At 48.3% G+C, this 286,565-nt stretch overlaps 5 protein-coding genes across 10 annotated transcripts; 3 read left to right on the plus strand and 2 right to left on the minus strand.

Annotated features, from left to right (window-relative positions):
* Positions 1-70,800: 70,800 nt before the first annotated feature.
* TPRA1 (transmembrane protein adipocyte associated 1) lies at positions 70,801-80,552 on the minus strand. Of its 2 annotated transcripts, XM_080913870.1 has the most exons (12): positions 80,405-80,552; positions 76,865-76,981; positions 75,031-75,162; positions 74,785-74,917; positions 73,600-73,686; positions 73,405-73,477; positions 73,225-73,304; positions 72,704-72,814; positions 72,564-72,624; positions 72,333-72,435; positions 72,104-72,184; positions 70,801-71,335 (listed from the first exon to the last, which is right to left on the minus strand). In XM_080913870.1, the coding sequence occupies exons 3-12, from the start codon at positions 75,144-75,146 to the stop codon at positions 71,074-71,076; spliced, it is 1,107 nt and encodes a 368-aa protein (XP_080769996.1). In that variant the 5' UTR covers positions 75,147-75,162; positions 76,865-76,981; positions 80,405-80,552; the 3' UTR covers positions 70,801-71,073. The 2 variants fall into 2 exon arrangements, with proteins under 2 accessions (XP_080769996.1, XP_080769997.1); XM_080913871.1 differs by lacking the exons at positions 74,785-74,917; positions 76,865-76,981; positions 80,405-80,552 and having other exon boundaries at positions 75,031-75,138.
* Positions 80,553-83,699: 3,147 nt separating this feature from the next.
* On the plus strand, positions 83,700-95,696 carry MCM2 (minichromosome maintenance complex component 2). Its single transcript, XM_080913938.1, has 16 exons — positions 83,700-83,740; positions 84,578-84,810; positions 86,429-86,604; positions 86,737-86,997; positions 87,701-87,920; positions 88,011-88,218; positions 89,976-90,110; positions 90,667-90,858; positions 91,314-91,407; positions 91,755-92,005; positions 92,105-92,231; positions 92,619-92,731; positions 93,546-93,797; positions 94,391-94,573; positions 94,744-94,899; positions 95,143-95,696. Exons 1-16 carry the CDS (start codon positions 83,735-83,737, stop codon positions 95,251-95,253), a joined length of 2,718 nt encoding a protein of 905 aa, XP_080770064.1. The 5' UTR covers positions 83,700-83,734; the 3' UTR covers positions 95,254-95,696.
* Positions 95,697-102,879: 7,183 nt separating this feature from the next.
* On the plus strand, positions 102,880-131,131 carry PODXL2 (podocalyxin like 2; the record flags this gene model as incomplete). Of its 2 annotated transcripts, none has more annotated exons than XM_080914877.1 (8): positions 102,880-102,969; positions 111,936-112,208; positions 125,585-126,396; positions 126,784-126,858; positions 127,965-128,121; positions 128,478-128,539; positions 130,217-130,396; positions 130,901-131,131. In XM_080914877.1, exons 1-8 carry the CDS (start codon positions 102,909-102,911, stop codon positions 131,129-131,131), a joined length of 1,851 nt encoding a protein of 616 aa, XP_080771003.1. In that variant the 5' UTR covers positions 102,880-102,908. The 2 variants fall into 2 exon arrangements, with proteins under 2 accessions (XP_080771003.1, XP_080771004.1); XM_080914878.1 differs by having other exon boundaries at positions 130,922-131,131.
* Positions 131,132-132,003: 872 nt separating this feature from the next.
* ABTB1 (ankyrin repeat and BTB domain containing 1) lies at positions 132,004-137,995 on the plus strand. 2 transcript variants are annotated; one of them, XM_080914079.1, is made up of 12 exons: positions 132,004-132,141; positions 132,949-133,011; positions 133,084-133,139; positions 134,140-134,284; positions 134,420-134,579; positions 134,680-134,725; positions 134,969-135,085; positions 135,171-135,289; positions 135,448-135,546; positions 135,643-135,810; positions 137,156-137,356; positions 137,430-137,995. In XM_080914079.1, the coding sequence occupies exons 1-12, from the start codon at positions 132,086-132,088 to the stop codon at positions 137,634-137,636; spliced, it is 1,437 nt and encodes a 478-aa protein (XP_080770205.1). In that variant the 5' UTR covers positions 132,004-132,085; the 3' UTR covers positions 137,637-137,995. The 2 variants fall into 2 exon arrangements, with proteins under 2 accessions (XP_080770205.1, XP_080770206.1); XM_080914080.1 differs by having other exon boundaries at positions 132,038-132,141; positions 132,949-132,976.
* Positions 137,996-144,637: 6,642 nt separating this feature from the next.
* On the minus strand, positions 144,638-240,815 carry MGLL (monoglyceride lipase). 3 transcript variants are annotated; one of them, XM_080914230.1, is made up of 9 exons: positions 240,075-240,642; positions 239,459-239,603; positions 204,847-204,953; positions 165,131-165,267; positions 164,327-164,437; positions 159,366-159,449; positions 154,701-154,790; positions 149,464-149,679; positions 144,638-147,333 (listed from the first exon to the last, which is right to left on the minus strand). In XM_080914230.1, the coding sequence occupies exons 1-9, from the start codon at positions 240,100-240,102 to the stop codon at positions 147,208-147,210; spliced, it is 1,044 nt and encodes a 347-aa protein (XP_080770356.1). In that variant the 5' UTR covers positions 240,103-240,642; the 3' UTR covers positions 144,638-147,207. The 3 variants fall into 3 exon arrangements, with proteins under 3 accessions (XP_080770356.1, XP_080770355.1, XP_080770354.1); XM_080914229.1 differs by lacking the exons at positions 159,366-159,449; positions 240,075-240,642 and adding an exon at positions 240,682-240,815; XM_080914228.1 differs by lacking the exon at positions 159,366-159,449 and having other exon boundaries at positions 240,075-240,632.
* Positions 240,816-286,565: the final 45,750 nt, after the last annotated feature.

Consider the following 286,565-nt stretch of genomic DNA (forward strand, 5'->3'; position numbering starts at 1 on the left):
TTCCAATGTCCACAGCAAGACACACCCTCCCCCACTTCCACATCCACCCCCAACCACCTCCCATCCCCCATTCCTCTATGCCCATCCCCCACCCTACCTCCCACCCCCACCGCTGTATACTCTCCCCCACAGAGCACAGAATTGGCCCTAGGGCAAACCGGAAACCATTGCTGTGGCTGATGCCTTTGTTTCTCCCTAGCTGCTTCCAGAAGGACCCAGCTGTGGAGCCTTCAGACTCCAGAGGCTTGGAGAGTGGGAGAAAAGGATGGGCCAGCAATATGGGCGGGGCAACACTGACCCTAGTGGCTCTGTAGTGGAAAAAGAAATGCCCTAGGGTGGGACCTGGGACCAAGAGGGATGAGGCAGGGCTAAGCAAAGAACTTGCTCTGTGAGTATGAAGACCTGAGGTATCCAAGTGCCCTGAAACATCCAGAACTCACAAGAAAAATAAAAGTAAAATGCCTGGTTTAGCCATGGGCCTATAACCTCAGAACAGGAGAAGCCCAGACAAGGGGATTCCTGAAGGTCACTGACAATAGACTAGTGCCTGGCCAATGAGAAATCCTGTTGGGGAGTGGGCTGAAAAGGTTAACAGACCCTAAGAAACTACACCAGGGATTGTTCTCTGACTTCCACAAGCATACGCACACATTCACGTATATGAATCCACCACACAAAAGACAGGGAAAGGCTCTGGGGACAGGGTCTCTCTCTACTTCATATGCTCATCTACACAGAGCTCGGGTCCCTAGCCAGCTCGAGGTGCCTAACACAGGGCACTGCTACAAGCCTTCTTATACCCCTTACTATAAGGCCAGACTCTGCACCATGACTCAGCCCAGGTCCCTGAAGTCCCACAGACCTGTGAATAGTCAAGGAGTCAAGCTGATGAAGAGACTGAATTTCCAGAGGTATGAGACAAGTTGTAAGAGGGCTGAGGCGACATTGGAAGGGGACTGATGGGCAAGACGGGGACAGACCTGTGAATAGTCTGGGAGTCAAGCTGATGAAGAGACTGAATTTCCAGAGGTATGAGACAAGTTGTAAGAGGGCTGAGGCGACATTGGAAGGGGACTGATGGGCAAGACGGGGAAGGCAGGTGATGTCACAGCCAGGAGTGGAATATCTGCAGCCTGCAGAGTTTAATTAACCCTCTTCCCGTAGCTTCAGGAGATTTCCACAAGGTATTGTGGAATGTGAAAAGCAATTTGGAGATAAGTGTGCAATGTTCACTCAATCCCATCTTTATAAAACAAATACTCTGTGTATCTATGTATGCCTGCACACTTCAAGGGGAAGACAGAAGGATGCGTGCTGGGTTCACAAAGGTTTTTTTCTTGGGAGTATATGGGGAACCCAGCTCAAACCCAGCTATGGTGGGCATTCCCTTAGCCATAGTACCACCCAAGCTGTGTGGGAGGAGCCAGTATCTGCTCCTGCCTGAGCTCTCTCTCTCTCTCTCTCTCTCTCTCTCTCTCTCTCTCTCTCTCTCTCTCACTCTCTGTCTCTCTCTCTTTCCTCTGTCTGTCTCTCTCTCTGTCTCTCTCTCTCCTCTCTCTGTCTCTCTCTCTCTGTCTCTCTCTCTCTCTTCTCTCTCTCTGTCTCTCTCTCTGTCTCTCTCTCTGTGTGTCTCTCTCTGTCTCTCTCTCTTTCCTCTCTCTGTCTCTCTCTCCTCCCTCCCTCTCTCCCTCCCTCCCCCCCCCCTCTCTCTCTTTCTGCATAGCCACCCTCAGAGGACTAAATCACATCAAGCAAGTCATCTCCAAGGTCCATCTCCTCAGAGGCTTCTCCCTGGAGACTCTGCTCCAACCATCTCCCGTCCCCCTAGCCCTGTCAGAAAGCCCTGTGGTGGTGACATTTGCTGCATTCCAACCTCTATTCTGTGCACTAAACCTTTATTGAAAGCATTTGCTCTACAGCACAGTCCTCTGAGAGAGCCTGATATTCTTAGCTACAGAATATTTTGTAAATGGAATCACAGAGAGGGGGTCATTTACGGAGGATCACACCGTCAGTGAGGATACAAATGATCCCAGGGCCTGTGTGTTTGACTGCGGAGCACAACCCTCACTTGTTTTTGCCTTTGGGCGTAGGGTCCCTCTTTCTGAAACTCTATATTTTCTCTTCATACATGCCCAAGTCTTCACACTGCTAGCTGTCACTCGGGACACCCCTTCTCTCTGAAGGTATTTTATGAGCTAGCCTACTTCCCTGTGCTCTCTCCAGTAGCCTAGTTGGTCCCCGGCAGGACTCTTCTTGTGCCATGCCCTGGTAGGGGGGTGAGCTGAACATCTAAGATGCCTCTGTTTGCAAGATGTGTCCCTAATACCAAACTCAGATAAGGTCTGTATTAATAGCCCCTGGCCTCTTGCTGAGCACAAAGGGGTGAAAGTTGGGGGGGGGGGGGCGTCATTGAGCTCGTTCAGGACCATGGAGAGCAACCCAGTGGCTTGGGCGGGATCTCTGGGTTTGCTTCTTTTCTTTGTTCCCGGGCCTGGGTAAGACACCAGGATGTTAGCTCCCTAGAATGCAAAATTCAGGTCAGAGCGGGAGGGGTCGCAGAGCACCCAGGCAAAGCTGCAGTCCCCCACGCCAAGCTCTCGCTGTAGATCGATTCCCTTTTCCTATATACTTTTTAACCAACACAAAGTTTTTAAAGTAGTTAGAGAGCCTTGTTGGAACCAGCACCGAATCCATGTGTTTTCTCGAATTATTGAACTAGAAAGAAATGAAAACATCAAAATACTCCCTTTGTAGCAGGCTCGAATTGAGCGGCTGCTTCATTCAGTCCGTGTCTCAGCCAGACTACAATGCTGCAGCTACGGAGCAGAGAGTGGATTGAAAGGGAGCTTGGCTCAGCGGGGTTCTTCAGATTGCCATTCGCAGACCACAGGCAGCTCGGAACGTCCCTGCTCTGGAGGAGAGCGGAGGCCCAAGATTGACAGGTGCGGGTGGGGGAGGGGAGAGAGGCCCGGGAAGGAGGAGGCTGAAACAAAGCCACGCATGCAGGACAACTGGGCAGCAAGATAACACAGTACGGTGCCATATTGTCTTTTGTATTCTTGGGAGTAGGGACCTATGGCTTGAGGTAAAGAACCACAAGCCAGAAGTCCACTCCCAGCAAGCTCTGGGGTAGCCCCTCCTCCCTGGCCAGACTCATTGGGAACCTGTATAACAGGGGGTTTTGAGAGGTCAATGCATCAGATCCAGACTGGGAAGGACAAAGAGACTCCTGGATTTGTCTGCGTAAACCCTGGTCTGAGGTTTGTTTGTTTGGTTGGTTGGTTTTGGTTTTTTTTCTGCATGCATGCTGGATTCTCTCAACTGCCTCCAGAGGTACACACAGGTCTCTCTACTCAAGGATTCAAACAGCCAAAGCCACCCTCCCAGTGTCAAGCTACAGAGTCAAGGCTTGACCTAGGAACTAGATTTCATGACTCTCCTACGTTCTGAGTCCTCTCCACTGCTCCTGTCTCTGGTTCATGATTTTCAACCTTTACTAGTTTCTCTGGCCTGGGGCTTGCTTCAGAACTGTCTCCACAGGGGATCTAGCTAATCCTGTGTTCTCTGGAGACTGGAGCCCCATACCTGGGGTCTCAGTCACAGCTTCGTGGGGAATTAAGCAGAGAGACTTTGTCCCATTCAGTTCTTCTGAAGGTGGCAGGTGAGGACCAGGCAATACCCATCAGAGTCCTCTTTCTTCATATCACCTCCTTCTGGGTAACTGTGGCCACTCCTCCCAGACCCGGCAGATGACCCAGTGGGGACCATTCTCACCCTGAGTTGCACCTGTCAGACCCCAGCTGCTGCACAGCACCCTCTCCAGACTCTGCACCTGATTCTTCCACAGAACCCTGATGTCTGATAGCTGGTTTAATCCTGACACCCTCGATGGTGCAGTTTGGGACACTGAGGCAGGAAGCAAACAGAGCTTGAGAGCGGTGTGACCTAGAACCCTTATTCTTCGGACCTTTCTATATACTGATAGTATGTCATTCTGAGCATGCTCAGAATAAATGACTGTTAACATAAGTCATATGTGCTTAACATGAGTGTGTGATGAGTATGTGTGAGTGTGTGTGGGAGTGTGTGCATGTGTGTGAGTGTATGAGTGTGTGAGAGTGTGTGAGAGTGTGTGAGTGTATGTGTGTAAAAGTGTGGCATGAGTGTGTGTGTGTGTGTGAGTGTGTGTGTATGTGTATAATATGTATAATGTATACATGACTGTGGATGCCAGAGGTCAACCTGGGACATTTTTACTCAGGAGCCATCCACTCTGTTTTGAGACCCACTGATTAGGCTGAACTGGATGACTAGAGAGTTCCCAGGATTCCCCTGTTTCCTCCTACCCGGATCTGGGACTAGAAGACTATACCACCACTCTTGGTTTGTTTGGTTATTTTTTTTTTTTAACGTTGGTTTCCAGAACTCAGCTCAGGTCCTCACACTTGTACAATAAGCACTTTACCAACTATGCTGGTTAAACGTTTTTGTTAACTGACACGAGCTAGCTAGAGTCATCTGAAAAGAGGGAATCTCAATGAGAAAATGCTTCCTACACACTGGCCTATGAGTACATCTGCAGAAAATTCCCTTGATTGATGTGGGAGCTCCAGCCCTCTGTGGACAATGCCACCCCTGGACAGATGACCCTGGGTGCTATAAGAAAGCAATCTGAGCAAGCAAGCCATGGAGAGGAAGCTGGTTAGCAATGTTCCTCCATAGCTTCTGCTTAAGTTCCTGCCTTAAGTGTCTGCCTTGAGTTGCTGCCCTGGCTTCCCTCCGCAATGGGCTGTGACCTGGAAGTCAAACAAACCCTGTCCTCCTTAAGTTGCTTCTGCTTGTGCTGTTATATCGACACAGCAGAAACCTAAGTCAAACACCAACTGAGTCATCTCCCAGGCTGCCCACCAGTGCTTCCTAAACATATGCTAACCCTTTGCAGTGTCATTCCCTCATGCTAGTGCTGAGTGGGGGACAGCGGAAGATCAATTACGACAGTGACCCTCAAATCCTCAATGGCAATGGCACCAAATGAGGCAGAAAATCCCTGGGACCCTTATTCTAAGTAGCACGTGCCATGGGGACAGATATCCCTCATGGGGAACAGAGGGATGGTGGGTAGGGGTTGTCTACCGCTGTCTAGCACTGAGCCTGCACTGAAGTATGGTCCTGCACTGAGGCTGTGGCTTCTGGTGCCAGCTGTGGCACTGCAGGCTCACACAATGAAAGCTAATTCCTCGTTGTAATGATTGGAACAATTGCTGGCTTTTGACTCTTGGCATAATTACCGTGAGACCTCCGTAGAGTAATTCACCAGATAATTACATGGTAGCAGGTGGGGGGTGGGAGTCTTCTCTGGAAGGTAAGAGGTAGCATTTAATTTCGAGGGGGCTGTCTAATCCTATAATTACTCAGTAAAGTCCTGATTCTCGCCAACCTGATTCCATAGAATCGGCTAACCTGCAGAAGTAAGGCAAGCAAAGTGGAAATTCGGGGTGGAGATACCATGGGGCTCCGCAGAGCATCTTCACAGGCGAGTCTTCCCCTGAACCCAGGGATGCAGGTGGAGACAATGGCCAGGCAGGGTGTGGACCCTCAAACCCTGTGCCAGAGGTCTAACTGATAGAAAGGAGAAACCAACCATAGCACGGTGGTGCACATAGCCAGTGCACAGCTGTGTGGCTCTGGCTTCTGCAGTCAGCTGCTTCTTCAACTGACTGTTGGTGGCTTGACCAGTATCTCTTCCACTCCTGTAAACCAGTTTTGCTGTTCTCATAAGAGTTTAGCAGACCCATGAGGCAATGGGAACACACTGAGCCTCCGCAGATCAAGGCTAGTCCCCAAGTGTCACTTGGTCACATTCTGCTGGCCAAAGCAGGTGACAGGCCAGGCCTGAGCCAGGGAGAGGACCGGTGGAGCCGCCCCTTCACAGAAGGCCGCGCATCGAATGACGAGGAGGCGAGGGCGTCCAGGGGAATGAGGCATTGATTGGATCTATTTCTGCAATCAATCTAGCGTGACCTGGCTCATGGGGTTATTGCAAGATTAATGAGATGCGGCTGGTAAGTGTTGGGTAAAGCTCGGCTCTGCTTGTTATCGAGAATAAAAATGATCAAAGGACGTCAGTGGCAGAGACAGACATGGATTCTGCTGCCCGGCATCCAGACCACTAACGCTGCCCTCCGTCCACTGGGGTGTGCAGGAGATGGGGCACAGCCTGGGGTTCAGCATGTGCTGTCCAAAGCCCTGCAGCTGAGCAGCACCCCTCCCCTCCTCCAGCCTCCATGAGCTCATGAGAAAAGCAGGAACCTTACCCCAAAGCCGGACAGCATTGGCGTGACCGTGCTGTGTCCAGAGGATCTTTAGTTCTGCCCCCTTTGGTCTCTGTTATAAGAAAAACAGCACTTTTTTTTTTTTCAATTTCCCAAACTGAAGAATTTCCTAGTTTCTAATAATTCTTTCTTACTGAGATGCTTTTACAAACTAGTGAATTTTTTTCATTTTACATTTTCATCCGAATGTGGTATGCATGTTTGTATGTTTACATGTGGGTAGGACACACAACATGTTTGTATGTTTGCATGTATGGGTGCACGCATACCTATATGTGCATGCCTGTGTTTGGAGGCCTGAGGCTGATGTCAGGAGTCATTTTGATAACTCTTCCACCTTAATCATTGAGGCAGGAACTCTCAATCAAACTCAGAGCTCATAGATATAGCTAGTCTCTCAAGCCACCTTGCTCTGGATATTGATTACTGCCAACTTCCCAGACTGGAACTACAGAGCTGCCCTGTCTGCCTGGCATTTTCTTGGGTTCTAGGGATCCAAACTCTAGTTCTCATGCTTGAGAGGCAAGTGCTTAACCACTGAGCCATTCTCTCAGCTCCTCAAACTGGAAATTTCTTTATGGAGACTTTGTGTCCTCCCAGACCATCTACACAGGCAGGACCACACCCTGCTGCCCTGTGGATGTTATACTTAAAAGCTATGATTACACCCTCCCTTTCCATTAGAAAATACAGGTATGGTAAAGCCCCCTCGTTGACCAGCATCAAATCGTGGTCCTAGGCTCTGCCTCTCACTGATGTCATCTTCATCTCTCCAAACTGGCAAATATTAGCCCCAAAGCATAGGTGCCTCCCAACCCCATCCCTGTTAATTTACATGCACGTGCTGGAACGTGTCGTTGAAATATGTGGTCCCATCTGTGGTTCTTTGTGAATGGTACATCTGTATTTGCTGTTGTTTGATTGCTTTGTCCCTGAACCCTGGTGTAGTGACATTGGGAGGTGGAGAAACGGTAATGCTGGACATCGAACTAAGATCTCAGTGAGCCATGCGAGAGCCAGCTCTGCCAGGTCCTGTCCCCAGGCCAGGGGGTAAAACACAGAATGCAGATGAGGTCACGGAGCCGATGCTGCTACCCAGACATCGGTGGATTCTCTCAGGACCAGTGAGTCTGCCACAGAGTTCCTGTTCCCAGTGTTCCTTATAGCACAGAGGGCGGGCGGTTTCATTGACTGGTCTCTTGATCTCTCCTTTGTCTGTTTTCAAACTTGTGTCCACTTGCCAACAAAAGCCTCACGTCTTTAGATCACAGTAGTCTGTAAGCAGATAGAAGCCCTGACTCAGGCTCTGTCCCCTGCTCAGTCCAGGCTTAATACTGGAGAAAGGACTAGGCTTCTCTTTCCTCTAATCTCTTCGTGAGCCCACTGGGCCCAGGGACAGTCACAAGGAGGGTTAGCTCAGAGTAACTTATCTCTGCAGAGAATTGAGGGTGGTCAGCTGCTACAGTGCTAAACATGGAGTTGAGACCTTTTCTGATTCTGAGTAGGGTGCCTTGAGGCAGCAAGTCCAGCTCCCAAAGAGCCTAGAACTCTTTTGATGCAGAAGGCACAGAGGGAGGTGTTCTGAAAATCACAATGACTCAGTGTTTGGGAACCAGAGCAGGGAGCAGGCAGCATGTGATGGGCGGATGGTGCAGCCTGAGTCAGGAGGGCTGTGGGTGGCAGGCTGAGAGAAGGTCACGGATGAGGTCAGACGACAGTGGGAGTGTCAGGGGGAGCAGGAGGGCTGAGAGGGAGCAGCTTCTAGAGTATACTGCAGCATTCAGAGAGCCTGACTGGGGAGTATCTGAGTGGGGTTGGGGCCGGGGTGGAGGTGGGGCTGCACACACCAGTAAAGCAGGCTGAGGACCAAGCAAAGGATGGTTTTCCAGAGATGGACATTTCTGAGGGTTTTATTTCAACTCAGTGGGCCAAAACCTGTGCCAGGCGTGGCAAGAAAACAGCGACTGGCCAAGGCTATTGTGAAGGATGCCACCGAACAGAATGGGCATAATCATACCCTGATTCTTAAGCCCCTAACCCTTCTAGCTTGTTCTAGGGCCCAAGGACCAGTGGGTAAGAGTCTACCAGAGGCAAATGGGGTAAAGCAGGCTTTTTTAACATGGGGCCAGGGGATAGAACCAGCCATCAGTCAGGAGCTAGAGCCTGTTGCTGCTGCTTGTTACTCTGCTGATTTTCAATTATCAGAGAGAGAATATCCCCATCACTCCTGTCAATCAGCGCTGTCCCAGCACACAGAAGAGCTCAAACAAACAGGCTGCACATTGCAATCGACTCATCTTGTCCTGAGAGTTTGCTGAGCCTGAACAGACGCCAGGGACAGTGATCAAGGCCCAGCTTCCTGCACCAGCATTGACTCTTTGGGGCCATGTAAGCTGTCTCTGATTAACCCCCACCTCCAAAATGGAAACTTTTGAATGGGGATCTGGCCTAAATTATTTGCTTGGGGTGGGGACACCAATGCTGTGCAGCTCCAGCCTTGTTCCCAACCTCTCTGAGCTCAGTCTCTGACATGTGACAGAAATCTCCCTTTGAGAGGGTTTGTGAGACTGAAAGGAAGTGCTTGGGAAAAATAGCAGGTGGGCTGGATGTTTGGGGTACTGTGGGTTCCTGTGGGAGTTCAGGGATAACTGGAGCCCACAGAGAAAGGCCCCAAGCCTCTACTTCCAGGCCATCTCTAGTCCCAGGTCTCTAGCATCTTGCAGGAAGTCTGTCAGTTCCACCCAAAAGACTGTCTTCCATGACCTACTTGTCCCAAGCAGTAGCTGTCCTGGCCCCATGAGGCTAGTTGGGGGGATACTAGCCTTTTGTGTCTGTTGGCCTTTAAGGAGCCACTTGGTGTTGATTATTTCACCACAAAACAGAAGTGCCCGGCGGGCAGTGCTGACTGCCACACTGACAAACAGGAGACCACCGCTTACCGGAGACACAGCCTGGGGTGTCTTGGACTCTGGAGGCCAGCTGGGACATGAATCTGATGGTGAGTTCATCTCTGACAGGCTACCAATGGCTAAGGAAGCTCCTCCAGCCCTCTGGCCTCCATTCCAACTTCTGGATGTCAGATCTCTTGTCTACCTTTTGGGCGTCACCATGGCAACTGAGTTCCCCAAGAAAAGGGCCTGGCCTGACGGTTAGTACTCACTGAAGGTGGTGCTAAGCTGAAAGGATGGCAGGGTTGATGGCTCAAGGGAGGTAGAGGTGTTCAGAGACAGCAGGACCATCACTGAAACTGTCTTTTTCAAAGGCTCCATCTATCCCTCTTCAACAATACCCAGAAAAGTCATTGTAATGTGACAGCTGAACTGTCACAGCAAGCCAACAGTGTCAGGGAGAGGGTCAAGCCTTCTAGGACCCTAGTCAGGCCTGATGATGGTACATTCTTTTAACCTCCAACACTTAGGTTGACATGTGCCTGCCATATCGCACCAAACCAGCTCCATCTTTAAGATGAAGAAATGAAAGACGGGGAGGGGGGCGTCTTTGACCTTCACCAGGTGGCATGAATAGGGTACTCCTCAAGCTGGCCAGTGTGGTGTGTGACTGACCCTTGCAGTGCCTTGTCCTTGGACACTGACACAGACATAGGGTAGAGGGGACTTTGGCTGTATTAGGAACCCTGCTCACTCCTCAGAAGCTGCCCCCTCCCTCCATGCAGAGCCTCATCCATTGGCCCTTACTCAGGGCCCTTCTACCCCTTAGCCCTCCCCTGACCTGCAGCAACTCTTCCTCTGCCTCCTCGGTATCCCGGAACCTGGTCACTAATATGAGGTCTTGACCAGAGAGGGTGGAGCTGGCACAGGAGTACCACCCAGGCAGAGGGGAGTCTGGGGAGTGCTTCCTTCATCTCAATGCCTATCAAATCTCTGCTCATTAGGAAACACAACATGTATGTCAGGGTGACATCTTCATCTGTGTGCCCAGAGACTTCAAAGCCTGCAGGAGATCTCCTTGGTGGATTAGACATGAAAAATATGGGGATGAGATGGAGAGAAGAAACAGCTGGCTGTTCCAGGGGAATTAATTAAGCAGGGGCCAGGGACCAAGCAGGATGGGATAGGCACTCAGGAACAGGTAGGGGACTCCCAGGCAGCTTCCCAGCAGGCCAGTGGACTACTACCTTGGGTGGCTATAAGTTCTAGGTCATTTGGTGGCTAAAAACCTCCCACTCTGCTAGCCAGGGTCACAGGAGGGAGGCCTAGTTGAATAGGAGAGCTTGACCAGGTGAACCCTCAAGCGTGACAGGGACCTGACTGGAACTACACTGCAGCCCACAACACAGCCCAAGTGGCAATGTGCAGGGTGGAGAAGAGGACCAGACCAACCCCAGAGGTCCTGGTGTGCTTATCAGGTCAGAGACAGAATCAACCCCTGGGATGAACTCAGCAGGGGTAGGAGGCTGGGTGTACACTTTAGGCGGCCAAGGATACTGAGGGGCTGGGGAACAGGCAGAAAAGAAAGCAGCTTCCAGAACAGGAGAACTGGGGGTTAAGAAGCCTCTCCAGTCATAGGACCATGAACATAAATGTGGAGGAGAGGGGAGGCAGGGAGGCAGTTATGCCAGGGCTGGCCAGGGACACACACACACACACACACACACACACACACACACACACACAGTGTGAACCTGAGCAATGGAAGGTAGGAATGGTGGTTCTCATGCAGGTGTAAAGTGGAGACTAAACACATAGGGCAGCCATAAGGGACAGACGACAGAAAGAGCCAACCTGGGGAGGAGTTACTACACCCAGATTCCCAGCTCTGTAGCCTGATAAAATCTGGGGCTATTTTCAGTGTATGGGAGAGCAGAAAATGTGGGGAGGATACTGAGATGGACTCTGTTTTATTGGGATAGATGGCTACCAGGTGACCTGAGGAGACAGTCAGAGGTAGATATTCAGGGAGAGAAGGCAAGAGGAAGGAGTGGGTGAGGTGGCTCCTCATAGATACCCTGCCTCTGGGATAAAGAAGAGAGAGGTGGGCTAGACTGGCCATTCAGAAGCAAGAAGAGGCCCAGGGGAACCCTTGGCTCCAGGGGATATGGGGCCCTGTCCTTGCAACGTGGAACACCTTCCCCTTCAGAGGCAGAAGTAAACATGGGCCTCTGCTCTCTTTCAGGCTGGCCTTAATCTGTAGCTGAGGACGATCTTGAACTTCTGACCCTTCAACCTCCAACTTCTGGAATTAAAGGTGTGTGCCATGCCCAGTTTATGAGGTTCTAGGGATCAAACTCAAGGCTTTGTACATGGTGGGTGAGCACTGTACCAATGAGGAATCTTTACCTAATGCCCAGGCACCGGGGGCACTCAGACTGCCCCACAGGGGCTTTCTAAAACATCCCAAGGTAGAGCTGGGGAAAGAGAACCTGTCAGCACCAAGGACAACTGAGAAATTCTCTGGGATTTCTGAGAGAGAGAGAGAGAGAGAGAGAGAGAGAGAGAGAGAGAGAGAGGCTGACTTCATGAGTTAGCACTCTTTCCCCACCCAGGCAGCAAGGGAAAATGGAGCTATTGATTGGCTCATTTGGAGTGTCCACTTTGATTTGGAGTGTGTCACCCTGGTGACTAATTGGAAAAGCTGTGTCCACTGGCAGGTGGTACAGAATCTGCCTCCAGTGGGATGAGTGGCTGCGCTCCTGACTATTGGCCATGCTCACAACCTGTTAAAAAACACATAGTTCATGTACGCATGTACACGTATGCACACATGGGCGTACATACACACACACACATGCATTCGCACACACATACACACACTAACACACATACACACACTAACACACATACACACACTAACACACATACATACACACATACACTCACACACATACATACATACACTCACACACATACTCACATACATGTAAGCTGAGAGTTCCCTAACTCTGGCATGTCGAGCCCGGGAATCAGCCAATAAGATTCCTGACTCTTCGTCCCCTCAGTGATTGGTTTCGTGGAGTGGCTATCTAAGCCAAAGAGAGCTAGTCAGAAGTGAGGCTGATCACCTACCCCTGAGATCTGGGCACCTTTGAGACAGGCCTTTCTTTCCTTTGAGATCATTGAACAGTGAACACTGGCAAAAGCCCAGCAACATCCACAGCAGACCTTGTCCCCACAAGGACCTATGGTGAGGTGTGCATGAAAGGGGACCTTGAGTAACCCTGTGGGAGTCAGGAAGAACACATGGAAGGACAAAGAGAAGTGACAGCCTTGGCCATCAGAGTACTTTGTGGCTGATGTGCCCCAAAGCAGGCTGTGGTGACCAAGTCTCTGTCTCACAACCATTGTCATAGGTCTGGGCCACCAAGGGAAGGTTATGTCCTCAGCTAGGCAGTTTCCCCTGTTGTGGTGGTCCTGGAGAATTGAGAACTTTCTGTTCACACCCCTCCCTGTGAGGGACGCACACCCAGAATCTGTGTGTTGTATCCTGGGTCTGTCATCTGCATGACTCCTGTGGATTGATGGACGGACAGACGAATGGATGGATGGTGTAAGATACTGTTAAATTATTAGATGTTGTTTAAGCTCACCAAAAACTGTCTCTGGAAGCAGAGTTGGTCCTTTCCCACTTCAGGCCCAAAGATGTTTATGTCATATGTCTTAGTGCCTGTCAGCCTGGGTCCAGCTGGCTCTTATCTCAGTAGCAAGTAGAGAAGTTAGCAAGCAACTACAGGTAAAACACTAGGTAACCAGCTAGGTGATCAGCCGTTTCCATCCAAGGTGTTACTGGTATTGTTTATCCCACAGTATAAGGTATCTGTGGTGGAATGCAGAGGCTACAAGCTCAGCATGGAGAGGACCCTCCATCGAGACTCTCAGTCAGGAACTCCAGCTGACTGCTTCAAATTCCCAACCAGACTGTCTGAGCACCACATCCGATGCCATTTTGCTAATGATCCACCGTTCTGTGTTCTTTTACTTTTCTTTGTTGTACAATTGGACGAAAGCATCCCCACTATATATACCACAGCCACTGGGACTCACTCTCTACATGGTACAGAGCATGGATGGAAGACTGGATACCTGGACGGAGCCCAGGGTAGGCAGAGCCAGAAGAGCCAGGAGCCAGCAGCGCCTGTTCCCTTCCCCTAGGCGGCAGAGGGCACCTTCCCTTGGGAGTGTACAGTTGGGGAGAAAATAAAACAGGGGAGATCGAGAGAATTCCACAGGAAACAGGGTAGAGGCTGGAGAGATGGCCACATGGTCAAGAGCACTTAGTGCTCTTGCGGAAGACCCAGGTTCAGTTCACACACCTCTGTTACTTCAGTCCCAGGGAATCTGATGCCCTCTTCCAGACGCCATAATTATCAGGCACACATGTGATAAACAGACATACATGCAGGCAAAACACTCATAAAGTAAAACTAGATACAATCTAAATTAAGGAAGAAGAAATGAGGGGTTTCCCAACACCAGTGCCTGTGGTTACTGGAGCTGCAGCTGACAGTACCACAGACCTGGCCTGGCTCCCAGTGCAGACATTTCTGTGAAGCCTCAGTCACCAGTGAGAGGCAGGACTCAGACCTCATCTTCTATCTGCTAGCTGGAAGCTCCAAGAACCCTTAGCTTCCCTGCTTCTTACCCTTTGCCAGCTCCTGCTCAGCCCTGCTGACTGTGCTAGAGGTTGCCTTTCTTTTGTTAAGGCCCATCGTCTTTCGTAATTAGAAAATAAATTACTTTTTCTCAAAGAAGCAGCCCTAGCGCCAGCGACGTGGATAAGAGGGATAAGCAGTGGCAGGCGGCGGAGTCTGACAGGTACAGAACTGGGACCCTATCAGCCTGTCCAGGCGTCGGAGTCCCACAGACAAGAGAGAGGAGTGGAGGGGGGCTGGCAGTAGAGGGGGGCCAAAGCACAGGCACAGAGGCGTACCCTTTGTGTTAGCAGCACTATCCAGGGAAAGGAAAACAATCCACACATCTCTGAGCGATCTGCTCTGGGTTCCTGGGATAAAAGTTTAACCCCTCTCCGTCAACTCACACCCCTTGTATGCTCAGAACAGCCTCTGAGATCAAGGCTCTCACAGAGGCTGCGGCTCCCATTGTGTTCCCACACCTCGTTATTCAGGTTCAGTGACCCTGCACTGGCTTTACCAGGCCATCCCTACTTCCTGGAGGCACCCTCAGCATAACTCCACCCACCCAACCGTTTGTTAACCACCCCTCCCACTCCACTCTCTTACATACATCCCTCATCCAGTTTTTCTCTAGACCTTCCTTTGGGGAGCTCCTCGCCCTCCCCATCTCAGGGCTCAGCCCCTCTGTTCAGATGGATGAGGTTCTGGGGAGAGTCAGTGTGAAGGAGGAGCCTACAGGCTGCACACTAGCTCCCAGGAAAGAGAAACACCTCAGAGATGAGAAGACTCCTCAGAGCATTCACTGTGCAGCTCCCTGCTCCAAACCCAAGAGGTCGAGTAGCCTGTATCCAGGGGGCAGTGAGAAGGGGAAGGTAGGGAGAGTGCATGCTTGTCTAAGCAAGAAAAGGCAGGGGTTATGTCAGCATCAGGCACAGCCCACACATTAAGTGTGTGATGGTCTCCACAGATGATGCCAACACCCACGTCCACTTAGAGAGTGTGAGCTGCTTCCCCCACAAGTGTGTTTCTCTCCTAACAAGCCGGGACTCCCAACCCCACTGCGTAGATGACACGCCGACCGACAACGCCACCAATGACATGGGATGGAGCTGAGCTCTGAGCCCAAGCTGAGTCCTTAATTCCTCTCCAAAAGATCCCGTTACTGACCCAGGCAGTCCAGCCTGGGAGTCACTCTCCTGCAGCCCCAGTCCTCGGAGACCACAGAGATGTGTTGATCCCAGGGGATCCGGGCAAGCCTAGACAGCATACTAGGAACCCGTCTCAAGAAAACAAAATTCTCTAGCTTCAATACCCTAAATGACACAGTAACCAAATACATTCTTCAAATGTCAGAACTTTAAAAGATGGGAGATTTGTTTCGATCATGGTGAGTCATTTTAATTCTCTGATACTTATTTGTGAAATAGGAAACAAGCAAAAACCAGTGCTGAGTGAACAGATAGGACCACCGGGCAACAGCTGTCATTGTGCCCACCAGGCAAGAACGTGCCATTTGGACTAGGTCCACCAAGCATCTTTACCAGTCTCTTCTGCGGCCAGCTTTAGAGAAAATGTCAAAAGCAAATGGCTGGAATGGCTCTTTCATAGACCACAGTCTTAACCACAATATGATAAAGCTGAGTGAAACACTTTGTAGAAGCAGGAAGACTGGCTGGGGAGAGGGCTGAATGAGTAAAGAACCCAGCACCCACAGAAATGCTGAGTGGGTGTGGCCTGTACATTCAGGAGGAAGAGATAGAGATCCTCAAAGCAACCTGGGTAGCTACACTACCCACTCTGGGTTCAAGTGAGAGGCTGCTGTAAATATATAGAAATAACAGGCTGGAGGCTACAAGATGGCACAGCAGGTAAAGGTTCCTGCTGTCAAGGCTTGTGACCTGAGTTCAATCCCTGAGACCCACATTGTGAGAGGGGAGAACTGACTGCAGCAAGTCTTCTTCTGTCCTCCGTCCTCTACATATGTGCTTTGGCACACACGCTCACGTGTACACACACACACACACACACACACACACACACACACACAGTGAGAGAGACACAGACAGATTAAAAACAAAGAATAAGCTGAACAACAGTCAAGGAAGACACCGGACTTTTACCTCTGGCATGTGCACACATGTGTACCTACACACATATGCATACACACATGCACACACATGCCCCCACAAAAAAGCAACCCTTTTTTAAAATGACTCTTTCAGATAACACATAGGTCAAGGAGGACATAAAACAAAATCACAGAGCCCCCCCCACACACACACCAGCCTGTGTGGCCCCCGAGGGCCCTGTAACTCCAGGGTTTTCCTCTCTAGTTCTTTCACACTTGTATGAAAGGGACAGATGAAACTTCTAACTTCAGATCATCAAGAAAAGAACAAACCACAGAAAGTAGAAGAGAGGCAATCATGGAGATAAAAGCAAATAAATAAATTAAAGAACTTAAAAGCTGCAGAAATACTAAATAAATACCAGACCCGGCTCTTTGAAACTAATAAAACAGAAAAGGTTTTGCAAGGCTAATGAAGACACTGCGATTGTGGAGGTCATCCACTTCCTGTTCCACACTTTTCCAAGTAGACAGACAGTATCATAAGAAAGTCTCTCCCAAGGATGCAGGAGAAGCCACGTGCCACTTGCAGCTCATGTTCCTTTTTGTAGCTTCTGGGGGCAGGGGGTGTAAAGTTCTCTAAACCTGACTCAGGAGGTCAGAACTCTGACCCTCTGGGTACCCTTCTCCTAGAAGGTGGGGCCCACCCTCTGGAGCTCTGAGCTTGTGGAATGTGGAGCAGGGGTCCTGATAGCCTGCGGAGCCACCTCAGAGGTACAACTCCTGGGCTGAGCCTGAGGTCCTTAGCTGTCCTCTCCCCTAGACCATCCTCCTTGCCTCCCTCTCTTCTTTGTTCTGAACTTTCTTTCCTGATCAATCTTAGTTCTGTTCTAAAATATTTTACTAGCATATATTAATTCTGCAGAGCAATATATTTCATTTTAGACACAATCATACCTAATGTATTTCAAATGTATACACCCCCTCCCTATTATGATCTTGCTTCCCTCTTCCTTCTACTGATCCCATTCTTTCCAATGAGCCGTCCTCCTCCTCCTTCTCTCCCTCCCTCCCTCCTTCCTTCCCTCCTTCCTTCTCTCGCTCTCTATCTATCTATCTATCTATCTATCTATCTATCTATCTATCTTCCACACTACTTACAGTCTCCCAGGCTGTGGGCTTTTGACTTTACTTATAGTACAAGACTTGAATTCCATCCTGTGGAGCAGGCATTAATTCCAGTCAGAAAGAGACGATTGGCCTATTGCCTCCTGCTTGGCTGACTGGTCACTCCTATGGCATGCAGACTCTGAAGCCAATTGGTGATAATTCTCCCCCAACAGCCTGCATAGCACTTTTTAGCACTAGCCAGCAGAAAGGGAGCTTCCATCCCAATCCCAGCTTGATTTCTTTATTTCCTCAACCAAGATGTCCAGTCCTACAATGTCAGGTTTTTCCCCTGATGCTCAACCAACAAGCATGTGGCTTTTCATCCTGGTATCAGCCATTCTGCAGTCACTGTGACTTCAGGACATGTCCACAGCACCTGAAAGCAGGCTGGAATCCACTCAGATATGTTGCTTGTCCAGATCAATGTGCATAGGGACCTGGACTCCACCCTCTGGGAGGGGAAGAAGTAAAGGGAGGGACGGGGAAGGGAGAGAAAAACTTCTTATGAGACTGCATGACTTTATCCAGAAAGCCAGATTTCTGCTGCCCAAGGAAAGTTTACCTTTCCTTCCATTGGTCCAAAGCAGGTTAAGTGACCACTCAATGCCTGGCCACTGAAGCAGTTGGTGGAGGTGGAAAACAAGAGACAGATCTGGCACCAGATGTAGCCACAGATGGAAACTGTGGCCTCCTCAGTCAGGAAGGGCAGCAACCAGAGAGAGAAGAAGGAATTGAATCAGGGCCCAGAAGAGGAGACAGGGAGGAGGTAGGTCTGCAGGCATGACCATGTGACCAGCACACAGAGAGCATGACCCTGATCACATAGGCCCTGTCCCTTTCCCACCACAGGAGTGTGCAGGTCCATCTTTCTGTTATAAGCAGCAGACTCCCACTCAGACCCATCTGTAGCCTGCGGAGGGAAGCTCCACTCACATCAGGATGCAGGGTACCCCAGTGCCCAGTGTCTCCACAGGGCGGTTCTGTTTTCACCTTGGCGGCACCACTTCAGAACACCTTTCCTGGTGGAGTGGTGCCACCAGGGACCAGCAACTCCAATATTCCTCATTTTCTTAGCTTGACCGACAACCCCTCTCCCAACCACACTCTTGGAGACACTTCCAGGCCAGTCATGGAAAAAAAAAGAGAGAATGTTTGCAGTCTGTCATGAATGTAAGCAAATCTGTGGCCTGGCTTCAGTGGCTGCTCTCCCTAGCCACATTCCAGACATTCACAGGCAGAAATCTGGAGTCTAGAAATATGTGTAAGACTATCCCCAAGGAATGCAAGAAGCCAGGCTGAGCATGTGTGCCAACACAATGAGGTCAGGAGGCACGGGTGCATGGTCCCCCTGTACAATGAAGTGACACCACCTTGGTTGGGATAAATGTATCCATGCCTTTTGCTCCCAGCCTGGAGATGGAGAGCCTCACTGGGTTTCTTGTTCCTGGTACAAAGTGATCTGATCAGGGAACAGACAGGGCCCAGGATCAGATGACAAATGCCTATAGCAGAGTTCAGGAAAGGGGGCTGTCAGCCACTGAAGGAAGAAGGCACTATTCAGGAAGTCACCGGGCAGACCATGGCATGTTCAGGGTCAAGTGAGCCTCTGAGTGGAGCAAGAAGCAGGAGCTAAGGCAAGCAAAGCATGCTTCAGCGGAAGAAGCACTTGCAGCTCTGAGGCTGGCTTCTGAAACAGAGTGCTTCCTTAGCACCTGCAAAGCCAAGGATCTAAGCCCTTAGCACTCTTTAAACAGAGCGTGGTGCACACCTAGCACTCAGGAGGTGAGGGCAGGAGGATCAGAAGTTCCAGGTCATCCTCAGCTACACAGTGAATCTGAGGCATCCTGAGATACGTAAGACCCCATTTAGAAGATTAAAGTTAAAAATTAACAAAGCCCCAGTGACAGGAGATGAATGAGCAGAGAGAAGGCTGTGCATGGGTAGATGTCTGTGGCAAGGGCTACTGTTGTAGTCCCAGGTGAGAAATCGCCAGTGTGTGAGTTCCGCTGGACTGGGAGTAGCAGGTGACATGTAAGTGCCTGGATGGCCTAAAAGATTGTCCCAATGGTGTCAATAGGAGAAGGTATTCTTTCAAGGATGGTTAGAGAGGATGGAGGGTCCCTGTCAGTCTCTTGGGCCAAGCCTCTGTAACTATTCTGACCTATGCACCCCACCTCATGGTCCTGCCAAGATGTCTGCCACAGTACCGGTGAGCAATGAGGTGACAGGCTGAGGGGCTCTGACACCTTTGGCCCCTCTGGTTGCATCTCCAACCCACTTTGTCTCTTGAGAAACCTTGTCTCCCAGACAAGGAGTCCCCAGTGCCACTCTAGCCATCTGAGCACTGCTCCTGGTTCACCCTATAGCCTTTGGAGACAGCTGGGAAGATCTTCATGTCCCCTAAGCCTTGGCCACTTAAATGCTATGCTTGTCCCAAGCCCTTCTCCTAACTAAGCCCAGTGCTGCAGCTGGGAGAAAATGGGGCCCACTGTGTGGCCATGGTAGAGTCTGCCACCATCAAGGTAAGTGAGGGATGGTATGGGAGCTCTGATGGCTGGGACAGACCACAAGGAACCCAGGATCAAGCCCAAGTCTGGCAAGAGATACTAAAGGCAGAGAACATAGATTTAAATCCAACCTTACACTCAAGCTTATAGCCTTGGACAAGCAAGTGTCCCACCCCATGGTTTGTCTGCTCGATTGTTAGTTAGTTTGATTTTGAGACAAGGTCTTGCCTAGGTAACCCTGGTTGGCCTAGAGGTCCTTGAGGAGACCGTGCTAATCTGAAACTCAGATTTAGCGCCTCTCCTTCCCAAGTGCTGAGATTAAAGGAGTACACAGCCACCCCACTGCCACCCTGGTTTTAAGATAAGGAATTGCAGGTGTTTTGTCTCAACCATGCCCATGCTAAGCAAAGCTTGGAGCCAAAGTCCACCATAGCAGGAGGGAGCAGACGTCCAACGCCAACCTCCATCCTTCCTAGGCCAGCTTCTGCCTATGTTCTACCAAAGACTATGACCCCAGGGTGGCTAAGGTCACAAGCTCCTAGAAAGGCACACCATGGACCCAGGGATACAAATGCTGATTATCCTGCTCGGCTCATGTAGCCTGTCTACTATAGCTGTGTGAATTTATGCAAGATTCTTAACCTCTCTGTGCTTTGTTTTCTCACTTATAAAATAGGCATGGTGAAGCCCCCTGCCCCATCTCCAGCAGTTGTTTGGATTATAAATAAGCCAGTGTGTGTGGTGTGCTCTGGAAAGAACGAGCTGGTGGGTATTGCGGTGCCGTGATGAGAAGTATGACGAGAAGACTCTAAAAAGCCAGACTCCATAAGAGAGGCGTGACAGCCGCAGGCCTGACGGTCCACACCACTGTAGCCCCCTGCTGGCCCTTCAGCAAGCGCGGCTGGATCCACGCCCACTGAGAGCATAGAAGACAGAAGACAACTCCAGTTCTCCTTAACAGCTAGAAGAGCCTGCCCTGGCCCAGAGCCAGACAGGACTACTGTCAGCCTTGGTCTTCCTGCAGTGCCGTAGAGAGCAAGAACTGGCATGTGGTACAGGCTGTGGGCTGCTCCAAGATGTCAGTCTGTCCTCCCAGCACCCCAGAACTGTCTCCTCTGTCCTCAACACCAGGAAGCCTGTGAGTGGTCTCCAAGGCAACAGGGCATCAGAACAGCAGAGAATATGTTAAGGATGCTCAAGAGTAGTTGGGGGTGGAGGAAGCCCACAGATTGATACCTACCCCATAAGGCAAGCAACAATCTGTCTGTATCCACTGCCCCCACAGTCACCAGGCACCCACACCGAGAGATTCTATCTTCTGGGAGCTACAGACCCTCAAATCAGGTTGCTGATGGCTAAACTGAGGCACAGAGCAAAGTAGCTCCAACCAAGATTGTTCAGCTGTTCCTCTTGGTCCTTGTCCTTCATTAGGTGCTAGCCAGGACAGCCAATGGGAAGGCAGCAGAAGACTGGGTTCAGAGGGTTTTCAGACCTGCAGCTTCTGAGATAAAAAGCTAACCACAGGCAAATGGAAACCCTGGCATACATGTCCTAGTTCCCCTCCCAAGACACAGCAGATATTGCTAATAAGCAGCAGTGTCTCAGGCCGTATGATAATAGTGCACAGGAGAAAGGGCAGGAGCCTGAAGGTAGTGACTGTAATAGCGTGGATCTCAGCCTCTTGCATACCACAGGGGCTAGCCCTTTAGCCCTCCACCCTCCACTAATTGTGTCCCCTTCAAATTTCCCATTGACACCATATCCTCACCCCATACTATATTTGGAGATAGAGCCTATCAGGAATAAATTTCAGTTAAATAAGGCCATGAACTTGAGTGGGACTCTGATCCAACAGAATTGGTGTCTTCATAAGGAGCACACACACCCCCTCTTTAAGTATTCCTAAAGAAGAGATCACACAACACACAGCAAGAAGTTAGAAGCCCTGATTGTGCTGTCCTGACCTCAAATGCATGGCCTACAGAACAGAGAAGGAATCCATGTAAGGTGTTAATTTGTAGCAGTTGGTGCCAGCTATGACACACACACACAACACTCACACACTACACACTCACACACACACAAGCACACACACTATACCACACCACACACACAAACACACACAGACACATACAAACACGCCACACACACACAGACACACACCACATACCCACACAAATACACACGGACACTCACAAACACATACCACACACACACGCTACACACACTACACCATACACCACATATACACAAATACACACAGACACACATACAACACACACTAAACCATACACCACACATTCACAAATACACACAGACACACATACAACACACACTACACCATACACCCCACACACACAAATACACACAGACACACATACAACACATACTACACCATACACCACACACACACAAATAAACACAGACACACATACAACACACACAGACACACAGACACATACACAACACACATACACACACACACCTCTGCTTGAATTTTCTGTTTACACAAGAGGACTTAGGCCCAGGCTTCTGAGTACAGCTGTAAGGGCAGAGTGAGGACAGCCAGGTCAGCTCTCCACCTCCCACACTGCACACTGCCCAGCTGTGCTACCTGCACGGCCTAGTAGGCATGGCTGCTCACACCAGGCATGTCTTTTGCAGAGTCTAACAGCAATGTCCACTGTGCTTCAGATACTGCTGCTCCTTAACACATTACACTAAAACTGTACTGGACGGCTCCCGTTAGCTTTGCACATGGATTCCATGCTGACCCTTCCCACTGGCTCAGTCCCACTTGGAGCCTCCTGCACAGCTGCAGGTGGTCACTGGGTGAGACCACAGTCTGCTGAGGCCGGTCCAGGGCTGGACATGACACATCAAGTGCTATTGTCCACAGCCCAGCTGTACTCCTCTTGTGGCTCTGAGACTCCAGTAGGAGTGTCCCCACAGAAAGGCAGCAGCCACCTGGCTACATGTCACAGCACATCAGTTGCCAAAGCCTATGTTGAGGAAGACCCATGTGCACCCAGATCCAAGGGAGGAGGGGGCATTGGTCAGTTTTGCTGACATAAGCAACTTAGGGAGGAAGGTTTCTGCTGGCTCACGGGCTGAGATGGTACAGTTCTTCCTGGCAGGGAAGGCTTGTCAAAGTTCACAGTGGCCAGAGCATGTCACAGATCACGTCACAGCAGGAAGTGGGAAGCAGAGAGTGCTGACTTAAGAACTGGAGCCAGGTCTCAAGGCTCATCCTCTCCCAACAACCCACTTTGCCAGCCAAGCCTCGCCTTCCAAAGGTTTTACAACCTGCAGAAGGAGGGCCACTCGATGGAGATGTCCAAACACATGCCTGAAGGGCATCCCTGACTCAAACAGTATCAGGAAGTTGAATCCTACCTCTGTGAGGCAAGAGTGTTGTGGTCATGCCCCAGAGGGCCCCAGAGGAAAAGGGTATGATTAAGGCCATTTTAGGAAAGTACAGGCCACACACAGTGTTAAAACTAGATCTGACCTGCTAACAGAAATGACAAAGAAATTTCACTGTGACTTGTTTCTCTGCTTGTATCCCCATTAATCACCTGTCTGTTGTCATTAAGATGCTTGCATTGCTGGCAATGAAGACCTGGAATTTGATGGCATCTTACAATGTGGTTTTCGTGGGGCTCAGCTCTTCACAGGGATGGGTGAGGGGAAGGCTGGCACCGCTGGTAGAATGGGCAGAACTAAGACTTCTCAACCAGCTGCCAGGGAGACCCCAGGGAGTTTCTCGAAGACCCAGGACCAGTGTCTGCCAGAGCGGCTAAAGCAGAAGGTTCAAGCATTAAAATGTATATGACTGCAAACCTCTGTAGATGTCTCCAAGTCCCCAGAGACCTCCAGGGCTAGAGCTGGCATTCTCTCCTGGAGACATTCACACACTGTCTCTACCTCAGGCCATGTGGCTGCTTAGCTGCACCTTCCTCATCTGAGGGAGTAACCCACTGCATTCCCCCAAAGAGTCTCAGCCACTGAGACAAGGTGCTGTAATTTGATTCATGAGTGCCCCCTCCCTGGCCCACATGTTGAAGTCTTCAGCTTCTATAGGGAGTTAGTGGAACCTCCAGGAGGTCATTGGAAGTGTGTCCTTGAAGGCCATACTGGATGCCCTGTGTCTCTTAGCTTCTTGTCTACCATGAGATGACCAGCTCTGCTCCGTCACATGCTCCCACCATGATGTCAGGACCTCAGAAACCTCTGAAAGCATGAACCGAATGAGCTGTTCCTCCTGTTCAATTAACTTTCTCAGGTATTCTTTTCATAGCAGTAGAGAGCTAACTAACGCACCGGGTTACAGTGTTACAAGGTGAAACAAAGTTCATTAAAAGTTTGGACAGGTAACAAAGGTCATTATATCGCCTCCAACTGTGTATGACACGGGAGCCTAAGCCACTCCCAGCACAAGGCATCACATGCCCTGTGCTGTTCTTTTCCTCTGGAAGTGACACCAAGGGCCATGTTCTTCCACATCCTTCTCTGCAGGTTCTCACACTGCTGAGGCTAAACAACTACAAAGTTCCCCTAACTACAGTCAAAGGGTCGTGCTGTCACCTCAATGTTTTATGTCAAGATTATCCCACTTAGAAATACCCAAAAGTGTCTCTTTCCAGACAAAAGAACCATTGGTTCTCACAGGAAGGTGTGCCCCATGGACAGAAAGGCTGTTCCACTTACCTCACTGCCCCCTATAGAAGGCATGCATTTCTACAAGTTGAAAAGATATCTCTTACACTTGGTGCTAGACAGGATCAAACCAGCTCTTTTGCTGAGCTCAAACAGAAAAGCTTAAGAATGAGGTTTAAATATTCCACTAGAGAGTGGACGCTCTCCTAGGTATGGTTCCCAGGGCGCTGGGAATAATGAAACAGTAAGACACTGGTGTGGGTTGCTTCTCTCTGGTGATGTTTGCAATCCCATTGGAAATGGCTGAATGGGCCAGACTAACTGATATATACCCATAATTCCAGCACTCAGAAGCTGAGACAGGAGGATTGCCATGAGTTCTAGGCCAGTCTGAGCTAAATAATGAGTTCCAGGCTAGCTTGAGCTACAGAGTTAGACCCTGTCTTAAAAACAAAATCTAACAACAAAATGCACATATGTGCCTAGAAAAGAGCCAGCCCATAGTTCTCAGCTCATGAGAGCAAGTATTTAGTGTGGGGAAGGACCGGTATTTTATACTTTGAAAGGAAATAACACAATTAGCTCAAAGGAGTTTATACTTCAGCTTTAAATGGCAATGTTCATTTGGACGGCATGGGATCCTTGCAAAGCTGGGGTGTTGGAGATTGCTGTGATTATTCTGTGAAAATCAATACAAATAAGAAAGGAAAGCAACCATGTCCAGCCTTATCCCAAGGCTTGACAGGCTGTGTGGTGTCTGAGGCGATTAAGTTGTTATGACATAAACACTTATTTTAAAAATAATAAAGCCACTGGAAATGATCCTAAGAGAAAACATCAAACAAAGCAGCATCTGTTCATGAAAACTTAGAGGATGTGTAGAAGTGTAGTCCACAGTGGCTCCCTTCTACCTCTGTCCCAGCCATTGATGCAGACTGGCCCAGATGGCTGCATCCCCGGGCACAGGGCCCCCTGCCAGCCCAGCTCATGGGGCAAACATTTCTTCCCAGGAGAGCAGGCCTTCAGAAATGTCCATCCTGCCCCCCTGTTGCTAAGGCCCAGTTCCAAATGAGGGCAGCTAAGAAGTAGAAGTTAAACTCTTTCAGCAGTCACAAAAGCTAAAACAAGAATAAAATTGCAGCAACAAGTCCCTTGACCAAAGCCCAGAGTTTCCACAGTATAGTATCCAAAATTTGAATTTTCCAGTTAAAAAATTGTAAGATTTGTAAAGAAGCATAGTGCACGGGGCTTTTAAAATCAAATAATACAAACTGTGAGAGCCAGAAAAAGCTGGAATTAACAGAAAAAAATACATTAAAGTAATTCTTTCTATGCTCACAAAACTGAGGGAATGCGTACCTAAGGAAGTACAGAAAGGTGGGATGAGAACAGTGTATCAGACAGAGAATATCAATAAGGAAATATAAGAAAATGTTTGGACTGGGTCTCATAATATAGTCCAGCCTACTCTCAAACTTGTGGTCCTCCTTTTGCAGAGAACTGACTTTACAGATGTGTATCATGCCCACTGAGTACTAGTTTCTTCCACATCAAGCATATTTTCCCGGAGAAGGGAAGGAGACTCATAAAACAAGAAACTTGTAAGGCTCAAGAAGCTCCTGAAACTTATAGGATCAACAGGACTGACTGAGTTTAATTCCCATATAATGGGATGAGGAAACTGACTTCTGCTAGTTGTCTTCTGATCTCCAAATGTGTTATGTTATGTACATATATATGCAATAAATAAATATAAAATTTGAAAAGAAATGCAATCTATGAAATATATCTGTTGAGATAAAAAGTATGAACAGGCACTGAGCTGCATGGTCAATGGTGACATTATAGTAATAATTACAACTTTTTCTGGCTTTGTCACATTAATACATGTAATATGAAAAATAAAGTATTTTAAGAAAAATGGAAGCAGAGAGGGAGCCATATGGGAACAATATCTCCTATGACACTATAGTTAAACTACTCCAACTCTGAAGTTGATCAGATGAGTAAGATGTGTATGGTAAGCTGGACCTCCTGGTACAAGCCTTGAAACTTAGCTGTGGAGAAAGCTGAGGCAGGAGGATCACAAGTTCAAGGCTACCTGGCTTCAAAGTGAGTTCAAGGACAGCCTGGAAAAGTTAATAAGACTCTGTCTCAAAGTAAAATGCAAAATCAGGCCTAGAGATGTAGCTTGGTGGTGGAACACTTGTTTGGCATTTTCTGGGTCTTTGATTCAATCCCTAGAAATGCATTTATATGGTAAAAGCAAACAGTAACTACAAAAAAAAAACTTTCATATGACTAAAAATGAACACATAGACCAAGACAGGCAGGATGCAGCCAGAACAATAGTGCAAAAGAGTTCAGTGTCTGCCATGCCTGTGTGAAAAAGGAGATATCACACATATAATGTTTTTGTTTGTTTTTGAGACAAAGTCTCACAATCCAACCCGGGTTGACCTGGTACTTAAAGAGATGCTCCTGCCCACAATTGCTAGGATTACAAGGATGAGCATATCCAGCTCTCAAAGTAATCTAACTTTCCTCCTGTGATACTGGAAAGAGAAAAGCAAACTAAACCTGAAGCCCTCAGAAGGAAGAGAACAGTATCGACTACAGTAGAAATTAATGAAGCAAAGGATGCAAAACCCACAGAGAAAAATAAATTAATGAAGCCCGAAACTAGTTCTTAGACAATAGCAACAATATTAACAAAATTTTACCTAAATTGTTGAAAACAAAAGAAAGAGCTCAAACTACTGAAATTAGAAATAAAAGTGACATCACTAATACCCTGAGAAAATTAAATATGCCATTACAATTGTACAGAAAAACACAAATAATCTATAAATAAACAAACATGCTGAACAGGCTAATCAATTGTCAAAACAACCTACAAGGCAAATGCGAGGCCCAAAAAGCTTCACCACTGCTAATAGTTAAAAAGGAAAAGCCTTCAAGAGGTCAGAAAGGAAGGGGCAACTGTCACTCGGTTTATGAGCAGCATTTTCTATGTGAGCTGCAGATGGCCCAGGAAAGAGGTACACACTTGCACCCCAGAACTTAAGAAGCAGGAAATTTAAGAGCTCATGCAGTTTTAGCTACATGAGACTCTGTCTCAATCAAAATTTAATCAGTAACAGACTTACTTGTATCTTTAATGACTGAGGATTCAGAAATGCTCAAGAAAATACTAGTGAACCAGTTCCAACCATGTAGAAAATAAATTATATACTATGTCAAAGGTAGATTTGTTCCAAGAATGCAAGGTTGGCTCAATATCCAAAAATCAGTTAAATTAACATGTCTAAAAATCACAAATAACTGAGCTAACACTACACCCATTGGTGAAAAGCTTATGGTTCCTCCTGTGAGACTCCAGAGACAAGGATGTCCCTTCTCGTACCTGGTGCTTGCACAATGTGACACAAAGCAGGAAAAGAGATATTTAGATTGGAAAGGAATAGGCGAAATTGATTGCTACTGCAGAGAGCATGGTCTTACCCTAGAAAATCTTGGGGATTCCAATACGTATTAAAACACACACACACACACATGCAAATATGATAACCAGCATATGAGCTAAACTTGTTGCAGGACACAAGATCAATATACAAAGATCAATTGTGTCATTATACATTTCCAGTGAACAATTCAAAAATTGAATTAAGAAAACAGTTCTGAAAGCCAGGCATGGTGACTGGGCCTATTATCCCAGGATTCAAGAGGCTAAGGTGGTAGAATTGTTACAAGTTTGAGGCCAATCTGGGCTGCAAAGCAAGTTCCTATCTCAAAAAGAAAAAGAAAACAAAGAAGATAATTATGCTCATAACAGAATCAAAAGGAATACATTTTTAAGAAATAAATTTAGCAGGAGACTTTAAAAATCTTGAAATGACAAAATAATATTTAAAGAAAATACAAAAGACCTAAGTAAGGGAGAGGTCATCTCCTCTCCCGGGGATTGAAGCACACTGCTGTTAAGATATGAACTCCCTCCAAGGGACCCACACATTCACACACTCTCCAACAGAGTCCCAGCCAGCTTTCTTGGAGGACTGAGCTGATGCCGGCACTCACATGAGATCACAAGTCTTGGCACAACCAAACAGCACAAAAGGAAAGAAAATGGAAAGTTTCAAACCCAGAAGGGTGTGTGGTCTTTGAAAAGTTTGAGAAAATAAACAGACGCCGAGAAGGGCACAGACTGATGAGATACAATAGTCAAGGCTGCTCTTTCGAGGACCTGAGTTTGGGTCTCAGCTCCCATGTATGATGACTCATAGCATCTGTAACTACAATTACAGAATCCAATGCCCTCTTCTGTTCTCCAGGTCACCATCTCTCTCTCACACACACACACATACACACGCATGCACACAACACAGTCAAATAGAAAAGTAAATCTGTCTTAAAGAGAGAGAGAAAGCAAGTGTCCTGGAACACGTCTTCCACCTAGCACTTGGGAGGTGGAGTCAGGAAGATCAAGAGATCAAAGCCAGTTTGAGCTACTCATGCCTTTGTCTCAGAACACCAAAGAGAACACTGTTACAGACTCTCACTACAGTAAAAACTTGGAACACTCTGAAGAAATTTGTATGCCTACATATCTGAAAAATTTCTATGAAAGGAAAGGACAACTTACCATATCTGGCACAAGAAGAAATATAGACTATTAAAGGTTTCATAACTTTCAAAGAAACTATTACAGAAACTTAAATCATAATTTAACATCTCTTCACAAAGGAAGCTCAAGATTCGGATGGCTTCACCAGCAAATTAGAAATTTGACTTAGAGACCAGAAAGAGAGGGGATGCTTCACAAATTGCTTTATGAGGCCAGACTATCCATGATACCAAAACCCAATAAAGATGTTAAGAGAAAGGAAATATCAGTTGAAAAAAAAAAATAAATGGAAAAATTCAGAATTAAATATTACCCAATTGAATCCAATAAACCAGAAATGATCTAATCATGCTGATTCAGACTTATTTCAAAAGAATAAAGTTGACTCCACGAGGGGAGATCATTACATCAACAGAATAAGATAGAAAGCATTGTCCCTCCCCTGCTGCAAAGTGACCAGTTTAATACACCTTTAGGGTGTACTTTTGGTGTGTGTAGGGGAGGATATGTGTGTACATATTCATAGAGGGAAGATGTAGGTGACCATGTGTGTGGAGGCCAGAGGTGAACCTGAGGTGCCTTTCACAGTCACTTTCTACCATTCCTTTTAGGCAGGGGCTCTCCACATATTGCCAGCTTGTTGATCCATGTATACTGGCTGGTTTGCAATCCCATGGATTGCCCTGTCTGACCACTTCCTCAGCACTGGGACCATAGGTGTGTCCCACCTCTCTTGGCTTTTTCAAGGATGCTGGGGGTCTGAACTTCAACCCTAGTGTATACAGTGTACAACTGTGAAACATCCCCAGACCTTCTTATACATACTTTGCAAACTTTTAGTGTTTTTCTGGAGCATTGGTCTCATCCCTCAACTCCCAGACAGGATCTTACGTATTCCAGGCTGACCGCAATTTGTTATATAGCTAAAGATGAGCTTGAACCTTCAGTGTGCCTGCCTCTACATCCCTAGTGCTAAGATTACAGCCTAAACCCAGGGTTTCATCGTGCTGAACAGGTACTCAGCAAATGCACTATAGCCCCAGACCCATTACGTTTTTCTATGTTGTACTCCCCTCAGCCTTGAGATTGCATATTCCTTCACATGAGGATGTATTGTTTTTTCTTTCACAGTTAGAGCTTTATGCCACTTGGGATTGATTATTTTTATGTGTGGAATAATATTAGATTGTTTGGGGTTTGTTTGTTTACATTTTTGAGATGCCCTTTGACCTGGTCCAGAAGGTGGTTTTTCAATGACAGCGTGCTAAAGGTGAAGAACAAGGGTGAGGAAATAGATGGGAAAGTTGGGACCAGGACAAGTTGACGGCTTGTGCCAGGCAAGTTTATTAAGAAATACAGCATCTTTATAAACAGTTGTTAAGGGAGAGATAGGAAAAAGTCACCAGGAAACGATACAATGGGATGAGGTCAGCAGAAAACTAATCAAGCAGTGTTGCACAAGGGGAGCACAGGATAGTCAAGTGTGTCAGAGGGCCAGCACACAGTGGCCTTGGGACTGACAATTCTAGTCTCTAGTGGGGAAAGCCAAGTTCCTGGAACCAAAACTCCTTCTAGGCTCTGGCCCCGGTCCCAGACCCGACCTTACCAAGTCTGCCCTGGAGTAAGGACACAGAATTGGGTCCCTTTTGTACTTTCACCAGGGCCTCTGACAAGGCCTTGGATCAGCCTGGTCCTGGACTCAGTGGAACTCTGGCCGTCCGGGAACTCGCTATGCAGTCCATGAAGCTCGGAGTGATCCACTTGCCTCAGCCTCTCAGGTGCTGCCACACCCAGATCTGTTTTGAATTTTGTTTTTATTTGTAAATCTCTAGCATTTATTTAAGCCAGTGAAAATACTCTCTCAGCATGTCCGCCTTGTATTTGTCTTACTGTTCACAGTCAAGGGCATTCTGTCTGTTGGCCCGGGATTCATCTGAATCATCTCTTTCACAGTTCCTCTGACTTGATCAACCACTATAATGCAGTCCACAGATAATCCCAGTTTTAGTGGTTTTTCCATTCTTTACATCTTTTATTTCTTTTTCTTGCCACAATATGTAGGCCCGAACCTCTCATTATGGGCCAAGTAGAGGTGGCAACCATGAAGAAGCCTGAGGTCAGTGAGCAGGCTCACTAGACAGCCAGACCAGCCAAATTAGTATTATCAATACCAGTGTACCACACAGAAAGACAAATGAAAATAAGGAATCATTAAAATATATATTAAGCTCACACCTCCTGTAGACAATCCATTATGTGGAATACATATTAAAATTTTAAAATAAAATTTAAATTTTTCCCTTTTAGGAAAGCTAAACTAAATTGAAAATGTGAGAGTCTATATATCAAAAGGCAACAGTAGTCAGAGCACAGCACAGGAAAAAGGTAGCAGGAGCATGTGTGACAGATGCTGTTGTTAACAGCATAGGATTGTATATAACAGATGCCGACATTAATAATTATTCAGTAATGTACACAGCAGATCAAAGGCTTCGGTTAGAGAATACACAGAACTCCACTAGAAAAAAAGTCAGAAATAGCAAGACTTGAGCAGGAACTTCACAGATATCACTCAAATGGCTAACAAGTGCAGAGGAGGCTTTGCGGACCCTTCAGTAACCATGGGCATTCAAGGACAAGCCACAATGACGTATCTTTACACACCCATGAGATGGGGCTGAAAATCAAACTGTGGGATAATAGTGTCAGCAACAACATGGAGGAACTGGAATGGTTGCTTAGGGGATCTGTGGCTCATCGTTGAGGAAAGTTGAGTCGTACATTGACAATTCTACTTGGGTTCCTCATATGCACAAGAGCGCAGAGCCTCATGGGCCCTGCCTCCAGGACAGGAATGAGAACAGCCACGAGAACCCTGAGGTCAACGCAAATTGTGGGCCCACTAATAGGAAAACAGAAACACAATATTTATTTGAGTAGATCCTGCAGCAAAGAACCCAAGCAAAACTGCAGTCACACACAGATATGGTCGGTCTCGCTAACACAGAATGACGCAAAAGGGAGACGAACTGAATGGAATGCCTGTTTAGTTTTTTTTTTTTTTCCTTGTTTGTTTTTGAGATCGGGTTTTATGTTGCCCAGGCGAGCCTTAAATTTGCTACATAGCCGAGGATGACCTTGAGCTCTTAATCCCTCCAGCCTCTACCTTCCTAAGTGCTAGGTTACAGATAGGCAGCACAAGGCCAATCTATGTATATTTTAAGGCAAAATTAGACATTGGTGTTTATAACTTATCACAGTGATAAAACGGGAAGGGTCTGACCTCCAGAATTTCCAGGACGTGAGAGTTAGAACTCAAAGGGATATGCAGGGTTCTGTCAGGGCTCAGGGTCATGACCTAGTTTGTAGCCCCAGGATGCATGCCTTAGAAGTGGTTGCTTCAGTGTGTGTGTGTGTGTGTGTGTGTGTGTGTGTGTGTGTGTGTGTGTGTGTGTTTGCAGTTACCCTGGAGACATACCACTTGTTTCTTTAGATTCCGTTCTTGTTTGAGAAACTGTCTGCTGAAGGCCCTGTGCCAAGAGGTTGGTCATTAGACTGTGACACTATTAAGAAGATGTGAGTGTGTGTTTGAAGGGGATGGTGGGACCCTGGTTCTTCATCTTTCTCTCTCTTTTCTTAATGTGTAGCAGTGTCTTGCTACCTGTGTCCCTGCCCTACATGCAAGCCTAGTAGTGCCTGAGGAGTTGGGAAGACGTCATCAGATGCCTGGAACTAAATGGTTACTGATAGTTGTGAGGCACCCTGTAGGTGCTGGGCACTGAATCCAGGTCCCCTGCAAGAGCAACAAGTGCCCTTTTCCTATGAGCCACCTCTCCAGCCCCCTTATCTTTCTCTTTGCTTCCCAGAAAGGACAACGTAAGCAGCCCCCACCACCACACGATCCCATATTCTTCCCCAGCAGATCCAAAAGCAACAAGGGCAACCAGCTGAGTACTGGGGTCCCCAAAACTGTGAGCCAGAAGAAGCCTTTCTCCTTTTGAATTATTTTTACTTTTTCTGTTATATGTGTGAGGGGAGTGCTAAAGTACATGTGTGGAAATGCATGGAAAGCAGAGAACAACTACATTCTTTCCTCCCATCAAAGAGGTTCCAGGAGTCAAATTCAGGCACCAGGCTTGGCAGTGGGTGAAGCGTCTTTCCCCACTAAGCCTCTTACCAGCCCCGCCTTTCCGGTTTTAACAGCTGACTCTCTCAGGGCATTTTCTCACATCATGCAAAGCTATATATATACAGCCTCAACATTGTCATAGTCATCTGTGGCCCAGCCTGGCCTCACTGTGCAGCTGGAGATGACCTGGAGCTCCTGATTTTTCTCAATTCCCACCTCCAGAGTCCTAGAATGGCAAATGTGTGCCACCACGCCTGGCCATGTCCACTGATCATAAACCAGGTTGTTACTCCTGGCAGCAGCGCTACTTTCTAAATGTGCAGTGTGAACTCGAAAGTGCTGGACCAGCAGGCAAATTGTCCTCTTTCAGTGAAACAGACCTAAGTTTGAGCACAAGACAAAGGGCAAAGGGCCAGGCTGGTGCAGCAAGAGAGCAGGTCCTGAGCCTATCTCTGCCTGTCTGGCCTCTGCTTCACACAGTGGATCAGCACCGGGTGCAAATTGCAGTTTTGTAAATTGATTTCATTCCCAATGCACCAGGGAGCCTGTCACACAAAGAAACCCCAGAGCAAATTCATTTATTAATTGATTCAGCAAATATTTATCGAGTGCTTGTTTTATTCACAGAGCTGTGAACCCCTTTGGAACCTAAGAATTTATGTCACAGAGTGAGTGAATTCCCTCTCATTGGCCATGTAGGCCTCAGCTTCCAGATACTGCCACTTTTTAAACGGCATTTGTTAGTTCTTTTTCTTCCTATTTCAGTGGTGGCACATGTTCACTGTAGAGTCTTTTTAAAGCAGGAAAAAATAAAGTGTAGAAAATAAAACTAATGACTGTATCAATCACATCTTTTACAACTGTTTATTCGTGAGTCTGCATATGCACATGGTCATGCGTGCTCATACATATATGGAGTCCAAGAGGCTAATGCCCACTATCTTCCTCAATTGCTTTCCATTGTATTTTTTGAGTCTTAGTGAAGTATTTGCTGCCATGGTGTATTTCAGTACAAGTGGAGTGAATTCAATCCCTAGCACCTGCATTAAATGTGTGTGTGTGTGTGTGTGTGTGTGTGTGTGTGTGTGTGTGTGTAAACCTGGGCACAGTGCTGAATGCCTAGAATCAGAGCACTGGGGATGCAGACACAGGACCCCAGGAGCTGGCTAACCAGCTAGTCTAGATGCATTGGTAGGCTCTAGGTTCAACAGGAGGCCTTGTCTCAAAAATAAGGTGAAAGGGTGCTGGAGAGATGGCTCAGTGGTTAAGAGCACTGACTACTCTTCCAGAGTTCCTGAGTTCAAATCCTGGCAACCACATGGTGGCTCACAACCATATGTAATGAGATCTGATGCCCTCTGCTGGTGTCTGTGGACAGCTACAGTGTACTTATATATAGTAAATAAATAAATCTTTTTAAAAAATAAATAAGGTGGAAGGTGAGGGAAGAAGACATCTGATAGCAACCTCTGGCCTACACACACACACACACACACTCATACATATACATACACATTTGCATACACACACATACACACAAATACACACTGTGACAGTTTGTATATGCTCAGTCTAGAGTGTGGCACTGTTAGAAGATGTGGCCTTGTTGGAGGTGTGTTACTGTGGGTGTAGGCTTTAAGACCCTACTCCTAGCTGCCTGGAAACGAGTCTCCTTATAGTAGCCTTTAGATAAGATGTAGAACTCTCAGCTCTGCCTGCACTGGGACTGCCTGGACCCTGTCATGCTCCCACCTTGATAATAATGGACTGAACCTCTAAACCTGTAAGCCAGCCCCAATTAAATGTTGTACTAATAAGGGTTACCTTGGTCATGGTGTCTGTTCACAGAACTGAAACCCTAAGACACATACATACATAGTCACACATACATACACACACACACACACACACACACACACACACACACACACCAAATAAATAATTTTAAAACCAGTCATGAGAGATCAAGACCTTATGTGATGAGTATATGCTCCCTAGAGCCTCTGGTTCATAAGAAGTAGCATGGTGGGTTCCAGGGCATGAAGACAATGGAGAACTATTGCTCTAATTGGAGGATGGGTAGATACAGGGCTCTTTGTGCTTCACACTGGTGAACCATGCAGTTCAAAAGGTGAAAAAGAATTTTATAGGATCTCATTTCAGTTAAAACTATTTATTTACTTATGTATTTATTTGTTTATTTATTTCTTTATTTCACCAACACCTCATGTTGAAATCAATTTATTTCTTGCTAATAGTGTTCCCAGATTGGGACTTGGTATAGCCTTGAAAATGATTTCAATTCTTAACAGCCTGTTCACATCTGGATCACTGCACCCTGCACCCTAGACAGCTGATTCTCCAGTGAGATTCTTGCCTTGCCCCTCCCCAACACAGGAAGTAGGCAGACAAGAAGGCAACGGTTGAACAGGAGGACTGTTAATGGCCACAAGGAGGTGAAGATACCAACAGAGAAACGGGCCTTCAGTGGGATGCTTAACGAGAGAAACAACTGGGTCACAGGTATGCGTTCAGAAGAAGCCTGAGGCCAACAAGAATAGAAGCAGAAGCAGCCAGCCTCAGAAGCTGGCCCACTGGAGGCAGGAGACACCTCTTGGGAAGTAGGTAATCCAGAAAGTCTGACAACAACGATGCTGTGCACAGCGTTTATACAGACCCAAGGCTGAGCCCTGATGGGCTGGGTACACACAAATGAGGGAAAATTAAGGACTAACCAGTGGAGAGTTTGCCAAAACTGAGGCACATTCTCAATCGCCTTTTCTCCTCCCATCTGTTTGCAGCAGAAGAGAGAAAGGCTGAGGGGTGGTGTGGGATTGGACCTGAAGGTTTTGCTGGTCCGGATGCTGCTCTGGTCACTGCTGTGGTTGTTGGGAGTCTGTAAATCCCACCCCCACAGTTACCTGGCACTATAAAAAGGGCTGCTTGCCCTGCCCCCACCCCCGACCCCCCTCCTTGCTCCTCTCTTGCCCCTTTGTCCCTCCTCTCCTCATTTCCAACCTCCCTCTGTCTCCATGTGTTCATGACCTCTACTTCTCTACTCCTCCTCTTCTTTCTTTCTCTGTCCCTACCACCCTCTTAACTCCCCTCCCCATACCCTGAATAAACTCTATTCTGTACTATACCATCATGTGGCTGGTCCCTCAGGGGGAAGGGATTCCCAACATGGGCCCCCCAGAGGCATCCCTCTTGCCGCCAGGCCTCGCCGCACCTCCATAGACCATAGCCCCCCCCACTCTATCTTTTTCCTAACAGTGGTCCTTCGTACTGTAAGGCTGGAACCCCTGCTCTCCTCTGCACAAGCTGTGAAACCCTGCCTGTCCTCCTTCCATCAACCCTGCCTGCTCAGAGAACATTCCCCAGTGTGCTTGGAGAAAACTCAGGGCTAACATGTCACCACTCCTGGTCTCCTTATCAATGGCAACTCACCCAGGGGCTTACTTTTTGACCATATATGGGCAGAATTCCAGCTCCTAGCTGACATGTCATCATTCCTCACCTAAACTCTATAAAAACCCCTAGCTTTAACCTGAACCTGTGACTTCACCTGTGAGATTGGTGATTCCACCCAAGAGCTGCCTCCTAATAAACCCGCCTTTATCTACTTTTAATCTAACCTGGCCTTTATCTGTGTCACCGAGAGAGAGAAAATGCCTGTCATGTTCCACCATCGCATACCACAATGCCAGTCTGAGGACAGCGGCCTAGGGTGTGCTGACTACTGTAGCAGTGACTCAAGCAAGCCACAAGCTCTCTGGAAAAGGTTGTCCCCAACTCACGGGATTCTCACACAGTTGATGGCATTCAGAACCAGCCTGGGTGCCAGCACCCTGTGTAGCTTGTACTGCCCCCATAGAAATTTCAGGTTCCCTCTGGGAATAATGGGTGGTATTCTGAGCCTTTTTATACCTTTGGGTGCAGAGAATGTCAAAGTCTGAAAGTGTAGGGAGGGTCCCCTCTGAACTGTTGTACCCTAACCATCTGTCAGAACCTGTTGCTCCTACAGTGTTGAAAATACCACTCAAGGGTCTTCTACGGCATTCTAATACTACATCGCCTTTCATTGTATGAACACAAAGAAAGATGATTTAAGCCCCCCACCTTGTGGTTGTTTTAAACTTTTGCTATTATAATTGTCCCTACAGGGAACACACGCATAGCTAAATCTTTACTTGCTTAATTACTACCTTGGAATAAATTACTAGGTCTGAAATTGTTGGTTCAAAAGACACGGGCATGTAAAGGCTTTTTGATAGATATTGTCAAATTGACCTAACAAAAATGTACTAAAACCTGCCCTCAGACCTGAAGCAAGAGCCACACCCCCTTCCCTGCACACGGCCCAGCACACCTCCCAATCCCTCACATCCCCAACACCCCATCACACCACACCCCCTGCCTGCAGCTTAGCTTGTGCTTTTTCCTCTCCTGCGGATCACACAGTTGTTTTTAAGCACCTCATGGTTGTGCTAGGAATGTTCTGGGTTTATTAGCCACTCGTGGCTTTAAGTCTTTTGTCAGAGTTCTTTGTCCATCTCCCTGTGGAGGGGGGCCTCCTCTCTTCTCCATAATGGCCTACAGAGCACTGAGAAGTACCTGCCTTCCTGAAGTGGTGGGGGGACAGCTGCAATCCGTACCCTCTCTGGTTGCTATGCAGATGTGCCAGTGGAGGGGACCAGTCTCCATGGCCACAGATGCCCGGGTCTCCACGAGGAGCTAGCAGGGAGAGGTTGCCATGGTGATGCTACCCAAGCAGGGCCTGGCTCCCCGCCCACCATGCAAGGCTTTGAGGGCTGTGGAGAGGAAACAAGGGGTTCGGCAGCACAGCCGGGTGCCTGCAGCGCCCAGCCTGAGGAACCAGCGGCTTAGATGATTCCATCCTGAACATGGAGATGTACGATAAGATGAAGCTACTCATCCCAAAACTTAAAAGTCATGTCCCTCGGCCAGATCTGAGAGTCCTCAAGGCACTAAATGAACACTTTGTGAGTAAAATCAGGATTAGCTTGTGATTGGCAGTCACAGTGCGTTGTTTGTGTGAAGTGTGTTTAAAGAACCGGCTTGTTAGAGTAACATTCAAAACACACACCAGTTCTTTAAAAGCGTGCCTTTGAGTTGTAATTGCCAGGATTCTCAGAAACAATGAGCGGGAAGTGTCAGTTCTTTTGGAGACAACCTGGCCTTCAGTTGCACCCCAAAATTCACATGATGAATTATGTGCACACACAGACACACAGTCCTCACTTAAAGATAGCCTTTAAGGAGAACATGAAGTGAAAATGATTCTTTGGGGTGGTCCCAAAGCTACTGGCTTGTGTCCTTGTTGAAGAGGAAAGAGAACATAGACACCTATGGGATAGAACTTCTACCAGAAAAGCAAGTTGACCTCAGAAGAAGCTCGCTTCCCAAACACCCTGAGCTGCCCCTGGCATGCAGAGGGCAGCTCACTGCTTTGCCTGTTTCTTTGGGGAAACTGAGTTAACTTTGTTTCACCTTCATGAAGAGGCTGAAGGGACGATGTTGCCACTCCTCAAATATCCACAGCTCAGGCCATCTTTGGCAGGCCTGAGCTCTAAGTGCTTCCTGCCTGAGTAGGAATATTCATCATATCTTAGCTCATTCATGACCTCACATTCTCCCAGCACCTCCCTTGCACCAGGCACTGAGCAAGGTGCTAGGATGACAGAGTTGTAGAGAAGACAAGTGCCCACCCTCACACACATGCTACCCAGGGCTATCATCTCAGATGCCCCCTGGGCAGCATGGTACTGATAGGACAGATCCCAAAGGACAAAGTGTGGCCAGGGATAAAAGAGAGGGGACAACTGAGCAAGAAACCAGAGAGCCAGGAACAGGCAGGGGGAAGGCTATGGGCAGAAGGAAGTATGAGGGGCTGTTCCCAGGCTGGAATAAGTGTGGGTGCCTGTGAGACACTGCTGCAGTTTTGTGTGGAGGGTTAAGGGTGCAGGGACAGTGAGGATAGTGTCTCAAGTTGTCCCCGAGTATATTGTGCAGAGGGCCCCTTCCATTCCCTTGTCAGAGCACCCTAAACCCCTTGCATATAGCAAACTGGTAGAAAGCAAGCGAGATTTAGAGAGAAAACTAGAGTCTCAGTTTTGAATCAGCAGGGTATGTGGCCTCAAAGATGCTGTGTTGGAGGGACACTATACGCATCCCTGACTCCTGCTTTGGGGCCCAGAGCAGGTGATCCTGCTGAAGGGGATGGGACTGCCACTGGGTACTTAGAAAGAGGCTTCAACCAATGCCAGCCACGCTACTAGTTCACGCTCCTCTCAGGGAGGAGAAGGCACCAGAAGGAACCTGGCCCATTCAACAACTGGCTAGTGTGGGGCTCACCTAGAATTAGGGACAGATCTGCAGGAACACTCAGGGGAATCACTGGGGTTCCACTGTTCACCTCCACAGCCCGAGTTCCCTCTCTATGTAACCCTTGCAGGCAGCTCTGCTCTGCAATCACCCCCACCCCCGCACTCCACCCCACTCCCGGAAACTGGCTCCAGCACACTTCTTCTAATCAGCCCCCACAGATACACAACAGGTATTCAGCCTTCAGCATCCTAAGGATGGAAAGACTGTGTTTGCAGACTGGACAAGGATAAATGGGTTAAGTGCTAGACTCTTCCCCTTGCTGGACCTTGCCAAGAACATGTTCCATTTCCCACCAAGCTCTGGCCAGGCCCTGGCAGAAGGAGCTCAACTGACAGCTCCACCCCTGGTTTCTCAGGTAGCTCCTGGTTCTACTTCGATGGCTGCCACTTCCACTCGGAATGCTGTCTCTCACCCCATTGCTGGCCTGTCTCCAGGAGGATATCCTAGAAGCCAACCTCACTACAAAGACTTAGGTGCCCATGAAGTGTTTAAAAAGTGCCTGGGGAAAGCAGTTTGTGAGAGGGAAGCAGGTGCCAGTAAAGAGGAAGGCCCTGCAGCTCACACCAGGGGAGAGATTTCCCATCCCCCGCCTCCATCCCCTATCAGCTAACACCTAGGCTTCCCCTGTGGCTGTCTGCTTTGTAGAATAACTTGCTGAAGAACTAGGAAGGGTACCATGAGTTGATGGCCAGGTTCATGGGCATCCTGGGCAGATTAGAGGCATTAACCTGTCAATCTGGATCAAATGTGCTGCTTCCTACCCTGCGGCAGCACTGCCGTGCTCTGGACCACCTCCCCAACCCCAGCAATCCATCCCAACTCTGTGCACCTCAGAGCCAGATGATGGTGGCTTGGCTTCCCCGGAGAGGCCTGTGGTTTGGGGGTTCACTCAGAGTATCAGGAACTTGTTCCCTTGGGAAAAGATTCAGCCAGGACACTTGATTCTATTCTAACAAACCTGAAGTTTGCACTCAAAAACAACCATGAGCTTAATCCCTCTAGGTGTGGTAAACTTTAGACAGACTCCTGAGGGTCCTGCCACAGAGGCTTCACCACCAGTCGGAGGCTGACTGGAACAAAGACTTGAATCTGTCTCATTATATGTCGTGCCTGAGAGAATAAACTGTCAGGACACCAGGCGTCTGCATGCTGACTCTTCCCAGTTCCACACAGGCCTGTGGTAACCCTGAGCTTGGGGCTGGCTCACATTTCTTTGTCCTGACAGACGTCAGCACGGAGCGTGTTTTCTGTGGGTTCACAAGTGCAGGCTCTCTCCAGGGTGAGAATGCTCACAGAGAGCACGGGAAAAGTCCAGGCAGCCTTAAAGTCAAACCTCAGCTGCCACCCTGCCAGCAGGGGCCGGGCTATTCCACAGCCGAACAAACCACAAAAGCTTCAGCAAGGCTGTGGGCAGGATGGAGCCAAACCCTTCCTGCCTAGTACGGAGATTCTGTGCCCCTCCATTCCTTCTAGAAAACTGTACGAAGTTTTCTCCTACATACGAAGTGTCAGGCATCCTCTGTAACCATGGGCCTGGCACTCAGCCCTTCTGCCTCCAGTGTAAAATGGAGTCGCTGCTTCCTCCTCACTGCGTGCTCCAGTGTAGAGTGAGCTGAAACACTCCAAGGACTCAGCACGGAGCTTGGCACGCAGTAAGTGCTAAATGAGTCTGGTTATTCTTAGATCCCAGGGCTGTTCTGCTGGGGGGGGGGAGCTAAGAAGTCACTGGGTGGCAGGATCACCCCAAGAGGAATAAGTACCACCAGCCAGGCAAGGAAGTCAGGAGGCACAGGGCAGGAGGGGCATTCCTGAGTCCAGACTGTTGGCTTGGATCACCATGAAGCTGGAAAACATCTGAGAGGAGACTTGAGCCCCAAAAGAAAGAAATGGGCGATGGAGAACCAGGAAGGGACCCTTGAGTTGTTTCTTTCCCGTTCCTGGGAGCACTGACCTCCTCTGCTGGGTGCTGGCTTCCAGGGAAGGCAATCCTACTCCTGAAGGGAGAAATAAAACCAAAGCTGTCCACACCCTGCAGAATGTGCTCCAAAAATGGCCTGGATTTGAAGGTCTGAGGCCTTATACTCTGAGGCCAACCCAGCGGTTCACACCCATGCTGCCATTTTGTCCTCCCCCCCAGCCAGATGAGGCTCATGGAAGCCCACAGAGGGAGCAGCTTCTGTGAGAAGTAAGCAAGCCTGAGGACTGAGGACCTCAGAGAAACGAAAATGAGGAAAGGTTTATACAAAAGACTGAGAAGCAGGCATATGAGGGGTCTGCTGGGCTGATATTGTTTTCACAATGCCCCTCCTCCACCTCTCCATGTTCCCCTCCCCCTCCAAGTTCTCCCTCAGGAAACCACCTTTTTTTTTTTGTCTAAGAAGCTGCCATTGACTACAGTCCCCAGTTGCTAGGTGATGAGAACTCAGTCTGGCAAGCAGAATAGGGAGAAGGGCAGGGGTTGGTGGGCTTGAGTGCCCCCACCTCCCACACTTCCACAGCCCTGCAGACAGCTGGGCACACAGACCCATAGGCCCAGTGGCAGGCAGAGGCAGACAATGGCAGTCACAGGCACTGGGCCCCTACAGCACACGCACACCATCTGAGTACACCCAAACAACCCAAGGCTTCTGTATATAAACACCCTCACTACCCAGACAGACACAGCAGGAAGACAGGAGGCTTGGATTCGCACAAACACAGGCACAGGTGCACCCCAGATGCCTGCTACTCTGCAGAGAAGGGAGGGGCCTCACCAAGCTGTACTAGAGATCAATAGGACCCCCCACACCCAGGGCAGGAACAATGGGACACCCAAGGAGAACCACATCCTCTCTCTAAGAATATTGGGGGGGGGGCATCCTTCCCTACCTCCCACATCAGTTAGAAGTCTAGAGGCTATCTTCAGTCCAGAGCTCAACCAGGTTTTATGTACCACTTTTCTCCCTTGCTCGGGACACTGTAAACACACCCCAGGTACTTCCTATGTAGACCAGGCTAGCCTCATACCAACAGAGATCTGCCTACCTGTCTCCCAAGTGCTGGGATTAAAGGCATGTGCCACTGTACCCGAGAAGTGACCCTGGGACTTCTAAAGAGGAAATAAGCACAGTGTATCCCAACAGACCCTGACCTGGGCACATTTAATAAGGGGAAGCTGCAGAAGTGATGGGGATTGTCCAAAGGCAAGAGCTGAGGAAGTGATGGGGATTGTCGATGGCAAGAGCTGAGGGAGAAGGGATGTAAGTTGTTTTCTCCTTGCCTTGAACAAGTATCTGACAGGTAGCAGCAGGTTAAGGAAGGTTTATTGTGGCTCACAGTCTGATGGTGAGAAATCCTGGCAGCAGGAGCATGAGGCAGCTGCTCACAGTGAGTCCACAGCTAGGAAGCAGAGAGAGAGAGAAGGATGCTGGTGCTCAGCTCATGGTCTCCTTTTACATGGACCCTGGCACACAGGAATGGTGCTGTCCACATTCAGGGTGAGTTCTCAGTCCTCAGCTGACCGCTGGGAATATCTCACAGACTGCTCAGAAGTGTGTTCCCATGGTGATCTAAGTCCAGTCCCAATGAAGGAAGATAAACCATCACAGGAAGCCACAGTGGCTGTTGCACAGGGACACAGTGGGCAGCAGGGAACTCTGTGCCCGTGAAGGCTTGTAAGCAGGGAGTGCCATGAATCCTCGGGGAGGCAGTTCTAGAAGGGAAACCTGGGTGCAGAAGACCACAGCCTTGCAACAGGCTGAACCAGGGATGGCCTTGGTGACTAGAAAGAAACAGATGTGCAATTTGGCAGGTATAGGACCAGGTGCTAGGTGTCTTCACATCCAGGTGGGGTGTCTTCAAGTCCAGGGATAAACCCAAACTCTTGGTCCTCTCCTCACATGGGCATACTGGTGTCTGTTGACACAACAGTACTGGGCACCATGAAGCTAAGACCCAGTCTCACCCTCTGAGGCCACAGCTCCTGCCCTTTGACATGAACTGTGGTTGGTGTTCTGCAGCAGCATGGGAGGGTGAGAATCGTGGACCAGTTAGGGGTTGACATAGTTAAGCAGTCAGACCAGGCTTCCAGGGCAAGCTAGCGCCCAGCATAAGCAAGACACCTTCTCCTGGTCAGGTGTGACACCACATAGTGACTCAAGACTCTCAAATCGCCATGCAGGCCCAGCCACAGCAACCACACTGCAAGAATGTGCTAGAAAAGTTACACCTACCACAGGGCATGAGAACAAAATATTAGAACTTCTATTGTGTGTCTTCCCCAAAGGAAAAGCAAACTGGCATATGGGAGCACACCAAAGGCCAGTCCGCTCATCAGGCAACCCTGCACAGGGACACATGACGGAATCAAGCTAGTCTCTCCCAGCCTCATCCTCCTTCACAGGGCCCATAAGTGGATCTGTGGATTATCATCTCTGGATTTAATTAAACTCACCTTAACAATGAACAAGTGGCTTAAGAACTGCCCTGTTCAGGAAACAGGGTTGAAGATAAGGGAGACAAATGCTTAGTGAAAGACTTAGGGATTCAGCATCAGCCCTGTGCTTCACACTGGATGCCAACGGACCTGGAGACCCTCCTCCCACACGGGACAGTTATGCTTTATGTCCTACGTGGGACAAGCTAAATAGTGAGAGGCGCGCATGTTGGCATCCAAGTGAACCCTGGGCACACTTCTTCCCCAGGGCTGCCACAACTGCAGGTCTCTGGGAGGTCAAACTATTACAGTGAGTTTATGTTAGAGTGAAGATGAAAGTTCAGTAAGAAATGCTAACCATCTTGGGCTTTTAAACTATTTTGAAAATAGTTGTAGGCTTATTACTAAAGAATCCTTCTCTCTCTCTCTCTCTCTCTCTCTCTCTCTCTCTCTCTCTCTCTCTCTCTCTTTCTTACACACACACACACACAGAGAGAGAGAGACAGACACACACACTCACAGACACACACACACACACACACACACACATACACACACACACAGACACAGACACACACACACACACAGCTGAATTCCTGAAAACACCCCCCTCAGCTCCCCCTAGTGGCAACATGTCTCATAACCAAGGCACGCTCAACTAGATAGAAAAGGTTATTACTATGTGATGGAGAAGTAGTGTTGACGGTGTCATGAATGCCTGAGAGGACACAAGAGGAATCTACTTCACCCCAGAGTTTCTCAAAGCCACAACTCAGTGCAGAAATAAGACACCACCACCAAGTCACCAAACTCAAGGTCTTCTCTAAAGAAACTGGCCGTCCTCTTTCAAAGTCAAAGGTGTGATAGGTAAGGAAGGACTGAAGTGCAGTGCCTGGCAGATCAGTGGAGAGCTGGACATCACCATTCCTGCTGAGCTACTTCAGCTTGTCCCTTGCCCCAACCATGGACACCAAGGAGGACCTCAGTGCCTCAGCTGACTGTATCATGGCACAGGTGATGTAGGACCCTGGCTTATTCCCCGAAAAACAGAACATAGGTGGGAAAACAGGGCATCTAACATCAGTAAACAGGGATGTTGTGCCTTGGTTCTAGACTCCAGAACACTGCAGGCCTTAAATTATGCTGAGGTTGTATCTGACAGCTGCCAACTGAGTTGGAGTTTGTCTTGTGACTAAGCTAAAGGCAAGCTTGAGTCAAGAGACAAGGCAGAGACCCGTCTGGATGGCCTGGACCACAGTCAGCATAAGGCTCTGAGGTTCCTGCTCATAGCTGGGGCAGGAGACAAGCCAAGGCAGCTAAGCAGAAATGGGGATGTCCAAATGATAGGGGAAGAGAAGACAGTTGGCTGAGAGCATCTCTTCCTTGGAGAACAAAAGCTAGGCCTCAGAAGGGCTCTCTTGGGAGACAAAATCTGTCTTGGGGCACAGAGCCGCCTCTTCAGAAGGTTGACTCTGGAGGGCTGTGCACACACTCCCACGTGAGCTAACAGCAGGGGTTGGAGCCAGGGGCCCAGCTTGCCTTTGTGTCTCTGTGCTTGAGTCATCAGCATGTTCTGAGCCTCCTGCTTCCTGTTTAATGAATGAAAGAGACAGACTGGGGGAGGTGGGGACACTTGGATGCATCCCAAGCCAAGGTCCCTTTCTCCACAGCACAGGCTCCTCCAGGTCTCTGGCAGAGATAGGTTAAGCGGTACTCTGGTCCTGAGCTCCCAGTTTACCAGCTCCCTGCTGAGTCTGGCTCCAGGTTAATAGTGTCCGTGGCCCAGATCGGGTGGGGACTAGCAGGAGAGGGGCTCTACTATAGTTCCTGCTGCTGTGAGCCACTCCTGACTTCCCAGCATTAAACAGCTTCCTCTGAGCTCATCTCTGAGGGACAGCACTTCACACAGAGCCCAGCAGGGTATCTCACCTCCACAGGTCTGAAGCTGGGAGGAGGAGTAGGAAGGCCCAAGGCTGGTGGTGTCTGCAGACACTAAGGATAACAGTCACCTGGAGCTTCTTTGTCACAAGCATCAGTGAGGGATGGCTGAGCTAGGACACAGGTTATGTGGCTGGCTACATGTGACCTTCTTGCACGGCCTGGAGTAAGAGCATGCTGTAGGTTCCCACTGGGATGCTACAAAGAAGAAAAAAATCTGACCCTCTAAGCAGCATTCTGTTCAAGTTGTGGAAATCAGGAAGGTTGGCCCAGATCCAACAGGGGCAGGAAGCCATTGCAGTGGGTCCTGTGAGCTGGAGCACGTTCTGACCCATTTTAGGAAATGCCTCTTTCTGCAAGGTTCTTCTGGCCCTGTGTCTATAACCGTATTCACATAAGGACCTTCTGTCTGGGCCTGGATTGCCCCTGTAACTACCACCATTGCAGTGTTGATCTAGCCCACAACTTGGTCTACTGGCTTCAGTTTCCCCACCTGACACTTTACATAGCACAGTAAGCCACAGTTACTGGCCTGACACATCTTTCGGAGCAAACCATCTTCTTGAGGTTCTGACCTCCGTTTATGACATCCAAAGGGAATGGGGAGGTAACTCCCCTGTCTCTCTCTGCCTTAGGCCTTCACTCAATTCCTCTATAAACCCCCAGCCTTCACCAACTTGGCCAATATCCTGCTCTGGGTTGACACTCCCCTCTGACATCCTCTGAGCCCCTCTTTTTCCCTGAGTCCAGACCTGGGGACTCTAGGCCTGTGACCCTGGTCATTCCACTGAAGGTCCAGTTTCCCTGAAATGTCTCAGAGATGAAGCCAACACCTGCCAGATGCTCACCCTCCCCTCGTGTCCAGCAAGCCCTGTCCCTGTGGAGGTCACATCCCAAGAGACTCATAGTGCAGAGACCACCAAACTAGCAGATTGTGGCCAGGCATAAAGGGACATAAAAGAAGTGGTTGGATACCGTGGCAGGCTGGAAGAGGAGAGGTCCACGGGGTGATGGAAACCAGCGATGGAAGCAGGAAGGACACAGGACTGGGATGGGACAGCACACTCTGATCAGCTGCTCTCCGGCCCCAGCTGGCCAATCAGAGCTTGGGAGCTGGATTCCCCTGCAGAGCTGCCCTCTGTAGGGCATCTCTCTGCAGCTGGAATGCTGGCCCTACTTATCTGATCCTGGGTTCCTGAGAAACTCCTATAGGTGCTATGTAATTACAACTTCCGTGGTGGTTAACTCTGAGTCAAGTTAGCCAGGTTAGCCCAATACTCAAGCTAAGGTCAAAAGTCAGTCAGTCCTAAATGTTCCTACAAGGGTGTTTTCTAGACAAGGTTAATATTTAAATCAATGGACTATATTTAGATATTTAGATCACTGTCTACTGCCCAGTCAGTCTCACTTGACCCATCAGGGCCAGAAGAAAGTAGAGGCTGACCTCTCCTGCAGGAAGGAGGACTTCAGGATTTGAGCAAGCCCAGCCAGCTCTAAGGTGCTTGACCTCTGCATGCCTGGAAGCCAGTTCTGCAATCTCTCTGCCCCCCCCCCCTTCCTCATGGCTCTGTTGAGTTCCTTCTCAGGAGACAAGCTTCTCTAAGGAGCTGCCATTTACACAGACTTAAATGACATGAGCCAGGGACACTAACACACAGGCACCTGGGACATGGGTTCACGAACAACTGGCAACTTATTCCCAGCCAGCATGGCGGGGAAGCCAGAGACCCTAGCAGAATGCAGATGTGGGGTGGCTGCAGGGTCAACATGCAGGCCTTGTAAGAGAAGATAAACTGCTGTTTGTCCTGAGGAGTTGGGAAGAAGTCGACCTGGTGGAACATGGGGGGAGGGGGACTGGAGATCCAAGAGGAAGTGATGCTGTGGCCTGTGTTTGAGGTGAAAACCACAGTTAATGAGCCTGGAGCATGGGTGATTAGATTCTGAGTGTGTTTCGGATGTTGACTCTAAACGCTGTAAGTTTTGAAGCAACGAGAGGGATCAGGGGGGATGAGGGTGTAGTCAGAGTTTAAAGAGCTCCAGAGAATCCTGTCACAGTGGCATGGCACACTGTCCCCTAGGCAGAGTAACACACAAGGACAGAGACCATCTTTATCCTAGCCACCCTGTGGCCTCTAGGTATAGGCACCTAAGCTCTAGACAAAGACCAGAGTAGCCCCTGGTCTAGGGAGCAAGGACCCTGCAAAGAGAACAAGACCAGAGCCAAGCCAGCCACAGAACCGAGCCTGAGGAACTCAGGCAAGCTAAAGAGAGAAGACACAAAATAATTAGTGAGCAGAGTGTGTAATTAAGTGCTAAATTGTGTGTTTCAGACTGGCTGAGCTGTGGGAGTGTGGGGTGGGGGAGTCATACCACACTGGAGTGGTTGAGGAAGAAGAACACTCGGAGAGGGTGTGCCACAGAGAGACAAGTTTCCCAGGTGTGTGAGCAATGGTAAGGGGCAGGGGCAGATTAGGGTGGGGATGGGCGTGCTAAGGAAGAAAGCAGTGGAAGAGGAGCACAGTCCATGAGCCAGGAACCCCTGACACCCTTGCCATACTGGGCTTCACGTGCCATGACTGTGGATTATGGTTGCTTGTACTTAGGGACAACAGTGACATTCAGCTGTGTTCAGGCCCAGGGCAGGGAACACCAGGTAGACAAGTGGATGGGCAGGAAGGCAAAAGAGATCTGGATGGAAAGGCATACAACTGCTTTTGTTCCCTAGTCTGGCCATGCCACAGGACCCCTAGTGTAAACCCTACCTACTCATACTGAGTACCTTGTCCTATGGTCGTGTAGGGCCGCATGGTGGCATTGGTTTGACCAAAGGGCCCTTCATGACAGGGTGATCTCACTGAGGCTCTTAGAAGTTGGGAGTGCTAAAAGAGGACCCTTTGGAAATTGCAGGTTCCAGAAAGGCAAAAGTGGGGGTCTCAAAGCCCAACAATACTCCAACATTTGGAGTTCACAGCTAGGGCAGGAGAGCGCCTGGCTCTAGATGAGAGATGGGCCTGGTTGAAAGGCAAGCCAGAAGAGTCAGGCCCCAACAGGGTCTAGCATGGTCCAGCAGGGCACTGAAACCTGTGACTGAGAAGGGATCCGTGTGCAGGAAGCCTCTCTTCAGCTCTCTGTTTGCAGTGAGGCTTAGCACACATTGCCTGTTAAACAAATGTTATGACAGGACTACTTGAGTACCCAGAGACAGTAGTGACAATCCACTGTCACCAAGGGTGGCCTGCAATAGGGCTCTCTTCTCTAGCCAAAGCCTCCAGGGCTCACACATGGGTAGGAGGGAAACAGCACTGCAGGATCCTTCTGTCCCTCCAGAAGGACTGATGCAGGCCCTATTCTGGAGCTTAGGACACAGGCGCTGCATGGCTGCAAACAATACCCAAGTGCAGCAGGATGACCAGAGAGAAGTGAGTCCAACTCACGTAGGAACCATGTAAAGACAGAGCATAAAGGCTCAAGATAGGGAGATAGAGAGATAGCAATCTAGACTAGGCTTCAGGGCTGAACAGCATGAGCAAAGGTCCAAACGATGCCAATGGCTAAAGAAGTGATGGAGAAAGAATGAGCACAGGGAGCCAACATCATGAGGCAGAGAGCCTCTGCGCACACACCATGGGGCATTGGAGGGGATGGAATGGGAGGGACCAGATCTGAGGTTAGAATGAACAGGACCTCTCTGTATGCTGGGAGGGAGAGGGGTGACCAAGAGCAGAAGCAGGGAGGTTAGATATTAGGGGGTGGGTGGCTCTACCTAGGAAGCTGCCACTGGATAGGAGCATGTCCAGTATGTCCTTGACAGGATGCCTTACTGAGGAAATGAGGAGTCCGAGGAGCTTCCACAAGGGATCCATGGGTGTCCAAAGAGTGTCAAGTCTTCTCATTCATGCATTCATTCTCCACTCGTGTCTCTTTGCCTTTTGGGGTGTATGAGGAGGAAGTGACGACAGACATGAAGATGTAGGTACAGCGTCACTTCTCAGACCAAATAGATTACCCTTTTCTCAATACGGTGATGAACTAAGAGTCACTCAGAGTCATTCAGAACAGAGGCAGCTCTGAGACTGGGAGAGATTTTTGCCCACCAGACCTATGATCTTTAGAACAAACACTGTGCCCAGCCCCGTGCAGGCCCCGGGGAAAGCTGAGACCCAGTAGTCCCAGCCCAGGCCGTCCCTGTAGCACCAGAGCACAGGCGGACTCTAGCCAGCCAGAATCTTAAGAGAGGGCTGGGAAAGTATGCTAAAGATGGTGACAAGGCAAACCCAGCTACAGACACAGCTGGGACCAGAGATGCTTGGACAATGATCAGGGCAACATGTGTCACAAGGCAGGGTTTGCACCAGGAAGTTGCTGGGCCCAAGAGGCCTCTGACACCTACTGAACTATGCCCTAGGCTAGCACAGAATAAGAACCATCCTGTCCTTCCTTCAAGATGACAGAGCTACCTGCTGGTCTTTTTATCTGGACCCCACCCAATGCCCTTTCTATTAGGCCCTCTGTCCTCTGAGCCCTAATCCTATGATAAGACCTCAACAAATCCCCTGCCCGCTCTGGATCTCCATAGAAGGCCTAAATTCAATCTACTCTTTGCAGAGTCAGGGACACAACACACAATGAGCCAGTAGCCCTCCGAGGACTGTATCCACGGCAGTAGCCCAGCCAAGCAGCTGATTTCACTGTCTTTAAACAAAGCTTCCAGATGGGGCACTGCTGTCTGTGGGTGCGCTGGCCGGCTGCTTCAATGATCCACTAATTGGATCTCCAGGGAAGGGGCTGAGGAAGAGCAGCCCCTACCCCATCCATTGGTCCATCCATCTGTCCAATCATTCACTGGGAGTTTACCATGTGAGTGAGGATGTTGGGGGCTGTTTTTCAGTTAATGGGAAGACAGCGTTGCACAGATGGGCCAGCTGGCCCACCGTGCCTGCACAAGGAGCAGTTCCCAAAGCCCATAGGACAGAAAGTTAAGCAGGATTGAGTGGTGGAGTAGGAGCATCTACTGGGAGGTGAAATTTAAGCAGAGACCTGGCAGGTAAGATAGGACCAGCAGGTCACCATAAGGAAGGGACAGGGGGTTGTAGAGCAAGGCCAAGAATCAGCCTATGCTTATGGGGAGTTTAACTACTTTGTTTGGGTTGGTGGGCATGGCTAGGAGGAGGAAAGACAGGATACTACCAGCAGGTGCCTGTGAATAGTTCCTCTCTGAGTCCTGAGCCCCAGACACAAGGCCCAGGAAAGGCATATCACAGCTAAATAGCTCCCCCTTCTGGATAGGGCTTTGATAACCATCAGTGTGTTCAGTGATGAACTGAGAATCTAGGGACCCGGGACTGACTGGACCATGCTGCTCAGCCTGGTTGGACCCAACCCAGAGACCCATTTTCTTCTCCCAGAAAGCTTGGAAAAATCTGAATCTGTTGCCAGCTCTCACAAACTGGACACAGGAGGTTGAGGCAGGATGGAAAATTTGAATCCAGAATGAGCTACAAATAAGACTGTTGAAGAAACCAAAGTCAAATGAAATAAAACTTCATGCAAATGAGTCACTCACTGCCCAGTGTCTCTCTCACACTGTCTGGTAGATGTGGCCAGACTTCATCCCTCTTCTGCACCCAGCCTTAGCATGCCAGACTGGCACATCCAAGACAAGGGGCCCAGGGAACTGGGCAACCTCTTACCTCTGGTTCCAAGATCGTCAACTCCCATCCCTGCCTACAGACCTAAGAACAAAACCCTTTAAGATACAATTAAATTCAAATGCCTCTACAGCCAGAGTCCATGGGCAGGGCAGTCCACCACAAAGTGAAACTCAGCGGGATAGATAGGTTCAGGATAGAGAGCCCAACCAGACACACCAGGCAACTTATAAGACATAAAGAAAAACATCCCTCCCAAGCCCAGGAGCGTGTCCGTTCAGCTGTGTGATTTTGGGTGAATGGCTGACCTCTCTGAGGCTCCAAGTCTTCATCCTAAAGATAACCCCCCCCCCCCGGGGAAGGCCAGGCTCCTGGCAATGTCTTCAGTATCCATCTTCCTGGGTGTGCAGCCAAGCTGAGACCAGGAAAAGGCAGTGGAGTGGTGCCAGGGTCTAACCCAAGGTAAACCGTGCCTCAGTGGCTCCTATCTACAGTCCAGGCTACAAGGCACAGCAGGAGAAGACCCAGGCTAGGAGGGGAGGAGCAATCTGGAAGAGAGGGGCACAGCAGTAGTCTACAGAGCAGCCTAGACCACAGCTGGTATGAGAGGGTGGGGCAGGGACCAGAGAAGAGACATGAGCCAGGGTTCCGGGAGGGTTCCAGGAGGAGGGACAGGGTGGAGCAGACTGGGATCTAGGTAGGGAGCTTGGGCAGGAGGGTGCAGTGAGACAATGGGGATACAGTTCCACAGCGCATCCCACGGTGTCTGGGCTGAGTGTGGCCAAGCCCCAGGTCCATCCGAGGAGGTGGCCTGAAGGGCAAGGAGGCAGCAAGGGCCTCCGTCTCCCTGCCCTGCCCCCTCTCTCCTCCCTGCTTCCCCTGTCCCCTCTTCCTCTCGTCCTTCACCGGTCTCCTTAGTACCGGTCTCCTTAGAGCCTGGAACCACAGCTCCCCCTGCTGTCCCCACACTGCATCGCGTCCTGCAGACCCACCTGCATCCTGAGACCACATTGCCTTCTCTGGATTATGTTTCCAGTGGGACACAACCCCAAGGCAAATGGTGCTGTCCACCCAGCCAGAGATTCTAGACCTCAGAAACTCCATCTGGCTCTAAAGGGCAAGGCCTGGGGTCCCCACCCCAGTCGCTGTGGTGAGACAAGTAGAATGCAGATACCCCAAGTCTCCAACCATACTGGATTCTCTTCTGCAACACCTAGAAAAGAGTGACACCGAGATGGCTTTTCCCTGCTGGGCTTGGAAGAGAACAGCCTAGGAATTGGCTTTAAATTTAAAATACAGTTAAAGCAGAATACACAAAGGAGACACAAAGTCACATGACAAATGGGAAATTGCAGCCCTTCACAAGCCGAATGAGAGGTCAGGACAGAATATAGCCTCATAGAGAAAAACATCCAAGACCTGGAGCAGAAAGTCTGCAGAAAAAAAAAAAGAAAGAAAAGAAGGAAGGAAGGAAGCCCAAATGGCCCTGAGCTGGACACAGCTGTCTCTACCAATGACGAGTGAACCTGAGGTCTGCAGGCACCATTAGTCACCATCAGAGCTGCAGTGTGTCCTCAGGTGTGTCCTGCTGTGCCAGCACCACCAAGGACAGACCCAGCACACAATGACAGATCCTATAGACACAAGGTGTCTCTACAGTTACGCCCTGGGAGCTAGGGTATTGTCTCCTTGGAATTGCTGACAACACTCTGCCCAGGAGCTGCTCTTACATAAGCTCTGCTATGTCACAGGAGGAGGGCCTCTGGCTGTTGAGGGCTATGAGTACCCAGTGCATCACAGAGCCCCCGACTCTGCTCTGGGAAGCCTCTGGGCTGGCTGTACAACCTTGGCTGGACTACCTCTGAGAACAGGAGGCTTTACCCTCTTACAGGAAGAGCAAGCCCTAACTGGATCGGGACTCACACCTAGGGAGGAGCCACCTCCCTGCTCCACAGCATCGTTAGCATAAGGAGTCTGGGGATGTTCACTGATATGGTGGCTCCTACTGAGTGACACTGGCCAGTCCCTTTTCTCTCTGAGTCAATGCAGGTAAACTGTCCTGCTTCAAAGAGGACTATCTTAACACACACAGATGAGGCCAGGCTCTCCTAACTCTTCCCCGACTCCATGGTTTAGTCATAACATTTGGTTTTACCTAAATTGGGTACTCTGGACATACCCTAGGGCCTTTATATTATTGTCCCTTCTATTTGGGAAGCAGCTCTACCTGAATCTTCTCTCCTTCGTCGCCTTCGTCTCCACTGCCTCCTCAGCTAACAACAGCCTCTTTACATCCCCCTTATTTGCTTATTATCTGTGATTTCTAATAGAACACTAACCCAGAGGACAGGGGCCCTGTGTATTCTGTACACCTAGAGCATGTTTGGCACATAGTAGGTATTCAGTAAACATTCGCATGAATGAGCAGTCTGGAAGCAGCAAGCTGGAAGAGGGCTACTGCCTGCACACAGGGCCAAAGTCAGGGTCCTGTCACCAGCCCTGCTCTGAGCAGCATCCGCTCAGGTCCCATGCATTGTCAAGTCCCTGCCTTTGTGCCCTCTCCCTTTCCATCAGCCTCCTCAAGCGGAAAGGAGGCCAAGAGGTCATTGGTCTCCTAGAGACACAGTGGGGGGTCTCCATTCAGTAGGAAGAAGCATTGTGACACCTAATCACTCTGTTCCTGGTGGAGGATGTCGCAGGAGTCATCCTCAGTAGCCCAGCTAGCCTAACAAAATTAGCATGGCAGCTAGAGAGAACAAAGAAGCAGAGTCCCGAGGGGCCCCTGCTCACAACCCCCCCTTCCCCCCCCTACTCCCTTGCAGAGTCCTCTGGAAAGCCCTGCCACTCACAGATAGAGGAGGCCTTGAGAAGGAGCACAGATAGACACGGGTGCTCTGGCTTGTGGGGGGAATGAGCAGGTGCTTGGCCGCTCTGAGATGGACTCCAATGCTCTCCTGCGCACGCCTGCGCTGTCTGCTCTTTGTTTTTAATGTAGACTTTGCAACAGAGGGCACACAGAACACAGAACTTGGAATAATGGGTCTGCAGTGGAAAGGATCCCTTCCCACACCTGACTTCCACCCCCCAAAGATAAGCACACCCACTGAATCTTTCCAAGATTTCTTTATGTGTACAGAGCGAGGTGTGGGTACATACACGAGTGCGAGCACACGAGTGCGCGAGCACACACACACACACACACACACACACACACACACTAAGCTTAGTTCTGCTGGTTATATCTCTCCATTCAGTACCTCTGGAGACTCTTCCTCACTGGAGTTTATCTTGAACTCCTGTGGTTCTCCCAAAAGCCTGTGTGTCACTTCACGGTGGATCCCCTCTTGTTGGACATTAAGGGTACTTCCAGCTTCACGCTTTTACAGGTGATACCTTGATATGCCAATCTTTACACATCCCTCATTCTGCAAGCTGCTTTTCTTTTTTGCTCAATAATAAATGATGCTTATCTTCCCGGGTAAACAGCCCCGCCATTCCTTTGAGAGCTGAATAGCATGCCATTGTGCTTTCTAGCCAAAGCAGATGTAACCGCTCCCTCGCTGGAGTCTAGACTGTTGCCAGCGTTTTGTTATTACAGGCTGCTCTGCAGGGACATTCCTTCAAGCTAAGCCTTGGCACACGTCCTTAATTCTCTCCTCGGCCAAGTGCCCAGAGATGGAATTTATAGGTCAAAGGGTGTATTTTTTTTTCCTTTGTCTTTTTTTGGTGCCACATTTTAAAATCCTTTGGAGTGTGTGTGTGTGTGTGTGTGTGTGTGTGTGTGTGTGTGTGTGTGTGTGCTGTGTGTGTGCTGTGTTTTCTTTGGGCTACAGGCTGACTCTGTAGCTCCTATAGGTGCCCTCAAAGCTTTCCTGTGGTTTTGTATAATGGGGCTATGTATGCTTTCTCTCCCTGCCTCTAAAATTGCTCAGCCATATTCTGTTCCTGCCTCATGGGTGGGAGCAGACACGCCTTTCCCCAACCTGGAAGCTTTTCTCCTGAGCTGAGTGTGGGAGCAGCTGTAGGTCACTAGAGTTCCTGGCTGACCTGAGTAGCCAGGCGCAGTGCTGTGCCCATAGCCACAGAGCCTGAGTTGGCCTGAGACCTGGGACAAACATCTCACCAAGAAGAAGCATTACCCAGACTCAAGCAGAGGAGCCTGATTCAAAAACTAGAGGGCAGAGTTCCAAGCCAGCCTGGTCTATAAAGGGAATTCCTGGCAAGCCAGTGCTACATGGTGAGATCTTGTTTAAAAAAAAAAAAAAAAAAATGAACAAAAACAAAAACTAGAGCTCAGTGTTCAAAGGCATCAGGTCAGTAAAGATTGAAGATGCTGGAGGTGGGCCAGCTCATTACCAACGGGCCTGACTTGATACCTCGGCCATTAGAAACATTACCAAGCCCACTGGCCAGGCGGGGCCTGAGAGTTGACTTGGATGTCTCTTATTAATGCCACTGACTGCCATGGACTGGAGGTGTTAGAGCCATTGGAGGAAAAGACTCGCCTCTCCCTGCACTCTCTGGCCTTCCAGCCTGCTTGGGAGTTCTAGGCTCAAACACACAGATTCCCTTTGGCCTAAGGCAGACAGAATAAGGCCAAAATGGTTAGACCAATGACAGTGTGGCAACTCTTCAGCCACCAGGTAGACAGCTGCAATAGTTCTGAGAAGCCTGATACAAAGGAGGAGACCCCACTGACCCTGGGGTGCTGGGCAGTTGTTGGGCACTGTTGAAAAAAATCACTATTATTGTTAATTATAAATTTTCTAGGTTCTTACCGTAAGCACACTGATGTTCATGTTCCTTCAAATAAACAAAGGCACTAGCAGAGAAAGAGGTAATTTGACTCCCTAATTAGACCCTCCCTAGCTTCTCTGAGCAGAAGGACCATCAGACAACCTGATCACTCTTGTGTTTCACAGTTACAGCTAATTGCTACAGCTCATGAAAGTATAGCCTAGTAAGGGCTGTTTTAGTATAAGATTTTTGTTATTACAAGTCTTGGTGAACTCTAAGTAACTTCTTCAGGTGGTCTAGCAAAGAGATTGGTGGCAAAAAGGAAGGTTGTGAATGGCCGAAACACAAACCTCCCTAGCTGTAATTGGAGCAAAAGGAGTTAGGCTATGGTTGACACAAACCCAAACCATCGTTTGCATGTGAAGCTTGCTATAATTGGTATAAATACAAACCTTTATTTGTATGTGAAGCATATGGTGATTGGTGCAAATACAAATCATCATTTGCATACAAGGCTCGCTGTGATTGGTACAAACTCAAATTGTCATTTGCATATGAGATGTGTGATCTGTGTACTCATGTCTCTTCAGGTTTTAGAAATAAGCTGCTCAGCTCACTTTCGGTGCTAAGAAAACAAAAAGTATGTCCCAATATGGTGGTTCCTAGCACCAAACTGTCCTGAGCACCCACTCAGAGGTGTTGATAAAGCCAGTACTTGCTTCTACCTGACATATTTTGAAGACCCTTTGTGAATAGCATCCCAAGAAGCTCCCCTGGATTCAAGAAGCAAGCAGGGGAACACACAGCTGCTTTAGCCTGAGGCAGATGCCTTCTGGATTCTCATGCTAGGTTGTTATGCTTTGGCCCCACGGGACAAAATGATGATTGTGTCCTTGGTAACCCTAAAAGGCTTTGATCTCAAAACTCCTTTACTTTCTGAAATGTTGAGGACCTCAAAGAACTTGGTGTACATTCTCACATTATGACACTTATTGTTAAAATGACACTTAAATTTTATGACACTTTCCTTTTGTTTGAGAAAAGATCTCATGTGGACCAAACTGGCCTCACGCTGGTTATGTAGCTGAGGCTGATCTTGAACTCCTGACCTTCCTACCTGCAGCTCTCAAGTACAGAGAGTACAGGAATGGCTCATTATAACTGGTTTAAAGTTCTGTTTTGGTTGTTTGGTTTGGTTTTGTCTTTGAGACAAGGTTTCTCTGTGTAGCCTTGTTTATCCTAGAACTCACTCTGTAGATCAGGCTGACTTTAAATTCAGAGATCCACCTATCTCTGCCTCCTAAGTGCTGGGATTAAAGGCATGTACCACCACCACTTGGCAAAAAACTTTTTAAAAATGATTTTAAACTAAAAAAATTAAATGTATTGTGTGTGGGGGCACACACATTGTGGTGTACATACAGAGGTCAAAGGACAACCTACAAGAATTAGTTCTCTCCTTCTACCATGTGGGTCTTGGGGATCCAAATTAGATTGCCCAGCTTGGTAGCAATCACCTTTGCCCGCTGATCTATCCTGATGACCCCCTAAAATAAACTTTATAAAACTTATTTTAGTGACAGTCGTGCTTACATAGTCTAGGCTGGCCTTGAATTTACAATCCTCCTGCCTCAACCTCTCAAATTGGAGGATTGCAGATGGGCTACCACACCCAGCAGGAGAGATCATGCATACACCCATGCATGTACCTTTAGCTTCCAGAGCTGTGATATCAACATATACTGTGCCTAGAACATTCTACTGGACATCAGTGAGAAAGTGAGAAAGCAGGGTTTGTCTTACATTATTTAAAAATAGTTTTGACCTCAACAACTCAGGACTCCAGTTTGAATATTCTTTATCTGTGCCATGCCCCTGCTTCAAAATCTTCAGGAACTGTTAAAACCACTGGGAAGCAAATAGTAGCATAGGTGACATATATATGCCATGACCACAGTGACTCTGTTTCTCAGATTAACTCCTAGAAAGGTTAAGAAAATCAGATGCAGAACGTGTGTCCCAGCATGCCTAGTTATCACCATTATCAAACAACTCAAATTACAAACTATGCCATTTATGTAACAGTGGCACAGGGGCATCTTGAGTATTAGCACCAGTCCCTCAGTGAAAGCCAGGGGAGCCAGCAAGTTTGGAAGGTGAATCAGAACAAACTGCTTTAGTTCACTTCAAAGCAGAGATGAGAGATGACAGAGGTCTCATGTTGTTTACACACACACACACACACACACACGGGGGGGGGGGTGCGAGGGGGCGAGAGGAGGCAGACAAACACATCAGGAAAGAAGGAATGGACACAGGGGATTTCTACTATATCTATGATGCTTCATTCCTAAAATAAAGGCTTCAGTGCCCAGTGGCAATGGGAAAGTGTGGAACTCTAGCCAGGGGTGGAGTGAACCACACCAGCCTCTGAGCCCACTTAGTATCATCTTCAGTCCTGCCAGCCACCTGCCAGCTGCCTGCTTAGTACCCATCTCTTTTCTTTCTCATTCCCTTATGGGGAGTAGCAGTCCCATAAAGGAAGCCAGATGGGAAGCTGCCGTGGTAGAGAAGTGACACTTCTAGCCACTTTTGGCCAATAAGACAAAAAGTAAGGTATGAGACGCCCTTCTCATGCACGCTGGGGATAGTGGTGCCTGGGAGACACTCTGTAGGACTAGACAGTTGGAGTCACCATCCTGTGAAAGAGACGTGGAGCTTCTCACACATGGCAGAGGGGCCTAGGTCATAGATGACATCATGGGATCCTGTGCTAGCCTCAGACTCTCTCTCTTTTTAAAATAGTATTTATGTAATGTATGTGAGTACACTGTAGCTGTCTTCAGACACACCAGAAGAGGGCATTGAATGCCATTACAGATGGTTGTGAGCTATCACATGGATGCTGGTAATTGAACTCAGGACCTCTGGAGGAGCAGTCAGTACTCTTAACCGCTGAGCAATTTCTCCAGCCCCTTAGACTCTCTTGAAATCAGTGTGGCCCAACTGGTATCTACTCAGCCATGAATTCTTTAGTACCCCCAACACTAACCAAGCAGGACTGTTGCCTCTCAAGCATATCCTGAGTGTGTGTTTGCTCACTGAAGATGCAAATGTCACATGTTCCACCCCACTCCTCCCCCTTCTGCATCTCTGAGGAGGAAGTCTTCTCAGGCACAGCAGAGCTAGGACAGGGACTAAGCATGTGAGCCAGTCAGCCTGGAAGCATCTGGACTCGCCTGTGTGTGAACAAGAACAGCTAGGTTTTTTTGGATGCCTGTAGGCCTCTAGTTTACTTCAAGCCAGTTTGAACTGGATTCTTGTTAACTGTAATTTTGCTATAGTTATGAGTAATAATGTAAAATATCTGCTATGAAGAATATCTCATATGTGTCCCCAGTGAAAGAACCATTTGACACTCCCCCCAAGGGGTTGAGACCCACAGGTTGAGAACGTCTGCTCTAACATAAAACCATCATTGGGCAGTTTGGCCCAGAAACTTGCCACCCAGTTCTCCTGTATTTTAAAAGAGATAAGGAACTACAAATTGGTGACAGAAACAGACTTATTCACAGCCTGGATAAATGACGAATGTGGAAGCTCTTCCCGGTCCAGGCCCTGTGCCTGTGGCTCTATGAGTTGTGAAAGCCATGGGCCAAGGCTGGAGCAGGGGTCAGCTCACAGGCAGAGAGGACAGCAGATTCTTCCCTCGGGGGACAAGCCTGGACATCACCTCACCTCGTGCTCTGTTGTAGGGAGTCTTTTATTCAAGAATAGGCTGAGAAAAAGTGGAGGTCTTAAAGATTCTCCATTTGGAAAGAGAAAAGAGCTTTGGGGGTTTGAAGGATTCTCTACCAAGTCCAGGCCTGGCAGAGGATTTTGATAGAAGTCCCTTCCTTTGATTTAAGTCCACTCTGAGAAAGGTGAGTGTGGGGGACGGAGGGATTGAGGGAAGGCTGGCAGAAGGGTAGGATGCTGAGTCTGAACATCCTTCTTCGAAGCTGGGGGGTGGGCTGCAGCCCAGGGTCATAGTCCCTATGCTTTGGAGCCTTTTACTGTTGCCTTTAAAAAAATAAATAATCTTCCTCTTGGTGCCAAATAATGACATTTCAGCATTTAGCCTTGAAAACTCTGAACCTTTCTTCTCGATCCTGAAGAATCCTCACAAAGATAAGAGAGGGGAAAAAAAAATCTCTTTGTTACAGCTGCAAAAGCAGCCACACTCAGAGTCACAAAAATGGGCTCTGATCAAGTGAGGAAATATATGGACACACACACACACACACACACACACACACACACACACACATACACACAACTTCAGTGTCAAAGCCTGAAGCCCGTTCTAGTTTCTGCTGCTGTAGCTACATCTTCTTGGAAGGATGATTTTGCACAGAGCCTTTAAGATGCCTTCGGTCGCATCCTCTGAAGCGTGTGATTGTTGAGACATCTCGTATGATCATTTCTTGCCCTGCTAATAACATCTAATTTGGCGTCTGCTGTTTTCTGAAATCGCTTTGTCAAGTCTTAAGAGGATCACTGCTATTTGCATGGATGGAAATAATTAGCAAATGCTGAGATATTGTTAGGTGCCTTACCAGAGCCAAGATTCCTAGGGTCTAACCTCATTTAAATCAGCACTGACCTGGTTCTCCTTCCTGCCCCACCCACCCCTTGCTTACCTTCAACCCTTCCTCAGTGTCCACCTCTTTTCTGGTGGGGCTAGGCATCCCACAGCTTCCATCTCCCTCTCCTTCACATCAGCTGGGCTCCTCTAGGCTCAAGTGCTGAGAGCTCAGCTCAGAAGTGGCTTACGTTAAAGAGCAGCCACACCGGTTCTTGTGCCTGAACATCCCAGCTGGTCCCTGCTCGGTCACAGGTAGATCCAGGTGTTCTGAGGCTGATTGGTTCCTCTGCTTCACCTGTGCCCAGCCCTGGCCTGGCTCTGCTGTGCCCCTAAATAGCTTCCGCCTCCAAGAAGCAAAATTACTCAGCAAACACTTTACATTCTGTAGAATTCCAGAAGTGCTTTGGCTGGAGACTTTGGCTGGGTCTGGGGGATGCACCCATCATTCTTAGGGAGGAGCGATCAAGTTAGTCGGTGGCTCTGTAGTTCGGTTGGTAGAGAGTTTGCCTGGCATGCACAGTTACCACTACTTCCCACTGGCAGAATTCCTTAGGGAAGTCAGAGCAGGGGTTCCATTATGGTCAGTCTTCCATAACAGAAGGCAGCTCTGTACTCAGAGGAGGCTGGAATGTAGATTTAGGAGTAAGGAATAAACACTGTTAAAGGCTACTAGGATTTATTATTATTATTAATTGGGATGTGCTTGCCTTCCCTAAGCTTTTGCTGGAACCATGCGTTGAGTGTTTTCTGCGAATGATTAACAACATTAAACAGGTCTCCCCACCCATCTGCCCACTCCCAACCCCACTTTGGCTTCTGCTTTGAGCAAAAAGAATGTCAGTCAGCTACATCTCTTGGGCAGCCTGGGGCTTTGAGTCAGTCCTATGCAGAGGCCTGAAGGATCCACTCTGTGACCCCAACCGCTGACTGCTAGGCACAAGTTAGTCCTTCGGACAGTTTGAACCAGGTTTTCTGGGCACCGCCAGCATCCCATGAGCTGAGAAGAATCTGCAGCCTGTTTTGTTTTTTTCCCAGACCAGAGGGAGCATTTCTCCTGGTGGCCAGTGTGAAGGACTATGCCCTGATTGGTCAGGGAGCCCTTACCACACCTCCTTCTACCTACAGATTCTCTACTAGCCCCAACTGTCCTCACAGTGAGAACACAGGAGCAAGAGCTGCCGGAAGCAGAGACATCAGGCAACTGGCAGAGGGCAGAGAGCCAGGGCTGATGGGAAAACAGAATAGAAACAGTGCTTCCCGTCAATGGGAAACTTCCATACCAGGGCACTACCCCACCTCAAGAGCCAAAGTTCTTTAGAATCAAGATAATTACTTGGATCTGAGAGTCTGGATGCCCTGTGCCTGAGAGCTGTTAGGTACGATAGCAACTGTGGGAAGGTCCCAATCCCTCAGGCTCCCCCAGGAACTGTAGCTTCCAGCAGATGACATTTGGTAACACCATGAGATGCCATTTAGAGCTGAGGGTAAGTGCTGGACTTGCAAAGCAGAGCCTGGAGCAACAACCTTCTCTGCCTGCTGAGGCTGAAGCCTTATGTCTTTTAGTTTTTCCAACTTGTGGCCTCTGGAGTCTGTCCCCGAGCTTTCATCACCATGGCCCCCAAGTCTGCTTTCTTTGTACGCATGACATCCTTCTGAGATGCTCACTGGCTGGACTGCTGAGGGCTGTGTTCCTGAAGACTGGGTGGGCAGGGTAAATTTGGTTCTTCCTTGTGCACATGGTACTTGGCAGCAGCTGCCTGCGATGCCTGAGCAGCCTGTGAGGTGTCACCCTAGTGCCATATGGTGACATTTAAAGCTCACACATGTAGGACAGCCCTCCGGTGGAGGACTGAGGATAGAATACCTTGGTCTGGGGATGTCACATTCTGTGATTTTGCTTTGAGGGTGTGATGGTTTGTATATGTTTGGTCCAGGGAGAGGCACTATTAAGAAATGTGGCCTTGTTGGAGTAGGTGTGTCACTGTGGGCATGGGCTTTAAGGCCCTCCCCTAGCTGCCTGGAAGCCAATATTCTGTTAGCATTCTTCAGATGAAAATGTAGAACTCTCAGCTCCTCCTGCACCATGCCTGCCTGGACCCTGTCATGTTCCCACCTTGATGATAATGGACTGAACCTCTGAACCTGTAAAACAGCCCCAATTAAATGTTGTCCTTTACGAGAATTACCTTGGTCATGGTGTCTGTTTACATCAGTAAAACCCTAACTAAGACTGAGGGGATGCATAAAATCAGAATGTGGACTTCAAACCTCTAAAGAAGGAAATTGAGGAAGATCTCAGAAAATGGAAAGATCTCCCATGCTCATGGATTGGAAGGATCAACATTTTAAAAATGGCCATCTTACCAAAAGCAATCTACAGATTCAATGCAATCCCCATCAAAATTCCAACCCAATTCTTCATTGAGTTAGAAAGAGCAATGTGGAATTTCATCTGGAATAACAAAAAACCTAGAATAGCGAAATCCATCCTCAACAACAAGAAAACATCTGCGGGAATCACTATCCCTGACCTTAAGCTATATTACAAGGCAATTGTGCTAAACAACTGCATGGTACTGGTACAGAAATAGGCAGGTGGATCAATGGAATAGAATAGAAGATCCAGAAATGAGCCCTCACGTATATGGTCACCTGATTTTTGACAAAGGAGCTGTAAACATTCAATGGAAAAAGGACAGCCTATTCAACAAATGGTGTTGGTCCAACTGGCACTTAGAATGCAGAAGAATGAAAATAGACCCTTTCTTATCTCCTTGTACAAAGCTCAAATGTAAGTGGATCAAAGATCTCTACATTAAACCAGGTACACTGAAACTATTAGATGAGAAAGTAGGGAAAACCTTAGAACACATAGGCACAGGAGAAAATTTCCTGAACAAAACACCAATGGCTAATGCTCTAAGGTCAAAGATTAACAAATGGAACTTAATGAGATTGCAAAGTTTCTGTAAGACTAAGGACACTGCCAAGAAAACAAAACGGCAGCCAACAGAGTAGAAAAAGATCTTTACCAATCCCACATCAGATAGAGGCCTAATATTCAAGGTATACAAAGAACTCAAAAAGCTAGACACCAGAGAATCAAACAAATTAAAAAATGGGGTACAGAGCTAAACAAAAAGCTCTCAATTGAGGAATATCGAATGGCTGAGAAACATCTAAGGAAGTGCTCGACATCCTTAGCTATCAGGGAAATGCAAATGAAAACAACCCTGAGATTCCACCTCACACCAGTCAGATTGGCCAAGATCCAAAACTCAGATGACAGTAGATGCTGGCGAGGATGTGGAGAAAGAGGAACACTTCTCCACTGTTGGTGGGGTTGTAAACTGATACAACCACTCTGGAAATCAGTCTGGCGATTCCTCAGAAAATTGGACATAGTACTACCTGAAGATCCAGCTATTCCACTCCTGGGCATATACCCCAGAGACACTCCAATATACAACAAAGACACATGCACCACATGTTCATAACAGCTCTATTTATAATAGCCAGAAGCTGGAAAGAACCCAGATGTCCTTCAGTAGATGAATGAATACAAAAATTGTGGTACATTTACACAATGGAGTACTACTCAGCTATCAGAAACAATGACTTAATGAAATTCTTAAGAAAATAGATGCATCTAGAAAATATCATCCTGAGTGAGATAACTCAGTCACAAAAGAACAGACATAATATGCAGTCACTGATAATAGGATACTAACCCCAGAAAGCTCTGAACACCCCAGAAACAACTCACAGACTGTGTGAAGTTCAAGGGGAAAAAAAGGAAAGAAAGGAAAGAAAAACCATTATGCTCAATCCTTACACACCAAGAAAACTTTGAATAATTCCCGGTTACATCCTGTTTTACATGTACTTTATGCTCATTGTAACTAGTAAGACCTTAATGCACACTATCAAACCTTTGGGGAAAAAAAGCCAAGCATTGACAAAAATGTATTCATATACTTTTATGCAAAAATGCTTAAAATTTGTTCATTTATCTTAGTTTTTTAAAATAAAGTTGTTCAAAAAAAATCAAGTACTGACAAAAATGTATTTGCATACTTTTATGCATAAATGCTTAAAATCTATACATGTATCTTTGTTTTTTAAAATAAAGCTGTAAAAAAAATCAGAATGTGGTAGGAGGAGTCTGTTGAAATTCTGAATGCTGATTATTTTTTAAAGCATTTCTCGGGCCTACAGCATATCCTATTAAGGACCAGGGCTAGACTTTGAAACCAGAAAAGAAGAAAGCACAGAAACATCCAGCCACCATAAGCTAGCACCCTAACTATCTGGGTCCCCAGTCCACAGAAACTATGGAATGGAGGCTGGACTCCCTATAGTTGGAGACCCGTCTCCTTGGGTTGACTTTGTGTTTTCCAGCTCTATTCAAGTGCCCTCTACAGAATGCCTTGAGGTCCCAGACAGACGGAACTGATTCAGTATTGAGAGACCACCTAAGAAGATCTGACTGCAGTAACCCTGTGCATGCCTCACAGCAGGCTACAGGATGTGGCTCTGGGGCCCCAGAGTCAAGTGATAGGAGAATCCAATCACTAGGCATGCTCAGGCAGCCAGCCTAGGCCCTAGCCTCAGGGTCAACCATACAGACACTCCCTCATCCCCTTGGACTCCTAGAAGGCTGCTTAGAAATGGACCATGGACATTGCCTAAACAGAGAAGCTATCCCCTGCAGCTACCCCCTACCCCACCCCCATCTCACCCCACTCCTGACACGAACAACCTGAAACACCAAGAACACTAGAGGAAGTAGCTGATGGGCACTCAGAACCTGCTGTCAGCTTAGGTGTGCATAGTAGGGTTGGGAATACAGTTTAGTTGGTATAGTACCTGTCTGATGCATGAAGTCCCCAGCACTGAACAAACGAGCCATGGTACATATCTGTGATCCCAGCACTTGGAGAGGTAAAGGTAGGAGGATCAGAAGCCCGAGGTTCATTATATAACAAATTCCATACCGGTCAATGACTGAAGGAATGGTTCAGTGGTTAAGAACATGGGTGGCTCTTGAAGAGGACTGGGGCTCAGCTCCCAGCACCCTCATGGTATCTCACAACAATCTCTAACTCCAGTTCCAGGGGATCCTCTTCTAGTCTCCACAGGCACTGTACACACGAGGCAAACATTCAGACACATAAAATACAAATAAATACATTTTTAAAGAATAAACAGGGCCAGGCATGATGGCACAGCCTTTAACCTTCCAGCCACTGGTGTCACAGCCCTTATGCTTACAGCGCTGGGACCCTCAGCACATAGTGTCAGCTAGTGACTCTTCAGTGACCCGGGCCTGTAGCTTCTCAAAGTTTCCTTCAGTCTCAGCTTCTGCCACCTGCCATCCCTTTTCTCCTGCAGAAGGCCTCAGCTGTTTCCAAAGCTGATGCCGAAGCTCCTCTTGTAATGACACCAGAGGGCAGCACAGAATGCTTTCCAGACTGAAAGAGTGAGCTCACAGCCAGAGAGAGAGAGAGAGAGAGAGAGAGAGAGAGAGAGAGAGAGAGAGAGAGAGAGAGAGAGTCTGCACCAACCACAACCACAACACAACCCTTCCTGTACTTAAAGGACTTTACTTTATTCACAACAAGGAAACGAGGAACCACTTTGTCCCCAATCCCAGCAGTCCCTTATGCAAATGAAGAACCATATTTGCACCAATCACATGCTTTCTGCTGTTTTTTTTTTTTTTTTTTTTTTTTTTTGATGAAAATGGCTGCAAGAGCTCTTCCAGGCTTATGATGGTAAAAAGCTTTCATACATGGGGCTTCAAACAGTGGCCAAAGCCTTCAGCAGCCGGAGTGCTTTGGCAGCAAACAGCCGCAGTTGGCCTGGAGATATCACCCATGGAGAGTTCAGAACAGTAGGTGCTGGCATAAGCGGCAGCCAGGCTGGCTGCGTGGCTGACAGTCTTTGCCCAAGGCTGGCTCTTCAGAAAGACAAGGCATGCACAGCATGTGACTGGCAGCTTGGTGTGCTGGCTAAGATAAGGTTTGAGTGTGAGGGGAGAGCCCAATGTGGTTAAACAAGATAGCCATTTATCTTGCTCATTCCAAAAGCCATTGGAAAGCTGAATTCCAAGGCTATGGCAGACATGTCGCAGTGTCAGGGATATCAGCCTCTGCATCTTATTGAATGAGAGGCTTCTGGTCTCCAAGTTAACCTATGGTTCAAAATAGTCACCATTACTACAGCCACCGCAAAACAAAAGCAAGCCCCCTCCTCCACCCCCTCCCCACCTCCGAGCTAGAAATAGCCTAGTCTCTCTCTTTGAGAATGTGGCTTGCCCATTCCATCCTCCTGACCAGAACTTGGCTGCAGGCCGGCCCCACATCACTCATGGGAGGCTAGAAAGCATAGACTTCAATAGGCTTCAGTTAGGAACAGATGTGTATCCAGTCCAGTCCCCTCTCCTTAAAAAAAAAAAAAAAAAAAAAAAAAAGAAGAAAGAAAGAAAAAGAAAAAGAAAAAAGAAAGAAAAAAAAATCAGGTCTTCTATTACAGAAGGAAATAAAAATATAAGACCTAAGACCACATCTGGGAGGTTAACTCTTAGTCCCTGCAGAAGACTGATTAAAACTGTTTTAACTATGAATTCCAGAAACTGCTCTTGGATTAGTTCCCCTGAAAGAATAAGAAATAGAGCCTAACTCCTCCAAGGACCCCCAAGCTACCTCACTTTAAAGGAGTCTTAACCCCCACGCCTAATTAAATACTTCAAATTCCAGACCTTGCTCTCTGCCAATAAGTAGATATAAGGCCACACTCCTTCCTGTTCCGGAACCTGCTTTCTGTATGAAACTGGGTGAAAGGGCATAGGACAGGCCCTTGGATACTCAAGCCGGACCTAGTAAGTTAACAGGAGATAAGCTGACTTAACCGCTTACCTGGCTTCTGCAAACTGCTTGCACCATAGAAGTCCCCTGCCCTAGTGACTTCTGAGTTCCATTGTCACCCCTACCCAGGAGACCACGCAAATACAGACCTCTGAGACTAAAGGGAACTGATTGGTCCATGGAGCATGGGCTTAGATAGTTTAACATGATTGGTCCCTGGAGCATGAACGTAGATGGTTTACGATGATTGGCCTAGAAAGCATGGGCTTAGATAATTTAAAATGATTGGTTTGTGAGCCCTATAAAAGCTGTCCCGATCCTGCACTCGGGGTCCACAGTCCTCTACCCCTGCGTAGTGTATGACTGTGGGCCCCAGTGCGCTTGGAATAAAAATCCTCTTGCAGTTTGCATCAAGACCACTTCTCATGAGTGATTTGGGGTTATACCTTTCCTAGGATGGAGCGTGGGGGTCCTCACTTTGAGGATTTAACACCCCCAGGTCAATTTATAAGGGTTTGGAGTTGCACTATTCATTTTGGCAACATCAAGTCTATCCAGAGTGCCTGCTAGTCATGAGTGAGCACCCCCAAACACTGCTCGGACAGAGGAACCCTTCTTCCGCCTGCCTGGGAAGACTGCAACGGGCAGTTAACATTTGCATAGCTTTCAAGACACAAAGATGAAATTGCAACTGCCTCCTGGTGAGCACCTGACACAGGCTAGTCCCAGGTCACCTAGCTTCTGCCCTGTGTGACTCAATCAGAGGGGGAAGGTCACCTTCTACTACCCATCTCAACCAGCAAGGAGTTTACAGCTTGCTTTGTTTTGCTTTCCTATGTGTGATAGTATTTGTATTTATTTCTAAAACAAAGAGCAGAAGAGCTGGAGAGATGGCTCAGTGGTGTAGAGCACCCTGTTCTTACAGAGGGCTGATGCCTTAGTCAGGGTTTCTATAGCTGGGAAGGAACATCATGACCCAAAGCAACTTGGGAAAGAAAGTTTTTATTTTTCTTATACTTTCATATCACGGCCGGCCAAGAAAGCGAGGGCAGAAACTGAAACAGGTCAAAACTCTGGAGGCAGGAGCTGATGCAGAAGCCATGGAGGGCTGTTGCTTACTGGCTTGTTTCTCATAGCTTGCTCAGCCTGCTTTTTTATGGAACCCAGGCACACCATCCCAGGAGTGTATCCTCCTACATCAATCATAAATTAAGAAAGTGTCCTCAATCTGTGGTTATCAACCTCTGGGTTGTGGTCAAATGACCTTTTCACATGGGTCACTTAAGACCATCGGAAAATGCAGATATTTACATTATGATTCATAACAGCAAAACACAGTTATGAAATAACAACAAGAATAATTTTATGGTTGGAGGGGGAGGGACCCTAAGGCCTTTTACAGTTTCACACCCTTCTTACAGCTTCCCCTTCCCACTGAGGATCTTACAGCTCCCTTCTCCCACTAAGGGCTTTTTCAGTCCGCATCCTCCAAGGAGTGCTTCAACCTTATCTGGGCAGCCCTGGAATGCAGAGGAAGAACCTTAATATATGACGCAGGCAGGTACCATAACAGCACTTCCTGGGGAGAAGTGTCTTATCTGGGCAGCCCTGGAATGTAGGGCATAGTCTTTAGATGCAACCCATGCTGTCAGCATTTAAAAGTCAACTAAACCCACCAATGCTTGCAGGCCTAGTCACCATCGCTGTAGCGGACCCGTTACTAAGTGCATAAAAACTATACTGATGGAGGGCTCAGGGTCACCTCTCCTCTGGGTGTAGGTCTCTCCAGTGCACTGGACTGATAAACTTCTTGCTTTTTCATCGATCCCCAATCTCTGGCTCATTCATGGGAGCCTCAAATAGTTAAGATTCAACATGAGGAACCGTAGTAAGCATTAGGAAGGTTGAGAACCACTGCCCTACAGGCCTACCTACAGCCTGATCTTGTGGAGGCATTTTCTCATCTGAAGTTCCCTCCTCACTGATGACTTTAGCTTATGTCAAGTTGACATAAAATTAACCACAAGTGAGTTCTTTTCTAGGACCCATTTTAGGCTGCTCATAATGCCCTGTAACTCCAGAGGATCCAATGCCTTCTTCTGGTCTCTGTGGACAACCCCCGCCCCAACACAGAATATATCCACACAGACATACTCAGTCACATAAATAAAAATATTTAAGTGTGGTGGCTCCCTTCTCTGCACTCCTAACAGCTTGCCCAGTGACAGTTCTGATAAGCAAAGTTTGCTATTGTGATCTCAGAGCTCCTCCCAGCTACACATATAAACACACACATTCTGTACATATGTACACACACTCACACATACCCACACTCTCACACACATGCAGTTTTGCGCTCTAGACTTGACTGCCCTTGGTGGTTCCAACAGCTGCTGTCATTTCAGTTCCAGCAAGCTATCTGCACCTGTGGACCAGGCTCCATGTAAACTACAGGGCACATTTTCAAGTGTGCCACTTGGGAGAAGCTCCTAGAGATGCTTTGAGCCATCTAAGGAACAGACCACAAAGCACATAGGTGCTAGGAATCAAATTCAGGTCCTGTGCAGGAGCAACCAGTACTCTTAACTGCCGAGCCATTGCTCCAGCCCACTCCCAGCAACCAGTGCTAACCCCTGAACCACTGCTCTCACACTCCCAGCATTTTTCCCACTGTTCCTGTCAGTTACCATTGTGCTCTCAGTCAACATCCCTCCAGTGGCAGGAGACTCAGAATGAGTTACTATGGCAGGTGATTGGTAACACACAGGGTCAGTTGGGTCTCTTTGCCCCTCTTTACAGATCTCGCAACTGGAGAGTGGTGGCCCATAGTTTAAGGAGCTGAGGTTGGTAGGGACCAGAGGCTCCACTACAGTGCACTAAACATAGCAGGGAGACCTCAGCTCCCCAGGACTCCCATCTTTCCATATTGGTCTCCTCTCCTCCAACAAGTGACAGTGACCTGCTCCTCACTCTGCCCTGGCAGCCAGTTCTGGGGTCATCCCTTTTTGGCGACCTCCCTACCACTTGTATGGTCCTGCTGCTGAAAGGCACCAGCCCACACCTACTTTCTGCTTTTATTAAAAAATAGATCAAGAAAATATATACATTGCAGCCTTGTGGCCAAGAGGCTGTGAAGAAGGGACAAGGAGCTGGGCAGGCAGGACCCCAGCAGAAATGTAGTTCTGGGAAGGTGGTGGTCCCAAACCTTCCTAGAGCTCAGGAGGCGAAGGAGAACTGGAGGTGAAGAACAGGGAGAGGCTGGTAGCCTGGGGCACAGCACTCAACAGCACTGCGCTCTGCCTAGGAGCCCATCCGTTTTCGCAGGCCTCCCCGATGCACAGGTGCCCACTCAGGCATTGATGGCTTTCCAACGCTCGCTGTCCGTGCTGTTGATGCTGCCCGTGTGGCAGGGCATGGAGGCAATGTCATCTAAGTAGGCCACCCCAGCAGAGTCAAACTGTGTACTGGAGTAGTTTCCCAAGGCTCCCACAGGTCCTGCAGACTCTGTGCCCTCGCGCCGGGCCACGGCGTAGGGCTGTGGCAGGTGCATGTCTGGCTCTTCAGCCTCATCCACTTGGCATTTGTAAGAGAAAAGGATCTTGGGCTCTGAGCTGGTGAGAGAGCACAGAGAAGCCATTGCTGTCAGGAGGGGCAGAGCCAGGTGGAACTCTAGCTCATCTGAGAAGCCTGGGTCCCTGGAGGAACCCACCCATACCTGAGAGCTCAGACAAGAGTTTCTACCTCAGCACCCCATGGGTCTGTCAGCCTTTCATGGGAGACAATAAGGAAACCCATGCCTACAGCACTATGACTGCCCACTCCTGAACCTGGTCACTGTCTTCAGGACAGCTAGGTCAAGAGCAGCAGTCTGAGCAGATGGGAGCAACAGCCTAGTCCAGCCTCACCTAGGCCTCCCGAGATGCCCGTGTCTACCACCCGGCCCTGACAGGACAGCAAACCCCTGCCTGCACTCGGCCAGATCCCACTGCAGCCAGTTTGTGTCCCTGCGTCCTAGTCTCAGATATTCCCCATCTGTACCTAGGCCCCAGCTCACTGTGGACCCTCAGGGTCCCTTCCAGGTACATGCACCCTGAGAGCATACTCAGGCCTGCTTTGCTCCCCCGGTGTCTGCACAGTAGCTCATAGTAGGCGCTTACTGACAAACTAGGTAAGGGAATAGCACTGCTGCATGCTGCTGCATGGCAGCCCTGTCTCTGGAGTAGTGCACCTCTGGGTGCTTGCTGCACACACAGAAAGCATCTACACAGATGCGTCCATGTGCCGATCCGTGCCCTCTGCACACCCACCCCCACTGCCATGCACACACAGTAGTTGTAGGTGCAGCCACATTAGAGTGCAGAGGTCTGGCCATCACTCACCCAAAAAAGCCACGGAGGAAGGCCACATAGATGAGCGGTGCAAAGAAGCTGAAGTACAGGAAGGTGGTGGCATCCACACAGCTGCGGTAGGGAAGCAGGTCAGCATGGCCAGGGCCTGTGCTCCTGCTCCCACCCCATGCCTCGCCACAAGGAATGAGGACCCCTTCTGCCACAGTGGTGGCCACTGTACCCCATACCCAACCCACCCGCATGGAGGACACCCTCTTACCAGAGGCCCTCAATGATGTCAGCGCAGAGCAGAGCACTCCCCAAACCCTGCAGCAGGTTGAGTGTGGCCAGGATGCCTGCATACACGTAGAAACTCCTCCGTGCTAGGGGTCAAGGGTCATGAGCTTCTGAACCACCCTACTCTTCAGGCCCGGGTATAAACCTTGGGGTTTTGCCCCTTCCCGGGGCTCCCCAGCTGCATGCTCATGCCCCCACCCAAGCATGTACTCACAGGGCAGGGATACACGCTCCTTCAGTGGGGTCTTGGGGAGAATTACCACCAGCGAGTAGACCTGCAGAGACAGGGGTAACAGGGAGGCCGGGCCGGGCCAGGCTACTTCACTTGCCCCCAGGGAGCACGCCAGACCTCACCAGGAAGAAGAAGCAAGAGCTGACGAGCCAGAACTGGCGGCCACCATGGCCGTAGATGTTGAAATCCTCAGCTGAAAGATGGGCGTCAGGGTACAGGATCTCCAGAGTCCCCTGTAGGCAAGGAGGTCAGCTCAGTCCTACCACCGAAGCCTCTCTTGGCTTTCCCTTGCACAGCTCAGAGCTCTCCAGTATGCCAGGCCCTACCCCTGCCTATGCCTCGGCCATGCCCACCCACCTAACTCCAGGGGAAGTTCAGACCCTGGCTGAGTCCCTTGTGGTCAAAGCCTAAGGACAACCATATCCAGCCTTAAAAAAAACAAAACCAAAAACAACAACAAAACGCCCAAAGTATATACTCTCACGGTGTCTGACCAGACTCCCACTCTCACACATTCCTCAGCCTTCTCAAGGTTCACCTATGCTCTGTGTCTAGGGAAAGTTGGCTCTGCCTAGTCCCTGTGACTCCTTGGGAACACTCATAGTTTAGAAACATGACCCTTGACCCTACCAGCACCACATACCTGGGTGACTGAGTAGGCCAGAGACAGCACTGTGGTGATAGCCAGCACCCGCTTGATGCTGGACTTGCTCTCTAGGTGACCTGTAAGGTACGGAAGTGACTCATCCCCTCCTTCTAGGGGCCATCTCTGGGTAACTGCAAGAAGGGTAGGGAGAGTAGGCCCAGGTCCAAAGACACGTACCAAAGGCAAGGCCCAGGATGACTACACTCAGCTCAATGGCCAGCAGGAAGAAGCGGGTGATTTCCCACAGGATCTAGGGCAAAGAGAGGCACAGGGTCAACTAAGGGTGGGCTTCACCCAGCTAGACCTCCCTAAGTCACTCCAACGGGATGAGGACACATCGTAACCTCCACCAGACTGGCCTCTCCCATGCACCTTGTCAGCAACTGTCGCAGCATCGGAGGCGCTGACTGTCATAGAAACCACAGCCCTGGCAATGCCTACGAGGGCTACCACAAACACCTGCAGGGCAAGAAGGACATAGTGCAGTGTCAGGACCAACAAGGCTTCACTTCTGCAGGATCCACTCAAGAATAGCAGGTTTTAACTAGGCAGGAAGTGTCCAACACAGACTTCAGGCATGGGCAACTCCACTGCTACCCACCCAAAGCCCCGTCAGATACCCGTGCTTAGAGAGCCAGGCAGCTGGGGTTCTGACCTATCCCTGCTGCTTCCGTGCTCTATGACTTTTGGCAAGTGATAGAGGAAAGCCAGCCTCTGCCACATTCCCACCATCTCAGGGGACACTAGCCTCACTAGCCTGCTAGTCTTGAGGCTATGCCCACAGTTCCAGTGCTCCCCAGGTCACGTCTCCCTGCTTGGCCACCAACCATTAGTGGGAAGCTCAGAGCCTGACCACAGAAGGGACCAGGGAGCCACCCAGCTCTTGGAATGACATCTGAGAGTCTCAGTGTGGGGGTGTTCCACTCAGGTTCTCCTTACAGAAGAGACCTGTACCGTAGAATGGGGATGTGCCCAGGGAAGTCACCCTAAGAGCCTCTGCCTCGTGTACAGCCTTCTCCTTATCCCAAAAGCAGAATGCACAGGGCCCACCAAAGGCTGAGAGCACAGGCTCTCCCCACAGGCAAGCCTGCTGCAAAGCCATCACACAAGTGGACGGATGGAGGGTTAAACATAGCTGCTGTGCACGTTTTTCTTCACCCAGCCTTCATTCCACCCCTCTAGCACCAGCTCCCCATTTTTCTATAGGAATCACCTGCCTCCCCGAGTCAGCATGGTCTACCAACCTGTCTCAACCTTCCCTTTCCTTGCTACCCTGTAACTGGCTCAGACATGAATGTGGGATCCTAGGTAGGTCAATCCAAGGACAGGCTAGGTCTCCCCTAGCAGCAAGGAAAGAGGGACACCCTGGTGCAGCTGGAAAATCCAGGTAAGCTCCCATCTGTCCTTGGCATCATCTCTATAGGGAGAAGCAAGTGCAGTAGAGAGCAAGAGGAAGAGGCCCTGGATCTGCAGGTATTTTCATTACGGAAGCAATTTTGTTTCCCTCTGTGCTTAAAGCAGAGATGGGCTTTTTGTCACTGATGAGAGGAAACTCACCAAGATGTAGAAGGTGATAAAAATGGGGCTGGAGGTGACACGGATCTTGGCCCGAGCTAAGGGAAGCTTCCAGAGCAGGAAGATGAAGAAGAGCACATTGGGAATGAGCAGCAGGAGGTCCCAGTACCGGACCCTGGCAGGGGGTACAGAAGCTGGCTCATTGGTGAGGTAGGGACACAGTTCCCCAGCCCATAACACTCTGAGAGCCCACCCACAGCCCTCCCTCAATGAGGCCAGGAACCCTACCTGGAGGAGCCAATATCTTCATACAGCAGCAGCAGGCATTGGTGGGGCTCACTGATGTTGGATGCTGGGGGCGGTGGCCACGCTGTGCTTCCATTGGCCTCCTGCAGGCTGGCCATCCCACCGGCAGTGGCCCTGTGGACAAGCCCATGTGGTTAGGGCACAGGGTCCTGGCCCCCATCCCTCAGACCAAGGCTACCAGGGAAAGCCAAAATGGCAGAGCTAAGTACAGGCCATGCTCAGGACTTACTGAGTAGGAGGCTGGGAGAAGGCTAAGGGGACTCTTAGCTCCATACAGGGCCTGCTTCCTCCTCTCAGGCTCGGCCTTAAGCCTCTGCCCCTGACAGCCACAAAGGCCACCTCCAGTTACTGAGCATCATGTCTCCAGAAATGAAGGAGCTCAGAGTATGGTCCCCACCCTGCTCCTGCAGCCTGGCCTCCTGCTGCTTCTGTGTCCCCTATGGAATGCTGAGACCGGCGAGACCATGGTGATGTAGAACGCCCCAGCAAGACTGATTGGGAAGCCGGAGCGATACGGCTCCCAATCCTGCCTTGCAAAACCCACCCACCACCTAATCGGAGGCCACACAGCCGCTACTGTCCTCAAAGGAACCCAGGACCCTCTCTGCTGCACTGGAAATGCAGCTGCAGGTGGAGGGGACACCTGAAGCACACAGAGGTCATCTGAGAAGGCCAGGTTCCCCAGAGAAGTAGCCCAGAGGCCAGTGTCTTTGTGGCAATGTAGGGAGGAACGTCTGACATTCAGCCTGGAGGACCACAGAGCTTATGATCTGAGGTGGCCAGAAAACCCTAGACAAGGAACGTTGGTGAGAGGACTGTGTAGGGATGGTTGTAGGGCCTCCTGCAGGACAAGCTAGCACTCATGGGAGAAGTACAGGGAATGGCCTCTATTCAAAACAGCCAGCAGCCAGGCAAGGACTGTGCACAGGTGAAGCAGTGTCAGCCCTTGACCACAAGATGGCAGTAGAAGGAACGAGCATTAACTACTACACAATGAATGGGCCTCCCAATGTGATGTGGGTGGATCCAGACTGAATAGAGCCATACACGTGACCAATACACAGGCCCGGATTGACTCTGCACACCTCGTCCCAGACACTCCACCCAGACGTGGGTGCACGAGCTTGTACACTACCAGGAATGCTTCAAAAGCTTTACAGAGAAAAAGGTCGTGGCTTGGTGACTTGTCTGTGGCAGGAGTGGCAAGGAGCTCTGTGCTCCCTGTTCAGTGTCAGCTGTAACTCATAAGGAACGGTGTGGGTTGGGAATTCTAAGCAGCAGCAGGAAAAGGCAGGACTTGGGGGACTTGGGGACATTCTCGGTTTGCCAGGGTCATTACACTCTAGTGTTGTCTCTGCTGAAAGGGTCAGGAAACCTCTAAGCAGGTAGCCAAGACCCTCTCCCCAGCCTTCTCTGATCTGTTACACCTCCAGCTTTCTGATGGGGAGGAGCAAGGAAGGAAAGTATCTGCCTGGTTCCTACTAGATATCCCCCCAAGACGCTGGCTTTTCCCCAGTTCTGACAATGGCAAAGGTGAACAGAGCATCCTTCACTCATACAGACTTTTGCTTGCCCAGCAGATCTGACCATGTGGTTAGTATAACCAGCAACTCACGGGGGCTGCTCAGATGTGGGAGGGACAGGGCAGGCAAGGCCTACTCTCCTGAGGTCTTCCTCCCAAGGACGGGGGTTGGGGGTGGAGACACAAACTCTCTATACTTAAAAAGCAAAATTCTGCTAGGGATAAGTGCTGAGAAGACAGTGGAGAGAGTGGCCATGACAGCACAAACAAGTCTCCAGGACCAACACTTCTTACCAGCAGAACCCTGGATTTCAGTCTGCTTTCCCCAGGTTCTCTGGAAGGCGGGACTGGCCACGTGGACACCAGCAGAGAACAGCTCGCAGTTTCAGGTGGAGCTCTTCTTCCTGTTATCTGGAATATGTGATGTGATGGCAGGAACAAGAACAGCCGTGTTAGTATTGAGACAGAAGTAGGTCTCCCCGTGCGTGCCCAAGGCTGCTTCCACAGACAAACAAGGCAGCATGGTCTTCCATCTAGTTATCATGGCCTTGCTTCACAGCTAAGGTTGGTTCCAGGAAACATAGGAAGGTTGATTTGGGTTGGTGTTCTGTGAAGAGGACACATGGCTGAGGAGTCAGCCTCGGAAAACTCTGGATAAAGAACATTCCTTAGAGAGAACACCAAATGTAAAAGCTCTGAGGTAGAAACAGACTTGGCCAAAGACCAAAAAGAATAGGCCAGGACAGCTGTAAGATCAACATGGTTGGCAAGGCTGGGTCAGGTATGGAGTAGCACACCATAGCATGATTTCACTCTCAGTACTGAATAGGCTCTTTCCAAAGAGGTGACAAGACCCCATGTCATGTGGACAGGGAGCCTTAGGCCACTGCAAAGAGTGGACAGACCTAGGTGAGACACCAAGGAGGTACGGCAGCAGGTCAGAGAAGATGGGGTAGGGTCAGGCAGCCAAAGGGCCCACTTTCCCAAGGCGCTCAGCACTTCTGTTGTGTCTACAGGTTTTGATGTGATTAACTCTATACGGCACAAATGTCAGGAAATGTGAGCATATCCAAACCTGGCCAACCAGAAAGTCCCAGCGCCCTGGCCAGTAAGAAGCTACCCTGCTGAGGTCAGCAGGCCACTGTGACTCTGGGCTGGAGCCCTGGAGAGAAAGTTCACAAAGAGAAGAGCCACAAGGTGGATGCAGAAACACTGAACTCCTAGTAACCCTTGAGCTCTGCCACACATGATACCCGTCCTTTCCAATCATAAGACCCAGGTCCCCTTCACTACCAGGGTGCTTGAGTTTGACCTCTCAGTTTCCCAAATATATAGATGATTACTTATTTTGCATTGCTGGACACTGGACACTGGACACTGACCTACATCCCTAATCCTCCTTTTGAGACAGGTTCTCCCTATTTTCCCATGATGCCCAGCCTTGAACCTGTGATTCCCCTGTCCCAGCCACCTAATAGCTAGGTGACAACAGGCTTGTGTCCCCAGGCCTGGTTCCTATCTCCTGTAGGTTATGGAATTGGCAAGCCAGACTAGGATGGCATTCCTGGCCCCGCCTCCTACTTGCTATGACCTTTGGTGAATCACTTCCCTTCTGACAGTCACAGGGACAATCACAGCTACCTAGCAAGGTTGCTATGACACTTAAAAAAGGGGGGGGAGGGGGAGCAAGCTGTGAAAATGTCTACCAAAGGGCTAGAGAGATAACTCAGTGGTTAAGGGCACTGGCTGCTCTTCCAGAGGTCCTGAGTTCAATCCCCAGCACCCACATGGTGGCTCACAACCATCTCTGATGGGATCTGATGCCTTCCTCTGCCATGCAGGTGTACATGCAGGCAGAACACTCATATACATGGAGGGGGAGGGAGAGGGGGAGAGAGGGGGCCTCACAGGCACCAGGTTGACGGAACGAACACAGGATGAGGGTAGAGGTCTGGCCACGGACTTGGGTAGGAAAGGGGGACTAGAGGTGTGAGCTGCCTCCTGTGACACGCCTCTGTAGAGTCACCACGCTCACAGGTGTGACCACCAGTTACCCAGAGTTCAGCTGTCCACACCAGAGCCTGACATCCTTTCTACACCTAGCAGTAGCTGAAGGTGTTCCTCTCTACTTGAGCAAGTGGACAAACTCCGGACCTGAACTATGCCTGCTCCAGCAGTGCTGGGCTGGGAGGCAGTCAAGCACACTGTGCTTGCTGTGACTGCGATAACAAACGTTAGGACACTCTTCCAGTGCACAGGTTCCACTACCTGTGCTTCCTTCCTACAAGCACTGGACAAGCACCATCAGGATCCCAATCAAAGGAAGAGCAAGCATGGCCCAGGGGACCCACAGATCCCACTCTCTATCCTAGGGCCCAGGGCTTCTCCTCCCCCAGATCTTCTGGCCTTGGGCACGTGCAGTGATAGAGAAGTGAAAGGAGCTGGCCCACCAGGAAAAAGAGGAAGGAGAGGGGACTGTCTGGGACAAAGAAGGGCTTCGACATCTTAAAGGAGCAGCAGAACATCACATCACGGGGGAGCCCAGGTCACCAGGGAACTGAGGCAACGCTTCTTCCACCTGAGAACCTGAAAGGGCAGCTCTGACCTCAGAGCATTCTCCAGAGCCTCACCTTCCTCCCACCCTCTGTGGCTAGCTTGCCGAGCATATGCGGGACCTATTCTGACACCCCAGACACCTGCCCAAGGGTCTTCTCTCCTTGCCCTAGAAGAGGTTGAGAGAACTTGTCTTTCCCATCTGTGCAATGGGACTGCCCAAACCTTCTGAGCGATCTCTACCCAGGAGAAGGGTAACAGTGCAAGCAGCCTCAAATACTTCTCTCCCTTACCTCCTAGGCTGCTAAGCCTCTAAACTAACTGCAGAGCAGCATAGAAAAATCTCTAGAGGATAGAGGCTAAGTTCAATGCCTCTCTCTGAATCCGTCAGCCCTGGTGATAGAGAAGAGACTCTGTCCTAAGCGCCACCGTGGACAACAGGAAGAAAGGATGGTTCTAGGTGACCTGCCCTCTGCCTCCTGCCAATCCTTCTTGCCCTTGCTTAGCCACCAACATCTACCTCAGGGCCTTTGTGCTTGCTAACCTTCCCCCAGGTTGCTCTCATTTGCCCAGTTACCTCCGGCTCCAAGTGGTCTTTAGCTTCTCTAGCCCACCTGGATGTTGTTCTTTAAACATCTGTGTTTTAAAGATAGGGTCTCATGGGACCCAGGCTAGCCTCCAACTCTGCAAATAGCCAAGGCTATTTGAACTTCTGGTTCTTCCTGCCTCTACCTCCTGATTCCTCCACCACCACCCAGTTCTTTGGTGTGTTTTTTTAGAACTAGGATTCCATCGGCAGCAGGTGTATTTAGTGCTTTGTGTTTGTCTGACCTAAGTCTTGTGACCCAACCCTTTAGAATAGATAAGATCTCCCAAGACGCTACGACGCGCACAAATTTCCAGCACAATGCAGCTGAGCTGGGCAAGGATTGGGGGTTGGGGGTGTTTATGCTCCAGACCCCACAGCCTCTTCCTCGCTATGGAATTAAGAGGAGCTGCCCTTCCTTCCGCAAGGCCAGGAAGGCAGGGACAGAGAGAGCATGGGCTGTCCTTTCCGGCTGCCGCTGAGCTCTGGCTGCACCCGGGACTGCCGGTGTCCAGCTCCATACAGGATCCGGTCATGACCACTAGGTTCCCCAGAAACTTCTCAAAGGTTGTCTTGCGGCTGTACCCCAAGTGGCACGGGGACTGGAGGAGACGGTAGGCCCGAGCTCAAAGAAGGAGCAGGGCAAGGCCTCCGCACTAGCTTGGCGGAGCAGATGAGGACTCGGCAGTGCTTACCTGAGAGCTGGGCTGCGCAGGCCGCGGGACTCCGACCCCTAGGAGGTAGCTAGAACCGGGGAACGTCGCGCAAGAGCCTCAACTGGGGTTAAACGTGGGTTGGTCGTAGGTGGCCAGACGCCGCCAGCGCGCAGGACTCACGGGACCTGCGGACTTCCCTGGCCCTCCCCTGGCCGTGGCGACTTGCAGGCGCCTTGGCTAATGTTTTTCGTCTAAGCAAAACTGTGAAAAGAGTCACAACCCCTGTTTGTGGCACTCATCCCCGCCCCCTGGCCTCCAGCAGCCAATCGTAACGGGATCCCACCCACAAGGACTGGAACAGACCAATAAAATTCCTCAGGTGGCGAGGCAGCCCGCGGAGCTCTTAAAGGTACTTCAGTCAAAGCGAAGCAATGTGTGGGTGACAGAAACCTCAAACGGGATTTTTTTTCCCCCCTGCACAGCTCACTCCTAAGGCGTTTCGGGAAGCGCACCGAGCACTCTCTGCCTTTGCTCCGCGTCTTCCTACGGTCAACTCGGCCTAAGGGACCGGCGCCCCATAATAGTGACCTCTGGTCACCTGGACCAGGGAGGAGGGAAGGGAAGATATCCCTTCCTCGGACGCTGCGTGCTTACCCATTTCAAAGGGATCTGGCGTTTACAGGGCTTCAGTCCAGGTCTCAATCACCCTGAAGGCTGGCTGCTATTAGTCGCCTTTTGCAGTCGACCTGGCATTTCTGGAAGGGATTAAGGAATGCGTCCAAAGCCATCGGGCTAGGAAGTGGCCAGACCAGATCTCCTGCTTAGGCAGGTGCCTTCCAGAGGGGACAGCCTTCTCTGACTGTCACCTTCCCTGACTGTCACCTACCCACCTTTCAGGTGCCTCTGTGGTGTGCGATTTGGAGGGCAACTTGGAGGCTTTAACTCCGGGTCACCTCCTGCTTAGTTGTGCACCTTTGCCCTGCCACACTAGCTTCCCTGTAGGCCTTGTATATTCACGCTTTGTGGCTGCCCCTGGGCCTCTCTCTTCATGCATCCTCAGGCCTGGCTTCTCACATCCTCTCTTTACAGAGAGCTTCCTGGTCTCTCCCTCAAGAGATGGTGTTGACATGCCTGCCCCTTCTCAGGCATGTTCATGATAGATCCCAGGATTGCCCTGTCCTGGGCAGAGTAGGACTGGGATGAGACTTAGCTTCCCTGAGACTTCCAAGTTAGATCCATTTGTCAATTTTGGTTTCAGTCAGAGAAGCTAGCTGTGCCTGCCTGCCTTGTGGGTCAGTAGTTGTGTAACAACCACAGTGAAAACCACCAGGAGCTCCTAACTTCCTGCCAAGAGAACAGAGTGCCTTGTTTAGGAACGATGGCAAAAATATGTCTAAGGCCCTCCTTGACTTCCAGGGGTCAGAAAGGCCACAGGAAGTGAACTCAGGGCTTCTAAAGGCAGCGCACACTCATAACTGGGAAGCCTTTTCTCCAGCATCTGTCCCCAAGTCCCACTCTCAGTCACAAATGCCTAGGGACTAGCAAACAGGGTATGGTGGGATGGCATGCTTGTAACCCCAGCATCCTGAGGCTGACACTGGAATGTTTTCTCAAGTTGAAGGCTAACCAGGGCTGTGTCTCAGAGAAACAGAAACAGAATGGTACTCAGCATTTCACACCCTGTAGGGCTCCATGTATGGGAGATTTTGTGGCATTTGTTGATTAATGAAAGTCATCAAATTTGGCAGTGGCTCCCCCATTGAGGTGGCCTCTGCACACAGGACAGTGTGGCACCCAGGGAGTCACATGAATGGTAGTGTTCCTGGCTTGCACCAGTGCAGAAGCTGGACCAGTCTTGGGAACCTAAAGCGTGTTGGGACACTGGGAAGGTCCACATGTCAATTTCACCCACTGCTCTGATGTTTAAAAATTACAACCCACACCTCTTTATCCCATTACAGTAAAGGGATTACCTACCCAAAGGGTCCTTCTAGGCCTGTGGTGACTCCAACCCTCTGTTGCCACATGGTCTGGCAGGGCCCAGGCTACTTTTCCTCTTCCCAGAATGTGGCTCTGGTTTATCTTGCCCATGATACCCTGCTAGTAAGGATGGGCAAGCATGGAGTGGCAGGCTAGTAATGAGACTCCATAAAGGGAGGAAGATGTGTTTTTTGAAGAACTGGGGGCCTGTCACGTCATTGGAGCTTATAGGGTTCTAGACCTAGGGTAGACTCAGTCATCTTTTCAAAGAACATATCCTATTATGGTGGCATAACATGCCTTTAATTTTATTTTTAGTCTCTGGCATAGAGACACAGTACCTTCCTGCATCTGAATGCTGCTTCGGGCAGCACAGTGGTATCCAGCTTTAGGGGGAGCTCCAGTAGGAAAGGAGCTGTGAATTCCAGTCTCAGAGGCCATACTACTAGACTATCTCCCTAAGACATCCTTGAGCACCTAGGGGTATTTCTTGTCCTATAATATAAGGCCTGCAGATCCCATCATCTGAGCTTCCTTCCTGATTTCCTCTCTGCCCTAATCTAGGTTCCATAAGGAATTACTCACGCTGTACATACAGAAGTCCCATCCTGCCTCATGGCTGAGAACCAGAAGCCTAGGACTGTAGGAACAGTAGCAGCTTTCTCACCAGAAGTATCCAGCCTGTCTCTGCCCACCTGGCCAGGTGGTAGCTACTGGTTTATCCTACACCTCGATCCCACAAACCCCTCAGGTGACCTCACCTCAGGACAGAGCTCCAATTCCTAGATAGACTGCTAATCTGCAATCCGAGCTCTCCCACCCTTCCTGGGTATTAGAAGGGAGTGGTAGTTTCTTACTCTCCAACCTGCACTCTGCTACGTCATGCACCACGTTTTTTCCCCCCTGGAACTTCCTCCCCCCTACTACAGCCAAGTAAGACTTTTATGATAAAAGCCCACAGCAGTCTGGTTTCTTGAAGGATTGAACCTCAGTGCTTTGGGAAAGGTTGATGCCAAGTCAGGAAGAAATCAGAAAACAGTATCAGTTGCATCAAGTGGCCATACCTACACCAAGGTCACACGCTAGAAGGTCAGATTTGTCCTCAAAATCAACAGTGGCCCAAAGTCCAGCTTCGTTGCCTTAACGAAGGGTTAAGCCTAGGTACAGGAGGCGTGGAGCCTTTTGAAAGCTATGGGCGGGTTTCTAAGGAATGGGGCGTGGCTTCAAGGTGTGGGCGTGCCCAGACGCTCCAGTCCTTCTTCCGCCCTAGATAGACGTGGACGTCGTGACGTCTGAGGCCTCCAGGCGCTTCCCGGGCTAGGGCGGGTCATGTGATCTGGTTTTCGCGCGAAAACTGGTGGCAGCTGGTGCGGTGGAGCTAGCGCAGAGATGGCGGTGAGGAGTGGGCTGATTCGGGGCGGGCGGTATTCAGTGGTCTCGACTCGCTTGTCCGCTATCTCCCTCCGGTGGCAGGGCTGCGTGCTGGGCTACCTGTGCCAGTCTGGGACGGGTCATCTTTGCTCCCCACATGTATCCTTAGGCCCCGGGTCTCCACGCACATTTGGTGGTGAAGGTGCAGGAAATGGAACCCAGAACCTCCCGCGTGTAGGGAAAGCAGGCTACCACGTAGCTGCATGCACCCTTACTCTCTTGAGAGTCTCATAGCTGGGCGGTTGAGGCGTATGCCTTTTATCCCAACACTAGGGAGGTAAGGGCAGGAAGATCTTTGAGTTCTAGAGTGAGTACCAGGACAGCCAAACTACACAGAGAAACCCTGTCTGGAAAAGAAAGAAAGAAATAGAAAGGGGCTTACTAAGTAACCCAGGCTGGGCTTGACCTCTCTCTGTAGTGTGGGTAGCCTTGAACTTGGTGATCCTCGGGCCTCAACCTCTAGGTATTCTGAATTACATGCCTGTGACTTCAGTCCCGACCTTCCTACTCTTAGCGTTTAATCATTAAAGATTAAAGATCTGCTCTCTTCACCTCTTGTTCCAGCACCCAGCATATTGTGGGGTTTGGGGTGAGTGGAGTGTAGAAATAGATTATAAACAGGTTATAAAAAAAATTACATAGCCCCTGGGTTTTTTATAGAGGGACATGGAGTGATCTGAGGGGTTCTGTGTCCTTGAGAACAGTATCTAGTGTACAAGAGACAGACTGGGGAGGCTCCAGGGTAACCAGGAGGCTGTCAGCTTGTGTCCCTCCAGTGTCTGACTGCGGACTCTCTTGCAGGAATCTTCTGAGTCCTTCTCAGCAGCATCTAGCCCTGCCCGTCAGCGGCGACGGGTCAGTGATCCCCTAACCTCCAGCCCAGGCCGCAGCTCCAGACGTGCTGATGCCCTTACCTCCAGCCCTGGCAGAGACCTCCCCCCATTTGAGGATGAGTCTGAGGGGCTGCTGGGCACGGAGGGGCCCATGGAGGAAGAAGAGGATGGAGAGGAACTCATTGGTGATGGCATGGAGAGGTATTTCCAGTGTAGGCTGTGGTTAGGTGGCTTAGCAGAAGGACCCTCGTGTCTGGTAGCCTGGCCTTGGGGACCCATGACTGTATGAACCAAACTTTGACTTTGGATGTGGCTTGGTTGGGTGGTGGTGTTCATCAGCCACCGTGAAGATGCGTTTAGTTCACTGTATACAGTTCAAACTAGACCCTAAGACCCAGACAGGCCCCAGCTGAGGAGAAGGGGACCTACAGAGTAATCTGAAGAGCCCTCAAGGGTGGCACCAACTCAGTAAACTTACACCCAGCCTGCATTAGGCTCTGGTCACAAGTGTTCAGGTTTGTAAGCAGACATCCAGAAGATGATCGACTCTAAAATCACGTCACCCCTCAATGATGAGATAGACTGCTCTGAGGAGACTCTGGGACTCGGGCAAACAACTGGAAAGGCACTGCTAAGACACTTGAGCCAGTGGGTGTGAGCTATTCATGCAGCCAGTCTGGCTGGGTTGTGTTCATCTGGGGAGAAGGCATAGGGAGGATGTAATTCCTGGACACACTGGGATCTGCTCTCTGAACTTTCTGGTGTCAAGGTCTTGGCTTCCTCTACTTCTATTTTGTTTTCTTTCTAAATTAAAAAAAATGATTTGTGTACTTTATGTGCATTGGTGTTTTACCTGCACATATGTCTGTGTGAGGGCATCAGGTCCCCTGGAACTGGAGTTACAGACAGTTGTCAGCTGCCATGTGGGTGCTGGAAATTGAACCCAGGCCCTCATCACCGAGCCTTCTTTCCAGCCCCCTCAGTTATGAATACACGACAAAGTGTCTTCCCCATTTTTAGTGTGTGGCTCAGTGGCATTCATCTGCATCATTCCACCAGAACTTTTTTTATCATCTCAAAACTGAATCTCCCCCCAAAACACTGACTCCCCGTCCCCTCAGGACCCCATGGGCAACACACACACACACACACACACAGCTTTAATGTAGCACTTGGGAAGCAGACACAGGTGGATCTCTTTGAGTTCCGGGACAACCAGAGCTACACAGAGAAATCCTGTCTCAAAATATAAATAAATAAATAAATAAATAGAGTAATACATTGCTCTTAACCATCTTAGCCCCAGATGTGTTCACACTGTTGCGAGCAGACCTGGTTAGTCAGTACCTTGCATTTCCACTGGGGTTGTGGAATTCTAGAGATTTTTCCCACATTTGTTATCCAACTAGCACCATTTTCATCGGAAACTAGAAACATGAAACTGTCCCAGCCAGGGAGGAAATGCAGGATTTCGTAGTTTCTGTCCTGTGTTGAAGATTGTAAAAATGACCTTGATACTTTGATTTTCTCTAGACCAGGTTGGCAGACTGCATACAGGAAGCATTGGCCGCAGCCACCATATACCACCAGCAGGTGGCACTGTGGACGTGGGACTTGCTCTCCCGCCCAGACTCATGGCTGTGTGCATCACCCCCTTTCCATCCTGGGGGCTTGTGCTTTCTTGATAGAGTCCTTCAATCATATTCTTCCAGCTTCCTGTCTGCAGCTGTCTAGCAAGGACCTTGTAAGCCTCTGGAGCAGATAGTAATTCTCAGGAGGGTTGTTTGGGGATTTACTGTTCACTGTTGGCCCCTGGCAGAGACTACCGTCCCATTCCTGAGCTCGATGTCTATGAGGCAGAAGGATTGGCCCTGGATGATGAAGATGTAGAGGAGCTGACGGCCAGTCAGAGGGAGGCTGCTGAGCGGGCTATGAGGCAGCGGGACCGTGAGGCTGGCAGAGGCCTGGGTCGCATGCGCCGAGGGCTGCTATATGGTAAGTGTGGTGGGCATCCCAGAGGTGACACTTGGACGTCCAAAGCCTTGGGAGTAGGGGAGACGTGGGTGGCAAGTATTGTGCAAAGGATGCTGGGAAAGGCTTGCTCACATGGATGCCTTGCTACCCAAGACAGCGACGAGGAAGATGAGGAGCGGCCTGCCCGTAAGCGCCGCCATGTAGAGCGTGCCACAGAGGATGGTGAGGAGGATGAAGAGATGATCGAGAGTATTGAGAACCTGGAGGACCTCAAGGGCCACTCGGTGCGCGAGTGGGTGAGCATGGCAGGGCCCAGGCTGGAGATCCACCACCGCTTCAAGAACTTCCTGCGTACCCATGTGGACAGCCATGGCCACAATGTCTTCAAGGAGCGCATCAGTGATATGTGCAAAGGTATGTTGCTCATAGGTTGGGGGAGGTACAGAGGTGCAGTGATTGCCTTCTGTGAGATCCTGGTTCAGTCTCAGCACTAGGGGTTGAAGGGGACCTGGCTTCTGTATCCTGCTGACTTCATTGTACCACACTGAACACATACTGCACAGGAACATTTGGTGACAAGGACAGAACCTGAGGAATCCAAGATTTCCCGTATCTGCACCAGAGCTAGACTGTTTGGGGACATGCTTAAAAATGTATTCCTTTCCTGTTTTGACTTTTGTAGGATTTGTTTTGGTTGATTGGTTGGTTTTTGCAGAGTCGGGTTGAACCCTAGCAAGTGTTCTCTCGCTGAACCACTTCCCAACTTGTGCATGACAACACTAATCCAAAATGGTAGCATTTCTGTGTGACACATTGGCTTTACAGGGTACGGCAGCTTGTGGCAGTGGCAGCCCCTCCAGCAATGGCAGTAGCTCTTCTCCATGGCCTGGGCACTCTGCTCTGTAGCCTGAAGGCTCTGTTCCTCCTGGAAATTACATCCCCAGACATCTGTTAATATTATCACTTGGGTCTTCATTGCAGCCTAGGGTGCAAACTGGACTTTCTGGCTCTCTCAAGTTTGGTTTGGGTAGAGCCGTTTGGTCAGCAGAGTTCTAAGATGTTAGCCACCTTCGTGGTCCCTGGCTGTGTCATCTGTCCCACATGCTCTCCTCCTCAGAGAACCGGGAGAGTTTGGTGGTGAATTATGAAGACCTGGCAGCCCGGGAACATGTGTTGGCATACTTCCTACCCGAGGCACCAGCTGAACTGCTACAGATCTTTGATGAGGCTGCCCTGGAGGTCGTGCTGGCCATGTACCCTAAATATGACCGCATCACCAACCACATTCATGTGCGCATCTCCCACCTGCCTCTGGTGGAGGAGCTGCGTTCACTGAGGTGAGCAGGGGAGAGAGCTGGGCCTTGTGCAGAGAATGGGGAAGGAAGTAGCCCCATAGCCTCTGATGTATGTGTTACCTCCCAACACAGGCAGCTGCACCTGAACCAGCTGATCCGGACCAGCGGTGTGGTAACCAGCTGTACTGGAGTCCTGCCCCAGCTCAGCATGGTCAAGTATAACTGTAGCAAGTGCAGCTTTATCCTGGGGCCTTTCTGCCAGTCTCAGAACCAGGAGGTGAAGCCTGGCTCCTGCCCTGAGTGCCAGTCAGCTGGGCCCTTTGAGATCAACATGGAGGAGGTGAGTAACACAGACCTGCCGCACTATCCTTAGTGTGCAAGACCCAGCCTATCTTCAGGGCCAAAAGATGTTAGGGCAGTTAAACATGGCAGAATGAATTAGACTGGCCCCGTGTCTTCAATAAGCCAGTATATGTGAAACTAGGTGATCTTGTTTGGTGTGTCCAGATTTGTGATAAAGGAAACAGGGCCACTTACTCCTGTCCACCCCAACAGAGCACCTACTTTCCTATTACACGTGCATCTGGACCATCTGTTGACTTGTGGGACTGGCTGGCCCCTGGTGCCTTTTGTGGGTGTATCCAGGATTTTAACCACTGTAGATCCGGCAGAGCTTTTCTTGGGAGACTCATGTATCTCTGGACATTAAAATCCTAGGAACAGAATGCATGCCTTTGTGCTCATCTTCATCTGCAGCTGCCCTGCCCCCCACCCTCACCCCCTTACTGCCTGACTCATGATGCTTTCTGTGGTTCTAGCTGTCTAGTTAAGAGCTGCCTGGCCAGGAAGTTGCCCATGACCATGTTCAAGTCCAGGTCTGCTTTAACCTGGGTGACCCAGTTCCCAGGCTGTACTTAGCTCTGCCTCCTCCATCCTTTGCAGCCCCATCTTAGCCATGTCTCAAAACTGGACTCTGGCCCCAGGACACTGAGCTGCACTGTGCGGGGATTAGCAAGTGGGGTCAAACGTATGCCGGCCTTGCTGGCTGCCTGGTGTGTTCCTTGGGTCTTAGTCTTGATTATATTCTTGGAGGGAGGTTCTACGGTTCTCTTCTTGTGGAAAAGCAGGTGTTTGGAGGCTTGATTGTCTAAGGTCTCCCATGCAACAGTGTCCTAAGAAGCATATAGATGTGATTGTGAGCTTCTTTATTGGGACAGGGGTTTACTGTATAACCATGACTAGCCTCAAATTCACAGACCTCTACCTAGCTTTGCGTCTGGAGCTCTGGGCTTAAAGGTATATACCACCATGACCTGCTGCTGTGTACTTTCAGCCACTGTGTCTTGTGGATCAGTCAGCTCTGGGTTCCTGTAACTAAACCCCTAGTGTCATTGACATAAGAGAGAAAAGTTGACTTATGGCTTGGTTTCAGAGTTGTGTTTGGGGTCAGTTGACCCTGTGGCTTTGGGCCCGTGTGTAGCAGTGATGGTGATACAGAAAGCTGCTCAGCTCTCATCAGAGACACAGAAGAGAACGGGAGACTAGCCAGGATTCTTTAGTGCCCTTCAGGGGCACACTTCTATGACCTAAGCCCTTCCACAAGGTTCTCGTACGTGGACTGAAGACTCCGTGCCCTACACATAGGCCGTGGGGGACATTTGCAGCCCAGATTGTAGTGTGCTGTCTCTTTGTAGGATAGTAAATGAGCTAGTGTGGGATGTTAGGGCACATGGTGCGGCTCTATCTACCATGTGGTCTTGCTCTGCCGCTTATGGGTGCTACTGTAGATGCTGCGTACACATGGCCCAGCTCGGCCCTCATAAGGTCATGGTTAAAGCTCAGCATCCCCTTCTGCCAACTGTGAACACACTTGAGTCTAGGCTCTGCGACATAGAACAGATGCTGGAGCCCAGGAGGAGGAAGACACTGCCTGGGATGGTGGCAGGTGAAGAGACTTCTGAGTTGTGGTTAGCCTGCCCTCTGGTCTCTGGGGCTTTCGTGGCCTGCAGTGAGGTCAAGTCCGAGCACATGGGAAAGCTGTGCTTTGAGGAGAGCGGTTGGCTGTGTAGGAACCATGATCCTTTCTGTCCTCTGCAGACCATCTATCAGAACTACCAACGCATCCGCATCCAGGAGAGTCCCGGCAAGGTGGCGGCCGGCCGGCTGCCCCGTTCCAAGGATGCCATTCTCCTTGCTGATCTGGTGGACAGCTGCAAGCCAGGAGATGAGATAGTGAGTGGATGTTAAGTAGTATCTGCTATGGCCATTGGAGGTAGGGTCCATGTCCATGGGTGAGCTCAGCCTGGCACCAGCTCTCGAGTCAGGAGAGCTTTTCTCCTGCTCGTTGGAGTGGTGGGTGTTGCTTGGTTTTACTGTGCTAGTACAAGAGAAAAGATTTATCTTGGGTCAGTGCCAGAGGCCTTAGTTCATGGTCATTGGGCCTGTGGCTGTGGATGTAGCTGCACATCTCATGGAACCAGAAAGCAGAGAGAACTGGGAGCTGTGTCAGGGTCTAGGTAGCTCCTCCCAACACACAACTTAAATGGCCTCACTAACACTCTAGTTGTGCCAAGTTGAAAATGTAGCCTTTAATAAATAGCTCCTTTCTCTCTCCCTTGCGTTCCTGTGTAAAGCACAGTGGGACAAAGCTCATGTTTCTGTGATTGTCGTTCCTCTTGTTTGCAGTGTGGGGAGCGTGGGGTGGAGACGGGAAAGCAGCATGGATGTGGGCCTCCCCTTGCCTCAGGACCTCAGGTTGGACCCTCTGACTGTGATCTTCCCTTCCCAGGAGCTGACTGGCATTTACCACAATAACTATGATGGCTCGCTTAACACTGCCAATGGCTTTCCAGTCTTTGCCACTATCATCTTGGCCAACCATGTTGCCAAGAAGGACAACAAAGTAGCTGTGGGTGAACTCACTGATGAGGATGTGAAGATGATCACCAGTCTTTCCAAGGATCAGCAAATCGGAGAGAAGGCAGGTGGCCGGGCAGGGCTACACCTGGGATCTCCGGACCAGGCCCCCTGCCCGCTAGATGGGGCCTCAGAATATGGTCCTTGGGGGCAGACTGATGTGGGAACAGCAGCCCCAGCTCTGCCTGGAGTCTGGAAGTCTAAGATCAAAGGTTACATCTGGGGATAGGATTGTGGCTTCTGGGGATAACATCACAGCACTGTCTTCTGCCCCATGTGCATCATGACCACTCTTGCTGCTTTGAGCTCTAGCTGTGCTCTAAAGGGAAAAGTCTGTTCTGATTTCCTTTCTCTTATCAAGACCATAATAACCAAAAGCAGCTTGGGGAGGAAAGAGTTTATTTGGCTTTTCACGCCTGATGGTCGGTCGTCAGTTATTGAGAGAAGCAAAGGTGGGAACTTAAATTTCTTACCTGCCTGCTAGGTTCAGTGTCATGGTGGTCTCCTTCTGTTCCTCAGATCTTTGCCAGCATCGCACCCTCCATCTATGGGCATGAAGACATCAAGAGAGGCCTGGCTCTGTCCCTGTTTGGAGGGGAGCCCAAGAACCCAGGTGATCCCCCTTGCCAGCTCTCCCTGAGATGATTATACGGTCTTTGTTTTAAGCATAAGAGTTAACAAGAGACTGCAGGGAGCGTGGACTTTGCTCACTCTGATGGGCTGTCTCTGCTGGTTGGCTGAGGTCTGGTCTCGGGCTATAATCTTACCACCTTTATGGTACGCAGGGCACACTCAGGATTTTGTGATATGTGTGCTGTTTTGATTGTGTCCCAAAGCTGGTCCTGGGGATGGGTACTCCCTGCTTTGCGGAGGAACAGGTTTGAATTGGCGGGATCTAGCCTGTCTTCTGGCCCTCTTTCCTGTCTACACATATCTTTCTCCATCCTGGTCTTTCTTCAGGTGGAAAGCACAAGGTTCGAGGTGACATTAATGTGCTCTTGTGTGGGGACCCTGGCACAGCAAAGTCCCAGTTCCTCAAATACATCGAGAAAGTGTCTAGTCGTGCCATCTTCACCACTGGCCAGGGTGCATCAGCCGTGGGTCTCACTGCATATGTTCAGCGGCATCCTGTCAGCAGAGAGTGGACCTTAGAGGCTGGAGCTCTGGTTCTGGCTGACCGGGGTGTGTGTCTCATTGATGAGTTTGACAAGGTGGGTATCTGGGATGATGGGCTCTGGGACTGAGCTCTCAGTGGTGGTGGGCTTTATTAGATAATGTCAAGGCCTCCTGTGATGCCCTATGTTGTGCAGATGAATGACCAGGACAGGACCAGCATCCACGAGGCCATGGAACAGCAAAGCATCTCCATCTCGAAGGCTGGCATTGTTACCTCTTTGCAAGCCCGCTGCACCGTCATAGCTGCTGCTAACCCCATAGGTATGCCTGCTGCAGTACAGGCCTTGGGATGGCAGCAGACACAGCCCCACCCAAAATGTCTTACCAGATGGGAGCAGAGGAGGAAGGACTTGGGAACCTAGGGTGATTGCCTATCTGTTCCTTTACACTACCTTTGGGTGCTTTGATCCTTTGTCTAAATGGTGCTGGAGGAGCTACCAGGCCCAGCCAATAGGTAACTAGCACTCAGAGGCCCATTTATCTTCTGATCAGAGTAGGACTCTGGTTCTAATGGAATTAGGCATAGTATCTCCTTCCTCCTTCCCCCCTCCCTCCCTACCTAGAGGCACCCTCTTCCTGGAAAAACTTCCAGAGTCCTGGACGGATGGAGGATGGAGGGATACGCTAAGAGCTTGCCTCATCTTTCAGGTGGCCGCTACGACCCTTCACTGACCTTCTCAGAGAATGTAGACCTCACAGAGCCTATCATTTCCCGCTTTGATGTCCTGTGTGTGGTGAGGGACACTGTTGATCCAGTTCAGGTACATCCCCATATCCCTGGTGCCACCTGTAGGTTCTGGGCCATTGCCTGAAGCTTGGGTTGTTCTGTGTGCTGGGTCCTCATAACAAGGAGTCATTCTGACCTCTTACGGCCTCTCCAACCCCTCCTGGGCTGCCTATGGAATCTAGTCACAGACTGTGCCCTCCCTGTCCTACCCCTTCCACTAGCTCTGCCCTCTAACCCAGGGGACTGCTGTCATCTATGTCGGTTGCTTATTTGCCTGCTAGTTAAAAGAATAAATTACATGGCATCTGTCCTCCATGGCGACCCACAGAAGCTCTGCTTTGTGGCCAGCACATGTTCCATCCCCACCCTGCACCTGCTGGGTAGGGATGGCTGCTGTGCACTGCCCCAGCCAGCTCTGCAGCTGCCGTCTTCCTGTTCTCCCAAAAGAGGTGACCCCAGGCTTTGGATGTATCTTTCCCCTGGAGTGCTCATTCCCGCACCAGATGCCTTTCAGATTGTCCAGTTACCACAGCTTCTTGGCCACTGGGTTCACCTTGGTTCCATTTTTCTTTTCCTTAGCTCATTGCTTTTTGTTACCTTTTCTATGTTTTAATTTGCTTTTAGTTTTTAAGACGAAGAAGTTTTTCTTGGTTTCTGGGTTCAAGTCCTATCTCGGCTCCTGAGTAGCTGGGATTGTCATTGGGGCACGGCTGTCTCCTACCCCCTCTCTAAGCCTAGAACTATTCTCCATGCTTATGGACCTGCCTACCCTCAGTCACTCCTGGCAGTCACTTTCCTTGCTGTGTGACTTTTCCTGCCTTTCTATCCACACCCTTATTGTGCCCTAGGATGAGATGCTGGCCCGCTTTGTGGTTGGCAGCCATGTCAGACACCACCCCAGCAACAAGAAGGATGAAGGGCTGACCAATGGTGGCACCTTGGAGCCAGCCCTACCCAACACTTACGGTGTGGAGCCCCTGCCTCAGGAGGTCCTGAAGAAATACATCATCTATGCCAAGGAAAGGGTCCACCCAAAGCTCAACCAAATGGACCAGGACAAAGTGGCCAGGATGTACAGCGACCTGAGGAAGGAGTCCATGGTGAGCTAGTGGGACACTGTTCTGACCCAGACGCAGGGTGGGGTCAGCAGTTAGTATTAAGGAGGAGCCTCGGGGGCTTGGCACCACTCTGGTGAGTGCCTGCCTCGCATGGGCATAGCACTTTCCCCAGCATTGGGAAGAAATGGGCGTTCCATGTCTTAACCACTGAGTTACAGATGATCTCTAACTGTTCAAGAGTGTCAGCGTCTTTTGATTGTTAAAGTTCTGTATTAGCTGGTTTGAGCTCCCTGGTTTGGCACCAGATCACAAGACTACTGACTATCACACCTAACCAAGAAGTCAGCTGGGTTTTCCTATTTTAATGTTATGCACCGTCTTCAAAGGATTCAGCTTGGTTCATACTTGTTCTGGATCACATAACGCTCCGTGTAAGCTAGATGCAGGTGTAACCGCCAAGGGATACAAGCTAAGGGCGGGATAGGCAGTGGTGCCAGTGGCAGCCACACAGGTCAGGCTTTGTACCTGGCATTGGAGCCGAGCGTGGCTGTAGATGTTACACTGTTGGCCACCTGGGCTCTGGCTGCCTGGTATTTGCCTCCTCCTGAGGAAAGCCTCAACATTGTTCTCTATAGGCAACGGGCAGTATTCCCATCACAGTGCGCCACATCGAGTCCATGATCCGCATGGCTGAGGCCCATGCACGCATGCACCTGCGCGACTACGTGATGGAAGATGATGTCAACATGGCCATCCGAGTGATGCTGGAGAGCTTCATTGACACCCAGAAGTTCAGTGTGATGCGCAGCATGCGCAAGGTAGGTATGGCTGAGGCCAGGTTCCTGGCCTGTTTTAGGGACTGGAAGACTGGCCTGGAGCCTTGGTTAGCTGTGGTCTAGGCATATCCGGGAAGCCCCTTAAGCCGGGAAGGTGACCTGACAAGACCTGGCACGTGAACTGGCTTCTGACCTCTGTCCTCTTCTTGCAGACTTTTGCCCGGTATCTCTCCTTCCGTCGAGATAACAATGATCTGCTGCTCTTCATACTGAAGCAGTTGGTGGCTGAGCAGGTGACATACCAACGCAACCGCTTTGGGGCCCAGCAGGACACCATCGAAATACCTGAGAAGGACCTGATGGACAAGGTGTGCAAGAACAGGGCAGGGTTAGGGTTCGTTGCTCTGCGGAGCCCATGCCACCTTTGGTAGGCCATCAGGTAATAGGCAATTGAGCTAGAAATAAGCACAGGGAAATGAGTACCAGCAGCCTTGTCCGAGTATCTGTGAGGCTGGTGAAGCTCTCTTGGCACTCTGAACCAGCACAGTCCTTTCAGAGGTGAAGGCTAGCATTGTCCTCTGCTAACGGTTCTGATGCCATTCTTTCTCCAGGCCAGGCAGATCAATATCCACAACCTCTCCGCCTTCTACGACAGTGACCTCTTCAAAATCAACAAGTTTAGCCGTGACCTGAAACGCAAGCTGATCCTACAGCAGTTCTGAGGCCAGCGCAGGACTCTGTATGTGGACGAGGCTCAGTCACCCCTCTGCAGACACAGCCCTCTTCTCCTGGGGTTTGATGTCCTGTGGGGGTGGGATGATGGCTTAATGCAGACCTTTTTACCCATTAGCCTCTGGGCCAAGGCTATGGTGTGAAATGACTGTATTTGTCCCTCTCTAGAGCACTTCCTGGCCAGACCCTCTGTCCTAGGCTCATTAGAAGTCGGGTTATGTTCAGGTGACAAACTTTACCAAACTATTGCTGTTTTTGGTATGAGTTGTGTTTCTAGACTGTTTCTTCCCCTTTTAGAAAAGAGCAACTTAGAAGTGTTTGAAAACTTTTCCAGAACATTCTTGGAGTCTGTGATGGAGGAGCCCAAAATACTGCCTACTGAGGGCCCATGTTCCTCCTGATGGTTTTCTTCACACCTAGCCATTGCCTTCATTCGCTTCTTGTACAGTTTCTTGTAGTTTATTTTTTTTAACAAACTTGAATAAAACTTAAATAGTGCTATTCCTTTGGTTCTGGTTTAATGTGCCAACTAGGCTTCCCTGAGCTTTTTGAAGGCCCTTTCTGCCTGCCCTCGGTGTCAACAGAAGTAGGTCTGGTTAGATTTGTTTTGTGGCTATGTCTTGTACTTTGGGTTTTAAATATCCCCCTTAGGGATCATTGCCAATGAGATAGCTATTTTTCAGTTCAAGGTCTCACCATGTAAACCTGGCTAGCCTGGAACTTAGTATGGCTGCCTGTCTCTGCCTCCTGGAGTTAAAAACGTGTACCACCAGTCTTGCTCACTGCTAATTCACCAGCTTGGAGTCTTGGAGAAGGAAGTGAGGTTATTGAGCCCCAATGTAGCCTTTGTTTTCAGGTGACTATAAGGTCTTCACTATGTTTTCTCTCAGCATACTCAAGCCAAAAGGCTATGGGAAGATCTTTGAAACTTAGCCCCAAACCTTACTTCCTTAAAAGCCGATTGTCTCAGGTGATTGGTCATACCAATAGAAAGCTGAATAAGGCAAGATACAGCTGTTACACAGAACTGACATCTCTATAGTAATGGGTTCAGATAAGATGTCTTTACCCATTGTTCCTGCTTCCTAGGAAGCTGCAGACCCTTGTGCATTTAGAGTCTACAGGACTGATTGGTTTCTTCTGGCTTTTAATTGTGCCATTAAGACTGAATGTTCTCTCTCTTTTTTTAAAGCAGTGCCAGAACAAGCCAGAGTCTGTTCATGTCCTGCAAGAGCTGCACTGAGCCACACGCATGTCCTCTGGCCTATAGTTCCCAGGGGTCACCATAGCAGGGCTTAATGTCTGCTTCTCTCCAACTTTGAACTCTGTTCTGTAGGTTCCTAAGCTTTGCAGTTTTTCCCATCTCACTTGTTTTCTTTATCCATTGGCCTCTTAGAGAATTCAGCAGTTTGGGTGTTAGCAATGCCCCTCCGCACTTGATGTCCCAGGGTACACTTGTAACAAACACACCATAAAATCTAGTATGTTATTGATTGTAGGTTTCTGGGAGAGCCTTCTCTGGATAATGGAGGTTTCCTTCTCTTAGTTTGTATCCCTGCAAAGGTTTTGTTTGTTCTTTTTATATAGATGCCAAGTTTAATCTCATAATTGGGGAAAATAAGGCTGTGTCTTTTTCTCATCCTTTACCAGTCATGTCCCTGAGCTGAGCCTTGCTTAGCTGTGACAGTAATACTTGGGATGAATGGCTGTAGGTGGCATGCATGTGATTTTTGAAAGGAAGGCTGTGACTGCTGGGTAAGATGGGCTCCTTTGTTTGCCGTAGGTATTGGTCTAGCTTTTCTACTACTGGGATGAATTTCACCAAACATAATTTTACTTTAAAGCATTCACTTAGGGGCTGGGGAGATTGCTCAGCTTTGCTTTGGTTTGGGCTTGGGTTTTTTGAGACAGGGTTTCTCTGTGTGGTCCAAGCTGTCTTGGAACTTGCTCTGTAGACCAGGCTGACCTCAAACATAAAGATCTATCTATCTACCTCTGCCTCCTGAGTGCTGTGCTTGAAGGTGTGCACAGCACGCCTGGCAATTCTTCATTTTTAAAACACTGAGGATATGGGCTATGTTCTCAGAAGCCATGTAAAACTGCCAAGAGCAAAGGTGTGCTTGTCCCAGCACTGGAGATGCAGTAATAGGCAGATCCCTGGGCCTCAGTGGCCACCCAGACAAAAGAAAGGTCCCATCTCAAACAGTGGACAATGTCTGAGAGGTGACCCTCCAGGTTGTCTTCTGGCACAGACACTTGCACACGGGCATTCACTTAGTTTTTTATTTTACTATTAGTGTGTGTGCATGTGTGTGCAGGTCATATGTGCCACAGTGTGCAGGTGCAGATCAGAAAATAACATTCAGTTCTCTACTTCCACCATTGGTTGGTTCCAGGCATAAACTCCGGTTTTGGTGTCAGGTGCCTTGTTGAGCCATCTCACTAGAATCATTTAGACCAATGGTTCTTAACCTTCTAACACTGCAACCCTTTAATACAGTTTCTCATGAGATCCCTAATTCATAACTGTAAATTTGCTACTGTTCCAAATAGTAATGTAAATATCTGAGATGTAGGATGTCTGATATGCAGCGGTCATTTGCCCTCCAAAGAGGTCATAACCCACAGTTTGAGAACCACTGATTTAGACTAAATTTTACCCATAAGTCACGTTTTTCTTACAATTTTTAAAATCAAATTTAGACTTTCATTGTTTTCTTAATGTCCCTGATGCTGGTGTAGATGTTCTGCTTTATTTACACACACACTACTCATTTATTCTGAGACAGTGTCTAACTACGTAGCCCTGGCTGGCCTGGACCTCGAAAGTGATCCTTCTGCCTCTGCTTTCCAAGTTCTGACTGGTGCCAATACGCTACTTTTATTTTTAAGACAGGATCTTACTCTATAGCTCAGCCCCTCGCTTGGAACTTAAAGCAATCCTCCTGCCTTGGCCCTGATTACCAGTAATATAAACATGAGCCCTGTGCTTTATTTTCATTTATTTTTTTGGATAATAGACTTTTAGCAATTGGTTCTATCAGGTTCATCGTTTCTCTTAAAACAATTGACATTTATTGATTTGCTTTCTGTGGATTTTTTAAAGTAGCTTCTTAGGTTAAACATGTAGTTCATCCACTTTTAACCTTTAAAAACATAAATACATGCATTTGCAGATATCTCTGCCAGCTTCCACACAACATTCTCAAGGGATCAAGTTTTCAAAAGACGAGGTTTACACTATGATGAGTTCTGACTGGAGAGCTATTTAGAAGCACATGCATTTGAGCCTGTGGTTTCCTCGATTGAGTACATTTCATTTGCTTCTGTGCTGGCTTTATGTCAACTTGACACAAGCTAGAGTCACAGGAGAGGAGGGAACTGAGCAAATACCTTCGTAAAACTGGACTGTAGCAAGATGGACACAGTGATATACACCTTTAATTCCAGCACTTGGGAGTTCAAGACCAGTCTGGTCTACAGTGTTTGTTCCAATACAGCTTCTTAGTAAGTGATTGATGTGGAAGGACCCAGCCCCTAGACCTGATCCTGGGTTCTATAAGAAAGCAGGTTGAGCAAACCACAGGGAACAAGCCAGTAAGTAGCAGGCACTCCTCCATGGGCTGTGCATTAGTTCCTGCCTCCATGTTCCTGAATTCCTGTCCTGACTTTGATGATGAACAGTGATGTGGAAATGTAAGCCAAGTAAATTCTTTGCTCAGGTTGCTTTTTGATCATGGTGTTTCATCAGAGCAATACTCTAAAACAGCTCCTTTACACCTTTAAAAGTCTCTCTCTCTCTCTCTCTCTCTCTCTCTCTCTCTCTCTCTCTCTCTCTCTCTCTCTGTGTGTGTGTGTGTGTGTGGTCATTGAGAATTTGCTTTGAGTGCTTGTTCACTACCATTCATGAAACCTAATTGAATCATAATTTCTACTTTAGAAATGGGTTTCTTACAAGACAAAGTTTATACTTAACCTGACATCCATAATCATTCACTCTCTAGGACCTGGCCTACCTACACTACCCATCAAATGATGCAGGCTGAGTAGTTGGCTTGTCCTCAGGCTAGGTGAAGGATCTGCACTCCTGTATTCTGTTGCTGCTTTGCCCAGTATCCTTAGGTTAGCCACTTCAGCCTTGTGTTCAGGGTCCTCACACTAAAGGATAAACTACAGAAGTGTTAATGCCACACATTGTCTTCTGCAAGCTCTCCCAGAGATATCCATCCTCCCGCACAACAGAACACATCCATTCTGCTCTTTCCTTGAAGCTCTCCTGCTGCCTGTACCTTCTTCTCAAACCCCGCTTTTCTAAATAGACTAGAAGAGCCAGGTGCATCTGTCTATCTAATGATATCCACTGCAGTGAGGGAGGAGTGAATATGTTTACAGAAATATCCAGCATAGGCCAGCCATGATGACACAAGCCTTTAATCACAGCACTCAGGATCTCTGTGAGTTCAAGGCCAGTCTGGTCTACATTAGGAGTTCTGGGTTAGTTCGGACTACAAGACTATAAATACCATTTTTTTTTTTTTTTGTTTGTTTGTTATTTTAAAAAGATTTTCTTGGCTGGCTGGAGAGAGGACTTAGTGGTTAAGAGCACTGAACACTTCCAGAGGTCCTGAATTCCCAACAACCAAATGGTGGATCACAACCATCTGTAATGGGATCTGATGCCCTCTTCTGGTGTGTCTGGAGACAGCCACAGGGTATTCATATACATAAACGAAATAAGTAAATCTTAAAAAAAAGTTTTTGGCTTAGTTTTAGATCATTATTTTTTATGTATATTTCTGCCTGCATGTTTCTGTATTGTGTGCATGTGTGGTGCCCACAGAGGCCAGAAGAGGGTGCCAGATCCCCTGGAGTTAACATTAGCTCTAAATCATTATGTGGACACTGAGAACAGAACCCAGGTTCTCTGCAAGAGCCAGTAGGTACCCCTAACATTTAAGCCAATCTCCAGTCTCTTCATGCTTTATTTACGTGTGTGTGTGTGTGTGTGTGTGTGTGTGTGTGTGTGTGCGTGCGCGCGCGCGCACATGTGCATGCATGTGCATATGTGTGTTCAGGTACCTACATGTAGTAAATATTTAGACTCAATCAGGGGACCCCCTTCCCTTACCTAAGGAAGAAAGGAAGATAGAGAAGGGAAAGAGAAGAAATCCCTGAATCTAATCTTTATTCCTTTTCCTCCCTTTTCAAGACCATAATTGTTAACCAACTCCTAAAATCACAACATATCTATAACTCAAAAAATGACCAAAATCATCTATCCCAACTTAAGGGACATCTTTTTGTAATTGCTTCCTGCTGAATTGGGGCAAAGAATTCCTTTTGGGAGACCCAAGAACATTAGAGGGAAAAATAATGGTTAGTCTTAAGGAAACTAGCTATAGCATTTGTTGTTGTTCAGCCTCTGTGTGTTGAGAATAGGCTTAAATGAAGTCTGACTGGAATAGTCTGAAAGGCTGGACCAAGTGAGCTAGCTGTTCTGAAAATGTCCTGGAAGCAAGTGTTTATAGAGGAAACAGCTTTGATGCAGTTGAGGTAAGAGCAAGTAAGCTGGAACAGCAGGTCTGTACTGGCTGGTTTTGTGTCAACTTGACACAAGCTGGAGTTATCACAGAGAAAGGCGCTTCAGTTGAGAAAATGCCTCCATGAGATCCTGTTAGGCATTTTCTCAACTAGTGATCAAGGGGGAAGGGCCCAGCCCATTGTGGGTGGTGCCATCCCTGGGCTGGTAGACCTGGGTTCTATAAGAAAGCAGGCTGAACAAGCCAGGGGAAGCAAGCCAGTAAGCAACATCTCCCCATGGCCTCTGCATCAGCTCCTGTTTCCTGACCTGTCTGAGTTCCAGTCCTGACTTCCTCTGGTGATGAACAGCAATATGGAAGTGTAAGCTGAATAAACCCTTTCCTCCCCGACTTGTTTCTTGATCATGATGTTTTGTGCAGGAATAGAAACCCTGACTAAGACAAGGTCTCAACATCTCGGCATCCTTGACGGTGAATCCTGTCAGGGATGCCCTCCTGGTCTTCCATTCTGCAACATACAAATCTTATAAAGACATTTGTGTCTAACGCACAGGGTGCAGAGATCAAGTAAGGATGATTGCCTGCTCTTTGAACAGGCAAAAGACAACTGTCTGTCTTCAGAAGTTAATCTGATTATATAATCAAACTCCAAGTGAATCTTCATGTATGCTATCTGAAAGGATGGTATATAATAATAAGCCCTGAGAATTTTGTAGCCAATACAATTTGTTGGACATATGTAGACATTTTAGTCTCAACCAGTCCCAGAGCTGTCCATGAACAGGGACCAGGGTATACATTACTGATCTTGTTGATCTTGCCAGTGTCCCTCTCCTTGTCTGTAGTCAAGATCTTTAGGGGGTTGCCCTGTGTCAAACCTGATCCTTATTATTTTGGAACGAGTCCAACGCCTTTTCTCCTTTCTTAACACAAGCGTCTCTCCCAACAGCATGTCCAGCAGTCTGAAGTCTTTAAAAGAACAGACTGATTGAGTCTAGTAGAGGATGGCATCGGATTCCCTGGTGCTGGAGTTACAGCACAATGTTTTCCTATTTTATTGTATGTAAAGTAAAAATTCTACAAAATTATGGGCACTGGACAGTCATGCTTCAGTCAGTGTTTTCACTGTTCCTTAAAGAAGCAGGTATCGTTCTGTCTTGGGAATTGCCAGAGCTTCTCTTTGTATCTAGAATGGTTTTGCCCAAACCCAGCTTACCCAGCATCTGTGCATCCTATAACTGTCTGCCCAGACTCAGGCTGCAGGTCCCTTCTGCCACCCGCCGCTGCTTAACCAGCCTTCCTACAGTTGTGGCTCTGGGTACACATGCTGAGGAATGTTCCTGCCCTCCTCAGACTGAGGAAGAGCAATGCCTGTCTTATTTGCCACCATCTTGCATGGCACAGGAGGGAAGTTGAAGTCAAGGGGAAGCATAGGCAAGAGAGAAAGGCAGTCTCACAAGATGTCTGATGACAGGGACAAATCTGCTCAGGCTGTGAACGCCAACTGGAAGTTGGGGTCTAAACTACACTGGAGGCTGTAGTGGCTCGGAGGTTAAGAGCATACACTGACTCGAGTTCAGTTCCCAGCACCCATACGGAGACTCACAACCATCTGTGGACATCAAGCACGCAAGTGGTGTGCATGCATGCATGCAGGCAAAACACTCCCACGTATAAAATGAGATAAATAAATAAACTACACTTAGCACAGAGTTCAGCTCTCTGCTCTTGTCCACTAAAGCCTGGTTCTCTCTGGCCTTCAGGACCCCTGAGACCACGTGCTCCAGCAGGTCTCTGCTGATCCTGGCCTCTGTCTCCTTCGCTGTAACTGGGGCCCGGTCTGTTGCACAAAGGGTGCGGGACCCGCTTCCCAGGGATGTCCCCTGGGTGGCAAAATGCGCGAGGCCCGAGGTGCAGGTGCGAAGCCACACTCCACAGTAGGGCGCCGCCCACGAGCCATTCGCAGCATCGATTGGGCGGATGAGCGCGTGAGTGACGGGTACAGAGGCCAACGGGGCGCACGCGCGCCGCCGCCTTCGCTTTGCGCGCCCCCGACGCCGGCCCGGGCGCCGCGGCGCTGCGGCTGCGGGCAGCAACGCTGCACCATGGCCCGGCCGCTGCGGGCCGCCCGACTGCCGCCGCCGCTGCTGTTGCTGCTGGCCGCCGGTGAGTGGGTCCGGGCCGCGCCGCGAGGGCGCAACGCCCACAGGGCCAGTGCTGGCAGCGCTGCAGAACAAAGGCTGTGGGGCGCGCGGGATCGGCCGCGCGCGGGGAGGAGGCGGCGGCGCGGGGCCTGGCGCGGGGACCCCCCAGGCGTCCTGTCCTTGGCGCTGGATGATCTGTGCCACGCGCGCGCTCGGGGACGGCGGCGGCGGGGCTGCTGCACCAAGGTGTCCGCGCCCCACCCCTCGCCAGGTGACAGGTGACCAGTGTGCGGCCAGGGAACAGAGGGGTGTGTACGTGTGTGCGCGCCAGGGTGTAGAGAAGCGCAGCAGGGAGGCGAGAGCGCACGGGTGACACCCTTGGAGAAATCGCATCGTAAAGGTCCTGCGGGTCCCCAAAGCGCGTGGGCCGGAGATGCTGAGGGCTGAGAGAGAGATAGAGCTGCGTGGCCGGGGTGGATGTTTACATGTGCGTGGAGATTGCTTGGGAAGGCGTGTGTGTGTCGTTGTGAACGCGTGTCCTCGACTGCGCGTGGCAACTTTATTAGGAGCTGACAAAGGGGTAGGTCTGCGACAGCGACTGCCACCATATGGGGCTCGTGTGTGAGACTCGGGTACGTGATTTTCATTCAGCAGTCACTCCGGATACCTAGTTAGTGTGGGCGTATGACAGGTCGGGGCCTGAGGCAGGTAAGAAATGTGTGTGTGAGGGAGAAAAAGACAGCTTCTTAGGGAAGACATGGGATTCAGGGGTGTGTGCGAGTGTAGGGGGCGGGCACAAAAGCTTGACAGGCTCAGAGGCAAGCTACCACCACAGAAGGGGAGGAAGGAAGGCTGACTGCAAAGGTGGGTCAGACCAGGACTTGGGAAAGCAGCTGGGTGGGCTACAGGACTTGGTGAACAGCCCCGCGACTTCTTCAGTGGAGACAGGTATGGGACTGGCCACTGGTGCTCTGGTAGTTACCCCACCAAAACCCAGCCTGTGTAATGTATGCCGATTCGAGGAGGGGTCTATGTGAGGTTAGGTGAAGACCTTGCTTGATATGGATAGTTGGTGGGCCCTTCCTTTGAGACTGTCAATGATAGAACCCCAGGAAAATGTCTGGGGAAGGTGGGGGGCGCTGATCAGGGTTCTACATAACTGCAATTCCAGCTCTTGGGAACCTAAGGGGCAGGAGGATTGAGAGTTCAAGGCCAATCTGGGCTGCAGAGCAAGACCCTGTCTATAAATAAATAGATAGATAGATAGATAGATAGATAGATAGAGAGATAAAACAAAAAGTCAGAGAGGTAACTGGCCCCTCACTGCTGTGCCTGCCCTGGGCCCATCTGTTGACGTTGGCTGGGACATCTACACAGACTACCCACATCTTTGCATACAGTCGTCTCTGGGAGGTCTGCTCTAGGTGGGAGCCACACCATCCCTGCCAGCAGTGCAAGTCAGGATGGAGGCCTGGCTCTCATGACCCCATCCTAGTGACCAGTGGGATGACAGGCTCGATCCTTCCCTCCTCTCTCCCCCCCACACTCTCTCCATTAGTACACCACTACCACTGCGCAGGAACACGTGTGTCTATCAGCGGGCCTCCTTTTTACACCTTTGTGTAGAAAGAAGAATGGTTTGCTTCCATTCCACACTCTCTCTCAGCAGCAAACATCAGTGGAGTCGGGGTGGGGGAGGGCAGTGTGGGATGGTGGTGCATCTTGTTGTGGCTGCCACTCTGGGCTGTGGGGGCAGAGTGGCAGGTGCTGGCCAGCCACCTCCCGTGCTGGTGTCTGCTAAGGGCTTAGGGGGATCTGAGTTGAAAGCTGCTGACGGGGCGGCTGGGTGCAGCTGGTGGTAGACAGAAGAGCCTGCCAGGACTGAGTGAGACCCACTCGGGAAGACACACTGGGTTCTAGGGCCTTGGCTTTCTTTGCCCCTAAGATGTCTGCCTGTCTCTTCGGTCCCCCTTTCTAGGCTTATTTGGATCTGATTTTTTTTTTTTTTTCTTTTTGATGTTGTGCGCCTTTTTCTTTCTGCCTCCCTTTGGGGTGATGAAGTAACAGAAAATTCAGTGAGCTCGAGGAAGAAAAATGAGTCACACAGGGAACATAATTCTAGGATTTTTAAGTCAGGTGAGGACTCCGCTGAGGTAGACTAATTATTAAATTAAAAAATTAATTGTATGCAGAATGGACAGGACTCACCTTCTATTCTGGTGTCCTCTTGTGGTGGGCAGATTTAAAAAGAACAGCCCCCCTTATATTGCCTAAGTGATTAACCCACTACCCAAGACTTTGAAAACAATATAAAGACAGAGCAGCCATTGCAAGGAGCGTACCTTCCAGAGAATAAAAATTGGTTGGGAAAAAGTCAGAACCAAAGGAAATATCAGAATCCCCTCCCCCTTTTAAAGTGAGATAGATTCAGTCTTTGAGAATGCCTCTAGACCACCAGGGAAGATAGAGAGCAGATGCTGGAGGGCGGGGCACGGCCAGCTGTAAGAGTGCAGATGGAGTCAGAGAGTAGAGGGTCCCACCTGGGTCTTGGAAGTATCAAGGCTCAGACTCAGGTGAACCCAGCTCTTCACACAGACCTGACTGAGCAAGACACATTGTCCCCCCCCCCCCACCCCATGCCTGTAGCTGTACCGTACAGCCTTGGGACAGTTGGCTGAATAGTGGTCTAGTTGGTTGTGGCTGCTTCTCTACCACACTTAGGGTTTTTATTTGGTTTGGTATGGGTCTTTTTTTAAGATAGGGCCTCATCATGTAGCTCTTGTTGTCCCAGGACTCACTATGTAGACCAGTGTGGCCTTGAACTCACAAAGATCTGCCTGACTCTGCCTCCCAAGTGCTGGGATTAAAGGTGTGTACCACCAAACCCAGGTAAGTTAGGTTCCAAGAGACTCTGAGGCAGGCAGGGCACATCTCTTCAGGACCCATGTGGTGTGTGAGTTCACCATTCCTGAGGAAGAACAGTTTTACTCTCTCCTACGGAGGCTAAAGCTGTCTTCTCCAGCACCCCTGCTGAGGCACCGTGTGTGGATAAAGCTTTACTCCTCCTGGCCTGGAAGTGCGGCTGCTCAGACGCACTGGGAACCTGTACAGTATTCAGGGTTTAATTAGCACACACATCCCTCATCACCTGACGTTTTCTTCATCCTGGGATGCATGAATGAGTTTTTACAGATTGGTTTCTCTCATTTGGCTCCTTGCCATCCCTGCTCCCCAGCCCTGGGGAGGCCGCTTCTGCAAACAAGGGCTGCTGAAGCAGCTGGTATCGTGTATACAATTTAGATTCCATCTCCGCCCCCCCCCCAACTGCTAATTTCCCTGCAGGCAGAGACTTTCCAAAGTCCATCTTTGTGTCACCGGGGAGGACCTGGTGTGCCACTTGGCTCAGACCAAAAGCTCAGTAGCAACTGAATGATTCTTGTATGAATTTTACCTGCACTACGATGGCACATTCCTCATGTGGGAATCTTGGTTTTTCATTGGCATTAGGTTGGCAGGATTCCATGAATCTCTTTCACTTTTTTTTTTTAAATTAGAAAATAAGTGTTAAATAAATAAGGGCAGTTTATAGAAGTGTTTCTAAACAGGGCCCCTGTGGACCTGTGAGTAGAGAGTCATGGTGGATAGCGTTCTGGAGGCACTTCAAAGGGAGGCAGAGCCCGCCACCTGGAGTCAGCTTGGAACCCCGGGCATCATGTCCACGGAAAGGGTTGCCCTCAGGTCCTCAGTGCCGGCTTCCCTCCTTGGTATGTACATCCTGTGGGGGTAGTTATACTGTCCTGAATATTGTTTTATGCAGCCCAGCTCAGCAAATAATTACTTCCCCAACCTCTTTCACAGAACATCTGCAAGACCTTCCTGTGGGGAGAAGCAGCTAATTACAGCTCTTTCTATTAACTTAGTCCCACGAGTCCTCAGTGATTTCATCTGTAAAACAAGAGGGTCTGACCCAATTATTATTTATTCACTCAAGGATTTGTTCGGTCCATTTGCATATCAGGAACTAGGCACTGTAGTATCAAGGGACACACTATGTGCTCCTCTGAGGGAGGTTGTATGTTTGTCTCTTATATTGGGTGAGCATACTGTAGGGCCAAGTCTGTAATAACAAAGAAGGGCACCCCGCCCAGGCTAGTGACTAGGAAAGGCTGCTCAGAAAGTATTTGGTACTGGGAAGTTGTCTCAGTGGATAAGAATGACTTCTCTGCAAGCTGGAAGACCTGAGTTCGAGTCCTAGCATCCATAAAGGCTGGGCATGGCTGTACATGCCTGTAACTGCGTTGGGAGGCAGAGACTGGTAGATCTTGGAGTTTTCCGGCCATCCAGCAAAGCTTCTAGTTCAGTGAGAGATCCTGGAGCAAGAGATTGAGCAGAGGGTGATAGGAAAAGCCATCTGGCATTCTCTGGCCACTGTATGTGTATATACTCACATACTCACATGCATACAAGAACACACACGCAAACATGCTCACGCATATACACAGTGTTTGCATGCATACAACAGACACATGAGAGAGAGAGACAGAGAGAGAGAGAGACAGACAGAAACAGTAATAGAGACAGAGAACTGTATCCTGAGACAGGAATAATAATTAGGCAGGTGAGGAGGGGCTGGAGAGATGGCTCGGCAGTTGGGAACACTTGCTGCTCTTGCAGAGGACCTGCACTCAGTTCTTAGCACCCACACTGAGGTTCATAATTCTAGTTCCAGGGGATCCAGTGCCCTCAGCCGGGTTCCATGGACACTACATTGCAGGTGGTACATGCAGGCACACATTCAGGAAAAATAAAAATAAATAGATCTTTGAGGATTAGGTAGGGGGGAGATGAGGATCAGTGGATGCTCATGCAGAAGGCATAGCATGCATGAAGAAAGCAAAGGAGATTGCAATGTCCTGGAAATTTCTAGAAATTCAGTTTAAAGTATAGAGCATTTGGGGAATGATTGGGACTGTGGAGAGTGTGGGAGGGGTACTGGGCTTTGTCCATTGATGGAGAGTGCTTCTACCACTTTAAAAAATAGGCTAGGTCATCTTTGCGATGGGATGGTAGGTACAGATTTGGCTGTCGGAAAGCTACTCTTAGTTTTGCTATTCCAAGTGTGGTCTGTGGACCAACAGCGTTACTCATCCATGCAGAGCCGGGCACACTGGGTGAGTCATATGTTCACTTAGGTCCTGGTGGCGCTCTGTTCCAAAGGGTAATGTAGAGGAGAGATGCACACAGGGAGCAGCTGTGGGGAATCCTGAAATACCCGAAACATCCCCGAGGGACTGTCTCTGGAGAGAGTTTGTTAGAAGATATTCATGGGCCAGCATGTTGGGAATGTGGAGCTTGGAGAATACCCACCCCCCCATCTTCTCAAGATGTTGGTCTTTGAATAGACCTGATCCCTTCCTACCGAAACAAGCCTTTTGAGCTGTAAGTAGTAACATGACCTTGACGGCTTTGTTGATGTCCAAGACACACTGTGTGTGCTCCCTTAGGGAGCTGTCATCCTGTGGTGTGCTTTTAGGCCTCTTACATACATACATACATGCATGCATATATACACACATTCACACACATATGTACACACATACATACATACACACACAGAGATACATGCACACACATACATATATACATACATAGCATGTCACACTCTGCTATGGTGATCTCTCTTCTCCTTGAACTTCATGAAGATCAGGGACTGTATCTTTATTTGTTTCTACCTGATTCAGTATAATTCCTGGTGCAAAGCCAACATTTATAAATTGTGTCCATGGATGAGTGTAATCCTACTCTGATATGAAAGAACTCCATTTATAATCTTTCTCAGTCTACATACAGGCTGTGTCAAATTTGAGTCTGTGTAACAAATCATCCCCAAACTTAGTGACTTAAAACAGAACTTCTTGGCATGGCAGGATAGCTCAGTAGGGAAGGGTGTTTGTCACTAAGCCTGATGACCTGAAATTAGTCTCTCCAGCTCACACAGCAGGAAAGAGCTGTTTCCCAAAAGTTGTCTTTTGACATTCGTGCACATGCACACCTGCACACGTGTGCGCTCATGTGTACACAAACACACAAGCATACACACACAAGAGAGAATAAGTGTAAATTTTAAAACAATATTTTTAAAACTCTGGAAATTATTTTTATTATTTTTTTCATGTGTATGGGTGTTTTGCCTACACATATATCTGTATATCAGCTTCCACATGTGTACCTAGTGCAGGCACAGGTCAGAAGAGGACATCAGATCTTCTGGAACTGGAGTTATAGATGACTGTGAACCACCATGTGAGCACTGGGAATTGAACCCATGTTCTTGGAAAGAGCAGTCAGGATCCTTAACCACAGAGCCATCTCTCTAGCCCCAACTCCCAGAAATTCTTGATGTGATTAGCAAACTAGAAACATCAACCTGGGAACTTTCTACAAATGTGGATTCTTGAGGCTCCTCACAGAATAACTGGGTTCAAGGCTTATCTATAGCTTACCTCTCTGTTTAACTCCCCCACACCCCAACCCTGCAAGTCCATGCTGGCTCCGGGGTAAACAGTACTGGTTTTGAACAAATTGTGTTAAATTAGATCACAACTCACAACTGGGGCTGACAATGTGGCTGCGGATCTGCTGGCGGTTCTCATCTTGGCCAGACTGTTTCAAGTTTCATGTCTGCTTCTCCTGGCTGGTTTTGTCACATCCAGTTTCAGCTGGAATACTGCTAACCTGGTTGCTTTCTATATAGGTTCTCATTGTAGATCAGGCTAACCTGGGCAGATTGACCAGAAGTCCTAAGAGAATAATGCTTGAGGCCTGTCATGAAGATGGTACAGTGGCTCAGGTCTGAGGAGTGGGATTTAGCCTCAAGGGAAGAAATACAAATTTGAGTTTTAAAGGTGTGTCCTCCTGGAAGATACTCTTCCCAGAGACTTAGAGAAGAACCTTGCACCTGGATGGTTTCTACGTTAGACCCAGCATCCTGACTCACTGCTATCCACCTATTATGGGATGGATATTGCTCTAGCCCATAAGATTAGGATTAGAAAAACAACACGAGTATTGTAGACTCTCCCTATGATGGGATAAGCATTGGAGAGGAAGGATTCATTGGTATCCTCCTCTGGAAACCAAAGGGAACGTTAGAGGGTGTGGACCTCCAAAAGATAGCCATGTGTTTCCTTCTGGTCTCTAGATATCTTGGAGCGGGATTGTGTAGTGTCCTTCCCACATAAGTTGGTAATGTGGACACAGTAGCACGGTGAAGACAGCTTTAGCTTTGTGGCAGCAGAGCCTTTGACTTTGGACCTGGGATCTGGGATAGCTTAGAGATGCTCTGGACAATATGGTTCCCAGCTTCTGAGGCAGAAACTCCCCCGGCCACAGGAAACAACCAGGTAGAGCGTGGCAGTGTCTCTGCATCCTACCTTCCAGCAGAACTCCCCCCACCAGGTTTAACTTGGCCTCCCACAGCTCAGAGCGAGGTCTCTGAGCCACAGAGTAGAAGGGTCTAGCCTGCTGCTCTCATCCTGCGGGTCTGCATTTGCCTCCATAGTCAGCCTGAATTGGCTAAGGGGCCACACTGAACCTGGATGAGCCCTGACACTCACATTAGCCTCTTCTTGCAGGAGATACAGCCCCCTTAGAGCTCTGTAGATGGAGGACCTCCTGGCCTCTGTACAGCAGCACAGTACCTGGGGACTCACTGTGGATAAACAGCTCTACCTACTTGGAACAAGTTCCTCGATTGGGGACTGGGGGCTTGGAGTGACTGTCCATGCTTTAGACATGAAGGCATTAAGGTTGTATGTGAGGAATGAGCTTGGAACAGCTCAGCTTAGGGAGGGAAGACAAATATAAACTTGGTTTTTTTTTTTTTTTTTTTTCTTCCTTTTTTTTTTTGGTACCCTTCCTGCCTTCCCTTCTGGCCCTCTTAAGGTCCGTTTACCCCACCCAGATGCCTTCCTGTTGGTCACTGTGCTATTCCTGGTCCTGGGCTGACTGATGTGTGCACAATGTACCTGACATTTCCCCAGTTTCTGCTGGAGTTCTGTGGTCCTTTCCTTTCCATCGGCGGCCAAGCCCTGTCTTCCTCATCAGGGGGTTGAGGCAATTAAAATTCAGATACTGTTTGTAAGACACTTTGCACATGGCCCTGAAAATATGAGGTCTTGTTTTTATTATAAACATCACTGAAATTTTCCCTTCATTATAATCACAGCAGGTCACAGTCCACGTCCAGTGCAGGGACATGGGTGGGGGCTTGGACCCGCCCTCCCCACACCAGTGCTGTGTTTAGTCTTAGGACAGACTCAGAGGGCATTTCTACCAGCCTCCTGGCCTTCTAGGTGAGGAGGTGGGACCCAGGAACCTGGAGCAACTTCTCAAAGAGTTCAATAATATGTTGCCAATCTAGCTGTGAAACTGGCCAATAGTATAGTTCAGTTGCTCTCAGTGTCAGATGGAGAGACAGAGAAGATTATTCCTTTTAATCGTCATCTGGTCATTGTTTTGTCTTGATAAATCGGGAGGGTCTAAGATTCTAAATAAGTGTACTGAATTACCAGCACTAGTGAGTTTGCCCTGCAACCTTGCGTGGGTGATTAAACTGCACCCAGGAGACCTGCCTGGATGCAAATCGCATCTAATGCAGGCTGGAAGAGTTTCAGACTGAGATGCAAACTTAGAGAACATTATCATATGCAGAGCAAGGTCCTTGGCTCACATTCATACCTGCAGTGCCTGGCACTGCTACCAGACTGGGACAGAGAAGTTTTCTGAGCATCCTGAGGATGAGGGGAACTGGGTCACCAAGTTCTCACTCCCTGCTGGTCCTGCTGGTCACAGGGGAGACTGAACACACTACAAAGTACTTCTCAGCTCTTCTTGAAGCCGGAGTGCTGAGAAGTGCCCATGTTTGTGGTTTGTCTAACCAGTCCTTGTTCTTACTACCCTTCCTAATGTCTGGCTTTGTGTTTGCAGGAGCTTCCCTGGGTGCCTGTGCAGTGGGCATGGATGAGCCTGGCCCCGAGGGCCTCACCTCCACATCCCTACTGGATCTGTTGTTGCCCACTGACTTTGAGCCCCTGGACTCAGAGGAGCCCAGTGAGGCCATGGGTCTAGGTGCCGGCCTAGCCCCAGGTTCAGGCTTCCCCAGTGAGGACAGCGAGGAATCCCGGCTCTTGCAGCCACCACAGTACTTCTGGGAAGAGGAAGAACTAAACGGCTCCAGCCTGGACCTGGGTCCCACTGCAGGTAGTTGTTCTCATTTATCTCCACACAGGATACTAGGAGTATCCATAACAGCAGGGCCGTGAGGCAGTTTCTACTTCAGCCCCTTCTTTTCTCTCTGGTATCTCCAGGCTGCTTTACATCTGTCATGGTCACATCTCTGAGACTAAGTTTCTCCTTAGTAGTGACTATTGTTCTGAGACCCAGGCACCCACACATGTAGCTGGGGCTGGTAGCCAGTGTACAGAGCAAATTTGCAATTCTTCCAGCCCTGGCCTCTGCAGTGACATGCTGGGCTTGTGGGGTTCTCTTTTTAAAGACTACAAAAAGAGAACTGTGGTATCAAAATTCAGCCACAGATCTTCTTCCAAAACTATGACATACTCAGTAGATTTATGCTTTATGATTTAAACAAGAATTGTTAGGAGCACTGTCTGCTCTTCCAGAGGTCCTGGGTTTAACTCCCAGGATCTATATGGTGGCTCACAGCTGTCTGTAATTTCAGAATCCAGGGATCTAACTCCCTCTTCTGAATGTCTCTATACTTTCAGGGCACCAGGCACACACTTGGGGTACAGACAGACATACATACAGGGAGAACTCCCATGCACATTAACATAAAATTTATGAATCTAATAATTTTACAAAAATATTAGTGCAGTGTGATAGCCATATCTTACTTTAATCATATCAGTCAGGAGGCAGATGCAGATCTCTGTGAGTTCTGGGTGAGCCTGTGAGTGAGACTCTGTCTCCAAAGAAGGAGATAAGCACTGTGGAAAACTAAAACACAAAGCAAAACAAAAACCAAAAGTTAATTCAAAGGAAATAAAGCCACCCACAATTCAACAACAGAAAACTGAAAAAAACTAGAACCATAAGGAACATTCTATTTTCTTTTTTAAATTATTTATTTATTTTATTATATGTATACATATATTATTTATATATTATTTATTTTATGCATATGTATTATTTACCTTTATTTATTTTATGTATATGAGTACATCTTCAGACACACCCAAAGAGGGCACCAGATCTCATTACAGATGGTTGTGAGCCACCGTGTGGTTTCTGGGATTTGAACTCAGGACCTCTGGGAGGACAGTCAGTGCTCTTAACCACTGAGCCATCTTTCCAGCCCCAGGACCATTGTGTTTTCAGTCTACATATTTCTTAAATGTATTTCTACATTATTAATTATTTCTACAAGTTTCCTTTCTTTTTGCTTCATGTGTATGGGTGCTAGCATGTATTTCTCCTTTATACCATGTGGGTACCTGCTACTCAAGGAGACCAAGAGAGGGATAAGTCCCCTGAGTCTGGGTAACAGTTACAAGGCACTGTCTAGGTCCTTGCAATTAAACCAGGTCCAGTGGAAGAGCAGCCAGTGCTCATGACTTCTGAGCCATCTCTCCAGCCCCCACCACTAACTTTCACATGGTTAAACTATCTCACATGGCTGTCAGGGGACCTGAGCTCCTCCCCTGTGGTGGTTCACAGGTTTGGTTGCAGCATCAAATGTTCTCATACTTTTTTGCACTCTCCTGGTTCTGTGGTCTCCTGGTATAATGGCTAGAATGAAATCACTAGGTCAAGCAATGTCTTGGTCAGCATCTCACCCAGGAACAAAAGACAGGGAACCCAAATAGCCCAAAGTGTTAAAGCAATGGGTTTGCAAAAGTCTGGCAGGATGTGGGAGGATCCTTAGAAATCCAGGGCAGGCTACAGATGCATGTCACCATCCTTGGGTACAAAGGATTGGAAGGTGACCATCTCCTTCCCACTCCACATCCAGGATCCCATCTGCAGGTGCCTCAATGTCTTGTTCTTCCTCTCACCAAGGAGTCTGTCGGAGACAAGGCCATGGGAGCCCAGGGCTGTGACTGACCAAGTCAGCCTGGGGCAGTGGTAGAGCAAAGCTTTAGACAGTTGGAAGGCAAGCAGAACAGCTCTGCCATGAAGTGTATGGGCCTTTACAAGGCCTCTGGAAGCATCTCTAATGTGACCCTCAGAGGTACTGAGTTCTAGGGCCTGAGGTGTTTCCCACCCCTGAGATCCATTAACTAGGTGTAATAGCCCAAGCAGTCCTTGCATGCAGGCAGCTGGTGTGGTGGATGCCAACTTAGACTTGGTAGTGAGACCGAGTCTCTAGAGAGCCAGGGACTGGAGATGAGACATAAAGGTAGAGTTGCTCCCCTGATCATGCACAAGGGCCTGGCTTCCATCCCTAGAACCCCTCAAAGGGAGGATTTTGCTCAGTTTAATAGGGAAAATTATAATGGTCTTTGGCAATAGCCTTGTAAATGTAATATAAATGGAGTATATATTCATTATATATAATTAAATATGTATGTACATGTATGTATTCTGAACATAAATTATATAACATATTCTATACAATATATTACAATATATTTATTTTACTTATAGAAATATCAACTATAGTTTTCAGGACTGGATAAATAACTCGGTAGTTTAGAGCACTGGCTGCTCTTCAAGAGGACCCAGGTTTGGTTCCCAGCACTCATATGGTGGCTGTTTTAGTCAGGGTTTCTATTCCTGCACAAAACATCATGACCAAGAAGCAAGTTGGGGAGGAAAGGGTTTACTCAGCTTACACTTCCATATCGCTGTTCATCACCAAAGGAAGTCAGGACTGAATTCAAGCAGGTGAGGAAGCAGGAGCTGATGCAGAGACCATGGAGGGATATTACTTACTGGCTTGCTTCCCCTGGCTTGCTCAGCCTGCTTTCTTATAAAATCCAGGTCTACCAGCCCAGGGATGGCACCACCCACAATGGTCTGGGCCCTCTTCCCTTAATCACCAGCTGAGAAAATGCCTTACAGCTTGATAATGTCATAGGGGCATTTTCTCAATGGAGGCTCCTTTCTCTGTGATAACTCCGGCTGTGCCAAGTTGACACAAAACCAGCCAGTACACTGGCTCACAACCAGTCATCTATAATTCCCAATTCCAGAGGATCCAACAGGCATGAAAGTGATGCATATACCTGTATGTAGGCAAACATTAATGCACATAAAGTGAAAATAAGTAAGACGTAGTTTTCATTTTGGACTTGAAGCATGAGGTAGTGAAGGCAGGTTCCACAGTTCCAACCCTGCCCACTAATAGTAACCTGACATCAGTGAACTGTGCGAGGCCAAGTCTACTCTAGGACATGGGGGTCCTCACCTGCAGGGAGGGCTGTGTTCCCAGCATGCATCACAACATTTGGCAGTGGGAAGTGCTCTGCAGATGGTTGCCACTGTTACCACTGCCACATTCTTTTCCTACTGAAGCCTTCATTTCTTTCTGCCATTGTACAATTTGTATATAGAAGAAAGAAAGTATGTCTGTCACCTTCAAACAGAAACATTTTTACAGTTTGTCAATTGCTTTTTTTTTTTAAGTTTTAAAGCTTTTGTTTATTTACACGCTGTGTGTGTGCCTGATGGTTTAAGTGTAATATGTGTGTGCAGTGCTCAGGGCATCCAGAAGAGGACATCGTATCCCTTGGAATTGGAGTTACAGGAGGCAGTGGTCTGTCCGTGTGAATTCTGGGAATCTATCCTGAACACTCTGAAAGAGCAGCTACTGTTCTAGCCCCTTGAAAATGGTTTTAAATGTTTTTGTTGCTTTTTTGTTTAGAAAAGTTTTTCCTCTTTGAGATATCTGCTCCTCTATCCTGCTATTCTCCTATGCTTTAAACTTTTATATTTAGTTATTGTAATGTTGGTAGGATGTAGAAACCCATATTAGTGACTTTTCTTGTTATTGTGACCAAACACTAGACAAGAAGTAGCTTAAAGGAGGAAGGGTCTGTTTAGGCTCGGAGTTAAAGGGGATATAGCCCACCACTGTGGGGAAGATGTGATTGTGGGCAGCTCCATGTCTGACACGCCTTCACCTGCTCACATCTTGGAGGAACAGGAACTAGAGATCAGAAAGGAAGTGTCTAAGCCTGCTCCTAACCACCCTCTTTTTCCAGCCAGGCTCCACCTCCTAAAGGTTTTATAACCTCCCAAAATGGTGCCATCATCTGGGGACTAAGTGTTCAAACAGGAGTTTATGGGGATATTTCCATCTAAACCACTAGGGGGCCTCAGCTCCTCTTCCCTGTAGGGGATGCATCATTCTAACAACTCAGCCCTCATTCCTAAAGGGGCAGTCTGATGCTCCGTGCCTCTTTCTCTCTGGATCTTCCCACTGTGGAAAGGCAGGCAGGCAGTGGGTAGGAGAGCAGCAGAGGTGCCTGGGACTGATTCCTGGGGTCACAGCAGAGTCTTAGTCCAGGGAAGGGTTGTATCTCCTCCCTAGGCTTCTCTAGGCCTCACCATCATCTGCTGGTTTCATGCCGTGCCATGATTTCTAGCTCTCAGTGTGGCTCACTTGGTTTACTGTCTTCTCATCTTTGTCTCACCAAGTGACTGATACTAACACTGTCATCTGAAGGAAGGAAGGGAAGACACAGCAGGCAACCTCCATGTTGGCCTCTTACTTATATACTTGCTGGTGGCCTTCCCTCCCCCTTTGTGTCTTGCCATTTTTATACCACATGACCCCATCTTTCTGGGCAAACATTCCTGGGTGGACCTCGGTTATATAGAACGTAGCTTATATTATTTCTAGCCCACCAGAAACTGGTTGCTCTTCTGCCTGGCAGAGCTGAATGGATGAGCTACTCAGGGGCTCATCTGTGACTCTAGCACTGGCCCTAGAATCCTATTCTAACTGCATTGGCTCAAGCCTGCTCCTTCAGCCTCTACTTCTGATTCTTCCCATCCCATTGGCCACAAGAGCTCTTTTTCATCCTAGCCGCCTGGTTGCTAGGTGACCATCCTTCATTACCCAGCTCAGTAGGGGACAGTCACTCTGTCCCTGAGCAGATGCTGATGGCTATGGTGCCCTCTCTGTGGTGTGTGTAGCCTGGCAAATGACACAGGGCTGGTGTTCCATGTCATCTCATTTTCTAAGCCAGTGGTGGGTGGAGGTACCCACTTCCCAGCCCACCTGCTGGAAGCTGTGTCTCTGCGCGCCATTAGCAGCCTCTACACAGTATCCTTGCAGTGCCTGCAGGGCTCGACAGTAAGAGGGATGAAGAGGGAAGAGACTTAAGGTCCATGTTGGCAGTGGGTAGGCAGGCAGATATTCAGAAGACCCAAAGGGTACTGTGTCACTCACCACCATTGCTGGCTTCTGCTCCCGAACTGGGCGAATCAGAGTCCTGCACCCCTTGTCTGAGGAGCGGAGTTGTCACAGAGATGCTCTCCAGATCTGACGTGTCCATGCCCTCTGCAAGCTTGAGGTGGAGTTAAAGCAGGATCAACTCATTCCCAATGGCTGGAGATAAACAATAGCTGCTGTTTTTATCCAGTTATAGCTGCTTTCGGTTGTAGGATTGGAAGGTTCTGGAAGCCAGACCTCCACAGTAGAAAGGCCACATCTGGGAGACATTTGGGTCTCATGGTCCTGCCACAGGACCAGACTGGAGGGGAGTATGTCTGAGCTGTTCTGTGACATTTACCCTTTGATCATGACATCGAGGCATCCAGAAGGTGGAGCTCCAGCCCTACTCATTTATTAAAGGCCTATCTTGGTACTATCATAACCACAATTAAACTTTTTCCCTCCCCCCATGTAGCGCACACTCCAGAACTCACAAACCTGAGCCTCCTAAGTGCTATGTTACAGGTGTGCAACACGCACAGATGGCTTCTGGACCACAATTTCAAAGTGAGTTTCAGAGGTGATATTCAGATCATGACACACCCCAAGATGCCCCTGTGACCCTCTACCCATTTTCCTTTTTATAAGACAGGATCTGCATTAGGCACTAAGGTCCTGGGGAAGAAATGAATCAGAATCCCACCAGAGAGGGTGTGGATGACCCCTGGACACCAGCAGGTCCTAGAATCCCCATGCGCACAGACTCATAGGCTTGTGTGGAGAAGGAACTATGGAGGTCCTGTGGAACAAGGAACAGGCATGCAGCTCCACCAGGAGAATCAAAGTGCCTGTCTTGGGCTTTCTGGGCTATCCTGTTCCAGTTTGTTCTGCTGGCTCCAATCCAGGTAGACTGCCCAGAAAAGTCATTGTCGCTTTCCTTAGTGATCCCCATCCAGAGTGAACTCTGTATCCCAGGATCAGGAAAGGGTCAGATTGGTTCAGATTGGGTCCTGAACTCCTTGCCTGCTCTATGGCAAAGCCAGAATTCTCTGATTGGCAAGGGCTGGGGTAAGCTACCCCTAAAGCCAGTACATGGGGATCCCTTAACTCCACGAAAAGGGAGGCATATTCCCAAAGGGGAATCACACTCACAGAAAGAGGGGTAGTGGAGGGACAAGGAACAGCAAAGCCTTGAGTAGCTCCATAAGGCTTTCTCACTCAGTGTCTCATGCATCGCAGAATCAGAGCGGCCACTAGCACTGTTTTAAAGCTTAGGAAACTGGGTCAGAGATTTAAAAGTGGCACTAAATTACCCAGAGAATAAATGGCAAAGCTAAATCTCAAATCAGCTACCCTTCCCTAGATGGAATCATTCTTACTAGACTTCTTTAATTACGCCTGCCTGAAATGGAACTTGCAGAAACCAGACACTAAAGCCATTTGAGGGGAGCAGGGTTCACAGAGCATGTGCTGGCTGGCTGTGAGCCCACAGGATCTCCCAGGAGCTGCCATGTGGAGTCTGCTCTTTGCTCCAGGGAGCTCCCAGCTCGTGCATTACACACGAAGGCCAGGATTTCCTCAGCAGGCACTGGTGTCTGCTCTTTTAAACTGTATTGGAGCCAGGTGGTGGAGGCACACACCTTTAATCCCAGCACTAAGGGCAGAGGCAGGTGAATCTCTGAGTCAGAACTACACAGAAAAATCCAGTCTCAAAAACAAATAAACACAGACGGACCAAACAAAACAAAGCCCCACAGGGTTTCAAGGACAGGAGTATCAACAGGGAAGGCCAAGGATGAGAGGAAGCCCTGTTGTGTGTCCCCGGGGTAGATATGGTAAAATTGGAAACGCTCAGAGAATATGTGAATTCCCTTCCCCCACTTGCTTAGCAGGTGACACTCTCTAAATAAAGAGTTGGGATAAAAAAGATAGGAAGAGAGAGACAGCAGGAGAGAGGCTTTTTCAAAGGAGGCCAGGAAAGTTCCAGAAGGTAATTAATTGCAGTCATTACCTGACAGAGGGTGGGGCTTCCAGCAGCCCAGTGTTAGAGGCCCAGGTGGCAGGGACCTCATCCTAGTGGTTGACATAGCTGTCACTGTTCTCTTTCATGAGGTGTACAAGCGGTGTGCAGTGTGACCCCAGGAGATTGCTGAGAAGTCAAAAGCAAGACAGTCACACCTTCTCCAGTTGCCACAACAACATGCCTGACAACATGACAACAGGAACTTAAGGGAGGGAGGGTTTACTATGCCCCACACTTTGAGGGTACAGTCCATCATGGTGGGGAGAGCATGAGGCAGTTGGTCACATTGACAGCCAGGAGAAAGAGGGAGGGAGGGGAGGTGGAGGGAGAGGGAGGGAGGGAGAGATGCTTCAGCTAGCCCACTCTTTCCTGTTTATTTAGTCCAGGACTCCAGAACCCCTGGGATAGTTGGACCAAATTTAGGATGGGTCTTCCCACCTTGTATAATCTAATCTAGAAACCCGCCCCAACCCCCAGACATGCCCAGAAATTTATTTCTATGATTATTTCAAATCAGGATGGCATCTAAGATTAACTACCCCAGGCTCCCTCTCGTCTCTTAGTTTATGTCATAACAAAATCCCACCATGGAGGGGGATGGTATGAGATACCTAGACCCTAGGCCATTTCCTGAGGTGAGTACTCCCAGAATTATGACTCCTGCCTGTACATCCGAGGCAGTCCCTCCTGTAACTCAGCCTAGCTTTACACTGTGGCTGTGGTCAGAGATAGGGCTGCAGTGGACAGGAAAATAACAGCTGGCCACTCCCCTTTCCATGTGGATCCTAAGCTGAGTCTGGCTGTTGAGCAGAAGGGCTGTGAAGTGACTTTAATTACACAGAACCCAGGCCTCCACAGTAACACAAGCATCACACTTGGAGGCAGTGCTTTCTCTCACTTCTGGGCTCCCCATCTGAGAAGCAAGTTCCCAGGTTGTGGGATTTAGAGATGAAGTTGTCCAAGACCCAGTGAAGAGTTAGATTCAAACTAAAGCCACAAGGTGGAGCTGTAACTTTACAGCATCTTTCCCCAACAGTTCCAGAAGAAAGTCAGGGAGCCACTGTACCATTCGGGACTGCTCAGAGGGGTATCTGATCGTTCTGGGCCTGCCTTGTCTTGTGACTTGACTTGATTTTGTTGGTGCTGATCAAATCTGAGAGATCATTCACTTCTCTTAGCATCCCTTACTCTGTGGATGTCCTTGTCCCTTGAGCAGTCCTATTAGTCAGCTGTGGCTGCATGCCATGGGTATGCTGGGTGCCATGGGTACTCTGATGAATCTTAAAACCTCAAACAGTTTTTGGAATTTGGCTTCGGCCAGAGAGGCTGCAGCAGGGACTGTAGTCCTAGCTGGCCTGGGGCAGCTGCAGTTCACAGGTCTTAGAGGTGACACATGCTGTGTCTACAGCTCTTCTTCTGGCTGTCATTCACAATTCCTTAGGCTTTTTAATTTGGCTAGTTCTTTGCAGTGCTAGTGATGAACAGAGAGCCGTGTGCGCCTAGGCAAGCATCTCTACCATATCTCCCCTTCTTTTCCTGGATTCCTTTACACTGTTCCGTGGCCACCCTCTCTTGATAGCTTTAGCACTTTACAAACCCAGTTTTCATGCCAGTCTGAATCATTCAGACATGCCAGAGCCTCTACTATCTCATAAAGATCTTATCCTACCGTGGGGCTCCGTAAAGCCCTGCACCAATTCGTGGGGGTCCCGGCTTGTCTTGGTCTATTCTCCACTGCAGTGAGGAACACCATGGCTGAAAGCATCCTGGGGAGGAAAGGACTTATTTGGCTTATACTTATATACCACAGTCCATCTTTGAAGGAAGCTAGGGTAGGAGCCATGGATGAAGATGCTTACTGGCTTACTCGGCCTGCGTTCTTACACAACCAGGGACCGCCAGTCCACGGGCGGCACTGCTCACAGTGGGGCAGGGCCTTCCTCCGTCAATCATTAACCAAGGAAATGCCCCACAGACATAATCACAGGACAGTCTGATGGGGGCAATTTTTCAACTGGTGTTTTCTCTTCTCACATGACTCAATTTGTGTCAAGTTGATGGAGACCGGCCAGCACACTGCTGAATCAGCATCTTAGCTCTCCTGGGACTGCAGTCCCATTTGGCCTTCAAATGCCATGAAACACCTCTTAGTGACTTACTCCCTCAGTGAAGTCTGTGCTTCCCTGTTGTCTTGCAGTGTACAGTATCCATAGCGACCTCAGACGGTGATAACCAAGCGTCTACCGGCGACTGGCCTTCCTGGCTTTGCTTCAGGTCACGCAGTGCTTATCTGGATATCAGATGGGTGGTTGTCTTACTCAGTGTCTGTTTCTACAGCACTCAGACTGATCCCATGTCCCTTCCCACAACGTACCCTCCTTTCAAGCCTCACAAGCAGGTCTGTGAGGTGCTCTTTAACTTCCTAAGAATCTGCTCCAAATTCAGAGGCAGGATACGCCCTGATTTCCATAGCTTCCTGTACCAGCCATTAGCAAGGCCCTGTCTGCACTTTGACTCTTAGATTTTCCTTTCTTCTGCATTAGGGATTGGACCTGAGGGCTGTCCCTTCTCCCTGTCCTCTTCACTGATTCTGTCCACAGGTTCTCCTTTGTCTCTGTCTGTCTGTCTGTCCCTGTCTCTCTTTGTTATGTCTCCCCAGGTATACAGAACAGCAGCCACTTCACCCCTCCCCCTTCATGGCAAATCTGAGGCTAGTGCAGAGGACAGTGTCCGTGTGTCATCCTCCCACTGTGTTCTTGCCTCAGGCAGGACAGTCGTTGCCAGGCTTAGTTTCAGTTGTCTGTCTTAACATAGCACAGGCTATTCCATTACCACAGGCTGCTCCGGATTCCATCTCTTTCATTCTACGGTCAGGAACCATAGTACATTCTCTAGTCCGACATCTGTTTGGGGGCATCCATTCACCAAAGTGCACATAGAGGAAGATGTTCGCCCCAGGATCCCTCGTGGGGGACATTCTGCCCTCAGGGAGCAGCCTCAGCCTCTGCAGTTCAGCACTCATAGCAGAGTCAAAGCCACTGTCTGCCCCCAAACTCATCTTTGGTTCATTTGTGTCCCTGTTCTTGTGTGAGCTGACAGATCAGGGAAATGCATCCACTCAGGTCCAGTTGAATTCAATTGGGTAACTTACAGGCACATGGGTGACTAGGCTAAGGTGACTTATAAGGCCCCTATACCTCCACAGGAAGTGTGGATGGGCTGGGTGTTGTGACGGTCTGTCTCCTGTGGGTGGTCACGGCTATTCTGATTTCAAGACAGCAGGCCTCGCCCCTCTACGCTGCCCCACCTGCACCATTCAGGGGTTACTTACTTCAGTCATCACGCCCTCTTGGGAACTTCCACAGCTGCTGGAACTCTGATGATGAGGGCTCCCCCGTTGCACACCCAGGGTCTGCCTTGCCCAAGGTCTCCTGGCAACCACCGGTTGTGTTAAGTATACCGACGGCTCTTTGGAACCTTCATCTGAACTCAGCAGCTCTGTCCATGGTCACAGCACTGACGTCTGTCATCTGTCCCCACTCTGCAGCAGGTCTCCTCTCAGGGGCCTGTCCTGACTCTTTCCTTCTCTCCCCACCCCTACTCTCTGCTCCTGAGCCACTGCAGTGGGTTCCCTGACTTGTACTCTTTCTGTCAGGTTTGGTCACCCCAGTGAGCTCTTGTGACTTCACAGATCTAAAGTTGTGCTTCCTGCGCTCTGTTATGTCCTTATTCTACGTCCCGCCCCAACCCGTTTTACTTATGGTCTGTGCATTACATTTTAGTTTTCAATAGATCTAGCAATTTTACGTTCTTGCTTGTATCAAACTTACTTTTTATTGCAATCCTGCATCAATAGGCATTTGCCACAACACATGGCTTACTGCTTTAAAAAGGCTATTTATTTGTTTATTCTCAAGGCCTAGGCTAGCCTTGAACTTGCTATCTAGCTGAGGATAGCCTTGTGCTCTGGATCCCCCGACCTCCGGTTCCAGAGTACTGGCATTACAGGCATATCTACCATGCCTGCGCCATGCCTGACTGTTTTATTCTTTCATGTTTGTGTTTTTGAGGGGTACTTTCCACTTGGGTCTCTGGAAATCCAGTAAGACATTCTCATCTTGTTCAGTGCTGTCCTCAAGGCAAGCGGCTTGCTCACCGCTGTTTCTTAGGGCTGGTTTCCCCAGATGTCTTGTGAGTCTTGATGGTTCTTTTGTGCTCTACAAAGGTAACACTAGACTGCTTGGTTTCAGGGGTGCCATGGGTTTCCTCTATGGATGTGTGGTCCCTGTTCCCTGGATGTCATCGCTGTCCCCTTGTGTGCAGAGGTAGCTATGATACCTTTAAGGAGGACCTTAAAGGACTAAGGTGCCACACCTCAAAATACAGACATAGGGGAAGCACAGCTAGCGCATTATAGATGCTTCTTACGGCTCACAAGGTTTCTACTGTTGCTAGGGTTGCTCAGGTCTGAAATCTCATCTTCTTTGCTGCTGTTTTGGTTCTTGAGACATCTCATTCTGCAGCCTTAGCTAGAACTTACTATGTGGCCCATGCTAGGGTCACAGGAGAGAGCTGTTATATGTCATACTTTTTACTCCAAAGAGGCCTTTTTTGTTTTGTTTTTGTTTGGTTATTATCATTTTTTTTGCAATTATGCCTCTCAGATCTCTCTAGAGTCCTGTTTTATTTTTACCAACTGCTGTCTAGAATAGTGATACCACTTCAATTCTGAGGTTTATTGTCATGAAATTCTTCTTGTGTTTCTTGATTTCTAGTGTCTTTGAATTTTTTTCCCTAAAAGATACCTTAAAATAACCAAGAATTCATGGATAGTAAAACTTTTAGGTCCTTGTATCTATAAAATATCTTAATTTTGCAACTGTAGTTGAATGACAGTTTTGTTGGGTATAAAGTTCCAACTTCCTGGTTTGAGAACATAGCTCATGGGTACAGCAGTTGCTTGTCATGTGTGAAGACTGGAGTTCCTTCCCTTCTCCCCATCTGAGAGAAATGGAGGGAGGGAGAAGGGAGAGGGAGGGAGGGAATACACGTTTATATGTAAACATGTAGGTTCATACAGATGTGTGTGTGTGTGAAAGCCAGATGTTGACATTGGGTATCTTTCTGAACCATGCTCATTATTTGATTTTTATCTGTTGAGGTAGGGGTCTCTGAATCACTGGCGTGGCTAGGTCAGATGGCTAGTGAGCAGCAGGACCCAACCTGTCTTTGCCTGACCAGTCCTGGGATTCTGATGTACATCATCAAACCTGGCCTTAAAAACATTACTTGCATATGTAAGTGTGCCACGTGTGTGCAGTACCATGGAGACCAGAAGAGGACGATGAATTTTGTTTTCTGGAACACGACTTGGAGGCAGTTGTAAGCCATCTGATATGGTTGTTGGGAACTGAACTGCTTTATTCTGGAAGAGCAACCAGGGCTCTTAATTTTTAAGTTGTCTCTTTACCCTCACACCTGTCTTCACGTGGGTGCTAGAAATTTAGTCACAGGTCCTTATGGTTGAGTGGCAAGCTTCTTGCTTCTTCTCTACTTCCTGATCCACAAAGGCATAAACAACGCTGTTGGTTCCAGCTTCTGTTACTGTGGAGACCCTCCCTGCCATGTCCCCCTTGCCATGGTGGTCTGTATCCCCTTAAACTGTGAGTCAAAACAAATCTTTCAGTTTCTTCTGGTCAAGTTCTTGGTCATAAAAATGAGAAAAGTAACTAATACTTTATTGTAACCTGTCTCTTTCAGTATTGTTTTGGAGATTTTATTTATATTTATATTTATACGCATGGGCATTTTGCCAGCACGTGTCTATGCACCATGTGCATGTAGTACCCTTGATGGCCAGAAGAGGGTGGAGAGCCTCTGAAACTTGGTTGTGAGCCACTGTGCTATGTGATCTGGGAATAATAGAACCAGTTGCTCTTAACACCAGGCTACCTCTCCAGCCCCTAAATTTCTATTTTTTTATTACCATAAGGGCAAATACGAATGGCCAGCTAGCTCCCTGGGTCCTTGTGGGCTGGCTTCATTATCCCCCCTGGTTTACTTCCCATCGTTCCCCAGCACTGCCAACCATCTGGCATCCTTCTTCCATCCCATGGGACTCTACTCTTTTTCATAAAGGCCGCTCAGTAAGGGCCACCCCACCCATAGCTGACAAAACCTGTCAGTTAGCTCTCTATTTCTCCCTAGACTATGTCTTCCCAGACCTGACTGAGAAGGTGGCTTCCATGGAAGACCCAGGCCAGGCTTCAGACCTGCCAAACCTCCCCTCCATCCTGCCCAAGATGGATCTTGCTGAGCCTCCCTGGCATATGCCTCTAGAGGAGGAGGAGGAAGAAGAAGCGGAAGAGGAGGAAGAAGAAGAAGAGGAGGAAAGGGAAGAAGAGGAGAGGGAGAAGGAAGAAGTGGAGGAGGAAGAGGAAGAAGAAGAGCTGCTCCCTGTGAGCGGGTCCCCAGGAGCCCCCACACAGGCCCGTGCCCCTTCACCTAGCACCAGCAGTACCAGCAGCACCAGCAGCCAGAGTCCTGGGGCTACCAGACACAGGCAGGAGGATCCTGGGGACCAGGCCACATCAGGCATGGAGACAGAGAGCAGTGTGAAACCCACCTTGTCAGTGCCCTCAGTCACACCAAGTACAGTGGCCCTGGGGGTTCAGAACTACAGCCAGGAATCTGGGGGCACTGAATGGCCAACTGGGGGGCTGGGGGTACAGTCTGAGATTCCCCAGGGTGAGGAGGCCACAGTGGGAACAGCTGAATTTGATGGCCAGCAGGGGGCATTGCTGTCTTCTTCACTTCCACAAACAGTGCCTCCAAGTGGGACTGAGGTCCCCAGTGAGGGTCCCCTTTACCCCAGAACCCCAGACTCTTTTCCACCTGGACCCCAAGACAGAGAGTCAACCCCTTCCTCTGCTACCTGGGGACAAGAAGGTCTCAGTGAGCAACCCCTGGAAGGTCAGGCAGCTGAAGCTCACTCACTAACACCGTGGGACTCTACTCAGGTAAGTCAGAGGTGCAAACTGCCCTCGGTGTATGAACCCCTGGGTCCTCAGGGTATCAGCAGCAGCGTGGTGTGATGGTGGCTAACCACAGTTTTCCCACATCAGCTGTCAACACCCATGTGCCCAAGTCATTGTCCACACACACAGGCTGCAGGCAGAAGGGAAGGGGTGCACAGGGCCAAGGCAAAGCCTCTGGATGAGCCAAGCCTCTCTTTTCTTTTGTAACACTGTTTAGATTTAAGCACACAGGGTGGGGACCCCGACACAGCAGCTCAGGAGGATGTGGTTGCCCTCAGCTCCCCAGACCTCAGGTTCTCACTTTCTTTAGCTCTCCAGGGGTCTCTCCTAAGGTCCATGTGCTCTGATTCTCCCCCTGCGTCCCCACAGGTGATCTGCAAGGATTGGAGCAACCTGGCTGGGAAGAGCTACATCATCCTGAACATGACAGAGAACATAGACTGTGTGAGTGCTGAGCTGGCCCGTGTGGAAGGGCCAGATGGGTAGAGGGAGGTACCACAGTGGGGTCCTTGCCAAAGAGAGGTCAGCCCAGCCCAGGGCTGAAGCAGCACCTATCACTTAGGAAAACCAAAAAGAGGTCTTTCCTACCTAAAATTCTAGGACTCATTCCTTCTCGGTTTTGTATTTCATTTTCTTTTTACCCCAGGCTGACTTCAAAAAATAGTGTGTAGCCAAGGATGGTTTTGAACTCCTGAACTTCCTGCCTCCACCTCCCTAGTACTGGGATCCTGGGGCCTGGTTTTGTTCAGTGTCAAGGATATACTCAGGGTCTCACACATGCTAGGGAAGCCCTTTACCATCTGAGCTGTACCACCGGCTGCCTCTTATTTCCACTTCAAGGAACTCCTGTTTCCGTGTGCCCTGTGCTACTCTCCGAGGCTTATTCTTTTTGTCTTCAGGTAAAAGGAGGGTCTCTTTTACAAACAGCAGGCCTGGTGGTAGCAGCCTCGCCTCTCTCTGCCATACTGAGTTCCTATCGAGGGCTGGGTTTGTTTTCATGTTACATTCTGTAATTATATTTGACATGATCATCTCAACAGTGAGGTAGAGTCTGAGGGAAAGAAGACACCTCACCCTACCCTGTCCCACCCCACCCCATCTGTTGGCCAGTTCCCAGGGCACTCTGAGTCATTTCTATGGGTTTTCAAGTCCCTGCTGTAAAGGCATTCCCTTTGCTTCCCTGAGGCTCAGGGACAGCCACTTGGAATGACCAGCAGAGGAGCCTGCTGTTTTCAGCCTCCCTGATCTCCGGTGGCTGTGGGGACTTAATGCTGTCTTTTCCAGCATGGGACACTTGACATGGGTATCATGGTACCAGCCCCAGGTATGGGGTTGTCATTGTCAGTGGACAGATCCATGTCCCCTCTACCTGACAGACTTTGGGGCAGGCTCACACCTTTACCATGGGATTTAGAGATGGCTGTGAACCAACAAGCTGTATCTGCCTGTTCCCTGCTCTCAGCTGACCCCAGGGCTGACCAGACCATCTAGGCCTTTGGGATCTGGGATGAGAGCTACCATCCTTGAGCTTGGCTCCTCTGAACCCCTAGGAAGTGTTTCGGCGGCACCGGGGACTACGGCTCCTAGCCCTGGTGGAGGAGGTTCTGCCACGCCACCGCAGTGGCCACCGTGGGGACTGGCATATCTCTCTGAGCAAGCCCAGTGAGAAAGAGCAGCACCTGCTGATGACTCTTGTAGGAGAGCAGGGTGAGCAGATGGGGGAGGTGTCTCACCACAGGCCAGTAATGGAGGCTCAGGAAAGAACAAACCCGACAGGCATGCTAGTGCAGGGCTCTGGATGGAGTGATACATGGGTTCTGGGGATAAGGAGCTAGGTATGGGCATCACACACTATGAGAGCAGGACCCTTGGACTGCGGAAGTGATTTCTAGCATCAACTCAATGGGAAGCAGGTCAGCAGGGGACATATATGGGCCCTGAGGTTCTCTGTGATTAGAAACAGAAGGGAAGCAGAGGAGGCTCAGGCAGCCTGTCACGGGAGGTTGTTGGGTGGTGTGGAGACACCTCAGGGTGCTGTGGTAATTATGGCATTTTCCCTCCAGGGGTGGTACCCACTCAAGATGTCCTTTCCATGCTCAGTGGCATCCGCAGGAGTCTGGAGGAGGTAAGTGTGAAGGACTTGAACTGGCAGCCACTGCAGGATCTTCTACCATCCTTGGCTCTCAAAAAGTGCTTGGAAGAATGTTCCAGGACAGGGGTGCACCTCAGCACTCTGGCCATCCCACAAAGAGCATTGCAGGTTACCACCCAAGCAAAAGGCCTGCACACCCCCAGGCCATGGTGAGACGGTGGCCAAGGAAGAAGGAATTAAGTGGGATGGTGTCTGAAGTATCATGGAGAGCATAGTGGAGGGGAACAAGTCAGGCCCCGCCCCCACCAATGCTTCTCCAGGGGAACCTGAGGTGTGGGGATGTCAGGAACCAGAAGCAGCCCTCCATGGTTAGAGGTGGCCCCGATCAGTGTGGTCTTCTGGCCTCTGCTGGGCTACAGAACACATAAGCTGGAGGTCCAGATATCCAAAGACTCCTGATCCTCACCTCTGCTCCTGCTTGCTCTCCTTGACCTCATGACCTGTTCAGTCTTTCCTTTAGAGGAACTCTCTGTGTTTGATAGCACCCAGGATGCCATATGCAAGGGAGCCAAGTATTTCTAGCCTATATTCAATGTTTTCAAGGGCCAGACTACACTGTTTCTCCTTTGGACCCCTCTTCCACTCCTTGGGGTTGTAAGGATTAACGGAGGTGAGAGCCAAAGCCCAGAGATATCAGGTCCCTTGCCTGAGACCATCCAGGTAGCAAGGACCAAGCCTGCTGGACCGAAAGCTGTTGAGCTGCCTGGATGACTTCCAAAGCTCTTGTCATGGAGCTTTGAACCTCTAGCTTATGTGTTCTGTAGCATAGGCCAGAGGCCAGAAGACCACATCTGATCAGGGCTACCTCTAACCATGGAGGGCTGTTTCCAGTTCCTGACATCCCCACACCTCAGGTTCCCCTGAAGAAGCATTGGTAGGGGTGGGGTCTATGTTGTTCCTCCTCCACCAGGTTCTTCATGATCTTAAATTCTGGGCTCAGGAACACAGATGGACAGTGGACATTTGCAAGGGTTTCACACAATGCAGGGAAGAGCTGAAGCCCAGGCCCTGCTCCAGGGCTCACTGATAACACTCACCTTCCTTGGCTCCCTCCCTTTACCTGAAGCTGGACTATAGGGAGCTTTCCCACTGGGAGAGAAGCCAAGCCAGCCAGAGCAGCCTGCAGCAGGGAGGCACATGCTACCTGTGATCTTACCACTGGGAAAGGGAAGAACCTGGAGATCCCAGCTGCAGTTGGTTTCCCACAGAGGCCCCAGTGATGCCGGGCCTACCATGGATGGCCATAATGACATTACTTTATCCCTAAAGATGAGGCTTGCTTTAGGGCTCTGAGCTTGGATGGTGAATTTGAGAGTCTCCCAGATGCCTTGTTGCTTTGTGAAACTGATGGGGACAGGTGTGGGACCCCATCTGTTTGGGCCATGACTGTCATCTTGTCTCAGTGCTGTGCAGAGCCATAGCTGGTGCATTCAAAGTTGGGTTGGGGCAGAAACACAGTGAGGAAGTGAGGGGCGCTGAGAATGTGGCCACTGGGAGAGGCTTGAAAGTTTTCTTAGATGAACCAATAGGGACAGAATGGTATGCCCCTCTGCACAGGTCCAGGACCCAGGGCTATCATGGGCTCTAACTCACATGGAATGTTAGCTCTCAGGACTTTCCTGATGCCTGGTCCCATACCTCCACCCTCAGATTGGCATCCAGAACTACTCTACCACCAGCAGCTGCCAGGCTCGGGCCACCCAGGTGCGCAGTGACTATGGGACGCTCTTTGTAGTGCTGGTGATCATTGGTGTCATCTGCTTCATCATCATTGTGCTTGGCCTACTCTACAATTGTTGGCAGCGTCGGCTGCCCAAGCTGAAACACGTGGTGAGTAGGCTAGGTAGGGCTTGGGAATGAAGGGCAGGGTGTGCCTAGTATCAGCCAGCAGCCTTACCTAGAAACCTGTACCAACTCAGTTGTGCTCAGTGCCGGGCTGAGGCCTGCCTTCTACCTCTCTCTGGGCCTTGTACTTTGTTTTGATACATGAGGAGGGTGTAAGTATCACCAAGGGGTCTCTCCTTTTCTCAAGCTCCTCCTAACCCCAGTGACCCACTCTGCAAGGCTTGAGAGCAGCTGCTTCCCTCCAGTCCTAGGAGGGAAGGGCTCTTGCAACCTGCACAAGAGAAAGGGGGCAGGCCCTGCTCATCCTCTCATGGGCTTTGAGTTTTGAGCAGTCCCGTGTATAAAAGTACTGTTGGAGGGATCAGCTGACACCAGGGAAATCACAGGGTTTACGGAGTAGACGTTTTTTGGTTTGAGCTGCAGGCACTTTTCTCCTGGGCCCCAAGGGCTCCTGGGGGCTTGGCGTGGCTAGCCACTGAGCGCGCCCAGTACTCTCTCCTGCTGCTGCAGTCGCATGGTGAGGAGCTGCGCTTCGTGGAGAACGGCTGCCACGACAATCCCACGCTGGACGTGGCCAGCGACAGCCAGTCGGAGATGCAGGAGAAGCAGCCCAGCCTGAACGGTGGGGCCATCAATGGCCCGAGCAGCTGGAGCGCACTCATGGGCAGCAAGCGCGACCCTGAGGACTCGGACGTGTTCGAGGAGGACACTCACCTTTGAGCGCCGGGCCACGGGCGCGAGGTTGCCTGACGCCACGGCACCGCGCCCCTCCCGACCCTCCACGCGGGCTACTACGCTTCCCCACTGCAGCAGGCGACCGAGGCGCAGCTCCCACCCCGCCCCGCCCGGCCCCGAGCGCTTGCCCGAGGCCAGCGCGCTCCCCGCGCCCGGACTCCATTAAAGCCGCCAAGACGCGCGGGCCGCTCAGCCTCTAAGCCTGTTTCTTGCCTCCCGAGGGCCGCACTCCCCGGAGTGGGTGGGAAGGGTCTGGAGTAGTAGGTGGGGCACAGGAGGCTGGTTGGGCGGGGCCAGAAGCTGGTGGGCTGGGAATTCAGGAGTTTGTGGGAGTGGGTAGGGACATGTGGGAGGAGTGTAGGAAGTGTACTGCCTTCTGGGTGGAATTTAAGCCGGGTGGGCTGAGCCTGAAGTAGGCTGGGAAAGGTTCTGGTGGGCTAGGCCCCGGCCTGCTGGGCGGGACCTGAGTCCCGCAAGTTTTAGGAAGGACAAGCGTTGTTAAGGTTCAGTATTCCAAGCCTGGGGGAGGTGCTGTCCTCAGAACAGATCCCGCGCAATGTGGGCGGGGCCTACAGCGGGCTGCTCGTCGGGAGCTCTTCTGAGGGGGCGGGGTCTTGGTAGTGAGCTATTCTCTGGGCGAATGAGCGGAACCTTGGAGAACTGAGTTGCCCTCTAGACGGGTGGGCGGGGTCAAGGCTAGGGGGTCCCCAGAGGCCAAGTGGGCGTGGTTAAGGTTAATGGGTGGGGACTTGGGGAGCAGCCTTCTTAATACGAGGGCCGGGTTCGGATCGGACGGTCCTCCGGGCGCCAGGTGCCGCTGCGGAGCCGCTAACGCATAGCTAGGCAGTGCCACGGGGGGCGGGGCGGTGAGTGTTTACATCCGGCCGGGCACAGACAACTCCCGAGGTCGCTCGGCCCGGGGGTCCAGCTTCTTTTGCCATGGACACTAGCGACCTGTTTGCCAGCTGCAGGAAGGGGGACGTGGGCCGTGTGCGGTGAGGACCTGCAGTGCAGGAAGCGGACTGGTGTCTGCAGGGCTCTCGGGCACGGGTGTGCGGTCGGGCGCTGTGGGGCTCCAGAAGCTGACGAGCCCCGGGAGATCGGGCTCCAGGACCCTTACTTGTGCAGGGAAACAACTCCCCTCCATTGAGGTTTCAAGAGACGCAGGCGCTGCTGGTGCACCTGGAACCGAGATCCTGGTCTCTGTGGACAGGCAGGGAGGGGAAAGGATCCTGGCCCTTACTTTTTGATAGATTCTTTTCTCCTAGGGCCCTTCCTTTCAAATCCCCTGGTCCACCTCAGAGGTGTCCAGAATGCAGCCCTCTCCGAAACCCTCCTTAAGTCTGTTCCCTGAGATGCCACCTCAGAATTAAGGAACCTTCCCTCAACTTGAGTGCAACTCTGAAAGCCCGGGTCTTGCTTTGATAGCCTCCTTGGGTTGCGGTGTTCCAGTGATGGCCTCCTGGTTCACGACATCTTATCAATTGTTATTTCCACTTTTCCATAGATCTGTCCTGTTTCCCCCTGCCCCAACGCCTGCATCAGGCTGAACTAGGGGCCCATCACCTTCTCTCTCCCAAATATTACAAGACCAAATCCTCAGCCTTCTGAACCTGGGGCTTGGCCTCTTGCCACCACCCAGCTCACAGTTGCAGACCTATACTGACCTGTGTAGCCCCAGGCCTTGCCCTTGTCAGATGCATCCCTAGCCCAGAGAGAGATAAAGGTCTCCTTCCCCTTCCTGGTCTCTTCTCTCTCAAATCAGAAGCAATTCTGACCCAGGCTTTGAACTTCCTGCCCAGGTACCTGCTGGAGCATCGAGATGTGGAGGTGAACGTGCGGGATAAGTGGGACAGCACCCCTTTGTGAGTGTGAGTGGTGGGGTAGCTGGGTGGGCAGGGAGGGCTTACCCTACTGACAGCTTCCCCCTTTCCTAGGTACTATGCTTGCCTCTGTGGGCATGAGGAGTTGGTGCGCTACCTGTTGGCTAATGGTGAGAAAGGGTCAGGGTCTGACTGTCTGTAAGCTCTGAGACCTTGCTACACGTTTGTATGCACCCTTGATTTCTTGTTAACTCCCTAAAGTCAACAAATGGTACTCTCTAACCCTCTGTCCACTTTCTCGTGCCACTGTTGACACCCAGGCTGCGTTCTGGGGCCGTCTCTTGTACTGTATCACCACTGGTCTGCTAAACTGACTCTTTAACCTCCATATTTGCAGGCAGCAGGTTCTTTCCACAGCAAAGCTGATAGGAAAATGGGCGTGTTTGGGATAAAAGCACTTAGGCATGGTGGCTCACACCTGTAATTAAATTATTGGGAGAGAGGAAAGTTGAGACAGGGGGATTACGTTAAGTTCAAAGTTAGTCAAGGCTACATTGTGAGATCATCTTTCCTTCTCTGGTCTTGCCTTCCTTGGGTCTCCCACCTGTTGGCTGCCCGTTAACACTTGGTCCCTTAGTGCCCCACTAGACCAACCCATCTTCTACCTCAGGGTCTTCTCAGTTGCAATACCTCCTGCTTAGCCTGGAGTTCCTTCCTGGATCTGTCCATCTTCCCACTTTGTTCCAGTCCCTGTATTTAGCCACTTCTCGGGCCTTCACAGCCTCCCCATGTGGCAGCCACCGCCATAGCTCTCTCTGGTTCTGTTTTGCAGTAATGGCTGCTGTTACATAATAAAGTACTCATGTGCCCCACTAGTGTAGGTTCAGTGGGGGCAGTCATCAAGATGACTGTTTACAGGACCAGCCATCCAGTCTGCTCTTAGCTGCATATAGTTCTCTATTTACATATGTAGTCATGAATATGCCTACGTTTAAGTGCACAGATTATATGCCCTTAGCCTTGCCAAGGACCAAAGGGTTGCCTGGGCCACCTAAGCAAGAAAGGCCTCTAGGGCTTCTAGGCCCTACATGTTGGAGCTGGGGAGGGAGGCCAGAGATCTCCCCAGACTAAGTGTCTCCTTAACTCTGACTGATAAGCATTGCTTTCTAGGAGCCCGCTGTGAGGCCAACACCTTTGATGGAGAACGGTGTCTCTATGGAGCTCTGAGTGACCCCATTCGCCGTGCACTGAGAGACTACAAACAGGTCACTGCATCCTGCAGGAGGCGGGATTACTATGACGATTTCCTGCAGCGGTGAGCTGGGGGCGGGGCTTGCAGCACTGGTGGGGTTGCTACACACTCTCTGTGGGTTCAGGTGGGTGGGTGTGCTGAGTGTCTTGGTGTACCAGCAGTTACCTGGATGATGCAACCCTTCCTGGCTTTTCCCAGGCTTCTGGAACAGGGCATCCACAGCGATGTGGTCTTTGTGGTACACGGAAAGCCGTTCCGGGCCCATCGCTGTGTCCTCGGTGCTCGCAGTACCTACTTCGCCAACATGCTGGATACCAAGTGGAAGGGCAAGAGCGTCGTGGTTCTCAGGCACCCCCTGGTGCGTCCATCGGCCTTGGGAGAGAGTGCCAGCTTCTGGGAGAGCAGTTAGTTCATGCTGGGTGATAACCTCTGACCTTCCCTTTCTACTCTGCCTGCAGATCAACCCGGTGGCCTTTGGGGCTCTACTGCAGTATCTGTACACAGGTGACTGACCGACCCCCCTAGGCTGGGACAGCAGCACACCCAGGGAGGCCCAGAGCCGATGTTTTGCTTCTAAGCCAGTCACCTTTGAGGAGGAGGAGTGTGCCCAGCATGACTTAACCTGTTTGGAAAGAACAGGTCCCATTCACAATTTGAGCAGGTCTTAGGTCCTTCTGGATGAGGAAACCAAGGTATTGAGTAGGAATCACTCTCAGGTCCTGACTCAGCTCCCTAAATCCTCCCCAGGTCGCTTGGACATCGGTGTGGAGCACGTAAGTGACTGTGAGCGCTTGGCCAAGCAGTGCCAGCTATGGGAGCTGCTTGATGACCTGGAGGCTAAATGCGAGAAGGTGTCAGAATTTGGTGTGTACAAAGTCTTAGTCCAAGGTCTTAGGTTATAGCCTGCAGCTCTGGTCCAGCTCTAATTCCCAGCTGTCGTCTCCCACAGTGGCTTCCAAGCCTGGCACGTGTGTGAAGGTGCTGACTATTGAGCCCCCTCCAGCAGATCCCCGGTTACGGGCAGATATGGCCCTGCTGGCTGACTGTGCCCTCCCACCTGAGCTGCGGGTACTGAAGGGCATGCCTGCCTGGTGGACAGGAGGGGTGTCTAGGGATGGGGCTGTGAAGGGCGGGTTCCACAGAGCTGGGTTCCCCTCCTAGGCAACCTAGAAGCTACTTCCCTTTCATGAAGAGCTCTGCTCTGAAGGGTGCCTTTCCTACACCAGGGTGACCTTGGAGAGCTGCCCTTCCCATGTCCTGATGGCTTCAGCAGCTGCCCTGATATCTGCTTCCGAGTGGCTGACTCCAGCTTCCTCTGTCACAAGGTACCTGTCCCGCTCCTGTCCACACTGCTCAAGTCCTGGCCTATTCCTCCCTGGGGGCAGATTCCAGCCTGTACTTTTTGAACTTGCCTTCCTCAGGCTTTCTTCTGTGGTCGCAGTGATTACTTCCGGGCCCTTGTGGATGACCACTTTCGAGAGAGCGAGGAGCCTACAGCCTCTGGAGACCCCCCAGTTGTCACCCTGCATGGCATCTCCCCGGACATCTTCACTCACGTGCTGTACTACGTATATAGTGACCATACCGAGGTGAGGCGTGGCACCCAATGGGAGGGACGTGGGGAATGGATCTCTGGGCTCTCTGCCATTGGGTTGTTACAGTTCTTGGGTCATTCCTGCCCTTAGCTGTCCCAGAGTTCCTGAGTCAGGCCTGTGGTGGCTCTAGACAGTGCTAAAGGTTCCCTCTGTTGGTATGTGTGCGTGGCAGTGCAGCGGGGCACTATATAGAAGAGAAGGGTGTTTTCCATTGGGTCTGAGGGACAAGGTGGCTTGCTGGGGTCCCAGGTGTCCCTTTGTCTGCTTCTCCAGGGCATTCCCACAAATCTCTCAGAAGTTAATGTTTTAAGGCTGATGGGCCATTCAGCTGAGAATGCTAGGCCCCAGAAAAAGTCTTGTAGAAATGGTGGCTCTGACCCCCAGGTTATGGCTCTCCTATCCTCTTTGACCTCTACAACTGAGACGGAGCTACTGGAATATGTGTCCCTATATCATTTCCTGTTGACCCCAGTCCCGGCCCTCCAACTCCCACCAGCCTTCCCCTCTATTTTAGGTTTTGCCACCAGCCTTCCTTCTGTCCCTTTCCCTTACTTCCTTTCTCATGGCCTGCCACTCACTCTGTGGTTGAGTCTGTCATCCTGAGTCATAAGCTTCCCCCTGAATGAGCTTTGTACCCCGTGAACATTCTTAATAGCTCAGACTGGGGACTGGCCTCTGAGCATAGTCTTACAGTAGATTAGTCTCTTGTGAGCTGTGTGTTCTTAGACAAGTTACATACGTACTTTGTGTTTCAGTATATCCCACCAGACGATGGTGAATAAATATGTTTTCTTGAGTCTTGTGCATGTGACCAAATGACCAGAGGTCAGTTAGATGACAGGGTGACAGCCTGAAGTATAGTGGCACACATAGTTCCTCTACTTTTTCTCTCTTCTGCTCAGTCTCTAGGCCACGCAAGGTGAGGCTGAAGCTGAATCCTTGGTCTTAGCCAAGGCCTAGCTGTCCCCTCCTCAAAATTGGGTGGTCTTCCACAGTGGAAGGAGCCTTGTCCAAGCTTGTGGGCTAGAATAGAAACCTCTAGCTCACTTTCTTTCAAGTTTCAAGGCCAGCAGGAGTATCTTTACTCCACAGATGTGGGGATTTGCCTGGGGATCCCACAGCTGGATGGGAGAGCTCAGGTCTATGAGCTTTTCCTGGAATGGCCTGTAGCACTGGCTTGCCTGAGGCATGGGACCCCCTCCCTCAGTTTCTTCCGCCCCCTGCACCCTCAGGGACCCGGGCCAGGTTCTAGAGATGCAAGTCTCTTGTGTTTCCACTGAGGTTTCCTGGGAGCCCTTGATGATCACTGGTGTTCTATTGTCTCCTTTTTGTGCCACAGCTGCCTCCTGAGTTGGCTTACGATGTGCTGAGTGTGGCTGACATATACCTTCTACCTGGCCTAAAGCGGCTCTGTGGCCGCAGCCTGGCCCAGCTGCTGGAGGAGGACAGTGTGGTGGGTGTTTGGCGCATAGCCAAGCTGTTCCGCCTGGCCCGGCTAGAGGACCAGTGTACTGAGTACATGGCCAAGGTCATAGAGAAGGTGGGTATGGGTATAGATGGGGAGGAGCCTGTGAGGGTGGGATGCGGCCTGTCCTGAGCCCGTTTCTCTGCAGCTGGTGGAGCGAGAGGATTTCGTGGAGGCAGTGCGGGAAGAGGCAGCAGCTGTGGCGGCTCGGCAGGAGACAGACTCCATTCCACTTGTTGATGATATCCGCTTCCATGTGGCCAGCACGGTCCAGACCTACAGTGCTATTGAAGAGGCACAGCAGCGACTGCGGGCACTCGAGGATCTGCTTGTGTCCATTGGCTTGGACTGCTGAGCCCTTGCCGTCTGGTTGCCCTGTGGCCGGGGCTTCCATGGTGACAGACATGTACAGTGTGTGCATGCAGCAACTGTTGCTCTTACAGTGGGCAGAGGGGACTCCTTGGGTTCCTGGGGACCTCACAGGATGTTCTTGGGATGAGCCTTCTCCTCCAGTACACAAGGAAGCTCCAGAACTTGGGGCAGGCACCACTCAGGGAAAACTGGGGTACGGTAGGCTTCGGACTTAGTCCCATCCCCCCCAGCACCCTACCTGCTCCCTCCTGACTCTCACCCAGCCCTGGCTTGCTTCAGCTTTTTTCATTTACAGGGCTGGACAGGAAGTAGGGAATGTGTGGCAATAAAGCTTGAATTCACTGTGGGGACCTGAGCCTTTGTTGGGGTGCAGCTTGGGAGGGCAGGCTTTGGGGAGTGGAGCTGATAAGGAGGGGAAGCTGGGGGACTGTGGATAGGGGATTTGGGACCCAGAGGATTGGAGAACAGGTTCTCTGAACCTGTAGTCTGTACCCCTGCCATTTAACCACAATAGGTGTGACTCCATGGCCTAACTACAGAGATGGAGACCTTAGAGGAATATGGTGTTCCCTGGATCCCTTCAAGCCTATGGACCACAGCCCCCACTCCCATAGACCTTTGCTTTGTCCCGTCTCCTAGACAGCTGTCAGTCTCTACTTGTTATCTTGTAGTGCCATAGATCTCCCCACCTTCCAGAACTTTATACATTGTTTTCCTCTTCACCAGTGCATTTCCATTTGTTCTGGTCTTGTGTGTTGGTCTTATGGGGGAAAATCTGAAGCTGCCAGCTTGAATAAGTTGCCTTCAGTCGGGGCTGCTGGCAGTGTTGCAAAGGTGGAACTTTGCCCCTGAGCCCACCACAAAGAGAAGGGAAGACAAGATGGGGTGGGGGGGTTCACTGGCTCTGCCTTTGTACCTGTCCCTACATGTCTTGAATTTCTACTGAGTTCCAAACTGGGGGATGAGCATTTAAACTTCTGGTTATCTGCCAAGGCTTAGGGCCACATCTGGTTTGTGGTGAGCCAGGGTGTTTGTGAATCACATGCAGGAGTTACCTTGGGGGAAGTGCCAGCCAAGCTAGGGTGTGACAGTGACTTGCATCTTTAGGCTTGTATTTTGAAACCACAGGGACAGAGAGGATGAGGCTGCAGGCTATACACAGCCCAGGATGTGTAGACTTCAACTTCAGAAGGTAAAGGAAAAAAAAAATTACCGTGCATTTCTTCCCATGAGTCATTAATTATTAAATCAACTCCATCTTCTGTGTAGACACTATTGGAAATCGGAAAGTTTCCATCTTTCTTCAGACATTAGTAACATGGGCAAAGGAATTTTCAGTGCCCTGGAATCTGTTCTCCACTAGGTTCATTGATGTGATAGCCAGGTCAGGCCCCGAGGAGCCAGGCCATGGGTCAGAGTGGACATGAGTTCCCCAAACACCACCCATGTGCCCAGTTCCAGTTAGGCAATGGCATCCTTCCTGCTCTGCTCACGTTATCTATTGATGGCTGTCCCAAGAGGCTGGCCTGGTAGAGAGAGGCTGTGGCGAACTGGGGTCTGGTTGCTTCAGGCTGTGGAAATAAAAGATTTGGGGTTCCAGGTGACCTGAGTGAGGATTCATCACTATGGGCCACCCACAGTGTCCTGGATAGCACATCCCACTGTTGTGGCTGGTGTGGCTGTCCATCAGCTGGCCAGACAGACCCCTCTGCCTTCAGTCTATCCAGTTAGAAACCACGAGGAAGGAGATACTTGTAATGTTCTTGATTAAGCAGGTGGTGCCCACTATCCCTGTAGTCCTTGACTCTCAGGACTTGTAACCCTGTAAGTGGTACATCTGTGTGCACCCTAGAATTCTGACTCCTCAGCTGTTGACGGCAGCCAGGGTTGCATTCTTGTGTAGCCCGGCAAGTCCTCAGTCGTTAACTCTGTCTTTGGCTCAAGGTTTGGGAGCTCTCCCAGAGACTGGGGCCCACATCCCCAGTCTTAGTTGTGCCTCAGTTTCCACTCTCCACAGCCTGTGCTTCCTGCTCCCTTTCCTGCCCTGGCTGCTCTCAAATCAGCTGTTCCTTTGGCTCTGCCCCTTCTGCGGTGAGGCCTGTGACGGTTCGCCTGCCACGGATGCTACTGTTGCTTCTGCCTTCACTTGGCTGACGGTTTTTGTTACCAGCTCAGCCTGTACCATTGATAGTAGACAAGAACAGACCACTTTAAAGAGGTTTCTTGGGACTAATGCTACACCAGCAGGGGAGGGAGCGCTGGTGGGCATCTCCCTGCTACTTATGAGTGGAGGCCTGAACAGCCTGCTTACATACAGCTTGAAAAAAGTTATTTGGGCCAAGCACAGCCTTGCCTCTCAGCACAAGCCACTGGGTATGTGCTCCTCCTCTGGCTTAGGTGAAAATGGCTGCAGGGTCATCAAGGGCTCACCCAGCCTCAGGACAGCCCTATCTGAGGCTGTGACTTCAGCCTCTGGGAAATCAGCTGTGCCTAATTGAGAGGATACTTGAGTAGTTTCCTTAAGGTATCCGTGGAATATTCCAGATGGCTGGTGCTGACAAGGTAGTGGAGTTGACAGTTCTTTTGTTCAGAGCAGCCAAGCATACGTCAACAGCAAACTAGCTAGCTAGGGTGACACATTGCTCCCATCTCTGAGTCTTTAGGCTTTATTTATAGGAAAGCAAACATGAGATCTTAACACTAATAGTATTTTTTTTAAAACAGATTGGTTTCTGTCTTAGTTTGGGTTTTATTGCTGTGAATAAACATGGAAACTCTTACAGAGGAAAACATTTAATTGGGACTGGCTTACAGCTTTCGAGGTTCAGTCCATTATCAGCATGGCAGGAAGCATGGCAGTGTGCAGGCAGGCATGGTGCTGAAGGAGTCAAAAGTTCTACATCTTGATCAGCAGGCTATGTGCCTCATTGAACATTGCTTGAGCATAGGAGACCTCAAAGCCCACCTCCATGATGACACATGTCCTTCAACAAGGCCACGCCTACTCTAGGAAGGCCAACCTCCAACGATGCCTCCTAACAGTGCTACTCCCTATGGGCCAAGCATTCAAACCTACAAGTCTATGGGGGAGGGGAGCTACCCCTATTCAAACCACCAGGGTTCCTTTTGAGACTGGAACTCATACCTCTTAGTGACTTCAAAGGTGGCTGTGTAGCCCAGAATGGTCCTGAACTTATGGTTCTCCTTCACCCACCTCTCGTATTTAGGATCAGAGGCACACAGCATCAACCATGCTTGGGAATTTTAACATATACCCAGTGTTCCCCGAAGAGGTGAGTCCCCTCTCATCTGTCTCAGGGTTGCAGCTCCTGAAGGGGAAACTTGGAGCCACAGCCAGGGTTACAGCTTAGGCCCAGAGTCTGAAACCTTGTAAACTCAACAGCACCCTCAGCATAGCATGCATCCCTGCTTATAGGCTCAGCAAGGGTACTGGAGCAACGGGGGCCATACTCTGGCCATCCTTTATTATTTGTATGAGGAATTCCATTTGAGCTAATAATCACAGCTTCTTGGCAGCCACCAGGGGGCGCATATCTGAGTACCAAGGAGGGTGAACGGGTCGGGAGATCTATTTGCCCTGTAACCTGCTGAGCAGCAGTGGTGCACCCTGCACTATCTCTGGTCAAAGTATGGTCTCAGCTTTGATTCTGTTATCTCTGGTATCTTTTGAGGGGACCAACCTGGTCCTATAGGACAAATAATTTTGCTCTAGGGTGGAGACTTTCCTCAAGGCCAACTCCCTCCATTTAAGGGATGGGGTGTTGTGGGAGGCTATCCTGTCCTGAGGATTGGCCTGGCATAAGTGGGTGTGGGGCATTTTGTCCTTTTGAGGTCTACAGTTCCTGGATTCCAAAGTCAATGCAGTTTTAGGACAATGGCTATCTCTGCCTCTGACTTTGAAGTAAGATGTGACTACGCCTGGGTAGAGAGGTGAGCTGCTAACACAAAGTTAGCAGTCACAAAATGAAAAAGTACAAGCTGTCACCCAACTGTTTCTCTGTGGGACAGAATGAGTTGGAGCCTTTTAGCCAAAGTAGCTTCTACAAAGCTTTTGGAAGATGTGAGGTGACAGATCAGGACTGCTTCTATATGGGGCTTTTAGAATAAAGAAAACACCTTTTATTTGACAGTTTATAGCCTATATTTTACTTGTGTGTTGGAACCCAGGGCCTATGCATCTGGGGAGGTGGCTGCTTTCTCTGGTCAGGCATAAGTGGGCCTCTGAACCAGGTTTACTGGCTATGCAGGTTGTTCTCTCTCTGCAGGGTTTGTGGATATACACATGGTAGTCTTTCTTGGGTCCTTGAGAGGACATCTGTCCAGGTCTGGGAGACAAGGGTGTAGGTCCTTAGGCCTCAGTAGCTTTTTCCCTGAGGCCTTGCTGTGGGGGCAGACGGGTGTGTGGCTCTGCTGTAGCGGTGGTTGTAGCAAATCACTGCACTCCTGGGTTTCTAACCAGTCACAGGAGCCCACCACCCATTGGGCCAGGATGAAGCCTCACCATGTGAGCCCTGTCTCCCTGGGAAGTTGAACCACAACTCTAGATGGGCAGTAAACATCATAGGCTGACTGGCTGTCTCCTTCCCTCCAGTGATCGCCGGCGTGTGTGTGTGTGTGTGTGTGTGCGTGTGTGTGTTTCCTCCTGGACCGAGACTGCATGAGTCAGACACTGCCAGCAAGCACCTGCCGCACTGCTCTGTCCTTTGTTCTCCCCGTGCTGTCCTATCCTCTCCCCACAGGCCTGCATGCTTCAACTTCATCAGGCAACCGTCCACCATGTCCCATATAAGTTCCTCTTATGGCCCACTGACAGTTCATTTCCCTGTGTCCCAGCTGTGGCCACGCCACAGGCAAGGCGGTACTAGGTGCAATTCCTAATTTCTGTTCGGTTCTTTGAAAGGTACACGCCCAAGGGCCACGCACCTGGTCTTTCCGAAGCTCTCATTCTTTCCCTCACTCCTGTCAACCACAAGTTCCTGGGAAGAAGATATGCCTCCCACTGAACCTTCTGCAAGGCTGACTGGAACTTCAAAGGTTGTAGAGAAGCCGAGATATTATAGGGCTAGAGCCTAATTATGATTTATTATGAGCTATCTTCGGCCTCTTTAATAGTCATTCCCTGCTTACCTCTGTGTTGGAACATCCTTGTGATTAATAGGCAAAACCCTTTGAAATGTGTTAACTTCACTGGGCGGTGGCTTCCACCAACCAGAAACCTAAGCACCTCAAGGGTAGCATCTGAGGTCTACAGCAGACTCCCCTGATTCACTCTAACTTGTATCATTACTTTTTATTTTGCTGTGGTAAAGCACCATATCTTTAGTCCATCCATAGTGACATACTTCTCCAGCAAGGCTCCACTTCTTAACTTCCCCAAACAGCTCCTCTAATCAAGGAGCAGAGACTATGGGCGACATTTCTTTAAAAACTCATTACAACTGAGTACCAAACACTTCTGTCAATGTATTTGAAACAGTGGCTTGATCCATGACTTTAATTGTTACTGTAAAAACTTCGTGAAACTTGGATATTAGGATGTGGAATTCGGAGAGTCCAGAATCTGTGTTCCCGGGCCATGCTCATTCATATTTAGCTCCAGAATAAATGACCTCTTATCCCTTCTTCATCTTCCCTTCTTCACTGTGCTCAGCGATCCCATCACAGTCTTCTGCACCCGTTCTCATGTATTCTCTCACTCCCAGTATTCATTAGGGCATTACCTTTCCCTCTGCTCCTCCTTCTAGTCAGTCCCTTTCTCCCTCTGTAGCCCCATGACACAGCATTCCTGGGGATCCTCTGGACAACCCCATAAGTCCATGTGAGAAACAACAGGCTGCCCAGAGGACAGATGACCTATCATATCCAATGGCACAGTGAGAGAGAAAGCAAAAATGGGATGGGGGAGGCTGTCAGTGATGGAGGTTGCGGCTTAAAAACCACCCACAGTCAGGACTTTGGCCTTTAGTAAGCAGGGAGTCCCGAGGGGCCTTTGCATAGGAGAGACTTTACTTCTGACTTGGCAGGGACTCCTCAGGGAGTTGGTGTTCCCTAGCTCTGATTTTGTCAGGAAGGCATATGATGCATTCATGTTTCTGTCCCGGCTCCAGAAGATCACTTTCCTCCTTTTGGTGTTAGTGACTCTTTAACCAGATACATATTGTGATGGTATGTATATGCTAGGCCCAGGGAGTAGCACTATTAGAAGGTGTGGCCCTATAGGTGTGTCACTGTGGGTATGGGCTTTCATACTCTAGTCCTAGCTGCCTGGGAGTCAGTATTCAGCTAGCAGCCTTTAGATGAAGATGTAAAACTCACAGCTCCTCCTGTACCATGTCTGCCAGGATGCTGTCATGTTCCTGCCTTGAAGATAATGGACTGAACCTCTGAACCTGTAAGCCAGTCCCAAATAAATGTTGTCCTTCTAAGAGTTGCCTTTGGTTATGGTGTCTGTTCACAGCAGTAATACCTTAACTAAGACACATGCATCTCTAAATGAAGTCAGACATGAAGGCCACCAGTCCAGGTCATAGTAAAAGTCATAATAAAGGCATTTGGTTATAGTAAAGGCAGGCCAGTCTGATTCTGGTGACACTCTGAAGGCAGAACTGTTAGGTCAAGAGATTGTGGGGAGCAAGGGGAGGTGCCCAGGATGCCAGCAAGAGGTGCTCTGGATCACCCACAGCCAGGGGCCAGACATGGATAAAGATGGGGTGTGGCCACGCTGTTAAGGCTGCCTGAGCACTGGGGGATGGGGGTAGGGTGTCTGTGCTCTTGCATGGCTTCCCCAAGAATGGATGGGAGAAGAGAAAATCCATGCATCCAATTGGTAATTGACCACGGAAGGGCTGCTGAGCCCTCGACAGGTGACTGGCACATGGCTGCACTGCTTCAAGCACAGCTTGCAGTTCTCTTAGCAAGAGGGCTGACACAGGGGACAAGAGGCCGGGCACACAGACAAAAGGCTCTCCAAAAGCACGTGGTTTATTATGGTGAGCTGTAGTGCACATCAGTTTCCTTAGTAATTCTAAGCCGATACAGGTTCCTTACTAGGAGTATACATGGGGAGTGACAAGGTGCGCAGTGACAGTGACAAACCAGTGAGCCACTGTGATCCTTAGAAAGTTACATTAGCAATCAGGAAAGGGATTGTGAGGTGGCCCAGAGGCAGGATGTGAGCAGAGCACCCCCAACTGCTCTCATGGTGGTCCGCAGGACACCCAGAAGCTGAGGGGGGCCTTGGTGGAGGGAGGCTGTTTCCCTATCTCTAAGGAACTGGGGTTTAGTGGTTGAGACATTCCACTCACTACCTGCAGGTGGCACCTTTTCCTAAAGAGCTTTTCAGGCACTAAGTCCATGGTTGCTGGAGAAAGTGCTCTGTTACTGGGTTCTGGCTCCCCTCCTTCACCCGGGGAGGACCGTCCACAGTCCCTTGCTGGCTTCCACCTTCTTCAGGCCAAGCCTGTGTATCCTAGCATTTTTCCCACACTCCAATTCCTCTGCATCCTGGTGATGGGGGTGATTGTGAAGCTTGTCAGGTTTCCTCCAGTGCCGAGGGCAGAGTCTGTACAAGGCTGGCCTAGCTCTCTACAGACGGAGGAGCCCTGGGCTGGTCCTGATTTTGTCACGCAGGGACTTGACTCTTACACGTTTCACAAGACAGTCTCAATTTCAGATAACCCCACCTCTGATTTTTAGTGTTAGTGATTCTTTAATCAGATACAAATGCATCTAAACGATATCATGCATGAAAGCCGCCAACCCGGGTGCTGGCATTTGGTTTTGGAAAAGTGTCATTGTCAGCATGTGCTTCTGGGATAAGCCTTGGGAGGCTCCTGGTGAGAGTCACAGGTCTGAGCACAGTAGTCTGGAATGGGTTCCTTTGTTTTACCTTAATGGAGAACAGAAATACCCCATGCCTGTCTGCTGCTGTCCAGAGTTCCCTGAGCAGGAGGGAGCGCTGACTGCCTCTCTTGGCACATGCCTTCTGTCTTTATTTTCTAAACAGAAGGAGGGCTAAGATGGGGCTCTGGAAAGCTCCTGGCCCCTTCCTTCCCTCAATGCAGTGCTTGGTCGCTGCTGAGGGGCACAGGGACCTCATGACCTATACAGTAGTAGGTGGTCAGCCTCTGACTGCTATGCATGGTCAGGGCCACCAGAGGGGGCAGAGGGCCCGCCCGAGGACCTAGAATAAACTCCATAAAGGACACCTGAATTCCACCTTCCTGGAGGCCCACCTACCCCTTCCAGCAGCCAGGCAGTTCTCCTTGGCAGTGGTGCCCCTTCCCAGGGTTCTATGTGCATTAACATGACTCCTGAGGTAACAGCAAGGCCCTTTGTAAAGATGAAAGTGCTCCAAGAGAGCAGTGAGCCCCAGTTATTGCTGGCGCTAAGTGAGGCTTGGCGTAGGACTTTGGGCGGGCACCTGAGAGGACAGGGGGCTTAGACTTCACTGCTTCAGAGTAGCCTCCATGAGGCCTGGCTGGGCCGTCCTGCTGCAGTCTGGAATGGGGTGCAGACAGCTGTGGTCCTTGTCTGCAGGTAGTCATTGAGTGCTCTATGGTGCCCTGGGCAGGCAGCCAGCACCATTGCTCCATGGGAGTCTCTCCTGCCACCAGAGGGAGCTGGGCTACTGGCAAGCAACTCCTAGTGGCTCTGGACAGAGGGAATGTCCAGGGCCACAGTCTTCTCTCCAGGAAGAGCCAGCTAGTCCTCAATTAGGGGGCTGGGTCCTTGGCAGACTGGTCCGGTGTGTAGGTACCAGTTCCTCTAAAGCTGCCCAGGCTTCACCCACCCACCCACCCATATAATCTTTAATTTAGAATATACCATATATATATATATATATATTAAACAATTATCTTCAAAGCCATCTTCCTCAGCATGGAGTACTTAGTGACCTGAGAAAAGGTGCCTCTCGAGAGACATACAACATGCTGTGGGTAACCAAACTCCCAGCAGGGTGGGAGGGGGATGTTTTATGGGGGAGAAGAGCTATTCAGGGCTACCTTCCCTTCCCCCAGCCTGGCTTCCATCTCAAAAGTCACTGACCAGGTCATAGGGTCATTGCCCCTTTTGAGGAAGTGCCTTGGAGGGGCACAAGAGCCTGCTAAGGAGCTAGCTCTGGGGATACCTCGTCATGTGCCAGAGGACAGCCAGTCAGAGAGAACTTGGGACAGGAGGAAAGAGACCTCTAATTATTGCAGGCTGGGATATGAGACTGTCAGAGAGTCCCTGAACCCCACAGGAGCTGGGAGAGGTGGGCAGATGCTGCATCTTTTTTAATTCAAAGGATATTTCCACAGTCCCTGTGTGGAAAATATACTCCCTCTTTCATAAAGTGCCCACCCCTTAACGTAGTAGATCGGTGGCCAGTAGCCACCTATATGACAAATTATCTTTTTTTTCCCCCCAAAGTAGATTGCACTAGGGTACCATGGTTTCCTCCAATTTGTGATTTGTTTTCTGAGCCAGCCAGCACTGCCCTTCCTCTGCTGCCTCCCCCAGACCGTGAGCTGGTTGCCTGGTCAGCACATTCAGGGTGGACACCCTGCTCGGGCCACTCCTATCCTGTGAGATACCCATGTGTTTATTTCATGGAGGACGGAGTTGGTCACTTCCGGAAGCTCCTTGTGGAGGACATGATAGGCACCTTCATACATCTGCAGGCGGGAGAGACAGAGTTAGAACCGGTGTGGAGGACAGGCAGGGGACAGGAGAGCACAATGCCACAAGAGCTCACTGGGCAGGCATCCCCAGTGTTTCCCCTACTTCATTTCTAGATGGGATGTCGCCTTGTAGCTTAGGCTCCCTGGCAGCTGAGAACCAGGTGTGTATCTCTGCTCCAGTCAGCACCTTCTAATCATGAGTTACAAGTTTGTAACAGTTGGGCATTCCCTGTTGTTCCCAGGGCTCTCCAGCTGGTGCAGCTTGGATCCTCAGATCCCGCTGAGAAGCTCCTTGGTCCATCTTCACACCACCACCTTCCTTCCAACACTCTCCCCCAGTCCCCCACTCTTCCCCCCACCCCGGCTCACCCATAGCACTGCAAGGTCTCCAGGGGTCTCATTTGCCACACCCAGAGACACTTGACGGTTGTCCAGAGACAGACCAGTGGCCCTCAAACACGCCGTGGCTCTGTCCTGTCCTGGTTATCTTCCTCCCTTGCAGGTCCTAGCAACCACAGTATACTACATGGCTGACCAGAATGCTCTTATAGTCAGCCTTCCTGCAGAACTGAGACCAATTGCCTTAGGAGTTCTCTCTGATGTCTGCTGGGGTCACCCATCTCAGCAGGGCACTGCAGCCCCCTTGCTTTTACAGGCCCAAAGCCCAGGCTCAGCTTTCTTCAGTGCTGTGTAGAACAATCAACAGGTCCATCGCCCCTGGCTGCTTACTCCTCTGTGCCCAACATGTCTCTTTCATTGGAAGTATTTGACGAGGCTCAGAACATCCAGACATAGCCACTTTACAGCATCTGCACCCAACCTACCCCTCCTCCTGTCTGCTCCTCCTCCCAGCTTTGGGAACTGTCATTTGACTGTTCACAGCGTAGGTTCAGGGATTCAGTTCACACATACCCATTAAGACCAGGGCACTCTCCGCTGTATGAACCTGGCTCATTTTGCTTTTCAACACATTCATCCTCCTTCAGAAGCTTCCACATGGTGGAGTATTTACTCATGGGGGGGTGGGGGGGTTTGCGTTCCAATGGGCACAGGTGTCTCCCATCTGAAGGCAATGTGCTTGCTTCCTCATACAGGCTCTGAGCAGTGTTTCTCATGATCTCTCTACCACCCCCCCCCCGCCCCCACCAGCCTTTTTCTCACCTCTGCTATCTGTCTTGAGACCAAAGGCCTCCCACTCGCCCTTCCCTTGATCTGGAATGTTCTACCATGGCTACTCTTCCAGACAGTTATTGCCTGTCAGTTCACGGGAGGGAAGTAACCTCGAACCCCTCTGTCCTGCAGCCCCTGAGCCCTATCCACAGACGTTCTGAACACCCATTTTCTCTTTGATTACCCACCGGGATGCAGGCTGCAGGGGGAAGGAGAGCCTTTGTCAGACTTTCCTCCGGGAACTCCCCCCACCCAAAGTCAGGCCCAAATAAACAGGACTTTCAGAAGTGATGGATATCTGCTGAATGAGGTCAAGCCCCACCCCCGAGCCCCACCCCCGAGCCCCACTCTTAACAATTTGCAAAGATATGAGTCTCTGCCAGGGTGGTGCAGGGTTTGGAGAAACTGTGGACTTAAGTCCAAGGACTTCAGTTCAAACTCTGACTCTACCATTTTTGAAGAGTCCCCTAGCTGTCTTTATAACACAGTGAGGGTGCACACACTTGTCCAGGTTAGAAGCTTCGTTGGGGGGGTTACATATTATCTAACTGGTGCCCAGCGGGGTCCTCTTCAATTGGGGTGTTCAGTGGGACAAATGACATATACATCTATCTGGACCCAAACAGCAGCTGTCTTGAAAACCACTGGGTGATACTCTGACTGTCCCTTGTACCAAACGTCACACCAACAAGTTGTAGCCTGCCTTCAGTGGCCACAACCAAAGGGTCAACCCCAGCAGATGCCCTTGCAGTCCAGACTCATCCAAGTGCCCCAGAACCAGCGCTATGGGTTTTTTTCCTGCCCATACTATCAGGCTATTCTCCTCCTCGGTTGAAGTTTATTCTGGTGAGGTAACTGTCATCAAGTTCATTTGCCTCTAACCCCTCAACAATCCTTCCCAGCCAGGTTGGTCTGACACCCCACAACCACACAACATGGCTTCCTGTCCCTCACCTTGAGTGTTTTGTCCTGACTCCGGGATGATTCCATGAGCAGGTAGGCACCTTTGCTGTCGCAAAGACGGTCAGCAGAACCCTGCAGCAGCAGGAATGGTAGTGTCAGCCTGGGCATTGCTCGCTCCACCCTCGAGACGGCGTTCAGCAGCTGTATGCCAAAGCACACCTTCAACCCTGCGCGGCAGACGAGTGGGTCGGAGTTGTACAGGTCAACCTGAGAGGAGGAGATTCTGTTAGCTCGTGGGCTCCTAAGAGGGTGGGCTTCTGCCTGTCTGCCAGTTGTAGAGACTGGCAATGTGTTCAGTCCCTGGAGAACAAGGGTCTGACTGAACTGTGCTCTGCACGTTTGCACTAAGACCTGAGCTTGTCTGACACAGCTCAGACCCTGAGGAGCAGGTCCAGGACCCCCAAGCTTGAGGTGCTTGGGTACCTGATGTAACTTGGTATGTTGGTTGAGTAGAAGCCCCCCCCCCCCCCCCATACACCCTTCCCTGTGCTTCAGTCATTCCTAGATGCTTGCCAGACATAGGCCCAGGTCTGTGCAATAGAAATGCTTGGCCTTGAAGAACAGCTAAGAAACGTCTGTTTGGATTCTCCCATGTGGAGTCCACGCTTGTGGGGAGCTAGCTCTCTACATCAAGGCCTGTAGGAAATTTCTAATACTGAGCTGGATTTTACACATACAAATAGCAAAGAGTCATGCGTGGTGGCACATGTGTATAACCTGTGGGAGGTCAAAGCAGGGGGAGCTGGAGTTCAAGGTCATACTGACCTTGTTTCGAAATTATTATCTAAAACAAGACAAAAATACAGGAACACCATGTTACCCCCTTGGGTTATTTGGTTCCAGAGCAGCTCTGAGGATGTTGAGGTGTTACAGTCAGTTTCTTTCTCCTCCTCCTCCCATCCCCAACTCTGTCTGTCTATGTGGGGTGATGGGGTGATAGACATGCAGAGAGAAGCCTGGGAAGCACAGGCCAGAGCAGGATGCCCTCCTCCTTCACAGTTCTCTTAGGCTCCCAAGAGTAGGTGTGAAGCTATGGTACCCTTGGCTTTCTTGCAGATAGACTCTGAGCAGGTTTGGGACAACCAGATGGTGAGACCAAGGTGAGGGAGACCGAGGGCTCCTGGGATTGATACAGCAGAGGTCTCTGAGCCTGGACTTATGTCCACTCACTTCTGCTATCCCCCTCCCCCACAGGCCTGACCAGAGGGACAGGCTGTCCTGCAGTCACCCTGACATCCTGGATTCTTTCCCATGTTATGCAGGGACTGAGTCCAGTCAAGCTGACCATTTGTGATGAGCTGCATGGGACAGATTAGACACTTCTTGCAGATGAACTGGCGAGAGCCCCACAGAGCCAGGCCATCTGTTTGGCAGGGTAAGAGAGGACTGACAGAGCAGTGCAGGGGCAGTGTGGGGAGAGCTGGCCATGGACCCTGACCACCATAGTTTTTTTTTCAGGGTCTCCAGGAAGCCCTACTTGGAGGAGAGTTATGGGACCATTGGGAGAGCCCTAGGCTTGGGGTTGGTCAAGTCTCAATGGCAATAATAAGAGTGACAGCAACAGTTGTGACACCCATCAGAAACACACCACGTGCATAACCTGCTGCTAGAGGTACCATTCAGGTCCCCATTGTGTAGCAGAATGACAGCTGCCATCTGTACTCCTGCTACTGATGCATTGCCCCACATGGAAACAAGGTTCCTACAACCACGATACAGGAGAGAAACTGAGGCACTAAGAAGTGGCATTAGAACCTCAAGTCCTCTTTCCCCTCAGTAAAGCCCTTGGTATTAGGCAAGGTACAGAACCTTCCACCAGATAAAGAGTACCCATTTTAGCTTCTCTTTTAACTAGGTGTGGTCATGTGACCAAACCCTGGCCAATAAGAAGCCGGTAAAGGAGCTTCGGGTCAAGGAGTGTGAGGAACGAAGACAAGGCTCCTTGCCCAGGATGCTCAGGAGTGCTCAGCAATAGGAATGGCGCCTTGACTCTGAGAAGGCATGGGGTAGGGGAGGAGACCAGCTCCTGCCTACCATACTGCTGCCTATGGATTTGTTCACACAGCATCTGTGCTAGTCCTCCTCCAGGCTCTGGGGATGATAGCCTTCTGGGCTTCAGCCCACCTGCTATACTAAGTCTGCTATCCATAGCCTTCCAGAGGCTTCATTCTGCTCCCCTAAAATGTTCCAGTATGCTAGGTCCAGGAGGAGTCTACTCCAGGGGTTAAATGCTGTGTGGCCCCAGACACTTCCTGCTCTTGGCTTTGTTTCTATTTCCTGGTTACACAGACAGTGCTTACACAAGGGTACTTTCTGGGGGAAGGAGCCCCATCATCAAGGAAAGGCAGATCACAGACAGAACTATGGACAGGACAGGAGGGAGGAGGTACAGAGGAAATGATGTCAGAGAGGGACCAGGAGACGTGTGCCATGTGGGACATTGAGGGGAGGCCTTGAATCCTTTGGTCTGCTCACTGCAGGCTTTTCTCAATCTTTGTGGAAGTCAGGGCTGCAGGCATGTCTAGAAAGAGCTGCACTGAGTCACCATGGCTAGCATTTTGGAAGTATTTCTGGTTGTCAGGGTTAACGATGGGATTGAGCATGGGAGGGAGTAACTGTAGCCATACAGGGTCAATACCTGGCTGCATACCTTCCCCCCCCTGTGAGAAGTGGGATATAAGCACACGAAATGCCCCTCCCCCTCTCTTGACAGCTACGGTTTTTTTTTTTTTTTTTTTTTTTTTTTTTTTTTTTTGATTCCTAATGTGTTAACTGTCAGGTGCCTTTGGCCCAGAGATGAACCTGGGCTCAGATCCTGACTTTACTAACTGTACTGCTGGGTGAGTGGTTTGCTTTCTTTTGACCCAAGCTTCCAGAACTTCAAGTAAGAACTGACTCATAGTTACAGGGAGACAGAAGGAACTATGGTGTCCCAGAAGGTTTGGAAATAAGATCACAGCTTCAGAAAGCTCCGCAGAGAACAAGACTCAGGGGTGGCCATTATAAAATTGGCAGGCGGTAGGAAGGTAGGAGGACTGTACCACAGCAAACCCAAGCAAGTGTCTGTTGTCATTTAAACAGGGAGCCGCCTGCTTCCCCAGACCCCGCTTCCCTTCTGACCTTCACTGTGCTATTCCCTGGCTGCAAAGTCCTTCGCTTTAGTCCTCCACTGTCCTGCGTTGGACAGTTAGGGGAGCGTTGCTGCTTGGTCTCTTAAGGCCTTTTTTTTATTAAAGGCTCCATGGGAAATGTGTCATCTAAAGATGAGCCTAGAGACTCCCGCTGTGTGACGCCAGGTGGTGCCTCTTCTCGCCATCTCCCTGGGGTGGGTGGCGTGGCTATTTTTAATGTTCAGCACAGGTTCAAAGGCAGCAGGGAGGCAGAGCCTCTACTGAAGGGTGGGGGTGGCTCTAGCACCCACCTGGAGCCTGAGGTCTCCATGCCGCCCAGCACCTCCAGCTCTATGTCCTCAGAAAGGGACATCTTAGTCTCTCCAGGTGCCCAAAGGACACAGGTGGCAGTGGGTGCTGTGGGGACCTCCAGTCTGCAGAATACCTTTTAAGTGATTTGCTTTTGCTGTTTTTCAAAAGAGGGGCTGGAATAATTCTGCTTTCCTTCCCTTCTCTTTTGCCTTTTGTGTAGGAAGGTAGACAACCTGGCTGTTTGGTATAGATTTTGAAGGCTTTGACCTTTCTGGGTCTTTGTTCAAACTTTCAGAGAGACTAAGAGCCACATAAGACTCTTCCCACATCCCCACACTCCCCAGAACCCCTCAGCAGTCCAAACTTGAGAATCACTACAGGTTTCAGAATAAAGCTGTACTAAGTTTTAGGAAGATGGACAGCTCCCTGGCTCCCCAGGTTTCCTGGAGGTCTGTTCACCTCCCATTTACTCCCCCACTCCATTTTTTCCCCCTTGAGCTGGGATAGAACTAGGGTTTCTTGCAGGCAGATGAACTCTCCAAACCAAGCTACTCCTCAGCTTCTTACCTGTCTCTTACACAGCTGGCCTACAGGCCAACATGTGCCCGTGGGAGGAACCTGACAGGAGGCTAGAGTCTGACTGTCAGGAAAGCAGGCTAGACCACTGGGTTGTCAGAGTCCCACCTGAAGGCAGGCAAACAGGGCCTTTGGGCAGCCTGTGATTCACTGTTTTCAAGCTTCCAAGGCCAGAAAGGAAACCAAGACAGAAGAGTAGCAAACCAATTTGAGTAACTGTAAGGATAATTCTGGTATCTTCCACATGTCCAAGGTTGTTCCTTCAAGGCCTCTGGGTTTCAGGCTCACCCACCAGTGGGAACTACCAGCAGGTTTTCAGACTAGTCAAGCAGTGGGAACCTTAGGCAGGTCTTCTCACTCAGGTATCATTTGTGTATCTATAACAGAGGTCTGTCTTTCCTGCCACCATAATCCAGGCACCTGCCTTCCCTTTCCTCAGCCCAGAGTCTAAATGGGGCTAGCTAGCCCTACCCACTTTTTGGATAGATCCTCCAGGCTTTTTACACCTGACAATCACTGTCAGCCTGGGCCATCTAAGGCAGTGGCACTGGCTTTGCTTTGCCCCTTGAGCTGGGTAATGCAGCTTCTGGCTTCTCAGGTAATGAGGATCCTGGCTTCTCTGCCAAGACAGCCAAGCAGAGATACTGATTGGGGAAAGACAAAGGGCAGGTTCTTTCAGAGATTTTTGATTCATGATCCAATTGTGCTTAAACCTTTAGTTCCTGTTACTAATAAATGCCTTGTGCTCAAATCCCTTAATTTATTTATTTTTTATTCTTATGTGTACATCGTGTGTGTGTGGGTGCAAGTAGAGGCCAGACAGGGTATCCGATTCCCTAGAGTTGGGATTATAGATAGTTGTGAGCCACCAATGTGGAGTCTTGGAACCTAACTGGGGTCTTCTACAAGAGCAGAAGCTCTGGCCATTCCTGGGCTATCCTTTGGCAATCTCTTTGATTTGGGTTCCTGTCACTTGCAATCAAGAGAGACTTGACTAAACACACGGCCTGCCCTCCATCATGCTCTTGGTTGTCTGGAGTGGGGCTCAGATTCTAGACGTTCCCCTAACCTCTAAAGCAAGGACAGAACTTTCCCCTCCCCTGTATCCCCATCACCTGGCCACTTGGAGAAAGGGCAGAGCAGAGTTGAGAAAGAGAGAGCTAAGGTCTCACTGGGCCCCGCCTTCACCTGCTTGCTGTCCCCAAAGCCCACAAGCCCACCCACACTCACCTCCGACTTGTTCCGAGAAAGCACACTCGAGTCGATGCGCCCCAAGGTCATGTTTGGCAGGACAAAATTGAGCAGTTTGGCAGCAAGGACCTGGGCAGAGAGGCAAAGTGAGAGACATGAGTGCACGTCATCCATGCTGGAGGGCTCGAGTACCAGCCAATACCCAAGCTGAGCACAGGGATGCTGCTGGATGCAGGGCATGGCCATAGGGCTGTTCGCTTGATGGTGTGACCTGGATTCTGCGCAGATACAACCACACATCAGACGTAATTGTGAATTACTTTTGAGAGCCACTGATGAGGACACGCCCCTTCCCCAAGTCACTCTAAGATGGCACAGCAGAATCAGAATCACTGGATCAGCTGCCAGAGAGCAAGGAAATAGCGCAGCCTGGATCAGAGAGAATCACTTGCATGATGAGTTCTGCCACATAGGTAAGAAACCGTCACCAGCCTGAACAGGAAGTGCTGCGCTGGAGGGAAGGAGCCTGTGCCAGATTTCTAGCTCTGTGAGCCAGGAACACAGGCCGGGACCTCATAGGGAGCTCTGTTAGCACAGCTGCCAATGGGGGCCTATCATCCCCCCAAACAGACCACAGGGAAGGCTAGTTACACTGTGTGAAAAAGCCTGGCATACTGTACGTGCCTACTGAATGTGAGTCTGACTTGGGTCTCAGCCCAGCCCCCCATGTGGATCTCAGATATTCCCAGGAAGGCAGAAGACCCAATCTCACACGTCCGCCTTCTGAGAGAGGCTGTTTAATTTCACGTCTGCAGTGAGTGCAGACACTTGGGGCGAAAGAAGCTATTTCAAAAGTGAGCTGTGAAATGCTGGAATTAGACATGGAAGCTGGCGAGGGGTGAGTTCTTAGGAAGTATGGAGGGCACTTGGCACAAACATGGGTCCCTTGATGGGGGGTAAATTGCTTATGGCACAGGGTCCTCTGTGCTGAGTGGGTCTCTGTGCCAGCTGGGCCTGTGTGCTGGGTGGCCCTGCCTCTTGGTGTTTACTAGATTCCGTGAGTAGGGCTTAACTTTCATCTAGCATTTGCAAACACTTTCATTGGGACCTTAGGACACTGGGACAATGGAAACTTGGCCTCCCTATGGTCAGTAGGGTAAAGACACACCTGCCCCCTTTTTGTCATGTGTCTGTCCCTTCCTAGGCTGGTCTCTCCCTATGTTAGTACCCGAGAGACAGCAGTCACTGTCATTCTCAGCCAGGCCTCTCCCGGGGATCCTGTAGTCAACCTGCCTCCTCTGTCTCCATAGTCAGCTACCAAGGACCAGGCAGAGTAAGGTGGGCATTTCCCCTAAAGGAAATTGTGTTGGAAGGTACTGTGAGCACCATATTGTCATTTTGCTTGTCTCCAGAGGGCACAGTCAACAACTCCTACTTCTGAGAACATCTTAGTCTATTGCACTCTGGTTGTATCTTGGCATCTAGGCAAAGAAAGCTCACTGGTGTTGGCTGCTGCTGCTGTTGCTACTGCACTAGAGTGCCAGAGCCCTGGGCCCCAGTGCTGGACAGTCCATCTAAGAGGATTCCATTTGATCACCCTGGGTGGGTGCCAACAGCTTGTGAAGTCACCTGGGTTGTATGAGTTTTGTGTGTGTGTGTGTGTGTGTGTGTGTGTGTGTGTGTGCGCGCGCGCGTGCGCGTCTGTGTCTGTGTGTAAGAGCTGGGTTTTATACAGCAGTTCAGCATACATGCAGAGGGAATGGCTTGAGATCTGGGCGTGCTGACAAATACTTGGAAGAAGAATCTGTAAAAACCAAGAAGTCGGGGAGGCTTCTTGGGAGCCCAAGTTCTGGAGTTGGGAGCTTGTGCTTTCAAAGGTTACAAAATGTAAAGATGAAGTAAAAACAGCTATCTAAGCGCAAGGAAGCTTGGTATGCAGCCCTGTGGCCGTCACTCAAACTACAGCAATGGGGTTGTCCAGGGCCATGGTCTCCTTGAACACTATGGGGAAATCTCACATTAACATGAAGTTTTATGGAACTGAGTTCTAGAGACTCCACTGATTTCTACAGTTTCTGCCCCAGCTCCCTGGCTCCATATAAGGGTTGAGAGTTGGCCCACTCTATCCCTAATGATCTCAGAGGCTGCAGCAAGGTCCCAGGCAACACGACAGGCATGTTTATGTCACTGTCCTAGGCACTGTCCCCTTCTGCAAGATCCAGTTGACTTTCTCGGGAACAGCTGGCTACCACTGCAAAACTCTTCCTGCAAAATGGATCTATCAGCTGATAGTGTGACCGTCTGCTGGGTCACCATAGGGAGCACTTGTGGACGCCGTGGTTGACTGTTTATGGTACAGATTAGTGCTCTTAGCCACATTCATGGGGAGCATGTGAGAAAGAATCGGCAAGGAGGGACATCAAAGCAGGGGACACGGACTTCCTCAGCACTGGCCCCGCAATAGACGAAGTCAAACAGGTTCACCACCAGATCTCTCTCGTGCCCCATGTCACCCTATTCCATGTGGCCCTGACACAGAGCTATGGCACAATTCAGGATTACTAATTGCACAGAGGCACGTCAACCTGCTACTGGCCCATGCCAAGCCAAAGCACTGACGTCCCGAGGTGCTGAGGCCTCCGTTCCTCGTAGGATCTTGAGTACACACTGGGGTTCAGGATGCAAACAGGACTGGGATGTCTGGAGGCAGTTCCAGTTCCACAGAGGCCTGTGGAGGAGGGGCTGTGGTGCCAGAACATCTGCCCACAGGGGAGTACGGTGAAGACAACTCTGTTCTCTTGCCGGTCAGCAGTCTTGGACCTTCGTTAAGAAAGAATTCTTGGTAAGCTAAAGGAAGCTTTCAAGGAAAACTGGGGGTTGAGGGAGAGGTCACAGTCTTGGACCTTCGTTAAGGAAGAACTCTTGGTAAGCTGAAGGAAGCTTTCAAGGAAAACTGGGGGTTGAGAGAGAGGTCACTACTCCCTGAGATGTGTTGCTTTACAAAACAAGCTGTTCCTTCACAGAGATGAACAATGGACTATGGCCTCAACCTCCCTTCCCAATATAGAGGCTATGTCCTGGCAGCCACTTTCTATCCCCAGCAGCCTAAAGCCCAGTGGGAAGTGTGGTGGGAACACACAGGGCCTTAGCTCTGATGGGGGAGGTGATGGCCATAGGGGCCACACTTAAACACAGTCGCTCCTGCTCCCTGGAGTTATTGTGCTAGCCCTCAGGAAGGGGGTGGCGGCATACTGCTAAGCACTAGCTCCTAACAATGAGTGTCCAGCGCTGACTGTTTAGATGAAGATGCTGGTGTCCTAGCAACAGGACTGGCTGCCCACTCATAGACATGGATGAGGGCCATTGCCTAGAGGGATGCAGCCTTTTGTCAGGGTCTGCCCCACAGGATGCCACCCTGTGGGAAAAAAAAAGGTCTCAGTACATTGGTGGCTGTGGGGGATCTGGGGACAAGCCAACCCTGGAAAGAGCCTGGGGATGCTCAGGGCAGATGCCCCATTCCTGAGCAAACATGGAAGGGAAAACTATTTTTATAGTTTTAAAGGGTTCATATGTGCAGTGATGTGATAGTATTAGCTGTCAATTGGACCAAGTCTAGAATTACCTATGAGATGGGCCCCTGGGGGTGTCTAATAGGGATTGTCTTGGTTGTTATAATTGAAGAGGGAAGACCCACCTACTGTGGGTGGGGCCATTCCCTTTCTTGGATCCTGGACTGAATAAAGTAGAGAAATGGAGCTGGACACCAAGAACACTAGCAAGCAAACATTCACTGGATGCTCTCTGCTTCTTGGCTGCAGATACACTGTAACCAGCTCCCTCAGGCTCCCGCTGTGCTGTTGTGTCTTCTCCCCACGGTGGACTATAACCTGCAACCTACATAACCCCTTTTTCTTATCTTGCTTTTGTTAGGGTTTGTTATCACAGCAACAGGAGAAGAAACCAAGGTGGGTGATGTCTGAGTACCTGACAGGCCACCATCCACAGATACCCAGGCCACTGCAAGAGCTCTGACCTCCCTGGCCCGAGTCATAGACATGGATGAGAGCTATAGCTTCACCGGGGAAGCTCCTCTCTGACCCCAGTGCACAGGCAGAGTGGGAGTCATATTCCAACTCCAGCTGCTGGATGGTCTCAGATGCTCGCCCAGCTATGGCCACCAGCTTCCTAAACCTGCATAGTAAGTTCTAAGTAATATTTCGAAGAGGACCCATTCAAAGGAGAGATCAACTTCAGACAACAGCCTCATAGCTTAAAGAGATATAGGTACTTTAGTAGCTACTTCCGCTATCAAATCAAGGCAGGTAGAAGGCTGTTCCCAAGGCACAGGGCATCAAGCATCTGCAAGAGGCCCTTCCCTACCGTTCTTTTAAGGCTGGATGATTGTATGAGGCAGGGATGGAGTGTGGAGGGAGAATGACCTCTGCAGTGGAAGGACGCTGATTGGATAAAGGGCAAGAGGACTGAGCAGCAGACACGGGCTGAATGATATGGAAGCACAGAGAAACAAGTCACCACAGCAGATCCCACACCTGGAAGAGCCAGGGGCCAAGGTTGCCAGACAGTTCCTAGAAGCAGCTGTGATCATATCCCTAAGCCTTGTCCACAGTAGCAGCCCACAGTGCTACAGTGTGTCAGCACGCACTCCTGATTCTCCCAGGAGATAGAGGGTGGGGTGGTGCTCACCCACAGGTGGAAAGCATATGGGATCCAAGCCATTGACACTTCGGCCGCCTTCTCAAGAGAGGTCTTCGTGATGTTCAAGCTGTCCTGCAGGATGTGGAGACAGTGTGGGCCCAGCTCAGGAAGAGGGAGACTACAAGCTGCCCACCGCTCTCAACAGGCAAGTAAACCCAACTTGGTCACACTGAGTATTAAGTCTGGGCCTGAGTTCTTGAGAAAGACTCTTTACAACAATTTTTATTAGCATATATTTGCATGTGCTCATTATACAAGTGTGTTGGGTTTCACAGACATTTCTTTCAAGTTTACCATGTATTTTGCCTATATTATCCCATTCTTCACGCCTGCTCCCCATTTCCCTTTCTCACTCAGCCTATTCCTTTTCTCAGATGTACTCTTCCTATTTTCACACTGGGTGTCTCTGAATATATAGTGTGCATGGGTGTGTTATATATATATTATATATATAATAAACATAATTATATATATGTTTACGTGAATATGTGTATGTGTGTATATGTGAATCTCTCCCTCTCATGTGTGTCTGTGTGTGTGTGTGTGTGTGTGTGTGTGTGTGTGTATGGTTGTGTATGTGTGAAGCAGATCTCATATATGATAAGAAATGTAGCATTTGTCTTTCTGGGTTTTCTTCATTTCACATAATGATTTCCAGTTCTCTCATTTTCCTACAAGTGACATAGTTTTGTTCTTTGTGGCTGAGTGAGAAAGACTCCATTGTGTGAACACACCATATTTTCTTGATCTAGTCATCTGTTGATGGCAACTTGGCTGGTTCTGGATCATGGCCACCGTGACTCCTACAGTGGTGAACCTGGGTATGCAGATGTGTGGTAAGCTGACTTAGAATCCTTTGGGTAAGTTCCTAGAAGTGGTAATGCCTGAATCACATGGTAACCTGTTTCTTCATTTTTTTTTTTTTTTCTCAAATGGGAGTAATAAAACCTCCCTCAAAGATTCTTGGGTGTTTCCCAAGACTGCCCCTGCAGAACTTGTCCCTTGGTCCTTGCTGGTAAACTGAATGAGAAGCAAACAGCACCCCTAGTGGAGAAGTGTGTGGCTTGCAACTTTTCTGCTGTTCTTTTGAAACAGGAACTCAAGGTAGCCCAGCCTAGCCTTGAACTTACCACCCGATGTGTCCACTTTTAGAGAAATGGGATGGCGGGTATGCACTCCCCTGACTGGGTCTGTAGCTGAAGCTTTTCGACCTGTCATGTAGCCCTAGAAGCACAGTGCTTCCCCTCTGTCTGTTGAGCAAGGCTTCTCTGGTTAGCTCTCTGACGGTGCCCTGAGTCCCTGTCACACTCTGGGCAGTTCTGAATCAACTGCAGTGCCCATCACTGTAAATAGTAGAGACATGCATAAATGCCTTTATTGATCTGAAAGGTCTTAATGGCTCCTCCAATCACTTTTAAGCTTCAGCCAGAAGAACTTGCCATGAGAGATAATTACTGCTCCTTCCCTCTAATGTGGTTCCCGACAGCTGTCTATATTCAAGAGGCCACGGGACGACCACATCTATGCTCTGGAAAGTCCCTCTAGGGTAACTTTGGATGGTTCTGGGTAGGAATGTATTCTGCCCAGTTGTACCTTTCTAGTGGTTCAGAGCATGCTCTGAATGACTCTGGGGCAGAGAGCTTGCTTTTCGAGTTCAGATTCTGGAAATCTGAACCCAAATTCTGAGAAAAGAGGTGTCCACGGAGCTGAAGGAGTCACACATAGCTTATGGTGGCTGACCCACTGACCCGTGCTGAGCCACCCTCATCTGCAGTAACTCCATATCCCTTCCAGCCCACTGGAGTTCACTGACAAACAGGTTTTGGGTGTTCAGATGGGAAATAGGCTCTGGCCACAGGAAGCTTGACATCCATATGCTTTAGGGTGAAAGGGGCTCACTGGCTGAGGCAGTAATCCAAATGACCCTGAGGAAAACAATGGCCTCATTTCCTCGCCTTCTAATTGGGAGTCATTTCCTGTCCTTGCAGGTGGCATGGGAGAACATGGTGGTCTCTGTGGGACAGTTTTCCTGGAGCTAGCCCCTCTCCATACTTTGGCTAAGGGCCCAAAAGAGCTGGGAACTAGGTATCCTGAAGCCCTGCTCAGGACCCCAGGGACCTCATAGGGAGATAGTTCCCACTGAAGAAAACAATCCTGGCAACCCCAGCCCAGCCTCGACTGGAAGTGTTGCCTTCCTTAAGGTTCCCAGAAAAAGAAAGGATTCTGGAAGTCACCAGAATCTGTTCAAGAGGGGCAGTCTGGGCTGTTCAACAACTGAGACTTGTTCTCTGCAATTTTGGTCTCTAAATTTTTGCTGTTGCCATTTCCACCCCATGAAACCGCTTCGTCAGCAGAGAGTGCCGGGCACTGCTGTCTTTGTCCTCGGTCTCTTCCCCAGGCTAAATATATCCCAGCTTGTCTGAACAGAGCCTCAGTGTAAAAATCAGATGGTGCTAAGCTTTTGGTGACTGGGCATCTTCCCATCCCAGGGGTGAAGTGGTCACTTTAACATACCCACATGCACAAGAAGACTGATGTACTACCCAGGGACCAGCTGAGGCTTGGGTATTGGCTGGAGGATGCTGTCTGAGGACACTAGGATTTCTCTTCCAGGGTTGGCTTCCACTGTGTGGGTCCCACATTCATGCATCGGAGGCCAGTGCCCACCACTAATCAGCATGCCAACCCCATTAACTGAGTTCAGGGATCCACGTGGCTCTGGGACCATTCACAGGACACAATGGGGGCAGAGTTCTCCTCCACTCCATCCTTCAACTCAAAGCCTTCACTCCTCAGAGTCCCCTCCTGTGAACCCTGCCTCCACTCCATCTTCCAGAGCACAGGACGGAAAAAGGCAGCAAGCAGCCAGTCCACCTGTGAGGCTCACAGGCAATTAGAAACGAGCTCAAGTTTGCTCTTTCAGGAGTTCTAAGCCAGGGTCTGTGGGAGACGCTGTTTAAAAGTCTGATGGGGGAAAGACCACCAAGATGTTCAACAAAAACGGCAAAGTAAAACCAAACCCCTCAAAGAAGAAGCAGATTAACCAAAGGAACATGAAACATTATCCCCTAACACACGCGGAACAAGTCCCCATCTGCAGAAAGAACAAGCACTGCTTGTGCAGGCAACTGAATCCTGTAAGGTATCTCTGACAGCACGGCTACGGACCGGCTCCCCCAGGCAGGCCGGTCTTCACACCCTCTTCCATCTTTTGACATTTGAACTGTATGAATTCTCCAATATTTAAAATTACACTGGAAAGAAAGATAAAATAAAAGATGTGGTGGTCCTCTCCCAGGGAGCCTGTTTGAAGACCAGGCCACATGTGCAGATCATCCACATGCCCCTGGCAGGTGAACTAAGATGTCACACTTGGTGCCAGTTAAAGACAACACAGGCTGAAGCCTGCAGGCAGACATGGGGTGGGGCTGGCCCTCAGCAAACCAAGGGAAATCTAATTTGTCTTGGTTAATCAGAGGAGACTTATGTTCCTCTAGAGACCTCTGCTCCTGATTTGACAAGGTGATCTATTAGCACCATGCCTGAAAGGTCACTGGCCCAGAAGTGTGGCCACTGCTGGTCCTAGATGGAGCCCCCGGGACTCTAGGAGGAAACCTCGGCAGCCCGCCTCTGGGCCCAGCTGTTATGGTACACTTTATCTAAAAGGCTCTGTGAGTTTTTTTCTAAGGGGAAGACATCCATTTTCTTCTCTATGAGGTGCAGCCCCACTGGGGCTTACATCTACCACTCTAGGGCCAATCCTGGCCAAATTCCCTCTTCCCAAACCTCAGTGTCCCCAACTGCAGCACACCAGTCTTGCCTCTTCCCTAGTCTGGGACTGTGTGGGTGAACATAGCTCCCACTTGGCAACTCCTGACACAGCTGTGGACTCCTTGGTGTACTGGCCACAGGTCTCTAGAATGAAGCCATTAGAGCATGGTAGAGCTGTCCCCCTCTAGGCTGTCTTGCTCGCTCTATCTGTAAGAAAGCCTTGAACTAACAGAATCAGTCACTAGGGCAGATGCAGAAATGGCCACATGCTTTGTACATTTTCATGATGCCAATGTATCAGTGTCTCATGTGCTGCCTGGGGACCACAGACAAATACCAGGTTCCACTGAGTGGGTACCGAGAGACAGGGGGCTAAGAGGCTGTGCCAGTATTTAAATATCCCCTACCCCGTCATCACTTGGCGGTGAAAATATAGGTTGCCCTGGTGCACCTAGACCCAGGATATACCACCTAACATCCTGACAGATGGCTCAGGCCACAGTAACCTCTGCCAGAGGTGGGGCACTCCTTGTGGCACACAAGATTGGTGTCCACTCCCTCTGGTCTTCTCCTGCCTCCTAAAGACAGAACTACACTGAGGACACACCCATAGTATAGTTCCTTAGGATTACTGTCTTTGGCTTCTTTCTTGGGGTGGGGGCAGATACAGTTGTGGGTGCCTCGTTGCCTCGTTCACCTTGTCAGACGGAGTCAAAGCTCTGTCAACAAGAACAGACACTAATCACACAGCACCTTATTACCCACAATGCAAGAGGATGCACCTGACAGTCGAGGCCAGAAGAGCTCACGGATGGAATGGAGCTGCTGGGAACAGGATCCTCAGCTACAGCTCATTCCAAGTTCGCTTTCTACTGAGGTGGGCAAACATTCTGTGTGGGACTTGTCAGCAAGTGTGACTTGGCCAGCTAGAGAGTGCCTGTAACCTTTCCTCCAGCTGACTCTGGCCAGTTCACCATGAACAAACAGGAAGGCTTTTTCCTTTGTGTGTTGGTCAAACAAACACCTGAGTTCACAATTTAGAGCCCTGATGACTGACGTCAAACCTTTACACAAGAGTGTCTAAAGTTCAGGACTGGCAACAGACCCTTTGGCACAGACTCCAGCTGTATCCTGTTTCGGAAGCTTCGTGATCCACACGGACCAAAGCACCCTCCTACCTTCAAAGTTGATGCAGATTCCGGATTGGCGAGAACCAGAGGTGAAATCAGGACCATGCCAGAAAAGTAGGTTGGTCTCTCTGCAGCCACTAGGATGGAGATGGCACCACCCTGCGAGGTAAAATAAAAGATTGGGACCAGTCTCTAACCTGCATGGCCAAGCCCCCTGGCCTGCTGGTCAAGGGCCCAAGAGGGGGCCTGGAGCAGACTCCATCCACTTGCAGACCATGTCCTCTCTCCTTCCTTTTTTCCTTCTCTCTTCACCTCCCTTCCCCCCTCTTCTTTTTTTCTACTCTTTCACTCCTTTATCCCTCTTTTTTCTTCTCTCTCCTCTCCCCTGCCCCCTTTATACATTCTTTTAAGACAGAGTATCATTCTATAGTCCAGGATGACCAGAGATTGAGCAGAGGTCCCCTGCAGAGTAGTCTTGGGTCTAAGCAGTTCTCAGACCTCTGCCAGCTTTTTCTGCTGGAAGGAATGGCCTGGGAGCTGTCAGGAGCGCGGGGGGTGGGGGGGCGGTCATCTGAGATTAAACTTGGTTGGTTCTTGGCATTCAGAGATCTCAAAGGGAAAGGGACTCAAACTGCTTTCAGGACGGTTCAAGAAATTCTGAAAAGATTCCGTCTCTCACGGCCATCCCTCCAGCCCTGAGCTTAAGGACCTAGTTCAGTTTCTGTGGGCTGGGAACACCACAGACAGGGTGTGTGTGTAAAAAGGACATTCTACCAAGGTGGAAGGACAGGAAGTCAGGTGGCCTCCTGGGGACCAGGCTTGCTTTCAACTTTGTTCTGTGGCGCTGCTTACCATGGAGTGGCCCAGGAGGAAGATGGGGACCTCGGGGTAGTCCTTCTGGATGGTGTCCACGTGCTGCAGCACATCTCTGACAAAAACTTGGAAGTCCGAGACCACCATCCTCTCTCCCTCACTCTGACCATGGCCAACTGGAAATGGGAAAAGAGTTTTAGTGCTGCCCCGGAGCTGCAATGTGCGTCACATTTAACCCTGTCCAACCACTCCTGAAGAGCAAACTCTTCAGGCACGGAGAGTTTAACCAACTTGCTTCATGGTGCACAGCATTAGGAGATTACACATCAACTCAAACAAGATGGTTGAGGGTGCCTGACAGGATTTCAACAAAGCAGCAATAAAAATAACCAGGCCCCACTCTGTCTCTCTTGGGTTTGTCAACTGGCCACCTATCTGTGCAGCTCACCTTCCCTTCCTCCTCTGCTTAGGGTCTCTCCACTTTTTCCCTTGGTGAAGGGCATCGGTTGCTATAGAAACGGCTGCTGGCAGCTGTGAGGAAAGTTTGGAAACTGTAAGACAGACCAGCTTCCAGAGAGGGTGCCAGCACAGGAGGCCACGGCTGCACCAGGCTGCCAGTAGCTCTGGCAGTGCTGTTGACAGAGCCTGGGCCACCACTTCAAAGGGACTTTGCAAACAGGAGGCAAGAACCCTCAGTACAAATGGGGAGGGGCTACCAAGCTTAGAACCAACTGGCTGTGTGGACTCAAACTCAGAGCCTGCTGTGCTCAGACGAGTTTGTCAGTGTGGCGTCTACTCTCCCAAACACCTGCTTTTTCTGTCAGTGTGCCTGGGCAGTAGCTTTACTACCTCCAGAGCACAGCTTCTGAGTCTCATGCTTGTCTAGGGATCCCCACTTTTAAGTCTGTTACATCTGTGGTCAATGTGCATCATGGAAACGGTACCACAACAACCATTCCCACCCAGCTCAGTGGTGGATGTTCACAGCGTTCGGAGTCTACCATCTAACCCCAGGCCACTGCCATCTTCCCAGCAGCCTTTGTATGGCCCCCATTGTGCCTTCCTCCCCTCGCCGAATCCCTAGCTCTAAGAGCAGTCCTGTGTTTGCAGATGGGGACCTTGAAAGGTGACCAAGTTAAAAGGGCATGAGTGATGTGCTCATAAAAAGAGGGAATTTAGATGTTGACATACAGAGAGATAGTCCTGTTGAGGGCACAGGGAGATGGTACCTATGAGCTGAGGAGAAAGGCCCCAGGAGAGCCTGCATCTTCACCTTCAACCTCTAGCATGAAAAAAGGAATGCTTGCTATTTTTATCAAAAAACCTTGTTTTTAAAATTATTTTTATTTGATTATTACATATATTTATCAAATATACAAGTTGTTTGATTATTATATTGTGTACTTATCTGTATGCGTGTGGTGGGTGGGGTACACTTGCATGCAGGAGCCCTTGAAATTCAAAAGAGGGCATCAGAGCTCCCTGGAGTTGCAGTTACAGGCCATCAAAAATGGGTGCTGGGAACTAACCCTAGGTCCTCTGTAGGGGCAGCGGTGCCATCAGTCACTGAGCTACCTCTCTGGCCCCCTTACTTCTTATTTTGAGGTAGAGTTTCACTAAATTTCTGGCCTTGAATCCACTCTGTATCCTGAGTTGTCCTGTCTTGACCCCAGAAGCCTCTAGGAATAGAGGCATACACCTCCAAGCCCAGTTTCTGTGCTTGCCTTAGAGAATGCACTTTATCCATTCACACATTTGTTTTGTTTTTTTTGAGACAGGGTTTCTCTGGAATCTTGCTCTGTAGACCAGGCTGTCCTCAAACCGAAGATCTGCCTGCTTCTGCCTCTCAAGTGCTGGGAGCGCAAGCGCGAGGTGTGCACTACCGACACCTGGTCCACACGTTCAATTGTTAAGGCAAACGGCTGCCCTTCAAGAGATCAGTCTCTTGATTCACAAATTAAGGAGACATAAAGTTGCCCACATGGTGTGTATGTAGTGTTTCTTCCAGCTCCACCATCCTCTGCCTATCCGCCCATCTTTCCCCAAATGTTAGCATTTCTGACTCTTCGTAACCCCATGCAGACCTAAGTGTGGTTTACAGCCTTGCCCTACCCAAGGTAGGTGACACATGACAAACCCACCTGCATCTCCTGAAGAAAGTCAGACTGGAGACCAAGCCCCTACCCAAACTTTCTCTCAACCTTTTTGTCAGAAAGTTTTCAAGTGTGTAAAACCTTTGGAAGAACATTTTTTATAAATATCTGAATTCCTACAATCTTTACCCAAAAGCTGTTGCCATTTTACTTCCTGTCTGTACACATAACACCAATGTCAGTTTGGCAGAATTGACTATCACTTTGGAGATGGGCTTCCGGTATAGCAGGGGCATGCCTTTGTGTGTGTGTGTGTGTGTGTGTGTGTGTGTGTGTGTGTGTGTGTGTCTTGATTACATTACTTGATTCAGGAAGACCCATCTTAACTGTGGGTGAGGTTCCCTAGTTATGTGATCCTGGACTGTATAAAATGGAGAAAGCAGCCAAGCAGCAGATGAATATATCTATCCGTCTCAGCTCCTGGCTGTGGATGTGGTATGGCCAGATGTTCCAGCTTCTTGCTTCCCTGCCTCCCTCACCATAAAGAACTGTTGGAACTGTGAGCCCAAAGAAAGCCTTTCTTCCTCAAGATATTTTCTGAGTGTTTTATCATAGCAACAGGAAACAAAGCTAAGGCAAAAATCTTATAAGTGAAGGAGAGCTGAATCACTCAGAAGTAAGCTACAGATTTTAAGAGCTGGGAAGTCTGGACACTGACAACACCCTTGACCACCAGACATGGCCCCGAGGCTTGAGCTTTTTCATCTTTCATCCACTTGATTGGTATTTGCCTAGGATTAAACCGGCCACGTGACGCTCAGCAGTCTAGCAGCCATTTACCACCAAAGCAATGCTGTGTATGGTCAGATCCACAACATCCTGGCAGATGTCCGAGAGAGACTTCTCTTACTTCCTAAATTGTGACGTCACCCTGGTACAACAGGAAATTCCATTTGAGTCCAACCTATTTGTGGACTTTGTTTATTTGTTCTCAGGGTTCAGAGATGAGCTGGGAAGAGCCCTGCTCATGCTGGGCAAATGGACCAGCACCCCAATACCACACTTATTTTAAAAAATGTAATCTCTTTTAAAATTGTGTATATGTGGGGTTAGGTTAAGATATATGTAGGTACATGTGGGTGCATAAAGAAGTTAGAGCACTGGTTCTCAACTTGTGGGCCATGACCCCTTTCGGGGGAGGAATGTCAAACAGCCCCTTCACAAGGGTTGCATATCAACATATTCTGAATATGATCAACAATCCTGCATATATTATGATTCACAACAGTAGCAAAATTACAGTTATAAAGTAGCAATGAAAAGATATTTATGGTTGACAGTCATCACAATAAGATCAATTGTATTAAAGGCTCAAAGCATTCGGAAGGCTGAAAAACTCTGGCTTAGAAGCACTGGATCCTCTGGAACTGGAGTTACAAGCAGTTGTGTGGGGGAAATGGAACCCAGGTCCTTTGCAAGAGTAGCAACAGCCCACTACCACATGGTCTTGTTTGCCAGGACCTGCAGATGCGCAGACAGGAAGGCTGCTGGTAATAGCTATAAGCCTTTGTATATTTCTATGGGTCACCATGAGGGCAGAGGGGCTGAGAAGAGGTGGATACTGGAATGAACTACAGGAAATGACAATAGAGACTCACTGTATACCCCCTGTTGGGGAGCACTGGGGCTCTAAGCTGTTGGCCAAGTGTCCCTGGGGCATGTATGGGAACTTGGTAGCAGAGGCTTCAGATGTATGGTTGAGCTGCAGTGCTGTCTGGTAGGATGGTAAGGAAGAGTGTTATAGGAAAGGGTGGATGGAGGTCCTACTGGCAGATCATGATGGTAGACTTTGGTAAACTCACTGACCTCCACCACGAGAGATGAAAGACAGGAAAGATGGGAGAGAAGGGAGACAGAGGTGGGTAGACAGAAATCCCGAGTGAGGCCTCCGATGTTTGCCAGACTCTGGCCTAGAATCACACCCTGACTGTGGATTCAGGGGCTGCTCTGAGGCCTTGCTATGTTTTCCCTAAGATCAACCTTGACAGCTATGTACACAAGTCAAAGAAAAGACATGGTAATGTGTGGGGGATGGAAAATGGAGGTACTGTAGTAAGCTCTCCCACCTCCAGATACCCAAAAGGCAAGTCTGGAGCAAGGGAGGGCTCCCTGGGAGTCAGAATGCCTTACTTAAATCCCACTATTTTCACAGTTACGGACCCATCCACTGTCTAGAATTCTGCAGTTGTCTCGCCTCCTTTCCCTGACTCATAGGTCTTTGCCAGGCTTCTGTACAAACCAAAGCGTCTCCTCATCTCTCACTTCTGTTCTTCAGGTCCTACTGGACTCTGCAAAGTGGCCTGTCTCCATCTGCCACTCAAGCCAGCTCCCCAGACAGATGGAAGGGTTGATGGTAAAGCAGGCTATGGGCTTGACCTTGTCTCAACTGGACAACTCTGGATGGAGTTCACGTGCCGTGGGCTCCCTTACGAGGCTGTCATGCCTGTGCCCTTTACCCAGGTCCAGGCCTCCCAGCTGGGTTTGTTTTGATGGAGTCCACATGGCTGGGACAACGGGACAACACTATACTGTAGCTAGCTGGACTTAGCTTCTAGAGACCATCTGGCTGTCAAGATGACAGACATTTCTTGCCCTTGTAGTCTGCATTCTCAGACTGCACACATGAGTGGCAGGACCAGAGGATGGGATACTGCAGAACCTAAGATCAGGTCCTCGACAGACAGGAGCCAATTTTGAGAACTCCAGAATGGACCTTGAAGAGGTGGACATGTGTCTTGACTCATCAACCCCAAGGACAGCGCTTTCCCCATAAGTATCACTGGGTTTGAGGAGCATAGAGGGAGATGTGTGCTCCTACTTCTAAAGCTAAGGGTTGCCACGGACTCATGCATGGCCTGCGGTGCACCCATTTAGAAATGCAGGATGTCTCATAAGCTTGATGTCCAGTCTGGCAGTTCACCCCCATTCATGAGATATTCATCCATGGGAACTTCCAGGGCACTGCTCTAGGCCTGGGAACAGCCTGCAGGCTGCTGCTGTGACTGGGTCATTCAGACACGACAGCAGAATGGCTACTAGATAGCAGACTGCAAAGATTCATGGGGGAAACAAACCATGAGTGCGTAAAAAGCCACTGCAGAAAGCTGCACACGTAGTTCGCCGTGTCAGAGAAGCTAAAGCCAAGAGCTCGTGGCTCGGAACCTCAGCTCTGAGAGTAAGCACAGAACAATAGGCAAGGGAGACCGTGTGGAAGCTCTGGTCACTTCTTGTCTGTTTCCTATTATTGCTATGAAAACTACGATCAAGAGTTACTTAGGGAGAAAGGGATTTATATCATTTCACAGCTTACGAAGGGTCTCACATCATAGTTTGGGCTGGCTTGAACTCACAGCAGTGGTTCTGCCTCTACCTCCCAAGTGCTGTGATTACATGTGTTTGACACTATGCCCAGTCCCTGTCTAGTTTCCGTATTCGCTTTCTCATAATTCAGCAGGGTTTCACTGTACAGCTCTGGCTGGCCTGACACGCACTATGACCAGGCCGACCTCTCAGTGCTGGAATCAAGGCGGGCACTAACAGGCTCTGCTCTGAGAAGCCCATGAAGACCTGTCCCACGATCCACTCACATGGCACTTTTCTTTTGAAGGGACTGAGCTGACAGGTGGGTCTGGGAAGGCTGTGAGAGTAACGGAGGCTGCAGACAGGGGCTTCCTCTCTCTCATCAGAGAGCTGAACAAGTGAAAATACTTCCTGTGTTTGAAAAGCAAGCCAGAGGAAGGAGACCCTGACAAGGGAGAAGGTTGTCTACTCATGCGACATATGAATGGAAACAGTGTGCAGGGCCCAAAAGCTGGTAGAGACCTGCTCTATGCCATCCAGGCTGGGTACCTTCACTTATAGCTCCATAGACCATATTTGTTTATATGTAGCCCAGGTTAGCCTCAGACCCACTGTGCTGGGAGTACAGGTGTGTATCAGCATGCCTTGCTCTCTGGTGACTGTATGACATATGTAGTCACCTCCGCACTTGCAGCTAGGGAGGTGTGCTGGATAGATGCTGTTGTTAATGTGACAGAAACAAGGGAGCACCTATGAGCCATGAGCTGGTGTTTCACTGTAGAGCGCTCACCTAGCAGGCGTGAGGCCCCGGGGCTCATCCAGAACCACACATTTCCACCTCCACTAAAATATTAACCATTCACTTCCAAAAGGGACACATGACTTTTGACTTCTGTACTTAGAAATAAGTACTTAAAAAAGAAAGCAAAGGCGATTTCTTTAGAAATTCCTTAGAGAGCAACAAAGCAGATTGCTTTAGAAAGAAATGCAGATTTGATTCAGCATGGGCACCATCATGGTTTTAATAGTTTAGTAGAACTTTCAGAAGGCCCAGGAGATAATGACAGCTACACCCAGTGAGGTCAGGGCTGCCTGCTTCCCAATCGTAGAGACTCAGTGGATTTTTACATGAGAAGCAATCAGACCAAAGGCAGGGCATGATGGGAAATAGAAGACTGGGGTTACAGATCAAGGTCCCGGGCTGGAGAGATGGCTCAGTGGTTACCAGCACGGACTCCTCTTCCAGAGGTCCTGAGTTCAACTCCCAGCAACTCTCTGTAATAATATCGGATGCCCTCTTCTGATGTGTCTGAAGACAGCTACAGTGTACTTATATATAATAAATAAATCTTTAAAAAATGGATAGAGGTTCCGTCTACATCATGGATGCTGTAAAATTAACAAGCAAGTGAATGTGAGGTGTTCATCCTGATCCGCAGCTCACGGTGAGCGCTCAACAGTCATCACGGTTCTAAGGGATCCTGTGCAGATGAAGCGGGGCTTGGACCAGCCCTGCACCTTGGATTCTCATCACTGTGTAATGTGGGGTCCAGTTCCTTGGGTGGCTGGTAAATCAGACTGATAATCTAAAGTGCTCAGAACAGAATTGGACCCCAAAGAACTGTCTCATGACACTTGGATCCTCAGGATATCACTGACCATCTTTAGGACCCACTGATATCACCAATTAATTGCCTCTTAGCAGACCCTTAATTACATATGCAACAACCTGTGATCCATGCCACGTCAATAAAAATGATCTGGCTCTGGGCAGTGGGGGAAATTATGCCTGCGTATGCTCTAGTTTCCCAGGTGTCTGTCTGCCCTGTGCATGCTAGTTCCTCACTGATTCCCCAAGCAGATGCCACATCCTGGGACCTCTTCTCCCAAGCCACGTCACTACCTCTTTAGTGCCAGGGTAGGGTGCCTTGCTGAAGTGGTGCCAAAGTAAAAGCTGGGACTCTGCACCCACTCAGTCCTGGGGAGCTTGGATAATGTTCAAGACTAAGAGGACCTTCTGAGGAAACCATCTGCCAGGATCACAGGTCTCCTGGTTGAGAGAATGGGGATATCTTGCCTCCTCTGCCTTCCCTTAACAGCTGGGCACACTGCTCAGTTTCCTGTGTGGGGAAGGAAGGAGAACCGTCTTACAATTATCACCTCAGTCCTTGCCGAGTGACCAGCACAGACCATGCCACAGGGGGCTAGAGGCCTGGCTTCTTCTGCCTGAAGGACAGAATCTCTTGACACCGTCAGTGTGGCTGTGGGAAGAAGTAGGCCCATCTGCAGTATCCCACAGAATCTGAAGTGGGTCCCCTTCACTTCAAATGAACTGACAAGACAGCCCCTAAGAACCCAGGCCCACGGTCTCAATGACTTTATCAGCCAAAGGAAATTCCATCACCCATTGGAGAGATGTTCTTCACTGAGGGCACATGAAATAAATCTTTATACATCTACTTCCTTTCAAATGACACCACTGGCTTTAAATACCCACCCATAGTTCATTGGGCGGCTGGTGAATCAGACAGGTCAGTCCAAAGTACTCAGAACAGAACTGAACCCAGAGGAAATGGGGTGTAAATACTACTTGTTTAACAAACATCAAAAACAAAACAAAAAAAAAAAACCCTAAAATTAAATTACTCCTGTTCTCAACAAGGCTGGCCGGCATCAATGGCTTTGGGCAGGTCTCCACTGAGAGAGGAAGGAGCTCAAATTGCCTGACAGCTGGCTACTTATGCTTGTAAAACCCACAGGACAAAAACCATCCCTTTTCAGTGGGTTCATGTATAATGTATTGAAACACAGTAGGCTCAAGAAGTTTGTTCTCAGTGGTCATAACTGTGACTCCCACACCCTCACTATGGTACTGAAGATTAAACTTAGGATCTCTGAGCATTCTAGGCAAGTGCCCTAACACAGAGTGATATCCCAGATCTAAAAAAGAAAAGCAAGCAAGCAAAACTCAACTGCTTATTTTGAGAAGAGGTTAGTTGTCCAGGCTGGCCTTGAACTCACTCTGTAGCCTAGGGAGGCCTTAAAAGTTGTCAGTCTCCTGTTTTATCCTCTTTGGTGCTGGGATTACAGCTGTACACGACCAAGTCCAGCGTTCCATGCCTCCTCCTTTCCTCCTTCTCCCTTCTTCCCTCAATTTCTGTCTTCTATGTAGTGTTGTTCATGCATGCTGACATGCTCAGCAAATGCTCTGACCTTGAGTCACATTCCAAGACCCACCCCCCCCACCCCCCTTTGAGACAGGGTTTCTCTGTGTAACCCTGGCTGGCCTTAACTCTTTCTGCAGACCAGGCTGGCCTTGAACTCAGACATCCTCCTGCGTCTGCCTCCCAAATACTGGGATTAAAGGTATGCACCACCACCACCTACCCAGCTGACCCACCTCCCCCCCCACCCCTTCCCCCCCACCCTTGCTCTCTCTTAAGGAAAGTCATTTCTTTGTTGTGATTTGAAATAGCCATAGACTAAACAAATATGACCCAAATAATGGATCATAGAATATCCCAAGCTTTGGGCCATCTGACCTGAAGTCCTGACTACAGTCAGATCGATAAATATCCATAAGACTGCCCGAGCCACATTAAATGCCCCCAGTGTGTTTTGACAGAAAACCTGTCTATGTGCCAAGAGGAGCCTTCCAGCTCCAGTCATAGCCCTGCAACTGTTTTGACTTCTGACCCCATCCTATTATCTCAGTGCATTATAGGAACAAGGATACATCCTATGTTTGCTTTCTTCTCATGTGGTGACTTGACTCAGCTTTCAAAACATCAGACCTCACAGTTTCCAATTAAGTTTCCTATTAAGGTTTGGGGTGCCTTCTGACCTCCTGCAGCATTTAAAAGCAGAGGTTCCAGGGGCACAGGGGCTTATGCACCAATATCAAGCCACTAAAACCAGTAACAAATCAAAACACACAAGTGATACACACACACACACACACACACACACACACACACACACACAATTGTCAATCAGTGAACGCCAGCCACCAGAGGACACATTCAAACAGCACTGTAACCACCATCTTGTTATGTTCCATGAGCAGGAGGTACTCAAAGTCACAGGTCAATGGGACAGAAGAAGGAGGTTGGTATACATAAGGCAAGGACTATGTGCCCGTGTGTAGCCATCCTTCTTGCCAGGGCAAGGAGTGTCACTCAGGCAGGCAGGTTGCCTCTCTTTTGCTGAAACACATGCAGATGGCAGAAAGACCAAGGCCACAGCTTGTCCGCCTGGGAAATGATTTGTTTCCCTCAACAGAAGCCTCTAGGTTTCTGTCCTAGGGCACTCACCACAGCGGTGAGTCTCTCCAGCCTCCACTATGCTGAAAGTTCCTTTGCTGGAAGGAAACTGTCGCCCTGGGCAGTTTCCCCGAAGCATCCTATCACAAGCTCCCATTTACAACACAGATCAAGGCAGAAATTAATTTCTTTACTAATTGACAACAGCTTGGGAAAGGTATAAAGATGCCAGGATTCAGCATATGGGCTATGGAAACACATCTCGACTCAGAATTTTTTTTTTTAAGCTGTTACAACATGCTTTATAATGTAACCAACTAAAAGGCTGTTATCGGTGCGCATTTTCAGAGTCGTGCATTCTCAGAATTTTGTATTTAGAGGATTTATTTGAAAACATCCTACACTCCACTGTATAAATAAGAGGAAACAACATGACAAAAAGCGTCATAACAGCTTGGTGTCTAGCAGGACCAGCTTCCTTTTGCGTTGTGCTATAGGATGGCGATTTGGAGAACAAGGAAGGCAGGATCTGTGGGATGGGCAGTCACATCCCCATGTGCCCTGTGCATCCAGGCCTCTCTCCTGTTCTTTTATGAAATGGTGAGGCTCTGGGCAATTGTGGGGGCCTGACAGAATCAGAAAGCTATTCCCTTGGCTTACATCTCTCCATAGGAGTGGCTCTGGCTTCTGAGCCAGCAGCAGCTGTGAGGTGGAGAGGCGTGTACCACTAGAAACTTCCAGGATGCAACACATCAAGGAATGAAGTCTGTAACAGTAACAGGATGCTTGAAAATCCCAAGTGGGGCTGGAGGCCAACTGCAGCATTTACTGACAGCAAGCCCAATGCCTTTTTAAAATTCAGGAAGATGTTTATATATCCATCACTATTTCTATCTCTATCTATCTATCTCAGGAAGATATATATATATATATATCATACAGAATCAAGGGACAGGCAACTTGACATGATCCTGATTCGACTCAAGTTTGCAGGATGCTTCTTTTAAAGTGATTTTTCTTTGTCTTTAAGATCACCGTATCTGTCAGAAGACTAGCTAGAGACTATGTTTTGAATAATATACCTGCCTCTATACTGTAAAGTCACTGACAGGCAGCAGAAAGAATACAGGGTTTGGTGTGAGTAGCAGGTTCCACTGACAAAGCCGCCTTTTGGCCGTGTTACCCTTCGAGTCTCCCCTCTCTACCTCACTGCTTACTTCCTGCTGGAAGGACTGAGGAGGCCTAGCTGAGTTCTTCTAAATTCCGGGTGCAGTGGACACACATAAGCCAAAACGCAATCTCACTGCTTGGTCCAAACTAAGCTTTTAACAAGGTCTGGACCCAGAGCAAAGCCCAGCCTCAGGACTCTGTTCCTATGGCAACCTGCCCTGTGTGCAGGCTTAGGCAGAGCAGGGGAGGATGGAAGAAGGCTGTAGGGTGCTCCAACCCCTTCCAAGACTGGATGGAAAATTTTCTACTTTTGCATATCAAGTTAATAAAAGCATTCTGACTTTTCTAGAGTAAAGAGAAAGAAAAGCATGTTAAGGGAGAAAGACACTCGCCAGACAGGAGCTGAGAGAAGAGGCAGCCTGAGCCTGGAACAAGAAAGGGAAGAGGACAGGAGCCAGCAGCTCACCAGGACTGATGGAGCTAATGAGATGGGGGACTCTGGAGGGCAAGGGTGAAGATGAACCCAGATGGGTGGTAGAATCCCTTGACCTTCCTGCCATGAGAAACAGAGACCACAGTTGTAGACATATCCACCAAGTTTCTAACATGGGTACTGCATAAACATCTTTCCTATTTTTTTTTTTTCGGAAGTTATTCCAAACCACTCATCCTAGCACTGCTCTGAGCACCCAAAGCTGCAGGCATTGCCACACTAGGCATGCATGGCTGTAGGCACTGCCTCACCAGGCTCTCAAGCATGGTTGTGTAAGCATGGCTGTGCAGGTACCATGGCACTAGGCTCTCACGCAGGGCCACAGGCATTCTACTGTCTGGACCACATCTCAGGTTTTGTAGACAACCTCGTCATCCTGTTCTCCCTCTACACTATCGCCTGGGTATCTAGAGTACACAAATCTAGTGTGTGCCCGTCGTATCGGGAGCCCAGGGAAGACACTCACAGAATGTTCCACCAGGCAACTGTCCAAAGACTGGAGAGGCTGTCCAGGCTCTGTGGGTGTGGTCCCCAAGCTCACTCTTCTCCATCCCGTCTTCCTGGAGATTCTAGAAACCTTATCAGGCTGCAACCTCTGACCCACTGAGCCAGCTCAAACAAGGGTTTGCTCCAGGGCCCTGGAGCCCCAGGGGCCTGATCCTGAAAACCAGATGGAGCTCTTATCTTGTACAGACACTTGAACTCCACAGGAGGGGCCCCCGGGTCAACTGCTTTGAGTAGAGTTAAAAGCGACTAGCAAGAACCATCAGGGTGTCTTCGTTTTGTTTTCCCCTCAATGCTGGAGATCAAATGCCTGGCCTCTCATACAAGTGCTGAGGTCCATGATGAGTGTTAGGAGGAATATGAGACAAAGTCACACTGGCTGGGTGTCCCCAGGCGGCACAATCCCTGCTCCAGTTTCTCTGCAAACTGGTGATCTCCATACCACTCCCACTAAGATGCGCACTCTAATTTCAGAACACAGTACAAGCAAAAATCAAAGCAAAACAAACTAAAGGGAGAGTGCCCCAAATGGCAAGTGGAGGCTGGATGGACCCCCAGGGCCTCATAAGGGGCCATCTGTCCATACTGTGTATGTTGACAAAACCACTGCCCTCCACCCTCACCCCTGACACACACACACACACACACACACACACACACACACACACACACACCATGGCCAACTGGGTGATTGAAGCTATTTTATTTTTTGGTCATGCTTTTTTCATATTTTTCTAAAATTTCTACAATGAAGTAGCATTGTGTCATTAGTGGGGATGTGGTGGGGGTGGTGAGTACAGCTAACAGGGCATGAACCCGAGGGGGGGCCCTCAGCCTACAATCAGAGCTCCTGGGTGGCTGTCACTGCAGTCTGATCATTTGTGCAGCGCAGTGAGATGCAGGCTGTGGTGAGGCGCTCAGCATATGAAAATGAGTGAGCTAAGTGAACACGAGGGGCGAGGGAGCAGGGGAGCAGCAATCAGTGTCAAGAGCCCCTTAATAGAGGCAGGATGCTTCTGCTGGCCTGGATTGAAGCCATCAAGACAATTCCCTAACTGCCACAGAGGCATGCCTGGGAAAAAAAAAAAGGCAATTATCAGGATGAGCTTCAAGAGGCACCTCTTGTGATCTGAACCACCCTGGCAAGTACGTCATCAGGCATTTGATAGGCTTACTGCTATCTGGTTTTGGTCCTATACACACTTCTCGGCAACATGCCCCGCCTCCTCCAGCAGAGTTAGTTTGGAGCTTGAGATGTTAGCCTAAGCCAGTAGGAAGTTCTCAACCTCCCTAATGCCCGGCCCTTGGGTACAGTTCCTCATGTGGTGGTGACCCCCCACCATAAACTTATTTTCATCGCTACTTCATAACTGTAATTTTGCTACTGTTAAGAACTGTAATGTAAATGTGTGTGTTTTCCCATGGTCCTGGGCAACCCTCGGAAAAGGGTTGTTGAGAACCATTGGTGCAGTGCAGGGGATGTTGTCAAGCCTCAGCTGAAGGGACTTGAAGGTCTTGTGTGGTTGCCTGAAACACTGCTACTATCTTACAGCCACAAGGTAGGTATGACAGTCTAGGACCTTCCTGGTGTTCACGGGTGCCCCGATTGGCAGTGTCCTGCCGGCAAACCCAGGAACCCCAGAACTCAGAGCTGCCCCACCCAGCTGTAGCTGATACCACCTGTATGAGGGCTCGGCTGAGATCTCAGAGTTATCTGTCCAAATCTTGATACACCCGCTCACTCGTTCCATTTAGAACTGTAAACTTTTAGTTCAGCCACTAAACTTTGGGGTAGTATGTGTTGTGTTTTAGAAAAAGGAAAAGAAGCCAGGGATATGTTTGGTGGAGGTGTGGTATGGTGTGGGGAAAGGGGGTGCCTCTGTGGGCCCATGCTGAGGCATCCTTTCCTCCTGAGGTACTAGCCATTAAACTGTGTAGTGTAAAACTGAATTTATTTAGGGCATGGGGAGGGGAGAGGAGGGGGTAGTAGACACAAAAAAGACAGACAGACAGAGACGGGGGGGGGGGTTAAGGGATGAGAAGAGAAAGAGAAAAGGAATGAGGAGGAGGCAAGCAGATCCTTTTATAGTGAGTCAGGCACACCTGGCTGTTGCTAGGTAACAATAGGGTAGAGACTAGACGAAATGCCAACAGAATGTTACACAGCTAACTCACTCACTTACTGTTGCACAAACGGGAGTGGGGCTTAGCCTTGGGGCAGAGGCACAGGCCAGCGGAGGTGTCGCCATGCAGATAGCATGTGTTCATCAGGACGGCCTACACATCCTACGCTGAAGGTCGCCAGGACACTAAATCCTACCGCTGACACGGAAAAAAAGCATGAGGGAATTTCTAGAAAGGCTTCTTCATTAAGCAGAGGGATGCCATTTCTAGTGTGAAGAGTGAAGGTGACTTAATGGCCTTAACTGAAGTGTCTTTGGTCAAGATGGACACAGGGGTGGAGTGCTCTGAGGTGGTAGGTTATTTTCCTGGTTATTCCATGGAGGCATCATCCCAGGCTGTCTGGGACGCGTGGTTGTTTTGTTTTGTAAACATCTAGTCTATGAATACTAAAGTCAAGGCATATGTACAAGCCTATGTCTTCAAACTAGCCAGTCAGCTGCACCAAGCCAGTGTCACCACAGGGCAACATTAGAACGCCCCTGGCCACGGAGTTCACGCCTGCTGGCTCTGACCTGTTAGTCCCCCTCATGAGGATCACAGAGAGCCTGTTGCACAAGTGTCCTCTGTCCCTCTGCCTCCTGACCCCAGCTGGTACTCTCAGAGGTCCTGTGTAACATGTCCGTCCCCTCCTCTCAGGAGCCATGGGTAATAAACTGCCCTGCCCTGTGCTAGCCCCAGACCGACTGGCCTTGCCACACCTAAACAACCATGCTTCTGGATTCTCTCCAGTGAGAGAAACAAACTTGCTTCTCCAGCTCACAGCACAAGAGCAGCTGTCTGGGCAGGAGCTGCTGTTGCCAGGATGCCACCTATGGTGATTTGAGAAAGAAATGTCATCCACCATTGGCTCAGATATTTGAACACTTGGTCCTTGGCTGGTGATGCTGGTCGTGGAGGTCGTGGAAGCTTTAGGAAGTGGAGACTTGCTGGAGAAGTGCATCTCTGGGCTGAGGATGAGTTCACAGCCTGGCCTTACCTCCAGTTCCCATTCCCTGTTCTCCGTGTGGCTGAGGACAGATGAGGTCTGCTTCCTGCTCCTGCAGCTGTGCCTCCCAGTCTTAGTGTGATTCTATTGCTTTGATCAAAACTACAGCTCAAAGAGTTCCAGGGAGAGAAGGGTTCATTTGGTGTCTAAGTCCCGACCACTGTCCAGAATGAGGGGAAATTAAGGCAGGAACCTGGAGGCAGCAACAATGCAGAGGCCACGGAGGGTAGCTGCTGCCCATGGTTTACTCATGCTTTCTTATACACTGCAGGACCCTGTGCCCAAGGGTGCTACCACCCACAGTGGGCTGGGCCCTCCACATCAATCACTGATTAAGAAAATGTCCCACAACTCACCCATAGGCTAAACTGATAGAGGCATTTTCTCCATTGAAGTTCCCTCTTCCAGGTGACTCTAGTTTGTGTCACGATGTCAGGAGAGCTCATGAAGGTTCTCCCCACTATTATAGCTCTTACCCCTCTGGAACCATAAGCCAAAACTCTTTAGTCTTTAAGCCACTTTAGGTCATCACAACAACAAAAAGTTATCATAGCAAAGTAACCCATACGCCACCCTTGATAATGACGGAGGCCAAGCCCTTGTCCTGTTACCACAGACTCTCCCTACCTGTCCCCTATTAATTAATGTGGATCTTGGCCACGTTAACTATTGTTTATTTAATAACTTAATATTTAAGTTTTTACCCAATGCAATGCTAACAGAAGGCAGTCTAAGACACAGCTGAGAGGAACCCTTCACTTTGCAACCCTCAAGGGCTTTTGCCATTCATTGTTCCCAGAAAGAATACAACCCAAGCTGCCATTTGGTCCAAGGCAAGTGTGAGACCCAGAGAGAGCAGCACCAGCCAAGGCCCAGAGCCGAGCGGTGACCGAGTTAGTAAGACAAGGAAAACATACCTGTTGTTACAAGGGGAGTTTGTCACACAGCATTGTCCTGACTATTCCTGACTCAGTCAGTCAGCAGAGCAGCAATCTACAATACTTGTTTCTAACTTCTTCATTGGAAGAAACTGCTAGGGTGTCCCAGCTGCACTTTACAGCACACTGTGCGTCCAGAGTGGCAGCCTAGGGGCTCCCCCGGGGACGGAAACACCCTGTCATCTCTCTGACACAAAACGAGCCATCCACAGTTGGATGGGTGCCGTTCTCCCTCCATCACCACAAAGCTGAAAATATCCCGGGCACAACTACGGAAGTTAGGGAAACATCTGCAACACAGACACCAACAGACAAAGACAGAGATGGCAGGTGGACCCCTCTGAGGAGCTTGTGTCTTGGCTTTGGAGCACTCTCGGGTCACCTTCTACCCATAGCATTCACTGACAGAGCCAGGGTAGATCTGAGCCTCGGCGCAATGTCACCTAATTAAGCTGTGTCAGAGGGCTGGCTGAGCTGCCCCCTACCCAAGTACCTGGCATGTGTTAGTCAACATGACAGTGGCCTGAGGTTTTGTCTTCCTAGTTTGTAGATGAGAGAAATGAGGTTTGTGGGACCCCATGGGGTCCAGTTTCCTGTCACCCCAACCCCTCTCCTACCACCTTCCCCTTTTCTCACCTCATCTGCAACATCTGGACTCCTCCTTTCATTGAGTCAGGTACCCTCAGAACCTGTTCAAGGCCTGTTGGCTCCTCTCATGGCCTTCCGGTTTCCAAGTGCTAATTTTCTCAGAAAGGTCAGAATGGGAGAACAGCACCCCCCCCCCCCACCACAGCCCGTTGCCCCTCATGCTATTTTTCTTTACAGCTCTTACTTCAGTGGAAAAAGACCCTGAAGCCAAGCCTTTGAGCTCAGTAAATCAGAGAATGAATGAAGTTCAGAGGAGTCTGCAGAGTCACCGCCAGCCTTGTTCACATGAGGTGGAGCCTGTGGGCCCAGCCTCTAGGAAAGCCTGCCTGCACCTGTTCTCTCTACTGGTGCTCTGAGCTATAGGTGCTGAAAGACGCTGTGGCGATCTCATCTTAATAGCTCCATTGGAAGGGAGCGAGGAGGATGGGAGAGTTGTTTACAATTTTCTCTCCTGCTCTTTTCAAAAGACCTTTATAAAAACAATGATGTATATTAAAGCAAAGCAGAGAGAGAGAGAGAGAGAGAGAGAGAGAGAGAGAGAGAGAGAGAGAGAGAACCAGTCATCCTGCCATGTCAAGTCAATGACAAGCATTTGCTTGAAGAAGTGCAAAAATGCTCTGGCTGTGAGGGTAACCAGCTCTGGGAGGTTGGGGGAGGGAGGGAGTCCTTGAGGCTATTTAACATTGTCACAAACCAGCCCTGTTCCTGATCCCAAGATTCACAGTTTCTTGGGGAGCTCACCCTCAATTCTGATGGCAGGCAGGCAGGTTTCACAGACCCATCCGCATCTCTCCTCCAGCCCCCCACCCCTCATAGATGTGGCCAAAGCTCAGACTATGAGATGTATACAGCACTCTGCAGAGCTGGCATGCCTCCTTCTGAACTGTGTGTCACGGGCATCAGTGATTGTCACTGGTACCCAGGGCTCCCCTAGAGCTGGGAGGAATGGTTGAGGATACAGACATGCTTTGCTCCAGAGGGCTGATGATCTTTGCCTCTGGGTGGGCCAGGAGCACCAGCCAATGCCAACTGAGTGCCTCACAGACTCTGGCCCATCCTGCTTCCCCACTTAACTTGGGACTGTGAAATCCCCTCCCTCACACACCTCCCAAGAAAACATGGCAGAGGATTCTTCTCCTTTTTGGTAAGAAAGTTTCTACCGAATAAACACACCCTTAGGCTCCCCCAGTCTGCCCAGACAAGCAAATTGCTAGAATGGTACTAAATGGCCCTGTGCTTCTCTCCTGTGTCCCTGAAGGACACAGCCAGCCTGGAATGTGGGTTCTGGAAGCAAAGCATACTGCAAGGCAGAGTCCCTGGCAGGAGTCATACCTGCCCTGCTGGCTTTGTTCAGTGCTATGAACGAGTATCAGGAGAAGGCATCAGGCCCATCACAGGGATGGAATTCCAAGTGCCCCACCAGACACCAGACAGCCAGAGTGTCAATAGACACCCGGCCCCACAGGGGCACCGAGATGTAACTGCCAATGGGATACAGAGGTGCTGAAGACCTGAGTTCAGGACTAACATTTCATCCTTGAGATGGGCACTGACTGTCCCCTAGCTGGGCTCAGGTGCCACCTTGGCAAGTTGGAACATCCTGAGGAGCTTTGGCAGGAGCTGAGGAGCTGGCACCACACCCCACCAGACTGCTTGTCATGAGCTATTCCTGGAATTCTCCTGTCACATGGCAAAGAAACCCAGGGCCACTTGCTTGCGGGCTGTACCCAAGCCATGCTTCTCAGAGGCAAGTCTCAGAGGGAGCAGTGTCTGCAGCACCCCCAAAGCAGCCTCCATTTAAAATTAATTATAGCAAGGAGAAGCAGTGTGGAGATGTGAATCTGGCTTTGCTACACTATGGCTTTATCTCCTTGGAAAAGTTTCTTGGTGTCTCTGAGCATGCTTCCTGAATGGGGATCCTGCAGGAATAAACACAGGCTGAAAGTTACTTATACCATATGATGGAATTTCCAGTCAGGGGATAATTGCTCAGTTTTGTTTAGACACAGGCCATCTCTGACCCCAATTTATACTCCCAGGGATTTGGTTCACAAGTCTGACCTTTACTTTATCCAGAGAGACCCCTAGGCTCCAACAACTGTCACTGAACAGCTGGGTGCCTGGAAGGCCAGAAACCAGCAGGCCTTGGTCTCTGTTCCCAGCACGGTGGTATGGCTGGAGGTGGAGGAGGTGGCTCTGAGGTTTGCTGACAATGAGACAGCAGCAGGGTGTGGGAGGCACCCTGGAGGCTGATGACTGACTGCCAGGCTATGCTGAGCCCGCTGGGCAGCTGGCTTCTCCCACAGATTCTGTTTCCTAGAGCACTCAATGGGGTGCCGGCCTGTGTTGAGGGTGAGGTTCTTGTAGGCACTGGGATGAGCGTCTCTCCAGGATTCTGCTATACCCTCCTTTATGGTACAAGGGAGCTGCAGAGTCCTGAGCCACTCGAGTTGTTTGGGCAGCTGCCTGTGAGTTGACTGACTCAAGGGCAGAGCTAATAGCAAGCTGCTTCTCTGCAGACGCATCCTAGTGTGTCTGTTCATACTGAGAGGAGAGGCAGCTCATGCCAATCTGTTCTTCCCATGGTTCCTGTATCTCCTTCTTGGTAATATCTCGGGCAGTGACCCCTGGGGACAAGCTCTCTGTGGGACTTGTGTGCATATAGCTTCTCTCCCATGTGTATAGCCCCTCTCTCAGGTGTCTGGTCATACACTAAGGACTCTGGGCACCCAGGACTCATGAAGCTAGCTAGGGTCCTCTCATCACAGTGGGAGCAATAGATGTGTTCCTAAGAATGCAGTTGCACTCTGAGAGCTGGTCCTGCCTCTGTCTGCTGGCTCCTCTCCTGGTCAAGTGGGGCATAGATCCACCACCTGCTTCCCCCACCCCCACTCAACTTGCAGAACAGAAAACAAGGAAACTTTAGGAAGGCCTTCAGAGTATGTGTCACAACAGTGCTACAGGCAAGTTGGTGACATTATCAGCAGAGGCCTAGGAAGCACCCTGCCTGCCCAGATGCTAGTCTGTTCTACTTGAGGACCAGCTGGGTACCACCCTGCCCCCTCTTTCCAGCCCTCCACTCGTTCCTGCATGTCCTGAGCGTTGGCAGAGTCCCAACCATTTATTTTTAGTTTGCTGATGGGCTGGCCACTTCCTGGTCACATGCTGAAGTTTGAGCCCTCTGGCAGAAAGACTCAGCCCACAAAACACTCTATCCCTATTGCCGGTATTCAGCATGCACCCCACACAACTATGTGGGCTCCTGGAGGGTGCATTTAAACAGAAGCAGCCTCGTCATGCTCTTTCAAAGTTCCTTTGAGGAGTTCACGGCCTTGAAGCAAAGTCCTGCTAACCCTTCCCAGGCAGCTATCTCGAAACAAGCAGCATAGCACGCATGCCCAGGGCCAGACCTGAGTTTTCAGCTGGTAGGGATCTGAAGACCAGTCTCACCCCTTAGGATGAGAAGGAGAGAGGCCACCTCGTGAATCCACCCTGTGGAAGGAGCTGTACACACAATGACAGCTGCCCCGGACATACAGAAAGTCGGGACAGAGAGCCAGGCCCGTGCCTGGTAACAGGAAGAGTGGGACTTTCTTCCTGATTTGGCCTCAGAAGCTGCCCCTCTCACCTCAACAGCTGCCTTCCACCCCCCTCAGTAGTGCAAGACGATCACATTGTGTCCCCACTGCTTGGTGACTGGGGACAGACACATGCTCCACCTTCTGTGACAGCCTTTAGGAAAGAAGCATTCAGGATTTAGAAAGAAGCAGGGCAGAGTCCAGGTCGAGGATTCAGGGAATTTAAATTTAGACTGTCTGTGCATGGTGGGGAACCAGCTCTGTGGAGCTGCAGCAATACACTCGTGGACACGCCCAGTGGATCCCCTGAGTCAGCTCAGCAGCCAGGGGAGACTAGAGTGCGGCAAGAAAGGGCCCCACAGGGGACAGTGCCTCCAAATGTACGATTTGCTTGTTTTTAATTGTATTTCAGAATAGGGTTTCACTCTGTAGACTAGCTACAGGCTAGCTTTGAGTTCGAGATCCTCTTGCTTTGGTCTCCTCTCTAATGGGGCAGGCACTTCTCTGAAGATCTATGGATGGCCTGGGTGACTCCATTTTGTCCGTGTTTTAGCTAATTCCGTCTTCCTTACACTTTATCCAGTTGCTCCTTAGTCCCTGCTAGGCACACATCCTACTAAACAGAACATTCCCATACATCTGCACTTGAAGATGTTGGAAGGTCTATTGTTTTACATCACAAAATAAGTTGCTTTTAATCAACTGAACTGGAAGTTTTGAAACAGCAGTCCCTGGCCTGCCGGTGGTGTGATATAGTTTTGGATTTGGCTTTATAAACCCTACCCTCCCTCTCCAGAGTTGAGAGTTCTTTCTTGGATGAGCCTGGTCTCAGCTGCCAGCAAATAAAGGACTCTCCATCTGACTTTTATCTGACACTCTGAGTCTTGCATAGACACAACATTTGGAGGCCTGAATGACTTTTCACCACTTGAGGGGCTCAGCCTCACTCTGAATCTCTCTGGTTTTGGTGAATTGTTACAGAGGAGATGACTCCAGAAACATTCTAGCTCCAGGTAACTCATACCAGGGCCAGAGAGTCCCAGAATAACCACTATGTTCCCAACATCAAAAATGACCAGTTCCTTATGGGCTCTTAGGGAGTAGCTTTCAACATTTTTGTCTGGGTTAGTCTCTTGAATGGAAGTGAATACGGACAAGGACTTTCCCAGCACCTTTCTGTAGGAGTCAAGACACTGAGGAATGCTGGTTGGCAACTTTTGATTAAATGCTTGTCTTTTATTTATCTCTGTGGATGCCTTCCTGAGTGATTGTACAGGCTAGTTTGTCTATTTTCTCTCACTATTGTTCTGTGTGCCTTTGTATTTGCCATGGTTTTCTTTAAAAAAAGATTTTTGTTTGTTTATTTATTTATTTATTTATTTACTTATTATAACTGTCTTTAGACACACCCAAAGAGGGCATCAGATCTCATTACAGATGGTTGTGAGCCACTATGTAGTTGCTGAGATTTGAACTCAGGACCTCTGGAAGAGCAGTCAGTGCTCTTAACCACTGAGCCACCTCTCCAGCCCCTTGTCATGGTTTTCTAGAGGAACAGAAATCATGGAATACTTTCTCTCTAATAAATCTCATATACACATGTATATACATACATATATACACATACACACACAAACACACACACACACACACACACACACACACACATACATGCTATTTATTAGAATGGCTTACAGGCTGTGTGGTCTCACTAATCCAACAATGGCTGCCTATGAACAGAAGGCCCAAGAATTCAATAGTTGCTCAGTCTCACAAGGTGGATGCCTCAGCCGGTCTTCAGTCTGTACTGGAATCCTGAAGAAGTAGGCTCTAAAGCCAGTGAAGAAAGGGGCTTGCTCGTAAGAGTAAGAGCAAGTATGCAGAAAGAAGCAGGTAGGCTTCTTTCCTCTGTGTCTGTGGTGGTCTGAATATGCATAGCCCAGTGAGTGGCACTAGTTGGCCGTGTGGCCTTGAAGTTTGTCACTATGGGGTGGGCTTTTGAGATCCTCCTCCTCAATGCCTGGGAGACAATCTTCTAGAAAGCAGCCTTCGGAACAAGAGGTCGAACTCTCAGCTCCTTCTCCAGTGCTATGCCTGCCTGGATGCTACCCTGCTTCCCACCTTGATGATAATGGACTAAACTTCTGAACCTGTAAGCCAGCCCAATTAAATGTTTATAAGAGTGGCCTTGGTCATGATGTCTTTTCACAGCAGTAAAACCCTAAGATGGCGTCCTTTATACAGGCTGCCAGCAGAAGGTGCGGTCCAGATTAAAGGTGAATCTTTTCACATCAAAGGATTTGGACTAAGGTTGTATCTTCCTGCCTCTAAGATCTAGACTAGAAATAGGTCTTCTCACTTCAAAGTTATTTAATTAAGAAAAAAAATACCTCGTAGGTATGCCCAGACGTTTGAGTTTTAGGTTAATTAAAGATGTAATTCACTTGACAACCAAGAATAACCATCAAAGTCCCTTTCCCTGATTTCCCTTGGGACCAGAAAACCACCCTGGTCTCTGAGCTCATTCTGGCTTAAAGGGCACTGGAAGCTGACCCAGGGTCTCCCTTCTTCCTCTGGGAAGAGTTCCTCTGCCCTTGTGGTCTCTGCTCCAGGAGGGGTGACCACTTCTTTTCAGATACTGTGAGTCTAGTAAGCTGCAAGTGTCTCCCTCTGTTCCCTTCTTACTGCCCTCCCCTTTTCCTTGTCCACACCTCCTGTACCCAACTATACTACCCCAGCCCTCCTTCTCAATGTTGTTGGCTGCTTCCTTTATGAAAAGATAGCCCCCCTCCCTGTTCTCTCAGATCTCAACCTCTCCTATCCCACTTTCAGTATTGCTATAGCCCAAACCTAGTCAACTCCTGCCCCATTCTCCCATAGAGTTCCTCCAGCCAGTCAGGAGTGGTTGAGCCCTGTACGGTAAGGTCCCAGTCTGGAGGCTGAGCCCTGTATTGTAAGGTCCCAGCCAAGGTAGGGCAGCCTGGTGCAGGGCCCATTGGTGACTGTGGGAGGTACTGGGGCAGGAGCTGCAGTAGGGCAGCCACTGGGCAGGTCTGTCTTCTTCCTTTACTGTTGGGAGATCCAAGCCATCCTTGCAGCCTTGCCAGCTAGTGAGGATGGGGCCCCACCTCAGAGTTGCTGAGGGGTGTGTGGCCAGCTTTTCTGTGTGATAGAGTCCCTGGGCTGCATGGCTTTTGCAGGAGACTGGGGAGAAAAGCTATGCTGGGTCCTTTCTCCTTGGTCTCCAAGCCGGCTTCCTTTGAGACAGGATGCTCTTTCTGATCGTGGGTCTTTTTTGCCCTCTGCCTGCTGTCTGCCTGTGTTTCAGCCCTACCAAGCTTTGATTTCTACCACTTTTTCTGCGTTCCTTAGATGTCTGCTTTTTAAAAATGATTTTCTGTTTAATGCTCTCTGGGTTACAGGTACTTATTAGTTTAAAAGGTCCAAGGTGGGGGGAGGGGAATAGTAGAGGCTTGACCCACAAAAGAGCTTGCTTCATGGAGTCATTATATTATCCTGCAATGTGGTATCTTTACAAGAAGAGGAAAACTTGCCGAACTTTTCAGGTTGTCTGCCCCTATCTGCAGACACACATAAAATTGGTTATGTAGACCACTGTGTTCAGTCTTAAAAAGAAATAAATATTGAGAAGTGGACACGTGACAAGTTGGCTCTGCAGGTGTGGCCTGCCTTCCTTAGACCCAAGTGCGTTTGTCTCACTTTTCCCCAAAGCCCCTGTGACAAGGAAAAGGAGAACAAAAGAGCCCAAGAAAAATGCACTGTGCACTTGCTTATCCTAGGGTATAAAGACTCCTCTAATAAAACCAGCTAATGAGATGCTCACAGATAGAAAGGTTAAAAGGGATCCTATGTCTAAGTCTCTCAACAATAACTGTACCATCACAGTCAGGCAAATTCTGTGGGGTGCCATAAACACCAACTGAATGATTATGACAAGTAACCACATGCCGCATAGATCAGAAGGCCGGTATTATGTTTTCTGTAAGGTTTATCCAGAAAGACCCAGTGCTTTAGGAGAACGTACACAGGTAACACAAATTTATTGCATTATCCCATGTGCGTAACAGGGATCTTTAAAATTAAGATGATGCTGCCCAAACTTCTAACCCAAACAACTGCCATCTTCATAATTCCAGGTGTGCCTGCTCAAAATAATCACAACTGGGCTTATTAAATATTAATATTAATTCAGAACACGAGGTAGGCAAAATCACCGACCCCTCACCTGAGCACCTGGACACTCCTCCCAGCTACTTGCACGCCTCAAGGTTTTCTAGGGAAAGTAGGGTGTACAGGCTAGAAAAGCAGGAACAGAGGGGGCATGCCCACCTATGCAGCTGTGGAAAAGCTGCAATGCATACTGGGTAAAGGCCCTCAAAACAGAATCTGCCTAATGCCCTCCCCTTCGAAAACAAGTGTCTTAGAGCAAGTGGCAATTGTTGATGTTATTATGCCTCATGTACTTATTTTTAATTGTTTAATCAAGGGGGCTTTATATGTAAAGGTTATGGTGGCTGGGTGAAATAACAGATGTCTAGTTCTCTGAATGGCCCTGCCCCCTCCTGAGTTCTCCAAAAAACCCAAAAAACAACAAAACAAAACAAAACAAAACAAAAAAAAGTTTTCTCATTCAAGGTTATTGATACTGCTAAATCTCTTACTGAGATGCAAGTCTTCTCTCCTGGGACCAGTGAGACTGAGACTGTAAGAAAGTTACTTAGATAGGATAAATTATATATATAAAGATAGAGAGAAGACAATAAAGCCTTGAAACCAAGTCACAAAAGGTCTGAATATATGATGCAGGGTTTTTTTTGGGTGATGAGAAATAAGGATATAATACTTAAAATGTGTTTATGTTCACAAGGTTCTAATGATGTATTCGTGTAATAAAAACTTGCTTAAAAATGCCAACTCACTGATGCCTTCACTAACTTTGTTAAACCCGACCCATTTGGAGATGCCCAGTCATAACAGCAACTGTGGCAAGAATTAAACTGTGCAGCCTTTTACGCTTGTAAATGTCTCTGTATGAAAACCAATCTTACTGTTCTCTCCTTGACTATAGTCTTTGGGATAGAATGAGCTATTTAATATTAAAGACATGTTAAGATGATTTAGGCTTTGCAAATGTACACTATAAAAGGACCAGAGAAATGAAGTTCTCAGTTTTCCATGGACTATAGATTTGGTTTAAAGCCTATTTTGGTACTAAAAGAACATCTGTAATTTTTGTTTATAGATTTAATTATTTATTGTATTATTTGAGTACACTAGATGAGGGCATCAGATCCCATTGTAGATGGTTGTGAGCCACCATGTGGTTGCTGGATTTGAACTCAGGACCTCTGGAAGAGCAGTCAATGCTCTTAAGCACTGAGCCATCTCTATAGCCCCCAAATTTGTAATATTTAAGATTCAAAAATCTTGAAAGGGATAAATTACCTTAGTATTTAAAATCCTATTCTATGAGAGTTAGATTTATTGTAAACCATTAGCACAAATAAAAAAAGAACAGTGTTTTAATGCCCTTCATATGCCCTGAATTATGTCTGTAGTCATACAAATGTAATTGATTTCCAGGGACAAGATCGGAGGGAGACACCGGCTTATATCTCCTATTATATATCTTCTTTATGTGTTGTCAAAAGTAAGCCAAATGCAGCTAACTCTCAGAACATGTTGAAAAGTAAACTTAAAAGTTTGTTTAATATGAAATAACATTTAAAATCTGTTAGATTGTAAAAACTGGTTATGGAAAATTAGATTTTCCATTTCAGTGCTTGAGTAAAATGGGTTAGTTTTATAATACGCTCTCATGACAGGCCATTCCCCGGGCTCTCTCTATGGTTATAATACGCTCTCATGACAGGCCATTCCCGGGCTCTCTCTATGGGACGCAGGCCCCATCAGAGTACATCACATGCTAGCTTGCCTCATTACAGGGCAGGGTGGCATGGGGGAAAGAGGCATGCTGGGGTCCCCATCTCTGGTTGTGTAGGCCTAGCTGGGAAAACCTCTTCCTTAGCTATAGAGATGACACATTATTCCTCACATTTCCCTTGACAGGGCCAGGGTGGAGGTGGGGGTGAGGTGTGGGCAGATGAATTCTACCACACAGTGAAGGATCTTAGAGTCTGCACCCATATCCTAAATGTTTCAAGCAGCGGAGAGGCAATTAGCAAGTACTTCTCCACAACTGTCTCCTAAACATGAGGATGATGTGAACAGGGCAACCTTGTGCCTAAGCCTGCCACCCAACTGGCATGGGAACTCCATCCCAGTCAACTGGCTATGCCCTTCACCCAGGGCTGAAAAGTCATAAAGTCCCAGGGAGAGTTTTAAATAAAAGACAGAGGTTCTGCCACAGGACCAGTCAGCACAACAGACAGAACTATGGGTACCACTTAAACACTAAGTTACAGCTGTCACCCAGGGGATCCATCACATCCTGGTAAAGCAATACCATCTGAGGAGGAGGTCTGAACTCTAGAAGTACACCCAGGCCAGACTCTGCAAGCCCCTTTTTAAGGATCACTAGGACTGGCTCCCACTGCAAACCTGAAGGCACTAGGTCTATGCATGACTGAAGTTTTATAATACTGCGGGAAGGGTTGGTCACAACGGCTCCCCAGGCCTGGACTGTGACTTGGAGAACTGCTACTAGTTCTGCTACATCTGGGAATAATAGGTCTGTTACCAAAAAAAAAAAAAAAAAAAAAAAAAAAAAAAAAAAAAAAAAAAAAAAAATCATTTCTCTAATGAGTTATGTCTGGCTATGCATCCAAGTAACAGTCGGCCCGTGTAGATGATATAAATATTTTACTAAAAATAAACAGAGCCTTACAACTTTAACTCTGTAAAAGGCTTAAATCTATGAGCTGCTGAGAAGGAGAGACCAACAAGTCCAGATTCCATAGCCGGTTTGGTTGGAATTGTGGCTTGACCACCTTTCTCCTGGACTTTGAAGCTCCTCTCATCCTCCTGGTCTAATGATCTGGTCCTGCTTACTTAACCGGCTACTAACCCTTGTCAAACAGTGCACAGCATTGGGTAAATTAATGCACCAAAGGGCCCAGTTGTATAACCCCTTGTATAATGAGTCAACAATTTGATTCTTTCTAAGACCAGTGGGAGATGCACCACCAGGGGACTCCAACTCACTTTGCCCTAGTTTTAGCTACCTTCATCTTGTGCTCCCCACAACTGCTCCCAGCCCCCCAAGCTCCTTCTGCTAAGTATATTTCTGTAGAGCAGAGCATTCTCACACAGCCGCACCTGCAACTTTGGGAGGTCCATTGTTTTCTAACATGAAACAAATGGCTTTAATCAAAGGAACTGAAACCTTTACCCCTGGTCTGCCTCTGGTGTGATGTAACTGTGGTTTGTGGAAGCAGCACCTGCCTGTATGTGTCCAGCTGAATGTCCCTGACTGAGTTCACTCAGTCCCTGCAGAGTCCTCCTGATACCTGCTCCTTTTCTCTTGTTACCCACTTCCCCACCCCACATTTTCAAGCTCATCCAGAAATGGAACCCCAGCTGCGGGGGGCCTTGGAGATGAGGCTAAACTGAGGACAGTGTCCTCAGAGAGGAAATCTGTTTATTCATGTCACAGATGTCACTGTCACACCTGGCTCAGTGGAAAGTTAGAAGGAGAATTGGATCTAATACCAGAGGAGCCAAGTCTAGCTTGGAAACTGACACATGACCAGGGCACTAAAAATACAACCTTTGGTTAATGCCATCCTAAAGCAAACCATGGACGTAAGAGTGTGAGGCAGGTGTGTGTGTGTGTGTGTGTGTGTGTGTGTGTGTGTGCACATGTGTGTGTGTGTGTGTGTGTGTTAGCTGGACCCCACCGTGTTGACGAGAGCAAGGGTGTTTGAGGGTGGCTGGCTAGCCCCAGCCAGTGCTTAACTCAAAAGTTCTGATTCTTTTCCCATGTGTTGGGAAAGAGCTGGAACACCCTGCTATCACTGGATAACTACTTAAGGTGGTTGGGATAGCAGTCAGCATTCTCCTTGACACCTGGGACATCCTGCACACTGATAGGAGTTGGCCACAATGTTGGCATTAAAAGAAGTAAAAAGTTCTCTACCCCCAACCTGTGTAGAAACAATGGCCCAGCAGCAGAACAGTTCTCAGGAGAATCGTAAAATGTGCTGACTGGTAGCTATCTGACCCTCTAGAAAGTCCCAGTTAGGGTCCTGATGCATATGCTCATTAACAAATCAGTTTAAAAGTCAATATGCTTAGCCAATAAATTTAAATTATAACCTTGCTGATGTGACCTGTACCCTTAAAAAGTATAAAAACTGTAACAGCCTTTCAGGGTCGTCTCTCCTCTAGATGTAGGCCACCCCAGTGCACTGGACAAATAAACCTCTTGCTTTTGCATCGATCCTCCATCTCTTGTCTCATTGATGGGAGCCTTAAATAGATAAGACTCAGTTTGGGTCTTACAACATCAGCACCATCCTCCTCCCTCTGTGCTGGTTTAGTCATCTCCCAGATTTAGCTATACCTGTGGTCAAGCCTATGCCTCTACATGTTACTTCTGTAGTGGGCTCCATCACACATATGCTTAGGAGCTGTCTTGCCATGGTTTCTTCCAAGCTGAGCTTCTTTGAATCTGAGCAGTTTTCCGGGGAGTTTGACTTGTTACACTGTTCTGGTTACACTGTTACACTTTCTAGGCTGCGAGTCCTAATGTGTTTCAGAGGAGTGCTATCAGCCTTCTCAGCAGCTCCACACGCCTCACATTTTAGTACTGTGTAGCTGTGACCTTTTAGTACCCAGAAAGCCTTCCAGACAACACTGCTGTCGAGGTCAGTAAGCTCTCCCCAGTGGGCCCCTCTCTTCTCAGAAGCAGAAACTCACCTTTGACATGCCCTGAGGAGAGAGCAAGCTTTTTTAAAATAAATGTATGGCAGGCTGCAGCTCTTTTGTGTTCATGAAGCCTAAGGGCCTGGGGGGAAGGGAAGCAGAAGAGCTGCCCAGACCGGGATACAGGGGCAGCAGGGTAGGGGTAGCTTCTCTTAACCTCCTCCACCATCTTTGTGATGGCTCCCGGTGCTGCACAACTGGATCCTGGGTGTCTTAGCCACAGGCCTGATATTCAGAGTACAAGGACTGAAGAGTGGGAGGAGCTGAAAGATCTTGGGCCACCCCAGGCTACACTTCAGTGCTAAGCTCTGTTGAGGGGCATGCAGGCTTGCATTTCACGAGCTGTGTGCCCCTCTGCCACAGTAGCTGACCTTCTTCCAGTGCTGTCAGAAGTAACATCAAGCAAGGTTTGAAAAGGTCCTTGTCAAGATAATCAGGGGTAAAATAGCTGTTAATCAACGATTGTTAATTAGATAGAAAAAACATCTCGTGCCGTGATTGGGCTTATTTTTTAATTAAAATTTGAACTCCAGAGTTCAAGTGGTTCTTGAGCCTCAGCATCCTGGGGTGGGTGGAGCACAGCACCCTGCTGAGCAACCCTGGCTAGACCGTGAGGGCACCGTGAGGACTAGCAGTATATACTGACTGCATGACCGTGGTATGGGCAAGGGGATGGCTTTATTATAGACATGAGGAGAAACAAGCAGGGGCTTCTGGAAGAGTCCAGAGCAGAGAGGAGGCAGTAGCTGAGCATGGTCAGCAGGCCGGACCTGGCCAGGAGAGAAGCCAGGACAGAGCAAAGAGAGAGGAAGACAGAGTATGTGCGAGAAGACAGAGAGTGAAGGTAAAAACAAAGGCAAGAAAGAGAGCACAACCCAAACTGTAGGACTGTAAGAAAACAAGAAGCTGGGGAGGGAGGCTTGGCAAAGTTAGGATAGTGTAGGAGACTGAAGTGCCAGGAGAGCAAGGATGCCAGCCATTGAAATGTGTGACAGGGACTGAGGGAGCCGGGAGGCCAGCATGCACTTTGGTATTTCAATAGTCACCACAGACAGCTCTTTGTCTCTTATGCCAGTTCGAAGTAAAATGGATCCTTTGGTAGAGGAGAATCTACTTCACAAGTTTCCGAGGAATATTCGCTTTTGTCTAAATAGTCAGGATTTGGGAAAATGGACTTTCATCTGGAGCTGACACTCCTGGTCCAGTAAGGAATAACTGGTCATAGCCAGTATCAGAAGGGTTTCCTGGGTGCCAGGCATGATTTGTGGATTACAGAATTTAATTCCTTCCTAACACACTACTGACCCTTGGGGACTAAAAGGGACTTGGAATATTCTGCTGCTGAGTGCAGGTGAGATAAAGGCTTAGAATTGCCCTGGGTTACAAAGCCAGTATTAAGGGAACCCACACTGGGCCTTCTAGACCCAAAGTTTGTGCTTTTCTCCTGGATATAACCTACAATATGCCCAATAATAGATATAACACCTTATAAATAAAACCACTGTGGGTATAACCCACAACAGGTGCTTCTGTCTCAGTCCCAGAACCACATAGAACAGCATCTCTGGACCAGATACCTCTCTTGATTTACCCTTTCTTTTTAACATGTAACTGTCTTTTTTCCCCCTCCAAGTGACTCATTTAAACACTTTCAGAAACTGCCTCTTCTAGAGCCCCAGAGCAATTCTGTTTTCTTTTTCACCAGGAAACCTTAAATATTTTCATCAGAGGGACCAAATGAGTAATTCTAGACCCAGTGACTATGCCTCCAGGGTAAACTCCGAGAGGAGTTTCAAGAGAAACACTCCCAGACAGAAAAATCACTAGGCAACACCCACAGGCTCCAGGGAAGATGGCCCGGGGCCTCTTGAAACTCCAGCAGTCTGAGCCAGCTCATTGCCATCAGACACACCCTGCAGACCTGGCAGTCACATGAAGCTCAGCAAACAGGGTACCTGACTCACCAGTAACTCCCATCAAGGTCCACATCGCACCTTTCACCAGAAACTCTTGCTACTCACAAGTAAACAGCGCTGAGGGGTTGCAGTGGAAACAGTGGATGGGGACACTTGCTGCAAAACCTGACAATCCCAGACGAAGCCTTGGGAACTAAGTGGTAGAAGGAGAGTTATGTCTCCCAAGATTGTGCTCCAACCTCCACATGGATGCTGGAGCATGTGTGCCTGGCATGGGTGCGTGTACCCACAAGCACAAGTGAGTGCAACAACAGTTAAGAAAGTGTGTGCCAGGCATAGTGGTACACCCCTGTAATCAGGACTCACTCAGTATAGTGAGGCACAAGGTTGTGAGTCTGGGGCCAGGAAGGTCTACATAGTGATTTCTAGACCAAACCCCACCATGACAAAGGAGGATGAAGTCGATGACAACAGGCAGCGGCAGTGACAGCCTGGCCTGCAAACATGGCCCCACGGTGGGCAGGATCGTTTCTTTTTTTTTTCTTCTTCCCAAACAGAAAAAGCAGGATGCTTGAGCAGCCTTTCCACTTCACTTTGTGTCAGCAGGGGGGATAGTGACCTCACAGAGCCTCGGTTTCCATGCTTCTGTCAGCCAAAGCCTAACACAGGCACTGTCACTAATTCTCCTCCTGACACACTTGTCCCCCATCACGCTGATGGCTCTCACACCTGCTCTTGGGGAACACCTCTGCTCTAACTCCATTCCACCGTGCGTCTGTTCCTGTGGAGACCTGACCAGTCCCTGGTCTTTAGAACCTGCCAGATCAGTCCCCACCCAGCTGTCCATCTTGGTCTCTCGGTCCATCATGACAGATGAGATGGAACAGCGGCTCTGTGTGTTCCCTGGATTCTGGAAGTCAGCTGGGCTGCAGTAACAACATATGGCAGCTTTATTGCTTTTCAGACAAGGTCTCACTATACAGCTCAGGGTTGCCTGGGACTTGCTCTGTAGACCAGAATGGCCTTGAACTCCCAGAGTTCCACCTGCCTCTGCCTCCGGGAGTAAAAGTGTGTCCCACCCTTCCCAGAGCATGGCACTCTTTGTGGCAAGACCTCTGGAATGAGCTGATTCTTTCTGGTTCAAAGTCTTGCTTTACTTGTCGGGCTGGGGACTATCTATCCTGGGCTCTTTCCTTCATCACCATGGTCACGGTGATCTGCCGTTCTGTAACCCAAGTGCCCCTGTGCACTCACTGCTGTCCTGTCTTAGGAGCTGAAGCTGGAAGGCCCTATAACTCTTCCCAGAAGTCACCCAGACAGTAAGCAGCAGGACTGAGGTTGCAGCGAGGGTGAGCAGCTCACTTACCAGAGAGCAGCCATTAACTCTCCAGTTCATGTCTGATGGCAAGGACAGAACACAGAAACATATGGGAATGAGATCTGAGGCTGCAGGGCCCCAGGGGGCTCCGCCCTAGTCCTTTCTGTTCCTCATGGGAGGTACTCCATGTGCTTCCTGAGTGGGCACACTAACTGACCAAAGAGACCTGAGTCCTCAGGGCCTCTATTTTATAAGACCAAAAACTGTTCCCCAGAGAAAATTTGAAGCCACTCAGTTTAGCTGTAGAAATGCCAACATCAGCAATTTGTAATTTAAGAGCTTCAGAATGATGCCAGCTCAAGCAAGACTCAGCTGTTAAGAAATAGAATTCGATGCTGAGTGTGGTGATGAATGCCTTTAATCCTGAGCTGGGGAGGCGAAGGCAGGGAGATAGAGTACTGGCCAGCCTGGGCTACGTGGCAAGACTCTCACTCAGGGGGAAAAATAATCACACAAACTACAATTCAGAGTTTAGCATTTGTCAGTTGGCAAGTACCTGGACAAAGCCTGGGACCCAAGGCTACCAATAAACTCTAATGCTTGAAATACCGCCAAACACCTGAGGTTATCGACTTGTAAGGAGGAAGTGCTTATTTTGGTTCATGGTTAAGGAGGGTTCAGTCAGTCTCTGGCTATTTGGCTTTTCTTTGGATCAAAGCTGAGGACCAAGCCTTCAACACACGGACCTTTGAGGAAACTCTGGAAACAAACAGCAGCAAATTCTGTACCAGAAATCTCTGGTAACAATTCCATCAACACTAAAATGGAGACATAGTCTGCCACCCCAACACCCAGAAGGCTGAGACAGGAGGATTGTGGATTCAAGGTCAGGTGGTACTATATATGGACAAGCAAAAATAATAGCATCTTTTTCCACTCATGTGACAATGTAGTCAGCACTCTAATTAGAGACAAAGACATTTCATATTTGTATTCTCTGACGAGGAAACCAGTCAATTGTGTTTCTCTACACCCAAGATAGTGCTGGACATGTGGTCAAACATGCAGTAAGTTACCATGGAATGAAGGCCTGGGATCCCTGCTTGGACCTTCCTAACCCACCAGCCTCACCTGCAATAGTGAGGCATCCCCTGAAATCCTGCCCCAAACTCCAAGGCTCTTCCCTGCCCCTGCCTCCCTCAGCCAGCTTCCTCTGACGTGTGCTGAGTTTCACAGACATGAGGTATCCCATGAGTTCGTGGTTCCCACAGTGGATCCAGGGCCCACAGCATTGGCATCACGGTAGCCTGTGCCATTGGCATGCCCCTCAAGTTGCAGAGGTAGCCTCATCTCATCTCCTCACAGCCTCGGTCGGCACTTCTTATTGTTGTCCTCATCTTATGGATGAGCCAACGCAGGCTGGCGGGATTCCATCTCAGCCACAGAGGAGACAAACAACTGCATTTTGATACAAATTCACATCAGAGACTGTCATGAAAGAGAGGAGCGGGAAGGGTAAGAAGCCAGGGGCTGTGGGTTCACGTTCACTGCAGCTCATCCGGTTCCCTGTCCCCCAAGTCAGCTGGGGACTCCGAAGCATCAGCAAGCAACCTCCCCTGTTATTTTCACTCTTGTATTTACTAAGGCGAGAAATGGTGCCAACACATTTTCAAGCATTTCTGACAGACACATACGACTTGCAGCTGGCAGCCACCTACTTTATTAACAGAGTAAATCACACTGGACCCTGAATCAGCTCTGACTCCTGTGCAAAACCAGAGATCACTCTGGGTTTGCCCCTGAATTTTCTCAGGCCTCCTTAGGCCCATGTGGGGGTCCACGTGGGGCCTACCCCTCCGTAGAATCACTTCAGCAACACCCACGGCCATTCCCTCTACACTTCCTCTTCTCACACCCCAGCTGGGGGCTTGGATTTTTTTGGAGGGATTTTTAGAAAAAAAGTCTGTCTTTAGTACTTTCCCACAAATATCTGCAGATCATTAATTCACTTAATTTACCGAAGATGCTTTCTTTATATTTTGTAAATAGAAAGCTGGGCTCAGCAAACGCCCAAGTTTTCTTCCTCGGTCCCTTTCTTTCTATTCTTTTTCCCTCTGTTCCTCCCCTCACTTCTGCCCTCCCCCCTTCTTCCCTCCTCCTTTTTTCTCCCACTGGAGCTAGGACAGAAGGACACTTGCTGGGAAAGACAAAATGCTTTAGGTGCCATGGGCATAAGATTCTTGTCTGCCCTCTCTGTGGCAGGAGCAGCACCTTCTCCTCCATAGGCCCTCCTTGCCGCCCTCTGTGCAGTCTGGCTGGCCAGGATGCCTGTGTGGAGGGCCATGGAGTTTTCAGTGAGTCACAAGAGCAGTTGCCGACCCCGTGAATGCATGGACACCCACTGTGGCTTTCTTATGCTATGTTTAGAAAGTCACAGGAAACTGCCTTCTGGTGTCTACCTGTGCAGGATGTGGCTGGCACCCCACACCTTCTGCCTGCCTCTACCACTTCTTGCTGGGCCATGTCCTGAATCCCCCCACCCCCTCCTTAGAAGCCTGGCTTTATTTTCAGAGCTTTGTATCAGAAGATGCATGGTACTACAGATCAGAGAGACTCTGTTGCCTCCCCTGCCCTGGCTCTCAACCTGGACTGCTATAGACTCACTTGGATTAACTAAGAATTGAAGTTTCTGAGTTGGGTGGTGGTGGTTTATGCCTTTAATCTTTAATCCCAGCACTTCGGAGGCAGAGAGAGGTAGATCTCTGTGAATTCCAGGCCAGCCTGGTCTACAGAGTAAGTTCATGGACAGCCAGGGCTACACAGAGAATCCTGTCTCAAAAACAAAGAAACAAGCAAAAAACCAGAACAACACAAAGGGGAGGGGAGGGAGAATTGAAGTGTCTGGACTGCACGGAAGACCAAAGACATCAGGATCTGAGGATCAGGGAGACATCAGTCTCCACCCAGGCTCCCCAGGGGTTTCAGAGACCTGTTCTGGCTAATTTTGTGGCAATCTGACACAGGCTAGAGACATCTGAAAGAAACAAACCTCAACTAAGAAAATGCCTCTCTAAGGTAGGGGTGTAGGAAAGCTTTCTCTTAACTAATGACTGATGTGGGAGGGCCCATGCTATTATGGGTGGTGCCACCTGTGAGCTGGTAGTCCTGGGTTCTATAAGAAAAGATGAGCAAGCCATGAGGAGCAAGCCAGTAAGCAGCACCCCTCCATGGCCTCTGCATCTGCTCCTGCCTCCAGGTTCCATCCTGCATCAGTACCTGTCCTGACCTCCTTTAGTGATGGAGTATGGTATCGAAATGTAAGCCAATTAAATTCTTTCCTCCCCAACTTGCGTTTGGTTATGGTGTCTCATTAAAGCAACAGTAACTGTAAACAGGTCACCTTCCTTTTCCAGCTAGATCCTATTCATGTGGTATGACACTGCTGCCCTGCTAGTCCTGTGGGATCTGGGGACACTTGGTACCCAAATACCAGGTGTGTGGCTCCCCCATTCAGAGCGTACACTCACATCATTTACTAGCTCCCCCTGACCTTTTGCCACCAGACCCACTCCATAAAGTGTCCTGATGGTAACCAAGTCCTGCTGCTATAGGTACCCAATGTGGATGTCCCACAACTCACATCTGGAACATTTCTGTCTCATTTAATGTAAGTTACAGATTCTTCTAGCCATCCAACAAACACCAGTGATGCTTCCAGTGTTGGGGCTACATGTGGATGGGTTGAGTGGTTCTGTGGTTGAGAGAACTAATTAACAGGTCAATAAAATGGCCTGTGCTTGCCTCAACTAAGAGAACCATCACCCCGAGCATGACAAGTACCACTGCTCTTGGAGAAGGGCTGCTGGACTGAGGGGCAGGCTGAACTGCACATTACTGTGCCAGTGTACACCTCTTTGTACAATTCCTCCTCCAGAGCAAATGTGCAGTTAGGAGCTTGAACCCATATTACCACTGATGCTTGTAATAGCTGCTGCCTCAGTCCTTACAGAAAAGTATGTGGATGGATAATAAGATGGCCCTGTAGAGCATCCAGAATGTACTCGAGTGGCAATGCCTGTAGTGTGCTGTGGCGCAGAGAACACCAGCCATGGCTGTTCTCTCCCTCTTTCTTTCTCAGGAGCCCTGCATTGTTTGGGTCAGCGGCTGACAATTGCATTTCCTTCCCTCTCTTGCAGCTAGCTATCCACCCAGGAAGCAGTTCTGACCAGTGGGATCCAGCTGGGACCTGCTGCAGATCTCCGAGGAAGGTCTGCTGTCCTGGTCTGAGCTCAACCGTTCCCTCCTACTGACTTCCTACTCAGTACTCCTTAAGGGAGAACAGGTGGCTGAAACAGGGCCCCAGGGATGAGTACTACAGACATGTAACATCTGTAGCACTTGTGGACAAACCTAGACAAAGTCTGGGGTGTTTACAGCACCCTGTCATTCTTATCCTGTGTGGCATGAGAGAAACCAGACTTCTCCTCCTTGGGCTGCTGTGGTTGGGTTTCTATCTCTCACAGTCGACCCACCCATATATGGCTCCCGTACAAAGCCAACAGCGTCCTGGGTTCACCTTAGATTTTCCACGTATGAGACAGAGATATTAACCACAGTCATTAGGAGGAACTTGCTCACTGACTGGATAGCATCATGGGTTTCCTTCCGGTAACCTATTCTAACAAGTGAGATCATTTTGGAAAACTCCAAAGGATAAAATAGAAAGCAAAGCTAAATATCTGTCTGCAGGCAACCTGAGAAACAGGGCCAGACAGCCACAGCACCGCCTCAGGGGATGCAGCTAATGAGAAGCCAGCAGGGTGCTGAGCAGAGACCTCCAGGGTTCCATGGATGAGCATGAGGGTTATAGTCAGTGGTGTGTCTGCAGATAGCACCTCGGGAGGCAGCCCTGTAGCTGCCGTCTGTCCAGCTGCTGTGCTGAACACTTCCTGTCTCTGCCTTCATGCTATCTCCCCATGGCCGCTGCAGATCTGAGATGACCCAGCTGAAGGCAGCAATGCCAGAGTAAGCATTCCTGTTCATGGCCTTGGGGACAGCACAGTTGGGGACACAGCACAGTAGCTGGCCTTCTCTCACTCCTGCGGGGGAGGGATTCCCCTGGCTCCCAACTTTCACTCCTCTGACAGAATCGGGGCCCACATGGAAGGTAGAAAAGTGTCAAATCTGGATGGCTCAATAAGGACCAGGTTAGACTTGCCTTCAAGTGGGGACTCGGACCCACACTGTGTGTAGGTGGGGGTGGGGGCTGTACCCCTATGTCTGGAGAGAAGGTATATGCGTGTGCATACATTCACATGCTCAGCTGGGTTGGTTTTTTGACTTGGACTCCTCACTTTGGCACATTCAGAGGTAGTCCCAGTTTTTTGCTCTGGGAACTTGGAACAGGTGAGCACAGCCATTCCTGCCTGACATTTGGAACATCACAGAGACCTCTGCTGCAACTTCAGATTGATTTATTTATTTTCGGAGGGCATATCAAAAAGTGGGTTACCGCTTTTCTTCTTCGACTTAAAAAAAAAAAAGAAAGCTTTAAACATGGTTTTTCTGAGCGCCATAGCTAGGCAATATAAACAAAGCCTCCCACTGACTTCAGTATCTGATAAGCTGGCTGATGCTGAGCTGTAAGACAGGGGCCTGAGACTCGGTGCTCATGGCAACAATTCAAGGGGTTGCCGGCACACGACAACAACAACTGATTTTAATGGAGACAGATGTAGCAGGACAAACATTCCCGTCTCAGGATTTTCTAGTGTGCCGAGTGTTGGGCTTAATCATGACAGAGCCCCCATAGCAAAAGCCTCCGGGATAACCTGGAGTATTATCTGCCAAACAAGTCTCACAAAGATAACCAGGGCGGAATGCACAGCAGCAGAGAACATCGCACTATAATAGGGAAGAATTTACTTAATAATCTCAATTACCAAGACATGCGCATACATCTAGCTTAAAAGGGGCTCCTGGCAAATCAAATTCACAGATCTTTGTGGACAAAAATCACCCAGCAGGCTGTCTTGCATGAGCTTCTCCCTTGGTGTGGCTCCAGCTCTCTCTCCTAGGAGACTCAAGGCACTGTCATGGCTCCCCCGTCCCTCCTTCTGACAACATCACTTGGTTATCTACCCTCATATCAGATACACAAAATGGCATCTTGGGATCTGGGCAGAATGGCAGAGAACCACACTAGGCTATGTGGAAACGGCCACACTGTGACTGAGAACTTAGCTTCAGAGAACCTAATCTGGAGAAGTTTCAGTCACAAGAACACCACAAAAATAACTCAAGGGCAGCACACCAGCTTGGGAGTATAGATCAGTGACAGAGTGTTTCCCCAGCATATTTGAAGCTCTAGGTTCAAAACGTAGTACAAGAAGAACTGGAATTTGCATACTGACTTGTGAAATGAGCCCAGCACCACTGGTAGGGTTTTTGTTACATGAAACAAGAAAAAAATTTTTAGTCTGGAGGCATCTGTGTATAACTGTTATGTGTGTATGTGTGAAACATGTAGACATGTGTATGCATATGTGAATGTGAATTCATGTATGTGTGTATTCATAAGTGCTTGCATATCAACATTCCCACACACATATTCGCAGAAGTGTGCACTGTGCAGATGTAGTTATGTGTGCACACCCATTTGTGGCTGTTAATCTTCGTTGTCAACTCAACTGGCTTGAAACATGTCTAATAGTGTATTACAGGTCAACTCTGGGTGTATCTAAGGAAACTTCAGAAGAGGATGAAGTAAGTGGAGAAGACACTGAAATGTGGCCAGTGCCATCCCCTGGTCTGGGAATCTGACAGAATAGAAGGGGAGGATGAAGGCCCTTAGTGCAGGCTTGCTCTGCTTCCTGGCTGCTTTGGCTTGCTCTGTTCTGTTCCACCATGATGGGCCAAAACCCCTGAAGCCATGAGCCAAAATAAATTGTTCATCTTAATCTGTAACAAGATGCATATGTGCAGCTGTACACATGCATGTGTGTATGTATATACATGCATGTGCAAACATCTGAGACACTTTATAAATCTGTGCTGGTTCACCTGAGATTAATTAAAGTTGAACTTAATCTGAATTACTGCATCTACCCGAAGTCCTCTGGGAGAAAACCATGTCCACTTTGAGAGAGAGTATTTACAAATGTACTGTAGGACTCCTTGGCCCAGGCAGGCTCTGGATAAACAGGCCCAACTTTGGTTTCTCATCCAAGCTTCCAATAAGCCTGTCTGAAAATTCTGATTTCATAGTCATTGCTGGTCAGACAAACTGTCCTACTTAGAACCACATGTAGATTTTTAACCCAGAGAATGGAATTGGCCAGGAAGAAAGGAGATAGAGCAGGCCTTTCTGTCAGCCTGTGTGGCAACTGGAGGTACTCACCGTGGTCATGGGCAAATACCAGCATGTCCAGCCCCTTCAGCATCTGAGCCAGCTCATCATAACGACCACAGTGTTCCCCAGCTCCGTGGGACACAAAGATGAGGGCCCTGGAGGACAAGAAGGAAGTGGTTGGGAAAGCCAAAGCCACAGACAAGACTGCTGGAGAACTTGAGGAGCCCACACCAAGCCAGCATCGAGTCAGAGCCTAACCCCCAGCTCCAGGTGCCAGTTGGTAAGTCAGGAGGCTAGTATGAAAATGCAGCCAGAGTTGACAGGATGGAGCCCCGACCTGGCATTCTCTCTGCAAAGTGCTATTACACAAGACTTCACCTTGGAAAGCCAGCGCCTGAGAGGTCATGGGAGCTGACCTGAGCTGGTTCCTGGCAGAAAGCTAGCAGGTGTCACCCTCACCAGGACTGTTTGTTTCCGGTGTCAGTGCAGGGGGCGTGGATTCTGAAACACACAGTTTTCAACCAAGAAACCCATAGTGGGGAGTGAGAGTCGCCCTTGGGTGAGGAGTCCCTGCCCATAATGATGGCACGGCAAGGGTCACAGCCACCATCTCACCCAGCCTTACTGCCTGTCAGCCCCCCTCCCCCCGTAACTGAGTATGAAAGGATTTTAATCCTCCATTGTTATCACTTGTGGTGTTGTCTCTACAGATAGAGTCCAGATATTCTAAGCGGCTAAGCTTCACAGCAGGTAAGATACCAATCGGAACATGTCGCCTCCTGGCTTAAAGGGGCTCCAGTATATTGGCACAGTATATTACAAAACTCACCCAGTCTCCCCGGACTCTTGTGCCCAGGCCAGACCCCATCGTACACCACAGGGGGCAGCAGCATTGGCCATGCGTTTGCTTCCTGGCTTCCCTGCCCTCTGAGCTTAGGTCTAAAGGTGTGGACTTCAGCCCTACCCCAGCCTTGCACCCCAGGCTGGGTAAGCAACTGGACCACTAAAAAGCTGTGTTCTTTCCATAATCCCTCCCAGCTCAGCCATGACAGCTGCTAACAATGCAGGTCTGTGTCGCTCTGCTTTGTATTTTAATCTTTAAGCAAAATCACTTCTGGCATATGTGATTTTTGCCCCTTTCTAAAGTCAGGAGACCTGCTTCCCCAACCTGTGTGGTCCATGGATATGCAAGCTTCTGGACATCCACAGACACCTGTCTGCTTGACATTCTTGGGATCAGCAGTGAGGTGTCTTCCACATTTCTCTCAGCTGTTGTGGCGTGTGCCTCAGACCCCAATATCCCTCATCTTCACGAGGATTTTATTTTTCAAGGGCTGGCTCAGGGGATCATGGGACCCCTGAGCCTTGGGACAGAAGCCTTGAGATCATGGGCTTCTGTGGCGACTCGGCCCATGGCTATTAACAGAAAAGTGGTCAGGCTGAATCTTGCAAATGTTTCTGCTCCTTACTACAGCTATAGGCCTCAGCGGGGGACTTCAGGGGAGTCATCTGAGGTCTGAAAGAACAGCAAAGGTACCATTGTCATGCCTGGCTTGACACCTGAAAGTATCCTGATCAATGTGTGACAGAGGCTTAGACATTTGTTCTGCACAAGTTCCTTTCACTCCAGCCACTTCGAACCTCAGCCCTAACTGAGGATCACTGGGGAGCATCTGAAACCACAGGCACGTGGGTCCCTCTTCAGAGACCATGGGTCTGATTGGTCTGGAGCTCCTCATGGCTCATGCACAGCCAAGGCTGAGAAGCACTTGCTTTCAAAGGTCAAGATGTTGTGCAGAGGCTCCGTGAGACTCCTCTGAGCAGCCACTTCTAAGTCACAACATTCCCAGAGTGCATGCTGAGTGAGCTATGGATCCTCTCCACAAAGGCATGGAGCCATCAGAGTTTGCCACTGTCACCTCTTGGAAAGAAACTGACTGCATGGCTACCCATAATGGGAGCAAGGTCAATGAGCTCTCCGTACCTGCCAGCTCCACTGAAGTTCTACCTCAGTCCCAGTGGGCACGCTCAGCCTTACTGTTACAGGAAGTGGGCGTCCCATATCTTTGGGTTTCAGATCTGGCGCATGGATCCTATTGTGTCGAGTCAGCACATCATCCCCCCACCCCCACACACCCCTGCACATTAGTATTCACCGAGTCCAAGTCTGTCTGGCTAAGCAAAATTAAGTCAGGTTGCCCCGACTACAGCTCTTTTGAGAAGAAACATCATTACCTTCTTCCCTCCTTTACTGATTAGTGGCCTTGATTTAGCTTCCTTCCTGGTTCCCAGGTATGCCAATCAGAGTGTGCTACCAATGTCTGATCATCTCCTGGGTATAAACACCCTCCCCATGGCTGGTGATCAGCTCCTATTGGATGTCCCTGGATACTCAGTTCAGAAGACAACTCACAGTTCCCTCTTCAAACCAGGCTTGAGCTGGCTTGAGAGCACTCTTACGGCTTGCATGCCCACCTGCACCGCTGCACCTGCCAAGGCTCCTGCCTGCCTCCCAGCCTTCACCTCTCCACCTCCACCCCGAGCTTTCTGACTCAGCACGAGGCCCCTCCAGCACTCACCACCGCCATCTGTCACTACAGAGGCCCTGTCTGTCATCCTCTCAATTGAGATGTCAGCGCCCAAGGTGGTGGAGGAGTAGACGACCTGACTACTAGCAAGAGGACTCCTCTGACACACCTGGCCCAGACAGACCCCACTGTTACGGCAGTTGTGCCCCGCTCTGTGTGTCCCACTCAGCCCAGTGGTTGTATGCCCCTGGTCCATGGCTCTGCTACGTGTATGGCCATTTGAAATGAAGGGTTTTTGTATTCATAGGCCAGTCCCTAGCTCCAGGATTGCCAGTGGAAGAGTCACGCTCACCCCTGGAAGCTGCTGCTCTTTGAAGCTGCTTCTTTAGGGGTTTCACAGAACACTGGAGTTAAACTTCTGCGTAAAGGGATCTGTGGCCGAGCTTGAGCAGCTGAGAAATGCAGTCACTGTCATCCTGGAGGCTGGGAGGGTGGCAAGAGAAGCAGCTAGTGTTGTATTGCGAAGCCTTGTGGGCCCATGTGACGGCTGCAGTGTTAAAACCAGAGTAGCTGCTGATACCTGCCCTCACCCCAGAGCCTAGAACCTTCCTGCTATGGCCCCACACCTACATATAGCTCTCCCCGGACACGTTGCCTCTGGAAGTGCCTGAGTACAGCAGATGGTTCCCTGAAAGGGAACTCCGTATGAAGCATCCATGAGGCTGTCATTCCTGAGGATGAGACTTTCTGGTGATGCAGCTGCTTTAAGGTCCCTTGTGTACCTTTAACTCCTCACTGGCTCACCAAGCTGGACTCTGCCTCTTGCAGGCACTCTATTTACATGTCTGTTCACATCTCCCCAAGGAAAGTCATGTCTGGTTTGGGTACTGATGACTCTAGAAGAATCCATTGACTACCTTGACCATCATTATGGATAGAGAAATGAAGAGGTTCTTGCTTCACAAGGTAGAGGTCACCATGGTACCTAATATGGCCCAGAAGCCCAACATGGCTGGAGCCAGACTCTGGGGACTCTGAGATGAATGCGCAATGTTGCCCCTGCCTGCACCTGCCCCTAGTCTAGCAGGAAGATGCCCAGCAAGAGGAGACACACAGACACACACAGACAAACACACACACACACACACACACACACACACACACACACACACACACACACACACACACACGAGCACAAGAAAGGAGCAGGCAGGAGAGTCCTACTTAGACATGATGGACAGGCCTTGGAAGGAAGACCCTGGACAGAGTGTCTGAGAGGCAAAGGCCCAGGCCTGATGAGGGTGCCCCCTTTCAGGCACAGGTGCACCAAATCCAGGCACAGGAAGAAGGTCCAGCAGGAGCCAGGCATTACTTAGTGGTGGTGATGAACTTGGGGGAGCTGGAAAGTTTCTCTAAGAAAAGACGGTACCAAGCAGGGTGGTGACCTGATATGACTTCCATGCTAAGCTCTTGGGGGGCCACTGTGCCTCATGATGCCAGGAGACAAGAGGATGCCTGTCAGGGAGCTGATGCAGCCAAGGGAAGCTGTCCAGTGCCTTCCCTCCTCCCCTGGCATCCCACATCCTCAGCAAAGGACAGGAGCTGAGCATCAGCAGACCTGTTTGTGCAGACAAGGCAGGACCTACAGCAACAAAATTTAGGTTGCAGTAGAGGCTGCACAGATCTTTTCCTTGGAACATCCCCACGGCTGCAGCCAGACGGGAGCCAGGTGTTCAGGGAGAAGGCAGTGGCTGTGGGAGGGGCAACAGGCCCCAGAAGCAGATGGCCTGCCTGGCACCCAGCCCTGAGAGGAGGGGCCACTCTGGAAACCATTTGGAACCTGAGATAAAGGAGCCAGAGGCTCAAAGCTTTTCAGAATGAGTGAGCCCTCACTTGGTGGCATGGTACTTCCTCCCCAGCAAAATTGAACTTGCCCCTTTGCCCTTTCCTAACAGTTCAGGCGGTCTAGTCTTGCTGAGCCTCAGTTTGTCTGCCCGTGAAGTGGAAACGACCCTACCGCTACCCACCTCAGATGGCATTGCATATCAATGAGCCACAGATGTACAGCCTGTATGTAGCAGAAAAGCCTGGGTTCTGGTTCAGCACTCCCCACAGCATATTCCTAAACCTCCACAGACCTTGATTTCTACCCTCTTAATTTATAAATTTCAGATTTTTTTTTTTTTTTTTAAAGCTGAAACCAGTGAGATAAGGGCCCTGTGCTGGCTAGGTGTTGGTCAAGTTGATACAAACTATAGCCAACTGAGGGGAGAGAGCCTTAGCTGAGAAACTACCTCCATAGCTCAGGCGGTAGACAAGCCTGTAGGGCATTTTCTTAGTGATGTGGAAAGTTTCTGACTAAGGTGGGTGGTGTCATTCCTAGGCTGGTGGTCCGCCACAGTGAGCAAGCCAGAAAGCAGCCCTTCTCCGTGGCTTCTCCATCAGCTCCTCTCTCAAGGTTCCCACCCAATTTGAGTTCCGATCCTGGTACTCCTTGATGCACCGTAGAATTCAGGATATGTGTGCCTTTATAAGCCCTTTCCGTTCCATGTTGCTTTTGGGCGTGGTGTTTGGGCCCGCCCAGAAATGTGCCCAAAGGCTCTTTGCTGAGTCTCCTCTGCCTCACCTACTCCAGGGTTAAGAAAAACAACCTGTGACCATAGACTATCACATTCTTAGATTCTTATCCCCCACAGCTGCCAGCTCCAGGAGGTTGAGCAAACCCCTAGGAAGATGGACAGGCAACAAACAGCAACCACCAACTATAGCCTCCCAGGGACACAGAGCCCAGGGCTGAGAGGACCAGGACTCTCTGTTCCCTAGAGGACTTGGGATTTGCTGGGGCCCGTTTTACAGGGCTTCCCCCAACAAGGGGTGGTGTGGGCTCGTCCGGCATGTCCCCTAGCACCCCACTCTTCATCATTCGCCTCTTAGGCTGCAGCCTCCAAATCTTATGACTGTAAACATTTAAGAAAATGAATCTGCTGGTCCTCGGGTAGAACTGTGAAATGGAGCTGGATCCCTTCTAGGCTCTGTTGAAATCCAAATTTAACCTCTTCCCCCTCCTTGGGGATCCAGGAGGTCTGGGCTCCTCTGGCAAAACTTCCCAGTAGAGACAGGCCAGGGGATAAGGACAGGTTCACACCTGCCAAGGGCCAATCTAGAGGAAAGAGAAATAAACTTGTCCTCTGCGACATGGATCAGTAATTCCCACCTCACTGAGGTGTGACCACTGATTAAGGAGCTGTAGGGGGACAGAGTGATGGGTCTGTAAAGCAGCCATGTTGACAAAACAAAAATCCCAAAACAAAACAACAACAACAAACACCTGAGGTGGTACTGTTTTGGTGTCCATGATACAAGAGAGACGTTCCGAGTGGCTAGCCAACTTCCCTGCGCTCACACAGCCAATGTTTTGAACCCAGAGAGGCTTGCAATTCTGACCACCATGTCAAGGAATCACAAGACAACACTACGCAGGTGGTCATGTCACCGGGGGGGGGGGGGGTGACCAGGTCATGCTACAATTCTGCCCCTCTCCACGTGACCACTTACTCTTCTGGCCTCCTGCCCCTGCCCACCACGTTTCCACCCTGTCTTCCAACCAACATATGTTGGTTCTCCAGTGCCTCCAACTTTATCTATGTCTTCCAGCTTGGTGTGAGCTGACCTCTAACCGTATAAACATGGAAGTCCTCAGCAGCATCCCATGCTAGCAGACCACTACCCTCAGGAGTTCTAGAACCTCTGTATTTGGTTCATCCAGCATCTGTCAGGACGACGTGGCATAAGCAGACCTTTTGTTCCTTGAGCGGGGAGACTACACTCCACAGATTCATCTCGGTATCTCATACCCAGGAGCACAGCCTCTTAGCCATAAATGCCATGTGGGTGGATGGACAGATGGATGGGTGGACAGACAGAACAGAAGGACAGTTACAGTTGGAATGGATGGATGGACGATAGATATACAGATGGAAGAATGAATGGAAGGATGAATGGATGCATGGATACATAGAACTCTCTAGAACATCCCGTAGAATCTTGGAGCCTGATTTCTCAATTATGCAGAAAGCGCCCAATTCTGTTCTGCACATCAGCCCAAAGTGCCTCCTGTCACCCACAGGTGACCCCGTATACCACACAGACACTTCTGTAGAATCATGGGACACAGAGAGAGAGAGAGCAGGTGGAAGCACAGACATTGGAGCATTCAAGGCAAGTGGGGAGCTGTGCACAAATCGGGGCTGGCACAAAGAAAGGCAGAGGCCTTCAGGGCTGGCAGGGAGGCCTGAGATTTTGCAAACACGACAGGAATTACATGAATCATCTGATTGAAACCCAACCTTCATTTCATACTAAAAGGCAGAGGCGTTTTCCAAGAAGAAAACAAGATTGCAATGGTGGCAGAACCACAGCCAGTTTTCTGAGAGCATCCTACCACTTAAACACACTTTCAAAACAGCACTTGGAAACCCATAGCAGCCCAGCCTCGAGGATGCTGCCTCTGATATTCCTGTCCGCCCAACTTGTCCATTCCTGACCGTTACCAGACACTGACACGGGAGACTGAGGGGAGTACAAGGCAGAGAAGTCAGTAGGGTCTCCAAGAAGACAATAAACCACCCCGACAGTGTTGCTAACAGGCAGCATCCTGTCAGCCACAGGCTGTCCCCTCCTACCTACATCTGCACCGACCGTGACCTTAGGGTTCACCAGCCACAGCTGTGTAAGGCCACCATTCTCCTGGATGCCTTGTGTCCCCTGAAGAGTGCATCTGAGATCCCTTCAGCCATTTGCCCAAGGTGCCCAACAAGTCAGCGGGGGTTGAAGGAGGTGGTCAAGCGTTTGGTGAGGTTTATGTCCTTTCCCTGAGATATGCACACACTGTCCTCAGTAAAGTCCTCCCAGAAAGTGACAAAAGGGGGTCACCACAACTTGAGGAACTGTACTAAATGGTGGTAGCGTTAGGAAGGTTGATCTGCACGTTCTGTCTTCCTGTGACTCCACACGGCCTCAGGTGGTTGGCTTTGTGCTGATCCTGGACATCTCTTAGTTATTTCTACATGCAGCAGCGGGTGTTCCGACGACCGGGCTGGGTGCCCTGATAGGTGCTACTCTAATGAGTGAGCTCCTAGACCTCACTGTCACCCATCTCAGGACAGGGAACAGAATGCTTATCCACTTGGGTCAACCTGCCGAGTAGGATGGCCTTCCTCACTTTATGCTGTAGCTGGTTTGCTTTTGTCAAGGGTCTGGGTTCTTTGCCTTTGCTACATCAAGACCTGGAGGCCATTCCCTGAATCCCTTTCTAGGCCTCGAGATTTCTCTCCATAGAAATGTATACCTGTCAGTCTGGCTTTAAACACTTATGTGGGCGGTGGTGTGAGCCAGGTGGGACTCTGCAATGTGCTAGCTCTGGTGCCTTCCTAACTCGGAAGCAAGGTAATATACCAAGTGGCCTCCACCTGATTTGCTGCCCAGGTGACTTTAGTGCTACCTAAGCCTCCATCTACACACTGGGGAGGAATAGGGCAACCAGACTAGGCATGGCGGCACCAAGAGGGTGATTAGAAAATGCAGGTGGCTTGGCTCGTAATAAACCACAATAATTAAAGCATGAGAAATCCAGGTGTGTGTGAGTGTGTGTGTGTGTACAACATGTTCAATGCTTAAGCGTACACCAGCTACCGGGGTAAGGCCGCCATGGGCACGTTTTATTTTCCTGTTAGGAAAGTGGCCAGTCTCATGTATTTGAATATGCTTTAAACGAGGTTCATCTCCCTAAAATTCCAGAGGAGGTTTAATTCCTCTGAGGACACAGTGCCAAAGAGATATTAGTGCTACGCTCCTGGGTCCCTGCAACTCTGAACTGAAAAACAAAACAACCCCCCCCCCTCCTGCCACATTAAATGTCCCCAGGCACTCTGCTCTGCTACGAGAACAGGAAAGAGATCAAGGAACCATGGAACCTCGAAGATGCCAGGTTTTCTTACTGCTCCGTAACAGCTTGTCCCTATAGCACAGAAGTAAGTCTTTGGAGTTGTGTTGGAAGTTACTGGGAAGTTTCTAAATGTCCTCAAATGAGATTATTTCATAAGCAAATATTCTGCAAGTCTTCAGCCCTGTGCCCCTCTTTGGGGCTCTAGTGTTGAGTAAGCCTCCTGGTAATGCACCAAACACCCGAGGCAATCAACTTATAAAGTTTTGGCTCACCATTTTGGAGGGTCCATAGGCTGTGGACCCCACAACTATCAGCTAGTGGTAACACATTGTGGGCAGAAGGCAAAATGGAGCAAGAACATTTATTTGCCTGTGGCCTTGGAACAAAGGTGGAAAAAAAAATGCTGGAGTCCCACTACACCCCACAAGGGCGTGCTCTGCTTACCAGACCTCCCACTACCATTCCCAGCAGTTCTTACATCAGGGAGCTGAGAAAGGCTGAGGAACATTTACTCAAACCATAGCAGGTGCCTTTGGGTTTCCTGTGAACTCTCACCTTTTGCTCATACTTTCAGATTAAGGATTTAGAACTGGAGGGGTAATGGCTGAATCTTTCAGTCCCAGATAAGCCAGCAGTTTGGAGCAGCCCTTAGCAGCTATTTCAAATTTGTGTCAGGAGGAGTAATTAATGTTTCCTGTGAATTTATGAAGTAAAAAAATAAGCATGCCACCAAATCCCCAAATATGTAACATTTTAAAAAAATGTACACACCCACTCACACTTAATTTATGTATGCTTGGAAAAGGAATGTGGGTCACTGCAGAAAAACTGAGACAAGCATAAAGAAAAGAAAATCTACCCACTGTGAGCACCAAGATCTGCCTCCTTCCAGTTTCTTCCTTGCCATATACATATTTAAACTTGTTTATAATCTTTTACCATTCAATTACATAGTTATAAGTAGAAACCATCATGTAATTAATTGTAATTATGTTCTATGTCTCACTTTGGGCTCTTTCTTTCAATTCCTTCTCATCTTTCCCTGTGGAAACAGCTTGGCATTACTTATCTCCAGAGTTGTTGCCTGGAGGCCCAAAGGAGAGAACATGGAGAGAGCCACTCACAGCATCAGGAACCTGGGAGGCCTAACAAATAGATTACTGAGATGGGCACTTGAGCCACCAGAGCAGACATCACTAACCACAGCCTCTTGGACTGAGAGCAGATATCACTTATTACACACAGCCTCTTAAGCTCAGAGCAGACATCACTAATCACCCACAGCCTCTTAAGCTCAGAGCAGACATCACTAGGCAACCACAGCTCCCTTTCCTACCAAACCCAGATGGCCTAGGAGCCTTTTTCAGCACTGTGTTCTAGACAGCCACATGCTGTATCCCTGTGCTGGGTCCTGCCTTTGAAAATGCCACTTCTAAGTAGCTCCAATTCACAAGTTCCCCCTAGGACTAAGCTATCATTGCTCAGAACATGCATGCAGCCTCTAGCACACAATGAATCCACAGTTGGGCTTTTTGTATTTTGCTAGGACTGTTGCTAAAGCCTGCATGGAATTAATGGGTTTGGGCTGTTGAAGTCAGGGTCTTGCGGTATCCATAGGACCAGACTCGTCCCTTCTACATGGCTGGCAGCAGGGCAGTTTAGGACCAGGTCCTTCCAATTCCCAGGCCTTCAGGACATAAGAGTGCCATCAGAATACATCCAAACCAACTGTAGGCTGCAGGTAATGAGCCCTGTGGTGACTGTCGCAATGCCTGGCATTGTCCATTCCTCTGTGTAAGGACTTCAGTAGAGCTTCCAGCACAAGGGTAATTGCATTCCAAAGTGGGCCCACTCTGAAGTCATTCAGCTAGAAAATTACAAGCCACTGCAAAGACGTGCTTCCATATGAACGAGCAAAGGCAAATTCAGCATCCAAGCAGCCTGAAGTGCCCAGCAGTTCCATGCATTTTTTACCACGTGACCTAGCATGCTGCCAGCATCTCTCATTGAACACTTAACTCACTCCTCCACCACAGCTTGCCTGCCTAATCTAGCCTGTAGGTCCTGCATGGCTGATGCCCCCACCCCCAGCTCTCTAGAGCCATCCCCAGGAGGCCTGCAGTCAATTGGTATGCCTTCAAGCAGGGTAGCAGAGAGCACACCAGGCCACACAAGTCCCCAGGAATTGAAGGCATGCTGGGTTACACTCATTCCTGCCACCACTGGCTGCGGAATCTGTCAATTTCATCTCCCCACCCACAGCAATCTGGTCCCTGCTTCCTTGTGGAGAACCGATTTCAGTTGCAGAGTGGCTCCCCACTGGGATCTTGGGACAATAATCCGGATCCCTTCTGAGTCCTCCTCCTAGGTTTCTTCATTATTTTTGGCTGTCCTGGAGAAGACCCAGGCACAGCCTCAAGCCTGCATTTCTGCAAGCCAAGGAAACCCTCAAGATAACCAAGAGCACTGTGTCTCCCAAGTTCCATTTTAGCCTGACTGCCCCAGGGTCAATCTGGACTGTTCTGCACACAGTCTGCCTGCCTGTGCTGAACTTGCCTGCCTAGGCTTAAAACCCGTCTTACCGTAAAGACAAACAAGGCGTATTCCCGTTTACTGCTAGATCTGTTTCTCCAGGACTGGGCTATGCCCCACTTGTACCCTTTACTACAAATGCTTCTCTGATTCCTGTTCCAGGAAATGGCAACCACGCCTTCGTTTTAAAAAGGTTGTTATAACCATATTGCAGTCCTGTCTCTGTTTCAAAAGGTTATGATAACCACTTGTTGTTATGATGACCTTGTTATGACCAACTTGCTATATTCTCTCCTGTAACCCCACCCCTTTGCCTGGCAAATCCCCATTTGGAAGCCCCCTACCCCTGAGCTATAAAAACCTTGTCTTCCTTACGTCCAAGGCTGATCTCTTGCATCCTGCCTTGGGAAGTAACCTGTGCTTACAAAGAGAAAAGCTTGCTTAACTAACTGCTTGCTTTGTTAATTTGGCCTTGATGATTTGGGTTATGGTCTTTTTCCTCCCATCTTTGGAATTAACATAGGGGCAAAGACCTAGAGCAAAAAGGTGGAGTTTAGGGGCTGGAGAGACAGCTCAGTGGTTAAGAGTACTTGGTGCTCTTGCAGAAGGCTGTGGTTTGGTTCCTAGTACCCATACGGTAGCTAACAACCATCTTCAATTCCAGCTCCAGAGGATCTGATGCCATCGTCTAGTCTCTGTAGGCACTGCACACATGTGGTGCCCATACAGACATATGTGCATACAGACAAACGCTCATACACATACTCATACTGTATAAACAGTCCAGCTATCTTGATTCAGTGACACCACCCTCCCGCCACTTCAGCTGAGGGAGTGACGAAGACCCACGCTCACAGGTGCCTCTGTCTCCAGCTGGAGCAGCTGGGGTTCCATTTTCTCAGTCCCTTCAAAGTCTCTCCTATGTATGTTGGTAGACAGTCATGTGTTCGGGGCTATCCACATTTGCATTTCCACACACAGAGACTTGTCACAGGGATGCTGAAGCCATTTACTGTGCTTAGCAATTTCATGTATACTGTAGCACACTTTAAACATGGGGCAGCATTCACTCCAGAAATATTCTATGATTTCTCTCTCCATCCCTCCTTCTCAGGACACATGGGCCATGTTCACTGAGTGTGGTACAGGCTCTAGACATTCTTACGCCTTCTGGCAATAATAAGGCTGGAACATGCTTAACATAAAAGAATCAAAACAAAGTCACTTGCTTATGTTTAAAAACAAGGGTGTATGGGTAGGAGGGTGGGAAAGAAGGCTTCTTAATAGCTTGCCTGATAATGGCCATCCTGAAAGAACCAGAACCATCAGCTTGCATAGTAGACTGACCAGCCTCTGGTTAAAAAGTATGTATTCCAGGATTTCTGCCTAGCAACCATTCATTCAACCTAGAGCTAGTGCCAGAGGGGTATTGGTCATTATGACCAAGGATTACTGCTTTAAAACATCTAAGGTCATCTTTATTCTTATCTTTAAAAACTTGACCTACCTTTACCTACTGGAATACCCACATGGTCCCAACGAAAGGATACTTTTCTTCCCAAATAAAATGCCAGTACCCTCCATCTACTTTCAGTTAAGGAGAGGCACGGAAGAATGGCCCATGTTACCAGCTCCTGACAAACTGCTTTCTAAAGTGGACCAATGTGCACTGCCGCCTGCTGGGGTGAGTATATGTCAACCTTGGCACCAACACCCAGAGACACTAGACCTCTTGCTCCGACAGTAGCCCCCACATGAGGGCAGTGGCTCTTGAACTCCTATTTCTCTATGCTCAGTGAGGTTGGGCATGCAGGAGTCTTCTGAGCCATGCTGTCTGGCATTGTAAGTCCCCGTGTGTATCCAGGGTCTTGGTATCAGTGCTCAGTGAGTATCCACTAAAGAGCAACTCCCAGAGCTCAGGGTAATAACATTCCCTTCCATCTCTCCCCAGCAGACCATTGCCTCTGGGTTCCCAGGCTCCTGGGTTTGGTAGTACCCTGGCTGTTTCCACGTTCCTCTTCCTCTTCAATCCTCATTTCTTCTGTACAGGGCAATAACTGGTCTGGAGCACCTGCTTGGAATGTTCCTTAACTGATTCAATCAGGTCTTGAGGGAAAAAAAATGTCTCTCCCAGCGGAGAATATCTCAAGTAGAAGAAAGTATAAATTTAGATAGAATGTCAGGCTTCCTAGATTCTCATCAGCTTGGCACCCACAATGAATTTCTGGGCTGCCCTGGAATTGACAGTATGCCTCTTTGGATCCTGTCTTGGGCTCTTAGCCTCCATTTAGCTCTGAACCCCAAATCCTGTACTCCCAAGTGCTCGGCCTGGACAATGCCTTCTTAAGTTTGTCCTTTTACAGCCCAGGCTTGAGTCTTGAGACTTCCTCAACAGGAAGCTCTTCTCCAGGTCCTCTTGGCTCTTGGATTTGTTCCTTCGATCCTTCTGTTTACCTCAATCCCTTTTTACTTGAGCACAGAGCAGCCTACTAACTCTAACCCTTCCCTACCTCTCCAACTCAAGCCCAGACTTTCACAACTCCAGATTGGCAGGCAAGACCTATCTGTCTACCTACCTACCTACCTATCTATCTATCTATCTATCTATCTATCTATCTATCTATCTATCTATCTATCTATCTCCACTCTGCTCTGGCTCTGCCGCAGCCCTTCCCACCCCCATCCTTCCAAACCTCACCTGAATAGAATCTCCCATTTCAGAAGGTCCTGCCACTTGCCAACCCAGGTTCCTTGACAACTGAGATCCTTGGAGGGGAATGGAGGAGGCTAGTGGGTCAAGGAGTTCATAACAAGTGAAGCTCATGGGCGGTGTGTCCTTGCTGAAAAGCACCAGAGAGAAACTCAGGACAGAGCAGGCAGAAGGCAAGATATAGAGGATCAGAGATTCTCATGGTGGGCTAAGCACTCCAGGGGCAGGCAATGCCTCCTGCCTATATTGCCCCAAGTCTACAGATTCAGGACTCATTTTCTAGGCAAATTCTTGGGACACTGTAGAATGGGCAATTGTCTAGGACCACAAGCTCTGAACAAGCCAGAGGGGAGAAAAACTCAAAGCCAGGGAGCATCCTCATCTTAGGACCAATCTATCACCCCAGTATATATTCCCATAGGCTGGGACCAGTCAAATCTCCTCACTGTACACACTGTGCACTATCTGACTAAGCCAACCTAGGAAGGAAAATTGTTGTCTAGCTCACAGGTTTGGAGTCTGAAGATCAAACAGCATGGTGCAAGCTCTGCATTACCTTATGTGGAGGAGAGGAACCTGGAGAAGATTAGATCTCAAGACAGAAACAAAGAGCTGAGTGTGGCCAGGCTCACTCCTTCTACATCTTTAGAGAAAACTCAAGGGGTCCATGAGAACTATGGTCCTATAGCACACCCTCAATGGCCTAACTCTTCCTACACTACCACGTTGGGCACTGAGTCTTCAACTCACAGACTTCTGGGGTAGGTACAACCAACCAGAGTAGCCCTCTCATGCAAGCCATGTCAGCACCAACTTTAAAGATGGCTGGTTTTGTGTGTCAACTTGACATGAGCTGGAGTTATCATGGAGAAAGGAGCCTCCCTTGAGAAAATGCCTCCATGAGATCCAGCTGTAAGGCATTTTCTCAATTAGTGATCAAGAGGAGAGGGCCCCTTGTAGGTGATGCCATTCCTAGGCTGGTAGTCTTGGGTTCTAAAAGAATGCAAGCTGAGCAAGCCAGGGGAAGCAAGCCAGTAAATAACATCCCTCCATGGCCTCTGCATCAGCTCCGGATTCCTGAACTGCTTGTGTGCCAGTCCTGACTTCCTTTGGTGATGAACAGTAATGTGGAAGTGTAAGCTGAATAAAACCTTTCCTCCCCAACTTGCTCCTTGGTCATGATGTTTGTGCAGAAACTGTGACTAAGACAGGTGCCAAGGATCAAGGAGGAGAGAGAGGATCTGCCATTAGGCTTAAGAGTTGAAACCAGAATTTGGATCTAAGTCTTGACTTGGTTGGTGCTTTGACTGCTCTGCTACAGGACCTGAGAGATTTGCCTGGTTCTCACCCGTGCCTGGGGCTCTTTGCACCTGCTCTCCTTTCCTCAGGGAGAAAGAGAGAAGGATCTCTCTCTCTCTCTCTCTCTCTCTCTCTCTCTCTCTCTCTCTCTCTCTCTCTCTCTGAGGAAAGGAGAGCAGGTGCAAATCTGAGGGATGTAAATGTGTACATAGAATTTTTTCCATGGTATGTGACCACAGATCTATGCCTCAGGCCCTTCTTACAGTGAAACATGTACAAATACTCAAGGCTGAACAAATGATCAAAATCCACAAGTCAGTTCTGTCCTGACTCAAGGCTGGTTCTACCTCTCTGCCACATCACTGACCCTGCCCACACCAGAGGTACCACAGAAGAAGCCTTTCGATATTTATTAAGTGAACAAATGCCCACATGCAGACACAAGAATGGTGACTTCACACAGCACTTTCCTGGTGGCAGACCTGTATTAAGTCACCAAAGAGGAGACGGCCTTTTGGGTAGCCTGCTCCAAACCTGTTCATAGTTTTACCATAGTTAAGAGGTCATTAGGTCACACCATAAGGAATTGTGGGGCAACACAGCAGAAGGAAGCTAGGTCCTGAGCAAGCATGTGGGACAGAACTTCAACTGTTCACCTCTAGACCAAGAGCAGTCAATCACTATCTTGCTGGAGCCACTGTGTCATGAGGTCTTACTACAGTGCTACCTAGCTAGTCCTTAACAAATGCAGGAGGGTGACAGGAGACACTATGTTGAGTTAGGAAGACAGGAAGCACAGTGAAACATGCAGCCTCGGTGTCCCTTCGTCAAAGCCCTGGCCCCCATTTGTTATTCCCCCTGAGCCAGAGGAAACAGCTCTATGCTGCTCACATGTGTTGAGTAATATGTCTTGCTGCACAACTGACCTCACCATCCCTTATCTGTTCTAGTGCAAACTGCCATCACTTCAGGGGGTGGAAGCCACTGGGTCTGGGAACCAGTGAGAGCTTGGTTACACCCTGAGGGGCCTGAGAACTGCAGCTAAGAAAACTGGAGCTTATCAAACCTTAACTTGCCTCAGATGATGAAGAGGAGAGGGGAGGACAGATGAGGAAAGAGGAGGGCAGGGTGGGGGTGGGGAGACACTGGTACTGAGCTTGGAGCATAGTTTGTCTCCTTTAATCTTATATGTATTGTATAACAGCTTCCTCTGAGATTAAAACACTTGATCCTGCAGTAAACTCCTTAAGGAAGAAGGCAAACTCAAAACAGCTTCAGGAAGTCTCTGAAACTGATCAGATTCACTAGGCTCCTCCCTGTAATAAAAGCTAGGAGTCTCCCTCAGATTGAAGGAAGCTCTCAGAAGAGAAAAGCTGCAAAGATTCATGAGACCAGACCAGCTGCCTAAAAGAGGCTTAGATTAACTGAGACACCCAGAAACGGACACTCTCTAAGCTGCTTGCATACTATGCAGTGTTCTCTGGGTTCACAGATCTATGAGATGTCACTATGCTGGGGTGCGCTTTGCTAAGGCAGCTGTCTTTGAGTCATTTCTGTTCCTGTAAGTAACCTTTCTCCTATATGCCTGTAAGCAGTCCCAATAAACTGGAGTGGGATGACTCAAGACCGGAGAGACATGTTGCTCCCTGGCTCTGACACAAAGCCCACAGTAGATGCAGCCTTTGACTCCTGGATTGGAGTCATGAAGCAAGACCAGCCTCCTGTGGAATACGGTTTGCAGCACACTGGACTGTAGAAGTAGCCCTAGCCACACTCTACCGCAGTTAATTAAAAAGTGTGATGCTTCAGGGTAAAGTTCAAGTGCAGGTAAGGTTTCCTGAAGCAACCATTTCTTTCTCTTAAAACGATAAAAAACAAACAAGAACCATGCATATATAATGTATCTTAAGTACAATATATAATACAGCAAATGCATTTCTCTCTTCTTTTTCTTTTCTTATTTTTGTTTTGTTTTCTTTTGTTTGTTTGTTTGTTTGGAGACAGGGTTTCTCTGTGTAGTCCTGGCTATCATGGAACTCAATCTGTAGACCATGCTGGTCTCTCAGGGATCTGCCTGCCTCTGCCTCCTGGGTGCTGGAATTAAGGGTGTGTGCCGTCACCACCACCCATCAAACTCATTTTCAATTATATATAAATATATTTATTTTCCTAGAGGAAGTGAAGTCCCAGGCAAGTGACCAGAGGACTGCTCTGGCTACAACTGTGATCTGACACAATGACCAGGAGGACCCTGGTCATACATGTCACCAGCCTGAGCTTTACAGTCCTTAGCCCTTTATTCTTTATTAATAAAAACTGACATAAAAGCTGGGGCTGTGGCTCTGTGGTAGAGACTTTGCCTAGTATGCTGAAGGTCCTGGCTTCTACCCCTATGACTCTGAAGAGGGAAAAAAGCCACTGAGAACTTTGACCAGGAGCTGGCTTAGGCTCTGAGGACATGTTTGAGTTCAATAAAGATCTGTGTGGGATGCTAGATTGAGTGAGAAGGGTTTAGCAAGCTGAGTGTCCTGGGTTACAAGGACATTGTGTCTTGTCTCCAGAACCAGAACTGCTTCCTAGAGTAGTAGAGACACAGTGTCAAGACCCAGAAGTGAGTTCTGCTGTCCTATGGCAGTGGCCAACTGTGGCCTTCCAACAGTGACGGGTCAGAAGCGCTAGCAGAGAGAATGCATTTCCCCACAAGGAGATTACAAATGTCCCCACCTTGCTTTGAACACTATACCATGTATATGTGCATCGGAAGACATCCCAGAAATACCATAGTTTCCACTTTCTTAATGTATTAAAATTTAAAAAGTAGAAACAAAAAGAGATACAGCCATGTGTCGTGTTTTAAGACGGTCTGAGACAAACCACGGACACGATGGTGTCCACAGGATGACCTTACTCGGTCCCATCATGGCCATTTCTCTTTTGTGTAAGTACATGATGTCTGCAGGACAAAACCAACACACAGGTGCGTCTCTGAGCATGTTCCCTTGGTTAGGGAACTACATGGCTGTACCAGGTCTGGGCGCTTGATCAGAGACACTTCTCTGCCTCCAGGGTCTAACTAGTTAGAGCCAGCAAAATGCAAAGGGCAATGAGCAGGGAGTGCTGGGGTCGCGGAGCAAGAATATGGGGAAGATGAGATCCGGGTCCCTCATTAAGTTTAATTATCCTCTCCACATTTCTTTCCTCCTGTAACCTCTGAGAGGTGCAGAAAACACGTCAGTTCCACTGAAGGGAGACTGGTAATTGCCTTCCATAAACTAGGCTAGGAGCTTCTTTAGAAATTATTACTCTTCTGGCACCAGGCGAATCTTCTGCCTCAAACCTATTCGGTATGTTTTGGGGATGCAACTTCTGGGAGTGGTCTGTTTTCATAGAAAATGGCTCTGTACGGATGGAGCTAGGACACCAGACTCCTCATTAGCATGTGGAATCTCTTCAGAGGGCTCACCAGGGCCCTGGCTGGCTCCAGAAAGGATCCGATGCCAAAGGGCTCCTCGGAGCCGCATCCAGATCAATATTGGGAACTGGCCTTCTGGGAAATCACTAATGGGCTGTGGAAAACCACGTGGTGCATTAATGAAGAGCTTCACAGCTGTCCTAGGATCTCGAAAAAGGATAGCCAGAGGCCAGGTGTTGGTGGGACCAACCAGCTCCCAGGCCCTTACAGCTCCTTCCCAAGGCGAGCAGTCTTTCTCCTGCATGGTAGGAGGAGGGGGCTGTCCTCTCCTTCTAGAGGTAGCTGCCCAGCTCCGGGCTTAGAACAAGGGGTGCCCTGGGTTGTCTGTACCTCATTTTCCTCAGACACCAGCCAGTCTGGCAGCAAACCACAGCTGATATGTAATGTATCTGAGACACCCACCCTGTTTCATACTGCACAGGAAGAGGGAAACACACTCACACAGAGGGCACTGTTAGAATGGAGAGAGCTGTATGAGACAGCAAAATGGAATTTGAGGAGAACCAGGAGCTCAGTTATTTGGAGGGCCACTGAGCTCTCCATTTTGTCTAGCCCATGTGACGAATCCATGCTCACAGGACACCATCTCTTGGCCTAGAAGAAGCCCACAGCGGGCCGTATTTTGGTATACATTCAACAATATTGCAACATAGAAGGAGAATGCTGATCATGGCCAGATTCGACTTATGCTCAGCCTCTTAGAGAGAGGGCATCATGGCTGGTGTAAACCCCCAGTCCATCCACTTTCAGGATGTGAGGCTCATGCAAGTCCCTGTGGAGAGTTGGAAGCCAGCTCTGTGGTTTCCTTTGTTCCCGTGGCCACTTATTAACAGCAAACTTCTCACATCCTGCATTAGAATGTAGTTTATTTTCAAGATCTATTTTTAGTAATTTAAATTACACATATACGTGGGGGTTGTGTGCACACCAGTGCCATGTCTGCAGAGGACATGAGATTCCCCTGAAGACAAAGTCACAGATAGCTGTGTACTGTCCCTTAAGGGTGCTTGGGAACTGAGCTCTGTTCTTCTGCAAGTGCCCCTACCATTAAGGCATTTCTCCAGCCCTATTATTTCTTTTAAAAATAGACTTAAAGAGCAAACTGGGGAGAGAAAAAGTATGTAAACAAGCAAAGACGAGAAGCCCAGGGTTCAAAACCGCAAGAATCACAAATGGGTGAGTGCCGAGGTGGGGGCGATGTCCACATGCAGCCATGTGACACAGGGATGGAGCTAAGTGGCTGGTTGGGAGTCAAGCCTCCAAAGTGACCTCAGTGGGACAAGGAGCCAGAAAGCATCATTGCCAGGAGACTTCAAGGCCTGCAAAGTTCCGGGGGCCTGGCTGAGCTCCGGACAGCAGGTTCCTATCACTTCTGCTCAAAGCTCACCTGGCTACCACAGTGGCCAGCTGACCCTCTCTCCCTCTGCTCACTGACTCCTGCCTCAGGGCACTCTCTCAGATGCTTGCCAAATGTCACCTCCCTGGGGACAGCTCCCTCTGCCACTGTCACCTGTATGCATCTCCATGGGTACAGGAGCAAGCCAGGGTTTCCCCCAACTGCACCAATGCTAGGGATGGAGCCAGTTTGTTTTGGGAGAGCTGCCCAACTTTTTTAGAGTGTAGGGCATGTGCCATCATTGCCTGAACCAGTAACTTTTGTAATGAACACGTCTGTAAACATACAGGCCTAAAACATCGGGGCGGCTTAATTGGCAGTAGAGGAGTAAACCTGCCCCAAGAAGCAGGGGGAGGAAAAGCCTGGGTCAGAGGAAGAAGTGGCAGCAGTTGGACCAAGTTGGGAGGGGGTGAGTTGGAGTCCCTGGGTATGTTGGCCCCTGGAGGCCACCCCCACTCCTCAAGAGGACAAATCACCCGACACAGAGCTCAGAGCATCTCCGTGAGACACAGCGACAGAGTTCGACTGTTTCCTAAAGGTTCTGCAATGAGACTGGCTCAGACACAGAAGTAGCACAGCTCTGAACCAGGATACCAGGAGAGAGAAAAGGTAGGGCTACTGAACCTCTTCAGCAGGAGGCTTCCTATAAGAAGGCTCTGGGCTTCATCTTATGTAATTTTTTTTTTCCTGGAAGGAAAACAGCATGAACTCCCCAAGGCTGCAGATGGCTCCAAGTTCTGGGTGGTGAAATGCCAAGCGGATGGCAGTGAGCAATTAGGAATTTATGGAGCATGCAGGAGAGGTGGGGAAAATGTCCTCATCTAGGCATGTGATGGAGCCTCTGAGCTCAGCCGTGACCTAAATGGGAAGCTGCATTAGGCTGGCATCAGGAAAGCAGATGCTGGATCTGGATACCCATGCAGGATGGACAAAAAGCTGTCTACACCTGCCATTCCTCAGTGTGGGACCTCAACCACCAAGCCTTTCCCAGCCCCAGTGTTCTGAGCTATAAAACGGCACTGGAAGACCATAACTAGAGATATGGCTGCGCAGTTAAGAGTACTGGCCACTCTCCCAGAGGATTCAGGTTTGATTCCTAGCAACCCCAAGGTAGTTCACATCTCCAGTCCCAGGAGATCTGACACCCTCTTCTACCTTCTGCAGGCAACACACACACACACATACACACACACACACACACACCAAGACCCAAGAAATACCCAGGGGTACAGCACGCACTGGCCTCTGAGTACCTGGTGTCATGCCAAAACTAACACAGGCTTAAATAAAAATTTATTACAGAAGGAACCAAAGAAAGACATTTAGTCAAGGAACACATACCTCCTGCACCTCTCTGACACAAACGGGGAGGTCTCTGAAGTTGTTATCTCAGTAGAGACAGCTTGGCCATGTTCACCTTTGGTGAGCACTGCACCAGACAGGCAGGCAGGGTGTGAGTGTGAGATGGCCAAGACCTCTCTGTGAAACTCTCCAGCCCAGATCCCAGAACCACTGGTTCTATCTGCCTTTCTCCTAGCCGAGGGCTCTTGGTAGGCCTTTAAGGTTGTGTCATGTAGTAGGTGATCAAGAAATATCTGTTAGAACCCCATGAATTTGTTGGTGACAAACACGCACACCCACTCACCTCTGGCTAACATTAAAAACGGCTGCTGAAGTTCACTGAGGCTTATGCTGGGGGAAACGTCCAGTGCAAACTGTCTAAGACAGTCCTGGCTAGACTCTGGCTTCTAGAGCCAGAGTTACACTTAGGCAGCAAGCAGCCGTGGTCACCGTGTGGCTTCCTCGGTGTCAAGTGGTAGTTGTTAGTGGAAGCAACAGCAGTGAGCAGAGAGCAGCTGGGCCAGATGTGAGAAAAGCAGAAGCAGAGAGAGGGTAAGAGAAGCCCGAGAGCTGGGAAGTGTTCAGCTGCCACTACAGCATCCAACCGGTTCCTTTCTATCTGTGATGATGCCCCAGCGGCAGCATCTGGCCGTCAGATAAGGCAGTCACCAATTATTGAGTCAAAACTGTTTCATCTGCCAACATCTCAGCTTAAAGTAAACGTACATATTAAGGGGATGCTCATCCAAGAGGCTAATCACCAACATTAACGGAGTCTGACGATGTTTAACAGTGCTTTACTCATGAGCAGGCACCCTGGGGAGAGTTAGGTTGGTTTGTCTGTCTCAGATAAACAAGTGGTCTGAGGGATGGATTAAGGGTGGGTGACGGGTGTACAGATGGATGCTGACAGCTACCTGTGCATCTCCTCCTAGGAGGAGGTAGCAGGCCATTCATGTCCTGCTGTTTAGGGACCAGAAGCTGGAAACATATTGACACTCAGCACTTCATTTTCCTTTCAGAGGCCCTAAATCATTTGGGAAGAGCCACCCAAAGGATGCTGTGACCAGCCACCCTAGTAGTCTTCCCCACACTGCCTGCTTTGTAGCTAAGGACACTGCCAGGCTGGCTGCTGGCCCACAGGGTGCCATGTTTGGATAGCTCCCTGGTTTCTAGCGTCATTCTCTCCTGCTACTCTGCCTCCTGGTTTGGCTTTATTCTGTACATGCTCTGGATCTTGGCTCTACTGTGGTCTTGGTAGTGAAATCTCTGCTTTTCTGTCTGCATTTACTTCTACTGAAAGCCGGGAAGGTCTGCCCAATATCCCATAAGGCACACGAGCCCATCACTGGCTCCGCCCCCTTCATCCTCACTGGGCCTTCTGATCCTGTCCAGACCCCGGTGAAGTATACTTCCTCTTTCAGTCTGATCCCAACATCCTTCAGACTGGCTCTCCTATAATGCTTCCCAAAACCTCCTTCTACAGTGGTCCTTTGACAAAATGTTAGAAATACAGAAAAAAAAAAAAAATCCAAAAATCAGAATGAAAATTACCCACCCAAACTCCACACCCCAGAACTGACCATCTTTGCACTTCCAGCCCACTCAGCCCGTATTTAAAGTGGGGCTGTCTTAGGATGCTTCCAGCCCACTCAGCCCGTATTTAAAGTGGGGCTGTCTTAGGATGCCCCAGAAAGGCACAGGTGGAGGAGCCACCCTTCCTTGCTCATCAGCTCAGGGGAGAGGCCTCTGGAGGTCTGATGTCAGCTATGGGGTTTTGAGCTGCCTATTATCAGGATGAGGCTGGTCCCTTCTTTCTTAGGTTTTTGGTCTTTTAAATCTCGAGAAGTTATCAGATTTGGTCAAATATCTCTTCTGTATCAAGATGACTGTGTAGTAACCATCCTTGCCCCCCTAACACACCTCAGTGTTATTGTTTCTCAGTGTCAGAAGCCAGTAGTGGTAGAGATGAGCAGCTGCCTGTCTCATGTGGAACAGTCTGTCCATGGGAGGCCGAGGATTCCCAGTCTTTCCTTACTCTGTACAGCATATCAGTCTTGTCCTTCTGTGACTGTCAGATGGGTACTGCAGCCTTGAGTGGTATGGCCCGACCCGGAGACAAGAAGGAAGGCTGTGTCTGGGAACCCTCCAGAACATTCTATCTTGTCAGCCATCACTGAGCCTGACAACTAACCTTGGCTGCAAACAGAACTGGGGAAGACAGAAGAGAATTATGTCTTATTAAGAGCAACCCTGAGCCGTACTCATCCCCGGGGCTGAAAATAAGCCAGAAGGGGTGGGGAAAACCCCAGGAAGGCCAAGTTAGGGTACTCACTCTCTAGAGACAGGGGTGACTTCTGTCTGCCACTGCCCTTGTCTTGGACTGAGGCAGCACAGCAAGGGACAGCCCCACAGGCTGAGGTTTCCCCTGGGGTCCCCCAGAGAAGCACAGATGTGGAGAGGAAAGCTGCTCATCCAAGTCTTAAAATCTCAGCCATATGGAGCTGGGAAGATCCTCCCCTTCGCTTTGAATGTACGATGCCGTCCACAACAACCAACCTCAAGTGCCCCAAGATTCTGACAGCTTCCACTGAGGCCCACACACCAGGCCCGAATCACTGCACAAGTTAAACAGGCTGTTAAAATTAAGCAGAATGGGCCAAATGTGCAGAGGTGAGGGACACAGCAAGAAGGTTGCCTTCTGCACTCAGGAGGCGGTGCCTCGGAGAAGCCAGCCCCGCCCACACCTTGATCTTGGACTGCCAAGCTCCAAAACTGTCAGGAAATCAATTTCAATTTTTAAAGCCAACCGTCTGTGGCATTTTGTTGGAGAGATCCAAGCACACAAATACATCAGCTGTTCTAATCTGCCCCGCCCCCTTCCTGCCCCCCCCCCACCTGATAACCAGCCATTCTATGTTCACATGCCACATAATAGGACTCATTTTCAAAGCCCCCTTTAGCTTCAGAGGTTCCCATTTCTCTTCCCACCTCCACGCCAGTACAAAAGTGGTTCCCTTTTTACCTCTAAGACCCAGACGAAACCTGCCTGAACTTCCCCTCGAGCCCCAACACGGAACTCATGGCTCATCCTAGCAGAGTCCCCAGGAACCTGGCACTGCCTCCCTGACCACCATCTTCAAAGTAGAGATGGCATCTCCACAGAGAAACTAGACAGAGGGGAGGAGCCTGGAGAAAGCTACACCATAAAAGAGGATGTTCCAGTGTTTTGTGGACCCTTCTCTGCTGTCCTGTAAGGCACAGTTACATGTGCAGTCCACTCTCCTATTAAAGTAGGAAAGCAAAGTCCACCCCCAGGTCCTGATATCATCTGGCTCCCAGGCTGAAATGGACAGCGGCTATAATCTGCATTTCCACACACATTGCAACCTTCCCAGGTAGCGTCCCACATCATGGTAACGTTGGTCAAAGGGCTGATACCTGGTACAGGGCTCTTCTGGGTGTTCCCAGTCTTGAAATGACACCCATGGTCTATCCCTTTTGAGTACAATGCCTGTTGTCCTAAAACTCAACCGCCTGGGAGGCTCTAGGAATGGTCAGTCATGCCCCTGAAAACAGAGAGAGTTGGAGGAAAGGGGGCGGGGTCTGGACACTGGAGGAGATGGAACAATCATGGGAGATGGATTCTGCCCTGGAGGAGCTCACAAGTGATGAACTCTAGGCTCAGTGGATGCTCACCATGGTGCTCTGGGCTGTTCCAGGCCCCCAGCAGCTGAACCATGCAACCATGCACTGAAACCAGGATAAGCCAGAATAAACCTTTTCCTTCTTTTAATTTTACTTGTCTCAGATAGAGGACACAGTTCCAGGAAGATGGCTAATAGCCTCCTGGAATACTGTTATCTCCAGAACAAGTCTGAGCTAGGCTGCAGGATAAGGCTGAATGGAGCAGCACTGTGGTGATCCTACCACAGCCCCCAACTGCTGCGGGGTTGTGGGTAAAGTCATCTGTGACCAGCAAGCACCTTCACAGCCTGCCTTCCTCACATGCTAGCCACTACCATGGACCTCAAAGGTCCAGCCAAGGGCAACAGAGACCTGCCAGGTAGAGCCCTCACAGACCAACAACCTCCCAACCATGCATGAGTCACAGCAACAGAACATTAGCAAAGATGCTCCTTGACACTCTGCCCACTCGAGACCTGGTGAATGGCACTGTAGTGACAGCCTCACCCCACACATTGCCAGCATTTCCACATAAAGAAGGAGAAAGGCACATATGCAGACTGAGCGTGTGAATCACTGGGACCACTGAAAACCAGTCTCATTACAGCTGCACCTGACTGCTACGTGTAGTCCTCTAGAGCTGTCCCCTTCTCCTTCCAGACAAGAAAGAAGTATGAAGAGACCACACTGTGCCCTCAAAATGGGGCAAATAATCACAACAGATGAATAAAAATGAACAAAAACAGATGCTGGCCACACGCTTTTGGTAGAAACATTAATTAGTGTGTCCAGTAGGAAACTAGGTGGGCTTTCAGAAAACACTAGAAACTGAACTACCACGTGACCCAGCTATAGACCACTCCCTAGGCATGTCCCTGAAAAAGGAGAAATCAGTACAGCAAAGAGAGACATAGCAAGCTCCTGTTTACTGAATAGAATGGATAGATTTTTAAAAATAATATGTGACTATTACTCAGCCATGAAAAGGAATAAAACTGTATCATTTGTGGCAATGTGGATAGAACTGTGGGATGCTGTGTTAGATGAACTAAGCCAGGCACAGACAGACAGGTACTGAACGCTCCCATTCACACATGGAAGCTAGGAATCTTACTCCATAAAAATCATTGAATCGCATCACAAGCAACAAGCAGAAGGAGAAGAAGTAGGGAAGAAGGCACTGACCAGAGGGGAGTAAGCACCAGGGTTCTTCAGCACCTAGACTAAAAATCCAGGATAGTATATATAATTTTGTAAAGACTCACAGGAGAACAGTCACTACTAGGGTGCCTGTAGGTCTGTAACCAGTGCCATGGGGCAGAGGGAAGTGGAGGAGACAAATGTACATAGACAGTGGTCCATGAACAGCCTGGGAAACTGGCCTGCTTAGAGGAGGGAACTTCAGCCAGAGGCTATGATGGCCAACAACACCGTTTCCTCATCTCCTCCACCTTCCTCCATAAACTCCAGCCCCATGTCCGGCTTCACTTTCCTCTGCTACGATAAACATCAGACCAAAGGCACTCAGACAGAGATGGGTTTATTTTATCTCACAACTCTCAGGCCACACTCCATCACTGAGGGAAGCCAGTGCAGGAACCTGGAGGGAGGAACCTGGAGGCAGGAACCACAGCCAAGGCCATGGAGGAGTGCTGCTCGCTGGCTTGCTCCCCACGGCTTGCTCAGTTTACTTTCTCATACCAGCCAGAACCCAGGGAGTAGCACCTCAGTGAGCTGGGCCCAATCATGAATCAAGAAAATGCTCCCAAAGACTTGCTTACAGAATACTAGAAAGATATTTCTCAAGTGAGGCTCCCTCTTCCCTGACAACCCAGTTTGTGTTGACAGCTAACAACCTCACACTGTAACTCTCCAGAAGTCCTCAGGAAGTCCGCACAGCTAAGGAATACCTGTGACTATAAAGACATTCAGTGCTCAAATCTGCTTTGCCAATTTTATGTCCTCCCTCCTTTTCCTTCTGCACTTCTTCCCTCTCTCCTTTTCTTCCTTCCTTCCCTGTCCCCTCCTTCCCTCCTGCTTTATTCCCCTCTCTTCCTTCTTTCCCCCTTTTCTACCTCCCTCCTTCCTCCCCTCTCTCCCTCCCTCCCTCCCTCTTTCTCTTTCTTCCTGCACGTTGATGATGGTAAGATCAACTGTAAAGAACCTAGTGTAGACCTCACGGGGAAGGTAAGGCCTGCTCGCTCTTCACTGTGCCTATAAGGATTTGTTAAATGAGACTAGAACCAGGTAGCGAGTGGTAGGCCTGGCATGGCCCTCGGCTCTCTATGGCACCTGGCTCTCTATGAGGCCCTCAGACACACAGAGCAGTGTTTCACCCATGAGCACCGAGTATTTCCAGCCCGCCCCCACACTAACGGGGCTTTGAGAAGTGAAAGGAGCCTCCTCCCAAAAGGAACCTTGGATGACTCTAAAATATGGGTCAAGGGTCATCTTGTAATCTCAGCTGTGAAAACTTGCACCACTAAAGGCCATTTTTCCTCTTTACACAAAGACATCAAGAGCCTGGGTCACAGGCGTGGACAAAGTGCCCCTGGGATTGCAAGCCGAACCTAAAGGTGCCGACAGACAGGGTGGTGGACAAGGCTTCCATTCACAAAGGGGCTTATTTTGCTATCTGCCCTCTCAGACTCCATCAGCAAACAAAGCCAGATTTGTATCTGTAGAACATTCTTAGAGCCACTGGGGGGAATTTATCCCTTAATGAAGCTGTTGGAAAAACCAACCCTAACACAGTGGCAACCTCCACTCTTCCCATCAGAAAAATCTCTGCCATTCCAACAGTCTTAAAAAAAAAAAATAACCCAGAAGGGATGCCCTACTTAAAAGCAAGACGGTTTGCTGTGCTAATGCACCAGCAGGAAAAATAACAGCTTCCAACCAGGGAAAGGGATTTGTGCAAATTCTTAAAATAGGCAAAAGAATACGGAGGTTCTTCTAAATGGAGGTAAGGGATTAAAAATAACAGCACTGCTGGACTGCACACAGTAGGGCCAAAGTTTTCAGGGGTTGGGGGTTGGGTGGGTAACAACAGGTGTTAAATCAAAGGCACTGAGTCTCCCTCCCGTGGTGAGGAGACAGTGTGAACCAGCCACCTTCTTTGGAAATGTCATGGTTGGCTGGCCACTCTGGGCTGTGAGAGCCCACTTTCATTCTTCATTTCTCCTGATTCATTCCAGACCGGCTCCGCTGAGTGTTCCCAAATTACTTGGGGACCTGTATGCTCAGAGCAGCTCAGCATTTTCTGAGCAGGGACTAAGTGCCCAGGAGACACGTGCCTACTGGGCCCCTGGGTGGGTGCAAGCTCTTTCTGTCACACAGTGAGACTCTGTAGATTACCTTCCCTCCCTCCACATCCTTGGTCAGCCTCAACTCCACTGCTTCTGAGATGGCCTTCCTTGCCTCTCTTGTCACTCTCAATGTCTCCAGCAGCGAACACACAGCTCCAACACTGTCGGGCTTTCTGTTTGTCACCCCTGCCCTGTCTGTCCTTCTGGAAGATGGACACTACTGAGGACACTGGGTGAAAGAGCAAGGGCTGAAATCCAGTGCTAACCAGCCTTTGGGGTGGAAGCCACCCATGGCATGTGTCTTCACAGGTTCCCTCTCCCTAGTCTTTTCGACATGGTAGCTCTACACACACACACACACACACACACACACACACACACACACACACACACACACCCTCTTCTTCATTTGGAAGAGTGTCCTTGGCCTCCCTCTCTCCACCTGCTGTATGCCTGGTAAGTGGAAATGACCACACTAAGTGACCTGTGAGGAGGCGAGTGCAAGCCTGGGCAGCCGGTACTCATCACACAAGTGATGCGTCAGAGCTCAGCCTCAGAGACCTGGCCATCCTGATCCTCACAGAGGTCACCAGAAAGCATCACAGACTAGCCTATGTGAAGGCACCCCAGGCAGGTGTCAGCTAAGTAAAGAAGGTGGAGTGGTGACACCTAGCCCCAGGTGGCATAAGTTCGGAAGGGGTACAAGGAGAAGATGGAGTGTTGAGACTGAATCTGTAAGCAGATGCCCTGAACACAGGACAGGCAACCTGGAAGGCAAGAAAGGGGCAGACACCTGGCTTACAGCGTAGGGAGAAGCAGCAGCCAGGCTGACCTCCCGGTCAGAAGAGGTGGGCATCGTGATGATGTGCAAGCTCTTCATCTTGCCATCTAGCTCCTTATCCTTGACCGCCACATACCCAGTGTGAGGCGGTGTTATGGGGTGGCAGGAGGAAGAAGGGCTGTGGCATCTGAATTAGCTTCTAGCAAGTGGCTTCTTCCCCAGATAGATTTGCATAGGTGGGAGGAAGTGTCTCAGGTTGGCACTGGCAACACTCCAGGGAAGGAAGAGAGGCGGAGCCGAGATGGTCCAGGAAAGGGGGCACAGAGGACCCTCCGTGGAGCCCACTCTGGGGAGCAGAAGAACTCCAAGTGGCCGGGCCCAGGCTTACCATGGAGCCATCAGTGAACATAGGTTTGTCAGCCCATGGCCTATGCACCCCTCTCGCAGCCCCGCCCTGTGCTCCGCATCAACACAAAAAAGGCTTGAGGATGGTGCAGGTGCCTCTTGATCTCAGCCTGGCCTAGATAAGAGGCTAGAGGGAGAAGAGGGAAGGCGTGTCTAGCAAAGCCATTGCAGAGCTTGGGATCTGGAGTCTCCGTGGTGTGGGGTATCTACAAATGCTGATGGCGATGGAAAGGTTCACTTGCCAAACCGGAGGCTCAAAGCTAGGTGCAAGCCAGCTTGCAGGCTCGTACTCCCTGAGACATCTGGTGCTAGAGTTGTCACTCATGTGGAGGCTCCCTCCATTGGGATGACCCATGAGGGAGTAACCTAGAAACCGAGTGCACGGAACGGGAGACCATCATGCTGGAGGACAGAGCATGGTTGAGCTTGGCTCAACCCTGTCCACTTAGCATGTCCTTCAGGCAAAGGAAGAGAGGCACTTCAGCCTGGAGCCAGCAGGTCAGGGCGGCGCTAGGTAATTCTGTAATTACAGAGTACACTCCAGCCTCTGTCACAAGAAGCAGTAGAGTACTTTAGGGGCATCTCCATCACCAAATGAGCATCGTTCTTGGGACTATGGAAGTCCCACCCAGTGTGCTCACCGGTCCTAACTCTTATTCCTGATTCAAAGTTGCACTTTGTAGGGACTGAGGGCCACTTGGTGAAAGGAGTAAAAAGGTGACCCCGGAACAAGGAGCAACCATGGATGCCCAATGCAGGAGAACGTAGGGCCTCTTGACCCATCCATATGCTAATGTCTGTGGCCCTGCTCATCAGAGGGAACTTGGCAAATGACTAGTAGTTACAGTTGCCAGAGTTTGTAGTCTGAGCGAGGCAGCTTGTCATGTGGGGCAGGACAGGTGCTTTTCCCACTTTCTCTAGAACAGACATATCTTTAATTGATATGCTACTTTGATGTATAAGTAATTTTGGTGACTTCCTTCTTTCCTTTTTTCCCTATGAAGTAATCTATCCCAACCCCCAAATGTAAGAATTAGAAAAACATTACCTGTAAGGACAAAGCTGGCTAAGATTTGTCAGAGTAATAATTCATTTCCCTGCCGTAATTGTCATCTTACTGGCTCTGTCTGCAAACCTCGGCCTAGTTGGAGCTTCTAGCCTCCACACAATCTCACCCAGGCCTAGAATGTTTTCAGCCTCTGAGCCTTGCTGTTGAATATGCTCACCCCTCCCTACTTCTTTCTGTATCTCTGGCTAGTTGGTCAACTCAGCTGTTCTGGCTCAAACTCCTCTCCAGGCTGACTGATTCAATCTGGCTTCTCTTAGTTTCTCTAAGAACTAAGAACTTTTCTGCTTGGCCTCATACGAACACTGGCAATATGTTCTAATTGTATGGCTCCTTCTCATTCTCTGGCTCATTCTGTCTTTCACCTATGTCTAGCTTGTTCTCTTTCTGCAACTGTTTTTGTAAAACTCTTCCAGGAAAACCTTGTCCTCTTTCTCTTGGCACTGCCCCTCAAATAGCTTTCTTTTCCTCTCTCTTCCCACGAGAGTTGGCCATGTCCTATTCTGTCAAATCTTTCTCTAATTTGTCACTCTGTCTGCCACTCAGTTAGACACCACTTTCAAACATGGCTGCTTCCTTCTACAAACTAACTTTACCTTTCTTGTTTGGGATTAAAGTTGTGTACTAAGGGTGTGTCTGTATTGCAGCCAGAGGGATTAAAGGTGTGTGCCAAGAGCTGAATCACACAACTAGAAACAGGTTTCATTTTTGTTTTTTTTAAAATAATGAATAGCATAATCTCTAGTTTCAAAGTGTGATCAAATATATGGAAACAGAGATTAGTGGTGTGTCCAGGAAAGTAACTGACACAATCTTTGAAGAATCTGGGACAACCCGACAACAGTGTCTGCTGTGGATGTATGTGAATGTGGGTGTATATGTATACGTGCACAAATGTGTAGAGGACAGAGGTCAACTTCAAGATCTCAGTTGAATAGGGGTAGGCTGATTTTTGCCTGTCTCTGTCTCCTCCACACTAGAAATACAGGTGCCTGGCCACTACATTGCTCCAAGTTTTTTACATAGGTTCTGGGAATTGAACCCCGATCTTCACCCACAGTTGCACAGCAAACACTTTACTGAGTTGTCAACCCAGCCTGTCAGATGCTGTAAAGCCTGTATCTCTGGCAAATCATCAATAGTAGCAACCACACTGTTGCCCTTTAGATTGGTATGGATATTAAAGAGATCAGGGACGTGTGGGGTCTAGTCCAGTGTCTGAATGAGATCCATTGTATCTAACACAACGTTTTCATGACTGTAAATACATCTGGATGAGTAAGACCTGCCTTGATGTGGCCAAAGGGAGGAATGGTTCATCGAATCCAAGATTCCAGACGGCCATATTTAAAAAGCATGTTTCATGCTCACCCTGTAACAACTATCCCAAGAATGTTCTCCTCTTTCTCAGGGTTTGGAGCATTTACCATTTATAAAGATATAATCAGCTTTTGCTGTAACAACTATCCCAAGAATAACTCTCTCCTTCCTCAGGGTCCCTGTGGAATTTTAACCAGCCCCCAGAAGGAGGTTGGGCCAGTTTGCCAGCTAGTGGCCAGCAGACACCAGTAACTCTGTTGCCTGGGCACCTGCAGATCCAGCCTTCCAGACTGTGAGGCCTCTCAGGCAGAATGTCCCAGCAGGTGCTCTGGGAGGGCCCAGAGGATAGGAGAACAAGCAGACCAGAAAAGCAAGCTAACAAATGCCAAGTCACAAGGGCAGACATGGGCTCTGTGGGAGACTGGTCCCTGGACTCCAGGGGAGGTGGCTGAGCTCAAAGTAGCAAAAAAAGAAAAAAAAAAAAAAAAAAAAAAAAAAAAAAAAAAAAAAAACCAGACAAAACAGGTTCACAGGCTGTTCCCCTGGTTAGTGGGACAGCCATGGAGATTCAGCCTCTTGTTCTTCCCTTTTATTTTCTTCCCTCTCTCCCTCTCTCCCCTTTACTGGGAGGAGGCATGTTATGCAAGGGGAGGCCTTGCAAGAAGAAAAGGGAAATGCTCTGGGGTCGGGGTGGGCTAGGCCCAACATGACCTGAGGTACTCTCTGGGGTCAGGGTGGGCTAGGCCCAACATGACCTGAGGTACTCTCTTCTTCCAGCAAGTGGGTGGTACTATGTGGGCCATGGCACTTTGGGGCCACTAGATCCATGAAAGACAGAGTTTGCCAAGCAGCTGCTTCCATGTTAAGATCTGGAGATGCTTGGTTACTAGCAGGCATCGTCCCCTGCCCTAAACCTCACTGTCTTTCCACCACTCTGAGTGCTATGATACTTTCTCCAGGACCATTATGACCTCTCCAAGGTCCATCAACTACAAGGCCATCTCTATCTCTAAAGCAGCATTCCAGGACAGTGTTGTCCCAACTGGTGGGAGCTAGTTGTAAAATGTTTCTAAGACCTGCACTATCAGAGGCAGCCCCCCAGCCCCAAAGAGAGTTTACCAAGTGAATTAACTCCAGGAGCTGGTAGCAGTCCAGGTGGACAGAGGGCTCCAGAGACAGCCACCTGAGTTATTTGTGAAACCATGGCAGGACCCTGGACCTGTCAATCCTCTTACAACACACAGTATGGGAAGTGGCCAAGCCACAGATGCTAATGGTTCCGTAGCTTTCTCTGCTTCATACCTCCTGCCCTTAACCTATTTTTTTAACTTTTTTTTTTTTTTCTGAATTCACTTTCTCCTCCCCAAATCCTTGGTCCCAGTAGCAGCAAACTGCCCAGCCCTGTTCCTACACCCATGGCACCCATCACAAGGCAAATGCTGACATCCAAGAGCCAGCTCAGCTGAAGCCAAGACGTTGGCTTGCTGTCTCTAACTAGAGCAAAAGCAAGTGAGCTGGGAGCTGCCTGCATCGCAACTTCAATGGGGGAAGATTGTGAAAACCACCCACAGCCAAGGCAAGGGCAGCCAACTTGGCCATTTCTGGCCCAGTCCACCACCTCCCTTCCCCCCACTGAAGACTGCAGGCCCTCTGTGCTTTACTGTGAACTGGGGCACTGTCACTGCTCTACCAACAAAGCCTGCAAAGGCCAAGGCCGGACACGAACAGTGGATCTTCAGTCCCCATTCCCCTCTGGAGTGACTAAACTGCTCACTCTACAAGAACTTGTTAGTGTAAAGAATGTTCAGTGCTAGCATCGGTTAACTGAGGGAGAATTAATGATTAATGAGGACAGCAATGTTCCACACACCTGCACCCTTGCACACCCCAGCACACTCTCCTCCAAGAACTGGCAGGAACACTTACCGACCTGCCTATGCACCACTGCCCAATTTGAAAACACACAGCAGATAGCACAACTTGGCGTAGCTACGGCACTGAAGTCACTCCCTCTGCACTGTTAATAGGAACCCACCTGGATTACACGCCCTGTTGAGGTATCTACTCAACTGGGTAACCCCAGAGCTACAACGGGAACACAGTACATACGCACCGGGACCCCTTGGGAGGCAAGAGGCGGGTGGAACAGGTAAGCTTTCCCTGAAACAAGGAACAGGAACCAGTAAGGACTCAGCAGGCCAAGGTTGCTACAGATAATCTCTTCCCTGATTAACACAGGCAGGGCTTTTCCTGCCTCACCCAAGAGGAACAGGGTGGTGGGGGAGCAGCTGTGTGACTGTGCGCAGCCCCAGCCTGTTTCTAAAGTGGGAAAGGGACAGAGTGACTGAGCTGGCTAGGAACCAGAAAGAAACACCAGACCCCTCTCCTCCCAGCTAGTTGGGTGTCATTTCTGCAGCTCGGAACTAAGCAAGAGCAGGCAGCAAAGGTTAAAAGACACTTACTTTTCTTATGTATTCACTGTTGTTTTTTTTTTTTTTTTTTTTTTTTTTTTTTTTTTTTTTTTTTGTTTGCTTTTAAATGAATGCTTGCAACAGGAAATCAATTCTGGTAAAAACAAAAAAAAAAAAAAAAAAAAAAAAAAACAAAAACAAAAAAACAAAAACAAAAACAAAAAAGCCATTGGAATTTCTGAAAATTGCCAGACAGTGGACTCCTATCCTAGTTGTAGTGAAGAGAGCTCCCGAGCCCTCGTGTTTAAGAAAATTATAAAGTAGAGCTCTCAACTTTGCCAGCGCCATTGTGCCAGGGTGTCAGTGGCATGAGAGGCAGGTCACAGAAAGGGTGGGCCCCATGATGGCCAGGGAAGAGGAGCAGGTGCCTTGAAGGAGGAAGCAGAGGGAGAGGACTTACTTGGGTGTGCCACTGGGCTTCCAGTACCTACAAAAGAGGTACTGTCCATCTGCATTGACCAGGTGGGGCAGGTCCTGGTAGGGAATGTTCTGTGGAGTTTGCCTGGGTGAACTTGCCTCAGGCATCCTGCAGAGGTCTTTAGGCCCTTGGAAGAAAGATGGACATATTCGAAAGTCAGAAATACACTTAGGACTGTGGCTGTGGCTTCTTTTCTAAGCAATTAAAAAACAAACAAACGAACAAACAAACACACCAACAAACCCCAACTTTGATATATATATATATATTAAAATAACATACAGCTCTTGCAAACCCCTCCAAGACTGAAAAGTCTTGTTTGCTCTTAAGAAAATGTTCACTTTATCTTCTAAAGTGCCTTATTATAGCCCCCCTTCCATCTGTGTTTGTTTTAAACCATCTCAGGAAACTTCATCTTAAGGACTATTTTAGCTGTAATCAAGCGGAAATTACAGTGAGTTCCGTGGGTACAAAGCCCCAGCTGCAAGGACCCATCTCTCCTAAAATCTCCACTGAGTGGGTTTCAGGGGGCATAATAAGTAGGCGAGGCGCCCCGAGCGATTTCTCCCTTCTGAATGCCAAAGATGCCACGACAAACCTGTTTCCATTAGTCTTGGCTTTTGCATTCCACTACCGCCACAGCCTCGAGTATCAGCTCCAGGCAAAAGAGGGCTGTTCCCTCATCGCGGCCTCAGGGCAGCACCACCGGGTCCGCGCCCTCCCCGCCTGGGCTGCAGGGGTGCGAGCTGCTCCCTCCTGCTGCTCCAGCTCTAGCTCACGTCGCCACTTTTCCAGAACACACCCCTGAAGGGGTTCCGGGAGCGAGGGACAGCCGGTCCCCAGCCCGGAGCTGCTGCGAGACGCGCTCCGCGGCACCGCGCATTCGCGCAGATGCGGGTCCCCGAGCAAAGTCACCCCGATTCTCCGACAAACTTTGCCTCCTGCCCGCCCGCGACCGCTTAGGGAAGGAAGCCTTGGGGCTGTCATCGGCACGCCACACAGGACGTGGACCTGGCCGTTGTTCCCACTCCGGTCTGGAAAGATGCAGTTGACGGGCACAAGTCTGTTTGGGGGTTGGTGCGAGGGCGCGAGGGGCGCGTTCACGCGCACACGCTGACACGCGCGCACACTCGTGCGCACGCACACGCGCGCAGGGGACCCCTGGCGGTGGCTCCTATCCTGAGGCAGGGACGGGAGGCAGTTACCCGGGCCACGAACGCCGCTGTCACGTTTCCCGAGCACCAAGCGGGTCCGGGTCTGCGGCGGGCTAGAGACAGACTACTCCGCGCGGCCGGCTGCGCAGCGATAGGGCGCGGCGACTGCGCCGCCACTTTATCCCCAGCCGCTTGGCGGCGGGGGCGGCCCGCTGGGTGGGGACGCGCGGGGAGGCGGCGCCGGGGGCCCACGTGTGCCTGGCCCCCGGGGAGGAGCGGGGCGCCGCCCGCTGACCTACCTCGAGCTTTTCCTGGCCGCGTGGGGGACCTTCATGAGGCACTGAACCGAAGTGGGCTCTTCCAGCCCGTGCACACAGTGGAGATCACAGACCACACACAGGTTCCCGGAGCAGAGACACAGGCCTACAAGTACTGCTTGCACATGTTTACAGCTGCACACGTGCGAGACCCACATTCAGATAGCACAGGTGTGGGCACACCCACAAGGACACATCCTTAGGACCCTTTCTCAGATACAAGCTACACATTGTCACAGTTATTGCATGAAAACAGACACACAGCATGAATTCGCACCCTAGACACCGTGCACACAGTTAAAAACAACACCACACACACACAGTGTCAGCTCAGAAACCACAGCTCTCATCTTAAAGGGGGAAAATATTATTTATTCTGGAGCCATTTTAAGTGACCATGAGCTGGGAACATAAATTAAGTTACCCCTAATTCCATGTTCAGATGTGAAGGCAATTTCAGGAAGTTTTTATAGTTTTACAGAGCAGGTAAAGCCATATATCAAGGCAAGTTTAAAATATGTTGGTGGGTACACCAGAGAGGCAGGTGATGGTGAAACTGGAAAGTGTTCCTATAGGTCAAGATGCTATCTGATAGCACTGTTAACTTTTGGATTTTGCCAAGAGATGTTAGTTCCAACCAAGAGGGGCAAGGAAGAAATGGCCGTTCCCGAGGGTCAGAACTTAGCTCAAGATAAAGTAATTTGCCCTTGGACCTGGAACATTCCAACCTCTCCAAAGTACTGGAACTTCGATCAGAAAGTTAATCTCTACAGACACAGCTTCCTTTCAGTTTTCCTCCACAGCAGCAGAAGCAACTCCTTTTCCGTTTTTTGTTGTTGTTCACAAACAGAGATGAACAACACACCACACACTGCCAGACAGCTAAAGATGCGTGACATTCACACACACACACACACACACACACACACACACACACACACTCATGCACACACACATTGCACACACAAATACTGCATGAAACCGTTTCCCCTAGGTGCCCCAGGATCCAGCTCCCACCAGCACAGCTGGCTATGTGGTTGTGGAGTCTGGAATCCAGCACTAAATTTACTGCCTGTCCACTGTGTCCTATGCCTGCCACTGTGAGTGACAGCTGCAGAGGGACAGGAGAATGACTCTGACTCACACCCATCTCCACACTTTCCAGAGCTTTCTTCTTGGCCAACCACTTTGCAGAATAGCAGTGTTGAGACACCACTGTCATGGTGGTTCAGTGGTGGTGTGGCTAAGGTGAGGTTGCAATCTAACCTAACTTGAACAATCAGAGGAGGCTCTCTGAGAGCCAGACTGGCTGGCTGCAGGCCGTGCTGAAGGACCTTAGGCAGGTCTCCAGGGCTCTGACACAGGAGTAGCTAAATGACTTTTTGGAGTTGTTTTTTTTTTTTTTTTTTTTTTTTTTTTTGTATTTCCTGTCAGGCCAGGATTAGGGGCAGGGAGCTCAGGGAAAGGGCCCGGAACCTGGTCTCAGAGCTGGACTAGGTCTTAACAGTGTGTTACTACTCACTTCAACTGTGTTTTACAGTGGCTGGGTCCTAAAGTCACTGTTTAAAATCTTCCTAGCACTGGTGTTCTGTACTTTCAATGGTTTAAAAGTTTTGAGAAGAAAGGTCCCTGGAGCTGTCAACAGAGTCCCTCCTGAATCTAAAGTTGTTCCCGATTTATCAGAGAATTAAGATCCTGGTGTGGTGTGGCACTCCTGTAGTCTGGCTATTTAGGGAATGAGATAAGCCATCCCTGGAGGCCATGAGTTCTGTGCCATGCTGAGCAATAGTGGAGTTTGAGTCCACTGGGGAAAGACCATAGAGTTGAACCAAATTATAATTAAATGAATTTATTAGTTACTGTTAGCAGGCCAACAGCCTAAAAACCAACTTGAAGACATGCCGAACAGGAGCAGCTAGAGGAAGGGCGTGAAAGGTGGGCACTATAGATATTGCATTTGTGTGCAGTGTGTAGCCAAGTGAGAAACTGCTTTTTCTCCTCCTCTCAGCTGTGAGGACCTGTCTGCCTCTGTATACAGCCATAAAGGAGCTGCCCCACTCCCTGGTACAGCGGCCAGTGGGTTTACAACAGCCACAGTGAGCAGTGAATTTCATCATAGCAGTTTTCTAATTTGGGGGAGGGGGCAAGGAGTCAGAGTTGCTGAAGCTTATGTTTGTGGAATTCAGAATGGGTGCCTAGAACAAAATGGAGATTTCCCTACCCATTGTACCCCAGGGAGAGGAAGAGAGAGACTAAGCTAGTTGCCTCTAATAGCAACTTCTTACAAAACTACAGAGCAATGTCATAAAGATATTGAACTTACTTTTTATTTTATTTATTTATTCTTGAGACAGGGTCCCACTCTGTAGCCCTGGTTGGCTTGGAGCTCGTAGATATCCATCCGCCTCTGCCTCGCAAGTGCTGGGATGAAAGATCTGTGCAGCCATGCCCAGCATAACATTGGATTTATACAATCAAGGAAGGGTATTTGCCATTAATAACTCAAGACCTAAGAGGATAGCCTTGTGGCAATTTTTGGTATTTAAAAATCGTTATGTTTAATCTTTACACACTGAGAAAGCTTTGACTATTTCCATGTTATGTTTTGTTTTACATGTACTTTATGCTCATTGTAACGAGTAAGATTTCAATGCATACTACCAAACCTTTAAAAAAAATCAAGTACTGACAAAAATATATTCATATAGTTTTATGCTAAAATGCTTTTAAAATTTTGTACATGTATCTCTGTTTTTTAAAAAATAAAGTTGTAAGAGGAAAAAAAAAAGGAAAGGGTATTTGCGTCCACCGAGATCTCTCAGAGCACCCTCCAGAGGCATATCTCCTTCCCTCTCTTTCCTTCTCTCCCTCCTGCCCTGCAGCCTTAGCTTTGTTCTCTACGTCTGAAGTGTTGTCACCTCAGGTTATTTCGTAAATGGAATCATGAGGCAGATATGTTTGTAACCTTTAGTGCTTTTTTCATCAAACATGATCTGGATTATACAGGTTCCAAGCTTAGACACACCACTGTACTGAACAGTTCGCCTGCTGAAGGACAATTCATGTATGCGCTTTCCAGTTTGCAGCTAATTCTGGATAAGGCCACTATGAACACTGTCACAGTGAATCCAGCATACATGACTGTTAAAACAGTAGATTACCTTCAGTTCAAGATCAGACTTGGGTGCAGAGCCAGTCCTTGTCCCAAATAACCACGAAAGGAAAAGAAAGTCACTTGCTTAGTTTTCTAAGCAGCTGTCAGACGTTTCTCACAGCAGCTGTACCTGCTTACATTTCCACTGTCATCACCATAAAAATAATGCTTAAAATATTTTTAGTGTATGTATATGCATGTGTGTCTGGATGTGTGCAATATGTCCCACACCTGTGCATCACTTGAACTCAAGTAGGTCAGAAAGGAGCATTAGATCTCCTGGAACTGTGGCTATATATGTTCCTCTGATACATGGCAGGTCACTACCAAACCAGGGTTCTCTAAACTGCTGCACCATCTCTCTACTTTCCTAGTGCTTTTTGACTGTTTTCTTAGTGTTCTTAAACAGTTGAGTTCTGGATACATTACAGACACTAGTCTGTGTCAGACATGTGATTGGCAAATTTTCTTGTGGTTTATAGTCTCTATCTTTGGCCTCTTCATAGGGTCATTTGCAAAGCAAAATCTTTAATTTGGGTCACAAACAAATGTTTAGTATTTGCTTTAGTGAATTGTGTAATTGCTGTAAAGTTAGAGAAGACTTTGCCGCATCCTGCATTTGAGAAATTCTCTTGTGTTGATAGCTAAAAGTTATATTGCTTTATATTTTATGTTTAACTCAATTCCATTTAACTTTGATTAAGGTGTGAGATTTAGTTCAGAGTTCTTTTCCTTTGGGAGGGCGGTTCACATAGATCAGTTGCTCGTGTCCCCTTAGCTGGGGATCAGTTTTTCTTCCTATGAATTGCTTCTGTTGGGATTCTGTAAACCCCACCCCTCAATTACCTGGCAGTAGCCAGGTATGCTCCACCCCAGTGACCTGACACTATAAGAGGGGCTGCTTGCCCCCTCCTCTCTCTCTTGCTCTCCCACCCCATCCCTCCTCTTCTCCTTTCCTTCCCCCCTCCCTCCACATGCTCATGGCTGGCCTCTACTTCTCTCTCTCTCTCTCTCTCTCTCTCTCTCTCTCTCTCTCTCTCTCTGCCTCTACTACCCTCTTAACTCTCACATGCCTTGAATAAACTCTATACCTTCGTGTGGCTGGTCCCTCAGGGGGAAGGGATTCCCAACATGGACCCCCCCCAGAGAAATCTCCCTTGCCCCAGGCCTCACCGCATCTCCATATGTCCCCCCACTCTCTTCATCCTTCCCCTAACAACTTCCATTTTTCTGAAAATTCTGTTGATCTTTCGGTGTGAGTTTGTTTCTGGCTCCCCATTCTATCTCATAGCCTGTGTCTGTGTCTCTGGCAATACCATGGTTTCAGATTATCTACACACCTATAAATTCTATATATGGACATTCTTTACATTTTCATCTCACAAGATTGGTTCAGCGACTCTGGTTCCTTCACCTGTTGATAGAACTTTTTGACCAGTGTTTTCTATGCCTATTAAAATCATCTTGTGAGATTTTGACAGAAAATACATTAAACATGGATGTCAATTTGCCTAGAATTGACATTTTTAAGGTTAGGTTTTACAAACTATGAAAATAGTATGTCTATCTAGTTCTTTCAACAGGGGGCAGTAATTTTTACAATGTAACAAGTCTTACAAAAATATTTTAGGTTTATACTTTCATTTAATTATAAATGCCATGTGTCGTTTCTTTCTGTATGCTTAGATTAATTTCTAGTCCATGCTGATAAAATTGATTTCTGATTGGGTCTGGAATCTGTAACCTTGCATGACCTATCATTAGATACAATGTAAGAGACCTTGGGCCTCATGAGCTTCCTCGTCAACTTGTTAGCTTACCTGCTTTTTGTTTGTTTGTTTGTTTTTAAAACATGTACCATCATATTGAAACCCAGTTTCTTGTATACAACAAGTAGTTGCATTCAGATTTATTGATTTTAATTTTATTCATTTGGTGTTTTTTTGGTGCAGGGAACCAGCAGCAAAGGATTTGTGAGCTGCAGACATCCTCTAGGATCGTTTCCTTCTCACACAGCAGAGGACATGGGCCCCTTTCATTCCTGAATGGTTTTCTCACTGCAGATAGGATCTGTGGAATAACAGTTCTTCCCCTGAGCATTTGTAATGGTTATGTTACTTCTTCTGGCCGTGAGAGTGTGCAGTGGTGCTCCAATGTAACCTCTCCTGTTCTCACAGTAATGCCTCTCAGGACTTTCAAGATGGTTTTCAGAAGCTTCACCACATGTCTTGGTTGGAGTCTTTAAGTTTATTTTATGTGGTGTTGTTTCAGCATCTCTAATCTGAAGATGCCAAGGTGTATATCTCTTGACAAATTCAGAACATTTTCACAGGGCCAGCATTATTGCTTTAAATACTTTAAGCCCCGCTCTTTGTTCTCTTCTCCAGGCCTCTCGGCTTTCCTTTCCTTACCCTCCCTCTGTGACAGTCCCCAGCCTTTGTGCTCTTACTATTGGCATTTCTGGGTTACTGAATCCCCGGACACCAAGGAATTTAGAAAACAAACCCTAAGCTGAAATAGCACAGCACCTGTCCTAGGGTTCCAGACACTCCTTCACTGTTTTCCTCTACCAGCTTGAAGTATTTTATGTCTGTTTTGCAGACATGGTACAGAGTGTTCATATTTCACAGGAAGAGGAGGCAATTATATCCTTTCACCTTGGTTGTTGTCTTGTTTGGTTGTTCTTTTGTTTGCTTTACTTTTGTTTTTGAGACAGGGTTTCTCTGTGTAACCCTGGCTGTTCTGTACTCACTCTGTAGACCAGGCTGGCCTCAAACTCACAGAGATCCTCCTGTCTCTGCCTCCTGAGTGTGGGGATTAAAGCATGCACCACCACACCTGGCCTTAACCTCTGCCCCTTTACAGAGCCCAACAGGGAAATCGCTACCTTGCCTCTCTCTATTGTGCACACAGAAACTTCTAGAGGAGGACATGTTTAGACACAACCAGCTCCCAAAAGAACTTGCCATTGGCGGGCTCTTCTGCAGCTATTATGATCTGACTGGGTGACAATTGGAAGAGAAGTGCCATCATCTTTCTACCCACTGCAGAGCTCATGCAGTGCCCTAAGGCTTGAAGAGACCAGTCGTGCTGAAAGTCCCAGCAAAGGAGGGAGAAAGACCCGCACTTGAGGGCATCAAGAGCACCAGCGCATGTCCACAGGAACTCTGGAGAGTGTGACTAGACTTCTCAGAGTCTTCAGGATCCCCACTGCTGTAAGCATCCATTGTAAGTTCCTTGTGGAAGAAAAGTGGAGACCAGGAATCGAAATTGTGTTAAGAGAAACTGACAGAGAGGATGTAAGGCTTTGTACGTGAATTCAGGGGAAATGAAGCTGAGTAATTTGAGCCTCACACAGTAGCAGTGCTGGCTAGCTGGCTCACTTTCTGGTAAATTTCTTCACCTCAAAGACCTGCCTTCTCACCTGAGACGGGAAAACCCTAGCCAAGACTTATTACTGTGGTGCTGGTGGCTTAGCTCCACTGAACTGGAAGTGTCAACACGAGAAAAGGAGTTTGGCATGTGAAGCTTTTAATCTGACTTTAGAAAGTGTTGATTATACATTACAAACCCAGATTTCCTGTGCTGGGTGTGTGGGGTATAAGATGAGAGGGGACAGGGTAATTTCTCCTCTGGGACAACAAGAGGATGTGGCTCTCTCTGCTGGGGCAGGTGGTGTTAAAGTGGCAGCAGGCTTGTGCATCTGGAATTGAGTGAGCCCAGGTTGGGGGCTGAGACTGAAGTCAGCCCGGAAGCAGTTCCCGGAGCTGGTAGAGCATCACACTTGACTGAAGCCCATGAGCACTTCTACAATATTTGCATTGCTAACCAACATCTAACAATCAGGACATATCACCTAGTAATGCTGATTATTGAGTCCTCGCTTGATTCTTTCATGCACTGATGGCAGGTCACAGGTCAGAGCGGCCTCCAGGGATAGATTGTTGTCTGCTGGAGAGCCTTGCCTTCCCCCATGGTCCTTGCTTTAAAAGACAAACACCCCCGAAAAGAGCACATCTGGCCCACCCACACTACTGAGAGACCATTCACTGTAAGCCATTTGTACTTCTCCCTACACCCACCCCTCATCCAGGCCTCCTTCAAAATAACCAACTCGGATTTCCGGGTTGTTTGACTGGGTGGTGCTTTCCTGAGTTGCCTACATGGAGGAAGGGAGGAGGCTTGGGAAGCAGGGGTCAAGTTCAGTGAGGGCTTCTGAAACACATTGTTGGTTTCTCTTGGGGGAAGTCAACCCGGAAGGCCCTATGAGACTTGTCGTAGGAGGTCAGAGTGGAGGTGAAGGCTTAGGAGTTGCTGTTCGTGAGCAGTGATGTCCTGAGCAGGCCTTACACAGGGGATGGGATCTGGAAGGACAAGTGATCTTGGGGTGCTTCCTGTGGGAAAGAGAAAAAAAGGGCAAGAGTTTGTAGAAGTGGTGGATACAGGAGTCTCAGGAGCAGGATTCACATTTCAAAGTCACTGCATTCTGCCAGAAAGAGTCTGAAACTCCCCAGAAGTGAAGCATAAGACATTGAGGGTTATACACGGGGCCAGCGTCACTGCAAAGTTGGAGAGAACATACTTCACAGATTATAGAGGAGAGAAATCAATTCACATTGATTTAGGAAGCGATTGGAAACAAGTGCAGACGGTCCTCAGTCTTCTGCAAAGAAAAAGGTGGCACAGGGCAGTATGAAGCCACTGGGCCCTAGAGCCTGCTCACTAGGATTAAGATCCTAGCTGTGCTGGCCTGGAACTCCGTGATCAGAATCAGGTGGATGGCCCACTTCCTGTCCCTATACAATGTCTGTTTTGTGGGAACAAATGGAACACTCAGCCTGAGTATGAGCACAGTGCCTTCTACACAGTAAGTGGGGTGAAAAGGACTCCATTAGGCTCACAGGCACAGTGAGAGGCAGGGAGAGGCTGTACAACTGGGGTTGTTAGAATCAGAAAGCAACAAGAAGTACAGTGAGTGGGGTGACTCCAAACAGTGTGTGTGGTATGTGTCTTAAACACACTGGAAATACCCTGCATGTGCCATAATACAGAACTGACAAAGGTTTGCAGCCAGAGGTGTGTATAACATGATTTAAACCTTACACAGTGTGTGCTTGGACTGAAACATTACATTCTACCCTACACATTTGATTCTGTCTGTTTTCTTTTGGTTCTGTTTTTTGAGATGGTCTCTAGCCCAGGCTGGCTTCAGCCTCCTGATTATACACTTGTGCTACCACGCTTAGCAATATGTATAATTTTTTACATCTTTCTCTGCCAGTTAAACTGTTGACTGGAGATGCATCTCAGTGGCAAAGTATTTACTTAGCATAAGCAAAGCCTTGTTTCCATACCTGGCACTACACACATACAGGGGAAAAAAGTCTCAAAAACAAAAGCATTGTGTCTGCAGAAATGACTTACTCCGACCCCAGATCTGAGTCCTGATGTCCAGAGGACTTAGATACCACATACTCCCCTTGACACCTACACCCCCATTCCTCCTCCTGCCACGAACCAGACTAAACTCACTGGAACAATGACCTCAATACTTGGCAAAAAGACCACAGAGGAAGCCAAAGCTTTCCAGAAGACAACAATAAACCCCAAGGGGCAACTCTGACCTGTGACCTGCTATCAGTGCAAGAGAGAATCTATTTAGGGCTCAATGACTACCCAGCAGAACACAGTTCAAGCTGCTGTCCTACACAGCTAAATAAGTTGTGGTCCTTTAAGCTAGCACGTTTGGGGCTGACTTGTTATGCAACAGAAGTGTAAGTGTGGCAGATACTATATTCCATGTGCCAACAACACATTTAAGTTGTCCTGTCTTCAAAACCACCATGAGATGGTTATGTGACTGAGATGTGGAGATAGGACCTGACGGTTCTAAGTAAAAAACAAAATTAGGTCATTGGAAATTTGGATAGAAGAAGATAGGAAGATACAAGGAAGCACACACACACACATATAAATAACACATATATAAAAATATAAGATTTATATATATTAGTTTACCATATATATGTATATGTACATGTTGTGTATAAAATACAAAACATAATATACACAATTATATATTATACAGATAATATCTACAAAAAGAAAGTAGGTTTTTAAAGTGACTTTTAAGAGGGCCTTTAAGAGGCTGTACCCAAGGCTATAAATACTGAGGTTATATATGTTAATGGAACAGAATGATCGAGTGTCTTATTGGAGTATTTAAGCTTTTCTTTTTCTAATCCTTTGCCTTACCCGTTGCTCAGTTTCTCCACACTGTCTTATGGCTCTTCTTCCAGCCTGTGCAGACTCAGGCCAGTACCAACACAGTTAAGGATTTGCCAGGTATTGGATGCACAGATGCGAGTTCCTCAGATTCTTCTGTTGAGTGTTCCTGGACATTGGCCCTGTCTCATTTCTTCCTGAGGAAGCTGTAGACCGTATGGAGGTCAAAGGCACTTTATTGTCTTTATTTGTCCTTAAAAAGGCCACGAGGGGGAAAACAGGCATACACATTTGAATCCTTTCGGTGCAGTTCCTGCAAAAATAGCATCAACTGGAACTGAAAGTCCTCTGGTCGGTGCCACCATGACAACTGGCGGCTTACCCTGTCACATAGGGAGTGGCGGCAGATGCAGTCCTTGGTTCATTTCTTTCCCAGAGGCCCTCTTCCCTGTACAGAGGGTGTTGACTCTCACAGCTAGGGAACTGAAGAGCATGAGCTTCATCTGAGACAGTTCCCATGCAGGTCACCTCCACCTCTAGTCTCTTCAGCACGAGGAAATGGCAGCCAGACTCCTAAAGCAAACACAGGAGCTTTCTCTGACTCCACTGCCCTGCCTTCAGATCCCTTTCCCTACATGGGCTGCCTTATGCAGCCTCCATAGAAGAATTGAGAGGAATTCATGCTTCAAGAAGCATCTAGTCTTACTTAGCTTGATATGTTGGGGCTGGGGGATACCCATGGGAGGTCTTTCCTTTTCTGAGGTAGATAGATTGGGGGAGATGAGGGAGGGGAAGCTTTGAGCAGTTTGTAAAGTAAATAAACAACTTAATTTTGAAAACAGGTAACCCTGTGCTGCTGGAGGTATGATGTGGTTTTGCTTTCATTGGTTCTTTGCAGCATTATCTTTATTTTACAGAAAGTGTTTGTGCTGAAGACAAATATCATGAACATAAAGTGTGGGCTGAATTAGGGGAGATTAAGGTTTGGCTGCTATCTCTGAGAGACCTGCCCTTCTCTGAAGTGACTGTGGCGTGCAGGTGAGGACGGATAAGAGACTGGGAGAAGAGGACAGAAGGGACACTGTGGGCAAGATGTAATATATGAGGGATATATGACGGAAGAATAAACTCATTTTTAAAAAAGACTAAAAAAATGAAAGAAAATGGAGAATAAAAGCAAGACAAGTGAGAGAAGAAAGAAAAGAAAAGAAATGGCTGAGGCATTATAGCAGTGTTGTGGCCGTGACTCGGGTGGGGCTGCAGCGAAAGAGCTGTGTTTGGCCTCTGACATGAAAGCCACACTCTGAGGACAGCACTGACCCTTCACCTGCAGGCTCCCGTTCTCTGTCAGGATCAGCTCTGGGAGCCATTGCCTCAGAAGGTAAAAGCACAAGCTGAGGAGCCGAACTCCATCCCCAGAACCCACACTAAAAGTGAAAAAGGAAGGAGCCAACTCCACAATGCTGTTCTCTGACTTCTGCCTGCGTGCCGTGGTATGTGTTCCCTGCCCAGTGTGTTCCCAACCCACACATGCACATATACACACACAAGCACAGATACACATGCAGTGCACACACAAACACACACATCAATAAACAAACAAATAAAATGTAAAGATCAAGGGTTTTAGTAATCCTTCTGGCCTCTGAAATTCTATTTTTGCTAATTTTATATTTGAGGCCAATAGCTAGGTCTCTTGGGAAAGGCCATTGAGTACAATGAAATCTACTGAGAGGAAAATGAAGGTTCCTATCCACATGCTCTCTGTTCATAAATGCGTTTGGCAAGTCCAGAATTCAGCAATTAGTCACTGGGCCCAGGCACCCTAATGAGATTCAGACTGAGCGTCAAAGAAGAAATTCTTCCACTGACTAATCGGGTTAGTGAAGCGAAGAGAAGTTGTACACACTGAAAAATACTCCACAAATAGACTTCTAGCAACTAAATGTGGTGGGGTGCACACTGTATGGTTCTACTTTATCTTAAAAAAAAAAAGCCTCTGACTTAACACTACAGTGTAGCCTTTGAAGTCAAATGAGGGTGAATATGTTTAGACAGGGAAAGTCCGCTGAAGGTCTGGGCAACCACGGAAAAAGCTGAGACACAGTTAAGCAGGGAGAGCAAACTGACAGCATTTCTAAACAACAGCTTTTTGTTTTATCTGATATTTGGAGGTTGGCATCATGTTTTATCTTTCTTTTGCTGTCTGTCTGTCTGTATTTAGTTTGTTTCTCTGCTGGGAATGGAACCTAGGGTTTTGAGGAGGAGGCAAGGTTCCTGTGTCTGCCCACACTCACATTTCTGGGTATTTCTTTTTCTTTTTCTTTTCTGATTTATGAGGCATTTATTTTTTCTTTTTTTGAGTTATTTATTTTATAAACTATTATAGCTCAATAAATTGTTACATAATAATATATGATGAATACAAGATTTATTTTCTTTTTCTTTTTTAAAAAGGACTGAAGTTTCCACATTTTGGCCTCCCTTCTTTTTCAGTTTCATGAGGTATGGGAGTTGTTTCTGGAGTGTTCAGAGCTTTCTGGAACTGGTATCCAATTATCAGTGACTGCATATTATGTCTGTTCTTTTGTGACTGGGTTACCTCACTCAGGATGACATTTTCTAGTTCCATCCAATTGCCTAGGAATTTTGTAAAGTCATTGTTTCTAATAGCCAAGTAGTACTCCATTGTGTAAATGTACCATAATTTACCTGGGTTCTTTCCAGCTTCTGGCTATTATAAACAAGGCTGCTGTGTACATGGTGGAACATGTGTCCTTGTTGACATTGGAGCTTCTTTTGGGTATATGCCCAGGAGTGGTATAACTGGGTCCTCAGGTAGTACTAGGTCCAATTTTCTGAGGAACCAACAGACTGATTTCCAGAGTGATTGTACCAGCTTAAAACCCCATCAACAGAGGAAGAATGTTGTTCTTTCTCTGCATCCTTGCCAGCATCTGCTGTCACCTGAGTTTTTGATCTTAGCCATTCTAACTGGTGTGAGGTAGAATCTCAGGGTTGTTTTGATTTACATTTCCCTGATGACTAGGAATGTCGAACATTTCTTTAGGTGCCTCTTGGCCATTTGGTACTCCTCAGTTGAGAATTCTTTGTTTAGCTCTGTACCCCATTTTTTAATAGGATTTTTTGAGTCTCTGGAGTTCTTTGTATATATTGGATATTAGCCCTCTATCAGATGTGGGATTGGTAACGATCCTTTCCCAATCTGTTGGCTGCCGTTTTGTTTTCTTGACAGTGTCCTTAGCCTTACAGAAACTTTGCAATCTCATGTGGTCCCATTTATCGATTCTTGATTTTAGAGCATAGGCCATTAGTGTTCTGTTCAGGAAAATTTCCTCTGTGCTTATGTGTTCTAGTTTCAGTGTACTGGTTTAATGTGGATATCTTTGATCCACTTGCACTTGAGCTTTGTACAAGGAGATAAGAAAGGCTCTATTTTCTTTCTTCTGTATGTTGAGTGCCAGTTGGACCAACACCATTTGTTGAAGAGGCTGTCCTTTGTCTATTGAATGTTTTTAGCTCCTTTGTCAAAGATCAAGTGACAATATGTGTGAGGGTTTGTTTCTGGGTCTTCTATTCTGTTCCATTGATCTACCTGCCTATCTCTGTACCAATAACATGCGGTTTTTTAACAGAATCGCCTTGTAATATAGCTTGAATTGGGGATGGTGATTCCCGAAGAAGTTTTCTTGTTGTTGAGAATAGATTTTGCTATTTTAGATTTTTTTGTTATTCCAGATGATCTTGCAAATTGCTCTTTCTAAATCTATGAAAAATTGAGTTGGAAATTTGATGAGGATTGCATTGAATCTGTAGATTGCTTTCAGTAAGATGGCCAATTTTATAATGTTGATCCTTCCAATCCATAAGCAGGGGAGATATTTCCATCTTCTGAGATCTTCAATTTCCTTCTTCATAGATTTGATGTTCTTGTCATAAGGTCCTTCACTTGCTTAGTTAGAGTCACACCAAGGTATTTCGTATTGTTTGTGACTATTGTGCAGGGTATCTTTCCCCTAATTTCTTTCTCTGCATGTTAATTCTTTGATGTGTATGTGGGCTTTTTGTTGTTTTCTCGTCATTAAAGTCCAGCCTTTGTCCATGGCAATCTGATAGGATGCATGAGAGTGTTTCAATCTTCTTATATCTATTGAGGATTGTTCTGTGACTGACTATATGGTCAGTTTTGGAGAAGGTGCCATGAGGTGCCGAGAAGACAATCTATTCTTTTGTTTTAGGGTGAAATGTTCTGTAGATGTCTGTTAATTCCAATTGATTCATAATCTCTGATAGTTTCATGGTGTCTCTGTTCAGTTTCTGCTTCCATGATCTGTCAATTGATGAGAGTGGGGTGTTGAAGTCTCCCACTATTATTGTGTGTAGTGCAGTATATTCTTTGAGCTTTAGTAGGGTTTCTTTTATGAATGTGGGTACTCTTGTATTTTGAGCATAGGTGTGCAGGACTGAGAGTTTGTTTTGAAAGATTTTTTCCTGTGATGAGCATAAAGTGTTCTTCCTTATTATTATCATTATTTGCTAACTTTTGGTTGAACATTTATTTTATTCAATATTTGAATGGCTACTCCAGCTTGTTTCTTGGGACCATTTGCCTGGAAGCTTTTTCCCCAGCCTTTTACTCTGAGGTAGTGTCTGTCTTTGTCTCTGAGATGAGTTTCCTGTATGCAGCAAAATGCTGGATTCTATTTATGTATCCAGTCTGATAGTCTATGCCTCTTTATTGGGGAATTGAGTCCATTGATGATAGGAGATATTAAGGAATAGTGATTGTCATTTTCTGTTATTTTTGTTGTTTGAGGTATGATTTTGTTTGAGTCTTTCTTCTTCTTCTTCTTCTTCTTCTTCTTCTTCTTCTTCTTCTTCTTCTTCTTCTTCTTCTTCTTCTTCTTCTTCTTCTTCTCATGATTATTTTCTTGCTTTTTCTAGGTTGTAGTTTTCCTCCTTTTGTTGGATTTTTCATTTATTTTCCTTTGTAGGGCTAGATTTGTGGTCAGATATTGTATAAATTTGGTTTTTTTCTGAAATATCTTGGTCCTCCATCTATGGTAATTGGGAGTTTTGCTGGATAAAGTAATCTGGGCTGGCATTTGTGTTCTCATAGGGTCTGCATGATGTCTGTCCAGGCTCTTCTAGCTTTCATAGTCTCTGTTAAGAAATCTTGTGTGATTCTGATTGGTCTGCCTTTATATGTTCCATGTCCTTTTCCCCTTACTGCTTTTAGGAGTCTCTCTTTGTTTTGAACATTAGTGTTTTATCTATTATGTGTCGGGAGGAGTTTCTTTTCTGGTCCATTCTATTTGGAATTCTGTATGCTTCTTGTATGTTCATGGACATCTCATTCTTAAGGGTAGTGAAGTTTTCTTCTATGATTTTGTTGAAGGTATTTACTGTGACTTTTAGTTGATATTCATTGCCCTCATTTACACCTGTTATCCTTATGTTTGGTCTTCTCATTGTGTCTGGATCTCCTGGACATTTTGGGTTAGGAGCTCTTTGGTTTTTGCATCTTCTTTGACTGTTTTGTCTATGCTTTCTATGTTGTCTTCGGCCCCTGAGGTCCTCTCTTCCATCTTTTGTAGTCTGTTAATGATGCTTATATCTTTGACTCCTGATTTCTTTCTTAGGTTTTCTATCTCCAGGGTTGTTTCTTTTTGTGCTTTTATTATTGTATCTATTTCTATTTTCCATTCCTTCACCTTTTTGTGTTTTCCTGTAGGTCTTTGAGTGATTTCTCCTGGTTCTCCTGTAATTGTTTAAGGGAGTTATTCATGCAATCTCCATCATCATCATGAAGTATGATTTTAAATCTAAATCTTGTTTTTTTGGCATGTTGGGAAATCCACTACTTGCTGTTGTGGGAGAACTGGGTTCTGATGCTCCGTTGCTTGGGTCCTTGTGCTTTCCTCTTGCCATCTTGTTGTCAGTGATTGTAGGTGATCTTTTTGTTTCTGCTTGTCTCTTGTGTGGGTCTGAAGGCCCATGGGCTCAGGATGGAGATTGCTCCTGACTGTTTAGCTCTTTGTTGGCAAGCAGTGAATTCTGATGACAGTGACTCAGTTCTTTCTTCACGGACTCAGATGTGGGAGCTTTTGTGAGGCTGTTCTGGGAGATCAGCCCTCTGCCCACAGGTCCTGAGTCCTAATGGCAGAGACCTGGCTCTTTTTCTAGGCCAAAGAGGACCCTTTTCCAGAGAGCACTAGCTCCCTGCATCTGAGACCTCTCGGTGGTCCTTTGCAAGAAAGCTGGTGGGCCTGTGCCTCAGGCTCACCCTTGGTCCAGGTGGAAAAGTCCCTGTGCAGCTGTTCTGGGAGCTCAACCTCCTGTGGGCAGATCCTGAGTCCTAGTGATGAGGACTTGGCCCTCACTGTGGGCCAGAAGAGACCCTTTTCCAGAGAACACCGTGGGCTCTGAGAATTCCTGGTGTGACTTCCCCAGGCCTGTGCCTCAGCTCACCCTTGGTCCAAAAAGTGCAGGTGCAGGTGATCTGGGAGCTCAGCCTTGCACGGGCAGATCCTGAGTCCTGATTCCTGATGACAGCAACCCGACCCTCTTTGTGGGCTGGAAAAGACGCTCTGGGTGTTTTTCTTGGCTGGTTTGGGTCAGGAAGGCCTTGTTTTCTGAATGCTAGTAAATAGGCACAGACCCTGAGACCTGAATTGACTCTTGGACCTACCAGCTTTGTGACATTGAGTTACTTGGCCTCTCTGTGCCTCAGTTTCCTCATCAGCAAAACATAGGTAATGGATTCTCACAGGATTATTGGAACACATGAATGAAGTAATAGATGGCATCGGTAGGATGATTGGCACACAGTAAATGCTCTGTGTATGATTGATGGACTACTATCTGCAGAACACTGGCAGTTCTCCCATTAGCTGCCCTTGCCCATACCCTGAGGACCAGGGCCCCTTAAGCAGTGTTCCAGTGCCTTCAGCAGACCTCAGGGAAGACTTTGCACATGAAGGTGTCCTTCGAGTCACCTTTTTTTTTTTTTTTTTGCTCCAATTGTCATTTTATATGTAGGTGACCTAGCTGAGGCACTTCGATGAGGAGTCTTGCCCCAGACTGAAGCAGGTACTTAATCCATGGCCAAAGTTAGCTGAGATGCAACTTGTGCCTCCCTGCACACCCGGCCTGCTGCTTAACATTGTTTTCTTGTGCTGCCAACAGGTCCTCAGTATTTCATAGGGAAATGATCTAGAAACAAGGAACTGGGAGGCCATGGGTGTGTCACCCACACCCTGCTACAAGCCAGAGTCATAGCCTTCTGATACATAAGAGGTTTATACGGATCTCTAATTCCTTTAGTTTGTTTAGCAGGCAAAGTGAAAAAATCTCACAGTCATCCCTGTGCCCAGGCTCTCCATTCATGAATCCAACCAATATTGGCCCAATGGTGTTGCAGGGAACTGTGCTTGTCTGTGCCAAACATATACACATCGCTTCCTGTCACTGTTTCCTACCAATGCCCCCCAACAGCCAATGAGATGGCACAGGCTATGTGTTAGCTACGTGACATTGTAGGTGCAAGGTGACTTGAAGCATCCGTAAGATCAATGAAAACGCTCTGTCACTGTGAACAAGTGACTCAAGCATTCTCTGATTTGCTCATCTGAAGAGGAAAGTCCTGAGGACAGTGAGGGGGCACTCTGTTTCCCCTCAAGAAGTGTGTAGCACTTTGTGGGTTCTTAGACAGGTGTCAAAGCCACCCAGAGACCAGAAAGTGTGAAGACTCCCCCTGAGCCACGTGTGATGCTTATCAGTCCCATGGACAGCGCAAGGCATGGAGTTTCAGGTTCTGGTCCCAATCTGTCATCTCTGATCCTGATCTTCTGGCCTCTGCTGGGTGACAGGTGGCCAGCAAGCTTCAAACTCCTTTGGCTAAATTACCCAGGGCTCATGTCTGTGGTTTAACTTACTTATCTGCCCTGTCAATGCTGCTGTGAAAGTCCCTAGAAGTAGCTAGGCAGCTACAAGTGGCAGCAAATGACCCCAGTAGCTTAAGGTAAAGTCACCTGTAGGAGAGAAAAGATGAGCAGATGGTAGGAGAAATCTGAGGAGTATCTTTGGACCAGTCAGCAGCAGAAAGACAGTGAGCAGGAACTATGGCAAACCCAGAAGATGGCACATTGAAGTCTCAAAGGAGGCAGGACAACAGGGCAGAAAGACAAGAGAGTCCCCTTCAGTTGAGAATCTGGAAACAGGAAAATGAAGAGTAGAGAGAGGAGAATTTTCAGGGGCTCAGCAAAAGGACCCTCCTCAGGATGCCTTACAAATAAAACTAGGACTGGGGGTGGGCTTGGCTAGTATACATGAGTCCCTGGTTCAAATCCTAGCACCTCCTTCAATAAAAGAAAAATAAACCAGCTGTTGTTCTAGGACAGCCTGGACAGTGGATGCCAGAACTCCTTCCTTCTGTTACTCATTCATTAAGTACCTGCCCTGTGCAGAGTACTACACCAGGTACGAGGATGAACTTACTCCACTCTTGTGATTGACATCTGTAGGAGGAAAGGGAAAAGAAAACCAATTGGCTCAGCTAGAGAAGTGGAAGGGGCACACAGAGGATAGAACAATGGTTCCTATAAGAAGTCTTGGGTGGAGGAACCCATGGCCAACAGCCAGAGCAGGACTTTTGAGGCCTCCAGTGAACTGCCAGCCTGTATATCACAAGGGTCTGCCATTTTGTTTGGTGCTTGGCATACTCCAGGCTTTGGTGAAGGAGCACAAGTTTGAAGCCAAGGTATATTTGCTTGGATTCCCAAAGGCCTTTTAGAGACATCCACATACAGTACTCCCCCGGATCCAGTGTACCTGAGTCTGTCTCTGAACGAGCACTGGGACATGTCTTAGTCTGGTGTCAGATCACAACTCTACATATAGCAGTAACACGTAGGAGTATAGAGGAGGCCAGAGAACAAGAACCAAAATGCTGTTTGTTGGCATCAATAACCCCCACTATTCATGGCTCCTAACAACCATTTTATGTTTACAAACAATTAGAAGAAACTCAAAGGCTCTAGATAGAGATGAAAAGGACCTCAAGGGTCTTCTTGAGGGTCCATGAGGTGGACTATGAAGGGAAATAAATGTGTTACTCCTGACCTAAACATCACCACCACCTCCCTTCCCCCCCACACACTCGCACATACCATATTATCCCTAGCAACAGCAATATATGCTTCTTTCTCTATGACCGTGAAGTAATGTGAAATAGCCTTCCATTGGGTTCAGACATTAAAACTGGGTCTTGTCTCTGGCAGGAGATCGCATTTCTTGCTCTGACTAATATGGCATTTGAACTGTTGTTGCTGCAGAAGAAAACCCTCCCAACGCTTTTAGCATCTTTTAGCTCCCCTGCCCCCGTCTATTTGTGATACATCAACACACAAGAACATGCAAATTTTAAGCTAAATCCTAGATGCCTGTCAACCCACATCCAAGCTACTGCCTGTCAGTGTGCTTCAGAGGACCTAGCAAGAGAGGGTGGGAGGACCTGGCCATGTGATAATAAAATGCTCAGAGAGACAGAACCTTGGCATCTGAAGATCACAAAGAACAAGTTCAACATTGTTGGCAACCGTGCATGGCTGTACTGGTAAGTTAGAACACGTACCTGTTCAGAGCAGAACACAGGAAACATTGTTAGTTACACAAACCTCCTGCAAGGGAGCAACAGAACTAAGTGGGGCAGAGGGGAGAGGTGCCTGGGTAGGAAGACACCAGTCTGGCAAAGTCAGCAAGAGAGCAGGAGAATGCACAGCTCTTTCTCAGAACTGAGCTGCTTCCATACTAGCTGTAACGGGGACCCCAAGACATCCCTAAGATAGAGGAACATCTTGGCAGCCTTTATGAAAGTAATGAGAGGGTCTTTCCTTACTCCCCAATCTTGTTCCAAATATTCCTGGGGTATCAGGAAAACATGGGAGCATCTATTTCATCTGACCACTCAGCACCAGCAGGCACTGTGGTCCCTTGGGACATTTATGCTGAGTGAGGAAGACCAGCAAGAAAAGGAGTGCTTGGGAAAGGGCGACAAGTAGAGGGGGGAGAAGTAGAAGAGAGGAGGGGTGCCTGAGAAGCATCCACCACAGAGTGGAGAAGTCTACAGAGAGGCAGGGAAGACAGTGCTGGTGAAAGGCAGCCCTCAGGGAGGCAGGCTCCAGCCCACAGTACCCACAGAAGGCTCTTGATCACAGCCTTGGGGGCGGCTACTTGTGGTCCCTGCTGTTGGGTAGCACTGTAAATACCAATGAGTGTTCCTACTATAGGGCCCTGAGCCCAGCAGCAGCAGAGATGGGCTGGGTGAGTCAGACTTCTGTAGTTTCGAGAAAGATCAAGACTCTGAAATACCTGATCCTGAGACAGGGGTGATAAAGATATAAGCACTGTTCTGTGATGCATGACTATGAGGCATGTGAAATCAATATAGCTGGGCTGAATATCTGTGGATCTATATCCTGTGATCCACCTCATCCATGATCACAAATGCGGAGGTACACTACATCATTAAAAACTGTAAAAACGTTTTTCTGTTGTTTCCTGTAATACAGTCGAAAAGTCCAGACATACCTTTCTATTATTACCTTAGGTATTCTAAGTCAGTAAAGGTGAAAAAGTGCAGAGCAGATGTGTGCAGGCTCCGTGCAAATGTACCATTCCGTACAATGGACTTGAACGTCCACAGATTTGACTATTTGTGGGAGTATGCTAGAAACAATGTCTTTCAAATATCAAGGGCAGGCTGTGCATTCAAGGGGGATGCTAGACACCAAATGGTGAGAAAATGCCTTTAAAAGTGTGCCTTGGGGCTCTTGGGAAGTGCCTCAAAAGAGAAAGTGCTTGTTGTGCAAGTATGAAAACTTGAGTTCAAGTTACCAACACCCACATAAGAAGTTGGGCATGAGGATGCATGTCTATAATCCTTACATTGATGAGGGAGAAACAGAAGGACCCCTAGAGCTTCCTGGCTAGCTGGAATGGCTGAGTCAGTAAGCTACAGGTTCAATGAGAGACCATGCCTAGAAAATAAGGTGGAATACAATTAAGAGAGATCTCCAACCTTGATATCTAGCCTCCACATGTGCACACACACACACACACACACACACACACACACACACACACACACACAGAGTGTGCCTTGATTCACAATGTCTGCCAAGCCCTTGCCACATAGAAATCACTAGAATACAAAGGCCCTCGGAGACGTAGACAAGACATGGTGACAAACTATCCCCAAAACACTACAGTTCCTGGTGTGCCAGCAAAGGGCCTTTTGACTCTCCTCCATTATGAAAGAAAACAGAACATTTAAGAAACATAAAATTGAATTCAAACAAACAGAAGGCAAGAGATGGCTCAAGGCCAGACTTCTTGCCTGGACTATGAGGCACACTGGCATGTGGCTTCTGGGTCCAAGCTCATGTCCCCACTCTCACCCTTTTGCCCTGGCCACACACCATCTTGGGAGTGCTGCTGGGTCCTGATGCAGGACCTCTGTCCTTGCCAAGGGACTCCTCCTGCAGGTTCCTCTTTTATCTAGCCTTGGCACGACTCACTTGTGCTAGTCTCTGTTCCAGACCAAATGTATGGAGAGCTGACTGACCATGGCCAGCCTGGCCCAGTGACCCCCATGTCCCTACCGTTTGTTTTATTGCCACATGCTCAATACTAACATTACAGTTTTTATATTTACTTACAGTGGATGGCATCTTTACTAGCCTGTTGTCTGTCCAACGTGGACAACTCAGCAAATGGCTGGTCTTCACTACGGTATACGACGTTACATCTCTGGGCTTTATAGACAGTATAAAAAGGACTATAAAGCATTGGTAATCTTCATATTGATAACATTTAGAAGAAAGAATATCACTCCTTAGTCTTTTGGTGAAATTTTATTTTTCCTGATATTGGGCTAGAAAGCAATTTTCAAAAAGATTTAATTTTTATTTATGTGTAGGAGTGTCATGCTTGCATGTGTGGGTATGTACCACATACATACATTGCTCGATGCCAGAGGCATTCAAAAGAAGGTGTGAGCATCCCTGGAGCTAGAATTGCAGATGCTTGTGAGCCACTAAGCAGGTTCTGGGACTAGAACCCAGGGCCTTCATATGAGCAGCCAGTGCTTTTAAGCACAGAGCCACCTCTCTGGGTTCCACATTATAAAAAATTAAAATTAATTGCATCTGCTTCTTTTGAAGACTGCCCCTGCTAGAATCTTCTCAATCTCACTCGTGGTCTGTTTCCACCAGACAGTGGAGATCTAGGTGAGGCTTTTTCCCCCAAGAACAGGAATGGTGGCTGCCTTGTCCCCAACACCCACAGAGCACCTGGTGCATGGATCAGGTTAGCACATGGGTATTCTTTCTGTGTCTCTTGTCTTTCTCTGTCTCTCCCCCTCCACCCTTGCTTCCCTTCCCCTTCCTAGTGACATCATTGTTATTAAAACTCTGTCCCCTTTCTTTATCTACTTACTTCAGCCTGGCTTTACATGTATGTTTTTTTCAATAGATATTAAACATGTTTGCACTGTCATCTGAAAAACCTTAATTATATATTAAAATAGTCACAGCATTTAAGTGGCCCCTTGTGGTGGTTTGTCTTTCAGTGCTACACTGAACTGTGAGTGATCTAAATTCTTCAGTCACCACTTTGCAGGGATGCCGCCTCCACTCAGCTCCAAGCCCTCTGGTCACAGCACAGCACAGTATCAGACACTGGTGGGAAAGGGAAGAGTAGGAGGAAGGCTCACCCCTCGAGGCAGGAAGCATCCCCAGCTGACCCAAAAACTCCCACAGAGCAGCAACTCTTAAGGGTTCACACCACCTCAACACCACTGTGAGGACCAAGTCTCCAACACAAGGATCCACAGGGAACAGGTCACATTCTGGCCATGGTCCCCATCTTGTAGGCACACTGATTTGATGAAATTAATGAGAGACAGCCTGCAAAAGAACAGAAAAACAGCACAAAGAGTATGTGAGCAAAGGCTTAGGGGCCACAGGCCTGAGGGGAAGCAATACAACTAGCCCAGGCCAGCCCCACTGGAGCATCAAGTGTAAAGCCAGTACACCCACAGAAGGGGAGGCAGAGTCCACTCACGTCCCCAACAGCCTAGTGAAAACCAGCCTATGTGCCGGCATCTGGACACAGTGTTGGACAGACAGGATGAGCCACACAGCACAGCTGTTGTGCTGGTTTATTGTGCATTCTCAGACACTGCTCTCCAGTGAGGTTAAAGGTTGTGGGGTGGGGGCAGTGGAGCTGGACAGTGATGTCCCCTCAGAGTCATTTTAGGCTTTTTATACATTATGGTTATCAAAGACAAATCTCTACAGAAAGAAAACAGAGGCTAGAAAGGTGACTCCAGAGACCCACTTCTAAAAGAATATGGCAAATTTTGTAGCAAGCAATTCTTGAGTGCGGAGTCCCCTGCGTTACAGCCTGTCACCCATGTCAAATAGTTCCAAGGCTCACATGTTGCTCATCCAAACCTAGAAAGTGGTAACATTGTATTTTTCAGAGAGTGGAAGAAAGAAGGTTTGATACCAGGGTTTATACAACACTAGTACAAGATCCCCCTTCAGAGACCCTGTGTGCTGCTTGGCTCGGAATAAAAAGTGGAGCAGGAGACCCACCAGAGAAGACCGCCCCTCTCTCACAGCCCCGAAACTCTGTAGCATCACAAAGCAGAGAAACGCACACACCCTCTCTGCTAGCTTTGACCATGCCTGAACTTTTTCTAGAAACTGCTAGTATCACAACCTGGATTGGCTGCTTGGAGCTGGAAGGAGTCAGGGACAACCTGGGGAAGGATCTGATTTTAGTTCTGCAGTCAGCGCAGTACCAGGGCACAGGAGCCACTGGCAGGGCGGTGACACCGAGGGACTTGAAGTCACAGTGCAAGTTTGCAGGCAAACGTATAATCAGTTCCTAGCTTATAAATGATATAACAGTAGATTTGTGTTCACGGAGTTTCTGTAGAAGGAATGGGTATGCTAGACACAAGCAGGGTCTTAGAGAAGAAGGAAACCTTTTTTAATGAGGGAGGGTTTGTGCGAGTCTGTAAGGGTACGTGTATAATTATATTATATATGCTCATCCATCCAGTCTGCAAAGGCCCATTAGTGATTACAAAGTCAGTGTTTGGGCTACAGAAATGAGGAAAATCCTCAGCTGTAAGCAAACTAGGGAGCCGATGGCATCCGAGCAAATGATTAGGGTGACGTGTAGAAAGACAGACAGTTGGAAGCTCTCTGTGGGCCCAGTAACGAATTTTGCCCAGTAAGGAGTGGGTCAAAGAGGGCTCCTCAAGGCAGGGGTGTTTGTGGGCTATCTAAGGGTGAGTGAGGGGTCACTGGGCAGCAGAGGGTAGGGGCAGAGCAGGAAAAGGAAATCGCTTGTAGCAACGCATTTACCAGTTGCAGTATGAAGGAAGAAAAGGGAAACAAGAGGAAACTGAGCGTGACCTTGGTTGTCAGCCTGAGCATTGGCTCGGCTGCCCTAAAAACTATCCCTGTTCTAGTTTGCTTCTCTGGTTCTGGGATAAAACACTGGCCAAAACCAACTCGGAGAGCAAAGGGATTATCTCAGTTCACGGTTTGCAATCCATCACTGAAGGAAGCCCTGGAAGGAATTCAAGGTAGCCACCTGTAGACAGGCTCTGACCCGAAGGCTTTGAGATAAGACTGCTTACTGGCTTGCTTCTCATGGCTTTGTCAGCCTGCTTTCTTATGTAACACAGGACCATCTGCCCAGAGTTGGTTCTGCCCACAGTGGAGTGGGCCCTCCACATCAATTCTTTGTTTGTTTATTGGAGATGGGTTCTCTGTGCAGCTTTGGCTAGCCTGGAACTTGCTTTGTTGACCAGGCTGATCTTGAACTCAAAGATTCACCTGCCACTGCCTCCCAAGTGCTGGGATTAAAGTCATGCACCACTACTTCCTGGCATTCCACACCAATTCTCAATCAAAAAAAATGTCCCACAGACGTGCCCATAGACCATGTGATGGAGACAATTCTTTCACGGAAGCGACTCTTTCACTAAGTGACTCTGTCCAATTGACACAAACTAACTAGCAGAGCCCCCCAAATCTGAGTAGTTTAGAAACAGGTACATGTTTCTCTCACATAACAGTGGAGTCATGACAGGACAGGGCTAGGACGAGTCTCAGCTAGAAACCCTGCCCGCTTGTGTCTGAGGGCTCAGCCACTCCAGTAACGTGCATCTCATTCATAGCTGGCTGCTGCGCTCTAGTCTCACCTCACCCCTGACTGCCTCTGCATTCTGCCTGTCCTGCCTGCAGTCGCTGTGTTCTGCTTTCACCCAATGCATGCTACACCCACTACACATCTCTGTATTCACCGGATGTTTTGACCATCTTCCCTGCTTCTGTAGTCTAGTAGGAGGGACAGGAAAACTCTCGTCTCTACAGGAACAACTAGAGAATCACACAGGTGTTCACATGATGTGCTGGTGGCAGATCAAGCTGTAAGGAAGCCTGAGAATAACAGTTCTTCTCTCTAGTGAGAGACGAGAGATGAGTGGATATCGGCAGCCCTAGCCTTGGTTTGCTTCAGTGCACTAAGCCAGTGATCTCATGAATGCCCCCGAGAAAACTCAATGCAACCTTCCAGAACCTTCTGTCTCCTGTGTCCTGACAGAGTTCCTTTAAAAGATTTTACATTTATTAAAATGAAAACTTTCAGGGTATAAGAGGTTACTCAATGTCACAGAATAAGATACGACCAAGGATCTGAGCTTATATCTGAGGAGAATTCTAATCCCTTTTAAAGCCCCTTTCCATAACGGGGCTGCACACATTTGAAGAACCATACCACATCCCACTGCCTGAACTAGGCAAGTCATGAACGAGCACGTCATAGACAAATGTTCTGGCAAGTTTGGGCAAAGAAATTAGGTGTATAACAAACTTACACCACTTTTTACCTGAACCCCATCATGAATACCCTTTGGGATGCTTTACTGATCTTCCTCAGCTGAAGAGACCTCATCTGTCTTTTCAGGATTATAGAAGATACACGTATACCCACAGAAGTGCCCAACAATGTCTCTATCTCCTTCCAATCTAGGATATATGGAAACTTCCTTTCACCGAGCCCCGCAGGTTTTCTTTGAAGTGATGTGGGCTAAGTGACCAAGCCTTTAACACATTGCTGCAAGGCAGTCACTGTGTCAGGGTAGATGACTTCAGAAAACACTCACAGGAAGGGGAACTGATAACATAGATTAAGAGCCTCTAATGCAAACCCTGAAATGCTTCCAAGTAGAAGACATCACATCCAACACTATGGCAGGTCACAATCAAAACAGAGGCACACCCAAGATACTGTACAAAGCTTCCTGCAGGCTGTGCACAAGGCACAAGGCACTTGTGAAATATATATATATATATATATATATATATATATATATATATATATATACATATATATATATATATATATATATATATATATAAATTTCATGTTTAGACTCTTTGTGCATACTGGAGGCTAGAGGAAAGATAAGCAAAATAATCCAGAGCATTTCTGATAGCATGTGACACTTGTGACCCATAATAGTGTGAAGAAATGTGGACACAGGGCATAGAGTTTGATGCTGTGATTAAGGCAACAGTCAGGACACTCAAGAACAAAAGAATTACTAACTTCAAGGAAAAGAAAATCGCAGGAAAAGAAGAGTGGGCCTCAACTTCATTTTTGCCCTTTTATAGTCACAGTGGTATTTCCAGCACCCTAGTAAACTGGTAATGAGTAAGATGAAAGATCCCCTGTCAATGTGCTACAAACGCCCAATGGATGCCGCTCTAAGGGAGGTTTCGGGCTGGGCTCTGGCTCCCCACAATTTATTCAGCGTGCGTCCAATGTATGCTGAATACACGCACACATGGAGTGCTTAAGGATAAAAGTTCAACTATATGTACACTTAATCGTATAATAATTACCAGTCTGTAGAGGAACTCTTCAAGCAAAGGCAGAATCAGGCCCTTGCCCTTGTCAAGGCACATCTCCCGGACAGCTTTGCTTTTTACTGCTGCAGCGAGCTCCAGCTTGCCTATGAATACACGTATTTCAATTTTATTTAGTACTTACTTGCTTTTGAGGAGCCGCTGATTGAACCTGACGATCGACACTTGCTAGGCAGGTGCTCTGTTCTTGAGCTGTGCTCTAAGTATCATTCATATGCCTTTAATTTTGCTGATCCTTGTAAAGTGTTTGAGAAGAGCTATAACCTGCTGTGGTTACACACAATAGAGGAGAGTGGTGCCCGTGTGACGAGGTTAAGTTGAAAGTGCAAGACTGTACCCAGAGAATGAACTCAATCATATAAATATTCATAGAAAATGGCTGGAAGGAAATCTACTAAAATGTTAGCAGTGGGTGTTCTTGGAGCTGAAGTCATGGGTAATTATTTCTTCCCTTTCAGTTTTCAATATTCCTAATTTTCTATTATAAGCCTGCATTATTTTTATAATTGAAAAAATAAGTACTATTTTTAAAGAACCTACATGTAATTGCCAAGTACACGGGCTGCATTCACGCCAAAGGGTTGCCAGATTCTCTCCACAGCAGGGAAGCCTGCTTGGGAAACAGTGAAAAGCAGAGATGCTCTTGTAGGGTGGAGACACTGGAGAAACTGAAGCTAGCTGTATGTCTGAGGCCAAGAGATGGTATCAAGTCATGATGGAAGGCTAGCACAGTCACACACAGCTTCCCTGAGAAAGCGACAGCCAGTGGGCCATTGGAGTGAGGCCTGCTGTTGGCAGCCCTAGGGAGGGACTTGAGGGACAGCACAGGGCCAGGATTCCTGTGGTATACTTGGCACATGATAAAGAGCTGCTGTTTTCCATATAGAATAGATTTGTGCCTCTAGTGTGTCCAGCCACTTACCCCTTTATACATTTAGACTATGTGGCATTTTCCATGGGGTGCCCCCTACTCTTTGCTTGCGCCTGAGGTATTTTCCTGAAAGGTTAATCCCATGCAGCCATATGGGACATTTCTCAGGGAAACCCACCTGACACCGGTCTCTCAGTCACTATCATTAGAGGTTCCTCTAACCAGGTAAACCCTGCCTCTGTATTCAGCTGGGACTGCAGACATGTGAGTCACACAGAAGCTCACTGTCAGTGAGGGCCACTAAGTCAACTATGGAAGGTATACCCATAATCACTAGCATGGCAGAAAAGGGAGGAGAGTATCTGTGGAACAGTGGGTGCCAAAACAAAGCAGGAGGGCAGGTCCAGTGAGATTGACACCGTGATGGCTACACCATGGAGCATGTGCTCATGGGGTGTGGGAGACAAAGTATAACTCAGATTCAGAAGGTCTCAGTCCTGCTTGCCTGAGGGTGTATGCATTCACCCCACCGTGAGCTCTGCACTGGGCCGGATCTCTAGTTAATGTAAAGTACACTGTAGAGCTTTTTAAATGTGCACACACGTGTGTGTATAAATACACACACACACACACACACATACACATAATGCAATGGAAATGTGAAGCTAATAGGCTACTGGTAAAACAGGGTCAGAATGAATTGAGGGGAACAGGGATGGAAACTGGAGAGGCCCTTGAACACACTTGGCTTTGAGATTTGACTTTGAAATAGTTGATTATCCCCACTGATAGATAAGGGCAGCATGAAGAAATTCAGCTGTGTTTTGTAATCTTATACCATGACCTCTGAATGCCTTTATGTGCAGATTCAGCCAACCACAAGAGAGTTTTCTCCTATTATTATCATCACCCCAACCAGATGCTATAACATTATTTATGTAGCATTTGTTGTTTAGCCATTCCCTCTAAAATAAAACCGTTCATCTTGGTTGGCAGTTCTTTAGGATGCAAGATATTAGAAAGTCAGTAAAACATTTCATTTTGTGTGCATGCGCATTAAAATTCAATAAATAAACAGTTCAGAAGCTTCAGAAAGTTCCTGAAACTGACCAGATGCATTATATCTCTTCTTTGCCCAATCATATGCAAGCAGTGAATGAAGCCCACTGAGAAACACTCAAACCAGCTGAGCTGCCTAGAAGAGATTCTCCAACTTGTTGAGCTGCTTCAAAGTTGTGCAGTATGATCCAGGCTGTCAGTTTTTGTGAGTAGAGCCACCCATGCTGGCGTGGGCTTTTGGTGATGTTGCTATCTTTGATTCATTCAATCATTCAGAAGTTATCCCAAATCCATATTCCTGTAAGTTACCCTAATAAATGTATTATTTCATCACTTGGGCTTTGGTTGTATACTGATTTAGGACTTTGTCAGCTCTCTCTGGGGTGAATAGATGTTCACACCTCCCCAGTGACCTCTGGGGTGAGTAGATGTTCACACAGCACAGGTACAGCCTGTTAGGTGTTGTTAGTCAGCTATATAGAGATGGTTGAAAGACAAAGAGATGGTAATTTTGTAGGAAGGCTTTTTTTTGTAAGAGAACTGAACTGAAGAGTATCTGTGGCTCTCCAGGGAGCAACTGTGTGGTTAGTAATTATACTAGTAGTGCTATATGTATATCAGATGTTGTTAGCATTCTGTCTAAGCTCTGCCCCACAGTTACCTGGCAACATCCAGGTATTCTTAACACTATAAAAGAGGCTGCTTGCACTCCTTCTTGCTCACTTGTTTCTCTCTTGTTCTTACTTTCCTGACCCACTCTCTTCCCATCCCCCCCTTTCCACATGCTCATGGTTGGCCTCTACTTCTCTTCTTTCTTTCTTCTTCTTCTTCTTCTTCTTCTTTTTCTTCTTCTTCTTCTTCTTCTTCTTCTTCTTCTTCTTCTTCTTTTTCTTCTTCTTCTTCTTCTTCTTCTTCTTCTTCTTCTTCTTCTTCTTCTTCTTCTTCTTCTTCTTCTTCTTCTTCTTTTTCTTCTTCTTCTTCTTCTTCTTCTTCTTCTTCTTCTTCTTCTTCTTCTTCTTCTTCTTCTTCTTCTTCTTCCTCCTCCTCCTCCTCCTCCTCCTCCTCCTCCTTCTTCTTCTTCTCTCTCTCTCTCTCTCTCTCTCTCTCTCCCCCCCCCTCTCTCCCTCTCTCTCTCTGCCTTTCTCTGCCTCTGCTACCCTCTTAACTCCCCTCCCCATGCCCCGAATAAACTCTATTCTATACTTTATCTTTTTTTAAAATAAACACATTGAATGTAATACTAAATTATAAGTTAAATAAAGAAGATTCAATAAACATTATCAGGAACCAAGATTTTCCACTAAAAAAAATTAAATTGTAAAATCTAAGCATTTAAGGAAAAAAATTCCATCATCCTTAATTTGAATAGAAAATATAATAAATACAAAGTGTTTACTCTCAAAGGGAAGAATCTGTTTCTCAAGAAAAGCTCAACAACAAAGACTAACACAGTCACTCTGGGTGCCTCTAGCACTCAGGCTGTGGTTTCTGGATGTCAAGTCCTTTGTAGACCAATACTCTGCTGACATCAGCTGACTCAGATAGGAGATGAGACACAAGAAAGGTGGATCCATGACACCTTGTCATGGTGAAGTATGCATTATAAAGACTTGAACATCATCTAAGAGCCCCAAAGCAAAGCAATTATTATTATTAGAAGCAATAGAAGCAACACACTGGAGCTCATTCAAGCCTTCTAAATCCATAGACCTCAAATGATACTAAAGTCCAACACCTCCAAATTTTCAAATCTCCAAATTATGGAGATTTGGTGACCAATTTATTACCTAGAAATAGGTGAATATAAAGGGAAAGAAACTATTCCAACTTTTCTAGAGAAGCACTGGTATAGGCAGAGTCAATCAGAGAGGAGTGTTCCTTGTAGAAGTCCTATAATCAGAAAAGGGTTTTCCACTATTATGTAACAGTTTGGTAAGGAATGTCATCACTATTAAAACTAGGTTACAGGCTAGTGGGAAACTTGGCCATGGAAAGAACTGATTGGCAGTCACTTGGTCCTGATGCTTAGGACCCGTGGCAGTGCAGTATATCACAGCAGCAGTATGTGATATACTGTGGATTATATCCACAGCCTTTCACTCCATAACCAGAAAGTGAAAGACAAGAGGGGTTTAACGTCTTCTTCAGGGTTATACCCCAATGGCCTACCGTCTTCCACTAAGCTCTACCCTCTGCAGGTTCCACCAACTTTCTGTATAGCTAAGGTCAGGACCAATTCTTTAATACACTGGCCCATAGGTGAAACATTCTAGATCCTAATCATGGCATTATGTAAACATGACCTATCTTGAAAATCTGTATTAGGAAATGGGCAAAATGTTTGTTGTGTAGAGCTGAGGACTGAGTTCAATTGACAAACCCCATATGAAAATATATCATGGTGGTGAAATGGTATATGTTTGTAATTACAGCCCTGGGAAGGCAGAGGGATGCCCAGGACTCACTCATTACCCATAGCACACTAAAGAGTCTACACAGTGGGAAGCCAGAGGTGGCTACAGCAGTCACCCAGAATAACAAGATGACAGTGTAAGTGTCCTTCATCATTACAAAGCAACGATCTTGCAAGATGCTTTCTCAAACCCATCAGCAAGTAAGAGAAAGGCCAGGAAGCACAGAGAAGCAACTGGCCTGAACGTCAGGTGATTCAGGATTTCAAGCTAAAATCACAGGCTGATATTCATGGTTTAAGTTTCACATTTGAAAACTTGTATTTGCATGATTCATAAATCAAGAAAAAGTAAGAGGATAATTCTTCAACCTCACCCACCTCCACCCCATATATTATGACATTATTTGTCTCTGTGCAAATATGAACAAACGTGGATCCCTTCCTGTGTTTGGTTGACTGGTGCAGCAGATGCTGGATGACTTTGGGCCACAATGCTACATTGCCAACCTAGGGTATGAGCTTCACCCTGACATGGACCCAGAACATGTAGGAGCCTTTGTGGATGTTGTACACAAACACTCACGTCTGCTTCGACAGAATTAAGTATATGCTTTTCTGCTCAAGTACCACCAACACAGATGGCTTCCAGGAGAACAAAACTTCCAGAGTTACAGTCTAAAAAATAAAAGAAAGAAAAGAAAGCCATGGCATACTACACTCATGGGTTGGCTAAAGCTGCCTCAGTAAAACTTCACAGCCTGAGATGTTGAACAACCGAAACCCAGAGTCTCGGTCAGTTCTGGATACCGCAAGTCTAAGAGCAGGTACGACACAGTGGCATCTACTGGCTCAGAAAGGTCGAAGAACCAGATCCTGGCCTTCATTCTCTTCAAGAAAGTACTAATCCATCAATACCCTGGAGGCAAACTGATGATTTTTACATTCTTTTATTCTTTCCTCACAGCATCTCTTACACACGTCTTTCCCCCAAATCCCCTTATCAACAGACACACTGGTTCACAGAATGCTCTCATTTTAACATGATCACCTTTAAAGTAACCTATCTCAAATAAGGACCCTGGGGTGTTTGGAGTGAAGACCCCTGACATGCTTTTTTGAGGAACACAGTTCAGCACCCCAACACTATTCAGGTTTCTGCCATGTCTCAGAAACGTGGCCCTGAGATCCTCACAGTGACCATGCTTTTCCTCCTAGAACACCGTTTCCGCATGCGCTTCAGCGTGTTCCACTCTATTCCTCTGGAATACAACTGCACATGGGTTGTTGGTCAATGGGAGAATCTGTTTATAAATGTTGATAGACATCGCCAGCCTTTGCCTCTGAACCATGCCCCATTGTGCAGGAAGTCTTGCTTCTCCCTCATCCGTACCAGCGTAGCAAGTTTCTAATATTTCATTGTCTTTCTGATCTATGAGTGGGAAACACTTTCATTTAACTCTCACTTCTCTTGTTAACAAAGTTGGGGGTCGTTTCGCAAACCTTAGGTCTATTTGCACACCTTTATTCTGAGAATGGGCAGTGTTTTATTGATCATCACCCGTTTTGTTCTAGATTTCCAAGCATGTGTTACGTTAATCAAATTAGCTTCGATGTGAGACGCAAACATGAGCCTGAATTTATCATCTGTCTTCCAGATTTGCACTTTGGAAAGTTCCAAGCATGTACAGAAGTGGAGATATGACTCATAAGCTCTGTGTCCTCGCTGCTCAGCCTCGGTGGCCACCAGCACATGCAATAGAATGCTTCTCCACCCCTCAGCCTTGCAGCATTAGTCACCAAGAATGCCACTCGTATCTCTCTCTCTCTTTTTTTTTTTAAAAAAGCACACAACACAATATTGTTATCATATATACTAAATGATGATGATCCCTTAATATGAAAAGATAGTCAGTGTCAGATGTCCCTGAACCTACAATGTCTGTGTCCTTTCAATCCATGGCAACTCTTTTGATCTTTTGAAGTCTTATTTCTTTAAGGGCTTGGGATCCTGCTCGGGAGGCTCCGATCTGGATTCTGCATAATGCATCTCCACCATGTTTGCAGCATGTTCATCTGTTTTATGCATTCTCTGTGGACTGGTAGCTAGATTTGCAGGCTTCGCTTGCTGTGGCTTGACCGGAGAGGGTACAATGGCATTGTAGCTGATGAGGGTGCCTCCTCCCAGAGCACAGAATGGCTGCTGTCTCCATCAGGATGCTGGCTGTTGCACAAGGAAGATTTCTTAGTTAGGGTTTCTATTGCTGTGATAAAACCTATGACAGTTTATTTCAGCTTACACCCTGCAACTCTCAGGGTACACTCCATCACTGAACAAAATCAGAGCAGAGACTCAAGGCAGGAACCAGGAGGCAGGAACTGAAGCAGAGACCGTGAGGAAAGGTTGCTTACTGGATTTCCCTCAGGGTTTGCTCAGCCTGCTTTTTCATACAACTCAGGACTACCTACCTGCCCAGGGGTGATGCCACTCACAGTGGGCCCTCTCATGTCAAGCGTTAATCCAAAAGAATGCCCTACAGACTTGCCTGCAGGTCAATTTGATGGAGGCATTTTCTCAGTTAAGATTCTTCCTTCCCAGCCATGTCTATGTCTTTGTCAGGCTGACAAAGAATCACCTGGATATTTGACTTCCAAATCTTATTCATTCTTTACTTGTTTCCTAGGATGTATCTCTGAAGAGAAACTTCTTATCAAATTATTTGATAACACAGAAGTGCAAGTCACACTGCAAAGCCATGATCAACATCTGACTCTTGTTCTACAACCCCCTTTTGAAAATAGTGCCGAGCTTCCTGGGGCTGGAGCGATGGCTTAGGTAGTTAAAAGCACATGCAGCGATTCAGTTCCCAGCACCTGCATGGCAGCTCACAACAGAATGTAACACCAGTTCTGGGGATCTATTTTCTATTTTGGCCTCCATGGGTACTGCATACATGTGGTGCATATTTGTAAATATGTGCACACACTCATGCACATAAAATAAAGATTAATAAAATTAAATAAAATTAAAACAAAGATCTTAAAATATTGCTGTTCTTAAGATGTCTTGAGGATTCCTTATTATTATTATTATTATTATTATTATTATTATTATTATTATTATTATTATTATTAGAACTATAAACTCATCTTCTTTTGCATGATTTGTGTTTTGGTACATAACAGTTACTGTTTTTTAAATAAAAATTATTTATTTATTATATTAACAAGTACACTGTAGCTGTGTTAAAACACACCAGAAGAAGGCATCAGATCTTATTTACAGATGGTTGTGACCCACCATGTGCTTGCCGGGATTTGAACTCAGGACCTCTGGAAGAGAAGTCAGTGCTTTTAATCATGAGCCATCTTTGCAGCCCCACAGTTACTGTTTTTATTGGTGCTCTAGTTGTTACATCTTTGTCCAGTGGGAGTGCCTGCTCCATAGTCCCTTCACCCTTTTGCACAGCCTCAGCCACCACTGTGAAGCTCCTTGCTTCTTGCTCTGGCAAGCTGGTGTGGGTCGTTCTTGTCTATTTCCTGCCCAGTGGATACCTGGAATTAGCCTTTCCTCTAGGGAGTCTTGCTTCTTTAGTGGGGGAATGGTGTTTTGAGACAGTACAGTAATGCTTATGAAATAATCTGTTCTAATTAGTGTGCACAGCACTATCTCTGCTGTATAAAATAAATAATCTCTACTCTAAGGTTATGAAAAATTAGAATACACTTACTAAAGTAAAACCATTGGTGGGCCCAGAGAGTACAGTGGGCATGGGAAAATATCAAGTTGGGGATCCAGAATATAAAATCAAGCAAATCCTTAAAATGCAAAACAACGAAGAGAAAAACACAGAACAAAAACATTTTAAGAAGCATCGGAAGCAGTTTCAAGAGTTTCTTTGTTTTACTGTATGAATTTCAGAAGGAAAAGAAAAGAGATAAAGACATTAAAAATGTAATGACAAATGTTTTTGGTGGATCCCCTGTGCTTAAGAGATTCACATAGCAGGATTCATTCAGCCATGGTTTAAAGTTCAGGGGGAAATTGCATCTGTACTGATGAGGTATTGACATATGTTTAAACAATATGAAAAAAACCTTGTTTATATTTATGTAGTGCTCATATTGTAGTGGGTATAACAGGTGGTCTAGAGATGCCTTGAGGTGTGAGGACAGGCACAGGCTTTGGACAGATATAGACACCACTATACAGAAGGCATGGATTACTGTGTATTCTGCGATTCGAGGGGAGTTCTGGATCCTTGCCCCTCAGTGCCAAGTACCATGAAACTCCATCCTCAGGGCGTGACGTGGTCTTACCAGCTTGAGATCATCTGAAAGGAGAGCCCACTCACATTCCCTGAGGAAGCAGGAAGGACTTGTGTGGTCCACAAGGCAAGGCCTGCCCCTCCCTGAGGGTGTGTGTGTGTGTGTGTGTGTGTGTGTGTGTGAGTAAGACTATTGCTGGAGGATGAAGAGGAAATTCTTTTTTTCTCTGTGTAACCATCTGTGCTCTTGTTAGCAACCCAGTTAAACCCATTGGTCACCAAACTCGATGCATAGATTTGTTCCTCTGATCTACTACCTGGGTGAACAGACTTAGATTCCCCAGGAAAAGCAATGTTGTAGGTAACCTTCTAGAAGTAGGATCTGTGACTCAATCAGCTTCATTACTAAAACAGGCTCTGCAGAGATATGCTACTGACAGTAATTTACCTAAGATCAGCATTGTGTAGATCTTTGTGCCCTTTTCCCTCAGACTTTTAAAAAGATTGCATCTTTAATTATGTGTGTTTGAAGCAAAGCACCATCTCAGAGTCACACAAAGGAACACGTGGACAAAGCAAAGCAGTGAGATAACTTCTTTTTGAAAGCTCAAGCCTGACCCAGACAGGGTTAGCAAGTATACTGGAGTAGGAAATTCACTTGCTTTTCTATTCTAACGATGCTGTCTTTTTATTTGGTGTCTAGGAATCCAACTTCACAGTCCTTTTTTATACACCATGTATGAGGTCGGAGGCATAAGACCCCTCTGGAACTGGAGTTAGAGGTTGTTGTGAACCCCTGTGTGGATGCTGGGAATGGAACATACATCTTCAAGAGCAACAAGAACTCTCAACCACTAAGCCACCTCTCCAGCTCTGAGGTGTTCTTGACTAACTAGTTTTAAAGGAATCAGCACAAATGAACAGAAGGGAAGGGAGGAAGGGCTGACTGTTCCAGGCCATCAAGTTCTTGGAATGGAGGTGGAACTTGTATAAACAAACGTTTTACCAGGTAAGGGAGATTAAGAGATTGGCATAAAAGTTTTACAAGATGTGGAAGAATAAAGATGGGGAAGATTAGAGAATATTTGTCCTTGGCAGGCTAATTACCTAAAAAGCAAAACAAACAAACAAAAAAAAACCCAACCCCCATTTCTCACAGTGCGAATGTGTGAATGAGTGTGTTCACACAAGTGCAGTTCTTATGGAGGCTACGAGAGCATAAGATCCACTGGAGCTGGAGCTACAGGAACTGGTGAGAAGCTTGACTTGGGTGCTGGGATTAAAACTGGGGTCCTCTGCAAGAGCAGTAGATGCTCTAAACTGCTGAGCACTCTCTAGCTCTTTGTGTCTTATTCACTGTGATTGTTTGTGTGAGTCTATGTATGTGACCTAAGCAGGTCAAGGCCACAACAGTTCTGTAGCCCCTATGGAGAGCTACCAAAACAGGCCATGTGCAGCTTCAGCCTCCCTTCACCTGCTTCTTCTCTGGAAGACCATCCACCTTCTGGGAACTAAAGGACCTAGGAAACAGGTTGTCACTGAGGGAAGGAAGGGCATGGAGAATGAATATAATACATGTCTTGGAGAGTGGCTTTCGCTGGAATGTGCTGTGTGAGGCCTTCTGTCACCCTGCAGTGGGGAGAGCAGAACCTAGGCTGCAGATCCGCCCTGCTCTCCACCTGCTTCTGCATAGCCCTTCTACACCTGGGAAAACCAAAGAACACTGACTGTAAAGTGTGCTGTAGTGACAGTTTTGGAACTTTGGTTTCTTTTCAAAAACACAGAAGTATTATGAGAATATGTTTTTGTCTTAATCTCAGGTGTGGGATATAGGGCAGCTTCAGATTGTCCACAGCAGCCGACTATGGTTTGCCTCGTTCAGGAGCAGAGAAATGTTGCGATTGTGTGATGTTTGGAATTCTGGGGACTTTTCAGAGGGTATAAAAATGCTAGAGCCCCATGACAAGGGGGCGGGTTGTTGGTTGTTGTTGGTTGTGTTTTGTTAAGTAGTCATGCTTAAAGGGGGAAAAACAACAAGAAGAAATTAGATATCCTGATGGCCAAGATCAAACTTGCCCCAAGGAACTCAGTGCTTCTAACAGCAGGAAGTAGTCTAACTATAAAGTCACTCTCTTGCCTTTCTGTTCTTTTCTTCTCTCTTATCTAGTGTTAGGGGGTTGAAAGGGAAAGGGGTAGAGAAAAGGGGGAAGAAAAAAAGAACCAACAAAGTAGCCAAAGTCTGGCTACAGATAACTAAAGTTTTACAGAGACAAAGGCACAGTCCTCTGCTCCTGTCTTGTGACAGCTGCTATCAAATCACAACGGAGTGTCTACAATAGACAAAACCCCAAATACTCACTCTGTGAAATCCTCCCCTTGCTGATAGTATGCTGACCCCTGGCCTCAGGATATGGTAGCAACATTCCCTCTGCTCAGGATCGCATGACCAAATCTTCATCTGAAAGAGCCTAAGGGCCAAGCAGGATTAATTTTTTTCCCCTGAAACAGCACTTGCCGACATATTGTGCAAGATATGTAAGATAAGATAACATCCAAAGATAAGACAAAGAAAAACTGAACTTGGAGCAAAAGCCAACAGATCAAAGGAAGTAAAGGTGTCAGATCACCAGAACCTCTAAGACAAGGGAGCAGTGTTTCAAAGTCCTAGGACAAAGACACAACCACAGGTCATACTATGAGCAAGGAAGACATTTCTAAAATCACAAGGACTCAAATTATTAACACATATCATCTATATTTGGACATGTAGTAAACAAAGCAAATATGTTCTCATAACACGGAACTAGAGCTAAGTGTGCCAGCTACAGGTAACCCAGGAGAAACAGCTGGAGCGAGGATGAGAGAGAGAGAGAGAGACAGAGAGAGAGAGAGAGAGAGAGAGAGAGAGAGAGAGAGAGAGAGAGAGAGAGAGAGAGAGAGAGAGAGAATACCGGGAAATAGTGGAGATTCACCTGCAGTGTGGGCAGAGGTGCCTAAGCCCACTGGAGATTCAGGGTCTTCTTCACACTGGGTCCATAGGTCCTGGAGTAGGAAGTTGTGTGTGTGTGTGTTTTCTGTTAGTTTTTATTTTATTTTATTATGCGGGGGTTGAACTTACAGCTTCTGCTGAGCTAAGCTCCCAGTCCTGGAAGCAGAATTTCAAATGAAAATTCCTTCTGTTCTTTAGCCTCACATTGAGGAATACTTTGTATCTGACCACTTCCTAGAAGCAACATTTTGATCACAAGCATCTGTCTTAGCCTTTATGGTCCAGTGGGCTCATGGGTAGGTTCCCTTAATGGGAGTGTTAATTCCAGGATCCACCCAGCATCTATTATGCACCAAGGTGCTGTTTCTCTTCTAAGCTTCTGGTCTGTGTTCACCACAATAGAGACGGAGATCACTACCTCAGGGACTGGGGATGAGGTAAGGGTGTATTGTTTTCCTTCTAAAAGGATACTTAATCATCAGGAGAGAAGATACTTGCTTTATATTTACAGAAACAAGACTCAGAAGGCGTATTCACAATTACAAGTGAACAGATTAAAATAGTAATATTTTTATAAAATTATAACAATAGTAAAATAGCAAAAGGTGTCCAAGGGACAGAATTGTAGTTTAGTTTGAAGATAGGAATCGGCTTTATTTCCAATTAGGAATTGGACAGCTCTTCATTGCACAAGGCAGACGGGGTGTCCTGGTCTGAACAAAGGAAGTTAGTTTTTACAAAGAAAGGCTAGAAAGGAAGAAGCAAAGAGCTAAAGACCGATTGCCTCAAAATGACTTTCCTTGTGGTGGGGCAGGGCGTGGGGGGCACAAAGGAGGACAAATGGGGAAAGTAGCTGCTCTGTAACTTAGGACTTCAAGGTCTGACAACTGAAACTGGCCTGTTCTAAACTTTGGCTGTTCTCTCTCTAATCTTGATTTTTGCAAGGTTTTGTTCCAGTTTAGTGATAAGGACCTTCTGCAGCAGTGACTACAATTTGGGTTTTAGCCTGGTCTGTGAAGGAGCTTAGTCCAAAAAGGAAAAAAAAATGGCTTTCTGTTATTTTCATTTAATACATGTGGAATGTACATGAAGGGAAAAGACATTCTTAGAGGCTGGAGAAATGGCTCCAAGGTTAAGGGCATTTATTGCTCATGCAAGGACCAATGGTTGCTTCCCGGCACTTGGAAGATGGTTCTCGATGTCTGTAACTGCATTTAAAATTTCCAATAGTTAATCATTTTTGCAAGTGTATTTATTTCTTATGTGAGTGTGTGCCTGCTTCTCTGTACGTGCATCACATGCATGCAGGTATCTTTGGAGGCCAGAGTGTGTCAGGCCCCCTGGAGTCAGGTAATTGTGAGTGCCCTATGGGTGCTGGGAACTGAGCACAGGTCTTCTGGACAGTAGCCAGAGCTACTGAGCCATTTCTAAGCTAATATAAACATTTTCCATTATCAAAAACTACTTAATTTTTTTATTTCCTCCTTTTAAACCTCTTAAAAGTTTAAAGTATTTAACATTTATGAAACACTATTTTAACCTATTTTTCAAACATTTAGCTTTTTTTCCATCAAGATTTATTAAATAATTCCATGGACTTATTACACTGTGTTGAACATGAGTCAGGACATGGCTCCACTCTGTCCCCGTGAAACAACCCTCTGTCCTCCTGCGGCTGCTGTGGCCGCTGTGTGTGACCACAGACTCACCTCTCTTCTTTATAGTTCTCTCCAAAAAATTATTAAAGTATTTATAAAATAAAAAAATTATATTCTCATAAGGTGAAAAACAAAACAAGGTTAAAATGGACTTTAAATGAAAGCAAAACTCACACAAGCCCCAGAACACCCCATCAAGGAGGAGGAGTTTTAAAGACAAGGTGGGCGTTATTTACCTCTGAAGATAACAGACACAATGAAACAGAAAAGTTTGTATTTAATTTTCTTTTTAGTATCTGGTTTTAAGAGCAAAATAAAGATGTGTAAAATTGGAGAATTGCTGAACTTAAGAAAAATGGTTTTTAATCATGTGTTGGACCTAAAAGATTTCTCTAAGGTTCTAAGACTAAAAGTTGACTTGCTGCAGCTTTTTGTCTGCGTGTCCCAAGTCTGTATTGTACTTATTCCCCGCTGTTTATTTTGTATCTCTATTACCATGAGTAGCATTTGTTAGCTGTATTTTAAGTTTTCACCCTGTCGAGTATTTTAACATTTACATTTAGTTTCACAAACATTTTTCCCAGTTGCTTAGTTTGGGGTCTGTGTTTATATGACTTCAACATTTCTGTTTATATTACACAACTCTGATGTTTGGATTACATTTTTTACATTGCTAAATTTAAAAAGGAAGTTAAATCTTATCATTGGTTCTATTTATGGTCAATTTTTTTTATAAGAAGCACCATATGCAGCATGTCTTCTGCTTCTGTTTGAACTTCCTGGCCCTAATTCTCCTGGACCTCACTTTCCTCTACTTAGGACAAGGCCTGCTGGTGCAGGCCTGTAATCCCAAGCACTGAGAAGACTGAGGTAAGAGAACCGTGAGTTCAAGCCATCCTGGGCAACTTAGTGAGTTCCTATCTCATAAAGTAAAAAGAAATCTGGGGATACAGTTCAGCAGCGAGCATGCAGAAAAGCAGGAGCACCGAAGGCAGAAAATTCTTGCTTATGTGCAGTAATGCTTGGAGAGCCTCCACAGCCTAGCCAGGCAGAAGGATTGCTTTCTCTGTGGAAATCTCCAGAGCATGGGTGTGCCTTACACGGACTGTTCTTCACTCTGCTCTGCCTGTGCACATTCAACGTCATGAGTCCCAGGGAAGGACTCTGCTTACCCTTGGAATGGCTCACCTTTATTGCTTACCTACTCCTTCACCCTAGTCTCACAGCTTTTTTCTGGAATTAGGTCTGGACCTTTCCTCTATATCAGAAGTCAGATTGTCAGTCATGCCCGCCTGATTTACGTATGCCTAAGTTACGTATCAGAATGGTAACACCGCCAGAACTTTAGTATCACCACGTCAGAATGCAGCCAGTTTCACTGAGTTCATTCTTTTATGTTCTTCCGTATTGCACAACAAGCTTGGAAGTTCTCTGCTGCTCTTTGAGTTCCGTTTTCCTCCAGACATTGTTTCGTGCAGTTCTGTGTACAGCTCTGCTGATGTGGACCTGCATTTGTGTTCCATCTTCCTCTCTGTCTCTCTCTTTGTCTGACTCAGTTTCTCTCTTGTTGCGCATGCATGTGTCCGTGCATGTGTTAGTCTGGTGCTCCGCCTCTGAGCCCCACCCTCAGCCTCCACTCTTTCTCTGCAGCTTGCTTGTGCTCATGGTGACAGCCATACGCCCCAATCTATTGCCTCTGCTCCTTTGCTTCTTGTCAATCTGAGGCTGAGGACTTTGAGTTATGTAGGACAGCACTGAGCCTGTTTGGGGGTCGAGGGGTCAGCTCTTGTCAGGGGTCTGAACACTTTTTTTCTCCACATAGCAAAGAGCCCTGCAAATTGCCCTTTTAGGGTCTAGTAGATATGAGCAAGTTTTTATTCTGAAAAATTTCCCTTCTTTTCCTCCAAAGCTGCATACTTATATTCCTCTTTCACTTTTCTTTAGATCAGAGGGCATTAAGAGAATGCACCGTGTTTCTCATGCAGAAGGAGTTGAAAGGGAGACAGCTTAAAAAATCCCATCAGCACAATGCCTGAGTGACTGTTTGACATGTTAAAAGTTAGACCTCGGTGTCGAAGATGGATTGGTAGACACGGAAGCTTCAAAATGAGGAGGGTTGGGGATCTTAGCAAGTGAAGAAAGTTGAAAGGTGTGGGGCGGGGGAAATTAACTTTACAGCTAGATGTGTCCAGCAGGTGTGAAACTCAAGCTGGGTAAACTCTGTCCATCACATTGTGTGCAGGACTATGACATCAAACTACCTGAAAATGTCAGTCACCTGCATCTGACAGATTGTGCTGGTTCTAAGCTCTTTTTCCAAGAATAGAGGCAGTGTGAGGAGAAGGCAGCAAGAGCAGGACAGCAGGTTGGAACAGTAGAGAAGGGACTTCACAGTCAGGAATGAGCAGGGAGCTGGGAATGTTGACTGAGGAGGCACCAACAGTTACAAATGTGTAATAATAAAGATTACTATTTTTCCTTGAACTTTTGGTTACAATTGAATTTTCATTGTTTTTCTGTGTAAAACTGTAATTGTTAACACTTCCTAAATTATTAAAGTGGGCTTAATTTGCCCTCTTATACATACCTTTGCTTAGGTAAATATTAGTGAGATTGTATGATTTTGAAAGGTTCTTTCAGGTTGTTGTTGCTTTGTTTTTTAGATAGGAGCTCGCCAGGAAGCCCTGGATGGCCTGAAACTCACTGCTACAAATAGAGCAGGCTGGCATCAAATTCCAAGAGACCCATCTGCCTTGGCCACAGTGGAGCCACCATACCCATCTTCTCTCAGTATTTTAGTGACATAAAAATTTACATACAATAAAATCACAAGCCTGTATTTTTAACTTAGTATATTTTGACAAATCTCTATACCTACCTGAGAAGGAGTCAGTCAGATCTCTCCCTTATACCAAAGGTCTTTTGTTCCAACTGGCAGGTCAACCTCCACTGTAAGTCCTTGAGCCCTCTGCTAACAGAATCTTGCATGCATCATGTGCTCTCTTTACCTAGATGTTTTCATTTATATATTTTGAGGCTAAAGACACACCTGTGCTTTGGTTCTTTTTCACCACTGAGTAGTATTCCATTGTATGGATATTCCACAAGAAGTTTCTGTTGTTATGTTGTTAGACTTGTGCTGCTTCCATTTTTTAAAACTATTCTGTATGTGCCTTTGAGTTGTTTAGCACCTATCTATATAACCAAAATTTAAAATATTTTTTATTAATATAAGGGGGTTTTGTTGTTCACAGCTTTGAAAGATACAGCCCACGATTGATTGACTATTGTTTTGAATGGATATGGTTGAGCAAAGACATTCATATCATGGCTGAGTGAGTGAGGAAGAGACTGGACTCCTTCCAAAGGCATGTGCCAGTGACACTAGACTCCACTTATTAAAGTTACCGTCACTTCCCTATAGCATCACAGGCTGAGAGCCAAGCCTTCAACACATCCAAAACCAAACTATAACAGACAATGGGACTTGTATAAGAATTGGATGTAAAATTTCTGGCCATATATATATTTCAACCCATGGAAAACCATCATTCTTCCAAAATGGTTGTTTCATTTTATTCTCTCGAAGGAAAGAAGGGAGAAGGGCTCTGTATCACCACGGATCAGTGTTGTCCTTCTTCCTCTATAAGCTATTCTGATAATGACACCTCGTCATGGCTTTAAACAGCGTTTCCCTGGTGACTGACTAATGAGGCAGGCACCTCTTACTGTGCCATTGTCCATTTTTAGTTCTTTTGAAGTGTTTAAGTCTCTTACTTTTGAATAAATGCTAGATTTCAGAGACCCCAAAAACAAAACAAAACAAAACAAAACTTTAAAGCTGGCTAGTCCTGTGCCATTAAAGAACAATTGGGGCAACAGTGAATCACATAGGTGACAGTGTTGCACCCAGTCATATAATCTAGTGACACTGTAGCCATCTTAGCTTTGGGGAGCTCTCCATGGTGTTTGTACAAATGATAAAGTTCCATGGTGATGACCTTCTCGGTATGTGTGAATCTGTCTCTGTGTTCTGCTCCATTCCAACCTCACTTCCACACTGTATTGTCTTTTGGTCTACAGCTCTACTTATTGTTTTGGGACCCATGGTCTTTCCATATCACAAAACGTATAGAATTTACTCAGCAACTTTTGCCTTAGGAATTTTCTAGGCTTTTGGTGGGGTCATATTAAATCTATCAATCAATGTGGGGAGAGCAATGTTTTTAAATTCACAATTGTGGTCCATTTTCTACTTCTTTAGATCTTTAAGTTCTTGAATCAATGTTTTTAATATGTAAAAGTGTTGTATACAACACAAAGTGTGACTGCATTAAAACTGGTCAGCTATGATTATTTGATTTTCTCAAGTCTGTACTTTAAACAGACAAGTATGTACCTAGCACAACAGGAGAACTCCCAGTAAATACTGCACTAATAAAGATCACTAGACACTCAGAGTTCTAGATTATAACAACTTTTAAGTGCAGTGGTGACTTAGTGGAAAAATGGTAGCAAAACAAAATATTAGTTGGACTGAAGCCTTACACAAACGAGTCCAATCTATAACCAAAGATTTTCTCCAACTTTGGTTATTCTTACATATTTCTTTTGTCTAGTTAGGATGTACTACTGCTTCCAACTGACCACCACTGTCTGGGCCAGGTGCCCTGCTATTCCGGGGCCACTGAACTTGTCCCCACACTTCCATCTCTGCCAATGCTTTTGAAGCACACGGCCACTTCATGTGTTTGTCCTTCCCATTGAACAAACTAGTTCAGACACGATGACTTGAGGAAATTGTTTTTTAACTGTGACATGCAAATGTATTCTCCATCTATTGATGGTTATTAAATTAGAAATTATTAAGTCCCTATTACTTAAAATTAAAAGCAAATGCTTCAACTAATTTGTTTAAATTAAAATATTTGAATCATCACTCAGATTTCTAATTTAATTATAACACTATTAACTTGAAACTGTATAAAATTAAAAATCCTTTGTGAAACAGCCATTCCCTTCTACCTCTGTGAAGATCATCTGACACTTGCCACCAGACCACACTGCTTGCAGAAGAACAAACGTCAAATTGAGTCTCCTTGATTAATGCTTTGAGTTGAGCCTTCTAACTACATGATAAATCATGATTTACAACGTGATTAGCACTGATTCCATGTTAGCAAAACCCTTCACCACTGGGAAGCCTCATACCCTAGGACGGTTATCTGGCTGTCATGCAGGTGACCCTAGAAGAAGGCCTCCAACTAATTTGCAAGATGTACTTCAGGTGAAGGAAATCTTTACTCAAGAGAATAACATCTTTTTGCTAAGTGGAGTATCGCTTAGTCTTCATAACTGATGACTTCATAACCCACTCTGTAAACCTGGCACAGTCGTGTGGAGGGAAAATACGAAGCCAGAGGCTGCATCGCCTTTCTGCATTTCCTCTTGCCCGATTGGAAGAGAAGAAGAACAAGACTAATGATGCTGCCTGGTGATACTGCTGCATTACAGCAGTTTCGACTGACAAAACAGCATCCATCATCCTTTGCATGACTAATTTCCTTTGCCTCCCTCCCTAACCCCAGTTCATGATAACATAATTACATTCTATTTTTTTTTCTAGCAAAGGGCAACAGCTGCAAAACTCAACCTTGATATTGCCTTAAAATGGTGGCTTCTGTTCTAGTCTTGGCAAATGGCTTTTAAATTCTCCTGCCAGGAGACCACTCCTGCCTGGCAAATTTTCCCACTGGAAAAAAATTGCATTTATCCACTATAATTTCATGAAGTTGTGCAAAGGAGCTCTGAGGCACTTAGCACTTGCCTGTTCTGTAATTTATCCTTGGGCCACGTTGTTTTGGAACTGTGTGCAGAAGATGAAGGATGCTCTTGTGCTTTTTATAGCCTTGTCAATTGTTAAAGGAGCATTGTCTTTGTGTCAAGCC

The sequence above is a fragment of the Micromys minutus genome, assembly GCF_963924665.1.
Source record: "Micromys minutus genome assembly, chromosome: 3".
In the NCBI taxonomy this organism is placed as follows: Eukaryota; Metazoa; Chordata; class Mammalia; order Rodentia; family Muridae; genus Micromys; species Micromys minutus.

What these genes read in the sequence shown, in the direction of transcription:
- MCM2 (XM_080913938.1), top strand. An exon ending in ACACTGTTGATCCAGTTCAG is followed by an intron (nt 92,732 to 93,545) that starts GTACATCCCCAT and finishes ATTGTGCCCTAG; the next exon opens with GATGAGATGCTGGCCCGCTT. An exon ending in TGATGCGCAGCATGCGCAAG is followed by an intron (nt 94,574 to 94,743) that starts GTAGGTATGGCT and finishes CTCTTCTTGCAG; the next exon opens with ACTTTTGCCCGGTATCTCTC.
- ABTB1 (XM_080914079.1), top strand. Translation starts at nt 132,086, where the DNA reads ATGGACACTAGCGACCTGTTTGCCAGCTGCAGGAAGGGGGACGTGGGC. An exon ending in GGGGACGTGGGCCGTGTGCG is followed by an intron (nt 132,142 to 132,948) that starts GTGAGGACCTGC and finishes CTTCCTGCCCAG; the next exon opens with GTACCTGCTGGAGCATCGAG. An exon ending in TATATAGTGACCATACCGAG is followed by an intron (nt 135,811 to 137,155) that starts GTGAGGCGTGGC and finishes TTTGTGCCACAG; the next exon opens with CTGCCTCCTGAGTTGGCTTA.
- MGLL (XM_080914230.1), bottom strand. Translation starts at nt 240,102, where the DNA reads ATGCAAAAGCCAAGACTAATGGAAACAG. An exon ending in GCCAAGACTAATGGAAACAG is followed by an intron (nt 239,604 to 240,074) that starts GTTTGTCGTGGC and finishes CTTTCTTCCAAG; the next exon opens with GGCCTAAAGACCTCTGCAGG. An exon ending in GGTATTTGCCCATGACCACG is followed by an intron (nt 165,268 to 204,846) that starts GTGAGTACCTCC and finishes TCCCATTTCCAG; the next exon opens with TTGGCCATGGTCAGAGTGAG.
- TPRA1 (XM_080913870.1), bottom strand. Translation starts at nt 75,146, where the DNA reads ATGGCCAGCCTGCAGGAGGCCAATGGAAGCACAGCGTGGCCACCGCCC. An exon ending in GCTCTTGCTTCTTCTTCCTG is followed by an intron (nt 72,625 to 72,703) that starts GTGAGGTCTGGC and finishes CTGTCTCTGCAG; the next exon opens with GTCTACTCGCTGGTGGTAAT. An exon ending in TTCCTCCGTGGCTTTTTTGG is followed by an intron (nt 71,336 to 72,103) that starts GTGAGTGATGGC and finishes CTCTCTCACCAG; the next exon opens with CTCAGAGCCCAAGATCCTTT.